The sequence below is a fragment of the Ammospiza nelsoni genome, chromosome 4 (assembly GCF_027579445.1).
Source record: "Ammospiza nelsoni isolate bAmmNel1 chromosome 4, bAmmNel1.pri, whole genome shotgun sequence".
In the NCBI taxonomy this organism is placed as follows: Eukaryota; Metazoa; Chordata; class Aves; order Passeriformes; family Passerellidae; genus Ammospiza; species Ammospiza nelsoni.
In genome coordinates this window covers 58337541-58581333 of record NC_080636.1, presented here as the reverse complement: position 1 = coordinate 58581333, position 243793 = coordinate 58337541, and the positions used below count along the sequence as shown (strand labels likewise).

The 243793-nt window shown below is 43.8% G+C and overlaps 7 protein-coding genes and 1 pseudogene across 15 annotated transcripts; 4 read left to right on the top strand and 4 right to left on the bottom strand.

The window, feature by feature from the left end:
• Window positions 1-206: 206 nt before the first annotated feature.
• Window positions 207-115885, top strand: FAM13A (family with sequence similarity 13 member A). Of its 7 annotated transcripts, none has more exons than XM_059470123.1 (23): window positions 207-497; window positions 3019-3208; window positions 5865-6074; window positions 14770-14950; window positions 23867-24026; window positions 45992-46164; window positions 69815-69856; window positions 79422-79466; window positions 81029-81208; window positions 84011-84197; window positions 87034-87110; window positions 87812-87854; window positions 92800-92950; window positions 100567-100780; window positions 101130-101268; window positions 102353-102434; window positions 102563-102783; window positions 104000-104083; window positions 107811-107906; window positions 109441-109524; window positions 113394-113590; window positions 114255-114356; window positions 115244-115885. In XM_059470123.1, the coding sequence occupies exons 1-23, from the start codon at window positions 207-209 to the stop codon at window positions 115368-115370; spliced, it is 3276 nt and encodes a 1091-aa protein (XP_059326106.1). In that variant the 3' UTR covers window positions 115371-115885. The 7 variants fall into 7 exon arrangements, with proteins under 7 accessions (XP_059326106.1, XP_059326111.1, XP_059326108.1 ...); XM_059470124.1 differs by lacking the exon at window positions 207-497 and adding an exon at window positions 1001-1026; XM_059470128.1 differs by lacking the exon at window positions 81029-81208 and having other exon boundaries at window positions 382-497.
• Window positions 115886-119829: 3944 nt separating this feature from the next.
• LOC132072114 (pre-mRNA-processing factor 6-like) lies at window positions 119830-122663 on the bottom strand (annotated as a pseudogene).
• A 3577-nt stretch (window positions 122664-126240) lies between these two features.
• Window positions 126241-171061, bottom strand: HERC3 (HECT and RLD domain containing E3 ubiquitin protein ligase 3). The gene is made up of 25 exons (XM_059470131.1): window positions 170829-171061; window positions 166014-166271; window positions 151255-151414; window positions 149566-149642; window positions 148756-148977; window positions 146710-146801; window positions 145700-145830; window positions 144896-145056; window positions 144319-144395; window positions 143430-143554; window positions 142829-142888; window positions 141085-141196; window positions 140388-140577; window positions 139162-139325; window positions 138612-138725; window positions 137328-137351; window positions 137127-137216; window positions 136128-136298; window positions 135356-135499; window positions 133937-134103; window positions 132794-132860; window positions 131586-131668; window positions 129328-129511; window positions 128517-128619; window positions 126241-128065 (listed from the first exon to the last, which is right to left on the bottom strand). Exons 2-25 carry the CDS (start codon window positions 166237-166239, stop codon window positions 127857-127859), a joined length of 3153 nt encoding a protein of 1050 aa, XP_059326114.1. The 5' UTR covers window positions 166240-166271; window positions 170829-171061; the 3' UTR covers window positions 126241-127856.
• Window positions 171062-173742: 2681 nt separating this feature from the next.
• Window positions 173743-195263, bottom strand: LOC132072350 (probable E3 ubiquitin-protein ligase HERC4). The gene is made up of 23 exons (XM_059470598.1): window positions 195082-195263; window positions 193180-193312; window positions 192456-192532; window positions 191695-191916; window positions 190860-190951; window positions 190134-190264; window positions 189206-189354; window positions 188802-188881; window positions 188401-188489; window positions 187309-187368; window positions 186662-186764; window positions 186323-186506; window positions 185827-186008; window positions 184645-184740; window positions 183462-183563; window positions 183253-183372; window positions 179227-179367; window positions 178947-179119; window positions 177815-177869; window positions 176887-176966; window positions 175719-175902; window positions 175252-175351; window positions 173743-174595 (listed from the first exon to the last, which is right to left on the bottom strand). Exons 1-23 carry the CDS (start codon window positions 195215-195217, stop codon window positions 174381-174383), a joined length of 2904 nt encoding a protein of 967 aa, XP_059326581.1. The 5' UTR covers window positions 195218-195263; the 3' UTR covers window positions 173743-174380.
• Window positions 180662-182063, top strand: LOC132072351 (phosphatidylinositol N-acetylglucosaminyltransferase subunit Y). Of its 2 annotated transcripts, none has more exons than XM_059470601.1 (2): window positions 180662-180900; window positions 181013-182063. In XM_059470601.1, exon 2 carries the CDS (start codon window positions 181187-181189, stop codon window positions 181415-181417), a length of 231 nt encoding a protein of 76 aa, XP_059326584.1. In that variant the 5' UTR covers window positions 180662-180900; window positions 181013-181186; the 3' UTR covers window positions 181418-182063. The 2 variants fall into 2 exon arrangements, with proteins under 2 accessions (XP_059326584.1, XP_059326583.1); XM_059470600.1 differs by having other exon boundaries at window positions 180668-180900; window positions 181013-181400.
• Window positions 195264-198329: 3066 nt separating the features above from the next.
• On the top strand, window positions 198330-213476 carry IGFBP7 (insulin like growth factor binding protein 7). Its single transcript, XM_059471209.1, has 5 exons — window positions 198330-198801; window positions 209962-210071; window positions 211321-211437; window positions 211805-211931; window positions 213242-213476. Exons 1-5 carry the CDS (start codon window positions 198330-198332, stop codon window positions 213259-213261), a joined length of 846 nt encoding a protein of 281 aa, XP_059327192.1. The 3' UTR covers window positions 213262-213476.
• Window positions 213415-230107, bottom strand: POLR2B (RNA polymerase II subunit B). 2 transcript variants are annotated; one of them, XM_059469992.1, is made up of 25 exons: window positions 229999-230107; window positions 229735-229807; window positions 228768-228918; window positions 227131-227243; window positions 226684-226903; window positions 225576-225734; window positions 224346-224510; window positions 223650-223846; window positions 222829-222948; window positions 222287-222473; window positions 221447-221590; window positions 221080-221219; window positions 220850-220961; window positions 220227-220381; window positions 219786-219984; window positions 219503-219671; window positions 218944-219040; window positions 217814-217908; window positions 217312-217562; window positions 217136-217225; window positions 216757-216864; window positions 216160-216273; window positions 215914-216074; window positions 214542-214737; window positions 213415-213673 (listed from the first exon to the last, which is right to left on the bottom strand). In XM_059469992.1, the coding sequence occupies exons 1-25, from the start codon at window positions 230015-230017 to the stop codon at window positions 213584-213586; spliced, it is 3525 nt and encodes a 1174-aa protein (XP_059325975.1). In that variant the 5' UTR covers window positions 230018-230107; the 3' UTR covers window positions 213415-213583. The 2 variants fall into 2 exon arrangements, with proteins under 2 accessions (XP_059325975.1, XP_059325976.1); XM_059469993.1 differs by lacking the exons at window positions 228768-228918; window positions 229735-229807; window positions 229999-230107 and adding an exon at window positions 228553-228757.
• Window positions 230108-230226: 119 nt separating this feature from the next.
• Window positions 230227-241701, top strand: NOA1 (nitric oxide associated 1). Its single transcript, XM_059470532.1, has 7 exons — window positions 230227-231169; window positions 232202-232366; window positions 233069-233265; window positions 234431-234562; window positions 236419-236535; window positions 237339-237456; window positions 238013-241701. Exons 1-7 carry the CDS (start codon window positions 230227-230229, stop codon window positions 238216-238218), a joined length of 1878 nt encoding a protein of 625 aa, XP_059326515.1. The 3' UTR covers window positions 238219-241701.
• The last annotated feature ends 2092 nt before the right edge of the window (window positions 241702-243793 follow it).

The window sequence follows — 243793 nt, the reverse complement described above, 5'->3', positions numbered from 1 at the left end:
CATCCCGCTCTGTGGGCGCAGAGGGGTTTGTTCGGCCCCGCTGCCCGGCTCCGTTCGCCCTTCGGGCGGGCGCGGTTGCGGTTCCCCCGCACCCCGCTAACGTTACTGGGCTCAGCGGCTCCGCGGTGACACTTCCAGCGGTTCTTCTGCCCGAGCCCAGGCTCTCTCCCCGCCAGGTCCCGGCTGCCCGGCCCGGGGCCTCGGTGATGCCCGGGGGCCGCCCGCTGCGGCCGCGGGGCCCGCGCTCCGAGCGCCGCGACCCGGGGAAGCTCCGGGAGGCAGACTCGCCCCCGTCGAGCCCTTTCGGCCGCTCCGGCGGGAGGCGGGGGCCCGGCCGCTCTCCCCCCGCGGCCCGCGGGGCGGGCCGGGCCGGCGGGCGGCACCTCGGGGCCGGGGCTCCCTCCGCCAGGCGCCCGCCGAGAGCACCGAGAGCACCGAGGGCGGGCGGCCGGGGCGGAGCGGCAGCCGGCATGGGGGCCGGGGCGCTGGCCGTACGCGTGAGTAGGGGCTGGCGGCGGCACGGGCACGACAGCGGCTGCATGGCGGCTGGATCAGCCTCCTCCTCCTCCTCCTCCTCCCGCCCTCGCCGGGTCCCTCGCGGGGCCGAGGCAAGGGAGGCCGGGCCGGGCCCGCCGCCTTCTCCTCGTCCCGAGCGCTATCCATCTGTTCTCTCCTCCTCTCTTCTTCTTTCTCTTTCTTTCTGCTTCTCCCCGCTCGGCAGCTGCCGCTCGTTTGGGAAAGGCAAAGATTCGTAAAAGGCGATTCCAGGCGCTTTTCTTTTAGTTCCCCCTCCTCCCTTCCCTCTTTTTTTTTCTTTAACCCAGAGAACAACTGCGCTGCCGCGTTCCCTGCGTTAAAGTTGTTGGATGAGCTGCTGTAAAAGTGCGTCCCCGTGGCACATAAATAGCTTTTTTCTAAGTGTCTGGGCGGAACTTTTTGGCGGCGTCGTGCAGGGATGATTAAGTTGCTTTCCCAGTCTCGGAAATCAGCAACAGTGGCATTAGTGCTTGGACGCGTTTTCCGTGGGTAAAGTCAGATCTTCCATCTATAAGGCAGCATAACACTGTACTCTTTGTTTCAGAGCTGTTTGGAGGGGATGGCTTTGTTTTGATTTTGGTTAGATGTGTATTTTGGATAACCACATAGTTTTTTTGTTCTTAGTTAGCACAGCCTCCTCAGATCCTGAAGCAAGCTCAAAAATTTCCTCTTGTTACTATGGACATGGCAAATGTCTGTCGGTTCTCATGTGTGTTTAAATAGTGAGTTTCCCCAAGTAAATCCAACTCAGTGACTCAGGTTCTCAAATGTTGAAACAGGCTGGAAACCTGTAACTGAGCAACATTGTGAGGCTAATTGAAGGCCTTAATTGGAAAAGCTCCCTAAGCATCACAGCTGCTCAGAAACTGCTCAAAGGATTTTTGCTGTCCTCTGAATTTAACCTAGTCTATGTGATTTTTACCTTGGCATGTCTCTGCCTGGAATAAATATTGTTTATTATTCATTTAATCCTGAACGGGAACATGTCTTTTTAAAAGAGATGTGGTATTTTAATGTTAGTCAAATTTTAGTTCAAACACTGGTGCATCTGCTGTTCCTTTTAAATATTTATAAAGTGGTTACAATAATACAATATTGTGGTTCTGTTTCACAAATAGTAAAACATACTTGTGATGTTTATATAAGCAACATCTTTCGTAAATATCACACGAGTGTTGTGTAGGACCAGGAACTGCAGAGCACACATATGCCTCAAATAACTGTTTAATGGGAAAAGCACAGCCAAGTGAGTGAACTGCCAGATCATTTTATATCTGAAAGGACAGTCATGCTTAATAGCAACATAGCAGATGTTCATGCTGCTTACAGACTACAGTAAAAATATTTGGTCTCAAGTGAAGAGATTTTAAAGGCCTGTTTAAAATAGAATAAAATATGTATGCTGTGATAAAATCTGTCTTAGCACAGTGAAGTGTCAAGACTTAGGCAAGAGTCTGCGCACTTTTTTATGTTACTATACAGTATTCTGCATGTGTACAGTTTCTACTACCAATTTGTTAATGAAACACAGTAGGAATAAGTTTATTTTTAAGCACCATGCCAGAGACGAGCTTCCTAAAGAGATTGAGCTCTGTGGTATCAATGGCTCTCAGTTCCTGCACTGTGATTGCAATCATGGTGGGTGATGCTGCTGCTCTGCCTTGAACTGTCTTCCCAAATGGGCAATCCCGTAGGCTGATTAAGATTTCTGCCTATCATCAATCCAATAAATTAATCATGTATTGTTTTGTTCCCCTGGGTTTTATTAACTATCCTCCCATGGATTCTTTGTCACTGCAACTGAAAACTTGTGAGAATGTTGTGCCTCCAGAAGAACCTATGGGATTAAGGGTTTATTGTGCAGTGGGTTTTCCACCCCCCTTGTTATGTGTGATTAGATTACATAGTCCCTTTCTAACCTTAAAACCTCAGTAATTAAATTTCAGACTTAGCAAATACTAAACATTACAGAACATCTTTCATAAGGATCCATCTCACCTGAGAGTGGCCAGAACAAATCCCCAGGAAACAATATTTGGAAGAAGAGTGTAGTGGACCTTCTCCAGAGCACTGCCCTGACAGGCATCCTGGAGCCAAGCTGAGCCACTGGTGGTGTATTGGGATTGTTTGTGCTTGTCCAGTTACTTTTGTAACACATGTGGGTTTCATGCCTTAGCAACAGCAATCTCCTGCTTGCTCTCTCCCAGTTCCTTGCTAGTCTAGTAACAAGCTTGTCTGCAGAAGTCTTTCTCCCTTACCTACAGACTGCCTGCATTCTTGTTCCTCTTCTCATGTTTTCTCTGTTCATTTTTACTTTCCTACTTCGCTGAGGTTTTTTCCTGTGGATTAAAACAAAGTGGGGCCAAACCCTTATGCTGGAGCATAAAAGCCAGTTTTGATGGATGTGCTTGTGTTGTGACCACACAACCTTCTGCAGCAAATGTGACTTATGCCCATTTTTTCCCTCTTTGCTCCTTTAAGCAAAGCAAATCGGCCGTGAGATTGAAGGAGGACATGAAAAAGATAGCTGGGTCTCCCCTGAACAAGCAGAGGGACACAACCTGTCCAAAGGTGTTTGGTGTGAGTCTTCTGGAGCTCCAGCAGCAGGGCCTGAGCAAAAATGGAATCCCAATAGTTGTGTGGAATATAGTGGAGTACCTCACCCAGCATGGTAAGATCAGTGGAGTCACATCTCCTTAGCATAGCAGCACTCTTTATGTAGGACTCTTCAAAGGAAAGAATGTGGGTTTTTTTGTGGCATGAACCACAGGCAAAGAATGCTACTGTATGTGGTTTGCTGCTTTTTTTAATTTCTGCCTTGATGCTGAACTTACTTTTTAATGTTTATAAAGGTGAACTACAGTATTAGGTAGCAGCACACTCATAAACAAGCTGTTCAGTTTGTAAATGGAATGTATTCCATTTGTGAAGGCTTGTGTCATCTTCCAGTTGCAAAACATTTGTCTTTAACACTTTAACATTTTTTCTGTATAGAGATAGACACAGGCACGCATACACATACACACACATCCCATCAGAGAATATTATTGAAAAGGAATACAAGTTCTTACAGATGAATTCCAGTTATTATTAATCCCCTCAAGGAAGTAGCTGTTCAGTTCTTAGCTTCTCTTTGCATTCATTTAGTGGGACTTCAGTTCCTGTTGTTGAAATACGTCTCCTTGTAGAAATCTAGAGCACCACTGGTGCACAGATGTCTTGTATAGCATTTGGTCAGCAATGGAAAAGATTTTGTAATGGTAATGGCATCTTCTAAGGAGCTGCATCTCGTTTTACCCTAAGGTTTTCTTTTAGCTATTCAACAATGATAATCCAGCTATAGAGGCTTAGATTCTATGACTGTATCTTAGTAGATCCTCAGAAGCTCATAGATGCAAACATGGCTTGAAAATTAGCTTGGATTAAGGTACAGTGCAAATTTAAAACATGATCCTACCTTTACACAGCAGCATCTTCCTTGATGCACTTCAACCTGCATAAAAGTGGCCTGCTAGGATGCTGGAAGGGAAAGAATGGAAAAAGCTTTCCGTCATTTAGGGTTTAATCAAAACCAAAAGCTGACAGACACTCTTGACTGCAAGCTGTGGGCTGTGCTCTGTGTTCCATAAAAAGATTGGAATCCCACACGACCGTGTCCCAAATATGGACTAAACAAGCCAAGTTTTCTACTCTGAAGCAAGATTAGCTGGGCTTTCTGAATGCCAAGTTGATTATCTGGCCCCAATAAAGATAAAGGCTATTCTTTTTCTCCAATATGCAAGCAAGATCTCAAAGATACCCTCTCATATGGAAAGTTGTTGAAATGGGTGTCCTGTGTCTGTCTTAGGTTTGTTTTGTGAATTAATGGTGAAGTTAACTCTGAAGGCATTTTTAACAAAGGCCCAGACACCCAGGCTGAGCTGACTGTTGGGCAGCTACATCCTTAAACTAAATTGTATTAAGCTGCCTATTTCCAAATTTATAGATGAAGCCAAATTTCCCTGTGCTGTATTTAGTAGTTTCTAATGACTGTTTTTAGGATGTTCTAGCCTATCTTTGTTTCCATAAATGAGTGAGAGAGGGGGAAGGAAGTTTGATCTGTGTGTGGGCTGTGGCCTTTGCTCACCTAGTGCTGCAAAACCGAAAATCTTTATTGAGATGAGGTATTTTCTGCCCTCGAGATGGCAGCACAGCATGTCACATGAGAGTGCATTTTGTTGTGAATGCAGGAATACAAACTCTGACAGCAGTATCTCATATTAGTCAACTAAAATGTTTTGAGTGCTCGTCCATTCTTTCCTCTTACTAGACCAGTTTGTCTTCTAGTCATACAAAACAGATTATTTTTCTTTACAAACTCTGTTGCCTCAGAGTTGATTTCCTGGACTGAAAACATTCTGTCAGATTGTAGTTCCTTGATGTCTAGTCTGAACTGTTGAAAACAATACATATTCAATCCTCTTAGTGTTATGTTTCTGAGGAAGAACAAACAGGTCTATAGACACAGTATTAGAAAGGCAAAATTTTTGCAGTCAAAGTGTTCTAGAGAAAAATAATTTACAAAGGTCAGTTTTAGGGTCTTCTCAAAAGGTTTTGAATCTTAACAAATGCCCAGAAAGTGCTGTTCAATTTAGTATGACTAGTCTGGCTTCCTCTGTTGAAGCCTCCTTTTTTGTACATCTTCTTTTACTGGGTATGGGGTGTCTGGCCTGTAGTGATTGATACCATTTATTTTTCGTTGTGAAATCCTTTGGGCTTTGTGCTGTCCATGATACATTATTTACTTATTGAGATTTCCTACTACCATAAAGTTGCAGAACTCACTATGGAGTTACTGCTGCACTCAGCACATAGTGAGATGTTTTTGCCTCCTGATGGTCACAGGTGAGCACCTGTTACCCTGGAACATGAAGCTGGAAGTAATCCAAATGTGTGAGCATGGCAGAAAATGAAACTTGCAAAAATGAAACAACTGAAGAGTTTTGTAGCGTCCTTAGTAGGGTCCTTTTCTGTTGAAATATACCAATGGAAAATGTCTGTTTCAGTTGATTTCTCATGGTGGGAGACAACTCAATGGCATTGCAGTATTGTGGGTTCTCAAAAGAGTATCCCAGGCCTCAAGATCTTATAATTAGTATTTGTTATTTATCATAATCTAACTACCTGACTAGAGGGGGTGTTTGGGGACAGAGTGGTATTTTTTTTTATATTGTAGTGTAATAATTGCCCTCATTTGTATTACTACATGTGTGTTATTCAAACTGGAATATCTGTTTCATCATGTCACTGGGATGTGGTGGTTCAGCTCAATCTTTATATAATTACAGGTATGACACAGGAGGGTCTCTTCAGAGTGAATGGCAGCATGAAGATGGTGGAGCAGCTGCGTCTGCAGTACGAGCGTGGGGAGGAGGTGGAACTCGTTAAAGATGGTGATGTGTACTCAGCAGCCAGTCTACTGAAACTGTTTCTGAGGGAGTTGCCAGATGGAATTATCACGTCTGCCTTGCATCCCAGGTTCATTCAGCTTTACCAGGGTAAGTGAGAGGTAAAGTCTCCATCCTTCAATGCACTTTCTTTCTGGATACTTGGTTTCTTGGTTTACTTACTTTGTTCCTCATTTCCTTTGGCCTCAGTTCTTACCTGCTCCCAGATGTGCACTTCTGTTACAAGAGGCAGAAAACTGCTTTTCATGTATTTGGTAAAGTGTGGACTATATATGATTTTCTAATCCAGTTGTATCTGTTGAATAAAAAATTAAATGATCAACTGTTTTTTTCAGGTTTGCTTGTAGAAAATAATTGCAGTCTCTTTAGGACATAGATTTACTTCTGTTTGCTAGGGTGGTTTCTGGCAGTTTCATTGTAATGGACACTGAGAAGTGAGAACTTCATCTGCTTGTCAGATTGGGCTAAAAGCATACAGTGCCAAAGTTCCTGCTTCTCACTAAGTAATGTGATTGTGCATCAAAAAAAAACAAACCAGTTTGCAAGTAACAGCAGACCTTATGTTCTATTCCCTGTCATAGCACACAACCTGGAAGATTTATTTTTTTCTTTTATTCACACCTCCTCATCCACTTCAAGTGGTGGATCAACCATAGGAAAGACCACCACTTCTGCTGTGGGAAGTTGAGAAATAATTTTCAAGAGACTTATGCAAGTTTCAATCTAATTCATCTGTATCTGACAATCTCTGGTGGTGGTAGGTGGAATAAGTGGTGGTTGGCCCTGCTCCCTGACCATGTGGGTCGCTGACAGTTCATCTCTCTTGCTACAGGCAGTCAACACTTCTGTATGTTTTCCTAAGAAGCTGCAAGGTGAGTGGGTAAAGTTGCTGGAGAATGCAGAGGAGGAACATGCTCTCTGACATGCATCCCTTGTGGAAGAGGGTGTAAAGTTCTCACACACTTGTCTTGAGGTCTCACTTCCACTTTTCTTGCCTTCCATGAAGAGGAGGTTTCACCATTTCCAAGAGGAGTGAAAATAGTACCATGTGTTTTCTTTCTTCCTTTTGTTTTGTGAGCTATAGAAAGTGTTGATGGTGCACTGGAGAAGAGCTTTGTGCTTTACCTTCAGTGCATACATTTCAGCTGTAGGCTGTATGTGGACTGTAAAATACCTTCCCTATTTAGTAAAGCTATCTGGGGCACAAGGATAGGGCTCAGGAAGTGTTGTGTAGGAAGGTGCTGTTGTTTTAAAAAGTCCCTTTTTTTTCAGGTCATTGCTGTGCTTTCTTTGGGGACTTTTAGATTTCACTAGGTCTGACTCATGAGCTGTATTTATGTTCTTTCAAATAAATCACAGCTTAAGTGTAAATTAATAATAAATAAATAAGTCACGCCTTTGCTGTTCCATATCTCTGCCTCCACAAAAGTCATATTGGTGTATTGTACCAGGAACTGCTGATGTCTTTTGTGGGCTGTTTGTGGTATTTGTGGAAGGGTTAATTTGTTCTGTCTCCTACAGGAAGGGCAAAATCCCCCCAGTACTTTCTAGGGAAATGAGATGGATATCATTATTGAACAGATTTACTCACCAAACTTTCTTGTTTCCAAATAAAGTTACTGGTGTAACCTATGAACCCAGATCTGCAAAAATCCCTCCAACTGTGACGTGTCTTCATAGCTAAGTTTGCCTGTATTTCACAATAAGATCAAGCTAGTGCCATGAAAATTTTGATTAGGGAATAGAAAGTTTTACTTGAAAAATGCCAGTTGGCTGTTGTGGCAAGCGGAAGGCTTTTGTAAAGTTTGGAGAAAACTTGAAGGGTTTTTCACACCCCAGAAAATACAGCATAAATGAGTAGTTATGAAAGGCGCTGATGATTTTCATCGTGTTCAGATAAGCTTAAGTAGTAGGTGGGCATTTGCTTGCAGTTAAAGGATCAACCAGCTGTGCGGGATTGCAGGAGTTATCTGTTCACTTATCAAAGTATGTGCAAGGGTATTGCTTGCAAAATGGTACCAGGACAGTGCATGCCTGGGTGCTTGTTTTGTAAACTGTGAAGAGAGTAGGTCAAACTGTTTCTGAGTCAACGGTTATTAAAAAATAACTTTGAATCTGGAGCCACTTTGCAACATGTCTACAGTGAAGGCAAATACAAGCTCTGTCAAAATCTCTGTATTTCCTGCTGTTGAAGTTTTGTGTGGGAAATGTTTTTTAGGATTATATTATATTTCTTTTGGTGCATTTTTAGGGATTGTTATCAGCATTTTTTAAGCCAGCTGAGATCTTGGCCTAAGAAGAATACATAATTACTTTACTTACTACAAAAATGGTTAGAGAGTGATTCCTCTAGTTAAAAATAGCTGAACTGAAAATTTCAAATTTTACTTGCATCTGTAACCCTTTTCAATTTCAGCTATCAAATTAGTTGCCAAATCAAAGAGAAATAATCTGCCCTATTATGAAAGAGAGAAGCTGTCCTGCTAGTGTTCAGGAAGTCCATGCAGCTGGTTTGGCATTGCTGTCTACAGTCTGTGCAGTATTGTATGAACCAGAGCTCTGCATGCTGCCCTCAAATCCTACAGTACTTTTATTTAAATTAATATTCAGTGTAATCCCAAGACTATGCAGTTCCATAAAACATCATGCAGTGTATTGTGGTGTGTCCTGGCATTCTCTCTGTGTCCTTGGAGAAGGACAGTGGCAGTGGGAGATGGGCAGGGCTGGAGATGTGTGTTGCAAGCACAGGCCAGGGACACACTGATAGTGACCTTGGTGTGGGCTGATCTCCTCACAGTGCCTGACAAATAAAGGCTGTTCGGGGAGTTCTGGGGTGAAAAATGTCCATCACAATCACTTTTGTGGCGGAGGCTTCACTGCACAGCAGAACTGTGTGAAATGGGCTGTACTTTGAGAAACCTCCACCAGAAATTAGCAGCTCCCGTACAGCAATCCCTGCCTGAGCTTGTTTATTCCCTCTGGCTTTTTATTCCTTATCTTCTGTATCGTGATCGCTGACTCTTAAGACATCTGTTCGTAGTAGGAACTGTACGCCCAGCTCTTACCCCTGTCACAGGTCACTTGCTTTCATCAAGGCAAAGTGCTACTGTACTCTACATTCTTTCTTGTTGTTGTTGTTTCATTTCCTCCTCCAGTGGAGGTGCAGTGAAACACAGACTCCGTCTTCCTTTCTTAGTCAGTCTAATTAAGTTTAATGCTATTTCATCACTCTGGCTTCTTGACATTGTTTATCCTATAGAATTTATATTTTTCCGGTGGGCAGGAGCAAGATGTGAGTTCTGTTTCATATAGTTCCCTCTGCTCACGGTCTGTGATGACTGGCATGGTTTTGTCTGGTGCCTGTGAACAGCCTTGCCTGTTTCAGGGAGAGGGATGGAAGGAGCAGTTCCCTTCTGGATCAGCAGGTCAGTTTACAGAACACTTAGTAGCCAGCAGCTGTTTGAGTTACATGGACAAGCAGAACCAAAAATACAGCTTGTGTTGGGGGATTTTAGAGGTCAAATTTCAATCTGAACAATGACATTGAAAATGAATAGATGAGTGCTGACCTTTTAACCATTGTTATAGATGGGTCATGAGATGGTTGGCTCTCACAGTTAAGGAATGAATATTATGTGTATTTTATGCGAAGTTTTATTGATGTTGTTGTGATTTGTTGTTTGGATGTTCTCTGTTCTCCCTGTAATCCCCTTTCCCCTCCTCCTTGTGTTGTTGCCACTGGTAGTTGGGACATGTGGAGGGAGGGCAGGTACCTGTGCCCCTTGGCATGGCAACACCTGACCCAAATCAGGCTGTAAGAAAGCAATCTCCACCAGTGGACAGCGAAGAAGAGTTGATTTGCTGACTTGGGGAGGGGCTAGGGCTACCTTTTGCAACCCCAGGGGTATAAAAGGTGGAGCAGCTGTTTTGTGGCTGACACATGGGAGCTCAGTCCCAGCAGTGGGACTCCCAGTAATTTTTCCTTATTCAGTCCCTTGTTGTATTTTGTTAAGGTTTAATAAACCTTTGAAATTTTTAAAAGTGGGCATCATTTCCCATACCATAGTAACTGCAGCCGTGCATGAAATCTGATTAATTAGATATCTGTGATTCTCAAGGCCCTTGTGACATGATTTTAACCTTTTCCTTTGGCTTTTATGGCCATTTTAGTGCTATCAAAGCTGTTTCAAACCCAGAGAAATAACTTGTGGTTTCCATATGATGGTGACGTTCGTTATGCAGTAAAAACTCTTGGAACTAGATTTTTATGCAAATGACACTCACCAGAGTTGCAAAAGAAGTGTGCTTTTCCTCCAGGATGTTGAAATGAAGGATAAATACAGTGCTGCAAAGTGCCATAATGATAGAAAGTGAGGTGTCTCAAGCTGGATTGTGATGACAGCCTTCTTATGAGCAGGGCTTACAACATTTCTGCTCCTGAAGGCAACAAGACATGATTTTTTTCCCTCTGGGGCAGGATCATGTCTGAAGGATGGTGTCTGAAGCAGATTGTTTCTTGGCAGAGAGAGAGTGGAGTCCCACTTCCCATAGATTGCAGAAGTGGAAAGAAATGCTTTCATTCCTCCCTCAGCCCAGTGGGTGCCATGGTACTGCAATGCACAACCTGCTGCCCCTGTGCCAAAGATCAGCTTTCCAGGGCACATTGAGAACTGCTGACGGATGCAAGCTTTTCTGTCTACCCTCCACTCTGCTAGCATGCAAGGCAGCTGGGAGCTATGCAGTGGTAGCATGACACTGAGCAGTTGCCTTTCTTCCTCACCTCACAGCACAGATAATTGGCTAGGGCACTGTGGTAATGTGCTTCAGTGCTTCCAGACTGGAGTTGTTTGGGGTCAGACCATTTGAGACTTGAGCAAAACAATTATGCACACCTGTTTGCATGAATTCCATATATTTAGTGAGGTTCAGGCAGCATGAAGGAGTAACATGAACTGAGATGAATTGGGGAATTAAGTTGTGTATCTAGTATGTCAGAGACACTCAATATGTTCAGAAATAGCATGAACTATTGGAAAATATCTCCCTCTTGTTGCGAGCTGTGGGTGTATGCTGAAATGAAATGAGACTGAAAACACCCTCACAAATGTGTCTGTACCTCCTACACTGTTGAGACTCCTGTTTCTAGTTAATTAACATTTTTGGAGATACTGCCTGTCCTTTTCACTTGTCTCCTTGACTCATTCCTCAGTAATGAGTCCCTAGCAGCTTTGAGGTGCCAGCTGCCCTTGCTGGCTTCCTTGATCCTCTCTGTGTTTTGTGTCCTCAGGCTGCTGAGCCTAGACATGGCCTGAGGCTGCTGGTTTTGTTCCCTTCCTCAGCCCAATCCACTCTTTCATTCTTGGTTTCAAGCCCTTGCTGACTGCACATCTAGCCAGGCTTCTCTTGTAAGCCTTGGCTGAGACGCTGTCTATTGCACATGGCTTTTGGAAGGCTCCCAAAATAAAAAATTGAATGAGTTTGTCTGCCCTTGAGAGCACCTTCCTCTTAGCCTCCATTCTTATTTTCCTCCTTTTCCCCTAGGCAAAATAACTGGATATGCTGTGCTTGAAAATCACAAGTAGCATAAACCACTCTGGTGCTCTGATGTTTTTCTGATAGTCACTACCAGTTCAGTAAACCTTAGTGACTGACTTTGAAACAAACTGAAAAGGAGGATGAATGCTCCAAAGAATGGGTTGTTGTTTTGACTCAAGACTGTTTTTGCTCTCTAGTAAGTTGAAAAGCTGTAATATTTGAAGAAATACATTAATTGATAGCAGTAGTAGACTTGGTGCATGGAATACTGTGTTTGCATGGCACTGTCTAGATTCACCATGAATTATTTAAGCAATTTTTAAAAAAAAAGCTGAAATCCATGAAATGTCATCAGCAGAAGAATCAACAAATTAATTCTGATTTTTTGATTCTTTTGGAAGAAAAACTTGATTTCTTGCCTTGTCTTTTTACTGGAGAAGGAAGACCAAGAGCAAAGCCCTATTTTCTTTCTTAGATTTCACAAAGAGAAGGAACTTGATGGCTCAGTAAATGGGATTTGCTGCCTCATGTTACTCAGTGTCTCTATGTCCTTCAATTAAGGGAATTTCTCATCATCTTGTGATGTGGTATCTGTGTCTGTTCTTGAAAGTACAGAAATGAACAAAGGTTGGCTGTGCCCAGCAATAATATTTTTGATGTTGATTCATACCCCAAAAACATCATGGTTAATGAACAGGGACATCCTACCCAGAAAATACCACTAAGGCCACGGACCCAATAGCTTTGTTTGTTGTCAGAGTGCAAACCTGTGCTCAGAATGTTTTGTGGTGGTTATTAGCATCTTCCTGGTTTGGAAGGGATGGAAATTCCTCCAGTAAATAAAAAAGTACCCATCAGTCTGAAGTCCCAGTGGGAGACTCAGAGAGGCAATTAGTTATCAAGGGCATTCCCTAATTAGATGACAGGGTGATGGTGATGGAAGAGGTACATTTTTTCTGGGAGATGGCTTTGGCTTTCCTTATCATAACTGCAAGCAACTTGTAGTAGAAAACACTGTGCTAGTTGCTTTGTTATCTAAAGAAAAGTATGTTAGGAGTATGTTTTGGTTACATGGAAATTAGTTGTGTTTTGTTTTCTTTTAAGATTAATAAAAAGATAATTAGTAATCAAGTCAGAGACTGTACAGTCCATTTTGATAAGTGCAAGTACAAATGCACTAAAATTCCTTTTTGTTATTCCATTTAATACAGCCTTCAGAAGCCTCCTGAATTTTCTGCAATAATAGATCAGATTTCTTGCTGTTGCCAAGCTGATTGGTAGCGACAAAGTCATGATGGTTTTTTCCTCTCTGTAAGGGTAAAAAAGGTTGTGATAAGCAAGCAAATAAGATTTTTTTTTCTCATCTGCTTCATGCATATTTGATATTTGACTTTTCTGAAGGAGCTAATTTCTTATCTGTAGAAGAAAAGGCTGTATTTAATCAGTTGGTTAAAATGTTTGGTCCTGTAATTTGACTGGCATTTGGTCTGCTGTGATGAAAGAATTCATACTAAGTCTGTGGTACGAAAGCAGACACATAAAAGTGAATTCGCCATGCATATAAAACATAAAAAGACTTTCTTGCCATGTACAGTATTAGACATGCCAGGAAAGGCAGGAATCCTAAGTTTGGAAGCAGATGAAGTCCCTCGAGTTTCAGCTGTATGAAGTGGCAAATAAGTACATAAAAAGCCTCATTTGTTTGCCATTTATTTAACAGGATAAATCCTGTTTATTAACCACAAAAAATGTCTGATTATAAAACAGAAATAATATTGCAGCTAACCGCTTTTCAAAGCACTCTACTCCTGAAACACTGTTCAGCCCAGCCCTGGAATAAGTCTGGGAAATGAAATGTAAAAACAAAGACAAGACTTCTGAAGTGTTTATACATACATTAAACGGTGTTCAAAGATTTTTGTTTTCCCTCTTTTTTTTCTCTCTAAAAAACGTGAAACAAATGTAAATTGTTCTTTTTTTCTTTTGCAACACCAGCCATGGGATGTTTTCCTGCCAGTCTTCTTTCTCTGCATGCTGGTAGCAGAGCATAGAGCAGAGCAGCACCAGCAGCCCATAAGGCTGATAAATAAGGAAAAAAAGTACTAGAAATGCACAGATGGTCTCATGCTAATGGACACTGCTTGTAATTAGGTGGGTGTGGAGAACCTTCAGGGCATGAGGTCTTCTGTCTGAAAATGATGATGCAGAGTCCTTGGGGTTTTCATGCATATGGGAAAGTTTCAGTTACATTTTGCTTTCATGGACAGTAGAAATTAATATTTGCAAGGACTAACACATCCTGTTTTGGTGTAAAGGGAAAGCAATACTGACTTGTTTTCAAAACTTTGCTTCCACTGACATGTAAATCCAAGATATTGGGGGGTACAAATCACTCTTTGGAAGGTGTTTTTGGGACGGAGGAGAGGAGCAAAATATATTGCACATGAATTCAATTCCAGCAGTAGGACACAGTTAAGCAGAAGCTGTGTGTGAGGCCAAGCTTGTGTTCACCACCCAGGTCTGTAAAAACACAGCATCTGTGAAGTACATGCAATTTTTACTTAAATACTTGGATGTGACTCAGTTCAATATGGAAAGCTTTTATCCATACCTAAATTCTAGAAGACTGTACAGTATAGCAAGGCTACTTTTTAACATGAGGCCACATTTTGACTTGTTTTGGAGTGTGACAGTGCCCAGAACAGTCTGTTTCCTATAAGGAATACTCCTTCCTGATTATGCAGCAGAGTTGTCACCCACAGAAAGTATTGTAGTGCTGTTATAACACTCTGCATTTCAGGAGACCCTTTGTTTTACCATTCCTGCTTTCTTATTTTTGAAGGTTTTTATGGGAAGGGAAGCTAATAGTATGAGAAGGGCTTGGGAAGTAGGGATGACATCCAGAAAGAGCATGAATGTGAAGGTCTGGTAGAGAGGGAGTTAAAGCAGATTTAGCTGTGCCAGGTGGGGATAAACATGCCTTAAAGCTCTTAGCTGACTGTTAGTAACTGCTCAATCTGTTCAGGGAAAAGGTTATGGCATAAAGGTGAGAGTGAAATGGCGCCCTTGGTGGCCAGGATGAGCCTCAGGACAAACATGCACATTCCCTGAGGAAAACTGAGGAGTTGTGTGTCTCTGAGCAGAAGCAGGAGTAAATTTTAGCTTCCGCTGCTTGCTCACCCATGTAATTAAGTTGGCAGCAATGAAGAAAACCATATACATATGTTTTTTCTTCTCTTCTTTTTCCTAGACTCTAGAAACGACATGCAGAAGGAAAGTTACTTGAAAGAACTCCTTAAAGAACTGCCTGATGCTCATTACTCCTTGCTGAAGTACCTGTGCCAGTTCCTGATAAAGGTTGCTGAACATCACACAGAGAACAGGATGAATCTTGGCAATCTTGCCACTGTATTTGGACCAAACTGCTTTCAGTAAGTTGGGCTTTTTACTATACCCTGTTTGCTGGCAGGTGGCCAGAAATGTAGATGTCAGGAATCTACTTTGTCAGGGTGATCAGATGGAGGCAGTGACAGGGGCTCTGTGTTCAACTTGAGTGCTAAAGCTGTTTTAGCGCCAAATGGAAGTGGAGTTGCTCTCCCATTTCCTCTTGCTGTTTGCTGAACCGTTTATCAGTTTTGTATTGCTGCTTTGGTAGCAGAGCAGAAGTGTAACGGTGAAAGGCCTTCGGACTGTGTCAGTGCGAGGAGGTGTGTGCTCATGCAGGTTTCTTCCTTTGCTATCAATAAATATGAGTGCTTCTCTCCAGAAGACTTTGACAAAGGATCCTTGGTGGGAAAGGACTCCAATGCAGCACCCAGGTGCTATATAATTTCTAGAGATGGATACTGCATGCTATCTGCATGTTTGGCCTTATGATCTGGTGTCTGCCCTCAGATGCTGGTGATTCTGGTCTCTCTGTACTTCTAGTGTATTTAGAAACTGCTCTGGAGCTTGTGGGATTCCACTGGTCTCTTAAAACTCCTGACTGGGGTCAGTAGCTTTACTGGGTTCTTTCACTGGGTGCAGTTCCTGGGGGCTTGTGCTGAAGACATGTTTAACGTGCTGGTGGAGCTTGCAGCAGTAGTCAGAAGAGTTATTTCCAGGTGCAAGAACAATCCTGGGTGAGAAGGTTTCTGTTGAGTCACTGCAATGATGCAGTGCAGCATAAGCACCTTCACCTCTGCAATGAGCCCACTGGCTGGCATCCAAGGTCTTTGACATGGGAGACGCCTAAGCTGTTTAGTTCAGTCATCAGTCTTGAAAGGTGTGTGATACCACCAAGAAGAGACAAGTGAGTTCCTTGTATCAGTGTTGCATTTGTATTGATTTTTATAAAATATTGCTCTGGACTAATACTGAGTTGTCTAGTAAAAGTTAGTCTCGTGAAGCAATTAATTTAATCTTTCCCCCTGAGTTTCCTCTTGGAAAGACATAGATTTCTTTAAAGAGAGAAAACAGAAATTAGGTTCCTGTAATATGTTGAGACAGTTCCTTGTACCTAGGCTAGATGTTGCCAACTGTCTTTTTAAGGAGCATATCTTTTTCCATTGATTAGGGGGAGAACATGGAGGAATTAGACACTTAAACTAAAGCTTGTCCTAGTGACTACATGGCTGCCTTATCTTAATATGTTGCTGGTGGATGATGAAGGTGAATTTCAGGATTAAAGCATTTGCTGTGTTACTACAAAAAGATAAAGTATATTTTAAAAATAATTGTTTTGCTCTCTGAAACAAAAAATGCTCAAAAAACAGTAGTATGCATGGGAATGCATGGATATGAGAATTACTGGAAGCACAATACTGTGAATTTCTGACAAGGAAAAGCAAAACAATTTTTTAAACTTGCATTCATATGGGTGGTTTGGGAATTCCTGTCTAAATGTATTAGCAGAGTTCAGAACAAACAAAGTAATTAGAAGAATTTGAGTTCAATGGCTAAATCTCTATGACTCAAGCTCCCAAGTGGATATTAGAATAATTTTTAGTTTACTCATCACTTCTTTCAGGAGAGTTTAAAAATTAGCTGTGCATATTTTTTGGTGTAGAATGCAGAGAATTGCAGTTCAGGTTTGAAATTGGTGTTCCTAATATTAAACCAAATTGCATGTGTTAACAGCTCTGCAGTTGTTGCCACAACTGATCTCTGCTCCTAAGAGAGCATGGAAAAGATAGAAGCATTTTTGTAAGGTACAGAGATGGATACACTTCATTCCATTGCAGAAGACTGAGGAAGGCAGAGATCACTGGAGGTGAAAAACCAAAGACTCATGAGTCTGGATGAGAGTGTAACCAGCTAAGCAGATGTGATACCTTGAAATAAATGCTCATGTGGCAAAAGGGGCATTGAAAGCAAGGCTTCACACTTACCAAATGGCTAATGAGTTTTTTAAAGACCCAAATAGGTTAGAATTAGGCATGTAGATTTTTATTTAAACTAAGTTTCACCATCTTGTGTTTCAGCTCTGTGTTTTATCAGATCTTGATCTTTTCAGGGCAGTTCACTCTTGTGGTCCAGACACAAAGATTGTGAGGAACAGTTCAAATACCCTTTTCTCTTGCGTTAATGGATGCAGTCTTCTGTTGCTGGAACTGTGACTATCTGTACCAACAAGGATTTGATAGGGGGAGGAAAACTTGCAGCACTGTTTTTAGGTATTGGGCTTAACCAGTTGGTTGGCCAAGCATCCAGAAGGAGATCCTCAGAACACATTTCAGAGCTACAGAGTAAGGCTGCCTGAAGCTTGCTTGGCAAGGGCTGTCTCTTTCTCTGCTGGCTGCAGGCAGTCCCTGGAGAAGCTGCAGAAATGAAATATTGGCAGGAGGCTGAGAGATCGCTCCTCTCGCTTTGCGTTGTTTGTTCCCAGCAGTGCATGGCGGCTTTCTCCATGGCAAGGAGAGAAGGCTCAGCTTGTCAGCAATTACACTGCTGAAGCAGGGAGAACTGAGATTTTTCTGTCAGAAATTCACACTCATGTCTAAAATTAATGTCAGTTTGTGTAGTTGAGGCACAGTGTCAGAGAAGATAAAGCCCATCTGCTGATAGTGAAGGACTTCTTTTGGCAAGGTATTTTTAGTGACAATTTAGCTACTTAAGCATAGTATCTCCTACTCCATAACTGAAGTTTTTTAACAGTTGAATAAATCATGCTTCTTGGCCACTTTCCAGATATGTAGACTTCATTTTAATTCTCTTTATCTCATTCTGTTTTACTACATCATATCCTCTGTAATGTATCCCATCTCCTAAACCTTCAACCCTTATTGCTTTTATCTTATCCAGCACTTCCCCTGCTTCCTTACTTGCTGTTTGACAAACTGCATTGGTGTTTTTCTAAGGAAGATTATCTTGTCCTTTCTGTATTTGTAATGAATAGAAAGGAAATAAACGGCTATTTGCATTCCTTGTATTGAAGTGTGATGTAAGATACAAGAACATGTAAAGGGCAAGGTCAAACAGCTCAAAAACAGATTTGAGATTTGGTTCACTGTTTTCTCCCAATTTGGTTTGTTCAGATTTATTGTGATGGAAGGCAAAGGTCAAGTATATTGAGAAATACAGCCCTGGAGGAGCTACAACCATGAAGGAACAAAAATAGCTGTCTTTTCTGTCACTGGGCTAATCTGTGTAGAGTATTAACATTTTCAGTGTGTTTACTTTTGGAGGAAGTTATTGTCCATTGACCTGAATTTCAGCTCCTGGAGAGACATAGCCTTAGTTAAGGCCTGCTATGTGGGCTCTGCTTGGCTCTAACAGCTTGTGCTGAAATGGAGAGGACCAGCTGGGTTTTCTCTCCTCCTCTCTGTTCTCCAGGAGCTGGGTGTCAGAGGAGCTGCTGCCCTTTTCCTGTCCTTTGGTTGGCATGGTAAGACATGAGGTCCAACAGATGTAATCAGAGGATCCATTCGTACCATTATTGCAACTCTCTCTCAAGCAATCATCTCTGCATGGGGCCTCCATCATTCAAGCCCTTGTGATCTTGGTTATGTTTCATTCCAACAGAGATTGTGTTGTGAGGGATTGCTCCATCCTCCCAAAAGTGGTTGGCAAATGCAGGTGTCCAGTTAAAATGCTGGAGTTAGATGCAGTTATTTATGTATGATGACTTTGTAATACGAAGGGTAACAAGAAAAGTATATTATCTTTGGATATGGAGAAAATGGTAGATTGTAGGGTAGATGTAGGTATTTAGATGCTGAACTTGAAATAATTAAAATTTGATCTGAAGTTATGCGTGAATGTCTTACTTTGGTTTCTAGCAGCCTTGGAGCCTGCATGGATTGGGTATACAAAACTGAATTGAAAGCAGAGGGGCTGAATTAATATTTCTCAGTGAGTAATGTTGGCCTTCGGAACATTATATGGATGGGCTTTGTTTTCAGGCAATGCAGCCCCAATCCTGCATCAGTCTTCAAAAAAATTGCAATCCAGGATTGGGGGCAAACTGAGTACAGAATATTGTTGTTTAAACATGAATTATTGCAAATTGGAGCATGCAGCCGTAACCTTTCTTACAGGGTTCACATAGATTTTAAATACTGCATTTTCCAGCACTGCAAAGCAATTTTTCCTAAGTATTCAGTATGCTGAAGCCTTTAATGACAGTTTAAAACATCAAGTATAATATAGCAAGGCTATAAACGTTCTCATCCATAATCATATTAAATACTCATGAATATTTGAGCTCAGCAATACAGCTCAAATGCAATCACAAGGAGAGTTTTTGAAGAGCCTCTGCTTTGAAATATTTGGAGATGAGAGCAATGCACTTTGTAAGGGGATGTTAGGCCATGGACTGCCCTTTGTCCCCCTTTATGTAGGCTGCACTCCCAAAGATGTCTCCTGTCACTGTAATTTCATGATGAAAAATGGAGCTTTTGCTGAAGCAAAAGATTTTGCATATAAATGAAGCCAATCAGTAAAGCCTTTGTGGCAGCGTCACTCTAAATGCTTTGTGTTACCTGTGTTGCCTGCGTTTTGCATTTTATTAATAGTTATTATCATTCATTATGTGCTGTTGTTTTATTATTATTTATTAGTGCTATTATTTTTATTAATTATTTTTATTTTGCAAGCAGTGCTGATAGAGCTGAATTACCAAGTTGACTTAGGCTAATAAATCTGATCCTAGAGAAGATAATCTGGAACAGATTTTAACAGGCAGGCAGGTGCATGCCCCAGATTTGACTCTCCAGGATTCTCCAGTATCACAGGAGCTAAAACACCTCTGCAAAATCTCAGTAGTTGTATCTGTCATTGCATTTCACCCCGATTGGTAAGGCTGCAAATGATGCAGGGCACGTAAAGGAGTCACATAGACTGAGATGAACAACTGTCTCAAGTGAGCGTGGCTGTATCTTTAGCTGCTTATTAGACTGTGATCTTGCAGCAGAGTCTGCAGACATGAATGTGTGCCTGTTTCAGCTGCATCAGTTTGTGGACTGGTGTGTCAGGACAAATCCCTTTCATCACCTGAAGTGGATGAGTTCTGGCCACGAGGTTGGATCTGTTAGAGACACAGTGAAGTCTGCCTAGAGGCACAGAACAGACTGCCTCGAGTTGTAACCTCTATAAATTACTGCAACTCTGCTCTCAAAATCTCCACTTGTGCTTGTTGAGGGACTCGTGGGCATCTGAGGTACTAATGAAAATGTTTTGCTGGGGCTGGAGAAACAAAAAATCCATGCAGTGTTTCCTGTCCTTTGAGTCCCATATTTCTGGCAGGATTCCCTGGGAGAATGATAAGGTGACTTTGTGGTGCTTCTTTACAAAAGTAGTGTACAAGCAGCAAAAGTAGTTTATAGAGCATATAGCCCCCTGTGATTGTAAATTAGGCTTACAGTGCTGTCATTCCATGCAAGCTGCTTCTGTAGAGCCACTTGGGGAAATGGTAATGTGCATCTTTCATCTCAGACAGGGTGGGGTCAAGCACTGTTGGGAATTGGTAATGAGATGACCCTTTCACATGGAAATCTCGGGTTCTCAGTTGTGACAGGGAGCTGTCAGCAGTTGCTGCCTGGGGAAATCAGTTCAGTGACCTCAGTTCAGCTCATTATAGACAGATTACTGCTTCCCAGGTCCTCCTGGCCACCTGAAGCAAGTTTCCCAGGTGTGGTGGATGGTGACAGAGCCCTGTAGTGATGCCTGTCCTGTGCCACGTGCATGTTTGTATGTGTCACTGCACTGCTCTCAGTGGAGTCTGAAGGTTCACTGTCTGGAAAGCCCACTCTGCATTCAGCCTGTTAGAGCTTGTTTGCAGAGACCCGAGGTAAATTCATTTAACTAAATGCCTGAGATGTAAGGAATTCTTTTACAGTGAGTTAATCTGACCTCAGGTCACTTTGCTTCTGAGTAAAAGCTGGGACACAGAGACTTGCTGTGGTTTAACCTTTTGAGACAAGCTTTCCTGAGCATCCCTGTGGAAAGAGACATGGACTCAGTCTGGAAAACCCAATGAAAATGTGGTTGTGGTGTCTGCACGGACAGGAGCAGCGTAGAGCTGCACTGGGTGGGCCAGCCATGCTGGCAGGACACTGTGCAGAAGTGTGAAATGCTGCAGGGTATCAGATTTTGAAATGAAGAGCTGACAGCCTGATCCGATTACCAAGTAATGTTTTAATTTTGAGAACTGCTTTTTCTGCTTTAAAATGACTTCACCAATAATTTCAGTTTTTAATATCCTGCAAAACTTGTGGTACTGATGCACCCTTGCTCTTGACCCTTCTTAACTGTGTCAGATACTCTTAATGCTGGTGCCTCACTTAGACAAGGCACATTTTTTCCAAATATTTAATGTGGACACGCTGTGCTTTGCACACAGATCATTCAGAGCATCTCTCTGGGAAGGGCAGGTGTCTGTGGAATCTAAGGGAGGGCACACTAGGGAATTTGCTCCTGCTCTGCCTGTGCTGTGTATCTGTTGATGACTTTGCAGGACACTGTGATAACTTCAGTGGGAGTTTTCCAGTTCAAATTGCTAAGATAGATCTGAACTTATCAACACTTTTTCTGCTAGAAATAGCCATAGAAATTGCAGGTTTATGGCACCCTTCTGGTGTTTGTGATAGGTTTCTGGTGCTGCTACTGAAGTAATTTGTTCATATGTGGCTGGAAGGGAATGAAGTCCTTCTGTTGAGGATTTGTAACTGGAGTAAATTGTGTGTCTAACTCTCAAAGCATCGCAGTTGTAATGCCTAATTAACATGAAAATAGACATAAGGGAGCCATGGCTAAGAACAGTTTTATACTCTGGTGTTTTAACAAGATCTTCACAAATGATCATGAAAATTTTCCAAGGATTAGGGTGTGCATCAGGAAAGTGGAAGTGTGAGAGAATATTTTCTCACAGATCTGGGTTTTTCTAGTCAGTTGAAGTTACATTTGTAGATGTCATGACTTTTCAGAATGAGAAGAGCTAAAGTAAAATGCTATTTTTTTTACATGCATTTTCAGAAAAGTCTAGTCAAACTGGTAGATCATGCAGTGTGGCAGCAGATGGGGTTTACTTTGTATAAATAGGCAGGGTGGTGTGTGCTCATAATATAAACTTATCTTCAGCTCAGCATATATTTGTTGAAAGGAAAATGTCACCATGGAGAGCTCAAAGAGTGTAATAATCCTTATCATGATCGAGGTCTAATAATAGCAATTAGAGGAGAAATATATTAGAAACTGTTAAATATGCCTGTTAATGTGGCAGAGTGGTGGCAATGAATAAAGTATGTTAAATTTCCATTAAAATAAATCACATCATGGTCCTTTGCTTAGTTACACTCAGAGAGAGGTGTTAAAAGAAACTGAAGCCATGAGCTTTAGCCTTGTGTTTTGCATATGTGCCTCACCCTACTCATACAGAATTGTTCAGAATAGGATTTGGATTTTTCACAGGTTTGATGTAATAAATTTTAACTGATAAGGTAGTGTGGGGAAGGGAGGGCAAGAAAGTAATGTAATTGGGTAGAAATTAAGTACTGGTTTTGTGCTTTGTGGAAACTATAGACTGGACTGTTTCTCAACCAGGTAGAATTTTTTGTATTAGCTGTTGCCAGTAGGCAACTGTTGGCTGTCATTCTCAGCAGATGTGGCTTAGGTGAAAATTCTGCTATCTGGAGTCTTTATTTTGGGTTGTGTTTTCTTCTCACATAACATGTTCTTGTCTTCAGCCAAAAGGTACTTGAAACTTTTTTTTTTGTTTTGGCTTCTCTGCTTCTTCACTCTAAATGTTTCCTGTGTTTCATTACTCCTGATCATCAGTCTCTGCTGCTTTATAAGTTCTTCAGGAAATTCACATCCATGCAGCCACTTTGTGACTTACTGAGAAGCCTGTGTCTGCTGGAAATACTGTACTATAAGTAACACTGAATGATTGCAGAAGAAGATTCTTCAGATATTGTACTTTTGCATTAAAATGGAGTTTAAGTCAATTGAGGCCAATAAAATTGTCAATAAAGTGTGCAGAAAGTTTATATTCCAGCAGATTATCATTAGATGCTTCAATGAATTATGAACCCTGTTGCAAGTGACATGCATTTTTTGCTGCATGGGAGAGTTGTGTGAAATAGATGAGGAAACATGCAGATACATACAGTATCTTCCCTTTTCTGTATGCCTTCAAGGTCTGTGGGAAGCTGCAAAGGGGCCTGTTTCAAGAGAGAAAGAAGCCTCTTCTTCAGCAGCCAAGAAGTTGGTTATTCTCCCAGAAAATGGAGCTTAGGAACCACTTTTTGTATTAATCTTTTAGGCTCTTCTGTGAAAGGCAGCATCCATCTCCATGTTTTAGAAAGCCCTTTGAGTTATGACTGTACTTTCAAAAGAAATAGTAACTCAAAATTTAGATTAAAAAAATCTGGTGTACAGCATTGGGTTATCAAGACCTTGTTTAACATTTCAGTGTTTTGCTTAGCATGTGGGATTTCCTGATTTTTTCACTTATCCTTCCTGTGTGCCTTTGAAGTTATCATGAACCAGGTTTTGGAGGAATCTGTCTCTTGAATTAACAGTTTAGAGCATCTGAATGCCTGAGCTGTCTGCGCTGTGGGTCGTGAAACCCAACTTGCAGCAGAGTTGGTGGCACCTCATTTGGTGGCAGTCTTAATTCTGTCCCTGCCTGGATTTTGTGGACAGGGTAGCTCAGCCAACAGGTCTGGTATTTAATATTGATAAGAAGAACTGCAAACAAATTGTGATAGTTGTTAGCAACATAGGCACAGGCCTCCTTTCCAGTTCAAAGTTTCCTGTGCCTGCTATCCAGCCTGTATCCATAAATGAAATGTTACAGAGACCCTCTGCAGGACCTTTTGTATGTTGAGTCCCTGTGACACTCTGCTTTGTCATTTCTCCAATTCTAGCGTGCGCTCTGGATTTGAAGGGATGAAGGAACTGGAGATCTGCAACAAGATAATGACAAAAATGCTGGAAAATTACAATACCTTGTTTGAATTAGAAGGCTTGAAGAAGGATGAAGAAAAGCCTGTATGTGAAGAGCTAGCAAAAATAATTTTGGTAAAAGTGAGTATCTCTAATATTTCATTTTCTCACAGCAAATCAATAATTCAGGCTTATTTCAGGCTTCAATTCAGAAATCTTTTAGATAAGTGGAAGGCAGACTCTTGTAATAATGATGTGTGTTATTGATTGCAGTTTGCACATTGATTCTGCTGATAGGCTAATTTTCATTACTGGCCTGGAAGTTCATTTTATTAAACATCTTATTCTTTGTTGGCTACACACTTAATATGCAGGAAATATATTCACTAAAATTTAAATATTTTTAAATGAGGAGGCAGAATAATTCTAAAAAGTGTCCAGGGTTTCTGACATGGTTATAATTTATGGTATACTTCAGTGATTATACACTTTGGTACTCTAGGACAGTGGTCCTAGGGCACTAAACCTCTAGGACAGAGGTTTCTAACCTTTGCCTTTGTATGAAGTCTGCCTGTCTCAAACATGCACCTGAGTTTAAAAGTCAGGTGTTCTGACTCAGCCATTTCTGGATGCACTTGAAGAGAAGCATTAAATAAGAGTCTTTGAAAAAAGTACGTTGGAGCTCTTAAAGAAAAGTGTTGTAGTTAGAGTATTACGCCTTTGGTGGGAAGAGGGCTTGTGTGTGACATCAAAGGATTCTAACATTTAAAAGCTGACAAGTAGGGCAACCAACAGTGCATTGTTCTGGCTTGTGCTGTCTCTACCACAGGAAACAACCTCAAGTCTGTGCAGGAAAATGGTCATGAGGATGGTTTGCAGGTGCCTCATTTCTTATTGTCTGTTAACCATGCTGATAATTACTCTCCTAAAGGGTGTGAATTCTTGAGTTTGGGAGGGTTGAACTACCGCCCATCCTTGGTAGGGTTTTACCCACTGATAAAATCACTTTAGCCTTCACTGTCTGTAATAGAAGTTGTCAGAAAATAAGAAAATACAGTGTCTTTGACCTTGACAGAACAGGAGGTTTGGTGTGAGCCCAGGTTCTGCCATTCAGATGAAATCAGCTGATAGCATCTCTGCCTTTGTGATATATCACAGGAGGGTCTGCTGAATTGGTGTAAGTTTGGCTCAGCTGCATTTAGAAAGGTTGCTGGTTTTCTTAAGTGGTGAATCAGTGAGGAGGTGTTTTGCTGTATTTAGTTGTCTTTTAGCTGTTACTAGCACTCAGCTGAAATGCCTCTGTGGAAGGAGATAGAATCACTGATAGCCTTCCAGTATCACAGTAACTTCTGGGTAGTGGAAGTGATCTGCCTGACCAGTGAGTGACGTTTAGCCACTGATGGTCACTTCAGCAACAGAACCAGGGAAAGAACATATTAAAAAAAAAAAAGTGCCCAGAAGAAATGCTTCAGATGTATTTCCTTCTCCTTCAAGCCTCAGCCAGTTCCAGAAGGCAAGATAGTCTTTCAATTCTGAGGATTTAGTAGTAATTGGGATTGCACTAAGGTGAAGATCCGGGAAATTTCCCACAGCTGTTGGGAGATACAAGCTATCAAATTACATGGTGACAACCAGAATTACTCCAGCAAAATACACTGAGATAAAATTACTCAAGCGAGATGGGAAGTGTTGCCCATTGCATTGCCTCGGGAGACAGATGATTGCCTGAGAGAGCTGTGCCTAAATACAAGGGCTCACATTGTGTTTGCATCTTTGGACCTTGTTGATATTTTCCAAATTCTGCTGGCAACCAGCTGCAAAAAATTGACCTTGTTTGTTGTCCATCTAATTTGGGTGGGAAGTTTCTAGTTTAATCAGGGCACATACTCAAATACAAGAAGTACAATCATCTAACTTCATGTAGCAAAGGTACTAAGAAGGTTTTTTGAAATTTGTCAGGCGGCTCTATGAAGGGACAGTTCATATTATTCTCAAAGATTAAATTTTTTGTATCCTAGCAAATATGCCCCATCCTAGTCAATTTGTATAATAAACTAGAGATAGTACACTTGAAGAGAAAACCAAGTGATGATGAGATTCAGTGGAGAAAAATGATTGCCAGATTGCTAATGCATGAACCATTACATACAGTAGAAGCTGTCTGTGTTGTACAGGAGCAAATGCCTCAGAGAATTATTTGTCATGATCTGTGTCACAGTGTCCAGAAAACAGTAAGCTGTTTGTAGGCAAAGTTACTGCTTCTGGAATAGCCACCGATTTATCTACAGGCAGGTGGATAGAAATTTTCCAAATAATCCTGTTGTAAGCAGTGAAGAATGTAAGATGCTCAGGACATTGCTCTCCAAAACTGAAGCCCTGTTGCTTTTAAGGATGTTGCATTGAAGCTTGAACCATGGTGGGATAGGGGAGTGAATGGCAAGGAAAGTGAAGAAACTGTGGACTTGCCCTTTACCAAACTCATCTGCATTTATTTAAGTGGCTTTTTTACCTTCTGTTTTGGGAACAGCAATAGGGTGAGGAGAATTTTAGATGACCTCACTCACTTCCTTGTTGGGTATTCCATCATCCTTTCCCTCACATCCCTCACTGCATTGCCAGCACTTCACCCTGAGTCACTACACTGCTTCCTTTCTGTGATTGCTTTCACTCTCACTCCTTCCTCACTTTTCCATGTTTACATTTTTCTCTGAATTCCCACAGCCCTGTCCCACTATTCTTGCTGTCAAATGAAAACAAGAATATGTGGATCATTAGGTGAAGTCATGGAAACATCAAGCTTCTCTTGGAGCTGTGTACTGGAAAGGAAAAACAGCTCCAGTGGAGCAAGTTGCATCTTGTTTACTGTGTTGGTCATATCTAGGGGAAATCCACAATGCTGCAGGCTTCCAGGAGGAGCAAGAACATTTGAATCAGGCACAGACTGTGGCAGATTAAAGAAAATATGTTTTAAGGAGGCAGAAAATTAATTAGTTTTAGAGATGGGAAAAAGAGACGTGATTTTTTAGGGCTGTTGATAGTTGAACTACAATCCTTGTTGTGTATGTGCACTGAGGAGGCACAGGAACACCTTAATCCCAGTTATATTTCTTCTTTCAAAGTTTGTTCAGTCATTGTGAAAGCCAACTTGTGCCAGGTAAAAGGGATTTCTTAGCTTGCTTTTTCAGTGGATCACAATTCAGAAAATAAAGCAACTGGAAGTCTCTGCAAGTTGCATTCCAGTCCCTGCTTTGTTTCCCAGGGCTGTAAAGCCTCCTCTTGCTCATTGCTTAATATTAAAATTATTTCTAATTATAATATTGTAATATTATAATTAGAAATTATGGAAAGTGTTTCTTTGGAAACACCTACATCTTTTTTAAAAGTACAATTTTAACAAAAAAGAAAATTTGTCCTAGAATAGTTTCTCTTTCATTGGGAAATTGAACTGTCAGCTTCATGACACCTTGCCTGGAAGGATTTTGTTCCACCTATTAGAATGATACCAGATGATTATCCAGTCTGGTGGCCAGCAGGTGGAAGTATAACATGTGCTTTCTTCAGAAATATAACTATATTTGGAAATGCCTTATAATAAAATAATTCTGGGATTTGATTGACTGTTTTTTAAAATTCTGAAATAAACTGGAGTTTGTTGGAGTTTACAGGTCTCATTTGCAGCCAGCTATTACTGCAATCCTTAATCCAAGCTTTACTTCAATTTCCTAAGTCGATAAGAGTCTCAGTCTGTTGATCAGTAGGCTCTGCTAGTTAGAGAGAAATAGGTGAAGTGAGTTGAACATTCTGACTAGGTGCTTGCTCGGAGGTCACATTGTCAGGATCATAAATACCTGGTGTTTATTAGGCAGTGTTGTGTGTAAACAGTTAATTTTCTGATAGTACATCTGCACTGTTGTGCATTTTCACATTATAGATGTCAGGGTTCCTAAGAAAATAATGCTTATATTTTGCTTTGGAACAGAATTCCTAGTGTGAATCCATATGATCCTGATAGGTTTTTGTGTTACTAAACTGAGTGATATCTCATGCAATGAACAGTTAGTCAGTCTTGAGTTGCAGTACTGCCAATTTTGTAATCTTCTGGAAGAAATAGGTTTACAAAACCTATGGTAACAACAGAAACGATAATTTGAACAATAAATAATAATAAATAAAATAAAATATTAAAAAGGTCTTGAATTGCTGTTTGAACTGTAGTTGTATATAGTCCTATGTTGGAGCACTAGCCAGTGGTGTATTGCTGCAACTGAAATGAATTGGGATCTTGGAATAACAGTCATTAGGCTTCTCTAATGATCAGAGATGGGCAGTGAAGGTTTTTATTTAGTTCAGGTGGCAAGGGAAATTTGGGCAGGAGAGCTACCATGAGACTTGCTCTTGGGAGATTTCTAGAATTATTCCTTATGCTGGCTTGAGGTGAAACATGCCACCTTTAATAGCGTGGTTCGTAGCTCAGTGTTGTCTTCAAATAAAACATATGCTTTATTACCTAGTCATACAGGATTACAAGATCTTATTTTTTCTATTGTATTTCACCTTTTCTCTCCAATGCCTTCTTGACAGAGCACTTCTAGTTTCAAGAACCAGTCAGCTCAGAGCACATAAATATTTGCACTGGCACAGAACACTGACATTATGAGGATGTAATGCTGTTCCTGGTTTGATTACATGCTTGGGACGGGAATGCAAAAACCTTTTCCCATTCCTCTCTAGCTGGGTGGTAGAATACATACCCTGTTCACCTGATGCAGAAGAAAAAGCAAATACATTTTGAAAATTAATATAACATTAAAATGATACTAATGTAATATAACATTAAAATCAAATTCAAAGTCGATCCTACAAAGTCAAGTAAATACATATACAGTTTTATCAGTTTGAGTATATTGTAGGTGCATTCAGATGACCTCTGAACAGGCAGGTTTCAGTCCCTGAAGAGCTGCAGAAATTGGTCCTCTGCTGATTTTTGCAAAAAGAAATAGTTTCAAAAGAACTCTTATTTTAGATGCAATTACCTCCCTGCATTTTTATCCTGTTTGTTTTCAGTCTTCTAGCCAGGCCTGCCACTTGAGAAGGGAGGATGAGTTGACAGAGTAGCTTTTTGCACTTTAACTGGCAGCACAAGTGCACGCACAGCGTTGTGCAAGCCTGCTCTGAGATTTGTGACATGCAGCAGTCCCTTGCTGCAGGTGTGGTGCTTGGTGTGTGCAAAGTGTGCGCTTCCCATCCCAGCCAGGCAAAACCCCAAAGTGCATACTTGTTTTGTCAAGAGGAATGCTCTAGCTAACTTAGCTGAAACTGGAATGCTTGCTCCTTCCCATTGAATGTTCTAAGCAAATCATTCATAATGAGGTAAGATTTGAGCCTTTTGTCCCTCAGGAGAGGTAGGAAAGGTAAGATTGTCACAAAGTTCTCTGTCTTGGCTTGGCAGGTCCCTCTGCAGCTGTTTAAAGATCCACCTCCACTGAAAGCCACAATTTTTCAGCTGATTTCGCCTCATGAGCAAAGCGGGATGTTCACTTACAGATGGTTCTTTCCCTTCCTCAGCTGTAGCATGAGGTTTTAGTCCCTTGAAAAGATCTGGGAGAAAGTTCTGAGAAGCCACCAACCCCACAACTAATGGGCTCCCTCTAAATAAGTCCCTTTCCCTGTCACCTCAGGTTACACACTCGGCAGACACAGGAGCAGCCCCTCATTTACGTCAGGAAAAAAGGCATCCCTTTCTAATCCATGTTACACTGCCCTGGCTAAGCCTGCAGGGTCCAGATAGTTTCCTTTATTCTTCTTTCATGTCTGGGACCATTTTAGCATCGTGTTAATTGTCAGCTTTCAGTACTGGATTAATTCTTTCCCATCAGGAGGCAGCAGGAACGGATCATTGGAAATCTTTCCAAAGATCTGAGCAAATGTTTCCATTTTCCCCTTATTTGGGCAGGTCATGCCAGTTTGCTCCTGCGTGGACTAAGGAGCCCCCAAGAGTAGGAGTGGGTTCATGTGGGACTTGTGAAGATGGGTGAAAAGTGCATGAGGAGAAGGAGCAGCTGTGGAAGTCAGTCTCCATTTTCTTGTTTAGTGTTTCTTCAGCTAGAATTCACTTTGCAGTTGTCCACCAGTGAGCAAATGGGCATGTTTATAGTAAGGGTGTATAGTGATTCAGCCAGAATGACATTTTAAGATGTGAGCTGATGGGAAATGAGCAATATGAGATTTGTCAGGGAAAGTTTATGAGCCTCCAAACCCTTCACCTATAGGAAATTCAGTCTGGAGTGAGGAGGATGGTTATGTTTAGGCTGTGATTCAGAAAGGCAAGTAAAAAAGCCCTGAACAATTCCTTGTGTAATTCTGAAATGGCTTTCCAGTGCTTCTAGCTCTGCTGGCTTTGTCAGCCCTGTGTGTGTGCTATTAAATCAGAATGTTTCTGCTCTTGAAATTCACTGAAGCATTTACAGGATTATAAATCTGTCACTTGTGGTGTTACTAAATGCAGTCCTGAATATTTACACAAATATGCTAATGCTAAACTCTGTAATAAATTATTATGCTGATTCTTCTTTCACTAGAATTTCACCAGCCATGTTTTAATTTTACCATATTATGAGAAGAAATTTGCCAAGATTCAGGACATATAAAGGAAAGACAGGCAGATAACAAATGTCTCTTTCCTTCCTGCTGTCCATACTTCTAGTTTACTGTAAATTGTTTTAATATAGCTGACAAATTTTGTAGTTGAGGTGCTTAGGAATTTTGCTTTTGCTCTCTCACAGTTTTTTTTCTTGAAACAAATACTCATTGGTACTATCACTGTCCCGTGATAATTCCACATAGCTAAAATGTAGGGAAAGTAATATCCATATGTATATGTGTGTCCTGGTCTGTACTTGCACTTGTTTTATTTGAGATGTTTTTCATTCATTGTCTGTTATTGATTTGGGTTTGTTTGAGGTTTTTGTTGTTGTTGTTGTTTGTTCATTTGTTTGTTTTGTTGTGGGGATTTTGGTGATTTGTTTATTTGGAGGGATATGATGTGATTTAGCAGTTGGAAGCAGTCCATCTCAGGCAGTACATCATCAGCTTTCAAAAGGGAGGCATCAATCAGCACCAAGAAGCAGGGTACAGTAAAATAAGCATGTGAGCTTCTCCAGTAGCCAGCTGTTGCTGAGCATCATTGCTGTACCCGTGGGGGGAAAAAGGAGATTACAAGAAGGTGAAAAATTTTCAGCTAAGACAAATGTCTCAGTTCCTCCTGTTTAGATTCCTCAGTGTTTATTCTGTTTCTCCTTAATTAGTCACTCAGTTAATCAGGTTACACAAAATGATCAGCATTATCCCCTCTGTATAAACCAGCAGTCACTGTTGTCTTTGTGACAAGGGCACATTGCAGGCAGGCAGAACTGACCCAAAGTAAAAAGTATAAGAGATTTTTCTGTCTGTGGCATTTAATTCTTGCTGACGTCTGACATCAGCTTCATCTGGACAACTCTGAAGGTGAGAGATTCAGAAGGAGTCAGCACTAAATTAATTCCTTTGCCCAAATTAAGAGCAGCGAAAAGCTCATTGACTCCTGTGAGTACTGTGAAGATCCCAGTTTGTCCAGAGGGTGATTGGTGCACCCTGCTCTGCCTGGAGCACTTTTAGTGCTCCAAAGCTTGTTGTCATAAATTGGGCTCATGGCAGTCTGAGACAAAAGGAGCATGTGATGCATGGGAGCAGATGCTCCTAAAGTCTGGATATGTACAGAAAATTGAAAATTTGAAAATCTTGAAAATCTGATGTATCCAGCAGATCCCAGCAGCATTTGACCTTAATTGCCAGCAGTGAACATCTCAGTTTCAGTCTTAAAAAAGGATCTGTTCTTTGTGCACTGAGAACCTTACATGAGTAACTAGAACAATATAGACACTAGGACTCCCTAATTTACTGCAGATCAGGTATTTCTTTTGAAAGTAGCATTCAATGAATTCCATGTGTGAAAAACTTCTTTCCTTGTGAGTATTTTAATTTTTAGATCTGAAAATACAATTTAGCTTTTTTAAGACTGAGTTTAAGCAGCTGTAATGTGAGATACAGAACTGGAGAGCCTAGATTTTTCTCATATCTAGGTCACAGCTCTCTTTTAGATCATCCTTTTTCCATTTATGAATAATATTACAGTAAATAGATGAAGCAGAATCCAGTTTTCAAAACTGAAAAGTGGAATAAACTGACTGAACTGAACTGAGCTGAGCTCTGTTGTTACTAACACTTCTGTGCACATACACACAGAGTTAGGTAAACCCAGCATGAGAGAAGTAATCTTGTGCCAGTTTGTAAATGTTTAATTTGGATTTTTTTAATCTTAAATTCTGCTACAGGCTTCTTATGGAGTGTGGTCATTGGCACCTTAATCCCCTGCCAGTTTATATATGATGGTGTGCTGGTTTAGGCTGGGGTAGAGTTAATTTTCTTCATAGTAGCTTGTGTGGGGCTGTACTTTGGATTTGTGCTGGAGACAGTGTTGGTAACACAGGGATGTTTTTGTTGCAGATTGTGGGGATGGGTATGGAAGATGAATATTTTCCCTTAGTGAAGTCTTTATGACCTTTTACAAAGTCTGGAATTATGTTTGATCCTGGCACTAGCAATCTAACTTCTTGCATCATTCAGTCCTTCTGCATGGCTGGAGACACATTTTACTCTTTCTCCTGGAAAATACGATGATATTCCAGATGGAGTTGGTAACATTGAGGTGCATCATGGGATTGTTACTATGTTTGTCATTTCCTTTCACATATTGCAGTCCTCTCTAAAAATAATGGATTTCCACATCTCTCTCTTGCTTACATCACAACTCTTGACCTTTGTACGTGTTTTATGGCAATGAGTGCAGTAGGTTAAGGTTGTACTGATGTGAAACAGAGTAGCTTTTAGCTGTTTATTAAGAGCTACAGTCTCAGGTAAAAGGTCATATATAAAAATAGTCTTGGGAGAACAAAAGGAAATGAAAGTTGAACTGAAAAGGGTATTAGTTTTATATTGGAAAGCAGTGATATATTTCTTTTGCAAACACTGAGATTCTCTTTTTATCACTTCTATCTGAAACAGTTTTGCTGAACTGTGGTTATTAAAGTATAGTGTAAATGATGGCAAGGAAGAACAGCAGACAGGAAGAAACTGACTCAGTATTTATATGCTAATAGCAGCCAAGGCAAAAACTCATTTGTAAATACTAGATGTTTCAATGTTTGTTACCAGTTTTATTTAGTATGATTTACTGACATTGTTCCCCCTTCTAACAATGATGTTTTCATCACTTCCTGGGTACAAAATGGAAGGCATGCCTAATACATTGTGGGGGGATTTTTTTTTCTGTTACTGTTTATGTTAAATAATTTTCTGTATTTTTCCTGAAGGTATCTGTGCCACAGAATGACAACTCTGTGAAATGATAACTGAATAAAAATCAGTTATTCCATCCAGTTGACATTCATGAAAATACCTGTGACCATGTGCATTAGAAAATGCCTTTAAAATCTCCGTACCAGTGGCCACACAATTTTAGTCTTAGAAATACAGATTATTTGATACCTTGCATGTCTTTTGGAGCCTTAATCAGCCATGAGCTATTTTGCATGGTGACAGAGGGGAAGACATTCCATATTGTCTGCATTTTGTGAGTAAGAAGAGCGGTGCTGTAATTACTTTGGCACCCTTGACAGCACTGCTGCATGTGCCACCTGCCCTGCTGTGCACCAGGGAACTTAGTGCAGGGGGTGGTGTATTTGCCACTCCAACATCAAATAAAGGGAGAGCCAGGAGCTCTTAAATCCACTGTTCCTTTTGCACTGCTCCGTGCTCAACACTGTTGTGGCCTTGGGAGCATTCACAGGTGTGGCCCTGGTGACACCTATCTGAGGCAAAGGCTGCACTGCAGTGTTACGTGGAGGGAAGCAGGATATTCCTCTCTGTGCTGTACAGTGCTGACCCAGTAAAGAGTCAGCTGTTGCAGTCTGTCCTCATGCAATCAGCTAATGCATCATTCCTGCAGTCATTTGCAGCATGGAATTCCCTGAATAATCCTCTTAATGTCTGCTTATCATACATTAGAGTGCCTGTGCTGGCTCACACGGGGGATCCATCTAAGCCAGTGTGCTGCTTCCAACACTGCCCATAAACAGGTGACAGGGGAGGAGAAGGACCGGGCAGCAAGGTGTTTCCTTCATTTTTTTCTACCAGTTCATGACTATTCTCAGAAGTTCTGCTCTTTATAGGGTTTTTGTATTTAGTGATGTCCAGAGTATTGTCTTGTGTCTCTCTTGCACGTGTGTAAGCTTTTTGCTTCCAACATCTCATCTGTGAAAGTGTGCCACAAATTGCTTCCTCTCACATGAAGAACTGACTCCTTTTGTTTGTTATAAATGTGGCTTTCACTAGTGTCATTTGAAGGTCACCTGAAATTTTTTGGGGGTTTTTTTTGACATAGTGAACAGTCTGACAAAACATCTCTACCACCCATGACCTTACAAGCTACCGTGGTGTTTGGGGATTTTCTTCCTGATGGAAAATTACCACTGGTTTTTGCAACCCTAATCACTGTGCTGACAACAATAATTTTTTCTGTCAAAGCCCCTGCACAGAGTCAGTGAGCAATCCCATATAATAGCTTTTCTCTTTTGGGGCACAAGGCCAAACACTTTGATGAAGTAAATTGGATGACATTTTGGTGAAGTCAGAATGGCACATTCTTTATTGCAGAAGGGACTCTGACTCCTTGTTTCTGTAAGAAAAAAACCTAGTCTTTGCTTTAATTAAGAAAAAGTTTCACATTTATAAAAGTTCAAGTTTATTTTAATTAAAGTGGTCTTCTGTGTATTAACAGCTACAAAATAGATCTGGTGCTTTCTAGAAGCATTTAAAACTTGAACTGAGAAACCCACAGGCTAGTTTCCTCTGATTATGCAGTATGTGAGACCAGAAACAGATTAATTTCTGAATCAAGCAGGAAAGAGAGGATGCGCACAGCATTAATAATGAGATTATCCCAAAGATAACTGGGAATATTATGTTATTAACAAAAAAATATATTGTTGTCATTAAAATACAGCATAATATATAACCATTGTTTTTAGTAGCTATTTTTTTCCTAAATCCTTCCTTAAGCAGTCATAATCAGTTGCATTTAAAGTCTTGTGTTAGTGTGGTAGCATGCTACAAATGCAAGAGACTTTAAATTGACTGCACAGGTCAATATCTCCATGACTAGAGTTGACTGAGGCTGAAACATAACAATTTTTATGCCTATTCAAAATTTTATTGAGAAAGATAAAAGCAAGGGTAGTATTCTGTCCTCTTTTGAACTTTGCATCCAAGACATGTAACAGTGTAAGATGCAAGTCTGCTGTGTGAATCCCTCTTACTTAATAATGGCAGTGGATTAGGGAACCAGTACAGTTTATTATTGTTATAGTGTAAAGTTAGGAGGAGCTGCAGGTCTCTATGTTGGCCACATTTGCAGATGTAGGAAATGACTGAATGCTTTATGCTGATAGACTGACTGCACAATTTCCCAAAAAATATTGCCTGTCAGAGTTAGGGAATCAAATTTTCTCTGGCTTTCTCTGTGATCTTGTCAATTCTTGCATGAAAGTCATTACAGAAACTTAGTTCAAAACTTGCATTTGACAGCATCCTGTAGAGATGCTGGTGATTTACTTTGGCCCAAGTACTCTTGATAGAAAATTTCTGTTGTTAACTGTGGAGGGACTTGATGCCAAGGTGAGCAGGTACTCCAGTTGGAGCAGGTTTTGGGGGGTGTGAGATGGAGAGGTGGTTGCTGGCAGCTGTTGACAGTAAGCAAGGCTTGGGTAACTTTCCAGGTGTAAACAGTTAACACTGATTGTTGAGTACACACAGTTGAACAAAACAAAGTTTGTTTTGTATCCAGTCTGCTGCACTGGAGATTTTCTCTTCACATGGGAATGGAAAGTATGCAATTGCTAATAAGCCATACTTCTTAGAGCATTCTCTGGAGATTTGTAATGTTCTGGAAAAGTGATGCTCAGGTAGTACTTCTCCATGCTAGTCATTTTGTGGCTCCAAGTTAATTTATCCCAGTTGTACAGGAGCCATGACATGGGTTTTAAGGGAAATCAGGCTTTAAAGCACAACAGATTTCATCCCACTGTTTTATGAATTTCACAAGAAATGCTGAAAATTAATAAATAGAAATCTCAAAGAATTCTCAGTCTTCAGTAATTCAAAGATGCACTGAAATGCAAAAAGGTATTATGTAATAATGTTATGTTTTTTAAATGTGAGTACAATGGTTGGTGTAATTGCTTACTTCCTTAACAGAAATGCAGACAGACAAATGCTCTTTAAGTCCTTGCAAGTGTGACCTGACTAAATGCTGTTGGTTTTACTATGTGTGGAATGCAAGTGCCTGACTTTAAATACTTGCATTTGAAAATTACAATTTATGTTTATTGAATCCCAGTACTAAGGAGTGTTCTGAGAGCAAGAGTCAGATTTCTGAACATGTACAGTTATTTAATCTATGCTAGTAGAGTTAGGTATCAGTTTAACTGTGGTCAAAAATATCTTAATTGATTTGACTTTTTGATCTCATGAGTTCACAGGATCTTTAGAAAAACAAAATATATTCCAGAATATATTTAGTTACTTAAGTACAACATGTTATTGGAAATGAGCATGTTCTTTCTACTTTCTGGATTTTAAAGGGTAAAATCAAACATACTGCCAGTTCCTCACAAGAGCAAAACACTTGACAGCAGTGGGCTCTCAGCTTAAACTATGTTTGAGATTCTGATTTTGTTTGTTTGTAAGTTCTCCAAGTAGCCTAGGAACTTGGGCAGTCTGAAAATGTGACTGTTAGGCCTGCCTGATATTCCTAGTAAGTTTTGTCTTTCAATTTGCATCTTTCATGTTAATGGTGGTAAGTTCTTCCCCTTATCCTAATTAATATAAAGAAGTCCTGTACAGTTAGAAAAACCAGCCAGTTTGTAGGAGGAGTGGTATAATCTTACAGTAATATTTGCCTTGTAAAAAGCAGCATGAAATGAAGGACAGTAGGGAAGGGGCAGGTGTTGGAATTTGCAAGTGTTGATATAAACTGTAAATAAGATCTTTTCTTAGAGAATCAGAAAAATATATTTGTGTGCATTCTGCCCAGTGCAATTAAGACCTCTTGCCAAAGCCTGCATTTGGCAGACTTTTGGAGGTTAATATTTAATAGGTTATTAGCTAGTGCTGTTTGCTGTGTTCCCAGTATATGGATCTCCTGCTCCCTTGGAAGTATTATTTTGTGCAAATTAAATGCATTTCTGTACTGAAACACATGAATCTACATATATTATTACAGAATCCATTATGGAGCAGGTAATAGTGTGCTATCAGAGGTTTTTCTGCTTTTAGTTCATGCGCTTCTGTTCTCATTTTTCATCTCTGTTCAACATAATAAAAGCAATTACTGTACTGCATGATTCCTGAAGTCTCTATAATTGCATAGTCAATTATAGTATTCAGTCAGTGGTAAGCCTGATCCTACTTTAACTGCAGGAATGTTGATTTCTAACTTTTGCCATCAGGTTACAGAAGACTCTGATCTAACACAGATGATTCACTTGAGTCATTTGTCTGCGATGACTTGTACTTACCTGGAGGTGTAGTTGTAATGAAGATACAATGCCATAGAAATGGGAAATAGAAAACACCTATGAGATCACCCTGAAGGTTCTGTTAGAGTACAGAATGTATTTTTAACTCCTTTTCTAGTTCAGAGGTGAATGATCCAAGAACAGGATCATTCCTGTCCTTTTGTTGCTGGGTTGTTACGTGACCTAGTGGAATTTCTAGTGGAGTCTCAGCTTATCTGTGTTACCCAGTGTTGATTCAGAGAGTCATAAAAATGAGCTTGGGCATGTTTAGTGCCAGTTTATTGGTATGAGAGTGCTGCTCCACCTCTGTTCAAAATTCCTAAGGCCTGAACCTACTTTTATTACAGAGTTTGTAAACAGCATTCCTTATTGCTGGGAAGGAGAAGGGATTGAAGAGTAGAAGCTAGAGTCAGCATTTACAGTTGTCTTTTCAGTTGTTCAGATTCCCTGGTTAATGAGTTGGCCATAGGGCAATGCAACGTGGGAGAAATACAAGGGTAAAACTAATCTGTTTTCCTTGAAGGATCTGCCTGCACTTTATGGGATATAGCACAGTTCAGACCAGTGCCAACAGTGTCTTTTAGACAGCCAATTCTTTCATTACTGTGTAATTCATTGTCATGCTGTGTACAGGAGAAGCACCATACATGGAGAGAGCTTGTTTTAAACTTCCCAACCTACTTACATGGACTTCAGTGGAACAGCTCTGAATTTTGGCACAGCTTCACATTTTTCTAATGAAGAAATCCTTTGGCAAACACACACTTGTTTACACCTCAAGCAGTTGGCCAGCAGGATGAAGGAATGTAATGGGCACTGTACTGCCTTACCTTTGTTCTCTGGCTTTTGATGGACTCATTAACATTTGCCCTTTAACAGCACTGCAGAGAGTTACAGAGCATTTGCTTTAGGATTCCTTCACTGGAGGTGACATTTATTTTAAGAATATACTGAAATACCAAATAATGCCCATTGTAACTACAGTAACTTACTATAATTTTGCTTTCTCTCACTATTGTTCTGTATGAGCAGGTGAATACAGACATGAGCAGAATGTCTGCCCTGTGGGAAGCTGAGAGCAGGAATTGTCACCATAGTCAGCCTTCTGAGTTCATTCCTCCATCTCTCCTGTGATTGGGATCATCTGGCCATGTTTGTGCTTCTTACTCTTGATGCATCATCTATTCAAGCTAAGAGAGCCCAAAGTGGACAAAAGGCAGAAGTTACTCCAACAGGAGCAGTGTCCCAGCAGTGTAGTCAGAACTGTAGGATTTGGATGCAAATAACTTCCAGTATCTTTGTGGGATACATTCAGGATTGTGACTAAGGCTGGATTTTTGTATTTCTCAAGAGGAAGTAAGGTTGTTGCTGCACAGAGATGATAAGGCAGTGGGCTGTCGTATCTCTCCAGTGTGAAGTCATGCATGCTTGTTCTGTTTTTAAGCAGTTTTTTTTCCTATTTAATCCACCAGGGAGTCCTCAACTTGCCTTTTGCTAAGATTCCTAGGACCTCTGATCTGCAAAGTCCACATCAATCCCACTCTTTCCTCTCCCCCTGGATGAAGCTCTTTCAGTTCAGAGCGTTGCCTGCACTAGGTTTCCTTTGGCAAACAGATGCCAGGCAGCAGTTGGCCATCTCTGGGAGCTGGTTGTATCTCCTGGCTTGAGGCCCGTACATCTTACTGCTTTTTGGCCTACGTCCTATGCAGACTGCAAGCTTGCAGCATTCTGACAGAGCTGCCTGGAGAGCTGTACAGGGCTGGAGGGTGAAGGGATTCCCTTAGGCAAATGTTCCTGATCTCCTGCAGAAAAAGGCCTTAAGGTGTTGCTGGTTCACTTCAACAACCTCCTGTTGTGTATGTGCCGTGGAGAGTCACAGGCTAAGATAATCTTACTACTAGGTTGATTTCTTAATTTTGAATGTTTTTAGGACAGGATAGCTTTGGGTTTAGGTTACATCTTTTTGGAGTGTACAGTTTTAATATTTAGCCTTCAGGGAAAATTTGGAGTTTGTTCACTGAATCTGCTTTGTTTAATAAGAGACATGATTTTGACCTTGAGGGTTTACTGAAACAAAATTAATGGATTCACAGTCAGTGACAAGTAAACTACCTCTGGAGCTAGAAATGCCATATCTGCATAGCTGTGCTTGAGTATCATAGGCTTTCTGAGAGTATTTGCTAGCTCCTTACCTCTGGAATCGAGCAGTGTTAGCAAAGTGTGTGTTTACTTTCAAGCATTTGAGCAGTTCTGCTGTTCAGTGTGCCTTTGGTCAAATATGGAGCCTGTGGTGTTGTTTCTTGAACTCTGTCAGGCTTGGTGCTGTGACCACTGCTCTGGAGAGCCTCTTCCAGTGCCCAACCACCCTGGATGTCCCCCAGGACACAGGTGGCCCTCCTGGCTGCCAGGGCACTGCTGACCCATGTTCGAGTTGCCATCAGCCAGGACCCCAGGTCCCATTCCATGGCACTGCCTTCCAGCCTCTCATTCCTCAGTCTGTCCGTAGATCCAGGGTTACCCCATCCCAGGTGCAGAATCCAGCACTTTGCCTTATTGAGGGTCACATGGTTGGTGATTGCCCAGTCCTCTGATTCATCAAGGTCTCTCTGCAGGGCCTCTGCAGAGGAAGTCAATAGCTCCTCCCAATTTAGGGTCCTCTAAAACTTGCTTAGTAACCCCTAAAGTCCTGTGTCAAAGTAATTAATGAAGATATTGAAGAGTACAGATCCTAAGATTGGACTCTGTGGAACTCCACTAGTGACAGGTCACCAGTCTGATGTCACCCCAGTCACTGTAACCCAACCCATGAGCCAGTTGCTCACTCATCCCATGATGTGTTTATCCTGGACATTTTGTCCAGGGGTCTGTGAGAGACAGCACTGAAAGCTTTACTGAAATCCAAAGGATTCCCTTGATCAACTAGATGGGTTACCTCATCATAAAAGGAAATTAAGTTGAACAAGCAGGACTGGGATGTGGTTTAAAGGAAGTTGATACTCATCTCTTTCATTCCAAAGAGTCTTGCTCTCATTAAGACATCTGAATTTGCATAAAACATCAGAATTTCATTGAACTTTAAAGCTTCATGCACTTTAGGGTTGCATCAAATTTATAACTTTGATATCTGAAAGAGCAGAGTGCAGAGGAGGTGTTTTAGTCATCCAATGCCTAAAAATACAAGTAGAGTAAGAGAAAGCCAAATCTGGCAGTGGCAGCTGCACGTATTGTAAAGATGACCACATTTATCGTGACTTTATGGTTTCAGTATGGCAGCTAATCAAGGAAGGATTTCAGGCTTGGTTTTGAGTGTGGAAGAGAGTTGGTAACTGAATTATTTTTCAAGTATGTGTTGACTCTACTAAACCTGGAACAATTACAGAGCTATTGATCTTTGTCTCCCAGTGTCAGTAATTTGAGATTATGAGGCATCTTTAATTTGAGAAAAACTTCACAACTGTAATATTCCTATGTGGTTTTAAAATTGGTATCTTAGGTGTAGGTGAAGTGATGAATCAAGGTGGATTTTAGTGACATTTTTATGTTTCACTACTTTCTGAATAGAATCTATGTTTTGGGGAAGCATTTGGGCACAAGCCCATTGTAAGACAGCAGCCCTACTAAAGACAACTTTACTGAGGCACACCAGTTGTCACCAGTCTTGACTGGGACATTGAGCCCTTGACCACTTTTCTCTGGATGCAGCCAATCCTCACCCACTGAGCAGTGCATCCATCAAATCTATGTCTCTGCAATTTGGAGAGAGGGATGTGGTGGGGGCAGTGTCAAAAGCCTTGCAAGGTCCAGTAGATAATATTTGCAGTTCTTCCCTTGCCTTCAGCTCTACTGTTATGGAAAAGAATGGCAGAATAATTCAGGTTGGTTTGGATTATGTTGTCCCACAGCCTCTCTGACTTCTTTGTCCTCCCTAGTTCACACAGCATTCAAACCATGACTTTGGCACTTCCTCACACACAGAAATTCTGTGCTATGTCCAGTAATGTAATCACACCCTTAGTACGAGCATAGGAGTAGAAAGTGAGAGAATAATGTAAAAGTGTGAGATGAATGTAACTGGAAAATCTCACTGCAGATTTATCCCTGCCTTTGAAAGCCATTTGGGCCTGAAGTATATCTAGTACTCAGAGCTGCAGGAGATTTATCCTGTCCAGATTCATCCCAGAAGTCCTTTACTGCAATAAAATGGTGGTGGAGCTGGTCTTGTGTGAGAACTGGCTGCAGTATGAAATTTTGGAGACCCACAAGTACAGCATAAATACTCAGTCTGTTCATTGAATGACTTGAAGGGATTTGCTGTCTCAGCAGGAATTTCCACCAGATTCTCTGGGGCAATTCAGGATGACCTAAACCCTCTGGCAAAATCTGTCTCCAAACAAGGCCTGGTGTAATTGTCATTGTCATTACCATTAACTTTGGCAGAGAGCTATAAACTGTGTGTATGAATGGAGTGACTGGAATATATTTGTTCAAGAGGTTTCAATGGGCACATACCAAGTGTGGGTGACTTTGGCAGGTGGCTCATTCCCTGGTCATTTGACTGGGCAGAACTGGTTGAGTCAGGTTGATTAGCTGTCAGGAGTGAATTACAGCTGGCTAATGTTCTCCCTTTCTCAGCCTTTCATGAAGCAGAGGTAATGCTGATGAGTGGATAGATTGAGATTAAAGCTTTGTGCTGATAGCTAGCCAAATTGAGACTAGAGTGAAAAAGAAACCAGCATTCCAAATTTCCATGCATTGCTCAGCCATGCCTGTGTTTTTTCAAAGAAATGTACCTTTTTCTATTCCACGGGATAATTGTACTGATATAGACAACTTCTAAGTTGAAAAGGCACTAGGGTGACAAAGTATAAAGCCTTTCAAAAAGTCATATGGACTTTTATGTTTGGTGGACAACTGTAAGAATTTGTGTATTAAGCAAATTTTTGAGGAGTTTCTCTTGTCTGGAAGAGTACTATGTTCTTAAAACTTTAAAGAAAAAATGTGCTGTGTATGTTTTAAATACCTGGTGGGTTTTTTGAGGATTACCTTATCCTAATTATATCTCTATTATCCTTTCAGTGATGACATTTAAGTATAAACTCACAGCTAGTTTCTTCCAAAAGATCTTCATTTAGACTTTATAATTACTTAACTCAAATGGGTATGAATTGTCCAATTATTTGGGCATGTTCATGCATAGCTTGAGATACTGGAAATTTTTTGTTTTCCTGCTTGAGAACATGAGTGAGATACTCAGAAGAGCAGGATGACCTTTGCTAAGGATCTCTCTTCAAACCATGTTGATTCATATGCACAGAGCTCTCCAGACTCATCTGGAGCAGCTCCTGTTCTTCAAGAACAGAGAAAGATTACTCACCCTACCACATCAGATCTGTAGAATATGTCAGGTTTATCTTTGATCTTTGCACCCAGGACCTTCTGACACCTCACAGGGAGATGAAACATCCCTGTGATGCAGCCAGTCAGTTATGAGGAATCTTGTTGTTGGTATTGTCTGGGATGATGTCACTTGGCTGGTCAGCTTGTGCCTCCAGGTGAAAAGTTTTCTTGCACTTTCTTCAACACCCATCAGGATGCATGTTTATACTGGTCATAAAACTGACTGGTTTCTATTACAACTGCAAACACAGTTCCTTGCATCTGAACTTTGACACAACAAAACTGGACAGCCAAATGCAGCATGTGCGGTGTACCATTTCCTTGTAGTTTTCTGTTCTTTGGCTCGGCGCTTTTGTTTTTATTTTGTTTTTATTATTGTCCCTTTGATTGTCAGTAGCATCTGATGCTATTTTGCTTGTATTTGGCTGAGAATGAGGGTGTAATTTAAATTACAGACTAGCAGATTTCAGCAGAGTCCATGCTTTCAGTGGCCACAGACTCTAGCTATGCTGTAACAGCCCACAAGTTACCTGTTTCAGGCTGAGTCTGATCTTTGTCAAATGCAATTTGAGGTTAAGCTTCACCAGAGAAAAAACTTTCAGGAAACAAAAATCAAATGATTTTTTCTTCAGCCAAAGCTTACTCACTAGGCTTGTCCTTGGATTTATTGGTGTCATCTTCCAAAGTGAAGCCTTGTCTGTATTTACAAAGATTTATAGAGGTGTGTTTGTTTAGTGGTTAGATTTTGCCAGGGACAGAATGTTGCTTTCACAGACACCACACCACATCAGGCATCTCAGTATACAGCAGGTCTTATGTTCTTGAGCTGGGCTTGTTTAGCCTGGAGAAACAGAGATTGAGGGGTGACATTGTTCTCTACGTGTACTTGAAAGGAGGTTGTAGCCAGTTGGGTTCTGGTCTCTTCTTCAGTGCCTCCAGACCCCAGGCCCTGCTGCCCCCTGTTGTGATTCTCTCCTGTAGCACTGCCATTGTGTAGCTCCCTGTCTGCCCTCCTCCCCACAGACATGGTTTTCCCATTTGAAATCACTGCACTGCTGCTGTTTTGTGGCAGCTGAGAGGCACTGCCTGTGCCCATGTGCTGTGTGCCCAGTTCCCATGGTGCCAACAGCCAGAGGCTGCTGCAGGTGATGGGCTAACAGAGTGCTGCTGGAACCAGCAGTGGTCCAAAGGTGAGATCCTGACTTCAGGCAAAATGCCCATTGACGTCAGCAAAGTCAGCATCTTACTCAAAGCAAGCAGTCCAGAGGCTGAAACTGGGAAGCCCTCTCAATATTTCTCTCTGATTTCCCTTTGCACTGATACATATTTTATTTTTCATTTTATTATCTACAAAGCTCAGTAAGAAGCAGCCTTTTGTCCCATGAAACTTTTCAGGATGCACACAGCATTTGAAAGCAGCTGTGAGTGGAATGAAGAACTAGAAACAGAAGTAAAATAAATTTTACAAAAAATCTTAGGGTAAGCCAGGTATGAAGAGAAGTTCAGAAGTTCTCATTTACTGTCCAGAAGATTTGGAACAACTACAGCAGGCAGCAGAACTGAGAAACAAATAGATAATTAAAGTCATTAGGAGGCACCAGCATTATTTCTTCAGAGAAAAAATTGTTATGAAAGAGTCTGTGAGTATGTGCATAGGTACAGTCAGTATAGTGCACTTGAATTTTCAGAATATTTTAATGGGGTTGTCAACAGTTCTAAAGAAGCAAAGATTCTTTAGAAATCTGTATTGTGATCAGAAGGAAAAACTTTTTATGGATTAACTGAAAAGCAGTAAAAAGATACGATTGGTTTAGTGGTGGAGAAAGGTTTTCTGAGAAGTACCTTAAGGATCTTTATTGGAATCTGTTATTTAACTGTTTCCATAATAACCTAGAAAATACTCAATGTATTGCTAATAGAAAAGTATTCAAGGCAGGAAAAACTAAAAGCTGAAAGGCTACAAGGACTTTCAGAAGGCTTCTGATTTACTCTTTATTGAGTGAAAAACTGATTAGTTGAGTTTCCATCACTATGTGCTAACTATGTCCACAAAACCCCACAGATTATATAAATGTGTATACTGATGAGCTCCAAATTAAGCAATCATGAAAGCAAATTAGGAATTAGATTTTCATGAGAAGCCAGCACTAAATCTGCCTTCATATATAATGCCACATGCAGTTCTGACTACATTTTAGAAAGGACTTCATAGTAGGTGAAAAGGTGTAGAGAAAAGCAACAAAAATTATCAAACACATGAGTATGACTTCTGTAAAATGAGACTAGACAAACTAATATTTTTCTGTCTGATTAGAGACCTCTACTGGAGTAGTATAAAGTCAGGATTGGTATGGGAAGGTGGTTAAGGAACAGTTACTGGCAGATTCTCGTAATTCAAAACCAAGGGAAAGATTATGTCACCATTCCTAAAATAGAAATATTTTTCAATCAATTTTAATCAATGTGTAACAATGTTGCAAAACTCCCAGCCGTCGGGTCTTGCAAAGGCTACAACCAGAAGTGAACTCAAGAGCAAACTGAACATAATCACAAAGGTTAGGTTCAATGTTTGCTGTTAAAATGAGGGGCAGACCTCCAAACTTGCTCTTCTCCCCTTAGCGTTCTTATAGCATGTGTTGGTATCAATTGTCATTAAAAAGGGTGGGAAGGGAGTTGAGAAGAGCTATAATAATTGTTGTTAACATTAGTTTCTCTAGTAGTGTCAAGAAGCAAATTCAATGCAAACTTTTTTAGTCTGTTTGCTGTGATACAGAAAATAAGTATTTATTTTGCTTAACTTTCTTTTCTTTTTTTTTCTTGCCCCTGATCTTTCAATAGACACACCTTTATTTTTCTTTAAATAGTCTTTATCAAGCTGAGTGTTTGATTCATTTGTATTTTGTAATACTGTTTTTCACCTTGTCACCTTTGCTGTTTGTACACTGGTACAGAATGTCTTTCAGCTACAGATTATGTGAAAGGGCTGTTCTGGCCTTTCTTCTTTTCACATTTCATTTTTCTCTCTCCTTGCTTCTGTAGATGACCAAACCCCCAACGGAACGATCCAGCCAAATGTGCCTATTGCCACAACCAGGCCAGTCAGAAGGAATGCTTCAAGTCAGCCTCCCATTACCAAACAGTGGTTCATGTGGGAAGGAGATGGACTTAGCAGATGAAGTGTCCTTTGTTAACAATGATGTGTTTTTCTCCAGGTTAGTGGGGGTTTTTTTGTTGTTGTTGTTTTGGTTTTTTTGTTTGTCTTTTTTTTTTTTTTGTCTTTGTGTTTTTCTCTTTGCTTGTTTTGTCCCTGCATCTCTGGCTCTGGGTATTTTGAACACTTAAACAGGCTACCAGGGTGTAAGATAAATTAACATGTCTTTTCTGGTTGAATCCACACACTCCAAAGCCAGTTGTGTGCTTTAGTTTTCCTCTCCAAGATAAAATTTCAAGCATATGAAGGTAGCCTGCTTGATGAAGGTAGTGCAAGTGGACAGGTCTGATCTACAGTCAGGCAATAGAAATTACCCCAAGCACAAGATGAAACCAAAATGTGTCTCTTGAATGATCAAGGATATTTGATCTGCCCAGTTTAAGTCTTAACAGATGGCTGACTTTATTCTCACTCTTAAATCCAAAAAAGAAGAGGCTTTTGTAGAGTTTTCTGTTTCTGGCAAAAATTGTGCTACTGATAGTACTACTCCATTCAGACAAGAGTAGAAGAGTATGTGTAGAGTATCTATACAAGTATCTTTGTGAATTTATCTATGAGAGTATATTGCTGTAAAGCATCTATAAAAGTATCTATCTAAAAGAGTATTTTGAGTTTTGATTGCTGGCAGATTGTCTGTTAGGTGAACAGGTAATGGGCATTTTTCTTTCTTGTAAAGTCCTTCCCTGCACATCAGGCTGAACTGGGATCTTTTCATTATTCTCAGGATATTGAATTGAGTCTGCCATTCTCTCTCCTCTTGTGTCTAGTGCAGCACATGAGGGATTCAGGTGACTGTGGGAAATTGCAGTGTGCTACTGAAATATGGAATTGGCCTGATGTGGGAAATAGTGCTATTCACATGTCATGGAACAGAATGCTGCAGTGTCCCAGCACACCGAGCAGGAACACAAAGCAGAGGCAGTGCTGCCAGACACGTAGCTGAGTGACTTCACTGTGTAAGCAGGAGATGTGTGCTATTCTCAGCACCAGAGCAGACAGTTTACGAGACAAGTTAGCAAATTATGCACTAGCACTGGATTTTGGTTCATAGTAATGGTGGTAAAGCATAGATGTTGAATTTGGTTTCTAGCCCTTGGCAAGGACACGTGCTCTTTAACTGTGTGTTTCACTCTCCTCAAGCTTCCCCAAAAATTCCTGCAGCAAGAACACATCAAGTTTGTTTACATGGCTTCATCAATCCAGCTGCTTTTCACTGAGATGATTTAGAAATCAATGATCAGAGCAGGTCACCTGGCAAACTGGAGAAGGCAATACAGTTGTAGCAGCTACACTGGACCAGGCAGATGGGGCTGTGGCGGAAGTTCCAGCCTCTGGTGTTGATATGCTGGAACCTGGCAGGGAGTGTGCCTGTACTCTGCTATGTGTTCCCAGGTGTAAAGGGAAATGAAGTGCACAAGGGTTGAAATAAAGAACTGCCAGGTCTTGTGTCTGGGAAGGTGTGTGTGACTGATGTACTTCATGAGGTACCCCAACAAACTGCCTTTCTTTCAGCAGAACAGTTCCCAGACAATGTAATTATTTGCTGTAGGGAATCCTGCTTTCCTGTCAATGTGCAATTGCTTAGAAGAGTACTGGTGAAGGGTGGGACAGTTGGGCCAGTGCTGGCACAGGAAATTAAGCACCAAATGAAAGGTGTTTGTAACTAGGCAGAAGGCTGATCTTCATGCTTGAGCCTTGGGTTGAAAGATGTCTGCATCTCTGATTTTATCTGGGAAATTAATTAATTGTAGAAATTAATTCTCTTGTAATCCCATTTTGTTCAAGAATGTCCTAGTTTCCTGTCCTGTCACACTTCTGTACATATTTTCCTAATTGCATTGAATATCTGTGCTGCCATTTGCTTCTGGTACCTTTTTGTCAGTGATCTACTGCTGCTGCTGAAGGAGGAGTAGGTAGTGTTTGCTGTTTTCTTTGCAGCTTCAGGCTGGCAGGTTGTTGGGCAGGATAGGATGGAGAGAAGGCTGTGGACCAGGGGAAGAGCAGAGAGAGGTATTCAGCAGACCCGACATGCTTGGGGGACACCTGTCTGTGCAATGGGCACAAACCTTGATTCCCTGGCATTGATGTAGAGCTCTGATGTATCAGGAGTGGTTTTAAACCTGTTTTTGGCAGCACTGTGCCACTGCCATGTAATTTAAGCCCACAATGAAGTATTACCTGGTGTTACTTCAGTGCAAGGCTATTATTAGGAGTTTTCACCTTTTTCAGCAGGAGGACTCTGGCATCTGACCTAGATTACAAAGTGCTTTGCAAACACACTGCTGTTCTTGTTGGGGGGTTTTGTGTCACAAGGTACCAACAGTTCTAAAATAAATCTTATCATTAATTACGTGTAATTACCAGATAAGTTTTAGTGAAATTACTGTATCTGCTCAACTATGATATGATCTTTGCTAGAAAAGAATAAAGGTTGTTTTTGGCAGTGATAATCATTTGCTGTTTCATGAAAACGCCTGTGGTTTGTTCCCTTTCCTTGCTCAGATACCATGATATGGGTGGATTAGAAGAGGATAAAGGGCTACATAAAAGAGTAGATACAGAATTCCACTTTTAGCAGCTTTACAGGTGTAACAGTGAAGAAATAACCACACACACTAAGGCTCCCTCCAGCAAGGATTGCAATCTTCAGTAAATTTTCCATCAGTTTCATTTGACACTAGAGCCTTCAATGAGAAAATAAGAGACTTCTGGTTGATTAGTGATTTTTAATACTATTTAATATGCCTCTTAATATATGTCTTCATACAGTTGTCCTTAAAATGAAGATCCACATATTCAGTAGCAACTACATTTGTGACTATGTCTTCTATAATGACTTATCATTTTTTAAAAATACTGAAAGTCATGTTATGCCTCCTTACAGGTATGATATTCCTCATTGCAGGAATTTTTTGAAGGTGCTGCTGTCATCTGAAATATGCAATACATCAGTTGCAGTCATAACATTGCAGAGCATAAAATCTCCATCACCTTCTGTTCACAACAGTTATTTTAAGAAAATGTTATACGTTATGTTCTTTTTTTCGGAAAAAAAAGGCTGGATTAACTCTATATACCTGTAGTCCCCACTAGCACATAATGCATGTGTTGTTTTGAAAATTGCCTCATTATTATAGGTGTATGCCAAGGGCAAACTGCTAATTATGCAGCAGCGGAAAAGCATATGTATGCAGCTCTTGAGTAAATCCAAAAACAGTGGAGAAGGAAAGAGACAAAGGAAGGAAATAGAGAAGGGGTAGAAGAGACTGGTCCTCAGAAAAAAATTTTTTAAGTCTTTAGGCAGTATGCAGCCTGTTATTTACTTCTGTGAGTCTCATCTCATTTGTGCAAGAGTTCCTATGCAGAACTTCAGGGCCAAACCTCTGGAGCCTGGGAACCACAACACGTCCTTTGTCTTTACCTGGATGAGAGCCACACGACACACACTGCAGACTCAGGAGCTGGGGAAGGCAACAACCTTTGGAATGGAGAGTGGGCTGGAGGGAATGGGCCACCCTGGGGCCTTACCCAAGACCTTCAGTGAGAGGGGTCTGGAGTGGTCCTGCAGCTCTGTGAAGCTGAGTCGCTATTTGGGTCCCTCTCTCTGTCTAGAAGGAAGAAGTCAAAGCTCTGGTTCATAGATGACTGCAGTAGGAATTGGCATGATTTTGAATATGTTTAGAGGTACTACAACTTCAAATAACTGCTTCAAATAATAGACTCAAATGGCTTTTACTTGAGGGTTAGATATATTAAGACTTACATGGATACAAGGTAGGAGGGCCTCTTGCAAGCAATTTTCTCGCCTTTTGGGCTAAACTTTGTATGTAAGCAAAGAGAAGAGAGAGCCTTCAGGAAGGAGGGAAAATGCTTCCTGCAGTCAAAATGTGAGCATAAATGTCTTTCCTGATACTGGCTCAGAGGTGCAAGCTGTCTGCAGACTTTGGTTGACACTATGCTGGATCTTTTGTCCAAGAAAGGGCACTGAAATATGCTTTGCTGTTGTACATGTCTATCCTAGCACTTGCTGGAGCTGCGTCTTTTTGCACTCCTGGGACTGTTTTGAAGAGGGATCCCTCAGTAGGAGAGCATCCTACTGTTTGTGTTGCTGTTAGGCTCTGTGCATGGAAAGAGTGCAGCTGAGTACCCATCCTTGCCTGGTAATGGTTGGGTGCTGGGGAATGGGTGCCATGTATGGCAGAGACACTTTATGAAAAACACTGTGCAGCTCCTCAGAGCCACGGCTTAGAGCAGCCACAGCAGTTGTTCAGCGAGCCAGCCTTCTGTATTTTGTAGCCAGGTCTTTGTGTGCCAGAGATCACAAATTCCTGTTTGTGACTGCCATCACAGCTGCACTGAGATTTGCCAGCACAGATAATACTGTGCTGGCTTTCTAACACGTGCATGTTCTCAAAGAGAAGGTTTGTTTACACATCAACCTTTTGTTCACAAAAATCCTTATATCTGGCCTGTGTCCTGAAAATAAAGGAACATGCCTAGTAGCGTAGTAGCATCCCTAAAATAAAGGGTTGGTTAATGTACCCTGCTGTGCCTCCTTCTTAATGACACTGTATATTTTCACTGCTAGTTATTGAGGTATGAAAACATACGTCTATTTGTACACTGAGAAGTTTGTGCTTACTGTAAACATTTTCCCTATTTATTGGCTTTCCTCTTAGCAGCTGAGGTTTAAAGCCAAGGCAAGCCAAAACTTATCATTATTCTCTGGCACGTGATAAGAATTGGTCTGTTCTTGCCAGAACAAATCAAACAGGGGGGCTAGTGTTGTTTGCTTAGCTGACTGGTTTTGTTTAGGTTTGGGGTTTTTTGTTTTTGAAGTCTGTCATGCCAGCACATTCAGTCCCCATCAAAAGTAATAATTTGCCTTACCACTGAGGAGCCGTGCTGCCTGGTTTACATAAGGGACTGCAGCCAGGCAGCAGGCAGGGCTGCCCTGATTCTTCGAGAAAACGATTCAAGAAAGGGGTAAAGGTCTGGAATGTTGGTAGGGAGGTGGTAATCACAGTTGCCTTCTGCAACATTCAGCATGCAGCAGCCTCTGGCAGGCCCTGTTCTGAGCCCTCAGAGAGAACGTTTTATGTAAAGTGTTGTTGCTTTTTGCCACTTTCTCTCTTTAGGTTGTGTTGAGTTAGTTTTTCCAAGCTGACTCATTTAACTTTGCAAGTACATTTGTCTCCACCCTCCTATGCAATCAATTCCCTTCTTTCTTGCATTGTGGGATGCTGGCAGCAGGAGCTGCCTTACATAATGAGCTGTTAAGAAAAGCATTTCGTTTTCTAAAAACACAGTCACAAAGACATGTGATTTCTGTGTCTCTCCAAGGCAGGTGACTGTGAATGGAAAATCAGGGTGTGGCCTGAGCTCTTCCTGGGTTCTTCTCCCCTGTCTATAGCCCAGATATAATAACAGTTACATGTAATTATGTAGATTTTTTCCATGCAAGTCACCTGGGTGGATTTCAGTGTACTTTTCCAAGCGTTTGACCTTTCTCTTCCACCCCACACAGGTTACTCCTTTAAATTAGGCTTTGTCCATTACACTATTCTAACTTTCCTTTATAATTCTAGCCATTTCATCTTTGTCTCTCTTTGCAAGATTTACATGGTGACAAATTATGGCTTGTGTGATGGGGAATATTTTGAATCTGATGCCCTGACCTGTGCCACGGAAGTGGAGGTTCATCTTGTAAGCCAGAAGATTCATATATAAAACAAGGATCTGGTGACTATTCGAGGTGGAAGGCACATATGCACTTTTATTGTCATAATGTGCATATGGAAACAAAACTTCTTTTGGTCCATGAGCCAAGCCAAATTAGCTTTTCCTGTTTCCTGGGACAGCATCCAGCAGCCTTAGAAATCAGAAACTACAGTAAATTCACAGTAATTGACTAACAAAGCTGGAAAAAAATGACTCCATTTCTGTACCTCAGGCATGGCTCTCTCAGCTAGAAGGATTTTTTATTTTGTTATCTGCTTTTGCTGTGAGGAGGAAATCCCAACATCTCATGAAGCTGATGGCTTTCTGATACCAACTGGACCACATAATAGATGTGCTGAGGAAATAAAGGACAAACATCTGTATGATTTTTAAGTAATTTTTAAACAAAATAATATGTGACCTTTTATTGGAGAACACACAGTGAATCATAAGGAGTGTAGGCTAACTTTGGAAATCTTTGTGCTTTTAATATTCATGTGTTTATAAACCAAGACACCCATCACTAACTCATGTTTCAAGCAAGTAGGGAAGAAACAAAGCCTCTGCACTGTGACTTGACTTATTTTTACTTCAATAAGTAAGTAGTTCCCTCTCCTGTAACTTCCTTAGGCTGTCTGCTGAAGTGCCTGGTCCATTGTTCCGAAGGGGAGGCTCAGCACAGAGTGCTCTTTTTCCGTTAGCTGTGCAGAGCCAGCAGTTTTTGATCACCTGAGGCTGTGAGGTATTCCTTCCCAGAGGGGACCTGGGCCTATGTCCTGCAGGCAGTCCCCACAGGAAGATCAGCAGGCAGAGGTCATTGGGTTCTCAGTCAGGTTTGTTTGCTGCTGCAATTTCCCGGTTCAGCTGGGAGAGCTGCGCGTTTGGACGTTGTGTTCAGCACGTTGCAGCGTAGGCTGCTGCCTTCAGCTGTGACTTCCTGTGACACACATGTATATTTTTACTCAAAGTGGTCAGCTGGCTCTCTAATAAGAAGAGGCTGAGCGTGGCATGGCAGAGTTGTCACTCGCTGCTGTCACTTTGCTTGCATCGGTTTGGCTCCGAGCTGTTTCAGCGTTGTAAAATCCTTCTCTTTCATGGTCAGTGGCCACGAGAGATTTCCTCTCCTTTTATCTGTTGTGAGGAGGATGATCCCAAGCTGACTGCTTATCTACAAATTGCGCTTCTCACATTGGCTCAACCCTCTCCTGGCCAGAGAGGGTTGCAGTTAGGAAGTGTGAAGATAGTTCTGTTCCTGTACCAAAGCTTTCTTTTCATTATGCACCTGCTGAAATAGTGTGTTTGTGCTAGGGATGCCTGCAAAGAGAGGCCACTAGGTAGTTGCAAAGAAAAACCAAAAACTGCTTGGTTGTTAATTACTTGTAGTTGTTAAGGCTTTGACAGGACTCCTGGAAACAAAAGATTCCACCACCAGTTCCTCAGGTCCTTTCACAGTCTCAGGCTCTGTACGTTCAGAAAGCTTGAGTCACATAGGGAGGGATTAATATCTAATAAAATAACTGTTTTATTGTTCTGCTTTATGGTTAGGAACTTTCTAGCCACTGAAAAATGATTGGGAGCACTACAATCACTACAACATATTTTATAAAATGTATAGATGTTTTCTTCAAAAAATCCCATCCTGAAACTTCAGAAAGTGTCAAATTGAAAAAAAAAAAAAAATTCAAGTGATCACTGTTCTAACAGCTATTGAGCATCACAAAAAAAAAGTTTCCTCTAAAATCTTGTTAGCTTTTGCTGGATTTATGCTCCTTGAGTAGAAAAATATGTTCTTTTCCCAAGACTCTGAGAGGTGGTTGGGAAGTTGAAAACTTACAGACCTTACCCACGTTGTTCTGAATGTTCCTGATGATGAACTTGTATGCTGAACTTGTTTTCTTGCAGCATCCACTTGTGCCAGTCCTGACAGGAGTGTCCTGCAGTGGGACAGAAGGGTGTTTGCACAGCCTGGACACGTACAGAGCAGCTAGGCTCAAAGCTGATGTTGCAAATGAGGGGCACAGCAGTGAGCTGTGCTGATTAAGCCCTCTATATCTCTGTATCTGGCTGTGCATAAACAACCATTTGTTGTTTCTTTTGTACACACAGCTGGGCACAGGAAGAAGCCCCAAGGCTGACCTGAGAGGGCTGTGTTCTGCTCAAATGCAGCCAGGTTTTAATGGATCTGGAGTTGCCTTTTAGCAGGATCTCCCTTGCTTCTGTGGCCCATGTATCTTGCAGCTCTAGGCAGAGAGTGGAGTTATTCTCACCCAGCTCACTCTTGTTTTAGTACTTCTCAGCCAGAGTCCATCTCTCCTGCCAGAGTCCACCTCTCCTGCCGAGTCATCTTTTTCCCACCAGCTCTCCCGGAGCCAGGCCGGCCACTGGGGCATTGGTACAAAGGGGGACTCCTTTCAGTTACTTTGTCAGCTGGAGAAGAGGAGCTATTCCTGGAGGGTTTTTTCTGGAGGGTGACTCTGCCAGACTGCGTCCTCTGCCAACACAGCAGTTTATCTTTCGGTGGAGTAAAAAGCCACGTGCAGCAAACGTGAATGGTGTGGCCTGTTCCTCTGCTTTCCTCAGCCCCTTCCCATATCCTTGTTTTTTGTGTGGATTACAAGCACGTCACTTGAAGGTGCTTTAGGAAGCAGGAAACATGATGGGTGCAGAGGTATGGACTTCAAAGGATAGTAATTTTGTAGAGGAGTGGAAGGATGTTTTTGGAAGATGGGAAAGTGTAAAAGCAGTGATATTTTTGGTAGGTAATATAAATCATGGAGGAAGCACCAGAGACTCACTTAAATATTTTAAAACATTTTTGCTAACAAATGAATGCTTATTCTTCATAATTTTCAAGACATTTTCATTGGTCTGAAACAGCTGGATTTTTAAAAAGCTTTTGCGCAAACATTTTTGTAGAAAAAACAATTTAGTGTTTTAAAGAAATGACAGTTTAGAAGAGTGGGAGAAATTTAATTGTGCACTAAAATTTAGGAATTTCATTAGATTAGCAGAGCTTTGGAGAAAGTCTGCTTTGAAAATAACTTGTGCCAGAGTGGACTGCTGCTTGTCTGCTTGCTCTCCCATGCTCTGGCACTTGCACTAACTGGTGCAGATGAAGAACCTAGTGACCTTGTCACTCAGCATGCTTTACCCTGTTCCCACAGCAGATTAGCTGGCACAACCATTCATCACTTGTTGCTTTCCCAGGAAACCCTTCAGGAACCTACTCCCAATCCTCCCCCTTCTCCAGGATGGAGGCCAAGAAATAATTTCTGGGCTATCCCGTGGGGTGAGAGTCCTCTGGAACAAGTTTAAGCAGCGGGCAAGCGGGTGTGGCAGTGCTTGCAAAGGACACTGCTGTTTATTGAAGGGAAGCCACAGCAGCAAATCTAGGTCTCCAGGGAGCATGAGGTGTCCCTTGCAATGGGAAACTTTTGTGCTTATCTGTTGGATGAGATCAGGAATGCTGAGAACCTGAAGCTCTGAGAAGCTTTCAGTTTGGTGCATACTTTTCTCTTGTCCCTGCAAGTTTAAAGAACAGTTCTGGAATATGGTTCCTCCTTAACAGATTTAAAGTAGCTTAAAATGTTTAAAAGGTGATTTGGCCTCTGAGTTGCAGGAGGGAACAGAAGAGCTATTGTGCAAAAACTAGTATATTCTCCACAGATATGCCAACAAGGCTTGTATTTCTATGGCAGTGCAAAAACTAAAAGGGGTAAAATGAAGTCAGCTGAGAGCATCCTGCTCCTCTTTTGGACAAGAGGAATATCAGTTACAAAAATAAGAAAGAAAATTCTGCAAATTCCATCTAGACTGTTTGTATATGGCTTGGTGTTCCTAAATGGAGGCAACTGAAATTTTTAAGAACATTAAAAATTCACTATAATTATTGATGAATTACATCAGTAGTTAATTATTCTCACCACTTTAAAATGTCTTAATTTCTAGACATGACTTGCAAATCTTTGACTTCCAACCATTGAGTCTTCATCAGTTTGTGAGTACTAGGTCAAGTATTAATGTTTTCTGCATGCATCAATGATTTTCTTTGAAAAACACTAAATGTGTGGGTTTAGTTTTTGTGTGCCCTTCATGGGCTGTCTCTTAGCACTCTTCAGTTTTTCACAACTTGCTTGAAATGGGAATTCTTGAACTGATCAAAGTCTTTTGCAACAACCAAAACCTAGCAGGAAATACAGACATAACACACCTTTTTTATGTAATACCCATGTTGATGTCTCTGAGGATGATGATAATTTCTTCAGCCACACAGTCACTCTGGGCTTGTAAGTACGATGTTGTACCCCCATCTTGCAAATAGTTCCCAGATTTTGAAAGTTTTAATGCTGGCTTGCACACAACATACATAAAAACCACCAGCATACATAAAAATATAGCAGTATACATACATAAAAATAACCACCACTATAATTTGACTTTTACTTACAGATCATTGAAACATCCTTAAGTGAAACAGTGCTGAGCACCAGCTTTGCAAAGTCACCATTACTACTTTTAAACCTTTCTGAGGAGTCCCCTTTCACTAAATTATGCTTTTAATGTATTAGTTGGTCTTTCTTCCTGTTTGTGCCCTTTTGGGGAGGGGGCCTTTTGAATTGTCTATCTGCTTTGTTTGGACTTGAAGGCCACAGCTTCTATTTATGTGTGACTTGCTTATTTCATATCTGCACACAAGTTTTCTGGCTTGCAGGAGATTTTCCAGGGTATTTATCCTTTATAATGGCAGATGTTCATATGCATAGCTACCTTAAAGAGGAAAATGTGTCTGTTAATAAAAGTATGTGTACATAGATAATGGAATTTTTAATTTTGTATTGGTAGTATTTTGAAAAGTACATTCTATAATTTTCAGTCTGACAATATATTTCCTTTCCATTTCATGTTTCTGCCAGAAGGAAAATGTTGCGTAACTTAGAAAGCATTGTGGGAATAAATTGATGGTATTGAGTAGCATCCTAAAAGCCCTCAGATTTTGTCAGACCAGGAAAGATTGCCTTTCTTTTCTTTTTTTTTTTTTAATTTTTGAATAGTGTCTGATTTATGTATGACTGTGCAGTGAAGCAAGGGATAACTGTTTTACAGGAGGCAGACACAATCATATCCTCATAAAATCCATTATTTAGATCACATATCTTGTATCCTCTGGTACTGCTCACAGATCCTCTTCTCTTGTTGCTTTATATGCTGAGAAAATTACTTGGTGTGCAGCAAAGTATGAAAGGGAAAGAAAGAGGAGAAAGCACTTCTGTAATGATGATTGACAGGAGACTTCCTTCCCAAACATGCAGTTGTTCTTTCAACTTTGATGGAGAAAAGTGATTGTTCATATTTAGTTCCAGCCAGTGTTTTTCTCCCTCTGTTGAAACTCAGTAAGAAATTTACAAATCAAATAGTTCGAACACAGGTGTTGCCTTGATGTAGGTGCTGAAGTGTGGTGGTATGTGTTGGTATTTCAAGGGACTTTATCATTTTTATTGTTATTTTCTGTCTATTTTCCTGAAATGTTCTCAATGCACTAGGGAGCATACAGTCAGTGGAGAGGATGCTGTGCCTGTCCTGAGAGAGGTTTTTCTCTCATCCTCTGTTTCTGTAGTTGGTGGTACCATAAAGGGCTTCTGTGGAGCATTGTTGGTGCCAACAGATGAGTTTGGCCTTTCTGAGTAATATAAATGCAAGAACTATATGAACTTGCAGAAGAGATTTTGCCTTCTTTGTTTAATATGGGAGAACAACTGCAACTAGTACAAGCAAATCCAAACCAAAATGTTGTATAATCCCAGGTTTTATGTGTGCTAGCCCAGCCTGAGTTTATGCGAGTTAAAAAAAGGCATAAGAGGGCAAGGGGAGGGTAGGAATTCCTGCCTCTGACAAATAGCAAGTTGGTTTTACCATCAACATCTGTGTGAAGGAAGTGGAATTGTTTGGAGATAAGACTGCAGCTTTCTGGCAGCTTTTGTCTGCCTGCTTTGTGCCACAAATAAATCACTTGTGGTCCCTACACATGAACAGGGGAGGTGAAGAATTAAGATTTGTGTTCTTGTGTAGCAGCTGAGAGATTCAAAGGGCCCTTTGAGACAGTGTGAACTGACCTAAGGTGACATGCATCCTGTACTACCACTTTTACCAATGGTTGGCCACAGTCCTCAAAAGGAGTTTTAAAAATTCCATTCTGACATTTCTCCATGTTAAAATCTTTTGTTGCAGTGTCTGCAGCTGTTCTCAAAGTAAATAAACCTTTGGGAAACCAGCAGTGCTAGCAACCAGCTAGCATTTTTTCAGCTTTGGTCACCTTTCAACAGTGTCTGAAGTTGTGTGCCAATAGGTGTAGGGAAACATGAGCTCCTGTACCCCTTCTTAGCTGTGATGGCTTTGGCAATGTTGAAAGAGACATAAGAGGATGCAAGGAGAAAGCTGATACCCATTGAGGGGACTGCAAAAGAAGAGAACAGAAACAAAAGGTGGATCTGAGTGTTGAGGGCACAAGGAGCCCTGCAATTTTACTGTTGGCATCTGGTTAATTTTAGCATGATGCCACAAGCTAACCTTCCTCACTGATGCTAATCTGTAAATTAATCTTTCTGGTTATTACAAGATCTCTTTTTGTTAGTGAATTCTTTGTCAAGGAGCTTAGTACTTTTAAGCTTATTTATACAAGCAAGTCCCAGGGAAGTTATGACAGAATAGCTAGTGTATAAATTAATAGTACAGCAGCTATTTAAGTTATTCCACTTCTGTTTATTCAGCAAGCTGCTCTGAAGATCCCTGACTCCTTGCCCATGTAGATGGATCCTTAGTTAAATGTGGAAAATTAAGTTTTTTTAATGGCATCCCAATGGTAACACTCAGTTTATAGAAGTGTAATAAAGTATGAATAATTGTGTGTGTATAAAAAAAAGACTGGCCAGGAAAAGTCAATTTGATTTATTGTCGAACTGTTGAAATAGTACAAGATGCTTTTGTTTTATACTGAAGTCATTTTATTTATCAGGATAAAATCTTTCACTCATAGTTTTAGTTGCTTATGAGCACATATGGTGCATTTAATTTACCAGGAAGTCCTCAAGATACTCATTTAATTGCAATGGGTAAGAGCAGCCCAGATCCATGATGGCAGAGTGCTTTATCAGCATTGCTGACTTTCCTAAAAAGGGGCCCTGTGCTGTGCGTGGCGTGACTGTCACAGCAGAACAGGCTTGTGCTGAGGCAGTGGGCAGAAGCATTACTAAAGCACTTCTTCCAGTCAGCCAGCTGACAGAAGCAGATATTAAACAGCTCAGGGTACTGAAGCAAAGCCACGTCTACGTCTCAATTGACCCCTGTGTCTCTACTCCATGCCACTGCTTTCTGAGGCTGCATGCCCACTGCTCTTGATTTTGACAGAAAATGCCCCCGCTGGCAAGGGCCAGGATGTGTTGGGCATCCCTGTGAAATGTCTGATACCCTCTGCTAACCTGGGAGTGTTGGCTGCTTCTCTGGAAAGCTGATGTGGCTCATGTTTAGTTGGCATGACCTACATCTCTATAGAAGTGTTAAACATACAGGTACTAAGCTCCTGCCTCAGCTTTCTCCCAAGCCAGCACTAATCCCCTCTAGGGTTGAACAGGATGGTACTTCCAATATTGACTTGAGTTTTTGAAGATTGATATGTGCCATTAGGTTTGTACCACCTAAAGTGTTGAAAGGACACTCTTAGTCCCCTTTATCAGATTAGGATCATCCCTTTCCCCATCACGCAAAGTATGCAGTGTGATAACATTGTTCACAGACAGGGCAGCAGCAGAAGCGTTTCTGTCCAATGCTGGGGGAAATGGAGAGCAATTCCTCAGGCCTTCTGGGCAGAGGAGCTGCAAAAGTGAAAAGTAAAACTCTGGGTATGCTCATTCAGTAACCATTAAATGTTTCAGTGCAAGACCTCAGTGATTTTGTGCTATTCATTTTTGGAGGCTGCTGTGTCCCGGCAAGTAACACACCCTTTGTGCTTGGTGCCTTTGCTACTGCTCTTCCCAGCCCCAAAATTCTGCCCAATGGAATGCTGTGATTTGTTGTTTCAGAGCAGTATTTGGTCAGCAGCCACAGATGTAGAAGCAGGAGTGCTTGAGAATAGTCCACTGTGAACATGAGTTGTTTCTTGAGTTCAGATATTAAGGGAAGAAGAGTTCTCTTTGCGCCGGGTCGGAAATGGGTGGCCAGCTACAGCACAAGCCTTTCAAACCGCGGTAGTATGTACCGCAGCACGAAGGGGTCAGGTTCAGAGGTTTTACCAGCCCTGTTAGACACCGCTCCATAGTAAAGGTGTGTGAGGCCAGAGCCAGAGCAGCCCCGCTAGAGTGTCTGGAGCTTTGCGGGGCTCTGTGTGCCCGGGGCACCGCGCCTGCCCTTCCCGGAGCGGAGCTCGGGAGAGACTGCATTGCACTCTGGGCGAGTTTAGGGACAAGGGCGGTGGGTCACTGAAGGGGATACAGAAGACTTTGTGCAGTCTTTCTGTTGAAAGGAGCCATTAGCCCTGAGCTTGCGGCACCTTTTGCAGGCCCAGAACCAAGCGGACATCAGAAGCCGCTTTTGGTTAACCTGTGCCTGCCGAGCCCGGTGGGGCGGGCAGGGACCGGGGGCGCGGCGGGTGTCGCAGCCGGGGGCCGGGCCGGGGCTCCGGGCGCTGGGGCGGGCCCTCGCCAGCCGCCAACCCGGGCCCGGCCGCCCCTTCGCCCCTCCCCGGGGCCGGGCGCTCCCCGCGGCCAAGCGCTGGCGGCGCTGCGGGCGCGGCGAGAGGCGCGGCGGGCGGCCGGGCGGGCAGCGGCTCCATGGCCAGCATGGCGTGCGAGGTGATGCCCCTGCAGAGGTACGTGTGCAGCCGGGGCACGCCCGGGGCTCCTGCCGGGCTGTCCGCCACGGGGGAGCCGGGACTCGGACCGCCTGGGAGCGGGGGTGCCCGCTCGGGAGTGGGATACCCGGCCGTGCAACAAGTGGGGTTATAGCGGATCTCCGGGGTGGGAGATCTCCGGCGTCCTCGGGCGGAGATGGGGGTTCGATGTAGCGCCCCGAAATCCACAGAGCTGTGGATTTCTCTGTCCGGGGTAGGAGCGGCTCCCAGGTGTAGAGGGACCCCGGCCATCCGGGCGATGCCGATCCCTCATCCCTCCGGGGGCTGCGGTGCGGGAGCGCGGCCCCTGCGCACATCCACCTCCGGCTGGCAGCTCGCACTCCCCGCCTGCCGCAGCACGGGCGGCAGGTTTAGTTTTCGGAGAAAAAGGGGCTGGGTGTTTCCAGGGTGCCGGCACACACCTCCCTGCAGCACCAGCTGTCAGCAAGTACCTGTGCTGGCATGTGCTCCCGCCACGCTATGGCAGGGACAGCTGCAGTCAGGCTTCTGAAATGGCAGGGCACAGACCCGCTGCGGGGAGGTGTGTACACAGCCCTTTCACTGGGTCATCAAATTCTTATTTTTAGTTTTACTATTCGTTCAGTTCTCAAAATTAAGCAGTCCATATCTCCCCTAGTAGTATTTGAATGGCCTGAATATCAATCTTTCTGTAATCTACGAAACAGTAAATAAAAAATTGACCGTGCCATTTCAGCACTGTGGTGGTGCTGTTTCAGCAGAAGCTGCGGAGTTGCTGCTTACTCGAACACAATAAAATAGTAACTGAAATTGCTGCCCAGACTGTTGTTGCCTTGATAAAGTGCAGGCTCTTCTGCAGGTAGGTGTGGAAAAAGTCTCTTTGGCACTATTGCAGTCATGGGGTTCCATGTTGATGACTGCAGAGAAACAGAAATATGGTTTGAATGTCTTAAAGAAGTGGTCATGGTGCATCATTTCTATTTGAAGGACCAGTCTCACATAATATCTTTAACCTTTCAAGGATCTGTCTGTCCTATCAGTGGTCAGAACAAGTGGTTGTTATTGTGCTCTTGACTCTTCACCCCAGGGGAAGATAGGTATCACAGGCTGGCTCTAATTAATCTCTTTGTTGTTGCAAGGACTAAGTCTCCATCAGTTAGAGATGCAGTCAGCACTTCAAAAATGAGGCATTTTCTTCAAACTCCTTTAAGCCGTAAGCATGGTACAGGATTGTTTTTGACTTTTTCAGCTAAAATTGTTTAATTCACGCAATTCTGGCTCCTTTTCCATCTCCTTGATCTATTTTTAGGCTGTGTATACTGTACGTTTTAGCACCTTGGTTTTTTTGACATAGATTGCCAGATCCCTTTACAATGGCATTCTCCAGGTTGCACCTTTATTTTCCTGTTCTTCCTTCCCTCAGGGCAGAGTTTTGCTGGCTTTGAGCATTTTTTGTCAGCTTCAGGAAAGCTGATACCTCCAGTATTGGTTAGTACCAGGATGGATAGCACTCTGCTTGTGCTTGCTGTGGGGTGCACAGGCTGATGTTGCTGGTCAAGCTGAGGACAAATTGCAGTGCATGGTTACTGTTACTGGGTTTAATCAGAGTAGTGGCACCCTTCAGGTTCTGTGATTTAGGGCACATGCCAAGCTGAAAGAATCTGTCTTTCTCTCTCAAGGAAGGGAATGAGCTGCCTGCAGTAATCACACTTGGGTCCCTTCCTGGGTTAAGTGAACTTGCTCTTGCCCATCTCCTGCAGGTGCTCTGCTCCATGTTCTCCTTGGGGCCACAAGGCTGGCCATGCTGTGCCTACCATGGAAACCTTCCTGTGCTGAAGCAGTACAAACGTGTAGCTGGTGTGTGAAACTTGGGAGAGGGAAAAGGGTTCTGTGTCTACCCAGATTTGTGTGAGCTGTGAGTCTGTCTTCCAGAAAATCATACAAAGTGCTTTCATAGAGCCCTATGGACTATAATGGTGCCATCCTATATATAGATGTCTGTGGAAGGGCATGTGATGGGTATGGTGTCCTGCTGTGAAGGAGTGACAGTGGGGATGTCAGGGTTATGTTTCATTGCATGGGAAGAGGTGGAAGGCCAAATGTATTGGATCCTCACTGCGGTAGGTACTATATTGCCCAAGTGCTGTAGAAGGCACTGGTGAATGTCACATGGATTGCATCACTGATTTTCCAACAACTTACCCACCAGTGATTGTCTCTTCTATTGCTATTAGGCTACCATCTTTCCAGAATAGCATTAGCTCACTTTGGTATCCCAGCTTCGTAGTTAGAGTGTTACTAATGCTGTTAATGCATATTTTGATTCGTGCATTCTAGCTCAGTGTATTGCAGATTTAACAACAGCTGTGCAAAGCTGAGGCCTGTGGCTGCCTTTTACAGTAATATCTGCCAGTTTCAGTAGGAGATAAGGAAGGCAGGTACACACTTGGCCTTTGTTTGTGATCGGTGGCCCCTGTTGCTTAACAAGTCAAGGTAGTGGAAGAGTGAGGCCATCACAAATATTTTTAGCAAGTGCATCTGAAAGCAATAGGGAATGTGACTGATCAGTTTCTAACCTGTACAGCAGCAGTTGTCTGGATTGTTACCAGGCTTGTTTGATTTACCTGATTGGTTACCAGGATTGTTTGATTTATCTTACTGGTTGGTTCATTTGGGATCTTTCACAAGTTCCCAGCAGTTCAGCCCGAGAACACTGCTGTATTCCACCTTTTTTTGTTTGTTTGTTTTGGGAGGGGTGGCTGCTGTGTTCTCTTTATCAGATTTGTGAACATTTTTGTGTTTAAGTTGTACATAAGTAAATAAGTCTGATCTTTTGGACTTTGCTATCACTTTCTATCCAAGGTACTGGGAGTGCTTGACAAGCCCTAATGAAGTATATTCTGGAATATGGATGTGAAGTATGCTCTCTGAGGGCGGAGAGAACTTGAATCTAGTTTTTTCTTTGTTTGCTTTGGGTTTGGGTGGGTTTTTTTCTTCTGGTGGAAGAATGAAGAAAAATTTAAACCTGTGGTTCTCATCTTCCTCGAGTCATAGCTTGTTAGAAAATGCTATGTGAGTTTTTTGTCTTCCAAGCTCAGATTTGACCCCTTGTCACAGCTGTGACATGGTGAGTGTAGGAGCTTGTGGAAGCTCTTGCTCAGTACCACTGGAGTGGAAGGCTCTGACTAAAAGAGGAGATTGGTGTGGAAATTTTCTTTGGTGTTTGTCTCTGGGGTGTCCACCTGATTAAGCAAGAAAATATTAATATTTGCCTAAAAACTGGCCCCTTAGATACATTTATTTGAAGTGTGCAAGCTTTTAACAAACAATCCTGAAACTGAAATCACTGGTTACCTAGTAACAGTTCTTTGCCATTATAATGCAACAGGTATGTGTGTGTTATGCAACTTCACTGTTAAATTCTGAGAAGAGGTGAGACTTTGGCTGGTACATTCATTCTGCCTCTTTCTGAGCCATTTTCTGATTTTACCCTAGTGAGGACCATTGCCAAACCACAAGTAAAAGAAAAGACACTGCCCCATCTTTCATAATAAGACCCAACTAGCTTAAGAAGTAAAACAGCAAAAGTGAGCTGTTTAACATTGACGTCATTTTATAAAAGATAAACACATTTGCAATCTAGAAGGATAGTAAGCACAAAATAATTACACAAAATTATGCTGTCAAGGGCTCCGGGATATTCAGGTATGTTAATATAAATGGAAAATCTGCCTCTTGCTCACAGTGGCACTTAATCAGCAAGAAGTTCTGCTCACTTCAGCTTGCCATGGGATAGCCTATACTTCTGTGATCTCTAATGTTGCTTTGAAGTAGAAGGAGGTGTGCAGAAAGCCTTCAGTATACTTTTTTTCCTTTTCAGGTAATATGCTTCAGTCTCAGAGCCTCCTCATATACAGCCTGCACAGTTATGCCTCTGGATAGATGCCAGTGCATTGTAATTTATTTGAGAGATCTTTAGGAAAAACATGCTGAAGAAACAGCTTTGAGGAAGATGAGGAGATCCTTTGGAGTTTAATATTTAAACCAGTTCACCCGCACCCAAGTAATTGGAGATATTTTGCATAGTATGATATTTTTGCAGAATACGTAAGTTCAGAATAAAAAAGTTGAGTTGTCAGCCTTGGATTCTGATGTGTGGCTCATTTGCTGAGTAGCTTACTTAATTTTCAGTGGTATGCATGGTTAGATGTAAGCACAGCTATTGTAAAGACTGGAGATAAATATCTGAAACAACACGTTATGGTTTTGACTTATTAAAGTTAATCTTCAGGGAAAATGGAAATGTTGGCATGGAAATAACTCTCACAGGAAAATAGCTGTTGAGCATTTGTTTTTTAAACAGTGCATATATGGCATTCCCTCCTCCCCCTCCATTTAAGGATGTAGAGCAAGGGTGGCATTGCTCAAGGATTGAGGGTAGGTCCTGACTTTAGTGATGACCATTGTGTCACTGCAGTGTTATGATGTTAGATTAAATTTATGGTTAATCTTGCATCAAGGATGGTATTATTCTTTCTTCTTTTGCATAATGTGCCTCAATATTTATTTGAAGGAAGTTTATTTTGAAGGATTTATTTGAAGGCAAAAGCTTGTGTTGCCTGCTATTTCTCATTTGCAAAATCATTGCCTTTTACCCACTGCTGTGAAGCACAAGCTATGGGTAAATAGCTCTATTGAGAAAATAAGCATGCAATAAATTTTCATGAGCTGTTTCAATCTTGCATTTTTTTGCAACATTGAAATAACTTTTATGGGGAAATGACTTGGGTAGGTGAAAAAGTGCTGAAAAATTTGTGAATAAGATGAGACCTTCAGCAAAAAGCGCTATTGTGGCCTCAAAATCAATGTTTCCTTGAAGCTGTTTTTAGTGTTGTTGGTGTTGAATGTCATAATAAGTAAACAAACAATATTGTTTAAATTTTCAGTAGTTGCAATCTTTTAATCCAAAGAGGCATAGGCGTTCTTAATGATGATAAAAAAACAAGAGGGAGATAAGTTTGAAGCCTTCAGAAGTCACCCAAACATAGCTTTCCTTCTCCTCCCTCCAAAGCCTGCTTTAACTTTTGATATTATTAGTAATTTGATGTCACTGAATTTTTCATTGGCTTTTTGTTTGATTGCATTAAAAATAAAAGCAGCTATTGCTTTGCATTGAAAAAGTAATTCTCACTAAAAACCAGCTGCATTTCTTTCAAAGTGGAGAATTTCTGTGGTAGAATCGAAAGGGAGCCATTCCCTTATCTAACATTTAAGGTCAGAACAAACAGAGCCTCTGGCAGGGCATTAGGAAAACATGACCTTGGCTGAGCAGCAAGACCCTGCCAGTGTCTAGGCCCTTCATCTCTGGTGCAAAATGTTGACCCATGAGTCAAAGTACATTTTCATAATTGTAAAAGAAAAAAAAAATCTAACAAAAAAACTCCCACAAAGCCGAAATCTGGAGTATTTTTTAAAAATTTGATCGACTAAATGTCCCATTTAAGTTTGAAAAGAGATGTGGAGTAGGAAAGCAGCAGTAGCTTTGTAAGGGAGGTTCCAGTGCCAGGAACAGAAGAGCTGCTGCTGGTTAAGTGCAAATGAAAGAAGGAGGAAGGACCCTGAGCCACTCTGACCTGTGATGGGAGCTCAGGCCAGCGAGGACAGGGCTGAGACAGGGGTGGGGTATTCCTTATGCACCTAAATAAATCGGGAACTTTCCATCTAATTGGGTGTTCTGCAACAGGCTCAGCACCTCCCTTATTCTGCCTGCAGGGCAAGATGATTTAAAGGTTGGACTTGTTCTGAGAGGTCTTTTTCACTCTCAGCGATTCCGTGGTTCTATGAGACATCAGAAAAAAACAAAAACCAAAACATGATTACCTGTTTAAGAATGTGAGAAGTGAATGTAACACTGCCTGTAACATTCCTGCTGCAAAAGAGGGAGGCACAAAAGGATAACTCTCCTTCTGTAATGGAGATTGATCATTTTACATTTAGACTTCACCTAGGCTTTCCTATATTTCCTTCTTCAGAAATGAAAAGGATGTGCCTGACAATCCCAAAATGTGCTAAACTAACTGGTGGGCTAAACTGGTGTTCCATCCAGTCTGACAAACTTTTTATTATTTCAGTGGTGGTCGCAAACATACATAATATTACTTCTTTACCCATGAAATAGAACAAGTGTGGTTTGTTGTGGGTTTTTATGTTTGTTTTGTTTTTTTTCTTAGTTTGGCTGGTATTTGTTTTGGTTTTTAGCAGGAAGGAAGTTGTCATGTAATCTCCCAAGTGTTTCATGGAAGCGATTAATTTCTGTTTAATCCCTGGATTTAGGTGAGCTATTTATATGCTTGAGAAAAGAGGCTGCTGTATTTTGCACTCACCTGCTTGGCCAGGTAATCAGTGATAGTTGAATAAATAACTGGAGTTTTTTTAAGTTATTTCATGCCTTCTGAACATAAAGCATATGTAAATCTGGACAAAACTTTGAGGATAAAATAATTCCAACCAGACAAAAATCTCCCAAAATTTAATTCACTGCTAAGCCTGTTTGTCTAATGGATAAGTTCTTTGCTGGGCAAGGTAGAAATTTAGAATATTTTTGTGGTTTTGTCAAAAGTCTGGATTTCATACTAGTTGGGTTGGAGGTCTTCACCCCAGATTCAGCTACTGCTCATTTGCTGCACTTGTAAAACTATTGAACCACTATTGAGTAAGAGAGGTTTTTCACAGCTACAATTATTACCAACCATGTGAAATCTTGACACTTGATCTAAATGAAAGTGATATTTGGTTTCTGACTTCTGTAAGAGCTTTCTTCTCTGCCATTCCCAGCTAATGGGCTTAAAATATTTGTTTGCCCTCAATTTCATTGTATGGGTTGATAAATTTTATGCAGTTAGAAAACTTGCTTGAACTTAAGAGGCATCCAGTTACATTTGCTGTGGAAGAAAGGGAAGGAAATGCAAGAGGATTCAGAGTCCCTGCTGAATACTACTTTCCCATCTGCACTGTCAAAACAAACGTTGGGAGCATAAATGCAAAAGATTATTTGGACTTTGTATGATTGTGCTGCTTTGATTTGGAAGTTAATTACAAACCTTGAAAGAAGGAGGGGTGTTTATGATGGAAAACATGTTTGGTGTGGCTTCAACAACTGCCACTTGCACATAAAGCAGCATTTGGTGGTGTCATTTGAAGTTGCATTAATGCACAGAAATCTTCATGGCACTGTGAACTTTCATTTATGTGAGAAAAAATTTTTCATGTTTTCTGTCCACTACTTGGATTTGTTTGCATTGAGATTACAAGTACAGCTATTAAGCAGTGAACTGAACATAGCAAAAAGCTTTGTGAGTTTAAAGTGCTTTCTTTACACTTAAAAAATATTCTGTGAGTGCCAAATAAAGTGGTAGCATGCATACAGGCTGGGAGACTTCATACCATCAGGGGAGGGAGCCTTACCTAGCAGAGGTTCCTACCTATGTCTTTGTTGCAGGTTGCCTTCAGGGAAGGCAGTAATGTGTATTTCCACGTTTCCATCAACCTTTTCTAGGCAGTCTCAAAGCTGTAGCAGTTTCTCATGAAGGCTCTTGAGGTGCTGTTAGCCTCAGCTGACAGGCAGGCACTCTCCCCCTGCTGTGCACTGCTCTGTGTCCTGCGTGGCTCTGGGAGCAGCAGCAGCAGCCCTGGGCACTGCAGCTTGTCCAGGCCACTGAAAACAGGCTGGTGAAGTGGCAGCAAGGTTCCCACTGGCAGCTGTGCTCCCAGTCTTCTTGGGGAGCTGCTGAAAGCTGTCCAGGCTTTCAGAGAGCATAAAGTTTTGGCAGGCCACACTGATTTAGAGGCAGATTCACTTCCTTCCACTCTGTGGTGTTTGGTATTACCCTCAAATTAGGTTTCCTGCATCTTGTCCTTTAGGGTCTTTTCTGTAGATGTATGTTTGTGAGTCTTTCCATATTCTAGTTGAGGTGATTATTTCTCTGGAGCACTGGCTTGTTTATTTGTCAGCCTGCCTTTTTGAGTCCCTTGTGTCTTGCCTTCTCCCTTATGCTCTGCTCTCCTCCGTGAATTTGGAGTTCATGTTTGTGGATCTGTTCTAACATTGGCTGGGTTGGAAATGAGCCATGGTTCAATCTGCCTCTGGCTCTGTGCAGCGTGAGGGCAGGGTACTTACCTGGCTGCAGACCAGTTTCAGCTCACCTTGCTGAGGGAGCTGCATGCTGGCTCCAATGGAAGCTGCAGAAAGTCCCTGAGTACTTGATTTCCTAGTTGCAAATCCTACAGAGATGTTCCTTTCCCCTTTATCAAGTGTTTAGAGCAGCTTTTATAGGCCAATAAAATCCAAGAGATCATGTGTGTTGCTGTGTCCCAGCTCATTGTTACCCTTGTGCCAGGACAGGCACAATGAGCTGTGTCAGGGCTGGTAAGTCACTTGCCAGGTGCTTATGTTGGGGCCAGGCCATCTGACGACTAAAACACAACTAAACATTTTGTCAGGAGACCTCCACACCAGCCAGTGGCAATCCCTGATCTCAAACCTTCAGAAAAATCATTCAAATAAACTTTCCACAGGAGTGGTAAAACTGGGGAGTAGGTAGCCTCATGTGTACACCTATGGCCATAGTTGTTTCTTTGGTTACTCAAGATTTCCTTTGTTTTTTTTTTTTTGTTTTTTTTTTTTCCCAAATTTGGCTTTAATAGGCAGATTGTTTAATTCTGGAGCAGCAGACAGCAAAGGACTCTCTTGGTTTTCCTGGCAAAATGCTTGATTGTTGCTATGGGAATAGCCCTAGCACTGTTGCAGAGTCAGAATGACTCCTGGCTGTCTAGCAGGGGATCTGTTACGCCACATTTGTGGACATTGGGAAATGAGTTGGATTTCCAGGATTTAAGGAAAGTAACTTAAAGCTTTCTTCCATGTGTCAACCAGAGGACAAAACAGACTGAAGTGTTACCTCTGTAATGGGTGCAGTTTCACTTTTGTTGTCTCTGCTTTTTAAGAGTGAGTATCTTCAGCTGCAAATACAAGTCAGAGCTGCATACTAACTTACAAAATATATTTTGTTTTTAGCTCCCAAGAAGATGAGCGGCCTATGTCACCCTTCTACGTGAGGTATTTACTCTGTTGTTTTCATTGATTTTTCTGTGTGGGATTGACTCCTTATTGAATTAAATGTGGGGAGGGGTTCAGAAGTGCTGAACAGACTGTAATCAAAGTGGGCATTAATTTTACATTTGTAATTACTGCTCCGTTAGTGGCATGAGTCTTTGTAGATACAATCTCTGTTGCAATTCTTTTGTATTTAGAGAAGAGGCCCAGGGTTTAAGGTTTTTATTACAAGATGGACATGGTTTTCCTCTTTTCTTTGGTTTGTTATGTGTCTTAGATGCCCGAGTAGCTTATCTGTAGGCACAGGAGAGATTGCTGCTACAGGATTTGAGGAACTGGCAGCATGTGCTGCTCAGAAAGAAACCAGGAACCAGATGGTGAGTCAGCAGCCCATCTAGTTCCCTGCTGCAGCCTAGAAAAGCAGGAGAGTGCCCGGGTACCCAGCAAGCCTCACTGGAGGGAATGGTGCTCATGCTGCATTTGAACAAATTGTTTCTTGTTTTGCCAACTGGAGGGCAAAGTCACTGCTTGTAAAAGGGGTCTAATTCTGTTGAGATCTGTGGAAGTTTGCTCTGCTTGCTTCAGTAGCAGGCTCAGTTTCAGTGCTTTCATTTATGCTTAGTGGAAGAACAGGAGCCAGAGCAATTAACAATGAAGGGCTGCAGAGGAGGAAGGGCCAGATATTATAATTGGGTTCTTTGATCTCTACTGAATTTAAACAAATAAAAAGAAATCCCAGTGGTGCTTTTTGTGAGAACAGTGATAATTGGAATTCTTACAGTGATGTCTGAAATTTGTTAATCTCTGGCATATATTTCTGTTTAACTTTGTAGCTTGGTTTTTTTCTTAAAGAATTTTTCTAACATGAAGCATAGAAGAAGTGCAGTCAATGCTTGCTGTGCAGAAATGTCTGTCAGGGAATTGTTCATGGACTAGCCTGGCAGCATGATCCTGTCTGCCTTTGGGTTGATGCACTGTCATTCCCTGCAATCCATTTGTGCAGCTGTTACTCAGTCTGTGCCTCAAAAGCTCCAAACTGTCAAAGGAGATTCTGCCTTTTCCTTCAGGAGATTATTTTGTAGCTGCATACATACATTCCCCTGTCTCAAATTTTTCCTCATTTAAATCTTCATATTTTTTCATTGAAAATTGTCTGCCTCTTTGTTTTTCTTTCTGGCTAAATGTGACCTTCAAATGTTTTTAGGATTTCGTTACATTTCCATCTGTCTTACTGCTCAGAACTGTCCTTCCAAGCCCTTTCCTGGATTATAGAAAGATGATCCATGAAGGAGATTCTCTTTGGCTGACCTTGTCAAGATCACCAAGGAGAGATGGGGAACAAGGAGTGGATCTGAGAAAACTGCTACCAAAGCAGGACATTTCTGACTGGAAGGGAGCAAATTTGAACATGTTAAATAGAGATGTAGGCTTATGGGGGGGGGGCAACAAAGACTGAGTGTGTCCACTGAAACGAAGGGATGGGTTTCCATGGGAATCTGTCTTGTAAATAGGAAGAGAACAGTCAGGAATAAACACATAGCTGGGAAGTGAAGAAATGGCTGGTAGGAGCAGAGAGGGAGCTGCACACCTTGATACACAGGCTTCTTGCCAAGCCCGTGTCTTTTGTAACATTGCTGGGATACAGTTACTTGTAAATAAAGGGAACAGCTTGTAAGTCTTGCTTCTGTTTGTAACACATCAGAAATCCTGAGGTCAGTTGCCAAGTGCAGCTAATTTGGCAGAAGAGCTGGGGCTGGCTTGGCGATTCCTGGTGCTTCAACAACTGAGAACTTGAGTGGGTGGCCAGTTTTTCTGTGTAACTTTGAAAGTTCACCTTGTTGCCCCAGAGGCTGTGTGTAACATATGTAGGAATTGCATTTCACACCGTGGGCAAGGAAGGGAAGACTGTCTGCTTTAGCTGTTTGATGGTCAAATCTATTTCTATTACTACAGGTGTTCACTACACTTACATAGCTTGAAATACTGCTCAAGTAATCCTTCAAATGAATCATGAATATTTGGGCACAGGGTGGTCACTGCAGTGTGAATGCAGTAATTCCATATAGATAATTATACAACAAGTTAAGTAAGTGGGAACAAGAGCTCTTTAGCTTCCAAACACTGCATAATGCTTGGCTCTTGCCAGATGGAAGGAACATTGTGTCCCTCTGTCATGGTTTAACCCCAGTAACCCCAGCCAGCAAACAGCTGCTTTGCTCACTTCCCCAGCAGCAGGATTTGGTAGAAAACTGGAATGGTAAGAGCTGGAAAACTTGTGGGTTGAGATAAAGATAGGTAAATAGGAAAGGGCCATGCACACAAGCAAAGCAGAACAAGGAATTCATTCAGTGCTTCCCATGGGCAGGCAGGTGTTCAGCCATCTCCAGAGAGCAGGGCCCTGTCACATGCAATGGTTACTTGGGAAGGCAGATGCCATCTCTCCAAACATCCCCTCCCCTTCCTCCTTTTCCCCCCCACCCTATACACTGAGTATGATGGCACACGGTCTAGAATATCCCTTTGGTCAGTTTGGGTCACCTGGCCTGGCTCTGTCTCCTCCCAGCCTCCCACACACCCCTAAATTCCCTGCCAGTACAAAAACCAGAAAAGGCCTTGGCTGTGTGTAAGTCCTGCTGAGCAATAACACAAACATGTCTGTATTATCAACCCCATGTTCAGCACAGATCCTAAACACAGCCACATACCAGCCACTGGGAAGAAAATGAACTCTACCCCAGCCAAAACCGGCACACCCTCAATTGGTCAGTTTTAGCAGGATCAAATCAGGCTTGATTTTATTCAGTGCTGTACCATGTCAGCTAATAATCGAGATGGTTCCCTCGTTGATGTTTTTAACTATAAGACAAATACCAAAGGTCTTAACTTTAAAGTCAGAACTGTCAGAACACCACCAATAACACTGATTGGTTGGTTTTTTTTTTCCTTTCAATACTGGGTAAGTCAAAACTTTATCACCACTGCTACTTTGTAAGGGAATAAACAGTCTGTAGCAGTATGAGAGTAAGCAGTAAATGAGACAAAATGTGACATGGGTTTGTAAAGAGTGGTAACACCAGTACAACCATGTTATTTTTTAAAAGACTTCTAGAGAGTGGAAGAAAAGGACCTCATCTGTCTGATGTCAGCAAAATGTTTTATATCATGCCATCTATATGGAAAAAGTGGGCATGAGTACTAGAACTTAAACATGGGTAGGGAGGAGGTGAGAACTATGGATATTCCTGGTAGGAAGGGAAGGGGATTGCTGCTGGAGATCCTTTAGTGCCATGAACTTCTTTTCCTTGATAGCTACTAGCATAATAAGGTCAAATCATGTTCATTAATTGAGCTTAAAACAGAAATTCAGGAGGGTGAATGGGTTGGCAGCGTCCTCTAGGAGAAAACATGTGACAGTGAGATATTATATAGAGTGAGATATATTTATAAAATATCTTCCTGTCATATGTATATGTATAAAAGATGTTTTATATATGTTTGTAAAGATAAGCATAAAATGTAAGATATATACTAAAAGAAATAATAAGATAAATAATAAAGTCATATACCTGAGGTCTAATAATGAAAATCTTTGCCCTGAAAGGGGACTTGCTCACATTTGGAAGTGCCAGGGGGAAAAAAAAAGATGTGAACATACTTGTTCATGGAGGGATGAAAGGGAAGTAAAGGATAAAAATACCTAAGTTGAAGTATTCGTATGACAGTGGATATATAAAGGAAGTATTTTCAGTACACTTAGAAGTATGGATACCCCTGTACAATAGACAGGTGAGCTTTAAACACTTTCAAGTCACTTATGTTCCAGTAGCTATAGGTTTGTGAAGATGATTAAATAAATGGGAAGACTGTTACAAGATGGAGAAAAGAGCACGGAGATCCTGGCTACTGTAAGAAATTAACCAGAGCACACATATTCCCCCTGAGTTTTAGACAGAGAAGAGAGAATGTTTATCTTAATAATTATACTGATGCAAGAGAGGATATGTACAAATAGTTTATTAATCTATTTGGGCAGAAAATTATTAATTTCGTAGCTGGAGCCCTCTCTCATTGGGCATAATAAGGATGGTGCCAGCTTGACCAGTTTGAGAGACCTGGGTTCGAATCCATTCACCTTGTGCTGACCAGAGTTGTCTTCTCCACCTCTGTAGTCCTTGATTAGATAATTTGTTGGCTCAGCTGTGCTCAGTACCAGGCAAGGAGATTTCTGCATTGTTAAAAGAAGAGGAAAACCTTGCTAGGTGATTGATTGTTCCAGGGAGTCATGCCTGAAGGGCATTTACTTTCCAAAACCTTCTGTAATAACAAAATCTTGTGGTGAAGGGAGTTGACATTGTTAAAAAGTGCTCCTTGTATAATTCTTTAGTGAAACTGTGAATACCAGCTGCAGGATGTTTGAGTAATGAGTACTGGGAAGCACTCAGCAGTTTCAGGTAATGAAGCAGCAAGTCCCTGTAAGCACAATTCCACTCTCTGTGTGCAGTGAGTTCTCAGAAGACAGGGGGTCTTCAGGCATGCTTTGTGCTGGCCTGTGTGCCTTAGATGTGATGTTAGTCATGTAGGTGCTTTCAGAGGAGCTCCCTGTCCTGAGATAAGCCAGAGTGATGTCACAGGGGAGAGAAGCAAAAGCTTTGTAGTGTGGAGCTTCCTTGTTAGCATTCAGAGCATTAAATTGCAATGAGACCTGACATCACAAGCAGTGCCAAAGATTGCATTAAATACCCATGAGTGCCAGGCAAGGCATTGGACAGTTTTGCCTGGTTCTTTTCCTAGAAGTACTCCTGCAGGCATTATTTAGTACAACTGGCTGTTTCTCCTTTTAACAGTTTTTATTTGAGACAACTCTTTAAATACTACAGGTCAGGTATTCTTACCCTGGAGTTTATTGGGCAAGGTGTTTTATGCTGTTTGTTCTCAGGTCACTTTGCTCAAGAAACTGGAAAATTTTGCTGTGGATTTCACAGCTGCTCAGAAATTTGCTTGGCCACCTTCACCCTGAACACTTCTCCCTCCATGGGATGTGCCATAAGAGATCCCAAGTGCACGGTGTGATGTGTGTTCATGTCCATCACACCTGCACTGGCTGAAAGTAACCACCAGGCCACTGGGTGTCCCTGCTCTGGTACCTGGCTGCCATGCAGGGCTGAGGCTCCCTGGGGGTTATTCCCCTGCTCTGCAGGGCAGCCTGCATGGACACAGCCATGCAAATTCACCGAGCTGAATCATGGGGCCTCTATGAATCCCTCGCAGGATTGTCTCTGCTCCAAGCAGTAGGTGTCAGTGTGCATCTATCATAAAGGAGGTGCAAGTGAAAAACATTAGGAATCCTGAATAAAGTTGCTTTTAGTCGGGTTAGTTTTCTGTGTAGTTACTAAGTGTAAAAAATAATTTACCACGTTTAAAGGAGGGATAATTTGAGCTTGTGAAAGTATGAAGGTGCTGAGAAAATAATGATGACATGTCCTTTGTGTGATGGAACATCCCAGTAACTAAGCACACCCCTTTTGTTTTTTTTTTTAAACTCAGTATTTTCACATTTTGTGTGCCATCACAGCACTTCTCTTTGGTGAAAGTGTGTCAAATAAAGCAGTTGTCTTAAAATGGATCCCACGTGAGTTTGCAGTATTGTGTGTCACAGTGTGGAGAGTGGATAGCATTTAGACCATTTAAATCCCTATGAATAGGAACTTCCTAGATCAGGGATTGAAATACAGTGTTCAGGACTTCAGAAATTTCCCATCTGTTATGTCAAAGCCATTTAAACATCCTCAACCTTGCTGGAACAGCAAAATGGTAAAGTTTTTGCATATATTGAGACTTTCTTACTGTTGTGCTTGACTTATAAAAAAACAAAAACAAAAGCTACCTTTGCTTCTTGAATAAAGCAGATGGACTGTAAATACATCTCAGCAACAGGTGACTTTAGTCTGCAGGTGCAGCTTATGAATTAGGCCATTAGGTATTGTCAAGAATTAATTAAATTACTTCATAAATGAAAACCCAGTCTCCAAAAGCACTATGCCAGTATGTCAGTTTCCTAGTTTGCTCTGTTGGATCTTTTTTTGTTGCTGTTTTTTTCTAGATGCTAAGATACTTTGCTCAGTAGTGGCATGAATGAAATAGATCAGGAGTAAGGACATTGATATCCAACATCTGCTATCACAAGATGCCCAACACAGACCAGACAAGCTGCAGGCATTACATGAGATAATTCTCACTCTGGTGTACATCTTTTAAACTTAGAACTAGTTAGGGGGTGCAGTGAGATTTAATGGTGATGGAAGATAGCACCTTCTTGTCCTGGGGGCTGAAGAGAAGAAGAAAGGAGGCCATGCAGTAAGAGCTTGCCTTACATGTGAAGTAAGACATTATCTAGAGCTGATAGAGCACCTCTGAAAGTGAGCAAAACTTGGGTAAACAAGTTAGACAAAAGTGGGAAGTGCTAGAGGTCAGGCTTCCCAGAATGGAAAAGCATGAGGGTCATAAGAAATAAGTTCAAAAGTTCATAGCACTTCAAACAGCTGTGTGCCTTTATGCAGGTTTTCTGAAAGTAAAAGTCCCCCAGCACTGGGAAGCTGTCCTGCTACCTTTGGTCACCTGAGGAGAACCTTTAATTTCTATGAGATTTCTATTTCTCAGCATGCTCTGCAACAGCAGCTGCATAATCTAATAAAGATAATCTAGCTGTGGAGATAATTGACTGTATATATCAGTGATATGGAGCAGATGTGAGAAGAAAATAATGACAATAATGAACTGGAGCAGAGCAGGAGTTCCATTGTCCGGGTGATTACTGAGCAGGGCAGCTGCCTGCGCAGGCAGGCACAAGAGCCAAGAGGGCTCTTCAGGCATGGCTCGCCCTGCCTGCTCCCCAGAAATCCAACAGCAGAGCGGCTTCTGCCACCCAAGAAGTTTGGAAAACCCCGCAGGGTACACCCTGCCTGCTTGTCTGGGCTCTGCAATCCTTCCAGGGTGGTGTCTTTGCCTGCGTTTGCCAAGGTGCTCTTGCAGTGCCTGTTCTGTCCTGCAGAAGGCTCGGATCCCAAAACCGCTGTGTAACTCTCTCCCCTCCGCTGTTTGTTTTGGATGGGACGTTCTTTGTTGTAAGAAAGGTTGGTGGGGAGTAAGTAAAGCAATTTAGTAACACATTTAAATTAAGATGTAAAATGAAATAGGCAGAAAAGTTGCCAACTGTGGAATTAAAAGAAAGTTAGTGTATCTAGAAAAACTCTGCTTTAAAATCTCTGTCTTATTGAGTGGGGGCTAATAAAAGAGCATTAACTTAGCACCAGAGCTAAGGATAAACTTGGATTCAGTACAATAAAATCAGAATATCAGAGCTTCCTTTTGTAGTCATCCACTCAGCTGGCATGTATAGGATATATACTTCCTTGTTATTTGTCAGTAGTTTGAAAATCACCATGTTACTGTCTTTCTTATAGAACCCGTATTGTCTGAATAGGGTTTTTCTAGATGCAGGAAATTAATTGTTATGCATCATTAAAAATTAAGTTAATATACTTAAAACTGAATTGGTGTTAGTAAAGTATATGGTTAACTAACTAAGTAGTTAACTAACTAACTAAAGCACACAGTGAATTAGAATGTGCTGGGTGTTAGAAAAAATTGTATTGGTAGAAATAAATAAACCTATATCCTAGGGATGTTTTAAAAAGCTAAAATCCAAACAATCCTTTCTTCCTCTCCAGTGTCACTTTCCTGGCATGAAAACAGAGAAGAAAAGTATGATATGAAAGACAGCCTCACTCAGTTTGGCTTGCATGTAATACTATAAAAAGGTGATACAGCATTAACTTACTCCCATGGGTGCAGGAGCTGTAGCAAGCACATGAATTGTGTCTTACAGTGTGGGTTAGCCCACATTAGCGCAATAGCACCTTACTTGTTAATATGTCTCCATGGGAGATATATTAACATCCAGGTCTTAAGAAATAGTTTTGGGCTGGGAAGAGGCCACATAGTTCCTGTAAGCAAACCAGAAAGCAAGTAGGGAGCTTGAAATGTGCACTTCAAATTCCAATGCCATCCTGTAGTTGATAGTCAAGATGTTAGATGTGGGAAGAGTGTGATCTTGCAAATTTTGTTTCCTGTATGCAGGTATTTTATCTGTAATAATAGGTACAGTAATGGTTGTTTGCATGTCTTCATGAAATGATCTGCGTGGCACAACTGCTCAGGTCCTGCTCAGGTAATGTGGAACATACTGGCACGTCCATGGCTGCTTTCCTGGTGTGCTCCAGTGAGCTGTGCTGGGGCTGGAGAGTAGCACTGGGTGAGGGTGGGACTGGCAAGGATGTGTGTGTGGTTAGAGCCAGGTGAGCACACTAGCTCAGCCTGAAGCATGCTGTAAGTGTGATTTGCAGCTGGGTGTTTGTGGGGAGGAGTCACACTGCTTTGTCGCTTTTGTTAAATTAGCTGTAGTGGCCCCTCATTTATCTTCTCTTCCTCTGTTGCCTGCCTTCTGCCCAAGGGGCATTCAAACCCAGTAAGGCCACAGAGTGGTTATCTGAGAGAGCTGCAGCTTCTTAGCTGGCTCCAGCCCCACACAGTGAAGTGCAAAGTATTCAGGGGAAGCAGAGAGGAAACCTTTGGGTAGCAAAGGCAAATCAGCTGTTGATGGCTCTGCAATGAAATTATTTGAGAGAAACTGGTGAAGACTGAAAACCATGAGTGGCTTTTTTGGCAGGAAGACCATATTGCATCCAGCTTGGCTTTTGTACCCTGACCACATTTTACTGGGATTTATCAGCCAGCTGTACTCTGCTGATACGGGGATAATTTGAAATGAAACCCGTAGGCCTGTAGCTTATTTAACTAAAGGGATGTCGCAGGAAGGATGAAAAGGCAGTGTCACCTTATCTGCAAGGCTGAGTCAGCTGAGCCAGTGGATGGAGAAGGGGCAGGATGGGACTCAGCTTGACAGAGGGAAGAAAGCAGTGACACCTGTGCCAGGTCAGCTTGTTCAGAAGGGCTCTGAACAGCAAGTGATAACATCTACATTTGTGTCAGCTCTTCCTGAGCCTGATAACAGACTGAGGTAAAAACCAGAGAAGCATGCATAGATTTTATTTTTTAAAATGTGAAGCAAGGAATATGAATATATTCTTTGAGCATGTTCAAAGAGAGAATAGTTAAACAGAGAGAGCAGTTAAATATTAAGTGAATATATTTTCAAGTCAGCTTCAAAAGACAAGGACGGTTGTCATGAAAATAAAACATCAGCAGCAGAAAGCCCACAAAAAAAAAAATCTGTAACGTGTTGAGGTTGAAATACTTGCTGTTAGACCTTTGCCTATTTCATGGGAATGACGGGGAAATTAATTGTTGAGGATATTGACTTGTCAAAATATGCCGCGTCACAGTGGGAGTGAAAATTCCTTAAGGGGAAAACCTGTGACCTGTGTACACAGTTGTTGTTGAGACAGCTCAGACCTTTGAATCTTCGCACTGCAAAGAGCAAGAAGTTTTAAGACCTTATTTTGATATTAAGATCTACCTTTCTTTTCTTTTTTTTTTTTCTTTTGTACAGCACCCACGTATCACAAGTCAGTAGCAATGTTCCTGCTACAGAAGAGTAAGTGTCTTTTACAATTTTGTAGCTATCTTTCTTGGAGCTTTTTAAAGTATTGCTGGTTATTCTTTGATTTCTCTTTAAGAGTTGTTCTTACATAAACAAATAAAGAGACACTGTTTCCCAAAGCAATTGATCTACAATGATAATAAATCACTTCCTCCTGAAAACTTCTCAGGCCCTTGGTTCTTTGCTCACTGTGTCTGTGATGTTTTGCTTAGGCAGAACTTGCGTATTTTGAGAAGTTTTTTGCACCCTGTCATCTTCTTGCTCTTGTTTGCTCCCTATTGCATCCCAGCAGAGGACGTGACCTGACCCTACTGCTGTAACTGGGAGGAGCAGAGCTAAAATGAGTTGGCTCCTTTGCTGGAGCTGGGAATTCCCAATGGCTGATGGGTTTGCAGAACTGATCTTTGTCAATAGTGACATACTTGTCTATTTAAACCATCTGGGTTTTTGCAGTTGCTAAGGTCTTCTGACTTTTCCAGGACTGCAGTCTCAGCAGGCTTTCAAGTATAGCAACTTAGCACAGTTTTTGTAAAGGAGAAATGAGCCCAAGCACTGATTCCCATACTGTAGCTACTCAGTTGAAAATTAACCAGCAAATCTTGAAATAATATTTTAATTATGGAAAAAACAGTAGAAGCCATACATGGACTTTGGACATGCAAGTTTGAAAAACCCATTTTTCAATGACTGCTTAAAGCACTGTGAGAAACAGAGATGGGATGGGGATGTACACAAAAATGTGTTTCTGTATGATCTCTTTGGAAAAAAAAATCTTTTTCCCATAAAAGCTTCCTCTGATGAAGGAAGGAAGGAAGGAAATATTACAAGAGAATGGCAGTACCAAAACAAAAATTCATTGGTGTTGAAAGTTCAAGTAGTCCCACACCTTTAACTGATGCAACTGCAGGGACTCTCTTGTGGTGGCTTTTGTGGAAGCTGTCTTAGTGCCATTGAGTGTGAGGGTGGTCTCACAGCAGTGTCAGGGTGGCTGTGGATGCACAAGAATGTGGCCCAAGAATGTGTAAAATGGCATGAACTCAGAACAAAACCCATGCTTGGTCACAATGTATGGGAGGAGTTCACAGTGAGCTACTGCATATTGTCATCCCTCTGTGAGACAGCAGTGAATCACCTTCTTGCAGGTGATCCATTGCCTTACTGAGCTTGTTTTGCACAACAGACGTGACCCTTGTCAGCGTGGCCGGGTATCAAATGCAATTTTGTCACAGCTGGGGTTTTTAAGTGGAGGATGAAAGTGAGGCACCAATGTCTGTTGTTGCAGTAAGTAAAATTAGATGTTTTACTGAAATTTCAGACATTCCCAGAAATAAAAAGAGCAATATTAATTGGGAAGGCTCAGCTATTCTGAGGGACTTGAACCAGCGGGTATCTGAAGATTTTGGCATTGCTCTTTGCATATGTCGTAGCGCTGGAACATTTTGTGCTGCCACCCTAAGAAAACATAACCCACAGATACCCTTGTTTTATTTATTGTTGCAGAGAGGGAGCTCCACAAAATCTTTGAGCTCAATTGACCTTATTTTTCGGCTTGACAGGTATTTAGAGAAGACAATCCGCTCAGCCGTGGAGCAGCATCTCTTTGATGTTCATGGCTCAGGCGGCCAGAGTTCAGAGGACTCTGAATCCGGGACATCTTCAGCCTCTTCTAATGTGTCTGCCAGGCAGAGGAGGCGGCACCACAAAGAGCAGGAGGAAGCCCGGAGAAACAGAGACATGTATGAGCCTGATTTCTTTGTTTTGGAAAGTATATTTAAGTCTACCCCAGTCATTTCTTCTTATCAAGGCACTGACCTTTGCCCAGACTGCAGTGCCCATGCAGAGCTCCATTGCATCAGTCAGAGCTGGGAAATGTAGAGTTTACTGGATCATGGAGTGGGGCAAAGCATGATAAGAATCTAGGAGGGTTATGCAGTCAAGGTTTTAATTAATTTAAGTATTTGGAATTGGTGACTTACGGTATTTGTTGCATTAGTGGAATTTCCCAAAAAGTTGGCTCTGCTGCCCTTAACTTTTTTTAGATAAAAACATTGGGCTCAGCTGCTTTTCTGAATTCAGAATGTCTTCAAAAATGAGATTAAGTTCCACTTTTGTGTGTGGAGGCACAGCTTGTGTTTGGGTTTAGTGAGGAGACTTGGGAGTTTGTCTGAAATTAGAAAAATCTTCCTTTTGATTAATCAGAATCTAAGATTTTTTTTTATCTGCCCTATTACACAAAGTTTAAGTGTGACTTAATAGTGAATTTCCTTAAATGTCTGTCAAAGAGCGAAGATAATACCTGTTTTTCTATTCTTACTCCTCTACTTGTGACATCTATTGTGTGGTACAAATGTGTTACCACCACAGCTTTAACCAACTTGTTACACAAGGCAGAGCTGTATTTGAGAAACTGTAGCCCAAACAAGACCAGGTTCAACTCATGTGTTTATCTGTAACACAGCACTAGTTCTTGTAAGGAATGTGTATGCCTCACTGCAGTATTGGATTGCTAGGATTTGAAGTTGATTCCAAAATAAACATCTAGTCTCCTGTTGTTGTTTCCTGGGTGCTGAATTCCCCAAATTCTATTGGATCTGTGCCTTCTTATATGAAGCTACTTTTATACAGGTGCATAGCCATCGATACCTCATGTTAATATTGCATCCATGGTAGTTCCCAAAATATGTCAGTGCTACTCTTGTACAAAAAATCTGTAGTTACAAAAAAAAAAAAAAAAAAAAAGAAAAAATAAAAGGCACTATTTTCACAGTGAATCAAAATACACTGTAAAGGTGGCCTGGGAAATTGGCTCTTGCAAGTCACCAAAGTATATGGCAGCAGCTCCAAAGTAGTTTTTCTTGTTAAGTAGCCCCACTGACAGGCTTCTCAGGTAAGTAGGTCAGAGCCTGGCTAGTGTACGTGTTCGGAAGCATATAGTACTGCAGGGCTTTTCTTCAGCACTGAGTTACAGAGCTGCCTCTAGATATGACTGACACAGTCATTCAGGCTGAGTCCAGAAAGCTGGAGCCAAGGATTTAAAGCACATTGGAAGTTTTGAGTGCTGGCCGTGGTCCAAATTGTTTTCCCTGGTTCCCTTAGATTAGATTGCTGGGATTTCTCTGGGTAAATTATCAAAATTGAGAATTCCTTTCAAAACGTCTTTCTGTTGTTTTTTTGATTGTTAGTGACTTCATCTCCTTGCCTTGTGATGGATGGATCACAAGAGGATTTGTAATGTCACAAAATGGGACTACAGGCAGGAAGAGTGTTTATCACAAAATCACATAGGTGAACTCCCAGGCTTTGAAGATTAAATGATCTACAGACTCTGAATGTGTAATTGGTCTGCTGAAGGGTTTGTAAAAACTTCCACAAAGGCAAATGTGTTATCTTAGAAGTTTAGTCAGAGATTTATCATACCTCTTTGTGTCTCTTTTCCACCAACAGAACCTAAAGATCTATCGTCTAGAAAGTCACTGGAACCTTCTAGTTTTGTTTTTGGTCTGAATACTTGCCATGCTGGCACTGTCCAGATACTGCAGAGTGACTGGTTTCTTATCACACCAGTCGAGTCTAGATGAGTTCTCCTGCTGTTCATGAAAGCAGGCTTTGGAGTTGCACAGCACTGTGTAAGACAGCCACACAGAGTTAGCAAATGTTCCAGGTTCAGTGTCAAGTGTAAGCAAGCAGGGTAATGAGACACCTGGTGTTTCTCGTGTTCCCATGGTGTAGTGATGTGTATGTGCATCTTCACTGCTGGGCAAAGTGGAGGGAGGAGTACTTAACAAGTGGTTAAGTAGTCCTCCAAATGGAAAGCTGTCTGCTGAAGGATGCAGCAGGGCTAGATAGCCATATGCCAGGCTTCTGGTAAGCATGCACAAACCCTGCAAGTCCAGAGAGTCCCAGGGAGTCCATCACGTGGTGACTTAGGGCTGGCTGTCCCATCCTCTTCCCAACACAACAAAACTCTGTCCTGGCAGTTGTGTTACCATTGCAAAGGTACATTCCCTTTTATGTTTTGTGTAATTCCCAAATAGAAATCAAGCACTTGGCTAAAGCACCACCCAGTCCTGCTCTTGCATTTGAGAGTTATGAGTAAGAGGGCCAATTATGCGGTGTCATGCACCAAAGGAGATCCCTGGACCGCAGCTGTGAATCATTTTTCTAAATGAAAAGCTCGTGTCTCAAAGGAAAATATGCTTCATACTCTCTATAAAAATTGCACAGGCAGCCAGGGGCTAGTCCAGCTTCCATGTGAAGGCTTCTGTGTGTTTGGTTTAGTGGCAAGTGAATTAAATCCCAAACATGGATCCTCACAGCTTTTTCAACTGAGGTGTATGCAATTGGCTTGTGCTCCTCAGTGGGATTTAGCATTGCACATTGTGTGTTTTTGGCTGCATTGGGAAGAACCATTTCACAGGGAATAGATGGTGTTGCTGGAACTCCACCAGCCCATATAATGTAGTTCTCTATTGCTACCATAAATGTAGTGAGAGAGTGTTTTAATCAACCTTTTGCTGTAATGTCCCTTTTCTTTTTAGGGAAGTTGTCAACAAGGAGAACATTCCCTCTGGATTCAGCAGTCTTGAAGATTGTATTCTAGCTACTCAAGATGTAGAAAAATTACAAGACACCAGCTCTGGATACCTTAGTGAAAGGAATAAATCAAAACGGCAGAAATCCAGCACCAAGCTCTCAGAGCTTAATGACAACCAGGACAGTCCTGTGGTAAGCCAGCACACTGCACTATTTGATGTCTGTTACTAGGATGGGAAAAGCTCTTTTTTTATTTCAGTGCACACCTGCTTCCTTAAGTAGTCATTTTTGCCTGCAGTACAGGCCTCAGTGTCTATTTTGGACTATGGGAAACACTGGATCAGACACTTGTAACCCTTGTGATGAGGCAACTGAGATGCCGTATTTCTGCTGTGATACTCCATGTGTAGTCATTTTCTCTTTCTGCCCCTTTTTGGTTTTGAATTTGGTGAAGCATTTTGGAAAGCATAAAAGGATAGAGGTCTTTTTCCCAGTCTTTCAGAAGCCTTGCAAGGAGTTTGAACCTTAGATGTAGGTTCTCATGTTCACGTCAAGTTAATTTTCATATTCCTGCTAAGCTCTGAAACTAGATTTCAAGTGACTACTTGATAATGAGATGGCAAAGGCATTTTATGCCATTTCCCTAAAGCCTGTGTTTTGCTGTGGTGCTTGCAATTTGGAAAGCACTTTGAAGTGTTGGTCCAAAAGGTGATCCCTCTATCCACTTTTTACTGAAGACATCAATGACTTTGTTATAACATTGTAAAAATCTGGAGTACTGTAGAACTTTTCCTGCATAATTTTGTGTGACCTTCACAGGACAGTTTCCCTCCTTCTACAAGCTGTAAAATAAAACTGGTTCACCTTCCTTCCCTCTCAGCCAGAGCAAACACTGACGGGGGTGTCAGCAGCTGAGAAACCTCATTGTGCATCAGCGCAGGGTTTGCATGCAGTGACAGAAGTGCTGTGCCTGCAGCAAGCATGCATTGCATGGTTAACAGGAACAGCAAGAGCTGTGTGAAAATGCTGTCCTGACCTATAGGGCATATCCTTCAGTGATGCTTGATTAAGTTGTAGAGCCTGCTGAAAGCAAGTTCTTAATGTAACCTGTGTTTGGACTCATTTTGTTTAGATCACAAAATTGCAATGATATGATATTCTTATCCTGTGCAGAGATTCTAGAAAGAGGTGGATTTGCATTTCATTATGATCAAAAGATGGCAAGATGCCAAAAATTGTACACTATGCTCAATTTAGTAACTTAAATTTAGTGCTCAGTATCCACAATCTTCCCATGTGATACTTCATGAAAGCAGAGTGAGACAGACACATTCACACTTCTGTCTTTGCTTGTAGCAATGCACTTTGAGATAGGCAAAGGTCTAGTACTTATGATCTTTTCATTACTTTTTCTCTGTGCCTGTGGAGTCTAAAGCAGTTTCAATGTAAATGAGAGTTTTTATCAGGATTTAAGAAGTAAGTACTGATGGAAGTGTCCACTTTCGCTGCAGGCCTGAAAAGCATTCATGAAGTCTTCAACTGTGCCCAGAAGAAATATCCTCAAACTTAGCTGTGTCCACTGGGCTTTACCCTGCCCCTCATTTTTTGATCTCTTGAAGGGCAAAGGCTGAAAGGAGTGTGAAATGAATTAATCTTGTATTAAAAGCATGTTGCCCAAGATGACCAGCAGTTCTTGCTTGCTCTGCGTTAGGAGATGTCAGAGTGGGATGATCAACTGCAAGTATCATTATGAAACATCTTGCAGAGAGCATGGTGCTATTGTTTTGGCAGAGCAGAAGCTGCTTTTTAAGTTTTAATGAGTATGTTTATTACATACTTGCATTTCAGAGACTGCCAGAATGATGTGTGATGGTTTAGCTTTCTTTTGGCTACACCTTTATACATCAAATAACAACCCCAATTAGGCTACCTACTTGGATTATAACATAACATGCACCTTAGCATTTACTAATAGGCCTTTGTCATGTAAAGAGGTTCGTGATGTTGTCTCTCCTTAAACACCCTTTTCTGAGTATTCCTTTTTTTCAAAGCCTGAAAGAGTATGTAGGACACTGTGGGGAAGCTTTCCTCTGAGCTGTCTGATTGCATATGGCTCAAAAGCACAAGTCAGCAGTGGAGAAACTGTCAGCTCCACTTAGACTCCCAAGCAAACCAACCACAAAGCATTAAAAGCTTGTAACTGCATTTTAGGGACATGCTAGCCAGGTATCCGTAGGACTCCAAGAATCAAATTAGGCAAGGCTGGAATGACTGACCTGTGTCACCACATGGGGCTGGAGGTGTAGCAGACGAGAGAAGGCTGCCCCAAGAAGTCTGTGCACGTAGTTTCCAGGGCAGAAACCCACTTCCTTCTATTTTAGAGGGACTTGCCCAAAACCCAGGGTAGAAGCCTCCTTGACATGTGCTCAAAGTGGCCACATGGCTTGTCCTCATAGCACTCAGCAGTGTTAATGTTCTTAATGGTGGCCAAGACAAATCTCAGAGCATGAGGTCATAACCAGTTGGATTGTTTGCCCTGCATTCATATTAGCCCAGCATTACATCTGTGCAGTCTCTTTTCATTCTTATGCCTCTTAAGAAGAAACTAAGGAAGGGTTTGGCTGAGAAGTGGAGGATTTTCTAACATGAACATAAAGGAGTTCTGCTGAGAGGTTACTGTGGATTTTGCTGCCTGCTCTTACAGGAGGTGCACAGACCAAAGAATTGCTCCCAAGCCTAGGCTGTCTGTCAGTCTGTAAAATGGGAGCTGCCAAGGTACCATGCAGCTTTATTGTGTTCTGACATTTGAGGTTGTCTGATGAAAGAGACAAAGCAGTGAGCAGTTGGGTTTTCTTGCAGTTTATGGACAATAAAGTGTGGGGTTTGTTTAGTGCAGTGGGCAGTAGTGTGTGTTACTTTTTTCCTAGAAATCCTGGTGGATCTTTCTGTATTTGATCTGTTTAATGGCCTGCAGCTTGAATCTGTTTCTCATATATATCTTACTGCTTTAATATTTACTGTATTGCAGAGTGTGGAAAACTTTAGCTCATCCAAGCCTATAGACAGAACAGGATCTGATGACATGGAAATTTTATCTGAAGAAAGGTGATTTTAATTTTATTTTCTGTATTTATATGTTTTCCTTTCCCTGTGGTTGTAGTAAAGCTTGAGAAATCTCCCACCCAGGCCGTAGGGGTGACATGTATGCCAAAGAACAGATACCCACCTTGTTAACTTCCAAGCAGAGCTTCCTGGAGGCACTGTGTGTGTTGTGTGGGCTTTGCCCTGCAGCAAATGCCACCAAGGCTCTTTTCCCAGCCTGATAGGAATGTCACTGAAGGTGCTGATGGTGCAGACTTGTAAAGAAATGAGCTGTGGAGCACCTGAACCAGCGCTGCTGCACACAGGAATGCAGGGCCTGTCTCACATGGCCTCTGAGTTGGGAATCCAGCCCTTTCCCTTGAGCTTCACTCTTCTGTGAGAGCTGTACAGCTTCACTCTGCTCACCTGAGATGACAATTTCTCTCAACAATTACATTTGTTGGGATAGGTTTGAATTAAGGGCATTGGAATTAAATTACATAATTGTTCTCAAGTAGCTCCTGAGAGGAAGCAAAAAAATGCAAAGTTTAGCAGCTGGAAGTGCTGTAGCCCAGAGAGTCCCTTCATTTACTGTGTGAATTAGTGAGTGTGCAGGAGTAGCAAGAATGTAAAAACCTTTGTGTGCAGAAGTCCTGCTTGTTTTTGTTACAAGACAAGTCTGGTTTTGTGTTTGTAATATGTTGGTTTGTTTTTGTTTTTTATAGCAAAGAGAGTGAAAACGATGAGGTTTTTTTCAGGCATTCTCAGGTTAGTATTTTTTTTGTTGCTGTTTGTGTGTTTCAGTTTTGTGGTCTCTAAATTAGCATTTTATTGAGCAGAAACAAGTAGTTATACATATAGTTTTGTTTTTCACAAGAGAAATGGAGTTAGCATGTACTTTTTCTGTCCCTTACCCCTGCTTTTTATTTACATAGTTTAGGGAGCCTCTCAACCACTGGGGAGTCTGACAGCTTCTGTTTCAGTCCCTTTGATCCCTCCTTGACAAACAGGGAAGGATCACTGAAGTCAGCCCTGTGGTTTAAGAGACATGAAGTTCCCTTATTAATTATGGCAAACAGGACATCTGACTTCTTATCTGCCAGGGTAGTAAGATTAGCTTGTCTCTCTTGATTTTGCTAAAATCATTTCACCTTTAATTTATCATTTCCTACTGCAGCCTGTTGCTCTTGAACATAGGTGTCTGTAATCCATTTGTCCTAGAAAACTGGATCACCTCCTGCTTCTTTCTAAGTTGATGGCTGGGATGGATGTCAGGAGGGGAGGTGTGATGTTGGTGGCAAGAGTTTTTCCCCCAGCTTTTCATTTCTCTTACACACTCACAAACAAACACTTCTTCCACTAGCTTTATGGTGTTTTCAAAGATTGAGGTTGAGTTAGGTTGAACCCCTTTGCAGTCACTGGTTCATTTGGGTTTGCTTAAAAAAGCTCCTGACAGCCAAGCATTTAAAATACTGGGGAGAGTTATCTGAGGCACCTCTCCCTCAGTTGTGCATCCATTTCAAATGGGCACAGTAAAGCAGCTGTAGCCATTGTCTGATTCCTCTGGCTGTCAGGAGTTGACTGAAGGCTGGGAATACTTTTAAATTAGACTCTTCTTGTGTTTCTTTTAAAACTAAAAGCCACTATGCATTTATTGTTTTGAAAGACTTAATTTCTGATAGGAATTATTTCCACCTAGCAGGAAAGGTAAAAGGTTGCTAACAGCAGAGCTCTGATCAGCTGTGTGGTAGCTGGTGAAATTTTTTGGACCCTGAAATATGTAGCCCCTGCAAAGGGTGTTCAGAGCTGCCTTTGATCACTGCTCTGGCTGGGCTAACATGGATCTCCTACTTTGCTCCCAGAGGGTCAGTAATCCCTTGCACTTGCTCGCGAGCTGTTGTATTTTCCAGAGCTGGGATTTTGCAACAGCTTGTTCCTCACGTACCCACTTGCATGTGGAAAAGCTGCTGTTGCTGCCATACCACGCAATACTCCTAAAAAGCTTTTCAGTTAGCCTGGTGGAGATACATTGAAATATGAAATCATAACCTTAAAATAAACTACACCTTAGGAAAAGTTTTAAAGTGTAAAATTTTAACTGCAAGAGAGGATCTTAACTAGAGATTGTGTATTGTATAGGAATTACAAGGTCAAGAAAATGTTACATTCCGGCAGAGTTGTTTTACATTCCTTGCCCCTTATAAGCCTTTTGCTTAGGGCAGCTTAAAGACATACATTTCATAACAAACAACTCATTCAGGTTGAGGAAGGGACAGGGTTCTTCTTATTCTTTTCTCTTTCTCACCCTGCCTTCAGTCTAAAGCCAATAGGAAAAGGATTTGGAATTTGCTAGAGCTACCAGTTTTGCTGATTTGGTTCTCCATGAGACTGTAAAAATACCTTGAAACACAAGCCTCAAATGAATTTTCAGTGGTTTTGTAACTTTCGTAATCTGCTCTTGGAAGTAGCTAAGTTCCAGGAAGAAAGCCACAGGTTTCTAGTACCCAGGTTTTGATAAGGAAGGAGTATTTAAGATTCATACCAACATGGCAACAAGTGTAAAAGAGTGTTGGCATGACTCAGGTAGGAGGAAGGCAGCAGAATGGCTGTGTTCTTGCATCAGGTTGTACCCTTAAAATGTGCTTAAGGATGCTTCCTGCTCGTGGCTGTAATGGAAGATCTCATGTGGGGGAAGCGAGCCTTTTATGTAGAGTTGATTGGAATCTACATGTAATCGAAGAGAATACAACCTCCTGATCAGAATTTTAAAGTCTTTCTGTTGCCATTTATTTCTTGCTGTTTGAGCTGCTCTTTGTGCTCAATCTCCATTGGAGCAGGGAGAAGGAGTGCAGCTGACTTATCCCCAGGCTGCTTAGATCTGTAGTTACTGGTGCCTGCAAAGCATGGCTGCAGAAGCAGCTTCTAAAAAGCAGAATTCTAGTACCTGCTTTGAATATTTTTTGTGGTCATTTATGTAATATCTGCAGTGAACTGTGGCTGCCAGCTGTTACCAATTTCATCAACTTGCTGCCCCTTTGATTTGTAAGAAATTGTGGTGCATCCATACCGAAAGAAAAGTAGTTCTCCCTTACTTGATTCTTTTCCTAGAGAGTGGCAGCTGGTGGTGTCAGGAAATCAAAAATGAAAATAAGTGATGGGAATACTGAATTATCCACCACTCTATTGGTTTGGAGCATTAATGCAAAGGAAGTTAAACATCTGCTTTCTTGAGTCTCCTGGGTTTGTACCACCATTGTTCTTCAGAACACCTAATGATTTATTCATTGTATTAGAGCCTACATCAGTGAGCAAGGAAAGGAGAGTAACTGGCTGCAGGAAGGGCACAGGCCTGGTTTTACACACCTTTTAAATATTTCCAATTACTGAAATGACTTCAGGAGGAAGAAGGCATCGGTATGATCTTTCTAATGTATGTGTAATGGAAATGTTTGCCTATCTTGGAAGTGCCCTTATATCTGCTTCAGATATCTTTTAAGAGTCTTAATAAGTCAGGAGATTGTACATCCTTTATAGAAAGCCATTTATCTCTAATTAGTATCAGTAGTGGTGATGAGATGGCATTCTCAGGTTGCTCCCTTTGAAATTGTTAAAATCTAGGTATGTTCCTCTCCTTCACACTTCTTTGTTATTAAAATTAGCACCAGTTTTGAAACTCAGTGCTTTATTTCTTTCCTTGCCTTAAAATATAACCTTTAAATACTGTGCTGGCAATTTACAAGCAGTTTATCAACTGGTACATTTGGCCACTGACCAGTCTTTGTTTGTGAGTACACAGACTATTTAAATCCTGGCAGGAAATTTGTCAATGGACCTTAGAGAAATATTTAAGTCCTCCCAACCTGGAAGCAGCTTAAAAGATACTGAATGGTGAATTAGCATTTTTCCACGCACAGCTCTCACAATAAACACGTTTGTAATCAGATTTAGCATCAAGCTGCATGAGTTATTAGTGCTTGGCAAAGTATCGTCTAGTGTTTCATTTTGTTATAATGTTTCAAAAAGGCCATTTATTGAAATGAACAGGAAATACACACCTTACACAAATACAATGCAGAACACTCTTTACAAATACCAGGGTATTCATCAGATTTTTAGAACAGTAGAACAGCCCAGGTTGAAAGAGACCTCAAAAGATCACCTGATACAACCTTTTGTGGGAAAGGAAGCCTAGATGAAATTATTTAGCACCCTGTTCAATTGCAGGGATTGATGAAACCGAATCCAGATGAAAACATTTATTCATATGATTTGTCTACTACGCAACTTTTTTCCCTCTTCCTGAAAGTTACTTGTTTTTCTCTGCTTAAAAGGGAAGAGATGCACCAAACACATTATTAGCTTTCTGCAGATGAAAAAAAAGTAAATGTGCTTTAGTGGCATGTACTAAGGATATTGAAGCATTTGGCTGTGCTTCTGGATTCATAAGGAAAATAGGTTCAGAAATGCTGGGTTTTTTTTTTTTTGGCCTGTTTTCTTCCCAGACCAGAATCTACAGAGGGAAAATTTGCATGCTGACTGCCCACCAGACTATATTTGAGAGAATTATGCCTAAGCTGTTCTTAACAAATCCAAATAGTTTATGTAGTAACATAATCCCGTCTATTCATCTAGCTCCGTGTTTGTTGGTGGGTTTATACATATCACACTACATGTTTATGTACATGCACTACACTTCCTTTTCCCTACTGCCCTCTGCGAGGCATTAGAGCTAATTTATTTTGGAGTGCCAGAAGCGCTCTCATCGGGCGCTGTCACAGGCACGCGCACTGTGTCCCTGGATTGTGGGAATGGCAGGGATTTCTGCATAAACACACACGACGTGTGTGAGAAACAGCAACTGCTTCTAGGTACTACTAGCTGATGAATCATGTACTTGACAGAATTCTGCTTTTTTTGGTTTTTTTATCCCTGTTACTGGATGCTTCTGTGAATTTTTTTGGCGTTTTCCCAGAGTCCACACTGCTTCCAGCTGAGATGCCAAACCCTGCTGCTGTTTGGATTTGCGCAACACCGCTTTAATACCCAGAGCTCCTCCATAAATAGTTCTGCTCTCCCCACGCCCAGCTAGAAAACAACCACAGGAAATCGGGGAATGTGCAGCCAGCAGAGCTTAGCTGGCACTAATTGGTCTGAGCCAGCACAGCCTGCATGAGAGCATTCGTGTACGTAGCCCGCGCTGCTGGCTGGCTGCAGCTGCTGCCTCGGGAGCTCTGGTGCCTGCTTTTTAGAAGGCACCATATTGCCACAGCCTCGCAGCAGCAGCAGCGTTTTGTTGCTGCTCGAAGGAGCTGCGCTCCTGTAGGAAGTGTACGCAGCCACCCCCCCCTTTCTCCCTGCTTCCCTCCCTCCCACTTCATCCCACTCCAATACTGGAGGCTCTCTCAGCTGCATGCAGTTGTCAGGGCAGACAGTCTCAGGAACTTGCAGTAGCTTTCTAAAGAAGGAAAAATTCAAGGAAGGCAGATGGACGGATGTTTTTACTGGTGTGAGTGAGCAATTAGTACACAGGGGTCACCAAGCAAGGGATTTGGATTTGGAGCTGGAAGCAGCAGGGTCTGTTTGGATCTTTTTAGCTAAAGGCATGAGCTTACTGCTGCTGTGACTTGCAGGGGTTTTTTCTCCCCACTGCATCCTGAGACCCCTTTTTTTTTTTTCCTTTCTCTCTCATTTCCTTGGGTGTATGGGAACATAGCTGACTTCAAGTATGAAGATTCAAGAACATCCAAGCATGCCTGAAAACAAGTTGCAAAGAAATCAAGATGCTGATGATCAGGAAAACAGCTTTGTATCTGAAGTGCCTCGGCTGGATTTAACATCACTGTGCGATGACAACAACTGGGAAGGTAGGATTGTGTGATGGCTGGGATTGTGTGAGTGAAATGGGAGAGAGGGAAACCTCAGTGGGCTGGGTGTATCTTTATGTGACCATGTTCCCTTGCTAAAAACTATAGAAAAACAACTTTGTCCTGAACATAGAAGTGAAAGTTTGGAGAAACTGGAAGCAAATACTGAATGGTACTAACTCTGATTGTCACTTAGATGTGGAAAATGAAATGTTTTATTCTTGAAGTTACTTTCATGTTCTGTTTAGTACTGTTAGATCTCTGAGGATTTCAAGATATCTTATTTCTTAGTGGCTGGTCAGTGATAATTAAACTAGACTGCCCTACACTTCAAAGCAACTGGGTATTTCAGAGTCTAAAAAGAACTTTTCTTCGATCTCTGTTTGGAAATAATGATTCACACCTGAAAAGCACAGCTGGTAAAAAATGCTGTCTGTCTGTTACTTTGTCTTACAAACAACTTTTTTTTTGTGTATGCTGTGAAGGAATTCTGATGACCAGCTTAAATGGCAGTGTTAAATTGATTGTATGTCATATAAATTGCTGTAATACTATTTCTTAGCTCTCCTCTGCGGAGTACATGCTTAGTTGGCTGTACACTTACTCATTTAAGAGTGGGAATCTGGGCAAACTCTGTGGGTGCCATGACCTTAATTTCATTTGAAATTGAGATGAAATTCAGGTGTCCAGCAGTTTTGGGATCAGACTCTTTTCTAGTTACACAGTATGTGTCTGTGTACAAGCCAGAGTTGTTCTATTAGTTATGCTTTAGGAGTGAAAGGTTTTGACAGGGAAGAAGCAGGAAAACACAAGTGTGATGTTTTAATAAAGCAAGAGAGGGAAAATGTGCAACTAATTCATTGCTCTAAAATAACAATCTCTGAGGAACATTGAGAAGGGAAGTTCTCTGCTCCTGCCTCCCCAGTGTACGTGACCTAGTATGTTTTGCCTTTCCCTCTAGGAGGTGAGTAGTTATGACACTTCAGGTGCAAGTAAAGAAAACCCACAGCCATAGCTGCCTTTGATTGAGCCAGGCAAGCAGACACCGTGCACAGGAGGGAATTTTTCCATTTGCTTGCTAGGTGGGGATTCCCTGGGTGGAATCACCACACATGCAGCAGGCTGATCAAAGTGTCACAGAAGGGCTCCCAGGCAGCCCTGGCTGCTGGATGTTTACTGAGGGGCCAATTAGCAGAGCCCTGCAGGGTCTCAAGCCAGGGGGAGCACGTCTGTGTTCTCAGAGGTGATGTGTGGCTTCGGCCCTCCTGTGAATATTCCTTGGGGAATAATGACTTTTTTTTCTTCCTGCATTACTAATAGGAGTCATATGAACACATGAAGGGGAGTACACAGCTCCTCTCTGCCTGCCAAGGCTTTCCCATTGTATGAAATAACTTGCTTCTTTGGTGCAACTCCTTCTTAGTAGGCATTCTCTAACGTTTGGATTCTAGCTCTCTTTTGCCCTGCAAATATGACGCAGGATTATGGGCACATGTGACTGTGCTTCTCTATGATTGCTCCTTCCTCCTTCTGTTCACGTGTATTTCGCAGGAGGAGGAGGTGGGCAGTTGCAAAAGAATCAGCTGTCTGGGGTGAGAGAGACATCATCCCCTGAAATGCGTGCTTTCCAGAATCACCATTTTGTTGGTGTGGTGAACAGCAGCAAAATGGTGCCTTCTGTGTCTCAGCAGGGACACACTGAGTCTTCCCTAGCTGTGGATATGGAGTCAGGCTTGCAGCAGCCAGAAAGAGGAATATCTTAACATCAACTCTCAGACTGCTTCTGTAACTAACAGCAGAGTCTGCTGTTGAGACTGGCTTTGCAGGGCAGGTTTGTACCACCCATCCACACATCTAGCAGCAAGGACATCCATCCTCCCTTTCCTTACCTGCCAGCCCAAGTCACTCAAACCTCCACACATCTCTGCAGGATCCATGCCACAGCTCTGGTTGCATCCTCAGTGAGAAACAGAAAGGACTGTGCCTTCAAATGTCCTCTAACACTGAGCTGTTTATTGCTTTGCTCTAGCAAATGTGGTAGGTCCATCTCTTAGGAAATTACCCATTCTTTCAGGACATAGTTGAGCTGATGTTAGGGGTGATGGACATACAGACCATCCAGTGACCAGAGCAACTGCTGGGACTTGCACAAGGGATGTGTGAGAACAATTACAGGTTGAGGACTTGCCTTCAGCTGTAGCTGTCGCTGCCTCCAGTCAAATGTTAGGAAAGAGCCTTCAACAATGGGCACAAAATTATACAAGACAGCCTTGTCCATTGACTGGATTTTATTTGTCACTCAGGCAGGCTCTCCATCATTTGAAGAGCAGAGCTGCCTTAAAAGCTCTCATTCAGGGGCACAGAACTATGAGAACTGCTGCCAGGTGAGCTGGCAGGCCCTGTGCCCTTCATGTTACACTAGAAGTAATTTCTACTAATTTTTTTTTTCCCATAACTTTAATCTTATAGTCAAGTCTGTACACAAGAGAGATTGGCTGTACTTTTCCAGGCTGTGTTCCCTTTACCTAAAGCTGAGCACAGAGAGGACAGAGACATTTTCTCCCTGCTCCCTGCAGTGCAGCCTCACACTTTGCCATGTGCCCACCTTCTGCATCCCACTCACCTGCTAAGTATAGAGGCTCGTGTAGGAATCATCAGGCTGTTGATGCAGCACTCAGGGCATGAGCAGTGCCCCAGCCAAATCCAAGCTCTGAACTCCTTGCCTCAGTGCATTTCCCATGGTCCAGGACTGTTTTCCTGGTGTGCACTTGGCAGGTGTGGATCAGGGAGTTTTATTGCCCTGGTTGTGGACCGTGCTGTCCCTCCCTGTGAGCTGGAATGTCCCACCTGACTGCTGGGTTTGCCTGCTGAGCTGAGATGGCTTTGGGAGCAGGCACGTCCAGGGCTGCTTCCACAGCTAAAGGTTTCTGATTGTTGTGGATTACGTTTGAATCGGGTGCAGTGACTGAGGGGAACAGAGTGTTCTCTCACAGGCCAGCACTGTTGTGCAGATTTCTCACCAAATGTTTCTAATTCAAGCCCAGAACTTGCTATCCTGTCCTCAAGGAAAATCTGGAAGTATGTTGCTCTCCATAGCAGTGGCTGGCCCTGTCAGCAGGCAGCTCAGGAAATCAGTATGATGTGTGATTGCTGCTGATGTCACCCGATTACTGACACTTGAAAAAAGTTCTGTAGCTGAGATTTCGAGCAGAGTTTGCAGTAACAAGATCTTATGAAACAATCAGTTGGCATTTTTCTTCAAGTTTAAAAATAAAAATAAAAGCAGAAGTTAAAAACACAATTTGAGTTCAAGTATTGCAGCACTTGATGCCCTGAGGGTGAAGCTGATTTACAAATAGTTTTGACACTGACTTAATTGATACTTTCCCATGGAAAAAACCCAAAGTAATGCAGAAAAAAATCCATATAGTGTAGCAGCAGGGAAGCTGAACTTAGCTTTCTCTTTTTCAACACTGTGGACTTAGATTGATCAGTTTATTTGTGTGTAACACTCTTTAGCATGAGAAATTAAAAGGGGCTGAGGCACATTCTATTTTTATTGCTAAGTATAAAAACATTACATTGTTTACTGAATAGCATCAAAATATTAAAATTGGTTTTTTGATTGTTATGCTATTCTATAAACCAAATACAAAGTTTGCTTGCTAGCTGAGAGATGTGTCATCTCACTGAGTGAAGAGGTGTGGTAGGGCTGTATTTGGGCTATTCTTTTGATCTATGTAGGAACAATGCCTGCTGATGTATTCAAACAAGGATATTTTCATAGTTATTTATAAGATGAAAATAGGTTGTTACTGAGCTAGTGAATGCTTTGGATGGAGGTTTAAATTACTTTATTCATTTCATTATGAGAGGTCTTTCTGGAGTCTTTCAAGTGGCATTTGATACTAGCACCTCAGGTGTTATAATGTGTTTAGACTTTTCAATCCCTCTGGACTTACTTCAATTTACAGTAGCTAAGGTTTGGCCTCATTTGTTTGACAGATGGGTGTGTGTAAAAGCAGTGTTAGCAGCATGTATGAGCTGTGTGGCTGCAGAGAGGGAACAGGAGATGCCTGTGGTGTTTTGCTGGCTGTACCTCAAGTGGTATTTGTGTGCAGACACCCCCTGTTGGCCCTGCAGCTCCCAGTAACCCTGTGGCAAATACACAATGTAGTGATAAAAAAAGACAGGTTTTGTCAGCAAGATGGCTTGGAGGTCACCAGCAATACACCAGTTTGATACAATAAATCTTTCTTCTTGTGTGAAGCACTTCATGGTTCAGGCTTATTAAACTCCCCAGCCCTCTATGCAGCAGGTTGGCAGAGAGGTTGTACTGCCATAGGCAATGCTCTGTGTGCCTGTGGAGCTCTGCAGAGCCACACCTGGCAGATGGCTGACAGCTTTGTGCAGAGATGAGCTGGCTGTGGGATTTTGAGAGGGAGGGCAGCACTTCTGAAGGACTGCAGCCTCACTGCCAACACAGTTCACTGCTTCTGTGCCAGCTTAGAAAAGGCATGCCTAGAAGAAATGCCTAGAGAGTCTGACCAAGGCATTAAAATTTTTTTCACTCTTTCTCTGCAGTGGTTACAGCCATGATGGCCAAATATTCCCCTCTCTTTTTTTTCTTTTTTTTTCTTTTTTTTTCCCCATGAAAAGCTGTCATTCTGGAACAAGGTGGGGCAGATGTGTAGAAAACTGAGATTTTTTTCCCTGAGTAGGAGAGATCTGTTCAGGACAGAAGAGGAGTAAGTGTACCTGCTCTGTCAAGTCAGTGGCAAAGAAAAGGTGAAATGTTTACAATCTCTATTGAGATTTTGTTCTTCAATTAGCAGGAAGGGGAAAGGCTGACAGCATTAATTATGATAGTGGATGCTTTAAAACTGAACTTCATAGCAGATACTTCAAAACCATTCAGTCCAGGAGTTCAGCAGCCTTCAGAAAAAGCTCAGTGCTTTGATAGCTATCTTGGCTAAATGAATTTAAAAAAGATATTATGCATCTTGTTAAAGAGGAATTAATTAATTGTGCACTGTCAGAAAAAAGCAGTAGTTTACCCTTAGTGGGTTCCTGTGTGTTTGTGTGATCCAGCAATTCCAGTGGTTCCAGCTGAAGGGCCTGGCTCCTGGCCAACAGGAGAGAGAAGGCAACTGGACTGCAGCTCTGGTCCATTTATTGATCTGATGTAGATAAAATTTGTAATTTGTACATATCTAAATATGTTCCTTGATGGATTGCTGTGTTGCTCTCAGGGGTCTGGCCATTTTGTGTCTAGTTGAGGTTTTGTCTTTTAAATGTATATGGTCAGCAGGAGAAACAAAATTACCCATGGAGTCAGGCCTTCCAGGAGCAAGGGTTAAAGAAAACTGATTTTCTGTAGCAGCCATTTCTTCTGTCAAGTCTCAAATTTGATTTTCCTTCTAGGACTTTTTTTTTTCTTCTCCTTTTTAACACTTTCTTTTTTGGAATGGGAGTTTTCTGTTTTGGGGGAGTATTTTGAAATCAACAAAATACAAAGTAGACACACCCCAGTCTCAATTAGGTTACATAAAGGGCTTTGCTGTCTTTTGGGGTTTGATCAGAGGCTCTTTGAGCCATTGCAATTCCCTGAATGTCGCATGCTATCTGGTTTTAAATCCACCTTGGACAAAGTCACATACATCATGCATGATTAATAATGGCTTTGTTAGCTGGTGTGGTAGGAGCTTAATTTAGTTACTGCTAAATATGCCTGAATTTTCTAAGTTTATTCCATTTATGTAAATCCCATGGAGGTGTTACTTAACAATTTCCAAGAGGAAATTCAGTTTGCAGGTGAGAGGTATTCAAACAATTAGAAGTGAGAGATGTCTAGAAGAATTTCATGCATCATTTAACTCTCGTTCCTGCTGGTCAAATATATAATTTTTTTATTACCTTTTGTATTACCCTTTATTTTGCTACAAAAGATCTTGTGAGACCCTTCCTAAAGTCGTGAGAGATCCAGGGAAGTGGATGCAAAATATTTCAGGTATTAGAAAATGCTAAGGCTGAACAGAGCTTAGAAAACCTCTTTTTTCAGAAATTACCCAAAGGAAGTTCAGGCTGCCTAAGCGTTCTAAACCATGGCAAAACAGCCTACCTACACTTGGGGCTTGCACACCCCATGGAAGCAGCCCCTGTGAGCCAGGCTTGCATGTGCTTCTCTTACCACAACACCTTGGAGGGGCTCTTATGCAGGAATCTTGTGCAAAAACCTCCTGTCACCCCCTTCAGGGCAGCAATCAGTGTGCATACAGCACCAGCCTCCAAGCAGAGGCATGCCATTTGTATCCATGTGCTAAGGAAGAAGGCAAAAGGAGGAGAGCATCATTGGAAGATGTGCACAAGCTAAACAGCACTGAGCCTGTCACTGCTGCCTTGGTGATGCTCTCACACTGCCTGAATTGTACAGAGGGGGAATGTTAAACAGCACACAGGTTCTGCAGGGGAATCCTCATGCAATCCACTCTGAGCTGTGAAAATGTTAACCTTCTTCAGCAAAAGGAAATACTGCTTTTTATTCATAAACTGATAAGTTCAAAAGCCCCCTCTCTGTGTGAATGAAGAATAGACACACGAGGCACAGGAAACAATTAGTCCGTAGCTCTGGGACTGGTCTGGAAGCTTTCTATAAGGTTTTTGTTTTGTTACTTGACTCTGGAACTATTTGTTAGATTTAGAAGTTCAAAGCCTGGCTCTTAGCACCACAGGATTAGACAGTTTAAGTAGGAGCATGCAAATCAGCTTAGTAAACTATCTGAACACAAAATGTTAGACTCCTTATGGCATCTGGAGGGAGTGATCACAAGATTGAGGCGATGGCTTTCTGTGGGCTCTATTATGCTAATCAGCAGTGCTAAATTGGGTTTCCCTTTCTCTCCTACTCTACCACCTCCTGTACAACATTGCTTTTGCTTCTGACTGGTTATGTTGTCCAGGGGACTGAAGATTTCCTCTCTTTTCTACCATACTGCAAGCAGGATTGTGTGTGAAAGGGAAAAGGGGAAACTCAGACCATGTTACTATAATTGTTAATATGTGGGCTGGGCACCCTGTGGAACAGGTGGTAATGTGGGACACCTTTTCCTTGCAGATTAGAAGAACCTATGCTTACTCCTAGGCTTTGAATTTCCACTAACAGGCAACAGGGGGGCCTATAGGAGAGCCATTAATACACTATTCATTTACAGCGTTTGTACATCCTGAAAATGAAAAAAATTTCTTCTGGAATCCAGTTGCTTCTGCTATATATATGCCATGTGCCAGTAATGCTTTTTGTCCAGCATGACTTTTTCCTCAAAGGTGCTAGCTGGTGATTGTCTTGCTTGGTGTCAGTCCATGGTAATTCCTGGTCAGCCTTTGGGTAGTTTTCTGTTGCACCAAAGAGATGACTTATATTTGTGTAGGTTCCCTGCTGTGGCCAGGCTTTGTAATGGTTTGCGCACAGGGCAGATGGGAGTAGTGATCAGAGAATGCCTGGTGACAAGAGTCACAGTCCAGGACGAGCAGGTCGAGGTTCATTAGAAAGTTACCTGGAGTCTGTCTTGTGTACAAAACAAACCTGATAAAACCAGCCTTTGTCTTACTGTTCCCAGAGCCCATCCCTGCTCTCTCCTCATGGCAGCGAGACGGCTTAGACTCAGATGAGGCTCGCCTTTCCCCGCAGGCCGGGCGCTTGATTCGCCAGCTTCTGGACGAGGACAGCGATCCCATGCTGTCCCCTCGCTTCTATGCCTATGGACAGAGCCAGCAGTACCTGGATGATACAGAAGTGCCTCCTTCTCCTCCCAATTCTCATTCCTTCATGAGGTGGGTTGTGATTTGCCAGTGCTGACTTTCTCATGCAGCTGCTAAGGGTTTGCACGGTTGCATCGAGCAGCATCTCTTTGGATCGGCTATGCTGCGTTGGGTTTCTGTCCCCGCTCACAGGGAAATGATATTTTATAAAAAGTTCTTTGTAGTTGGTTTCTGGGTTTGTGCATTAATAACTAGGGCTGTTAGAGCATCTTTTGCTATCTGTCATTGCAGAGTAGCAACATAGCATTCTCCCTTTTGTGGGCCTTGCCTTTGTTCCCACAAAGCTGAAGTGGCCTTCTCTGCATCAAGATGTACTGTGGCTGTTTGGATAAGCTCTTCCTGCAATCTCTGCTCTTGGCAGGAGACGGAGTTCGTCTTTAGGATCCTATGAAGATGACAGAGAAGACCTTACCCCTGCACAACTCACCCGGAGGATTCAGGGGCTGAAGAAAAAGATCAGGAAATTTGAGGACAAATTCGAAGAGGAGAGGAAATACAGAGTGAGTCTCTAGGAGTTCAGCATTTATGTGGAGATGGATGCATTAGCAGCAAAGGGAAGGGACACCAGGGAAGTGGGTCAAGCATACAGAGGGACACCAGGGAAATATGCCAAACATACAGAGGGCTTGAAAGCTTTTATAATGATGAAAGGGAAAAAAAAAAGGCAGAAGACCTGCTGCCCCCTCAGAAATCTGTGTGCTCACCAAGCAAATTACCTTTCCAGGTATTATGTAATATCCATGCAGCACAAGAAAGGAAAGCTAATGAATTCATAAGATTTTGACCACTGCTTAAGACAGTGTGGAGCAATAGCTGTGTTCAATTTCTCTTTGTTTGTTTATTTATTTAACTTCAGCATATGGGAAGCACAGTGGCTGATCTCATTTGCATGATGGTAATCCCAGGACACCTGTGCATTGCAGCTGCCTTCACTCCTGAGCAAGGAACCACAGTCAAGTGCTGCTGAGCAGCAGCAGTGTACTGGACTCTTAATTGTTCTGACATGTCCTTCTGAGGCACAGAAAGCTTTGTAAGGAACTGTAAAGCTTTGCATTTGTGTATCTTTGGCTATCTAAATGGCAAAGTATTGTACTGGCATGATCTGGTCTGCAGTAGGAAAGGCTGAAAAAATGCTGCTGTAGCCTAGAATTTGGGTTATTTGATGTCTTTGGGTGTAAGGCAGCCTTTGGTGTGGATACATGAGTCATAACACTTTTCCAACTGTTCATGCTAGGTTTCCTCTATTTTCGAGGTACCCTCTTGTTAGGAAACAATAGACACGAGGATTCCAATGTGCATCCGGCCCTCTGAGTCACTCCTACAGCTTAATCATTGGCATCAAATGTTTTGTGTTTTCTAAAAAGAAAATCCATTTCACGATGCCCCTAAGACAGAGTGTTGTGACAAGCAGGAGCAATTGAAGCAAGGTCTGAAGTTTGCTGCCCAGAGGTGTGCAGCTGCCAGTCAGAAGCTGATTTGTGCTGGGTTCAAATTCCATTGTACCCTTTTGTGCCACACACTGGTTTCAGTGAATGGCTCCTGGTGGTTTAACACAGATTCAGCATGGCTTTTCTTTCCTCCCAGCCTTCCCACAGTGACAAGGCAGCCAACCCTGAAGTGCTCAAATGGACAAATGATTTGGCCAAATTCCGAAAGCAACTTAAAGGTGAGAACCGTCACTGGTGCACTTTTGGGGGACAGCTTGACTCTGCCTCATTTAGATTTGATGTGAGGCAGTGATCCTGACACAGTCACATTTTAAAGATGAAAAATTGCTCATCTTTCCCTGCTCAGAATCCAAACTGAAGATCTCAGAGGAAGACCTTGGCCCTGTTGTGCGTCAGCGCAGCAACACGCTCCCCAAGAGCTTCGGCTCCCAGCTGGACAAGGAGGATGACAAGAAGCAAGACCTGTCAGACAAATCTGCCAAGCCTACTGTGGAAGTGACCCTTGAATCCATCCAGAAGAAGCTTCAAGAGAAACGAGCAGAGACCAATCGACCTGAAGACATTAAGGTACAATGTAGACAGGTCACATTTAGACCTTTATGTGCAAGTAGGTTACTTGTAGCTGCACAGTCACTGTGGAAGCATTGTGGTCTTCTACATTTTGTTAAAAAGTCTGCAGCCTTTAGTCTGGGCTCACTTGCTTTAGTTCCTTTCCCTCTGCCTTTAGTATCTTGATTTTTTCCCCCAGAGCTCAGTTTCTATTGTATGTTATCTTGTGTTCGTTCTCTGACCCTTGCATATTCTTAGTAATGTTTCTGAATTATTGCAATTTTTTCCTGCCCTATTTTTGGCTGTTTCTGTTGTTCCATCCAAAAGTTTTTGTCAATTCGGAATCTTCCAGTGCTTCTGGAGATTGTGTCATCTGCTTGCTTCTTGTCCACCCCAAAACTGAATGTTATTCTCTTAGGGTATGTTACTGCTAACCTTCAGAGTTTCACATTGAGCTCCATTAGCTGCTGTGGTCTCTGAGGGTTATCAGCAGGGAGGTCTTCATGTCTGATGTGAGCTCCTGAGGTTTGGGCAGCCTTGTAAATGAAGTCCTTGAGTCTGCTGACATGTAAATTGTGCACTGCTGTGTAAGAGTGAGGCAGACAGCATTATCTTTGTTTGCCAGATCTGCAAAAGAAAAACATACAGCATGTGTTTTGACTATTTTCTGACTGTAGCAAGAACCCACAGCCTGGCCATTTACAGAGGGACTGTGATAGTATTTGGTGCTGTGATAGGGAGAAAAGGCTTGGTGCCAGGCAAATTTAGTGGGGAAATTTTAGCCAACTTAGTTAGAGAAGTCTTCTCTAGCTTTACAAGAGGTTCTGGAGTTTGTCTCAGATTTGGAGAAAAAGAAAGCAAATGTATTCTATTGTAGAATTAACATTTCAGATCTTAACTGGAAAAGATCCACCAGCATTACAAGTTGCATGGTGTTGTTTTTTCAAAGCACATTATAATCTGTAAATCCACTTTAGGTACATAAAATACCTTCATATGCAAAGTTTGTGTGTTTAATCTGCCTGCATTGAGCATAGTCTTCTACTCACATTAACAGTCTCTTTAGCAATGTAGCTGGGAAAAGACAACTGGAAGGTAGAGATGAATCTTTAAACCATAATGATGGTATGACAAGACTTTGGTTATGGCACAGATCAGTATTTTTTAAGTCCAGGAATCTGACTTTTTTTTCTTTTCTTCCTCCCTTTCCCTCTCTCTGTGCCACTTTTCATAGGACATGACACGAGATCAGATAGCAGCTGAAAAAGTGGCTCTTCAGAGGGCTTTGCTGAATTATGAAGGCATTCATGGCAGACCGGTATGTACTGCAGATTTTGGTTTGTTTGTTTTTTTGGGAATTTTTTTTGCGTTTTTTGTCTCAAAGTACATCTTTCTATGTCATTGTCTGTGGTTAATGATGCCCCTAAAGCCCTTTTGATGTCAGGTCACTAGAACTTCTTGCTCTCCAAGCCACACGTGCACCCTCTAATCCACCTCCCTGATCCTTTACTTCCGCAGCTGCTGAGGAATCTGTTCCAGGCAGGGTGATGTCCTCACACAGCACTGAGCTGGACAGACACCTGCAGGACAGAACCTACAGGCTGAGTGGTCATTATTTTGGGACTGTGCTCATCAGGTTCCACAGACATCCAGTTTGAGGCCCAGTGGACAGTATGCATGAGAATATTTGTGCGTGGTCCCTCATCCAGCCAAGAAGTTTGCAGTTTTCTGATATCAATGGTATAAGGCCAACTTATTTGTGAATACAGAGAATTAAGTTTTGTCTCCTGTTGGTCCTTGCTGTGGCAGAAACACAGTGGCTTCCAGGCCATGAAGCTGGCTTTTTATGAGTCACCCCTTCTCTTTCACTGATGTCATTGTAATCTTTGTGACCAGCTATATAGGTAAAGTAACTTAATTTCAGAGTGCTGCTAATCCCCTGAGCAGTGGCTTGGGAGCAGCAAATTACTGCTTATAAGGAGTACTTGATTGGTGCAGCTCACAAATCTGTCATTCTGCTGCTGCATGAGATTCCTGATCTTTTCCTTCCAAATTATATCTTCCTTTATCCATTGTTTTTAAAAAGTCTCACTGATTTATTTAAATGCCTTCTTGGAGTGCTAATATTGTACAGTCACAACTGTTGTTTATTAGCAACTGAAAATGGCATAGTTACATGAGAGGACAGGCAGATTTATTCTTGTGTAGAAAAAAGGCAGCACAAGGGAATCCACTTAACCTTCCCTGTGTTCTCTGTGAGACCAAGTCTTTTTTTGCTGCTTTTACAATTATATAAATCAACAGTTGGCATCTTACTGAAGTGAACTCACTTCAGTCTGTTAAAAAAAATAACAAGCCAAGAGCCTATCTTGTCAGCATACTTTTATTTCCACCTACCTTTTTCAATGCCTCATTTGTACAACTGCTTTTTAATTTGTTTTGTTTTGAAATAAGCTGTCTATACCTAGTAACACTGAACTGCATGGAAAGGAAGACTGATCAGCTTTTGCTGTTCCCAGCTCCTGGCAGAGCAGCAGTGGAAAAGTACTGAGAGCTTGAGGAGAATGTGGATAGTTCAGCCAAGGGTTTTTTTCCTTAAAGATATTTAACTAAACAAGAAAAACAATGGAGCTCAGATTTATTGTGCAGCTGGGTCTTTCTGCACCAGTGATAGATGAACCTGCAAAGGTGGAACTGAACTGTTTTAGTTAAGCCAAAAGTCTGTCTGCAGAAATTCTTGAGCTGCTCTAACAATGCAAGCAATGGTCTGTTCTCAGCTGCTGCTCTTTTGCCACGTGGAGTGTGCCCCAGAGTTGTGTCAAAGGCTCCATTATTCTGACAGTCTCTTTGCATTTTGATGTTCTCCCAAAATATACTCAGGTTTTACTGGTCTTACTTATGTTTACCTAATGAGACAGTGTGCCCATGTACTAAACATTTACTTTCAGAATATGCTTTCTGTAAAGTTTGCTGGTGTAAATGAGCTGCAGGACAGGCTCAGACTCCATACACTTAACTTGCAATGCCTGTATTCATTATCTGTGTTGCTCTTCCACGCTGACACTCAGACACTGAAGGATGTTGTTGAACTTTTCCATTCTTCAACATACCTAAGGACTTTGTACCCATTCCAAGGCTTGTGTTTATTTTTCTGTACAGAACAGTGCTGTTAATCAGCTTTGAAATGTTGTTAATTGAAGGTTTGATTCTCAGCCTCAACATAAGCCTCATCATAGTCTTGGGGTTTTTTAAGTAACAGACTGTCTGAGCCAACAGTAGTGCTGTACCTCCTGTTCCACAAACTGCTAATCTTGTAAAGCTAGGAATAATATTATATATATATTTAGGTTATTCAGTTTCTCTAGTTGTATTCTGGATGGGCTACAGAGAAATGTCGAAAGTTGGAGGCAACTTGCTAGCCAGTGCAATTGAGTGCAGGCACATCAGCACAAAGCTCAACACAAAGAGGACTGAGTGAATTGTTTCATGCTGCTCACATCCCTCTAATCCATGTGAGCTGCTTACTCAGTGAACAGGCAGCTTGAAGCTGTCAGGAATTGGAGCCCTGCTGTGCCTTGGGGGTGTGGGACATTCAGCCCCAGAGCTCAAGACTGCCCATCTATATCCCCCTTATCAGGCCTGGGGATATTTGCATTGAGCCAGGAAAGGAATAAAGATCTTCCTCCTTTCCCTCCCTGTTCCTTTGCCCCCAACAGAGGGAACATAGGCTTTGTTATCAGGAGGAAGATGGATGCTACCTCCAGATTCTTGGAGTTCATCCCTGCCATCCCACTCCTGGCAATACTTACAGCCTTCCTGCCCCTCCCAAGCCAAAACTGTCTCTTTCTCTGGAGGGAGGATGTAAAAGCTTTAGAAAGATGATGCCAGTGAAAGTTAACTGCAGACAAAATAAAAAGCAGTTTAAAATTGCCTCACTGTCTGAAGCTGTATTCCCTTTTCTCCTGTTTCTGTTGTAGAAAGAGACTGCACAAAGCTCCCTAGGGGTTGATGCTGATTTTTATATGGCTGTTGTTCAGGTGCTCTGGTGATTAGCAGCAAGTAGAAAGGCATGACATCAGTTAAAGCTTCCTCATAAGAGCTTTATAATCTAAAGTTAGACAAAAGATCTAATGGAAGGACACTTATAGGATATGGGTCAGACAGTGCTGAATGATGATCAGGTATTGCTGAGGATTTTGTTTGTTTTCTAATGTGTTGTAAGAAAACACTGAAGAAATAAAACCCACCTTGAATCTGAAAGGAAACCAGAAATAACACACTCAGTTTGTAATGCTCTCAAAACTGGGGAGGGAGCACAAGAAGGAATAAGGAGGAGTGGAATTAAGGACAGAGCAATATAAGGAACACCTGAGGTGGACATGACAGCACTATTCTATCTTCTCTATGCCACACAGCCATGGCACCTTCATCCCTTCCAAGCATTGCAGTGAATCCTTCCCAGCAAAATGGCTGTGAGGAGGGATGGAGGGCAAGTTTAGGGGGCTAAAAAGAAGAAAAACTGCTGGCTTGTACAGGAAATTAGGAGAAATAGCACAGCCAGAAAGTCAGCTGTTGTGAAATCTGTAGTTTACCATACTCAAGGGAAGTCTGCTCACATTGCAACATGCAGTCAGTGCAGCTGCTTTCTCTTTTCATGGGTCACAAGCACGGCTATTGAGGGCCGGCCACAGGAACAAGGATGGGAAAGCTCAAAGCTCAGCTGGTGCTTAGGGCAGCAGATGTGACTGCAAGCACTGAGTGCTGCCTCCTCAGGTCATTTTGTGCTGGGGACATCTGATCCCTATTGGTCATTTGAAGCACCTGTCCCTTACAGCCCCTGTACAAGACAGCCCACACAGCTTCAGGTGGCACCAGGCACAGGCGATGCCATGGTGGACAGCAGTTTCAGGGCTAGTGCTGCTCTCCTGTCATCCCCATACAAGTCTCTTTGAGCCACTCAGACTGAGGGTGATCACAGGCACATGAATTCTGGAGTGGAGTTTTTGTTGCAGGCTTCATGGGTGTCCCCTCTTTTTCCTTTTCAGGTAACCAAAAACGAGCGGCAGGTGATGAAGCCGTTGTATGACAGGTATCGCTTGGTCAAACAGATCCTCTCCAGAGCCAACACCATCCCCATTATTGTGAGTAGAGCACTCTTCTGTGGGGTATTTCTTTGGTTTCAAGCTGAGGAAGCAGGAATCACCACACTTTTGCTTACAACACAATCACTGAGGCTAAGTCCCAACCTCCCTTATTACTCAAAGATCAAGCAAATGAGTGATCAATGACACTTTACACTGAAGTTGGGCAAAGCTGGTCAAGGAACTTTAGTGCCCACCTGTGAGCCACGGGGAACATCACGCCTTGTATTGTTTCTTCTCTTTCCATTGGGCTGCTGCAGTTATTTCATCCATCCTCTGTTTGGTACAGCCTCACTTCTTTTTCCATACCAACCCATGCTGAGCTGTAGGTCTTCCATGCTGCTTGGTTCCACAGGGTTGTAGGTACAGGGTTCCTGTACACAGCACACAGACTTGAGTAGATCCCACAGGAGATGCCAGGTGTGTCCTTGGATGAAAGAAAAAGCCCTCAGTTTTCTAGCACTTAATTTGTATTAAGAGATCCTCTAAGTGGTGGATATTCCCTCTTTCAAGGTGGTGCTTTACCACCAGCAGGGAACTCAATACACCCCTCTAGGGAGAAAATTCACCTTTTTTAATTTTAGACAATTTGTGTAGTCCAGTTTTTAAAAATTAATTAATCTAAAAAACCCACACAGAATACTTCAAGCCTAACTATGGAAAAGAGTTCTTTTATCAAAGTTCCTGTTTACTCTATCTGTCGTGTATGAACTTTTTTTTGCTTTTCCTGAGCAGTGCTCATGTCCTGCCCACTTTCTGTAGACGGCCAGTGAAGTGAATTGGCTGGCACAGCATTACCCACTGCAGTGTCACTGAGGGGTGGGGCTTTTTTCTGCAAATGCTGGGAGGTGTTCCTGGTCCTACATTTAAAACAAATAAAAAGCTGTTCCTCCTGTAATATGCAAAATAGTCCCCAAAATGTGTGCTGTGAAGACAGTGCTGGCAGTCGAGGAGGAAGCTGTGTAGGTGTGCATGGGCAGCATAATGCAAAGCTGTCAAAGAGAGCCCAGGTCCTGTTAATGCACAAAACTGAAAATCCATAGAGGCTAGCAGAGGAGAGATGAGACTGTTTTCTTCCCCAGTCTTCTGAGTGAGAATAGTGAGAGGCTTATAGAGAGACAGAATGCATTTGAAAATCCATCTCTACATCAGTAGGTACTTCAGTGGGGAATCAGGCTCCTGGAAAGCAAATCTGGAGAGCCTGTCTGAGCTTACCCTGTAGCTCTGGAGAGCCAGCCATTGGGCTGGGGATTATTTTCTTAGAGCCTTTGCATCATAGTCACTACCCAGCTAATAATCATCCAAGTTTCTTTTTTAAAACAGATTGGCAGTGGTGTCCTTTGCTAAGCAGCATCCTGAGAGAAAACAGCCCAAGGTTCAGGGGTTTGCCAGGCCTGTTTTTCTTCCTTGAGAAAGCTATTTCTCCTGGTGGTCCAGCAATGAGCTGGGAGTGTGTGGGTGAGAATGAGCTGAGAGCAGGTGGTGGAGGAGAAAGGGGTTCACAATGTAACATACTTGTTAACACCTGTCACAGGGTTCCCCCTCCAGCAAGCGGAGAAGCCCTTTGCTGCAGCCAATTATCGAGGGCGAAACAGCTTCCTTCTTCAAGGAGATAAAGGTGAAGACCTCCAGCTGCTAACTAATTGCTCAGTTTGCATCAACTTTCCCCTTATACCAATGAAACAGAATGGTTGATTGATTTTTTTTTTCATCAGTGTTGATTTTTTTGCAGTGTCCTCCTGAAAAATCAGTAGCTGCTTTAAGCCTCGCCAATTCTGATCAAATTCTTCCCTTGTTGTAGATAAGACTACAGTGTTTCCTTGGCTTTGCATTCTTTCCTATCCTTGTCCCTTCCCCTCCATCTGTACATAATATATTTTATTTTGCTTTAAAAAAAATTACAAAATCGCAGTTACCCGTGTACCTTGCTTTTTTTCTTGCTTTCCTCCTTTCTTTTAAAAGACACTAACTTGTTTTGCAGTAGTTTCTCTCACTCCCAGGCTCTGTGGCTTGCTCACAGCACCGTGGCAGGAATGAGCTCTCACAAAACTAACCCTCGCACGTGGAGCCAGCCAGGGCACTCACGGGATCCTTACCTGCTCCCCTCCACTTGTTTTATCCAGGCTCTTTTTCACCACCTTGTGCAGGGCCTTTTTAACTTAATGAGGATGGAAGTAAGAACAGCTTGGTTCTGCTAGTTGATGCTTGGTCAGGTTTGGATGGCAGGATTGTTGTGTTTCTTCTTGTGCTGCTGTGGAGTAATAATTTGGGGTGGGGAGGATTGCTGTGATACTGGGCCTTCCCCTGAGGAATAAAGTCCAGCAGCAGACCAGGACACACAGCGTGGAGCTGAGCCCTCCCTTGCAATGTAACAAGGGAGAGAGGTGCTTCAGCACATTTGGGTCATATTTCTGTTATCCAGCCAGAGCTTGGTTAGATGTAAGTACTGCAGACTTAGAGATCCGAGGTGATTGAGTGCAGTGGATTGTATATTAATGGACTATTCAAGGCACATATTCTTTAATACCAGATTGCAGATTGAAGATGTTAAGCTGCTGTTTGGAAGCTGGTTAATGATCACTGAGCTTCTTAGTATTTTCTAGATAACTGCTGGATCAAACCTGCAATACTGGTCTGGTGGGGAGTGTTTTTGTTTGCTTCTGGTTTTTTTTGTTTTAGTGTGTCATTTTTCCCCACCTCTGCTTGCACCCAGTGTGAGAACTTAGAGCTGTCAATTATGGTGATCTCTGATGGCCAGCACGGGCTGGAAACCAGTCCTGCAGGGAATACAAACCTGGAGGGGTTTCTGGAGAAGATTTAGATGACAGCCTTAAGCCTGCTAACATGATGTGCCTATTAACACTTAAATGGGGCTTTGTGAAGCTGCACATGGCAGCATTATACTGAACTACACTCAGAAGTAAAGAGAGGAAATGAGCAAAAGGCCCCAAAACTTAGCTCCTGCATAGGTCCACTATGGGCAGGGAAATATTTGACAGGCTGCTGACGGTGTCAGTATTTGTGTGTTTCTGGGTGAGGTTTTCTTGAAGCATTTGGGATAGTTGACTAAAAACTTGAAAGGTGTTTTGAGGTGACCTTACCAAACATTTTGGTACAATATCTTGGATGTTGTGTTGGAAAAATCATTAGGATTCTTGCTTTGTGGGAGTGCCGATGATGGGATACTCTGGGGATGTGACATTTGTAACTCTGGAATGCCTCATGATTGCCTGACAATCCAAGCAGGTGCATGATACATGAATCTTGTGTATGAAGATCATTCTGGTTCAAGGTATAAATGTTGCTGCAGGTTTAATTGAGGTTCCTATGTGAGACTTTAGAGGGAAGGCCTTAGAGGGCCTTTTCTGTTGGAGTTCTGGCTAAGAATCCTTTTAATTCACCCCTTCCTATTTAAGAGCAAAATTATTTTAGAGGTCTTGTGAGAACCAGATGCAGTGTGTTGGCTCTGAGGTATAAATGAAAATTCTGCTCTTTCTTTTCCTCCTGTGGCCTCCCATGGCAGGAGGCTGGCTCCTGAGCTGCTTGCTGGCTCGGGCAGTGTGCGGTGTCTGCAGTGAGGCAAGGCAGGCTCATGGGTATCTGTGAGGAACTTGTGTCAGTCCTCAGGAGCAGCTTGGTCACACTGTTTATGGAAATTGTCCCTTTGCTTTCAATCCAGGAGCTCTCCCACAAAAGGGCATGGGAGCTCCTCCTTTGTTGCCAGAGAGATTCCTCTGAAGCAAAGTGTGCTGCTTTCACTGCTTAGACTGACTTAGCAAATCCTGCTCAATGGCACAGCAGTACCTTTGCTCTGCTGCAGCCCTTCCCAGCCTGGGCTGGGTGGCACTCCTGGGGACAGGGAATGGCAGTGAAAGGTGGTCTCCCCTCCCCATTTCAGCCTGGAGTTGTTGGTAGGGCTTAAGAAGGGTACGTGGCTGCTGGTTTGTGCTTTCTGTTTAAACTGTACAGCTGATGTCTGGAGAAATGGGTCTCGTCTAATCATGTGCTAAATATTGCTTCAACTTCCACACATTCCCTGCAGATTTTCCTGAGATGCATTCAGACTTCTCTATATCTTTTGTTATTATTGCTACTAAAAACTTCTTCCCAGATAATGTTTTTTTCACTCTGCAGTCTCAATCTTGGTTGTAATTTTCAGCCTGTGACTTTGCAATGTATCATCATGGCCTAGAGCTTTAAATTAAAAAGAAAACTCTGGGCAAACCATAATTTAATTTAAATGTATGCATTTATAAATCACTGAGGCTTTAATGGGACTAAGCCAGGTCTTGCTGTTGCCTTCTCCCTTTTTGCTTGAAATATGGGACCAGTCTCTTAGGAATAGTTGAACTATTCACAAGGAATCACATGAAAAAACAAATCAAGAAAATGTCTGCTTTTGATCTCGGTGCTACAATATATTTTTGTCTAGAAGACTTAAGTGATGTTAGCCCCCAAAAGCTTTTAAAGATATTCATGTTCTTAGATCCTTCCTGGCTAGAGTTACATGGCTGTAAAATAAATACATTTACAGACACATACATACATATTTGAGAGATTTACTGTCCGTGCTGGCATTTGCTGCTTTCTCTAAGTAGCCTCTTTCCTTACATTAAGGTTGAAAACTGCCTTCTAGAAATGTCTCTGTACATAAGAGACTGGGCCTCATTCCCTGATAATTAAAATTATTTCTGGACAGTGTCTCAGGACAAGCCCTACTTTTGAGAACACAGTGAACTGGTGAATACCAAGTGCAGCAGGGACTTTCAAATCTCATGCCTGTAAATTTTTTTTTTTTAATTGGAACACAACCAATTCAGTGTGCATTGAGGAAATGGGAAATTGCACTGTGCAGAGTTTCCAGTCCAGTTTTTAGTGTATTCCAGCAAAATGGTCAGAGCTAATGTTTGAACATGTTAGCAGGAGCAGTCCTTTTACAGTCAATCATTTCCCACATTTGGGTAATTGTAAGACTCATCTGAGCTCACTGGTATCACTGAATGAGCATTTGAGGTCTTGAATTCAGCCATTAGAGAGAGCTGTTGAGCTGCATCTTTAGAGAAAAAATTCCATATTTTAACAAGACAGTCTCTATGCTGGGAAATGTTTGCAGGGAAATGCAGAGGATGGCTGGTGTGCTTTGGACAATATGTGTAACGTCTGTAAATGGGTTCCTTTTTGTCAGAATACACAAACTAAACAAAGCAACATGTTGCTCTGAACCCCAGATATTTTTTTTTTCTCTCAGTTGTGTCGCTCTGGGTCTCCTTAACCAATCTGAGTTTGTGGTGGCAATTTCTCTGTCATGCTTTGGTTCTAGGGTGTCTTACTGATGGTCTTCTGGTGTCCTGTGTATTGCTTGGCAATTGAAGTGTTTGCTCGCCTTTCCACTTCTTGTTCCTGAGTGCATGTGGTGAGAGGAGCCTGTTCCTGAGAAGGGAAGCAATAACCTGTCTTGTTGTGGGGCTGCTCTGTCCCTGTGTGTAGGAAGAAGAGGAGGGCTCTGAGGAGGACAGCAATGTGAAGCCAGATCTCACGATTACCATAAAAACGGATTTCAGTGTGCGCAATTTCTTGGATCAGCTAGAAGATGATGCTGACGGCTTTGTTTCCCCGGTGGATGATAAGATACCATCTAGGAGCAGTCAGGATATGGGGCTTTCAAATCTCCATGAAGCATCCATGTATGTTGAATTCACAGGCAACTACAAAAAAGTTATTTCTTGCTAAAATAATATTTTATTTGTCAGAAAAGGGTTTTTTTTCTATTTATGATCTGAGCCAGATGTTTTCATGTTTCATTTTTAAATGCAATAGACCCTCATAGAAAGGGTTTGGAAAGAAACTACCTTGTTCTGATACTTAGCTTATGCATCTTTGTATTCCATCTCTAAATAGTAACTCCACCAGTGGCAAGCCTTTATCACGAAAACCCTGCACTCCAGAAGGTTTTTTGTGTTTTGGAGAGGTCAAGTGGAAGTAGCTTTGCTAGTTTCAAGTGCAAACACGTGGGGGTGGTAGCCCTAAGTTGTGACCATTGAATTTGATCCTATAAAAGTCACCAAACCCAGACCCATCTGCAGGAGAAGAGGAACTTTCATAGAAGTTAGTGTTAAATTGTGAAGTGCACACTTGACCTCCTTAGAAGCTGCAGCTTAAGACTATGATGATTTTGCTGAATTAAATTCAGAGAGCTTTTTGTTTTAAGTTATGTGGGGCTGCCAAAGCTGCTTCCAGGAGCAACTCCATTGCTTGGCATATGTACAGCTAAATGTCTGTAGGTTTACTGTGTGTTTCCTGTTTTTATTGTGTACTATGGATAATCTCATTTATTTTTAAACCAAACAGCCCTGAACTGGTAGAGCAGCTCCAAGAAGTCAGGGAAGAGAAAAAGCGAATCCGAAAAAAATTGAGAGACTTTGAAGATAACTTTTTCCGACAAAATGGAAGGTAACAATTTCTCAGCTGCTTCTCTGTTCTTCAGCTACTTTTAATCTGTTTTGCATCTTTTTTCCGATCTCAAAATACAGAAAGTTACCTGAATTTAATATTATGTATTTCTTCTTCACAATCATTATCATTGCTTTACCCACATTTAGAATGGTGGAAGAGTTATTCAATGTTAAAATAACTAGTTTTTTTCTGTAGTGATTTCTGTCCCATTCTTGCTTGTCTGTGAGGTATTCAGATGCTAGTTTTAGCAAGTATTTCTGCTTTAGTGTAACTTGTTTTATTATTTTAAAATATGTCCCTCATTAACCAGCTGATAGAATGTTTTCATATACTTATACTCTTAAATTATCTTGTCTGTTTCTTGCTACCAGCCATCATCCTTAGGGGCTTTTGTAAAATCACTGAAAATTTAGAACTTTCCTGTAAGCCAAGAGCAGTCTGATCAAATACCGTCTTCCTTTTGCATGAGTGTGTCTGTTCATGTTAAGTGCTGTGGTGCCAAGACAGGGGAGGCTGTATTTTATTTTGCCAGCCTCACAGGCTGACACTCAGATGGCTCCTGAAGTGTTTTCCAGCTGTTTTGCAGAGCTGGTGATTTTAGGGAAGCAGGGCAGGTTTCAAATAGGATTTTGCATTTGGAACTGTGGAGTTGTGCTCAGCCTCAGCACACAAGCATCCCACACTTTGTTGGAGGAGATGGTTTGCCCCTTTTTTTATTTGTTTGTTTTTTTCTCTCAAAGGATAAATGTTTTGGTCTTGTTCCCTGATCAGCAGCAGGGGAGAGGAAATGCTTTGTAGGGCTTGTTGATGGATAGAGGGTGGGAGGCTGCTGAGGGAGGCTTCATGTTACAGAAATCCTCATGATCTGCTTTCACTCCCACTAGGAATGTGCAGAAAGAAGACCGCACTCCCATGGCTGAAGAGTACAATGAATACAAGCAGGTTAAGGCCAAGCTGAGGCTGCTGGAAGTCCTGATCAGTAAGAGAGATATTAGCTCCAAGATCATGTAAAGGAGGAGATTGTTTTTGCCAATAAACAAAGAGGAGAGAGCACCAAACGGACAAATGCATGAAGTGGATGCAGCGGGAGCCTGACTGGGAGAGCTGAGGAGCTCCCTGGGAACTGAAGGGTCATTCCCAGAGGTGGGAGAGGGAGGAAAGGTGGATTTCTGTAACTCTCTACATTTGCTGTTGCCCACTGTTTCTCCAGGCCTGATGCCCAGAATGGAGTTTGCCAGTGTAGGAGACACAACACTGCGCTCAGTGACTGCACTGAAGGGATCCTTCTGTATTGATTTGCTTACAGATCCTGTAATATTTAGAATATCAAAGCCAGCCATGCTGTTCTTTTTTCCCAGGATATTATAGCAAGAGGCAAAATAGGATTAATAGTAATGAAATCATCAAATAGCTTCTATTTGAGTTGAACAGACAAGTGCCCTGACCAATCTTATGTTAAGGCACCGATCAGGCAGCACCAAGACTGTTCTCTTGTAGCTACAGTAAAGATTTGCTCAGACTTTTGACCTGTTTGGAGTCCAGCATCTTCTGTTGCTCTAGAGAAATGCTGTAATAATCTCCTGGTCATCAGCCAGAGCTGGTGTGAGTTGCAGTTTTGCCCAGGCTTGAGTTGGGTTTTCTGCCCATGTTTTTGATGGCCGATTCAACCGGAGTAGAAGGAAGTACCTGCATGTTCGGGATGGTAAAGAAAATGAGCCATGGAGCCAATGTTCTTACCAGCTTGTTCTGCTTGGAGGGTGATACTGAGACCTGACCACATTTGGGCAACAGGGAAGAGAAGAGGTTTTAAAAGCTGTAAGTCAGAATCCCTTGGGATTTTGATGATTGGTTAAATATTGGTGTCAAATATGTGGTAGATATCTGGAGGACCCACCCCATTAGTATGTGTGCTTCATCATGATACAGACACCTGAGACCAAGCTGAACAGTCTACACAGGTGTCCCACAAACTCACTCACCTAAATTTTCTTCTTTTGTGCACATCACCCCTGTGTGGGCGGCAGCAGCAACACTGATGGTGGCAGCAGAGGATGGGCTTTTCTTCCCAGAGGATACTGCAGGCAACTGAGAGCATGGAGCTGTGCTCTGCCTGTGGAAAGGGCACCTGAATGGAGTGCAAGCTTTGACAATTTACTATTTCCAAATTTAGGACTTTCAAAAAAGAAAGTCCTGGGACACCTGATTCAGGTGTGTCAGTTTGAAAGACAGGTATCTGCCAAGAAAGGCAGGACCCTCCCTTGGAATGTAAAATGTAAACCCCCTCCCTCCGAATTATTACAATTTTTGAAATTAAGGGGTTCTCAGGCAGAGATGTGAAGATAAGAATAACAGTTCTTTACTAGTGTGTAAAATAAAGCAAACAACAACACAGCATTAACACCAAACAGAACCCAGAACCCAGTCCCAGCCCTCTCTCAGCCGCAGGCGCTTTCTCGCTGGGTGCAGTTCCTGGCACGGCCGGCAGGGGCGCTGCTGGCTCCCGGCGGGCAGGGCAGGTGCGGTGACTCCCCCGGGCCTGCAGGGGGCGCTGTGCTGTGAGCTCAGGGAGCGCGCGGTGATGGCGGCTCGGCCCACGCGGGAAGGGAGGGAAGAGAGAAGAGAGGCTTTGCTCCACAAACCCTGGGGCAGCCAATCCCAGTGCCCCAGCAGGACTCTGAGAAAATGATGAGTGAAACAATCCCGGGGTGGTAGAGGAGATGTATCAGAAGCTATTCTGGAGCTGTGGCTGGAACCATGGGCAGGCAGGTGGTGAGGGGCTGCAGTGCAGTGAAAGCTCAGAGCAGTGCCAGAGAAGCAGCCAGGGTGGGACAGAGGAGCCCAGTTCCCAGCAGGGCAGAAAGGGGAGAGCTCAGGATCCTAGGCACCTGATCAGATGGGAATAGGTCCTTCTTTTAGTGAGGTAAGTGTTAATAAGGTCCCACTTCAGTGACTGCCCTCACAAGCAGAAACTCACCCCAGGAATGAAGCAGCAGCTCTGGGCTGGGCTCTGGTGGTGACAGTGAATCCTCCCCGCAGTAAGCAACGGCTTGACCATCCTTCTTTGATGCTGAGAGGGAGAGAGACCAGCCACTGCCCCCACCCTTTATTTGCTCGGTTCTCAGGGTTTCTCTGCCCCTTGGAGAGAAATCCGCCCTAGATGAGAGAAGTGCTACCAGATATCCGAGCTTGGCCACTTTGTTTTTCTTAAATAACATAAGTACCCAGTAGTTAATGTTTCTTAGCAACTTATGGGAAAAATTCTATAGGTAAGAAGGAACAAAAGAAAATGAACCTAACCCCCAACAAGGTGTTCACATCAAACAGGTGCTGCCTGAAGGAGAGAAAGGCCCCAAGTTCAGGGACACTGAGTCACTGAGGGCTTACAGTTCCACCATCCTGGGACACCTGGGCTCACTCTCCCGCTCCAGAGGCTTATGTGCACCCCTTGGTGTGCCCTGAGCCAGGCTCCACCCTGATACCCAAGGGAGGGCACTTCTGAAATGCTTTCTTCAGTTCCCCAGGGGATCATTGCCAATGTACAGAAGCCAATTAACCAAGATGAAATCCAGTGTTGATTGTAGCCAGGCCTCATGCATGTCACACCAGAGGAGCCAAAAGGACTCCCAGAACAACTTCTCCCCCTTCCTTCTTTATTAAGGGCAAGTGGGTTCACAAATATTTGTATTTAGTTTGTGGTACTTATGTAAGGGTACTTTATCCCCTTTCACTTGCTATATGTGGTGTGTGTGTTGTTGCCAAAATTGCTTCTATTTTGGTCACTTCGGGATCCCTTGAACTCTTCCAAAGGTGGTCATGGGCTGCATGTGCCCTTTGCTAGTCAGAGTGGGTGTCCTGGTTTAGGGCAAATTGCCCCAACTGGTTCAGGAAAAGATTTCCTTGGAGAAAAGTGGAAAAAACCTGTTTATTTAATAAGCAAAGCATCAACAAACGTAAAAAATGAACAATACCAAACAATAAAACCTCTTCTTGTTCTGAAGTGATGGCAAATTCAGAAAGTCATTTTTGTGGAGTGTAGTTCAGCTCGCTGTGTGTCTCTCAGTCCTTCTGGCGCTGGAGTGCAGCATCCCAGCCCCAGTGGGCCACAGGCATGAACTCCCAGTGTTCTTCTGAGATTTTGGTCCAAAGCAGTTTTGAACAGTTCCAAGAAAAGGAAAAGCCACAGTCCATGGAACTTCTTTGCTTCAGCTAGCTAAAACTAACTAAAAGCAAAAGAGAGCTCTGTCCCCCATCTGTTCTGCAGCCAGCACAGTCCAGGAGCAGGATGTGGGGCAGCCAGTGCAGCTTCTGATAACTGCGCTTCTCCTGCCACCCCCTTCACTCTCAGAACCCACCTTAAAGGTGTAGAACTTCATACCCAGGTTCATAAATAGAATACAAGCATCATAAAGTCACCTCAGGACATGGGGTAATGCAGAGATGTGCTAGTGAAAGCACTTGGGATGGGGACTCATGGCTTGGTTTGGTTTTTTATTAATTGCAGAATTGCCTGTTCCATTTAAAACCAGCAAAGACTGAATTTTGTATTTCCAAACAGTCCAGAGGACTTGTGTGGTGACCTAGGGCTTAGATTTTCAGAAGTGCTGAGTTCCCATCTCCTGCGATGGGATCTCCTCTGATCCTTGGGGTGTCTTAACTGGGCTGACAGATTGGATCAAAAAATGCTATTAAGAGAAGCCTTCAGAAACCCCCGGGGCAGCAGATCCTAGTGCCCCAGTAGGACTTTCAAAAGCAGCAGGCTGGGCCATCAGGAATGAGCAAAAATCCCAGGGTGGTAAAGGAGATACGTCATAAGATATTCTGGAGCTGTGGCTGGAACCGCGGGATGTCTGGGCAGGCAGGGGCTGCGGGGCTGCAGTGCAGTGAAAGCTCAGAGCAGTGCCAAAGAAGCAGTGAGAGTGGGACAGAGGAGCCCGGCTCCCAGCAGGGCAGAGAGGGGCAAGCTCAGGATCCTGGGAACCTGATCAGATGGGGATAGGTCCTTCTTTTAGTGAGGTAAGTGTTAATAAGGTCCCACTTCAGTGACTGCCCTCACAAGCAGAGACTCACCCCATGGCAGAAGCAGCTCTGGGCTGGGCTCCAGCAGCAGCAATGAATTCCCTTCCCTAAGCAGCAGCTCCAACTGTTCTCCTCTGAAGCCAAAAAAAAAAAATAGCCCCAGCCCTGCCCTTCACCTGCCCAATTCTCATAGTATCTCTTTCCTAGGAGAGAAACTCCCAGATAAGAGAAAGGCAACCAGATGCCCTCCTCCCGTGAGCTTGGCCACTTACTTTGTTTTTCTTAAGTACACAGTTGGTAATGTTTCCTAACAACTTATGCGAAAAGATTCTGTAAATAAAAAGGAACAAAAGGAAAGAAACCTATCCCCCAACACTGTCCTTCAAAATCTGTGTCACTGAAAGGGCAGGTTAAGTCCTACAGAGACCTCTGAGGCAGTTGAGGCCAGCACACTCTAGAATGTATTTTTCAGCTTGGCTGCCACAAGCACAAGAATCTCTCCAGTCTTTTTCTGCCAGTTCTCTATGTCCTTGGAGACACCACACCAGAGCTCTCTGTGGTGAGGTTCAGCATTCTCACAGCATTCTCACACTTCCTCACCTCTTTTTGTTGTTCCTTTGTGCTGTGCTGGAGCTCAAATTTGTCAAAAAAAGGCCCAGGCATCCCCCAGGTCAGAGTCTACCTTCACTGTGCGGTAGAACCACACCCCGGTCTTGGTTATTTTATGCTCACTCCAGAAAAGCTTGGCCACAGCCAGCAGGACATATGGGTCATGTTCACACCTCCTGAGAGCATCCACACTCCTGGTCCTTCGTTGCGGTCGCACTTTGAAGAAAATTGCTTCTGATCACAGGATTCCTGAATTGGGGCACTCTTGCAGGGCCTTGGCCATCAGACCATTGGCAATGTTCTTCAGCCCAGCTCGGTACTCCAAGCGCACAGACTCCAACCACAGGTCTGGATTCTTTGGATTCTTCAGGCGAGACTTTTCCAAAATAGCTCTTGCTCTAGTTAGCTGCCAAACTTTCTCCTCCAGCCTGGACAGCAAAAGCCACAGGGGTATGGAATGGGGGCACTTCTTCAACCCTTGATTATAAACCTCCCGTGCTTTCTCTACCAGCTCTTTTTGTTCTTCAATTTGTCCTTTCATCATTCACAGTTTGGGGAAGCTGTCATGGTGCTTCAGAGCTTCCTCACAGAGCTCCTGGCCTGCAGCAATGTTCCCAAGCACCCATTCCAACTTCACAGACTTCATGAAGACCCTTGCTGTGGGGGCACTGCTGAGAGCCTTAGCCAGCAGCCTCCTCGTTTTCATACTCACAGTTCTCTGACTCGAGCTTCACAGCAGCCAGCCAGATCTCTTTGCTGCTGGGGTTGGCATGGAAGGCCAGGGCCAAGATGTGCCAGCTTCTGGCTGCTGGCACATCTGCCAGCCACTTGGATTTGGCCCCCATGAGCCACAGCACCTCTGCTTTGGGACAGTGAGCAACAGCTCTCTGCAAAATAGCCTCCAAGGATTCCCTGGTTCCATGGTTCTTTTCAAAGTAGGCTGCTCGCAGTCACACACTCTTCTTGCTTGGGAAGACTTGCAAGGCATAGGCATAAATGGCTCGGGCACAGTCCAGGGCATTAAGAGTAACACAACTGTCTGCACCTTCCATCCAGGTGTGTTTCTGATCTTCTTCCTCGACCCCAATCCCAATCACAGCTCTCATGATTGCCTGGCATGTGGCCACACTTCCAGCTTTATCACATTCCTTGGCGTCCTGCACCTACTGCTCCCTGTTGATTTCCACACTATTAGCCCTGAGAGATATAATGGCTCTGTCAATGATTTTCTCCATCATCTGGGTATTTCCATTGGCTTCCTCCAGTTTGGCAGCAGTAATCCAGATGTGACGATCCATTGGGATATTCTCCCGGGCTTTGTTAAGGACTTCACAAGCGTTCTCATACATCTCTAGCCTTGCCAGTACCAGCCACAGTTCAACACTGGTTGGACAGCACTCCACAGCCCAGCTCAGCATGATCCTGGCATCCTTGGGTTCCTCCAGCTCCACAGCTGATTTCCACAAACGCACTGAGTTTGGAACATACTTGAGGGCTTTCCTAAGGACACACTTCTTGGCATGGATGTCTGTCTCCAGCTCTGCTGCTCTGATATAGATCTGCAGACTGTGGCAGGTGCCATGCAGCCTGGGCCTCAACAGCCTTGGCTGTATCTCCTGGCTAAAGCTGTGCAGCTTCCAACCAAACATCTTCACTCTTAGGGCACATCTCTGCTCCTTTCATGATAAGGTTTCGAGCCACCTGGAGTTTGCCAGTGACCTCTTCCAGTGGGGCTGATGCTATCCAAGCTGGTGGATGATGAGGATTGGTCTCTTGGACAGATTTCAGGAGCAAACGGGCCTTTTTGATATCATTGATATCTCCTCTGTGTGTAGGAATCATGGAATTCAAGTCCATCAAATATCCTTTTGGGTCCACTACAGTCTGGCCATTCACAGAGTCTGTCACCTAGCCTCATACCCATCAAGGTGTTCCTGGCTTGGCCAATCTTCCTCATACCCAATTCACCTGTCCCAGGTGTCATCAAGCCTGGCATCATTCCTCCTGGCTATGGAGTATTCAAACCCCCTGGATATGGAGTACTCAGTCCACCAAATTGGGTCTATGGCATGGGTCCATGGAAGTGTGACTCTCCCCTGACTGCAAATGCTTTGCAAAGAAGCTGTCAGGGACAGGAGTCAGCTTCTCATAACGAGGATTCCTCTGCCGCTTGTTCCTGGCATTCCCAACCTTGGGAATACACAGCCACTCCTCCTCAGTAACTTCCACTAATTTCCATTTTAAGTCTGAGAACTGCTGTTGTATTTTGGGTCATTCCATAGAGTACTTTTCTAGTTCCTCTTTTTCTTGTTGTTCCCTCCTTTCTTTCCTGCGTTCATCCATCCCCTTATCCAAAGCTGCATAAACAGCATCTGCTTCTTCATCATCTTTCTCATAGGGGCCGCTTGAGAACAGGCTCCCAGCGTAGCCATTGAACTCATCGTAGTTGGTGTCATTCAAATCCCCATGATCATCATCTGCTGTCTTCTGGTTCTTCTCCATCTGCTCTCCCAGAATTCTCTTGCTCAGTGGGGCGTGCCAGTCACCCACGGGGTCGCTGGCATCACGGGCAGGGCCAATATCAGAGCGGGTGGTGAAACCCATGGCTCCACGACCCAGACCTGACAGGTACCCCAGGGGCACGGGCACACCCAGGAATGGCTTCCTCTTGTTGTCCATGATGGTGGTGCTGAGATGAGACCGAAGGCAGACCAGAGCAAAGCCAGGAGAGGCAGCCAGGAAAGTGGCAGCAGAAGCAGCAGCAGGAGCTAACTCCCTTCTCCAAACAGCATCTCTGACCACCCTCTAAAGCCCCGAGCCAGCAGCTGCCCCAGCCTCACCCTTTACCTGCCCAATCTCTGCCCCTCAAAGAGAAACTCACAGATAACAGATGTGCAACCAGATGCCCTCCTCCCCTAAGCCTGGCCAAGTCTTTTGTTCTCCTTAAGTACCCTGTTCTTCTGAAGAACCCAGTCATTAATGTTTCCTAGGAACTTATGTGGAAAAAATTCTGTAAGTAAAAAGGAACAAAAGGAAAGAAACCAAATCCCCTGTGATCGTTTGAAAGCAAACCAGTGGGAGACCCCAAGTCAGAGCCACAATTTACTAGGAAAATTAAAATAGAATGCAGGAGTACAAAAGCAGTGACAGAGTCAGAATACAACCTGACATCCTGTGGGTCAGGGTGTTAGTAGCAGTCCAATTGGAATGGTGGCTGCAGTCCTCCTGGAGTGACAGATGTGGTTCTGTTCAAACAGTGATCCTGTGTTTTCCTCTGAAGGTCCAGTGGTGGTGTAGCCTGGTTTTCCTCTGGGAATTCCAGTGGAAAAAGGCTGCTTGTAGTGCTCCAAATATCAGATTATATCCAGGCAAGAATGCTTGGCTCCTCCCCTGGGTGGAGCATCTCACAGTGGGAGGATGTGATTTTATCAGTCACGCCCTAAGGCTCAATGGGCCATTAACAGAACATACCCCTGGAGGGAGAATGGTTTGTGGAAGAGATAAAGAACACTGCCCCACCTGGTTTTAACAGTTGGTTATAGCATAGATACTTTTGGTTGCATCTTGCATTGCAACCTGAGACACCCCCAACAGCTGGGTTTTTCCCCTGACAAATCTTGATAAATGATATGTAGGGAACAGTCCCTTTTACTTTTAAACTGATGAGATTGTAGCATTTTCTGATGCTTAGTTACTGCTGTTTACATGGTATATTGCTAGAATTTCAGATAGTTTCTATGAAATGTAAGTACAGTTATGCACTTTAGAGAGTTTATATTTTTGAACTTTGAAAACTAAAAGTAACAAAACCTATTAGAAGAGATTGTACATTAAAAGAAAAAAACCCCGCAGCTAGCCATCTCTCTTTATGAACTGTTCAAGTCCTTTCCTGTGGTAAAAACAAAGCAAAACTTCAGCTGCCTCCTTGTGAAGGGAACTGCTAGAAAAGGTTATCAGAAATAAGTGAATTTTGGAATTCCAATCCTGGAAATACACGCGCCAGTGCAGAACTTTGTCCTGGCTTTGCAGATGCTGTGACTCCGCTCCCAAACCTGCACAGGAGGACTCCTGAGCACTAAAACATTGTCTTTATCTCACACAGATGATTTAACTTCCCACTGACCACAAATAGCCAGAAATTATGTTTGCCCCGGCACACCAGGTCAGTCTAAGCAAGAGCTGTGCGTTTTGTTTGATGATTTGCCTGTGCCAACATCAGTGATTATTGACTGGAGAACATTAAACACAAGACTCTGCTTTTTAAAAGGTGTGAAATACTGTACAAAATTGTACTTTATGAGATATAAATAAGCTGTTTAATGTAAGACAACCTCTTTCCATGTCACTAGAACAAAGCTGTCTGCTGGAGGATGGCAGTAGGGTCTGTTGGGCTTCCCATCCACGGGGCAGCTTTGGACATGTGTCTGTGTTACCACATCGTGGTATAATAAATCATTAAAATGCAAATGCTGGCCATGAATGAGTCATGCACCAAATAAGACTGCAGGAGTGAAAGACAGAGGGAAAACCTGTCATTCTAACAAGCTGCATTTGGTTCTGTTTACTCCTGAATAAACAGTTGAATAATGGACGTTTCTGTTACAGGCAGTGACATTAAAGCATTTTTCTTTTAATCATTCTGCTGATACACTGGTTGTTACTTTTGGTGTGTGGCAGTTTCAGAGGGTAAGTGCTGCCAGCCATCCTCCTGCCTGAGAAGCTGTCTTTGGAGCTGTTTGCAAGTCAGTGATTGACTGCTGCTGCCCAGGTGAGAGCTGGGCAACCAGACCAAAACTGTTACAGGTTGAGTAAAAAAAAAAAAATGTCTGCAGGGAGAAGTACAAAATGAAATGTCTGGAGAAGCACAAAGTGACCCACAGGTGGTAGAAGGGGAGTAAATGGGACAGAGTGAGCCTGGTGTAGCACAATTAAGCAGGATTTCCTGGGCTCCTCCTGTTTCTCCCTCAGGTGTTCACCAGGGTTTTGGTGCCTTTGACTGCCACAGCATGTGGTGTCAGAGGCCCTTTGCTTGGGGTGGAAGACACAGGAATTGCCTCTGTGAGTCCAAATTGGACACCTCACCTCACACCCCCACTGCATGTCTTGGTACTCTACATTTGGAAGATTCATGGAAAAAGCTCTTGACCTTGGAGATTGGAGTGGATTGACATCTCCAGCTCTTGGAGAGGGCAGTCAAGTTTTACCAACCTGCATGGTCACTCACAGCATGGAGAGTGGAACACTTGCTGGACCTTATATGGTCAGCAAGTGTATGATCCTTGTGCTTCCCTTTGGACACCTGCATGCAGGGAGCCAGCTCCTGGAGTAACAGATATCAAACAACACATAATTTTGCAAATAACTTGGTATATAGCAAATACTGGGGTTGGCTGAGTGCAGAAGCCAGTAGCTGTGGGGGCCTGACTGAAAAAAAAAATTGTTAATAATGCCTTTTCTTCAGACTGCATTTGGTGTACAAAAGCAACTTGGGAATGCATTCCCCAGCTAATGACATCTCAGTGACTCTAGGCTCGGGTCTGTTTACATGATTTATGTAAAAGTAACTTCAAACTGAATCAATCGTGTCCTTTTAAACATAAATAGATTGAAAAACATTATGTGTATGCTTTGTGTTTTGTATAAAACAAGAAAATACAACTATTTTGACTGCAGGTGTTTGGTGACAGCTTCTGTTCTGTGTGGGATGCTGCCAAAGATGGCTCAGCCCAATAAAGTGGCTCAAAGTCCTCAGCAGCCCTGGCCCCTCCTGCCTCCTCCTCCTCAGCTGAACAGGGCTGACACTTGCTACTGGAAATAGAGATATCTGATGTATAAATATACACACATTTTGCATTTATATAATATATAAAACATATGCACACTTACCTCTGTGTTATCTACAATAATGCAACCCACTACATACAAAACATAGACTATACACACTAGATACAACAGTAGCTAGACCTTAAACAATAACACAGGTCACACAGTAATGAGCACACATTGCACTGTATGTAAGAGGATTTGTGCAGACTCCTGTGTCTACACATGATCCATCCACCTAAACAAATAAATATGTGCAATATATGTGCCTAACCACATATGCATTGATGGAATGACTGAAGGCTGGTCCCAAGTCCAAGCTCTTCCTTGGAGGACTTCCCTTTGTCTGAGACAGGACATGGGGAGAGGCTGCTGTGCTGTTGGCTGGAGCAGCCTCTCCTTTGCTCCCTGACAGAGAAAGGCAGCCACTCCATCAGAATTAAACATCAAATTTATTGCATAATACTGTACTATGTACACACACATCGAAAATAAACATTTGATATAATTGTATATTTGTCTTCAATGCTGCATTAGAAAGAGGCTGGGGGCTCTCAATGTAGCCCACAGCTCGTCTTTAAAAAAAAGAACAATCCAGAAGCCTAAAACCTTTTGTTACGAGGTGCAAAGTTCAATACTGTAAATTGAACATGGTGCATAAATACTATGTCCTAATAACAAGTCAATGTCAAAACCACCCTAGGCTTAAAATGAGATTTACATCAAGATCTGAAAAATGGCATGGGAGAAAGGAGAAAAATCATTCAAACTTCACTTAATGGGGCAGTGAGACTGAGGAAAAGAGGACAAAAGCTCTCCAATCATACAGGATAAATTTAGGTAGAGATTTTTCTACACTTTCAGTCTAATTCACAGAGATTGTCCCTCAGGCCCCCTGGCAAAACAGCTGCCAAGTGACAGGGCTGTTCTCAAACAGCAAAGTAATAAACCTAACTGCAAAGACCAAATCAATCTCCAGACAAGGCTACCACTCAAATGGGGATCTCCTACTCCTTTCTTTGACCTGACCTGATGAGACTGCAGAGACTGCACACACCTCCCACGCTCACACACCCCTGCACTCACACATCCACACACACAGCTCCTCTGGACAAAGGTGGCAGCAGTAAAAGCTGCCATCTCACCTGGCATTGGAGTAGCAGGGCTGTTGGGATGGAAAAAGAGGGCAGCCCACCCACCCAGGCTGCAGACTTGCCAGGATAGAAACACAACAGGAGGGAGGCATTTAGAGAAACCTGCTGTGATAGGCAGGGTTTGTCCTTCCACAAGCCTGAACACAAACCCCGCTCCAGAGGGATTCTGAGGCTTCTTTGAGGAGCCTGAAAACAAATTTCACGACAAGTGAGAAAAAACAAGCCAACCTCTGTAAACTACCATATTTCCCATGAGACATCTTGGTGCAAACAGATGGAACATCACTAATGCACCGCTCTGGAGTCACAAATGACATCCCAGCCCAGTACCATCCACCAAGGACTGAAGGGCAGAGGAGATATTTCCATTCAAAGCAAGCAAGAACCAGCTTGCATTTAAAAAGGGAGGGAAAAAGGGTGGGGGGGAAATCACAGCTTTTCAAAGAGGAGATCGCTATTTCATCCTGTTTCAACCATACCCTAAATGCAAAGGACATCAAAATATTTAAACTGAACTAAAAGAAGAGGTAAGAGTGTTTGTGTATGAGGGCAACAAAAGCAAACTACAAGGAATTGCCAGGAGAGCAGTGATGTCAAGTTGGAGGGGAAACAACAGAAATGCCCACTGAACTGGTTTGGTTCAGTAGAAGAAAAAATTCAAAAGCAAGAGCCTCTCCCTGCTGGCAGCATCAGGCTGAGACTGCATCATCTCTATTATTATTATTATTACTTATATTTACCCACCCCTCCAAAAAAAAAAAAAAAAAAAAAAAAAAAGAAAAAGAAAAGAAAAGAGAAGAGAAGTAGCTCAGATCTATTCCCTTACAAAAATAAATCCCAAGCCCATCGTTCTGCTGCTCAGCACCCAGGAGTCCGTGCCAGCCCCGCAGGGGGGTCAGGCCAAGCTGAAGCCCTCGTAGTGGTCGATGGCCTGCACCAGGCGGGCACTGAGGATCTCCTTGCTGCTGTACTTGGGCAGGTCCAGCAGGTTGTAGCAGGTGTGGGCCACGGGCAGGTACTGCTCCCCGCTGGGCGTTGACTGGATGATGATGCGCAGGCTGGACATGCCGTAGATGGGGATGCGGTCGCTGCCCGTCAGGAACACTGCAGAGGCACAAGGGACAGCTGAAGGACCTCCCATGGGGGCTGCATCCACAGAAAGTTCAGCCCCACCTGCCTGGAGGGGCTGAAACCCTGATTGGAGTCCATGCAGCACCTGGCAGGCACCCAGGGGAGCTGCAGCACAGTGCCAGGCAGGAACACTGGCCTTTACCCTTCCAGATATCCTTTATCCTTCCACAGAATCTGAGTGGCTGAGGTTGAAGGGACCTCTGGAGGTCCTTGGGCCCAACCCCATGCTTAAGCAGGACCACCTAGAGCCAGCTAGGTGGCCAGGAGAGAAGGGAGAAAGTCACAATAGAGGGAAGCCCCAGTTCTGACTAGTTGATATTGTCACTGATGCTGGATGACCCAAATCAATGCAATGAAGCTCTGCAGCCACTCCCACCCAAGTCTTCCAATTCCAGGAGATGCTGCACCACTGCAGGATACTTACAGAGAAATTTCTTCTTCTTTTCCAAGGGAAATTCATGGAAGGTCTCCCAGAACATTCTCACAGTTGGGTGTGTGGCAGTGTAGTCTCCCTTATAGACAGCGCTCTATTAAAAACCAAAATACCACATTTTCAGCTGGCAGCAGAGAGCAAAGACTAAGCAGAACCCAGACCTGATCTCTTCTAGTATCTGACATCAGATCTGTGCCTGATAGCTTTGAAAGGGAACACAGGATGGGTGATGGCAATGGCATGCATGGCTCAAAGACCTGGCAAGGGCTCTGTGGCAATGTGAGGAAGGCAGACATTAGCCTTCTGCTTTTCAGCTAATTACAAGTGTGGAGAGCAATTCTGGAATGCCTTTTCACAGGCTGAACTCATGAACAGGATCACACACACTGCACTGTGAGTGACTTACTCATCTACAGATTTTGAGAGGATACAACCCTTTCTGGGTGTCCAGATTCCCCTTTGACCCCTTGTGTAGTTTTTGCCCTTGTGCAGTAGTTTTACTACAGGTGTAGACCCTTTGTGTCCTCCCTTTGGTCACAGATTTCATCCCTAAAAAAAGCAGATTGAAGTCCTTTCTCCCTTGTCCTTCCTCATCCTGAATTTCATCCCTGAGTTTTATCTGTAGCATGCCAGCACAGTGAGAAACTTTTCATGTGAGTGACAGCAAAGTGCACAGGGAACATGAGAAAAAAAAAGCATCATGGCTTATCCCATCTCCTGACACAGACCAATGCCCACCTCATGCAACTGCTCAATCCTGGTCCTGTGCAAAATAAAAAACAGTACAAGAGGGAAGCTTTACCTCCTCCAGTTCCTCCCAGTTGTAGTTGCTGTTTCCAACTATCATGGCCCTGAGCTCTGTGGGCTGGAAGAGTTCCAGGACCTTCCCTCCACACACTTTCAGGAAGCCAGTAGAAAAGGCTGTGTACCACTCGTGGATGGAGACGTTGAAGATGTAATTTACATAGGCTTCGACAAATTCTTCCCTAATGCATGGAGAGAAAGCAGGCACAGGAAAGCACTTTTAATCACATGTCTAAGCAGCAGCACTGCCAAGTTTTCCTGCCTGTGCTTGTGAAGTGTTTTACAGAGTCTCCAGCAGGCTCAACCCACTGCCCTCCTCTCACCAAGTCACTGAACATGGACAGAGTACTCAGCAGCAAGTGCTACCGTGTGTCTGCTCACTCCCTGGCAGTGGTGGCATGGGAGGTCCCCCAGGCTCTCTGCCACCAGTAAAGCTGAGGGGCTTACAACTGGAAGAAACATTTTGGCCATTGGTGGAGTTCTCACCACATGTGCTATGCAAAAGCAGTGAGGGACAGGTGAGAAAGTAAAAAGGAAATAAGGAAGCAGACTAACAAAACCAAAAACCTGGACTAAGAAATCATATACCAAAGGGGGAGTTATTTTCCAGTGCATTTATTTTATTTTCATTTTCCCCATAGTCACCTGAGCATTAGGGAAATTCAAGCTGATTAAGCACTTAACTGTTGCTTAATTCCTCTCTGGCTGTTACAGTCATGAACTCTGCATCAAGAGCATTTTATGAACTCCAAAGGAGAAAGGGAAAATGCAGGCATTTCCTACTCTGCACTTGTCAGTTACAGCAATCCTGTGCATTCCCAGTTCCCAATGAACTTTCCTCACATGGGAAGGGCAGTGCCCAAAGACATGCACACAACAAACTACTCAGGCCACAGGGTGGCAAATTGGTCCTTGACCTCTAAATGTAGAGGTGGAGGAAGTCATTAAGCACTGTAAGGTAAATTGAGAGTCATGTCTAGACTTGGATTTATAGGTTAGCTAGAGTTCAGAACTCCAGTCAGGATAAAGCAACTGAATTTTGGAATGTTAAGCTGGTGGAACTACACACTAACCTTTCTCCTTAAGGATTTTCTTCCATTGTTTCTTATCCTGACTTAATAAACAGTTCCAGTAGTTAACCCTGGTGCTGTTCCCAAGTGTTCTCAGCTAACATCTTTGTTCCTTTGTACTGGATGGCATACAGTAAAAAAAAAGGCAGGTTTTCTTTTGAATGCATATGCCCAACCCCAAAAACCTAAAGGGTTCTAACACTGGCATTTTTTATCTTTCCTTCACTGTTGCAGGGGTCGATTAAACACTCCTCTGTTTTACCTGAAGTCCATCTCCTCTTTGCAGGGAGACAGAAACCCCTGTGGGTTTGGCATGGAGGCAGCTCTTTAGCTATGTAATTGCACCATTTTGGGCAGTAGCAAATTAGCTAAGAAGTAACACAGATAAAGCTTTTGCTATAGCAATGGCTTCAGACACATTCAAAACCCTTTTAAATAATCAGATTAATAGGAAATTACTTCATCTCCAGCCTTGCCAGCAAGGTCTTCAGCAATCCTAGTACAAGTCCCCAACCATGCTGCTGAGTAGTCACTGGATCACAATGTTTTGCTAGCAGAGAAAGAATGTGAACACTGCTTCAAGTAATAAAGGCACTTGTAGAAATCCAATTACAAGATTATGGGAAGAAAATAGTTCAGCAGCTGGACAAAAAAAAGGTGGGGGGGAATAGTAGCTGTGCTAGTAATAACTCTGGGTGTTCAGTCAAATGGAAAGGGATCCAAGTACAGCAGGTCTTTCTGGCTGTGATCAGGGATGGGAGTCAGGCCGTGCCCAAGGAAAGTTTCCGGCTCCAGAATCAGGAGTACAAACAAGTCTGCCAGGCTCAGTTTTGGTGGTTACATACAGTTCCCTTCCTCTGAGCCATCAGGGGTCAAAACCTGGGCCAAAATCATGTCTCCCATGTCTACTTAAAATGAGAAAAACTACCAAGGGTCTATACAGAGGCCTTTTATAGGGAAGATGTCAATCCAAGTGCACAGTACATTTTCCAAACACTGGTGGAAAGATGATGAAAACTTGATTTTTGTTCAAGTGCCACTAGTGCCCAGCAACTTTTGAGCAACTGGTCTTAAAATTTGCTCACAGTGACTGCCAATTAGCCCCCACGTTTCCCTTCAGCCAGAGTTTCTGTGGCACATGACTTCACCACGAGCACGAGTCCATCCCCACAGGTGCCCCACTTGCCTGTTGTCCTTCTGCACCAGGATTTTATCTCCATCTTCAATCAGGTTCTTCTGCTCTGTCACACCATAGCTTTCCCTGCAGATCTGTACAAAACCAGGAAATTAATCTTACCACAATTATTTTCCAGGCCATGTGCCTATAAGAAAGACAGAGTCCTCTCAGACAGCTGAGGACTGGCATGTAAAGGGTGGGCCAGAGAAAATGGTATGTGCAGAAACTTCTGTTCTCTGCTCCCAGTACACTGTGTGCTTTACCACCCACCATCACCTACATCTGCTGTTGGACTGCTATTAAGCTGAAATGTGAACTTAGAAAGGAATAAAAATTATTTTATGTAAATTTCCTGGGGAAAAAAACCCAGGAGATTGGTAACTAAAAAATAACTGGTTTTAACTAAGCTCATGAGTTCTGGCAATAAAAAGGACTCCCTTTTTTAACAGAAACTCACTGGGTTAATTCATCCTCTCTCACTGGAAGAATAAATGACACAGACATTTTCCTGCTTTTGCCAGCCAAGGATGGCAGCAGTACAAACCTACACTGTGTACACTAATTGGTTACCTAAAAAGAATGCAAAACGGTCATGGACAAAAGAGGCCCTTATGTGTGATAAAGAATTTGGAGAAGAGTTTCTTTTGTTACTTTAAAGGTATTCTTTTTTTATACAGCCTGCATTACCATCACAATGGCCTCATTGTCTCATCCCAAGTTACAGCTCCTGCTGCAGGAGACACAGTCAGATGCAGGTCTGACTCACTCCAGAGGTAAATTTGATCTAAGAGAGTTTGTGTTCTCTCATTCATGCAAAAAGGAAATGGGCACCACTCTCCTTACTCAGCAAGGTTCTTCACAGTGTGGAGCAGTTTTATGGTACCTTGTTTTTACCCCAGGGCAGGCCTTGGGCAGAGAGTCAAAAAATTATCCAGATCAAGATGAACCCATCACTCACAACCTGTTAGAGCACCAGGTCTTTGAACAGTGACAACAAGGCTATTTTGAAAACAACTCAGCTTGGTCTACTTACTAGCTCAGTTTTTAGGACCACATGCATACAAAAGAAGAAGGGAGTTGACAGCAAGAAACATTTTAAGATTTGCATGGGCTCTGTGCTATAGGCATTTGGAATCAGCCAGAATATACATGAAAATATAGATAGGCTTCAACTGTACCACAGAAATCAGAGAGCTGATATGTCAAATGTGTCTTACTGTAAAATTCAAGCAGAATGTCTCCTCCACATCTTCCCCAGGGTAATCTAAAAGTTGCTGGAGACTCCTAAACAACAAGTAGGGAAAGAAATGAAGAATAATCAGAGATTTTAAAAGCCACACCTCTAACACGGAAAACAAATTCAGCAGAAGTAAACAGCATCATACATCTGGGTGGTAAGATTGCAAGAGAGAGAATCTGAGTCAATTGAAGCAGTAAGAAAGAAATACTCCCCAGCTAAAGAAATGTTTTGTTAGAAGCAGGAGAGATGCCAGTCCACAAATGCTATCAATACAGTCTATGACTGCCTAGTTCATGGATCATCTTTAATGATCCTGGCTTTGGAACAGAATTACATTCCTAGTTCTAAAGTTGTAATTCTATGTCACCACCACACAAAAGTCTGAGGGAATAGAGGAAGAGACAGAGATGGACTGTATCTGTATGCTCATCATATAGAAAATACTTTGCTACCCCCAGAATCCTGCTGCTGCCTTTCTGGCAATTTACCTCATTATTGATAAGTACAGCTGTCACTTGGTGTAGATGAATCAAATGGCAACTCAGAAACAGAAATAAGACAGTGGGATCTTAACTTCTGAGTGTCAAGGGGAACCAGTATCCCTATGCAATTAGGTAGAAAAGATTCAATATATCACTTAGAAAAATAATTTTTTCACTCCACTCAACTTCTTCCTGTCATGGGAGCAGGTCAGAGCTGCTCTGGCTCATGGATGGGACAATTCACAGCCCTACACACAGTTCCCTGCTTGCTAGTCTGAGCCTGGCTTAAGGGAAAGGCTGAGGCTGGGATCCGGGATCACACACACAACACACAGGGCAGGGACAGGCTTCCACTCTGGCTCTCAAAAGGGGGGTGGGAGGTGTCCTTTGGCTGTGTTGGCACCCAGTTTCTGGGGGTCAGGAGGGTGGGAGCCTAAGCAGATTGATCCAATAGCCTGTGGGAGAGAAGTACACAAAGTCTATCACCAGCTCATATGTTTTCACAGTCCCCCAAATTAATCAGTTACTCAAAAAGATCAGGAAGTATTTTATTCATCAGCTTTTTTCTAGTTTGGCACTTCCTGTTCTTAGCTGGATGGGCCACCTTCCAGAAAAGCTGCAAGTTTTTATTTCCATACCTTCCTTCTGTAGGGGACAGCTCCTTCAAATCCTCTAAGCAAGGCTTCACGTTCAAGAGTTTTTTGTACAGAGCCAAGGGAAAGTGAAGGTCTACCACTGTGAAATTGTAGATTGCAAGACCACATATGATGCCAATCAAGTGAAACCAGTTGTGTTCTACAAAACACTGCAAAACCACACAGAGAAATCCTGATGAGACACACTGTCACTGGTGCAACTTTCCTACATGCACTAAGAAGCCAGACCCTGCTTTTCCAACTGGGACAGAGTCAGAGAGCTCCCATCAGGTGCAACTTTGGTTGTAAATTTCTTGGTGGCACAGAAACAAAGCTTAAAAAACCAAGCTCAATTACTTTTGTTAGCCACAATGACTGTGGAAACAGCAGCTTTCCACCCTACCTGCCTTTTAGTTCCTTTTTAAACACCTCTGTGTTTAGACACTAACACGAACTGCAAGAAAATGTGTTAACAATCCTCTCCCCGTTACCCACCCTATTTTCTATTAAAAGCTTTTGCATCAGCACAGTTGTAGCCAGGCAGACACAGCAGCAGAGGTGCCAGCACAGACCTCCTTCTCCTCACACACTGACTCTCACTGCTGTGTCAGTCACAGACTGGCTGCCCACGTTCGTTAAATGTTCCAAAAACACGACTCATTTTCAGTGCTTACAATGTCATCCCTCCTGGTGCCAAAAGATTGTTTTATAGCACTGACATTAGGAGTGAATGCTCTGTAATACTGTTTACAAGCTACTGAAGGTACCAGGTCATTTCCTTCCCTGTAACCCCCCTAGCAGGACAGCCACACCTCAAGGGAAGACTGGCCATGTCATTTCCCACCTTGCTACCTATGGAGGTGAGGAACAGGACATAAACCACCATCTCCAGCCATCTGACAGGTACAGATCTTGCACTCCACACTCTTCCAAAACCAACAACCTTCCACTACAAGACAAGTTCCTTGCTGCTCAAGAGCTTCCTCATATAAAGCATAAACAACTTTAGATCCCGAAGGCGATAGGGATGCATGGCTAAGTGGATTGGCTGCAATTATGTGAACAGCAAGGAGGCACAGAACTCTAATGCCATTACCACCTAAACCTCTCATTCTGTAAAACAGCACATGACCACCACACTCATGATAATAAGAGCTCTATTACCTGTCACCTGACCCTTAATAAAAGTTTCACTATGGGATAAGAATAAAGAGAAAGAGCCAACTCTTTAACAGGCACAACCATCACCATTCTATTAAGGTTAATGGACCTACATACACTAACTGAAAATAGAGTTCACATTGTATCATGAGTAGAAAATGAGAGGAAGAACATTTCTTTCCCACAGTTTGGCACTAACTTCCTTGTCATTTAAATGCAGCATATTATTCCAACCTGCACGTACAGAGGGAAAGGGCTTACCGTGTCTGAAAACCACAGCAGGTTTGACTCTGGGTAGTAAGTGAACATGCCATAGATGGGGTTGAGCAGTTCTTTCAACAACAGGAGGAAAAATTCCTTTGTCACTCCTCCAGCATCAACAGCTTCCTCACCATCAAAGATGACCTGCAGAAAAAGCAGATCATGACAGGGATGCAGAACTGAGACTGAGTGAATCAGATCTCTCTCTAACTGAGAGCCAGGCAAAGCAATCTGACCAACATGCTCAAACCCACGGCAACCCACAAGCTCATTTCAGTGCTCTGCCTGCAGGGACAGGAAGGGAACAGGGGTGGCAAATCAGGTATTTTGAGAATGTTTAAATCCTCATGCAAACCACAAATAACCACCTGTCGTCCCAACAATCAACGCAGCAGCATGACAGCAGCTACTGAAGATTGCCACAATTTCTCAGAGATTAAACACATCCTATTGTAAACAGCCTGCTCCTACAGAAGGGCAAAACAGAGATTGCACAACATCACAAACTGCTTCCTCCCCTGGCCCTTGTACACTCAACACACCAGGAGAAGAAAGCAAACCCTGTGCCTGCCTTCTTGTAAACTACCCACTGCCAAAGAACTCCAGGGGTCAGAAAAAACACTCAACCCTTGCACTGACTAGACCAAATGTTCCTGTGTGCAACACCTATGGAGAAGTTACTGCACACTGGTGAAGAGGTAATGGGAATGGCTGAAAGGCTGCAGAAATGTTTGCTAAATGAGAGGGTGCTAAAGATTCAGGAGAAACTTACTTTGAGAGGTTTTTTCAAGTCAATGTCTGAATGGATGCTCAACTCCCTTAAAGCATCACCAACCAAGTTACTCCTGCGAACATGAAGTACCAGGAAAGGGCTTCTGGCCAGCAGAGGCTCCAGGGTGAGAAGCATGAAGACATTCTGCAAATTTGCACCATTTATTGCAACCTGCAAATAAAAGAGAGGTGAAAAACAGCCTATGCCTAAGCCTTTTTTTCTTCCCTATGAAAGGAAAACAGTTAACCACTACATGCCTGGTGTTCCTTTCTGCCTGTTTGGTTCCTCCAGGGTTGAAGAATCCCACGCTCCCTCTGTACTGTGTGTGTCCCTGCATGCCCAGCTCACACAGGTGCCAGTCTCAGGAGGCACCTGTGTGAGCAGTGCCTGCTGCTGGGACATTGCACTGGCACAGAGGCCAGCTGCCCTTGTCACAGCCTGGCTGTGAGCTGGCTTGGCTGCCACCTACAGGTGCTGGAGCTGGATACCTGCTGTCAGCACCCTCCTGGAGGGCCCTGGGGATGTGCCCCTCACTGCCCCTGGGTGGGTGGGCTGCAAACAGCATCAGCAGCTGGTCTACAACACTCACCTCATGGTTAGAGGGAACAACCACTCCTGCAGCAGGCAGAAATTTCAAAACAAGTGTCCTCTTACCTGGACTTCTGTCTGCTTATCCAGTCTTACAGCTCCTCACCTTACTCCTTATCCTTGGATTATCACAAATACATAACTACCCCTTCCCTGTACAGTTTAAATTTCCACCACATGCACATCAGGCAGCCCTGATGTTGCCAGACAAACATTTTGAAGGGAAAGACACCAAGCACTGCCTCTGCATTATCCAGGGCAAAGAGGTTCTCCAGCTACACTGCTCTCCTGTATCATGGAAACAGAGTGTTGCACACACCAGCTCCCACTTAAAACCCCTTTCCATGCAGGCACCATTGCAAAAAGCAGAGAAAAAGAAATGCGTCAGGAAAATTGGGAGAGAATGATTACCTGCATCTGTAATTCTGCATCTGTCTGTAACATCTTGGTCTTAGCTTGAGCATCAAAGATGAAAGGGTAAGAGCAGAGAGTCACAGCATCCTGCAAGAAAGACAGGCAAGACTTGTTCCTATCCACAACTTCCAGACCACTTCTTTAAATAAGAACAATTTAATCATTTAAATAAGAACAATCTTTAAACAATTTTCTTACCTGCATGATGGACGGCCTTACTTTCTGTGAAAGTAAAAGAGAAGTATGAAAATCTTTTACTCTTTCAATTTTGTGTCTCGTGGGTTTTTCAGATGGACTAGTCCAAAGGTGACCCAAAGTAAATTTTCCTCCTTTGGAACCAACAACCTATTTTTCCTCCTCTTAAAGAAAAGCATGGGAACTTCCTTCTCAAGAAAATGCACAAGTCTAATTCAAAACATGAACATCAAACATTACTAAGAGGACTGACTGGCATAGAATCCTGTGTTGGTCTGCCATGGGTGAAACTTGCTCTTATGAAGAATAACAAATGCAGAAACCAAATTAAACAACAGGAGAGATCATGAGGCCACTACATGGTGATAAAAGAACACCCCTGCAATGCAAATCACTCATCATTAGCCATATTGACACATTTTTAACTATCCCTTACATAAATTTAAGTCAGTACTTCATCGTTCTGCTCACTAAAGGTAAGCACACAGCAGCACTATTTAAATGATGGAAGGTAAAGGATGGGGGCACAGCACACACAACACTTACAAAGCCCATGAAAACACACACAAAAGTTATCACTACAGTCAGGTTTTACTCTTGCAGCATCCCTCAGCACATGTTTTTTGGTGGCTTTTTTCACTTGAGATTCCTTTCCTTGCTATGATTAAATAATCTCACTGGGTTCCCACACAGCATATTCCAGCCCTCATTTTAGTTATCTCCTTTCTTACAGATGGGAAAGTGAGACATAAAAGAGGTGAAGGGTCTTACCCAAGATCACCCAGCAGGTTACTGGAAGAGCCAGGAACAGAACCCACATCTCTTGAGGCTTGGTTCAGTCCCCTAGCCAGAACGCCACACTGCCTCCTCTTACAGAGCAACATTTTAACATCACTGGCTACATTATTCACAATACCTGCCTAAACAGCAGAAGTAAAGGGCAAAAATTATAATTTTAGAATACAGGACTTGGCTCCTGAGGTCTTGATTACATTAAAAGGATCCAGTGACTGAATTAATCACCTTGTGCAAAGACTGAATGGAATTCACATGAACAATCACAGAGACTGTTGCAAGCTTTGGTTAAACACTGCTAGCCCCAACTCTTTTGACAGCCTTTTTATTTTTAGGTCAATTTTGTAAAGCACCCAGATCTGAGATATTTAACATATAGAAGCTCCTATACTGAATATATTATGCTCTGATTAAGGATATTGGAAATACAGATCTACAGCCAGAGACACAAATATGGGCAGCTATTTCATGTGTACACATAAAACCTCTTACCATTCCAGCCTGGTGCAAAAACCACATAAGATAATCCTCCTGAATGTCCACCAAGCTGGAAATCTCAGGGATATAAAACTTATCATATTCCACGTGTTTAACCTTCTGATTCACCTAGTGAAGAGAACAGATGGAAATATTTGGCATATTTTAACATATTTTTCAGGTTTGCTTTCATAAATTCAGTTATGCAACAAAAGGACCCAGAATGTTCCACAAACAATACACAATTTCTTAAATTTTTGGCATAAACCAAGAAGAATCAAATAGAACCTCTTTATAACTTATTTTAGTTCCCCCTCCTCCTCACCTCAACCACTCTGCAACAACACAGTGACAGCAGAGACCGTCAACAGACAGGTGCTTGTGATGCCATTCTTTAGGGTAACTTCATTTCTAGTCTTTGAGACAGGACTAAACAATCATCAAGAACCTTGGACTCAGGAAAGCCACTGACATCTCTCCCACGTTGACACAGAGCTCACAACTGCCCAAGGGCAGACAGGACTGAATCATCTTGAGCCAGCACATGCCCAGGCTTTCCTCTCACCTTGTGGAGTTTCTCCAGGAGCCTGAGAGCAGCTGTAATGTAGCTGCTGAACAGCACTGGGATAAGCAGCGTCTTCCTTCCACTGAGGAGGTAAACCACTGCACCTTTGTAGAGGTCCACAAGCCTGAGGAAGTATCGTGGGCACACCTGAGACCACCAGTTATCTGGAAAACAGAGGGCATCAATACAAACCTCAATCAAAAGCCAGAGTATCCCCTAAATAAGGGCTTACACATGAAAAAAAGGGGAATACACCTGAAGACTCTTTCAAAACACTTCCCTACTCCTGCCCTAGCTGTAGCAACAGGAAAGTGAGGCAGAATTATCGAAATACCAGAAACTGAACAGCTTCTCCCTTTCCACTCCCATCCAGCCACACCAGTCATTACCCAGCATTGTAATGGCATTCAGGATGCTGTGATCTTGTGGGCAAACATCTGTCTCGCAGGAGTGACAAGCAAAGAGCTGCCTGGGCAATTCCCTGTAGCACCACAGATTTTTCTAGCAGGGTCAGAGCATGTCTCCTGGCACATCTGCACTAAAGGATTAACTCCCCCTCTTTAGAGAGGCTGATTTCCTTCTTGCCAAGGACAGGTAACCCTTAATTTCCCCTGAAGGGACCCTGACTATTAGCTTCTTTACTAGAGCCAGTCACCTGCGAAGTAAAAGCTGGAGCCCAGGATTCTTTTGGAGGTCTGAATGCACTGCATGGCATTTTACATGATAACATCAGGTTCAGTACAAGATAGCCTCAAGAAACAGAGTAGGATAACCACAACAGCAGTAGCTTAATGAATGTGAGCAACATCCCTAAGCAGCATATGTTCTGTCCAGTTTAAAATAAGTTCAGAGGAAAACACATTAGAAATTAAGACTCAGAAGTGGGAGAAGAGTTTAAATGTTCAGCTTAGTAACAGATATCAAGGTTTGTCTGCATCTTGTAGAGGACAAAATAATTTAATATTATACTTAGTATTCTTTTTTTACCTTATACAGAAAAGATACTCTAAAGTGATCAACAGCGGATCAAATTTAAGAGAATAGGATAATTTAATCTTCATGTTATACAAAAATCTATGTTTCTTTATAAAAATGCAAATTTATCTGGAACTGAGTCTCTGAATGTGGGTAAAGCAGATAAGGTAAATTAGATTAACCTCCCTAGTAAGTGTTCTTTGTAATTCTATTTTACTTCTAAATTAAAACAACTTTTAAATGACACGTACCAAGCACTTTGCTGGGGTTGGTGTCCAGGCGCAAAATAGCCATTGCTAGAGGAAGGGTCAGAGAGATGTAATACTTGGAGTCTTGGAATGGTGGGAATTCTGGGAGAATCAGATAGATCCTCATTGCCTCAACATCTGGTGGAGAGCTAGACAGCTGAGGAATCAAAAAGCTTTCAAAGCTCTTCAGTATCTAGAGAGAAAACAAAACAAGACAGCTTATCCTGGGGGATAGAGCACCTACAATGTAGACGGTTTAAGGGCTGATGAAATGGTAAAAGTCTGTTTTAAAAGTCAAAAAACCTAAAGCTATAAATATTATAGCTAAAAGGGGCAAGGGGAACATGTATGCTTTTACCCCACAGCTCTGCACTTGTGAAAGAAATTCTCTGAGTAAGTTATACAACCATAAAGTACTCAACTCCTTACAGACACATAATAATTACAAATAAAACATACACAGAGTTTATTTCAGCAGACATTCAAGTATAAATGCCACGAGATAAAACTTGTTTTTAAATAAAAGACATTTCTGAGGAGGTCAAAATCAGCTCAGGTAAAAGGGGAAGTACCATTAAGTGTCTGGATTTCAGATTTGCAATACAACCTTAGCCCAACAATGCTGCTGGTACTTGCATGTTAGAGAGGGACAAAGTCCTTATTTTCCCCTCTGAACATCCAAATCTCAGAAGTGCAATACCTGCTCTAGGAGAATGGAGTGCTGGGAGTTCATCAGCTTCTCAAACAGCACTCTTGTGGAGTTCAGGTCAATCCCTGGGATCTTTGGACTGGTTTTAAAATGTTCATCAATTCTTTAAAAAAAGAAATCACAGACAGGCATAAGGTTAAGGAAGAGACCCCATTACCTGTGTATTGACACGGCCTGAGAGCAAGCAGTAGAGGAATCACCACTAGAGAATTCATAAGACGAGAAACAAAGACTCTCCCTTCCAAATTCCCCCGGGCCTCAGTTAGGGCTGGGATTCTTGCAGAGAAACACTTCATCAAAGTCTCTGGTGTCCCCAGGACTCCTCCACTGACTTAAGAGCACTCTATCAGACACCCTGAATGGGGAAGGGAGCTCTTACAGACAGGATGCATTTGTCAGTTTGATGGTGTAACCACAAGAGGAGCTGAATACAGCCTGCTGCTGTAGAATGGTTATTCCTATAACAGCACAGGCTCCAGGCTGGAATCAGCTCCCCAGAGACACACTGTGGTACACAGCACACCTGGGGCTGTGCTCTGCAAAGGCAGTGCTGGCTGTGCTCAGGCACACAGCCATGGGAAAGCTGCTCCCCCATACAATCCTGTAATGCAAACAGGCCTACATTAGGACTCAGGAGGGATGCACTGGGGTACTTCTGTCAAGTGCACCTTGACATGAGACTTCATGTATAAAGGTACATAGTTAAATACAGCCTCATTTAGGCCTTCAGAATTTAACATTCATTTGGTTGAAGATTCTCTGTAGAAGTTAAGTCCTGCACTAGCCAAGACACCACTGAAGTGGAAGAACAACTGTATTTGGCTGATGAAGCCATAAATTCCACTCATTTGCACATTCAAGGGAGACGTGAGACCATTTAAAGTGACTCAGCAACTTGCATACCTCAACAAGGGTTTTAAACCAACATGACACAACTCTCCTGATGCAATAACATGTCACAACACTAGAGAAGAAACCACTGGACAAGCAGAAAAACACCAGAATAATTAGCAAACTATCTTCAAGTTGCTCTTGGAATGTATTACGCAAAGATTACTCAAAGTAAGTAAGTTTTTCTTCACCTAGTTACAGGTCATTTACTCATCACATCACCAGAAAAATTTCTCCTCCTCCTCATCTTATGCTGTTACCTCCTCAACATTTACAGACACAGCCAACACAAGCCTTCCCAACCCACAGCCTCTGACTCAGCTATGTGTCTTACAACCTTGTCCCCACCTATTGTGGGTTACACCCGTTTGAAATTCCTCCTTTTGCAAGCACGGCCACAAAACTTTCCACGTGTGATGTCACCTAAAAGGAAAGCACTTCCTTGTTGCCCCAATGTGTTTTCAAGAGCAGCCTGTGTGGAAGTGTACTTTCACATGCACCAGCTAGCTCAGCTGGGTGAGAGACTATTCAGATACCTGGCATCCCTAATTTCCCCTAATGTCCTATTCCTATCCCTCTCTTTAAAGACATTGGTGTCTGTTTCATAAGGAAGAATAACAGTTGTGGCAACTCCAAGAGATCTGTGCCACTTACAGTTCACTCACTCTCTTAGGCCATTTGCCTTCCTTACCCAGCTCTGACCACCCCATCCCTTTAGGGAACATCCTCTGCCCTCATCTCCTGCCTGATCAAAAAAATCAAATCCCACTGCAGAAGAGAGTGAAGCAAAGGGATTCCAGTCTGCATCAAGGGAAAGGCATACATCTGGAAATGCGGCACTTACTTCTTCTCCAAGAAGCTTCCATTCCAGCAGGCAGCTGAGGACAGTATCTGAACAACATTACTGATTGCAGCAGGAATGGAAAAGAAAACAGAGATACAGGTTATGAATGGATGCCTCAGTAAACCTCTTCATCTCTCTTCCCTTCCTTTTATGGGAAACAAGGTCAGGATAACCCCTTTAGAGGCACAGAGGGCAAGACTTCATTCAGGATCATGTAAGGTCCCTCTTGAAAAGGAGGAATTAGTGCCTCCTTTCCACCTATTCTGCCCCTCTCGTGGCAGGCACACTGGGGAAAGAACTTAATCAGTCTGCACACAAGTTCTTGTTGCTTCTCATGAATTTTAAGCACACAATGCAGGACAACTTTAAAATCAAGTTCCCACCCACCATCTGCAATGCTGAGGCAGCCTCAAATTCCTCTGGTTTTGCTCAGAAGCTCTCACCTGGCAGCCTTGTGACTGGCAACTCCTCCCCTTGGAAACAACCAAGAACCACACTTGAAAAGGTAGCTAAATTTCAAGTGAAAGCATGGCACGGAAGCCAACAAAACTATTTCAATAGAACTTTCAACAAAAGGCTTGTCCAGTGCCACAATACCTACTTGACAGAATTAGAACTGTTCTTTTCTAAAAGCTTTTGCCTCCAGACATCTATAGTTTCATCATTTATTAAACAGGTGTAACGTGTTTCATTTATGGTCCGGAAATCATCAGCAGGCAAGGAATTCTGTGAGAAGATACAGATTTCAGCAAAGACAAGGCCAGTAAAACAATTCCTTCCTATCCATAATCTCTGTTTTAATAAATAACTGATAGCTTCCTTAGTGTGGTCTCTGAAATGGCTTGGTTAGAAGTTTTTGACATTACTAAGAAGTCCAAAAGGGAAGATATGAAAAGTTTGAGGAAAAAAAGGATCCTCAAATATATTTTAAAAAAAAGGAAAATAAAAAAATCAAAATAACATTTCCTAGATGTACCAAAGCCTTTGTAAATACTGTCATATATAACTACAGGCTTAGTACAGTTATTTTAGACCTATTTTCATGCCTCAAAAGTTTATCCCAAACACTTCGTGACAGAAAAAAGAAGTGGGAAAATCAATTCAGCATTCAGCCCTCCATCCAGCACTGACTGACAAAATCCCACTGTATGTGGCTGAAGGTCCTACACACCAACCATGCAGAAGCCAGTGCCACAGGAGGTGGAAAGCAGCCCCCTGCTTCCAATCTGCAAAGGCTGGATTCCCCTCCCTGCTGATTAAACTGGAATCAGTGTCTTCCCAATGGCTTTGATGTGCCTCTAAAGAAAGGCAACTTTCAGCCACTGAAGGTGGAAATCCCTGTAACAACTGTCAGAGCTGGTAAGGTTTGTAAGGCAGAATGGAGTCCAAAGAAATACTCTCATTCCAGAAGATTTTAGCAAAAACAAAAGCTGTGTTGTGAATGCTGGGACAGGGGAGAAGACTTGAAAAGATACTTCTATTTGGTTTACCTCGTATTTGGAGCAAAGCACAAAAGTTTGGTCTCCTCCAGAGAAGATATGTTTAACAATGTGGTATTTACAGGCATCTGTTTGAGAAAGACACAGCTGTGTTAGAGGCTGATGGATGCAAGACCCTATTTATACTTTCTCCCCTCCCATTTGCACTGCCAGTACAACTACAGGAGCACCTGGGTCCTTTGAAGGCCCTGCTGAAATCAGCTGGAACTCAAGCACTGTAGCACTTTCATAAGAGGGACACAGGAGGGGAAAGCTGTCATTTTTAAACTGCCAAAGGGGCTTTAAAGAGAGAACAAAGTGTTTGGAACAGTATTAATAAAGTAACAGTACAATTTCATGAAGTCTCAAGATTGGCAGATGCTGAGCTCTGCCATAAAAAGAGAAAGGGAGAGAGCACACATTAACAGAAAGAGCAAAAGGTCACCCAGAAATGACCACAGTGCATTGGGGACAATAGGATGGGTTTCTTTTGGCAGTTCCAGAAATTTCACAGAACAATGTTAAGATGTCTTTAGACAACCATGTTATTTATGTCCATCTGCCATTTCAAATCGAGCACAGTACATACCAGGTTTCCCTGAGAGTTGCCCATTGTGAGCTGCCCAGTGACCCTTGACAGGAGAGGGACACTTCACATTGCAAGTGTGCCCTGTTCCCAGCTGGCCTCTTGTTCCACAGCCAAATGCATAGATCATTCCTGAAGAAGGCACAAAGGCTAAAGTGTGATGTCTGCAAGAGATGGGCACAGAGTTTGGGCCTTGTTTAACAATAAATTCAAAATAAAACAAAGACCAAAACCAAGGTGGGGGAAAAACCCAACAACCAAACCAAATGCCACCTACAACTTATTCTCATTTCTCCTAGGCCAGAAGCTGGTGCCAAGCAGCACATTTACACGGGCACCAATGCCCAGTTTTTGCCACCTGATGGCACCAGTTTGTGGGATGGAGCCCTTTAGGTAGAAGGGACAAAGAGCAGCTTGTGCAGACACACAGCTGGTATCAGGCTCACAGGATCAGCTTAGTCACTTGCTAAGCCTGAATATTCTGAAAGGCAACACACAGCACCAGGGCTGCTAACTCACTTTTCATTCAAGAGGCTGGAAACTTGTGACCAAAGGGGCTTCTGCTCTAAAGTCTTGCTGAATTATTAAGTTGGGAACGTATCTTTTACAGGTTAGAGTGCAGGGTACAACTCCAATTAAAAAACCATCTCATTTAGAGGGTCTTAAAATTCTCATGGAAAGCAAGATTTAAATTTCTTTAGCTTTGAACATAGAACGCAGAAGCAGGACTATTTTCTCCTATTTGCATGATTCAGTACAGCATTAACCTCCACCAAGGAAAAGTTTCTCACTGCACACAGGACTCACCTGCCACAAGCAATCTGGGACACTTCACTGCCCATGAGCTCCAGAACTCTTCGGGGGTTCACCTCATCATTCATGGAGTCGTGGCCCAGCTGCCCGCAGGAACCTGCACCGAAGGTGAACACCCCTCCACTCTGTTAGCAAACCAAACAGCAGAGCCTCCATTTAGGGACCCAGAGCCCAGCAGCATCTCTCCGACTACAGATTCAGTATGAGCCCAAAGCTTAGGCAGACACTGATGGGGATTTTCAAAAGATCCAGAAAAGAAAGTTGGGTTCAGCTAACGCAGCTTGTAAATAAGCTACCCTGCCATCCATCAGAAAATAACAGAATTACCTTCAGGTTATCTCTGCACTAGGCAAGCTCCTACAGAACTAGTTTTCTACGATGGTGTTTTTCCCCACAGGAATCCCAAAGTCAGTTGTTTAATTAATTTTACAGTGGAAAACACCAAGGCTCCAAAACAGGAAGCAACAACCACAAAGTGGCAGAGGCAAGGCAAGAACTGAGCTGCTCTCTTTCAAACCCTAGCCCTGTCCTCTGGCCACTAAATTATACACCACTAGGAAGCAGCAGGTTTGGAACTGAAAACCTCTTGTAAATGTTGTGACTGCTAATGTTAAATTTAAACACTCATTAATTTTAGCTTCCATCTTATTCTGATGCATAATATTACTCTATTTTCCAACAAAATGCTATTTTCATCCCTTTGAATGTGTGTTTGTTAATTTTTTTTCCTCCCAAAGCTATTCTTTTCAAGTTATTCACCTGAGTTTTGCTATTTGCTACTGTGGATTATTAACATCTTCAAAACCAGCAAAAGATCGTGTTGGGAATGATAGTCAGAATAAATAATGAGGCTACACTTTCCACTTAGTTTTTTTTACTGGGGTCAGAAGGAATACAGTAAGCCGATCTGTGTTTTTCTTCCATTATATACAGAAAGCTACTGTGAAACCAGCAGGCAGGTGAGGCAGTGGCCACCTAAAGGGCTCCCAGGCCAGCACCTTTACCTTTGTCAGGACTGCAGTGTGCTCCTCCCCACAGCTGATGTAAACAACCTTCTGAGAGCGCAGCAGCTTCACGTGACACGGGGACTCTCGGTCTGCAACGAAGCCAAAGGAAATAAAGCAGCTGCTCCACAAACACAAACCTGCATGCCCAAGAACAGCACTGCCAGTCTGGTTTTCAGATGTGGCCCATGAGCACAAGGGAAATTTAACAACTGTGGAGAAAAAGGCCCCACATGGCTTTGAGTACTTCACTGTTTTTCCCCTCGAATTCTTAAAACGCTTGACTGACTCAAACAAAGTTGTCCAGACCAAGAGGGCACATGTTGATTACCTTGTACCAATTCAACATGCACTTGCTGTTTGGAAGACATGGTGCTTCAGCTTCAGCTTCATGCTCCACTTTACACTCCTCAGGGATGACTGCAAATATTTGTTTCTAAAACCTTATTTAGACCTTTTGCATATAGAACAACCCTGACATGTGGGAGACACTTGTGCAAGACACATGGCAAGCTGAACCTCAATGTGTATTTAAATACTCAGCTTTCCTTCTCTTGTCATCCTTTAAGCAGAAGATCCTCCTACTTGCAAAGGTTAATCACTACAAACCATTAAGTGATGCTTTTCTCCTCCACTCTGCCACCCCTAATCATTTAAAGTCTGTCTCCTAGGGATGAATACAGTAAAAATAAAAGCTAAGCACTTCAAGGAGCAGTAGGCACCCCAAAACAATTAGATATTAAGGGGAGCAGCTGCTTATTCCATACCAACAAAAAGTCAGGTTCCTACCTATAGAAGTTACCCATTTCTTAAGATTCTCACCTTAGGATTTGCAAGGTGCTTTGTTACTGGGTAGTGAGAGAAAAACAGCCACACTTCTGTGAGTTTAGAATTGAGAGCTGATTTTTGATTTATCTTTTCTGTATTTTAGCACTCTGATCTTTCTTTTCACAGGAATGACACTTCTCTCTACAGCAAAATTGTTAATAATAACAGTGCTGCAGAATACCCATGTTTGCAGACCTTGCTGTTCTTGTTTGACAAGTCTAATTCACACTGTCTTATCGTAATTCACTTACCATAAATACCACATATTTACTACAATGCCAGGCACTGAGGGGGAAGCAGAATATGATCCCTGGCCAGCACCATCCCACAAGCTGATGCCTATTCTGTTCATTTAAGATTAGCCCCATGTCAGAGTAAGCCTCTCATATGTAAACTGCAGATTTGTTTTAATTAGAAGCATTTATCTGACAGTCTACATGGAAAGGACACTGCTGCTCCTCTATTAGATCAGCCCTACTTTACAGACAATACAAGGTATCTAGGTGCATGCTAGGTATCACATCTACACTCAGAAACTTGCCTAGATACTCAAATCTGCTCAGGAATTATGCAGAAACCAATAAGGAGGCTGACCTGAAGCTCCAAAGAAAACCTTCCATTCACCTGTTTTATTCTAAAAAGTTAAGAGTGTGTGAACAAGCAGCAGAAGAGATCCGGGCTTTTTAGACTAGCACCTGAGAAAACTACCATTGGCCCTATGTGTCTGGTAAACTGTGCAACAAATAAACTAGACAACATTTTACAGTACTGAGATATTCACTACTGCCAGAGTTTTGAAGCATATAGCTGCTCACCAGTGAAAACCATGTTGGGAAATGAGGAGATGAGTTCAGCCTGCTGTTCTGCAGGGAAAGCCTTTGCTCCAATGAGCTTCAAACAAACACAATATAGGTAAAATATTTTTGAGAGGAGGGAGGAAGAATATGAGCACTTTCTTTGATATTTGCATGTTGACACTCAGACTTGAAAGACCTCTCTTTTTAACCCTCCTCACTTAAATTAACACCCACAAGGGGAAAAAACATGTTTCTGTTTCTACTACATATGAAAAGCCTGTAGAGACAGAGACTTCCTCTGCCATCTCACCCCAAGAGGAGCTGCTGAGTGTTACAGACCCACTTATATACACTGCCAATGCAAGGAGACACCAGGCAAAGGAGTCTGTCCTTCCCTCCCCTAGGAGCAGAATTTTCGTACCTCGTTCATCACTTAGTCCCAGCTGTCCTGAGCTGTTCTTCCCCCAGCCAAACACAGCTCCTGAGAGAGAAAGGGCAAAACTGTGGGCTCCCCCTGCAGCAACCTGAGCCAAAGGGATCCCATCTAGAGACTTGACTCTCTGTGGACTGGCTTGGGAGGGACATTCTTTGCCCAAGCCCAGCTGACCGTAGCTGTTCTGTCCCCATGTGAAGAACTGACCATCTGAAACAAGGAAAGAAAGAGAAAGTTAGCCAACAGAAAAGCAAGTTTGCCAAAATTAAAAATAAACACTCCTGGAGGCTTCGCTCCCACCCAAGCCTCATGATGAAAAGAAAAAAAGCAAAATCAAGAGAGACATTCTTTGTTTAAAAAAAAAAAGAGCATGGCCTGAAGCCACCAGGCAAATGAACGCACAAGCAACTAAGTGCAAAACACAAAATACAACTGCTGCAACAAACAGTGCAACAAAAACAGTCCTCATTTCACATAAAAGAGTAACAGCCAAGGAAAATTTCAACACAAAGGAATTAATTACACACATTTTTCTAAATCAAGATGGAAAGCTTTCAAGCACTCCTGCCATCATTCACCACAGTGGGTGGTCTGTGTGTAATGTTTTCTTTCTTCACAGTATTGGCAAAGCGCTTCCTCAATATTCATGGTACCTGATCCATTTTACAGCATCCCATTTGGCCCAAAAGCAGTCAGAACATGGGATGCCCTTGATTTATTGTGCAGAAATATGCAGTCTTGGACACTGTGCAAAATAACAGCACAAATTCTGGTAATTAATAACAGATGTTACAGTACCTGCTGCCAGAGCCAGGCAATGCCAATTTCCACAGGAAACCTGCAGGATCGTCTGTTGGTTCAATTTCTTTATCAACCTAAAGGAGACAACATGGTTTTAGAGTAAGTGTCCACAAATACAGTATCACCTTAGACAAAAATTACCATTTCCACTCAGATACTTGTTGTATACACACAAAATCCATGAGTTTGAGATTGAGGAACAGTATCTTGAAGGCAGTACAGATCCGTATGTAATAGATGCAAATCTGTGGAGACCTCTAGACACTTAACTAGTAACTCAACTACATTTCCTGCTATAACACTGAATCCAGCCATCTGGAAATGGTGAAAATAGCTGGTTCTTGGTGTCTCACTATTCTTTTTCAGGCACTGACATTTTTCATGCTGTTATGGGCCTAGCAGATCCAGTGAGTTATAGCACCAAACCCTCTTCAGTGCTTTGTACAGAAAATAGCAAGTCAAAGGTTCAAGTTATTCCACAAAAATGTTATTTTTAAAATGGCACTATCGCATTGCTATGCAAGGCTCTGTCTGTTTTATCAGAACCACATGCAAGTGAAGGACTGTCTTCCCACAGAGCCCTTCAGCTCAAACATTAATCTTCTGTCATTGAAACTCTTCCTTTAAATTCTGTTTTGACAATGACAGCCATCCCAGAGAGACATCCCAAACTTCTGCTCTGCACTGGATCTGCAGTAACAGACCAAATGAGAGACTGCATCTGCTGATAAAACACCTTGAAGTACAAACAGCATTTCTGTTTTTAAATACTCTTTCATGCACATCCTTTTTCTGTACAAAACACTGTGGCATTTTTCAGGGAGGAAGCTAAGCATGCTGCAATTTTCTTTTCCATCTCTCAGCCATCCATGGGCAGAAGGTCCGTTCAGCCCAAACCTCCTGCAGGGCTCAGGGGGCAGCAGTGACAAGGAGAAGGAATCACCTTCATCCCAACATGAGAAGGGCCCTATTCCTGCCACACTGAGAGAAAGTGAGCAACCCTGACAAGGTCTCTGGTGTTGAGATGACCCCAAGCTGTTAGAAAGTCTCTTTTTCCCAGCCATGAGACTGAAGAAGATGGGATTCCTTGGCTGTCATTCTCAAGGTTGTTTATTTTTTCTTATCTATAACATTCTTTCTCCGACCCGCCAAGGTCAGTCTGGCAGGTCAGACTGAGGCACACTGGGCAGTGTTGTCTTTTTATCCTAAAAACTACGTGTACTTTATTCACAATAATTTTCCAATACCTATCACCTATGTTAGACAGCTCATCTCTACTCTAAACCAATCCAAAAGTGCCACCATCACAGCAGAAGATGGAGGCTAAGAAGAAACAGGAGGAAGGACAGGACACACCCAAATCCCTCCATCTTGCCTCCTGAACACCCATTCTAAAACCCCAAAATTCTACTTTTTCATGCAGAATTAACTATCATTCTACTTAAACTGTGACAAATTAACTATCATTCTACTTAAACTCTACTTAAACTCTTCGCACAAAGTTGGTAATTGTTTCCATGGGTTAAAATTGAAGGCACAGGTGTTTCTGACTCCGTGCCAAGGTCTCCGAGCCCTCTGCCAGGGTCTCGAGTCCTCCAGAGGAATTTCCTGGGTTCCGACACAACCCTTGGTGAGCAACCCTCCAAGGAGCTTCCCTGAGGAAAGCTGACCCTGCTGCAGGCTTACCTTGGCACAGTCACTGCATCCTCTATGGTGGTGAGCCCCAGCTGCCCGTCGCTGCCGGCGCCCCAGGAGAAGAGCTGGCCCTGGTCGCTGAGGGCCACGCTGTGCGACTCCCCACAGGCCACGTGCACGATGTGCTGCCCGGCCAGCGCCCCGATCGGCTCTGTGGGAACACAGGGACAGCGTGATGCTCACAGCACCCATCCCACAGCCACACACGGACACCAGGGCTGCGTAAATCCGCGCGCAAAGTTGTTCAGATTGGTGCCCTGATCCCCAATTTAGCTTTAAAACATGTCCTACAGGAGAAAAAGCACCAGGTTTACTGAAAATGTGTCACTGTTGAGCAGGGACAATGTTTCTGCTCACAGCACTCATCCCACAGCCACACATGGACACCAGGGCCGTGAAAATCCATGCAGGGACGGAATTTTGGTTCATGCAGTTATTAGGGTAGATAGCTTTAGGACTTTGATTGTGTTTAGGGCCAGGAAAACGGTTACAGTTATTATAGTGTATAGGTAAAAGTTGAGGAGGGTGAGTTTACGGTTGTAGATGATAATGATTGCTATTCAGCCTAGGTAGGAGATGGAAGAAAAGGCTAGGATTTTTTGGATTTGTGTTTGGTTGAGTCCTACTCATCCCCCCAGGGCTGCTGAGAGGACAGCCAGGATACTTAGGAGTGTAGGGTTTAATGAGGGTGAGGTTATGTAGAGTAGTGTGATTGGACGGAGTTTTATGACAGTGGATAGGAGGAGGCTGGTGGTGAGAGGAGAGCCTTGGACTACTTCTGGGAATCAGAAGTGGAATGGCACTAGTCCTGGTTTGATTGCAATTGCTGAAGTCAGAATCAAAGCAAAGCCATTCAGGTGGGTGCCCCGATCCCCAATTTAGTTTTAAAACATGTCCTACAGGAGAAAAAGCACCAGGTTTACTGAGAATCTGTCACTGCTGAGCAGGGACAACGTCTCTGCTCACAGCACTCATCCCACAGCCACACACGGACACCAGGGCTGCGCAAATCCACATGCAAAGCTGTTCAGATTGGTGCCCTGATGCCCAATTTAGCTTTAAAACATATCCTACAGGAGAAAAAGCACCAGGTTTACTGAAAATGTGTCACTGTTGAGCAGGGACAATGTCTCTGCTCACAGCACTCATCCCACAGCCACACACGGACACCAGGGCTGCGCAAATCCCCGCACAAAGCCATTCAGGTGGGTGCCCTGATCCCCAATTCAGTTTTAAAACAGGAGAAAAAGCACCAGGTTCACTGAAAATGTGTCACCGCTGAGCTCTTCTGAAAGCCTGGTTTGAAGGGCACGGAAGGCAGGCAGGTATACAGGCCTCAAGCACAATGGCAGCCAGCCTCAGAGACACAGGAAAACCTATCAGGTTATTCAGGAACAGATATCCCAGATTTGATACCACTCAGTTTTGACTCAGGGATCACCCAACACTGAGACGACAGCAGACCCTGTAAAACATATTTGACCTTCCACAGCTCTCATGTCCAATGAAGATGAGTCATCCACAAAGCTGGATGTCATCCACAACCCATCCACCTCACCTTGATTTATTGCTTGATGGGTATGTGTTACAACACCCTCCATGCTGACCTTGGAACAAGTCTGAACCTATCAGCCTATTACTATCACTGTCAAACACTTGTTTTAAAAAAAGTACCATATAAAGGAAGTAAAATGAGATGAAGGAATAAAAAATTTTAAATAAATCATCACTCAAGTCCTCTGGAAGACAACCCACAATTGACTTTTCATCATTACATCACGTTAGGCAACTGAAGCAGGTTTAAGAACTACTCTAAAAACATCTTTAACCAAATCTTACTCATTACACAATTTTTACAAAGGGGCATGAAAAAACATCTTGTTTTTCAATAAAACCACACAACTGATGGCAAAGTTCCCTGCATGCCAGAAAGAAGCAAAGTTGCTTTCCTTTTTTTACCCTGAACAAATTCAAGTGTTCCAGGTGGATGAAGAAAGATTTCACCCTGTAAGCTACAAGGCAGTGATCAGAATTACTGAAATCACACTTGCCTGGGACATGAAAGGAAAGGGTCACTACATTGCATTCCATAAAAATGATACCCCACATTACAGGCATCCAGAAATCATTAACACACTTAGCACCAAAACCTGCTTACCAATTAATCTACATGTTTTAAATTAGTGTAGAAAAAGGTACCCCTAGGAGGGCTTGCCTTCTGTGTCTGGGAATAAGAAAATGAGGAGAAAAATCCCTAATCGATGTTTGTGAAGAAAAAGGTGACAACTATTTAAATATGTATTCTAGCTGAGGAAAATGCCACCTGAACGTTGCTTCATTTCACTCAAAATACTTCATGGCAACAGAGGTGCAGTTTACAAGTAACAAGCACACAAACATCTTAGGAGGGCTTGAAACCTGCCCCCCAGTAACACCCTTGGTCCAGCAGCTCTTTGCAGCAGCACTCATTTCACCCAGTCCCAGTGCCAGTACAGACACACAGCCAGGTTTGAGGGTGGTAACTCAGTTTAAACACACAGCTTCCCACTTGGGCCCATAAGCACCCAACTATAGCACTGCTTTGGCAGTCTGGTTCATGCTCGTTTACATATATATATATATATATATATATATATATATATAAATGAGGGAGCCTATTTTTATCTGAGGGCTCTAAACAACCAGCAGCTGTAAGGGCTGATCAAGGTCAATGACAGCCAGCAGACAAGGTGTCCCAGCAGCACATGTGACTCTGGTCTCTTCCTCTCAGACACTCAGCCAAGACAAACATTACCTGCTGCACTGTGTCCAATTCACACAGGTGTGTTTCTGCAACCTCAAGGTCCAGAATTAAAGCTGCTGATCACAGCAACAAAAGGAGAGCAGGACAAAGCCATCCACTTCTCCAAGGAAAACCCTTTGATTTACGAACCCATCACTTCACCCCTGCTGGAAGGGTGCACTGAGACTTGGCTGTTACCCAGAGCACCTGAGCTCCCAAAAGTGGTCCCAAAGTCACCAGCCAGCCCTGCTGCCAAAGCTGCTCCCTGCACACCGCCAAACACTCCAGGAGACATCATGAGTCTGAAAAACAGCAAACATGGGCAATATGGGATGCTGGGGCACCCACAGCAGACACTGCTTTGCTGCCTGCAGCCATGTAAAACACTTCCCTGGGAAAGCAGTGTTTGCCACAGTAAGTCTTATTTCCTGCAGGAGCTGACCCTGAACCACTGAAGCACCTTGGGGAGGTGACAGAAGACTCCAGGGACCAAAGATTAGCATCAGGAGCTGGAGGAGGCAGGATTCTGACCACAGCAGTACAGCAAATAAGGAAAGAGTACCTTGAGGTATGTGGCTGTGGCAAGGACTTCACACACTGGGACACTGAGGGGACACCCAATAGGTCACGAAATCTGAGGTTGTTTCAGTCCCCTCTGGCTCCATCTGAAGATTAATTTGGCAACACAAATGTGACCTTGCTCTATGTGCCATCCCAAGAGACAAATAAATACCAGCTCATTTTGAAAGGCTGCCCTGTGTCACTGAAAGCCTTCAGTGACTGCACTGCTCACCACTGGAACAGAGTGCAGCCTCACCTGGACTCAGTGCATAACCACAGACAGAAAAAAATCCATGCCTGCCTTGGAAATGAAGCTCTTTGCCTTTAGAAAGGTGATGTATGGCCCATCTTACCAAAATACATTCCTGAGACCCTGTCAATAGCAGTTTGCCTGAAAAGTCATGAAGAAATGTAAATGCCAAATAGTTTCAAGTTTTATACACTCAGACACGTTTCTTTCCAGAGATGGAAAAAAGCCAGCCTTCTCCTGGGATCACAGGCTGCCCAGGCAGTCCAACAGGGGTCCCAGCTCACTGTCAGCTGCCAAGTCACTGAATGTACCACCTCAGCTTACATGGGATATCAAAAACATCAATCTGAAACTACTTCTATGCTGACCTCCCATCAAAATATTAGATGTTTTAGTGGTTGGTACACATTTAAACTTCCAAAGCAACACAACACCATTATTCACTCCTTAGAGAAGATGTGTCACTGCACTGAGATGAAGAGTACAAAAGGTGAAGTTTATTCTTAGTATTGTGTCTTGTGTAATTGGTGAATAAAACCAGTCAAGGGGGCTTAACAGGCAAAATTATCCCAAAGCTAAGCAGAACAAAACCCTGAAAGCAACAGGGAAGGGCTGAAGCAGTTATGCAATACAGTGTTTCAACACCTCATAAAACCTTCAAAAAACAAACAAAAACTCCTAAGTTCTAAGAAGTAGACACTGAAATAATCTTTTCTTCCTGAAGCTGTCAGCTGTCTCAAAACAGAACCAATGCTTTGAAGTCATTTATCAGTTCTTCATATCTGCTGGAGTTTCAGCTTTGGTTTCTCAGAACAGAAACCAGAAACAGGTATACCAAGGTTTGACTTTTTCTGGTTTTAACCCTGTTAGATCTTTCCATAAAATACACTGCAGTAAAGAGTGAGGCAAAATGTCTCCAGAACAGCTCATCTGTGAATGCTGACAGCTCTGCTTCCCAGGACTGCACTTGTGTTTTCTTGCTTTGCAAGGACACTCCAGCAAAAGCTGGGGATAAGTGGAGTATGTTTCTACAACTCAACTTTGTGACAATCAGTGCATTTAGCCTGAAGGTTTGGGAATGGCAGTAAGGCTGGGACAAGAATGAAAACCCCTGACAAGCCCACCATCAGTCCATAGCTTCCCCATTTATAAAACAGGGCCCATGCTTTGCCCCTACATCTTTGGGTCCTAAACAGGATCTTCAGTGCCTGCAACTGCTAGAAGCACAAAGCACTCACTTAGACTGCTCTAATTAGAATGCACAGGCAATGAATGATTAATTAGCTTTTGTACTCCTAGTAATTTTATCAGAGAGTTGGTACACCCTGTCTATGTATAGCTTCCAGCTGCTCACAAGACAGGCTTTTGCTGGAGGATGGGGCAAAACCTTCAGCCATATGCGTACCAGGATGTACAGGAACAGCACCAGATGGCTTCTGCTACCTGGAAACTACACAGAAACCATCAGCCCTGAGGTTACACCTTCAGTGGCAAAATCTGCATTTTGGTCAGAAGAAGCTGTGTCTTGGAAGCATTTCAAGTGATTCCAGTCTGCTTGGACATCTGCTCAAAACTCTTTATGGTCTCCCCAGCTTGACAATAAGCAACTCAGAGCATTTGCTCTTCTTTGTTGTTAATGTCTGCAAGGAAAGTGCTCACAGATTCTCAAAAATACGTCTTACTAGCTTGCCCAGATAAGAGATGGTAGTAGAAACACAGGGAACAGAGAAACAGGTAAGCTGAGGTAAGAAATTCCTCTGGGTTAAATGCTAGCAGCTTGCAAGTCTGAGGACAGATGAACCAATTTCTTTGCACTGCCATGCTTGTTAATATAGTCCACATCCAAATTGAGGATGCATGAGCATTGTGCAACCCAGATCTAAAATTCAGAAATGTGAGATACAATGTTTCAATGCACAAGGCAGCTGAATATTCAATCACACCAAGAGTGACCTAAATGTCACCTGTATAATAATTCTATTCTCTGAGAACTGAAAAGCCTTAATTCTTGTAGGAAAGGAGCAGAGTTCTCTCCTTATGGAGATGAATTTCACCAACACATTAAACCCTCTAACAAGGTGACACTAACAGCATTAGCACTTAGGGAAGCATGATTCAACAGCCAAAAACTCCATAAAAATCTGCTACTGCCTCCAACAAGCACCACAAAAAAATCAGAAAAACATCATGGCCCAAACTCATCAGTCACCACCATTTTACTAAGCCACTGTACAAAAAGCAAGGAAGCAACACTGGATCTACCAAATGCCCTGACAAGATCTTTATACACTAATTAGTAAATTTCAGCTGACTCCCCATCTCCAATGGCATATATATCCCAAAGATGTTTCTGCATATGGATATCATGGCGCTACTTCTAGGCTGTGATGAGCTTCATGATTTCAGTCCTATAGAAGCAGCTGAACATTAAAACATGTCTAAGTGCTTTAAAGAAACTGGAAAAAGAGAAAACTAATGTGCAACAATCAAAATGCCTGCAACTGAAAGAGCAGTAAGAGAGAAGGTATCTTCCTCCCCTTATGAAAGTTTCTCCTTTTTTTGCCAGCATAACTTCCATGTCCTAGTTTTTATCATTAAATAGCAGTAAAATACCAGCTATTTAACCAGTAGCAGCACAAGTACACTCACCAGCTTTTCCAGAAAACATCATCCCCAGCGGAAGTTGATTCTGCCACTTGGAAACTGGTAACTGGGGAGGGGGAAATCATGATGTTTTGCCAAGGCCTTTTTGCCCCTTCCCCTCTCCCTTAAAGCTCCCAAGCAGGACCCTCTGATTTCCCTCTGCCCATTTTCACCTCTGACCACCTAGGCACCCCACACTCCAGCTGTCACAGGAAACATCTGGAGCCCGGGAGCAGGAGGAAGAAATCAGACTCTATAAACCACTTAAACTAAACACAGACCTTGCAAAGCTGTCAGGTGCTTTTTGAAAACATAATCTAACCCAGCCAGCTTAAACTGCTCCTGTGGCTTCACCACCTCTGCAGGCTGTGGTTTGTCAGCAGTACAGTCAGAGGGAGGTGCACAGGGAGGAGACCAGAGCTCTTGGACACTTTCAAGAACACACCTTGGTGACTCTACATGGCACAGCCAGGGGGATGAGACACACACCACGTAGGCAGCTGGAACCATCCTGCCTGACACCAGCCCTGCAATTTCCACTCCCTGCTCTTTGCAGAGCGTCTCTGAGAAGCCATTACATGCTTGTTGCATCTTGTGCTCGGATTATGTGACACTATTGCACACAAGGGTGTGAGAAACGCTGTGCTCTGCACCTGCACAGCACCAGACTACAGGAGCAAAGCCCATGGGGAGCCCACATCCCCACCACAGGACAGCTATCCTCGCTACCTGCCTGCTGCTCTCACCTAAGCACAGCTGCACACCTCATGCTCAAACCTCCCTCAGCATGGGGCAAAAACTCTGAAGCATGGAGCAAGCAATGCTTACATCAAAATGTAACATCCTCTGACTTTCAACACCTTAAGTTTACTACATCCATCGAGAAGGCTGGGCTTTACAAGTCCAGTTGAAAAACTTGAGGTTTTCCTTTCCTGAACTTGGTGAATGGTGCTATGCTGGCAGCAGAAAGCAAAACAGTAGGAAAAAAAGCCTGATAAGAGACAGACAAGCAGCAGCACTGAAGCTGATAAGACTGATAATTTGGCTACAAGGGAGGAAATGTAAACAAAGAGCAGACTCAGTGAACAAAAAGTAAGTGTGGGGGGAAGACAGCAAAGGACCGAGGACAGACCAAAGCAGGTGACACTCCTCCAGAACATGGCTGATCACAGCAGTGGCAACACGGTCCACAGGTCAAGGCTGAGCAGTTCCAAGCAACAAAAGATTCTGCAGTCTCCTTTCATCCAGAGACACTAGTGATTCTTGATGGTTTACCTGCATGACACATGTGGTACTGCTCACTCATTTATTTAGCATAGCTACTTACAGTCTTAGGATCTGAGAGAGGCTGGCTCAGTTACTAACACTGCCTTCACTTTCTAAGGCTGTTTCTGGCCATGTTAAGGCAGGAATGCACAAGCAAGAAGTGAGAGGCCACAGTGACATCCCAGGGTGTCACATCACTTATGATCTGCCAGCTACTGCCCCTCAGAGCTGTGAGCAGACACCTACCCAGAGAAAGAAAAGCCCTTCCTCAGGCACAGACAGATATCCCTCCCCACTCTGCTGCCTTTTGTCTAGAGGACACAGCCTCTCTGAGGAGCTGTAGATGCAGAATGGCATGGGCACAGACAGCTCCTGGAAAGGGCTGCCCAGGCACAGAGGGCTCCAGTCTGGCAGAGGGAAGAATCTACCTTCAGACCTTGAAGGTGAACTAGTAAGGATGGTTCTTCCAAAGAAATAAACCACCATGAGTCCCTAGAGAAACACAGGGAAAACTTATGTTTAGAACACCCAGAGAGAGCCCATTTTCCTTCTCAGGTTATGGCAGAGAGCTGTAAAGGTCATTCAGCCAGGCTTGCTGGCCACTGGCAGGCAGCACAGAAGCTGTGGCTGGTCCACGACTACTGAGACACCCCAAGGTCCAAGATGTGCACCCCAGCAAACCCCACAGCTCCAAGGCAGCAAGTGCAAGGTGGGCAGGATGCACTAAACCTTGGCATAACATGAGGATGGATAGCAGAAATGCAAGGGGTAATTAGGGAATGGGTGCCTAGATGCCAGATTTGATGGGCTGGTACTACACACTGCAAAGCTGTGACATTTGACAGTCTCACTTGTGGTAGGCCCAAGCTTTGATTAGTAATATGATTTTCAAAAGCACTTGGTGTACTCTTCACTCTGTTCCCATTTATTTCAATCCTGCAGTGGTCTGCGTGGCAGCAAGACAAAGCCATATTTCTGAAAAGTCACACCTGCACAGTGCACACTCAGTAGAGCACCCCTGCCCTTGCTTTCAAGGGCATTCCCATCAGCTTCACAAATATGGCTTGAAAATATGTTACTGCAAACAAGCATACTGACTTGGAAAAGGGGATGCAAAGGATGAAGTCCTATTAAACATTAAAAAATAATATTACTTTTATCAACTGGGCATTCTGAGAAAAGATATGAGCATCTGTAGATTCCTTTTGGTGCGTTTTTACAGGCAGGCAGCTGTTTAAAAAGCAGGCTGAAGAGAGTGAGCATGTCTTACCAGCTCTTTCAGCTACCAAAAATACCTGATTTCTGATAAGAAGTTTCACACAGATCTTTGACAAAAAGTCCTATTTCCAATATAGCTTAAGGAAGAATATTGGGCTATCTGAAGATAACTGAGTCAAAATCAACAGCCCCCAAAACCAACAGCCCCAAAATTACTCAAATCTGTCCTAGAAGCTGTGACTCTCAGCCATACTTACTCACCTTAACAAAGTCATCACTTTTGTCCAGCACAAAGAACTGCTCTGACTACAAAAGGGTTGAGGCATTCAGAAAACTTGCATCTATCACCTCCAGCTTCTTCCCTGCCCTCTCCTTTAACTCAGCACACACAGCCACCCAACCCATTTTATCCTGAGCACATCTTGCAGCTTTTCAGCATGCTGGCAGCAAAGGGGCCAGTCATTAGTGCCACACACTGTGCCAAGGTTTCCTGCTCCTTCCAAGCCAGGCAGGCAGGCAGCCTTTATTTCACTGGCAGGCTTTTATTGCAGCTGCACCTTCAGAAAGCCTCTGAATAGTGTGCATGGTACAGGAGTGACAAGTAACAAATACCACAGAGGTAAGTACAAGCTTAGGTTGCCAAATTGCCCTACAAACCCCCAGTCAGAAGGCAAAAAGTTAGTAATTTTTACTGCAGCTCTGCCTTTTGAGATAAAAGAGCACAAAAAGTGTCTCTCATGTCCTCTGTAACAACAGATCATACTGATTGTAAAAAAAAATTAGTATCTTGCTTCCCTGGGCTCATCCTTGTTTTTACTTCTCAGCAAAATGAAATCAAAAAAGAAATCTGGTGGTTCTAATAATACATCTGTGTTTAGTGATGAGACTTCAGAGTTACATTTGAGAGCACCTTACAGCCATTTTAGGTGCTGAGTAGGTTTCTCTACTGTCAAGAACTCAGATTTTTACTTGTTTAGGCCCTCCTAAAGAGCCTTCTCTCTCCTCAGGATAGGTTCTTCTAGTCCTATAGTCTCAGAAAATACTGGCACAAGTCAGTTCACATGATCAAGACCACACAAATTTTAAAACAACCCCCACTATAAATATCTGGCATATTCAAATCCCTCAGCCAGCCAATTCAAGACAGCATAGGCATATTTAAGGTCTCTCAGAGAGAGCACTTCCTTTACTTCTCATTCAACCAAATACCAATTGTTTCTAAATTAAGTTAATTCTAAATGCTGACATCTAATTTTAAAATCATTCTGAAGCCCAAATGGCATCAATTCAGCTGAAATTCAATCTCCATGAGGCAAATCCACTGCAGCCACCAGTGAAGGCACAGCAACCTGAAACAGCTCAGTCAGATCCTGTGATAATCAAAGGAACAAGAGGGATGAGTACAAATGAACATACCCGACCTCTACAAGGGGTGACCAGTTTAATCACCTTTGTTTTTTTACAAACAACATTTATAATGAGTGCCCTTACACAGCTCTTTGTCTGCAAGCTGCTCAGCACAAACACAAGCCCTGCCACCTCTGCTGCAGGGCTGCCAGGACCTCATGGCTGACTCCTCACGCACCAGGAGGAGGCTAAAACAGGAAGATCCACACACGCTGTCCTTCCAAGCAGGTGGCACATCTGAATTCTCAGCTGTCCCAGGGCTCATGATTAACAAGCATGCTGCCCTGACCTGAGCACTGAGCTCTCTGCTGCTGTAATCCTGTGCTGAGGCTCAGGATGAGTGGACTAACATCTGAAAAGAAAAGCACTCAGTTCAGAGAATTCCAGAATATCTGGACCACCTAGGCTGGTTTGTTTGTTTTGGTGGTGGTTTTTTTCCTGCTTTTTGAAAGAGAATGAACATTATGATGATATCTCTATCAGCAGTTATGAGCAGATAGATTCCACAGTGCACAGAAAAGCAGTGCTCCCCTGCACATTTGCATCCAAACAGGGAATTTTGTAAAAAAATCATAGGTTTCTCTGCTGTATCTTACCAGACAAAAGGTTTGAGACAAATTTGGCTTGAGACACTGTTCTGTAACTCTCTTGAGACACTAGTTACCAAAGCCCAGGTTTTCTCACTAGCAGAAGTCAAATGAAGTCCAAAGGACTTGAACAGAAGAAATCTCTAGAGATGAAAACAAGTTTGATATCTCAGACTTGAGCAGGTTTTCAAAGCTTTACAAACTACTAACAACTGGCTAGTTGTTTCACACTCTTTATAACTCCATCCAGATCCCAAAAGTGCCTTTACCTTAGGTACCTCAGCCTGTCTTTTGCTCTCCAGGATGCACACTCAGATAAAACACTTATCTAAGAATCATCACAGGGTGCCAAGACATCATGGCAGACCTGAAGAAAATCAATCCAAGTGAAATTACAGGACTGAAAAAGGCGAAATTTAGATACACTTATAAAGAATATTTTTTTTTCTCTAAAACTACTGCAGTACAAAATTAGTGCTACCCATTAGAGACATACTGTATGTTATCATCTGATAAATTTCAGGAGATCAATGCAAACTCAGACTAATTTTGCAAAACAACAGGTTCAATGCTTCACTACCAAATTGCCAAGCTACTTCTGCTAAGACATGGTCAGAGACTCTGGAGACTTCAAGGGCACAAGAACACAAGTGAGAATCAGGGCAGGTCAGACAGAAGCTTTATTGGTCATGGTGAGAGAACGCTGGAACAGCATTCCTCTCCCTCTGCATCCCTGCCAAGTGACTGCAGGGACACAAACTACAGAATGATTCTGGGAGGAAAAGGGAAAAAAAAAAGAGGTGAGGAAAAACGATCATGTAAGTATTAACAAAGCCAGATATCCACCCCTAAGAGGGGTGGGTGCTTCAGGTACCTCGCTAATCACCATGAAGCAAAAATGAATTGGTAAGCAGCATGGCAATGTGGGAAAATGGCTTGTGGTAGAGCCGTGGGAGTGCCACACCTGGTATCACCCTGGTATTATCAAAAGGAGAGAGTCTGAAACACTTAGAAGCAGTCAGCATTTAGTCAAAAGGCATGTTATTTTAGTTAGGCTAAACTTCTTAGACATGCTAAATATTAATTTTAGCACTCCAATGTAAAATACAGAGGAAAGGGCAATGCCAGAAAATAATCTTCTACTGACTTATGCTCTTTCAGTGGCATGCACTCCCCCAGTAATTTCTGTTCCCTGTAGAGAGGCATAAGAGTCACTTTGCCAGCTGCTATCCCCCTCTCCACATTACATCCACAAGGTCAGCAGATGTGACCATCAACACAGCTTTTAATTAACACATTTTCTTGCATTTCAAAAGGTGCCCTCTAAAGGGCTCCTCCAAGAGGAATTGCTGAAACAATTCTGCACCACCGTTTGACATTTTCATGAGCAGCATGAATGAGAAGCAAAACTGAATAGTGAGAAATAAAAGGGAGTTTCCTCTCAGGGAAGACCTAAGCAGCAGGAAGGGGATCACTCCACCCCTGGGAAATCAACGCAGCCTTCACAAGGCTCACAACCCCCTGCACACTTTTGTGTCTCCCTGTTACTCTCAAACACAACCAAGGTACTCTGGAAAGCCCTGGAAAGCATTTCTGAAGCCCAGAGGAGGCTCCCCAGGGGCTGCCTGAAAGGGACAGTCAGGATTGTGTCACAGCCTCCTACATCAGGAGATGGAGTTCACTTCAGGAGATGGAGCTCACTTCAAGCTGGGCAGAGCTCCCACTTCCAGCTGCCCTTACAGCCTTGACAGGACCAAACCACAGGGCAGGAAAACCAGGAGACCTCAGCCCACACTGCCCTGTCCAGCAGGAGAGAGAGCTCCAGGACTCCCAGCTCCTGGCATGTCTCCCATTCTCTACCACAGACTCCTCCTGACAGTCTTCTCTACCATTTCCAACAGCTCAGGACCCTGTGTCCCACACATGCAGCTTCATCACCTATCAGGCATGGCTTCATTCACAAGCCCACAAAAATGGAAAACAGAAAAGAGCATCTTCAACAGGCCTTTCTACATAGAAGGTATAAGGCTGTCTTTATCCCATGCAGAGGAAGTGGGGTGGAAGAGGAAGGCTTGATTCTTCTTGTTCCCATTTGCAAATGAAAACTAAGAAATTCAGCTCCCAGTGCTGCAAGACAAAGCACAGAGGAGAGTGTGATGGGGCTCTCCCCCAGTTTACTGTTACCATAAAGGCTGCTGTGCCTGTTCACTGTAAGCTAAAAAGAGCAGCTGTTCCCTGCTTTACAGCACGTCCCTCCCACCTGCCCCAGCCAGCAGAAATCCCACTGGAGGCACAGCCAGTAATGCCATGTTGAAACACCATTTCTCTGGGATGGCCACAGGCTCCTCAGAGAGCAGCACTGCAGAACCTTTTTCAGAAAAAAAAATAAACCTGTGGGATGTGGTTTCACATCTTGGTGACAGACCCTAACTTAAGGGGTAGAAGAAGGGCACTTGGGATCAAACACAAAGAACCTTTCATTTCTATTTCAGAAGCTCGGACTGGCCCTCTTCTACTGGCCTAGTTGAAAGCACGATTACCTAGCTGAGAGAGGTCTACACTTCAGCATTCAGGATTCATGAAGTTCATTTCCAGCTCTGATCTACCTGCTGTGAATCCTCCCTTTTCACCAGCAGCTTACACTTGCTTAATTTTATGGGTAAAACCAGCAGCACAGCCCAATGTTGCTCAGAGTATCTTTGGTGCACTCAAAACAGTGCTGAATTTCTGGGGCCTCTGCACTAGTCTTGAGCTAGCTGGGTGATTTGCAGGATGAAGCATCCTCAGCAGTTTGAGTTGAATATTCACTAGGCTTGGCTTCCTTTCACCAAGCACCTCATTTATTCCAGGCCCTAAATCTACAGAAGATGCGCACAGAGAGGATTTAAGCATTCCTGCTATTCCAAATCCCTTTCAGTAATTGTCTAGAAACTCTTGTAGGAAAAGCAAGAGAGGGCAGATTCAAGGTGAACTCCTCTAACCCAGCATCCAACACCTGCCAACTCATTCTGAGAGAGACAGACAAAAGACACTGACAGAGGAAAGGAGCAGTAGGGCCAGTCAGGTCAGATTTGCACACACTGCATGGGGAATTGAGGCTATTTTGCATACACCTTGTCTCTCTATCATGCAATAATAGGTGACGCCAGAGAAGACCCAAGCTCTACAGAGAGCAGCCTGCAGTTTGGGGAATTTTTGCTCTGATTACCCACAGCACAGGACTTCTATATTATGGAAACAGAAATACCTGTATCTGTACCACATGCCAAAACCAAGAGGTTAATGGAAGGTAAACTGGAAAGCCAACATTCAAAAGAGTCCAGAAAAAGGGTTCAGGGTTTCTTCCAAGAACAACTTACAATTAAAGCACACTTTCACCCTGGAAAGGAGAGGCAGTAGCTGCCTCAGTTCAGCACTCATGAGTTCTGTCCATCAGAAGCCAATGAAGAAGATGCAGTGTGAGTCTGGGGAACACAACACTAAAGTGATCTTCCTGCAGACTAGGAAAAAGGAGTGAAGGCACAAGTTGACAAGGGATTCTGAAAGGGGGAAACAAAATTTACAAACCCTGTTGGCCAAACACAAATTTGTTCTCCTCAATTCTGCTCAACACAGATCCACTTGTGTTCTTTGGTGTAAGTGAGAAAATTCCCAGCAACAGCTGAATAAGAGTGGGCATAACAATGCAGTGCAATTGGAAAGACAAAGCAGAAGACACTCGTGACTCATGGGCCTCTCCTCCTCTTTATAAAAGGAGAACATAATGCCAGATAAAATCTGCCCTGAGACCATCTGTGCTGCCTCTGTTTTGATGCATTTCCCAGGCAAAGTGAGCAGACCTGTCTCCTCACCTGTGCTGCTCCTGCTCAGCTTTGGCTTTCCAGAGCCAGCCAGTGCTATTCAGCATTACCACTGTGTTATGTGACACGATTATCAGCTCTGCTGGCTGCTCCAGCTCCACAGCAATCAGCTTTCATAACGTTCTCAGCCCACCAGCCTCGAGACAGCCTGAAGTGTGTATAAAAAGCAGACTTACCTGGCTTGCTTCCTTCACAGTCATGCCCCAGTTGACCTTTGGTGTTCAGGCCACAGGTATACACCTCCCCATCTTCCAACAGGAACACAGAGTGGTTTCCTCCACATGCCACCTCCTTGACATTTCTGTCGTGGATGAAGCCATACACCTGTGGTTCAGGAATGATCACCTGGAGGTTGCTACCTATCCCAGGCTGTCCATAAGACGAGTAGCCCCAGCATAGCATTTTCTCTCTTTTCAGCAAGTCATGTATCCTTCCTGGGCAAGAGAGACAGAGAAATGAGCATGAGTGAAGCAAGTGCACCACAAATGATCCTACAGAGATCCAGCTGTTCACAGCAGGAGGTGGAAACAACCAGAAAAGGCATTTCCTGCATGACTGTCAGGTTTGTGAACTGTCAGTAAACCATTACACAGACAAAGAGTAATCAAGACAGCTCAGCTGTGTTACTGAATCAGCACCTTCATGCCTTGGCCATCTCCATCTGCGAGGCAGCAGAAATGTTCTGAAACCCAGGAGACTGAGCTCTTACACTGCAAAATTACTCTGCTTCAAAAACCAAGTATCAAACAATGCCCCAAACCAACTGTAACGCTATTCAGACCAACAGGCCCAAATCTGAACTTTTAGAGCGTCATATTTGAGACCACTTCTGCATAAATCTTTACAAATCACCTCCAAGGTGGTCAGACTAGCCTTGAACAGAATGACACAGGTATTTGTGATGTACTGGCCAACACAGAAATGTGTTATTTCTGATAAAAACAGATAAAAGAGTACTTTGCTCAATTGAACATAGTCTTGCAACCCAAATTTGTGCATGCACACACACACACTGAACTTGAGCCACACACTGAACACACACAGAGCCCTGAACTGCAGCAAGAATTACACAAGAAGCAGCAGCTCACGTGGAGCAGCACATTGACAGCTTGGCCCTGACAGCAGTGGACAGGTCACGTTGCTGCAACTTGCCAGCAGTAAGGAGTTATCTTCTGTGCAGTGCCCAGTGAAAGTCAGGGATTTCAGAGTGGGGTAGCACAGGAAGGGAAAAAATATAGCAATATAAAAGAATTACTTGGCTTGAACTTGATAAAGACAACAGGATGATAATGCCTAAAAGCTGGGGGAAGAAAACAGTATTCTTTAAGAAGCACATGAAAGATTTTAGTACTATTCTGTCACTTCTAATCTCAATAGGTTTAGGTTATTTGCTAAGCATGCTAATACACTAATAAAACATTGAGAACTCCTCTGATTGAACTAGAAACTAGCTAAAGGTTGTTTGTTTCTTTGTTATTTTGGTTTTTGTTTTGTTTTGGTTTTTTTTGCAAAGGGAAGGAGAAAGATAAGGAAATGAAAGATCTGAGAGATCAAGTCTTAGGATGCATCGTGCCAAGTTTTAGCTAAGGCAATTTGCAGCAGCAGCATTTACTAACACAGCACAGGATCGAAAAGCAAAGGGTAACCCCTGTGACAAAGATTCCCTCTCCCACTCTGAGCAGACAGGAAACACATGCATTTGGTTTGTTTCCAAAACCTGGTGCTAATTCAAGCTCTAGGTATTAGCAACAAAGCCTTTCCTATTCTGAGCCCTAAGACACGGGTGTTCATCTCTTACCCTTTGCCTGTCAGCTGTGCTCACTTCCACTGAGGCACGGACTGAGCTGAAAGGGGAAGGGAGAGGATTGGATTTTCCAGTTAGTACTTCATCAGTGTGCAATTTCCTACCACAAACTGTTTCCTAGGATCTCTTATCAGGTGCTTTAAAGCAATGCAGGACCCCGTTTATCTCTAGCAGCATAATTCAACTCATTCACACCCACATGTGCTTATCACTGGCCAGCTCCAAAGCACACAGGGGAAAAAGCAGGATTCTTTAACAATTCTCTAACCAGCCTTGTTAAAGAGCTGGTTAAAAAAGCAGGAGCATGCAAGGTTCTGATGAAATCAGTCATGGTGTACACTCTGTGTTTGGTTGCCCTAAGCACAAGAGCCTGATGGAAGACACCCTCCATGCTGGCTACGCTAAGAATAGGAATGCCGTGGGACACGAGAAAATTGAAGTGTGTGCATGTGCTTTAAATGTGCTTCAAACAGCTACATTTAGAGCGAACTTCATGTTCTATCACACCACCAAAAAAAACCCCAAACTAAAAATGCATGAGCACCCTGAAGGTGGCAGGGAATAATTTCAAAACTAACACTGGAAAGGCAGAAATCTGGGACTGCCATTTCTCTCAGCATGGGGAACTGTGTGTTACAAAGACACAAGCAGCACTCCTGAAGATCCAAGGATCACCAACCTGCTAGGATAAATAGATACTGCCTCTAAGGTGAAAAGATTTCCCCAGTATACCACATGAACTACAATGACATTGTACCACATGAGCTAAATATTAATTTGGGATACCTTCTAAAAGAGTACCTCAACAGTCTGCTCCCTACAGACTACAGTCATCTTCCCTAGTGCTAATTTCTTTAAAAAATGCTAAAAATACATTAATTACTTTCCTTGTGCTCATATTCCACACAAGAATTTGCTGCTAACGGGCAAGGGAATATGATGTGATTGGTAAGAGATGGGTTTTTCTTCCAGTTAAGACACTACTACTGAAACAGGAGGAGTTCAAACTTCCAGTAATCCACATAAACACTAGGGTGATATTTCAGAGTTCAACCCTCCATTCATGCTAGAGGTCAGATTTTCCAAAATTCCTCATATTTAACTATCCCCATACCAGACATAGAAAATGTGGTTTTCACCAGTTTTTTTTTTAAATCATCTCCATGGACTATGCCATCTCTATCCACCCCCATCTTCCAACATTTTGCCAATAAATCTCTGTGCAGCTCAGTTTCACTGAAACAGACCAACACCTTCCAGTGGAGAGCAGAGCAAAAAACACAGCCACTAACAATCTGAGTTCACAGGCACAGCTAAACATTTCAAATGGCCTGGTGAATTTACTTATACTGAAAACATTTTTAAAACCACGACTTTAAGACTTTTTTTTCTCCCCTTAAAAAAAAACCGCTGGCGGTCCTAATACATTGTATGTTCCAGTAGGAACTGTGTCCTGAAACACAAGGACACTTTAAATAACATTTTCACACCCTGTTTCCAGTCCAGTTAAGGCAGTTACTCTGCTCTGACAGTAGTAGAGGAAGTAAAAGTGCATGTGCCACTGCAAGCTACCTTTACAAACTGCATACCTTCCTCATACTAAAACTATGACATAAGAAGTTTCTAGTGTAGGCAAGCAGCAACAGACACGTGCCTGCACATACACATGTATACATTAAATATATTATTTATATTCACTTATCTGAAATTTTATATAAGTGATTAATATTCCTAGTGCCCAGCTCAATAGACCTTAAAAAAAGCTGAATTTTTATCTTCACAGGGCAAACCCTTAGGGGAGAGGGTGGGTTTTTCTTAAATGCATCAGTTAGGGATTAAAGTTCAGAGTTTCTTTTAAAAATTGGATTGCAAAAAGCACAAGAACTACAGTACCCAACCACATAACCCATTCCTGCTCTTCAGAAATCCCAACACAGCCAGTCAGGTATTCGTGTTTCAGAGATATGAACAGATGCAATGCAGTAAAGCCAGTCATTTGCAGAGATTCCCCACACATAAAAAGGAGAGGGGAAGATGTAACACCACATCCTTGGACCCTGACATTCCAGGAATAATTCATCATCAAAACAGCGAAGGATGTACATAGCACAGCTAGAGCTAGGAAAACCTCACACTGTGAGAAATATTTTGAGGAAATCTATTGTGGGTGGAAGACTCACCCTCTGCTATAATAAGGTTCTGCTGACATACTAAGTATATATCCTTTGGTGAAAAAACAGCCCCCGTGGTTTAGTAAAACAATGATGCTGCATATATGATCATGACAGGATGTATTCTGTCTTTTTTCTTTTTCTCTTCCTCTCTCTTTTTAAAAGCTCTCATGTCATGCAGAGTCTCTCCTCAAAACCACACAAACATATTCTAAAACCATTCCCACTCTTGCGCCCTTTCTGGGGAAGTCACCTAAGTAAATATCAGAATTACAACAAACAACACTCAAGGCTCAATGCTCTCTAAACAAAGAGATCTACCAACTGGCAGGGCATGAATAAACAAGTTTTTCCTTCTCTCTTGTTTGTGAGATTTCAGATAACGAATGTGCTTCTGTTACCAGCATTGCTCAACAATGACGGAAATTACTGCCTCTTTCTGCCACCAAGCCTCCAAGCCCACTTTGTTCTTCTTTTTGCCTCCGTTTCAGTGCAACTCACCGTCCGATGTGAAGCAGGTTACAGAGCAAGAGAATACAAGGTGTACCAGGAAATGAGTTAAAGCAGGAGCAGAGTATTCCCACTGCACAGCCACATACCCTCAGATGGAGATGCCCCCACAGAAAACAGATAAAAAGAGACACCTAAAACCAAACACGACAACCCCCCCACCATCACCTCCATTTTGCAATCCCAGTACAAACACCGCTCGCTCCCAACCTTCACCCCGGGATTCTTGCGGCCGCTTCCCACGCCCAGAACGGCGCTTCCCGGCGGGCACACACGGACCCCGGGGCGGCACCAGCCCCGAGCCCACCCCGCAGCAGCCGGGTGATGCTGCAGCAGCGGCAGCGGCGGTGCCGAGCGGCTCCTGCCGCAGCCCCGCGGCCGCTCCGGGCTGGGGACGCGCGTCCTGCGCCGGGGGCTCCGCCACGCCCGAGCCCCGGCTCCCCCACGGACGGGCTCGGTACCGGGAGCGGCCCCGCGGGGCCGAGCTGTCCTTCCCCGGCACTCACCGCCGCCAGCCCCGCCGCTGCCGCCGCGGCGACGAGGAAGTCCCGGCCCCGCTGCTGCCGCCGCTGCCGCCGCCGGGAGTGACGCGCGGCGCGGCCAATGCGCAGGGCGGGCCCGGCCCCGGCGGGCGCGGGGAGGATCGGGAATCTGCTTTCCCCGGGGCCGGGGCACGGTGTGGGCTCCGCGCTCCTGTCCGGGGCTCAGCGCTCCTGGCGGCGGCTTCGGGCTCCTGGCGAGGCCTCAACGCTCCTGGCGGCAGCTTCGGGCTTCTAGCGAGGCCTCGGCGCTCCTGCCCTTCCCAGCGGTGCTGGAATGGCGCGGGCGGAGCGCTGGGCACAGGCGGCTCCGCCCGCCGGGCTGCGCGGCTTTAGCCTTGCGGATCGCTCGCCGCTCTAAACGCAGCTGAAGCGACGGGCCAAGTTAAGCGCATTCCGGAATTTAAGCTGTTCTAAATGAAGGTCTCAAGGGAAAGGCAGCTTTCCAGTGTTTGAGAATGCGTTAAGCACGAAATGTCACTTACTAATAACAATAGTTAGTTTCTTTCCCTTAGTCTGTTTCTTCTTCCTTTTATGTGGCCTCTGGTCACCTGGCAGGCTCATTTGTTTAGGAGCTCAAATTTATTGAAAATTTCAACCTCGAATGGTTTGTTGTCAAAATCTCCGTTGAGAGAGAGAAGAAAAAATAAAGAGGCCAATGAGCAAGCAATTATGTAACTCCCAAGTACTGATTTTCTGGTTTTAGTGCCATTCTATTAGAAAAAGGCTCCACAAGGGCAATGCACAAGCTCGATCCCATTCAGACCACCAAAATGACAGTCAATGTTTGGAGCAAACCTCAGATGTTTGCAAGGGCTCAGTATGGGGGGAAGAAGTCCCTGGGGTATGTCCAGTGCCCATAAGTATTTGTGGTCCTTACACTGCATCTCTGGCAGTTTGCAGTGTTTGTGCATTTAGCAGAAAATGTGTGACAGATCAGGTGAAAAATCACCAGTATTTGCATGGATCACTCGTGTTTAGAATAAATAGCTACTTCAATATAAAATTACACCTGTCATGTAACATTTTTGGCTTAACCAGCGTTACAAGCAGCTTCTAGAATAACTGAAAGCATACATAGAGGAAAACCTACTTTTCTGTGTTTGTGTTTGTTTCTGTTTTGTTTATTTCATCGTCTGGAGACCTTTGCAAAATAGATAATTTCCCTTTACACTCAGTTTCCTCTGTTTCTGATTGCGTAGTCAAGGAGGGGAAGGTACAGACACAAACAAAAAAAAAAAAAGAAGAAAATGATGGAGCAAAGCCTAGAATTTGTGTGAGGGAGCCAGGAGTCTCTTGTTGAAACCCATTTTTAACTGGTTACATTTCAGCTTCCAGGAGGACTTTCAAGGCTGTTCTTGCCCTTGTCTACAGGTGATGCTCAGCTCAGATGAGTGGCCTAAAAAAATCCTGCTATGGGTTCAATATACTTTTGCTGCCTGTGTGAAGCCTTTTGAACTCACAGCTGAATGTGATGCTCACTCATCTTATATTCTCCTGTGTATTTTATAACAGGCACTGCTTGAGAAAATGTAGACACAATCCAGTGTCCAAATTAATTTCAGAAAATCAGAGAGGAGTGCACTACTCTGAAAGTCTTTATGTAATGTGTGTATATATATACACACACACACACATATATATATATATAAAAGCAGAGATTATTTGAGGACAACTTAAAAATAGCCTTGAAAGTGACTCTGGGCTTTAATCTCCCACGTGATGTTGCATCATACATGATGAGAAGGAAATACCTCCAGGCTCTAAATAAACCTATTATCATTTAATCTCTAATGGGTTATTTTGAATTCTAAAGAGAATACATCTTTTGTGGACTTGCACAGCACAGAAGATGACTCTGAAGCTTAGAAAACCATAAAAAGGGAAACAACAGCCAGGAGTAGGCTGATGAAGAACAGCAGGCTAAGCTGCCAAAACAGAAATCTGTGGTGGTGTGACAGCATCAGCTGGACGTGAGATGTGGGCAACACCTTGGGTTTCTGCCAGTTCCCTCTTTCCACAAAAATACACCAGAGTGCTGCCTTCCTCAGATGATGTAAGCATCCCTGTGATGTCCTGTTTGTTCCAGGAGGGTGAGGGGGACAGGGGTTAGGTCTGAGCAGGCCGTGTCCCCTCGCTCCCCTCTGCTGGGAGCTGCCATCCTCTGAAGTCCTATTTCCCCTCTTCCCATCAACACTCCCATGCCATCTGCTTTCCTGTACTGCCCTGGTGCTTGTGGTGAGGGCTTGAATTGTTTTTTTTTTTTTTTTTTACTGATTACTATACTGTAACTTAAAAGGAAACTTGCCTTTTTTTTTTTTTTAAAGTAGGTAACAATGTCATTCTGCATCACACAGGAAAGACTGACTTGTTCAGCATGTAAAATGCATCTCTTTGAAACAAGCTTACATCAGCCTGTGACTCCACTTGTGAAAGGCCCCCCCATTCCAAGGAGGACAGAGAACACAGACACACTGCCTGCTGTGCTTATCCACGTAGACAGATGCACAAGGAAGGAAGAACACAGCTACAGGGGTGAAAATTTAATCCATCATCATTTAATTTAAGACAGTGGAAGTCTTTACATATGGATGTCCCCTGACACATTTAATGCACCAAAGAGAACACTGCTGAAAAATAATGGCTGTTGTTTCTCTCCCTCTCTCCACGTAGCAAAATACACAGTAAACACCCATCCTGCCTGACATGGTTAATATCCTGCCAGTGCTCTGCACTGTTTTGACAATGAGATTCCTGAAGCCCTGCCAGCGTCATGTCCACAGGGCTCTGTAGGCAGTGCTGTTCTGCAAGCCTAAGACTTTATGATTTAATTGTGAAACATCTCCTTAGAAGTTATAATGAAACATGACAAATATCACAATTATCACACTAAATAACAAAAAAATTGTATTATTATAATTCATTAATACAGCTTTTGAAAAAGTCTAGGAATGATCAAATCCTCCTACTAATTTCTCTCAGATAAATCATAGACCATATCCAGGTGAGCACAGACTGCTCCTTCAATTCACAATCTCATTAAATGTGTTAGTTGCTCCCATGAGAACCCTTAAGTAACACAGATGAAAACTGAACCCCAGCTTTGCTCTGCAAGGGTGACTGCTTAGCACATCCTGGTTGTATGCTTCCTAATGCATAAATGTACAAATCACAGCGTCCCTGCTGCTCATGGGAGCTCACTGTCCCAACACAACCAGAACAGTGCAGACCCTGCCTGCACATATGTGTAAATATGCTGGGTTATCAGCTTGCTTCTCCGAAGTGTGCCAAACAGGATTCTTCTTTCCTAACTTTATAATCTAACTATGAAATGTCTGGTCGAAGCTCAATTTTACAAGCAATGTAAAATCTCAGCAAATACACACACTCAGGTGTTTATAAAGTGCAGTAAAAATAAGACAGGCTAGAAAGCAGTAAATTTGAGTTATTAAGAGAAAATATGGCAAGTGAACAAAGACTCATATTCTTATTTTTGCTTTTAAGTCTTCTATCCCAGAGTTACTCACGGCCAAAACCTTCATTATGCTCTATGGCATAAAGCAACTTATTTTTGAGTATATTTTTTCTGCTATATCTGGGGAGGAACAAAGTCAGAGTGCAAGTAATGACAGAGGGAGAGCTCTCGTCTGGATTTTCCTTTTGAGGATCTGCAATGCAAAATCTGAAAGGTTCCAGTCCATAGCCAGAGATTCGATCAGATCCTGACAAAAAAGCTGAAGAAATGAAAAAAAGAAAAACAAGAAAACGTTAGCAAATTGAAAAAAAAAAAAAGAAAGCTGAAAGTCATTAAAATAATTAATGTTAATGAAAATCATGAAGAGAAATTAGTGTAAACATACAGATATTTTCCTAAACTAAGTATTATGCTTTGTTGAATTTGCACTTGAATACAGATTGAAGTCTCTTACTGATTCACAGTAGTTACAAGCCCTCTTCTATTTTCTATTATCGACTGTGTGGACGTGAAAGGCCAGGCTAGGTCTGACCTTCTACCTTTAAAAAGGATGACCCAGCTTCTGCAACCCTTTGAAAAAGGTATACTGCTTACATCAACACAGTGTACCCTCACAAACTGCAGCCTCTGACCAACAACACAACCACAAAAGTAAGGGATAAAGTAACTGCAAGCTTCAGGGTGCACTCAGGCAAACCTCAGGGGATGGGAGGAGGGTCAGAGCTGTCCCTGTGCAGCTCCTTCTGTTATTTTTTTGTGGTTTTCACTAGAAAATGTGGCTGCAGCAGGGGTGAACACATTGAAAAGCTACAGTTTGGAACTATAGTATAGTATAGTGTAGTATGTAGTATGTAGTATGTGTGCTGTGGGGGAAAGAAAAGGGCTATGCAAAGTTTTAAATGCCTGATATATTACCAAGAAACATTTTCTTTTTTTCTTCTGGTAGCTCGTGAAACACAGTCCAAAAATTCCTGATGGTTTGATCTGACTCCGTATACCGTGTGTATATCACATTCTGTCAAAGAGACAAAAATAAAACAGGCCAGTTAATCCTCAATATTTCCATTTATATTTAAAGCAACATTCTATCTGATAAATTTTATAATCCTGTTCATAGATACTCAAATCCCCTTAACCTCTGGAATCTGCTTGTTCATTTGTTTTTCAAAGATTCAAATGACAATCCCTGAGTTATGGCTTGATACCTATTCCCCTTTATTCTTGTGGCTGACGTAGATGAGAGACAGAACATCAACACAAATCAAAAAAGAGAAACTTCTGGGAGCTTCTGTCCATCTGTTATGCACTCAGTGAAAGAACAAGTCAGAAGTAGTTTATGCTTAGCAGACAGAGCAGAAGGACACTGTGCTTGAATACAATACCTTTTCCAGCAGATGCCAGTCAAACGTTGGCTGTCCCTGGAGAAGAACCTGCAGCTCTTCAGGGAAAAACATCTTCCAATTTCTAGCTGGGCAGCCTCTTAAGAACCCTTGCATAAAGTCCTCAAATGGCTTCTGTACTGATTTATTGAACTTATAGTTCACATACAAATCAACGTACTCTTTCCTGCAACAGATACCAAATGAGCATTGGTGGTGCTTTTCTAAAAGAAGAATTATAGAGAACTTTATTCCTTTATTCCATATGACCTACTGTGGTGTACAGACTCATTGAGACCAGTTGTCACTGGCAATTAGTTATTCTCTGAATAAGCTGGGAGCATCTTCACAAATAAAAGAGAATGCTGGCCAGAATGGATTCATTTGGTAACACTCTTTGTACTTCATGTGAATGCTCCAATGAAATCCTCTCAGACACCTGATTATTTTAAAAGATGGAACCTAGCAGACCTAACTCCCATTGAATGCCTAAGAATTTCCCTGAAATCGAAATAAATATTTGCACAGCTGTTAATCAATAGTTTCACTCTTCTCTCTACTTCAGATGGGGATTTGTGTAGTGACATTGTACTGTACAATCAACTCAATGTAAATGCTCTACTTCAAGCTTCTTAAGCAGCCCTTTCATGGATCCCTATGGGTCCTCAGGACATCTGTATAATTCAGGACACAGAATTTCTCTCTGTCCTCTGTGCAGAGATTAATATTGACACAAAGCCTTATTGGTGGATTGCTCCTTTTCCTTTATGTACAAGAGACATTCCATATAGGTAACTAAGCAGGAAACATTTTGCTCTTAAAAAACTCCTAAAGAGGTGTATCTATAGCTGGATTTTGCAGAAAAACCATCTGGTTTTGCCTGAAAATACTGTTCCGGGTTATTTTTTTACATTTGCCAGGTATCTGTATATGCAGATACCAGGATATCCAAAGATCCCCATGTTATCCACTGCTTGCACAAACTGCTAGTGTTTAGCATGTGTGCAGCAAGCACAGCAGGAACTGAAAGTGTACAACCTATTGGACCAAGACCAATGGCACAATACAGAAGTCAATATTTTCTAAAAGTATATGGGGATAGGTACAGACATGTTACTTCATACATTTGTAACAATACACCAGGATTAAGAAATATAAAAATAAAACTGACCTGTTATCCTTAGTGACAGGAATGTTGGCACCATTTTCTTTAAGTTCAACAACATCCGTGGAATCTCCCCCTTCCATTATCTATAAATTCAAACATTGGCTGCTATATTTATATGTGACAGATATATATGTGCTACATCTCTCATTCCTCCTGAAGGGCCTGACAGGGCACTCTCACTAGCTGGAGTTTACAGACAAGTTGTGTCACTTGCACTGGGACAGTGTCTTGCCCAAGTACCTGTTCCAGATTGCAAGGCAAGATGTGTTCTATTACCATCTGTATGGCAGTTGTCTTTTGTCAAGTGGGCAGTTTTCTTTATCTCTTCCACAATCACTCCTCCCTTGGGAGGGGACATCTGCTGATAACAGGCTATTGAATGTCACTGCATGACTGATAAGAACTGTAGCATCCCATTGTGAGATGCTCCACCCAGAGGGAGGAGCCAAGCATTGCTACCTGGATATAATCTGGAGATTCTGGAATACCAACACAGCTTCTCCACTGGATTTCCCAGAGGAACAGCAGCTGCCTCTTCTTCCACTGGATCTTCAGAGGAAGACTACACCCTTTTTTTACAGGATCCTTGCTCCAGCAGAACCACACCTGACACTCCAGGAGGACTGCAGCCACAATTCCAATTGGACTGGTACCAGCACCCTGACCAACAGGGTGTCAGGTTGTGTTCTGACTCTGTCAGTATTGTTTTAGTGTACTGCATTGTTTATTTTATCCTTTTATTTTCTTCTCTATTAAAGAACTGTTATTTCCTGCTCCAATATTTTTTGCCTGAGAGCCCTTTAATTTAAAATTTATAGTAATTTGAAGGGGCAGGGTGGGCTGACATTCTCCATTTCAGGGGAAGCTCCCGCCTTCCTTAGCAGGCACCTGTTTTTCTAAACCAAGACAGTACCTTAGTGGGATGTCTTACCGTGAAGTTCAAGTCCAAGTCATCACTTTCTCCATTCAAAATTCTCCGAAGACTCCTGTCCAAACACAAAAGGGATTAAAGAGAGAAGAAATGTGACCTTTCAGTGTACTTGCAAATTCTGCTAGAAAACATCCTTTGACAAGCAGTATTTAAATGCATACATGTACACCACATCTACACTCACACAGAAACATGATATATGGCACTGGAATTTCATTATGCTGCTGACATAAGCTGAGCACAAATGCCTCCAGTAAAAAAAGTTTCCAGGCAAGTCCATCCCCATGCTCTGTATGGACAACTTTACAAGTTTACAAGTTTACAACACACAACAAGTTCAGTGACAACTGTATTTGGGACCACAGTCTTGCTTCCTCTCTAGACATTATCTAGTGAGGAATTAAGTGTGGAACAGAGGGATGATCTGGGAGAATTGTTTTGGGGTGCAGCACCTTTCCAATTATTGCAGGCAACCTTGTGTTCCAATTCACTGAGGAACCTCAGTGAATTTAGCACCTCAACACAGTCACTGGGATGGGATTCTCATCTTCTTGGTTGTTTGTATCACTTGCCTGGAAGACTGGGCTTCAGGGGCCTGGAAGCATTATGCTGGTGGCAGCAGCACCTCTCCCTCTCATGTCTCCCTGATATCTCCTCTCCCAGTGCATAGAAACTCTGCACAAGGGTTCTCAGAATTGGCAGCATTTTGTAATACTGCCAATTACAAGGTTGTAAGGCAATATTGTGCAAGGCAATATTGTGGAAATTGATAATTAATAAATCAGGGAAAAAAACCCCAACATTAATAATTGAGTCATTAGTTTTTTCAAGTCCAAACTACAGCCCAAAGTGTTTTGAACACTTATATATTCACAGTGTGGACTTAAACTTTGGTGGAGCAGAGATCTGACACCTTCTAAGTCATGAGGCTTGGCATTTTGTTTTGGCAATGCCAGCCTCCGAGAGCAACATCCATGCCCTGGACAAGGACCTCTTAGAAATCTGTGACTTCTAGCAGCTTCACAAAGGCAAATGTAGATGCCATGGGTACCCCAAATTCAGGCTCTGAGATCTCCCAGTGCACGATCAAGGCAAGGAACCCAGCCAAAGCTTGGCCATGCCTGGCACATACCGGCCCACGGTTGGCAGCAGTTCCTCAAGGTCCTCTAGGGTGGGGGCCAGGCCCAGTAGCTTTTTGTAGAGAGCCCTGGGGAAGGGCAAGGGCACTGTGCACTGGTTAAACAGGGCCATTCCACATAGTGTCCCGATCAAGAAGAAGATGTCCTCATCCTCACAGCTCGGGGCCTGGTTAGGAACAAGCACACCTGGTTAGGAACGAGCCATGACGAACGAGCCATGACTGCCTTTTCCCATGGGTGGGGCCCCCACCCACCCCCACAGGGCTGCCTTGCCTGTCTGGGGAACCACACGAGGCCAGAGGTGAAATGGCAGAAGGTGATGGTGCTGGGCTGGCAGAGGGTCCTGGCTGCAACACTGAAGAGCTCCTGGGACACTGCACCTTGGTCCATCCCCGCCTCACCCACAAAGGACACCTGCAAGGGCAGAGATAGCCATAAATAGAGACACTCATATTGCTCACAAAATCAGATTCCTTACCTAGTGTGCAACAAGCCAATAATTACACACCCAAGAGAGAGACACTGATTTTTTTATCTCACAGTTGTGCCAACCTGGGTACTCAGTGGTAATCCACAAATCAAGCAACCCCCACTGGACTTTTTGAGCCATTATTTGTAGACAGAAATTTGGAGTTTGTAACAAGTCTGTTATGCTTGGTTAGTAATTTCCAAACAAGTTACATAACCCCAGCTGACTTCCACACACCCTCAGGGGAAGGGTCTTCACCTGGGCAGGGGTCTCTTTGCCCTGTGGGTGTGATTTTGACTATTATAATGAACACAGTTCAGCTACAGGCTACATGGACCTTGAGTGTGAAAAATGCATGTGTTTTATTATTGGCTTTTTGCAAATATTAAAATGAATATTATATGTGTTGTGTTAAAAAGTAATGCTGTATTAATTCTCTTAAGTACTGTGTTAAATATAGTTTTAGGTTACAAAAATGTTAAAATAGAAACTATATTATGTCGGATACTTTTTTTTAAGAGAGGACTTGCAGCGAGATAGCAGCCACAGGAGACCTAAATCTGTCAGAGAAAAAGAATTTATTGCCTTCTTATCAGAAGAAACGAAGTTCTTCCTGCCTCGAAGGTGCTGTTAGGATTCAGAGGAAGAAGTTGACGATGACCAGACAGAATCCTGTGTTTGAATGGGATTTATGCATCATGTATGAGATGTATGAATATGCAACAGGCTATTGCTTTTAAGGGTTAATCCTCTGGTAACGGGTGTCCTTTTTCGGGCTCGTGCTGCCCAGAAAAAGGTACCTGGACGTCCGTAACTCTTTGTCTGTATTGTCTCATATTGTCCTAATTCAATTTGTCCAAATTATTATTACTCTAACTGTATTACTATTGTTATAATCATTTTATCACTATTAAACTTCGAAAATTTTCAAAACAAGTGATCGGCGTTTTTCACATTGAGTATTTTACCAAGTTAGCAATGTATATACAGACGTACATCAACATCTTGATTTACTGCATCCTTAAGGCTTTTCATTCCCGGATGTCCTTGGCTAGGGAATGCTGCCTGCTGCCTGTTCCACTGACTAGTTCTCCTTCCTGATTAAGCTTGAAAGTGTACAAAGATCTTACACCGCAAACCATCCCGACTTAACCGGGATCTATTCCACGTTCCGAAACAAGCCGGGGGCTCGGCTGAGGGGGGCGGGCGGCGGGGCGGTGCCGCTCGGGGCGGGCGGGCCGTGCGGCGGAAGCGGCGGCCATGCTGCGCGGCCCGGCCCTGCTGCTATCGCTGCGGCTGCGAGGGGCGGCCCCGGCCGGCCCCGGGCACCGCCGGCACTGCCACCGGCAGCAGGAGCACGAACAGAGCTCGGGCTCCGGCTCCGGTTCAGACTCGGGCTCCGGCTCAGCGCGGCCGCAGCCCCTGGAGCCATCATTGCTGCGCTTCCTGGTGTGCCCGCTCTCCAAGCGGCCGCTGAGGTGAGCATGGGCCGGGGGAGCTGCGCCCGAGCCCCGGGCAAAGCCAGGTTAGTCCCTGCTCCTCACGTTTTCGCTTGGATGTTTCTCCCCCCTCCCCGACTTGGCTGAGCAGGTACGAAGAATCTACGAACGAGCTCATTAACGAGGAGCTGGGCATCGCGTACCCCATCATCGACGGCATCCCGAACATGGTTCCGGAGGCTGCCAGGAGGACGCACACCAAGGCGCCGGCCGAGGGCTCGGAGCAGCCGTGAGGAGCCGCCGGGCCCGGCCGTACCGGGGCCTGATGGCCGGGGCTGGGCTGCTGCCCTCGCTGCCCACGCTGACTGTGCTCGTTCCCCTGCTGTCCCTGGCAGGCCTGTTCTACTCGGCCAGCGTGGACGAAAACTTCCCCCAGGGCTGCACCAGCACAGCCAGCCTGTGTTTCTACAGCCTCCTCCTTCCCGTTACAGTACCGGTTTATGTGTTCTTTCACCTGTGGACCTGGATGGGGATTAAGCTTTTTAGGCACAACTAGTGCGGTGCCTTTGCTAACCCCTGGGCTTCTCTAAATCAACGTAGTTTTGTTTAATCTCATCGAGTATTGCAGTTCATTTGAGAGAGTTTCCTTCTGGCACTAGTGACCGGCATCATTTTCCTGGTAGGATCTGGAAGTGCATGAAGCAGCAGCCCATTGTTAACTACTGTTAATGCAGATAAAGAGTAGGAGTAAAAATAAGCACTAATTCCCTCTGTTTTATCCTTTCAAGAGTGCTGTGCATTTGTAGTGGCACTAATTAGAACCTTAGTTTTCATGAGGAAGTACCCTGACTGAATAAATTAAAATTAAAACATGCAGTGATACGAATCTCTCTTTGAGAGCCTTGGGGGTTTTTATCCAGATATGTGTACTGAAATATGTTTGTCTCACTGTCAGAAGAGCAAAAATTAAAATAAATCAGGCTGGCGTTTAATAACAAAACTTGAGATGAATCAAATGAAGACATTTCTTGCTTGGATGATACCCATGTCTGTATGTGCAGTACCTGCAGATCTTTTCTTTCTAGGGCCACTATGAGAATGCCACATATCAAGTTCTCAATATTGTCTCAAAAACTTTCTAGCAGGACACAGCTATGAAGGGGGCAGGTCGGTGCTACAGTAAAGGTTTCTTTTTAATGTTTTGCATTTGGGTGGTTTGTATTTGCGACACAAAACACATTCATGTCCTTTATCTGCTGAAAAATGCAGAAATGAAGCACCAAGTTGTAAAAGCTGCACCAGGCTGTAAGTGCTGTAGGATACTAACAGTGCAGTTGTATTTTTCAGGCTGCTGCTGGGTAAATAATATTGTGATGCAGTGTGAAAGGCAGTGCTCACGAGGTGTGCCCAAAGGCTGACTTCAGCTAAGGGCAGCTGTTTGTCAGAGCTTGTACAATAGGTGGAGACTTGAAGTCTAGAGGACAGTTCAGAGCACACCCTCACTGCCTCTGTGAATAAATGTACCTCTCTCAGCTGGTGTAGTGAGGAACCAGGAAGGAAAGGTAGCTCTGGGAGCCATTGTGAATTTCTCCTAAGTAAATGGGAAAGAAAAGCTTTGACAGCTCTGGCTGGCAAGAGAGCTCACTTGGAAAGCACCAGGGCACCAAGGTCCGTGGTTCCTGTGGCACAGGCATGGTGCCAGAGTCTGTGTTAGTGACAGGCGGGGCACGGGGTGCCTGAGCTGAGCTCTGCTCTGGGCAGTGTCCTGTCCCAGTCAGGTGTCCCTGTCCCAGCCAATGGCTTCTGCAGGGCAGGGCCAGCATCGCCATTCCTGCGGGAAACGCAGCTGCCACAACCCTCGGGTCTGTGTGGGAGCCACACGCTAAAGGCACATGGAGACAGCAGCACTGTAATCATGCCCATCTCTCTGGCCAGCACTATCCTTCCTTTCCCTTCAGACAGCATCTCCAGGAGAGAAACGCAGTCGTGTGGCTGTGTTGCCTGCTGACCCCTCAGGCTGGTACCGTAGACCCTGGGGTTTTAATGTACTAGTAGAAAGTCTCAGAAGTCAGTCTAGCAGCAGCAGTACTGGACTTTGACAACTGAGCCATTCTATTCCATTACCCCAATGCAACCTCACAGTAAATAGCACTGCCGCTTGCATTTAACTTATGCCAACAAAGCTGCCTGGAATAAGGATGTAAAATACTGCCTCCAGATTTACTCTACACCATCCATGGAACGTGTTTTATAATAATTTGAGGAGCAGTTCTTTGGCTCTATGCACAGAAGATACTGAAACTCTTGTACCAATATCCAGTAACACTGAAAATCAAGGAACATTGCTGCAGGATACTTAGAGCTAACAAGTAATACAATTTAGTATCTTACCTTTAACATCTTCCTGAAATCTTGGTGTGAGGCGGACTTTAAATTTTCCCATATGTCTTGGAGAAGGCATTCTCTTCTGACGCAGAAATCCCATGGCTCAGGGATCCCTATAAAGGGTATCTAGATAAGGGGCATCCAATGATTGAAGTAATAGTCTGTTAGCAGTGTGTTTATCTCTTCCGATAGGTAACAAAATTGGTTGCACTTACAATAAAGAATCCGGCCAGATCCCTGCATTCTGTAATATGAAGGCATATCTTGTCTTCCCTGTCAAAGATGCATGGGTAGTTGGTCAGCATCTGTGGGACAATCTGAAAGGACAAGGAAGAAAGGAAAAGACATGCTGATTTTCCCTTGTGAAACCAGAGTTCAGGGACATGTCTGCAGGCTAAACTGCCAGTCTGTACCCTGGCAAACTTCTGCATCTCTGAAATGAGCCCTTGTGTGCATGAGCACTGCACTAACAGAGGTTCACATCCTAGAAACAGCTCCTACACACTCCTGTGAGTGAGAAACAGAGAGAGGTATCTAACCTCTCTGTGCAGACAGACACTTGTCTATAGTAGTGCCTCAAGAATAAAACAGAGGGAGCGATTTTAACAGCATCTTCCATAATTCAGCTAAACCAAAATGCCCTGGATATTCAGGTTATGGTATATTGTTTGTAAAACCTGCTGAGTTTATTATATGTAATACCAAAAATAGATAGTGGTCTAAAGGTAATCTAATTTAAAGTGTTACACTACACCTCCAGTATAATAAGGCACCAACTTCAGGTAACGTCCTAATTGGCTTTTGATTCTATGCTCAAACCTCCTCCTCCACTCTGGTTAATTGGTACAAAATTGGTACATTAGCAAACACAAGCTTATGCAGGAATTAGGCAGTTGCCCTACAAATTCCAGCCAAGTTGCATGAAAGCTTACTTGTTTTTTGCCAGAGGAAACCCCTACTATGCACATTTCCATTTCATACTGCTTTCTCTGACACACTGCATTTGGTAGCTAATTTTCACTCTGTGTCAAGAAATGCCACAGATTATTTTTTATTATCATGGCTTCATTTTAAGGTGTGAGTACATTGAAATGCTCAATAAGATTTCTAAATAAAAGTTTAAAGATACCTCAAAATATTTATCTTAATTAAACATAATAAAATCCAGAGTAACACAAAGTATAGCAACCATCCCTCATGCTTCTATTTCACAGTCATTACTTGTTCAAAGCAAACAAAGCTCCAGCTCTCAGAACCAGGGATCATCTCAGGAAAACCTCCATTATAGTTGCTGGAATACTGGGATGGTAAAGGGCTTGCATAATTTAGAGCTTTGGAGGAATATATATATATATATGTGTATATATGTTTTGCACTGCTGGTAAGATTTATACTTACTATTATTTTGAAGAATGAACATATGCCGATAATCTCTTTCACTCCATGTACTTGGAAGATGCTTTCATGTACTCCAAAACCAGTTCTGGAGTTCACCTGCATTGAAACACACAATCTATCAGCAGCAGAACTAGTGAGCTGTGTCTGTCTGGCAGGACAAGACTGACAGGGGTTTCTTCAGAAAGGGTTCTGAGACCCTGCACAGAAGTTACAGGATAAAAGTGCTCAAGAAGCACAGTGCTCCACAGTGAGAAGTCTTAGAAAGCCGTGTATAAACTAGCAGGAAAGCAATTTTCATCTACTATTAAGATCCCTTAGCAGGACTCCATCAGAAAAAGTGTATTTCCCTTGGAGTGTCTTTCATATTTCTGCAGTTCCCTACTCATGTTCCTGCTTGTTGCCAGGAAAAGATGCTTGCAGAGGAACAGTGAACATTTAAAGCTCCAAATCATGTAATCACTTACACAGGAGTGGACCTGTTGCATTTTTTAGTTTATTTATCAGCATAAATACAAATTTGAGAGTCTAAACTTTGAGGCCCAATTCTGCATTCTCAGCCAAACGGATATTCAAGTCTGAAAAAAATTTAACAAATCTCTCTTAACTTTCATAAACTTTGAACATCTCCACAGGAATGTGGAGAGAAAGTATGGTTTCCAGACCAACACAGTTATTGCTTCCGTTGTTTCCTTTGTTCATGTACAGCTAAAGGTGTTCTAATGCTGTTGTCCCAGAGAATTTGTCAGTTTAACAGGCTCTTAAAGCATCACATAAAGCATCACAGAGCATTTCTGTGGCAGCTGCAATGTGCCAAGCAGATAGGTTGTCTTTAAAATGCTCTGAGCAGTTATTGGGATGAGGGATCTCACCAGCAGAAAGGGGAATAGGCATGTTACCTAAAGGACACCATTTCCATTACTGTGTAGGCATCAATGGATGCACTCCTGACACCACTGAGAGCATTCTTCCCCTGCCAGGGCTATAACATGCTTTAGATCTTCATTTCTACAGAGGGCCAGTTTGGCACAGCTCCAGCAGGACTTCTTCAGAACTGTGCTGGTGTAGAGCCAAAGAGATTCCTGAAGCAGTGTCAAATGCACAGAATTCAAAAGTGAGAAGTACTAAAATACTCTAGGCTACATTGAGACACCCTGTCTAGTTGGGATCCAAGCACCTTCTCACCTGGTAAAGCATCTGCAGTATTTGCAGAGGCCCAGTTTCAACTGGGTCCAGGTTGTGGAGGCGGCTTGGCCCCATGGCCTTGAACTCCTGGACAAATGAGAACAGAATTTCCTGGGAAGCCCTCTGATACAGAATGACCAGCTCCTTGAAAAAGGATGTTTCTAGATTTGACCATAGGCATTCTGTAAAGAAAACAGCTAGTGAGGTCACAGGTAACATACAGATCACTGCAATTTGTGGATGAAGCTGCTTTTTCTCTTTTTATCAAATGAATTGAACAAAAAAATGTTTAAGCTTGCACTACAAAAACTATTACACTTCAGACAGAATTTCTAAAATTCTTGTGCCTTGCTGCATAGTTCCCATGTTTCTATGTCTATCAAAAGCAATTATTTCAAGCTCTGGAACACATTACATCAGTGATAATAACACTTGTTCTGCAGCAGAAAATGACCAAGAATTTAAATCATTCAGTTGTACCATTACAAAACCCTACCAAGAGTTTGCAGGTCCTCTGGTTGGAGCTTCATGATGGTTTTAGCCAGAACAATCAGAGAAAGGACAGAGCCTTCATCCTTCCCCCTCAGAAGGAAAGGCAAGATCAAGTATACTCTGAAATTTTCTGGTGAGATGGGAGATGAAGACAATGATTCCAGTAAGTTCCTAATCTCCATTTGCACCTTCAGAGGGGAAAAAAAATTAAAAAGAGACAAGGGTTAAAATGCAATTGTGTTTTGCCAAAGTAATTAGGTTGGCATGAAATTCTTAAGTTTCATGCACAAATCCAAAGCTCCTCAGTATCTGTGTAGTGAGCATCCTTATATCAAATCCTTACCTCCTGGTAGACTGTTTGGTTTTTACTGATCTTCTCATAAAAACGTTTCACTTCTGACATGTCTACGCCTGAGACTTCTTTGGAAGTTTTGAAATGTTTGTCCCTATCACAAGATAAATAAAAGAACACTAAATAAGTTTTCTACAGAATAATGAAGCATTGTGATATCAGAAAACACTTGGAAAGTTCAGCCCCAGCTCCTGTGGGTATAATTTCATGTGTTCTAAGAAGATAGACAACACAAGCCACTGTTTTGTGACTTGATTAACATCCTGTCCTTTCTGTCTTGTGTGTCTGTGGACTATTAATGGTAGATTCCTGTATTTCACCCTAAAATGACTTCTTCTTCTGTGTCAGAAGGAGCTATTAAGGATCCTTTGAGAGCTGTAATATTATCTGGGAGGATTATCATCATATGCCAAATATCACTAAAGGATAATCTTCTAAAATGTGAGTTTCTCTAGCACTTTTCAGTAGGACCAGGGCTATAAAAATCTTAATATTAGTTTGAGCTTTGAAGAAGAAAAACTTGCTTCTTGCAAATTCAGATAAAACAAATCTTTTCTACATATGTGACCTAAAATAACACTTTCTAGTCAGTTTACAAGCATCAATATATTCTTTATGTCTAAGTCAGTGCATGCTACCTTTTGTCCAGGAAGCTTCCATTGATGCAAGCCTCAGATGAAAAGATCAGTCTGATATTCCTGATAGTAAAAAAACCAAAAAGTTAGTCCTTTCAACTTCAGGTTTTTAACTCTGAAAGAACAAAAACCATGTACAATGGTGTCTGCACCTGACCACACAAAACTTTTCTTAGCACCACTCCCCTGTCAGTGTTGCAGAAGACGTTGTACTCAAGGAGTTAGAGATCTTTGCAAGCCACCTCTGCTCTTCTGGGCCTTGTAAGGGAACCCTGCTCAAGGTTCTGCCCCAGTGCTCCATTCTGGTGAGTGTTATCATGGACCTCACAGGTCAGAACATTAGCTGCTTTTGTTTGTTATGCAAAATAAAAGGCATGAGAGGGAGGAGAATCCCCTCCATGGACAGGATCATTATGGCATGTGGAGGGAAAATCCATCAGGCTATCAATTTACTGATGCACAAAATCTGGGTTCCCAGAACCTGAATGAACATCAGACTTATTAACTCCCAGTATTCCTGGTTCTGTTCTTATTGGAGCAGCTATTTTATCAAGCAATTTGCTGTCAGGCCATTCCTACTGAGATCTGGAAAGAACCCTCTCTTTCACCCTCTCAGCCACCACTTTTCACATGGTCCAAACTGTTCCAAACGTAGTTAGGGAAACGTTTAGTTCCAAGTTAGCCAAGCTTTCAAAATGCTCAAAATCAGCAGCTGGAGCCAGACTTTCACAAAGAAAATAACCTCCCAAACAACCTGTGAAAGACTGTAAGTGTAAGGCAGCTCACAGTGGTATATACATATTGCTTTTGAAAATGGGTAATTAAAGAAGTGACCACTAATTTTTAAATGCTGGAGCAACATTCCAGTTTGGGTACTCAGATTAGGCTTTTTGCACAAGGCCTTGGTCTGCAGGCAGGGTCTTTCACTGATTTAACTTGTCAGCCCCTCATGAACTTTGTGCCAAGGTACAAGACTGTGCTAAATTCTTGAACAACAGTTCCTACAATAGCCTCCTAAGAATAATAATTTTTAGAGAAGGTCACGCAACACAGTAAAAACCACAAACAAACCCAAACAGCAAATTTCTGATTTACCTTTTTATACTGTCACAACATTTAGAATTAGAAATCCATGCATCCACTTCTTTATCCTCCAGAGTGGCAATTCCATTCAAGTACGAATTCTGTGTGAAATACATGAAAACATTGACAAAATTTAAATTGTAGCAGATGGAATTCTTTTTTTTTTCAATACAATCATAACAAGATTTCAGCCTAAGTATGAACAAATTAATGGTCATCCAGCATGATCCAGATGCATTAACCACAGAACATATATAATTGCAATACAAGTTAGTCTGTAGGTAAAACACAGAAAACTCTGCAATAGACACACATAAAACTGAAGTGTTACAAGCATGTTGGAAAATCCAAATGTTTCCATCAGTAATGTGGACAATGGTAAAATCAGAAGGTATGATCAAATGTGCTCATACCTTGTTCCCCTCCTTGCAACGGGCAAAACTTTTGTGTACTCCTGCATTAATTTTAATCCCCTTTTTTGACGCACTCTTTTCTGTGGAAGAACAAAAAGATTGTTGTAGGAATATTTGAAGAGACAATCACTGTCTTCAGAGAGTTAAGTGCACCAAAGTGGAACAATTAAAAAAACCCCTTCAGATAGTAGTTATCTGAGTTATCTGTTGAAAGTTTGATTCTATTAGGCCATTACCCATGATAACCAAGCAGCAAATTGAATAACTCCTGTTAGAATTTGTTGGGATGGCTAAGCAAGGATGAGACATGATGTTTGCCTTTCAGTGTAAACATGAAATCAAGAAAGCAAACATCTCCATGGAAGAAACAAATACAGATTGTACACATATGCAGTGGTCATTACTCTGGCAGGATTTTCCAGTATCCACTGGTGAATCGATGGGAAGTGGTATCAACTGTTTGGGCTTCCTCTCATCTTCCAGTTGTCCTTCATCATCAGAGCCAAAGAAATAGAATTTATCCAAGGAATGGACATAGACCAGGGTGTATTGTCTGTTCAGGGGAAAGAAAAAGCCATAGTAAGTGAAAACCACAGGGCAAAGCAGAATAAAATTTATAAATTTCTCAGAATGTATACCTGAAGCTTGTCTTCAAAAGTCCTGACAGTGCAGATAAAGAGTCCCTTTAACCACAGTGTTATAACTCTTCATTGCATAAACATTCAGCAATAAAGACACAAATGGACTCAGATTTCCTATACTACCCTCTAATGTTTGTGATTTAGTTGGGTTGCACATGCAAAAATAGTTACACCATGCTTGCTTCACGCCCTTCTGTTTTCAAACGTGCAGTTTCTGTGCTGCTGAGCCTGATACCAAGCCCAGGTGAGTTGTCAGCAGACTTTTTCTGGCCCAGTTCCAGAAGGGCAAAGTGAAACTGGGGAATTCTCACTGCTCTTTAATTCTTATTAAGAACCAACCAGTTTATCAGTCTGGTTGGGAATCCAGTGACTCTCCTGATGCAGGCTTTTGACAGTCCTTTGCCCTTTGGAACCCAGTACAAACCCAGTATATTGTTTATCAAAAGAGAAAAAGACCAAAGGCTTCTCTGGTGGCTTTTGTAGCTCTCCCACTGCTCACCAGGACCGTAGGTGCTGCTCTCACTGGGGCTCTGGCAGCAGGGTGACTTATACTTGAACAGTGGATGGATACCCTGACAGTGCTGAGCTATTGTGATACAGGGATTTGAACATCTTGGTGACCCCCTTCCCTACTGTTCTTCAGTGATTCCCCAAAGGCATTGACCTCAGAAAAGTCATTGGCACATCCCACCTGCCACAGTCGATGTGTGAAACCCTGACTCCCCACAGCTCAGCCACCACGCGAGGCAGGAGTTCATTCTGGGTGGAGTTGTGACCCAGCTGGCCACACCCTCCTGCTCCAAAGGTGCACACCAGCCCCTCCTTGAAACGAAGAAACAAACAGGATCACTGCATTATTAACAACAATCAAATGGTCTCAGCCAAGAATGAGGGCTAGCAAAACACAACATCTTATGTGGAACTTGATTCAAAACATCTCTGATTCAAACCTGAGGAGGGTTCACTTTGCATCAAGTCAGATCACACACTGGAAAATCCAAATAATTTAGCTCATGAGAAAATCAATTTAACTTTTGAGAATAACTCCTGTTGCTTAAGAATTTTACTTGTATGAGTAAACCCTAGTGAATTAGATGTCATTCACATCTTCTGAAGTCCCCAATGTAATATAAAAGAAATCATAAAGTGCTGGGAGTTGAACTGCACCCCTTTGCCTCAGGATTCCCATTCACCATATCCCTGCCAAAGGTTGCATGCAGGTGACAGGAATATGAGAAAAGACCAGTTTCCCAATAGCTTAGATAACATTCCTTGGGGATCACCTTCAGGCTTAGGTGGAAGGAGGCATTACCATCCCAATTTCTCCATGCTTTCTTTTTCCTTCATCTCTCTTTTAGCAGTGTATCTTTGCTCACAAGGTGAGGTCTCAGATGCTGACTTTCCATTTCAGACTCACCTTGGAGAGAACTGCAGTGTGATCTGTCCCACATGAGATAAACACAGTCTTCCAGTGCTCTAAAGCTCCAACATAGGTTGGGCAGTCCCTGTCTGGAAAAAAGATAATACTGCTAAATTGAAAGAGTACTGGAGGGTCTCATATACAGAAAAAATTAGAAGACAGGAGGATTAAGTGTTTTTCAGCCCTCTCTTACAGCAATTAATGTAATTATAGCTTGGGTTTGGGTCGTCTTCCCTCCAGTATAACATATTCTTTCTCATAATGTTCTGTGTTTTGCATATTACTTTATTTTCATTTACTTTGGTCTGAAACAAAATGCAGTACTTCCATATCTGCTTGCCAAATGGTACTTGGCTTCAAAGTATGATTCTCAAGGGTGTGGACACATTCAGATTAGATGTTCTGTCTGTCTAGGGCAACTCTTCTCTAGCATTCTAAGTTTGAAGACAAGAGATGATTTAAATTCTTCTCTCACTTTGTGTTTACAGAGAATTAAAGAGGATTAAAAAATATAAAATGAATGCATTTCATGCAAGACTTCCTGGAGAGAAGACAGGAGTGGAAATAGATGTGTAAGACCTCAGGGTTTTAAGAGCCCACACTATCCTATTAGCCACACAAAATGATTGCAAGTTATCTATAGAAAAACAACCACTAAATACATCATTCCTGCATGCCTTTCTTGGTCAGGAAACAAAGAACATCTCCAGATATACTTTCTTCAAAAGACTTTACTGCCCACCACTGTTCCACAGGAGCTTGACAATAGTGAGGAGCAATTTGGTGAGCTCACTGTCGAGGAAAACACCCTCCTGGTGCTCTCCTTCCTTACCTTTGGTGTCTCCGAGTCCCAGCTGTCCAAAACTGTTCTTTCCCCAGGAGAACACAGCTCCAGAGAGTGACACACACATGCTGTGAGCTCCTCCAGCAGCAATTTGAGCAAGTGGGATGCCCTTCAGTCTTTCCACCAGCTGTGGTTTGGGAGTAAGCGTGGTTTGGCTCCCCACTCCAAGCTGTCCGTGGGTGTTCTGGCCCCAGGTGAAGAGCTCACCCCCTTCACACACAGAACAAAAGAAAACAGCTCAGCCTCACTGCTTCCCTTGAGTATTTGCATTTTGGGAGTTAGAGCAATACTCAGTGTTGTTTTCAGGGACCTAGCTCCAAGGCAAGAGCATCATGTGTGCCCAAATTTGTTTTCTTATGATCTCTTTGGGACAGTCCCATATTGCCAGGTGACTCAGCACAGCAAGAATTAAGGTCCCTAAAGTCATACCTGCTAGAAGCTCCCTACCAGAAAGGTGTTGCACTTAAGAATGAACAGGTCTGGTGACTGCAGAGTGAGGCAGCCACATCTGCTGTCCACAACACACCTTTGTGGAGGGGCAGTGCTGAGGAACTGGAGAGAGACAGAGAGAGGTGCAGGTCCCTGGGCGCTGGGAGGAAGGAGCAGCACTGACAGCCAGTGCACTTTGTGTCCCCAACTGCTCATTACTCTACAGTGGTGTCACCTACTACTGCAAGTAGCACAAACATTGCCTTCTCAGAGCAAGTGTGACTCCTGTTTGGAGGAAAAGTGTTCTTGAAAGAGGCTACCTCTGGATAATGCCATGGCATGCCGGTCTCCACATGCTATTTGAACAATAATTCGGTTTTCCAGTTCTTTCACCAGCCTGCAAAAGTAAGGAAACAAAAATCAAAATAAATAGATGCTGTGCTGTGAGACAAAGTAAAGGACAAAGAGTGTCTGCTCACCAAGCCCTAGCAGGAAATATGTGGAAAAAAAATACAGGTCACCTGTAAGCTGATTCACCCTTCTCTTATGCTGACCTGACTTCACTGTGGTTTGCTCCACGAGAAGCTGGAAAAGAACCATGCTCAGCCTGATTCTGTTATCTTGCCCTGGGCAAGAAATATCACACAGCAAACTGCAGGGACATTTGTAGATGATGGTTACCCTGACAGCTTCATCAGAATGTGGTAAGGTTCAGACATGCTTGTGTCTTTCACCTGCAGTTTTGCCAAGCCATGGGTGATTGGCAAGGCGTCTGTATTGCTCTGGTATGTTCCACTGACCCTTACTAAGTTTGAGAGAAACCTGTCTCATGTGCATCCCAAGCAGCTCAGATCTTGGTATCATCCTCAAAATCTGTGCACTTCTGGCTGGGTTAAAAAGGAGATAGTACTAGGAAGGTACGTGTTCCAGTTCTCTCTCTACATCAGGAACATGTCTCAAACTCTTGGATGTTACCTGGGGGAAAAGCAGACTGCATTTTCTGACCATTGCCATCCATACCTCCACCCTGTGAAAGCTTCTTACCTTGTATTGGGGCAGTTTCCTGAAGCTTTAGCCCAGTGTTCAGAAAGCTTCCCGTTGGGGGAGAGAATGAGTTTATGTGTTCCATCATGGTTTGAGCAGCGCACCTCCTCGTTCCTCTGTGACTGTGCGCTCTCTGCAGGACACACACAGACAGACAGACAGACGGTCATGCTATGGCAGCAGGCACCTTAACCACCTCGGCCCCCTTCCCAAGATCTCAGTGTGCTACTGCTTTCAGCAAGAGTTTCTGCTTCTCAGGAGGAAGTGAGACAAGCCTGTGCGTCTTATTTTCTCAGGCCCTTAGGGTTTCAGTGTCCTGCCCACCCTCTGGCTCGTTTCATGCTGGATGACTCCTCACCAAAGGACCTTTCTCTATTTCCTAGGCTGCTGTGCCACCAGCTCCCAAGCCAACCAGTGAAACATCAGCAGAAGCACAGTCTGTTGCTCTTGTACACCTGTGCAGAGTGTCTGATGGAGACAAAGCACTTCCTGAGGCACCTGGCCACCCCAGACTTGTCACAGCCTTGGGGACTGCATGCCTTCAAGTCAAGCACTTTACAAGGTGCTGGAGAAACAATGATAGAAAATTCATTCATTGCCTCTTTACAGCAGAAGGGTGAAAAATGTGTATTTTATGATTGGCTTTTCGCAAATATTAAAATGAATATTATATGTGTTGTGTTAGAAAGTAATGCTGTATTAATTCTCTTAAATAGCGTGTCAAATACAGTTTTAGGTTATAAAAAATGTTAAAATAGAAACTATGCTATGTCGGATACTTTTTTTAAAGAAAGGACTTGCAGCGAGATAGCAGCCACAGGAGACCTAAATCTTTCAGAGAAAAAGAATTTACTGCCTTCTTATCAGAAGAAACGAAGTTCTTCCTGCCTCGAAGGTGCTGTTAGGATTCAGAGGAAGAAGTTGACGATGACCAGACAGAATCCTGTGTTTGAATGGGATTTATGCATCATGTATGAGATGTATGAATATGCAACAGGCTATTGCTTTTAAGGGTTAATCCTCGGGTAACGGGTGTCCTTTTTCGGGCTCGTGCTGCCCAGAAAAAGGTATCCGGACCTCCATAACTCTTTGTCTGTATTGTCTCATATTGTCCTAATTCAATTTGTCCAAATTATTATTACTCTAATTGTATTACTATTTCTATAGCCATTTAATTACTATTAAACTTTTAAAATTTTCAAAACAAGCGATTGGCGTTTTTCACAAGAAGGAAGTACTTCTTGTCTACAGCTGAGGGGCTGCAGATGCTGCTCTCCGGACCGAGAGGCACCAGGCACTGATTTACTCGCATGTAGCACCGATCCAGCACAAGTGTCTGAGCCCCAGGATGTCCAAGAGTGAAAGGTGGTCATCAGCAAAGCCTGCCCTGATTTACCTAACACCTCTGGAGACTCACTGCCCACCCCTCTCACACACCAGACATGGAACTAGAGAGGAAAACCCCCTATCCACTCCCCGGCACGCTCTCCCTCCTTCCCGTCCCGCGCCCTGGGACACCTCTAAGCCCCTCACTCCCCGTTCCCGAGGGGCCGCCCAGCAGATTGCGGCACTTCCAGCGCTTCCACCCGCACGGAGCCATCCCGGGGGTCTCCCAGCGCCCTCCCCACCGCGCCGCTGCCGCCGGTCCGTACCTGCCGTGCCGCGCCCCCGGCCCCGCGGCCTCCGCCGCCTCCCCGCCATCCCTCGGCGCCGACAGCTCGGGAGTGCCCGGGCAGCGCCGAGCCGGGGAAATGGAAACCGAAACTCATCGGGGCTGCGGCAGCGGGAGGAGCGGCGGGAGGGATGCCCGATACCTGGGAGCCCCGAGCTGGGAAACTCCGACTCCTGCGGAGTGAAAAGGCGTGGGCTACTGGGCTCCGGTGGGTTCCCGGCTCTCCTCACCTGCTGCTGCTGCTGCTGCCCCGGTGGGAGCAGAGGGCAAAGCATCAGGCGGTGGAGGGATGCCGGGGTCTTCCATGTGCAGAATGCGCTTTCTGACTTTATTATTCACTTCGGTGAGTGACCCGCCCGTGTCCATCCTGCGGAGAGTCGAGAGACCTACTCTGCTGCTCAGCTGTATCCCAGCGAAGAACCCAGCAAACCCAGAGGGGCGGCTTGGCTGGGGGAAGTGAAACCGTAAGTGAAACGCTCGGTTTGGAAATACATCAACATCTAAAGTCATCTGCTTTCATTCTCTCATAGTCTGTGCTGAATCTCCCCCACCTTCAAAGACCCTGTGAGCTTCCCCCATCCCAGAAAGACCACCCTGCCTGCCTCACCCCCCGCACTGTCTCACTGGAGTGATGCATGCAGGACAATATTGGTGATGAAATAAGGGATACCATGTCAATGATGAAACAGATCAAAACACATAAGATCACTTTTGTTGTATTCCTAATAGCTGCCACCGATGAATTAAATTCAATTGCAGAATTGAATTGTTTATGAGAATTTTATGCTGCCGAATACTAAGAAGAGATTTTGGTAGGGCAGTCAACAAAAGTCCCAAGAAACACAACATGAATCTACAGATTTACACTGGTGTTCACTGAAATTCAGAGGAAAATTCATTACTGAGACAGGAGGAGCATCTAATGTAATGTATTTAAATAGAGCAGCCTGTGGTGCACAAAGAGGCACCTGGAGGTCCCTGAGGTGAAGAAAAAAGGATGTGGAGGAGCCATGGAAGGTGAGGCTGGGCCATACAGTAAGTGACTTCTGCCCAGGGAGGAGCAACCCAGCCTTATCTCTCCCAGCCACTTCCCTGCCTGCACTTTGCGGATCTTATCTCCTTCCACAGCATGCAGGAAAGTCTGGAGATCAAGAAATACCGAGCTAGAGCAGTAATGCCAAAGCATCAGCTGGGAAGGGACGCTAGAGGTCCTTCTGCACCAAAGCATGAACTAAGGACTCCTCCTCCCTGAGAAGAAAAACTGCTCCAAGCACTGCCCCCCGAATGGAAAGAAAGAGATCCGAGGGGAAGAAAGGCAAGGAAACGTGCTGATATCATCCTTTCAGAGCTACATTCTTCCTCCCTCCAAGTGGGCTGCTCACAGTGATTTCATGTCAGAAGGGCTCACTCTGGTAAGCAGATTCATTAAACTCCCTGTGGTTTTCTGCCCAAGAGTATCTGGGCTCGTGATACTCTGATGACAGCAATATAGGGGCCTGTGAAGGAGATGTTTGGCAACTGGCAGGAGACAGCAAGAAGAGGTGAACTGTGCAAAATGGTTTTTGTAGCTGGAACTGACAGATGTGTCCATCTGTACATTTCACCCCTTTCCATCAGTCCTCTAGTGAATTGCCCACAGGAAGAACCAGAACGTGTAAAACTCCTCGAGTGTGGGGTACTGCTTGCTTATGAGGGCAGCCCTTCTCCCAGGAGAACAGCACGCAGCACTTCCCGAGTGAGAGGAACGGAGAAATCCAAGGACATGTATGCAGATGGTCCCAGGAGAAATGGAGGAATGTCTCCTGCTGAGCCCCAGGGAGCTAAGGAAGCATGTGGTGGGAGCCTGTTCCCACAGTGTCAGCAGCTGACAGGCATGAGTGGGTCAATGCCTCCAGAGCAGATTTGGGAGCATGGGGAGCTTGCAGCCCCTCTCAGCTGGGCTGAGTCACAGCTCCAGCTGCTTTCTCCATGGGAAGGGACACTGTGACCTGGGGCTACCCAGCAGGGCTCAGCCACTGGCAACCCAAACCAGACAGTGCCAAATCCCTCAGTACCACAGTGTGGAACACCAACCACCTATGTCCTTCTCCTCCCCAGAGTGCCAAAGCAGCTCCCACTGTGCAGGCCCTGGCCGAACCAAGGCTGAACCATCTTGGCCTGGACTGCCCTGCAGGAGATGGCAGCTCCCGCAGGCACAGGCAGGCATGAGGGCAGGGAATGTGCTGCCCTGCTGCCCCTCTGCCTGAGGGGTTTGTCAGCACTGCAGTGCTCTAGGTTTGGCACTTTCAGGACACTCTTTTGACAGCAACTTTGCCCAGTGCTGCCTGAGGAATATTTCCAGTTTCCAGTAGTGGCAACAGGCCCCCACTCTAGGAGACTGTTCAGGAGCCTTTCCAGGGCAGGAGCCACAAGTGAAGGTAAATAAAGCATCAGGAAGAAATGTTGTCTTGTCCCAAGAATGAACAGGAGAAACCAAAAAGCTCTCCTTTTCTTCCTTGCCTCCACTCCTGAAGGAACCTGACAGGCTCACCAGCACCTCTGCAGCTCCCACAGCCAGTGGCTGTGAGCTGAGCATGGGTGGGTGGCAAGAATCATAGAATCATCAGGGGTGGAAGAGACCCTTAAGATCACCAAGTTCAACCATTCACCCAACACTACCACTGCAACCCCTGAACCACTAAATCATCACCCAGCACCAGATCCAGATGCCTTTTAAACACCTCCAGGGATGGTGACACCACCATCTCCACGGGCAACCATTTCCAGTGCCTCAGTGGAAACTTTTCACCCAAACAGTGAAAAATGTTTTGCTATCTAGTCTGAATTTCCATGCCTTAGCTTAAAGCCTTTTCCTCTTATTCTCTCACTGCAGGCACGGCAGAAGAGACAGATTTCTCACCTCCCCACAGTTTCCTTTCAGGGAGTTGTAGAGGGCAATGAATGCCCTCTGAACTTTCTAAACAAACCCCTCAGCCCCTCCTCATAAGACATGCTCTCGATAGACCTTTCACGAGCCTTGTTGCCCTTCTCTAGACATGCTCCAGCACCTCAAATGTTCTTGTAGTCAGGGCCCCAAAACTGAGCACAGCACTCCAGGTGCCGAGTACATGGGACAATCTCTGCCCTGCTCCTGCGGGCCATCCTTACTGACCGAGGCCAGGATGCCATCGGCCTCCTTGTCCGCCCGGGCACAGCTGGCTCGGGCTCAGCCGGCTGCCAGCCCGCTCCCAGGGCTCTGCTGCTGCTGGAAGTGGAGATGGGAGCAGACGGGATGCCGGGTGCGGGACAGCCGGGAGGCACAGCGCACCAAGGTGCCACGCAGGGTGTCCGGCGGCCGCGGGATGGCGGCGGTGCCCCGCTGCTGTGGCCGTGGCCGTGACCGGGGCCGGGGCCGGGGCGGCGCCGCCGGGGAGGGGTTTCCCCGCCGCGGCTTAAGCGGCTGCGGCGGGCGGGCCGTGCCGTGCCGTGCCGTGCCGCCATGCCGCCCTGCGCGATGCTGTTGCTGCCGCTGCTGCTGGCGGCGCTGGCGCTGCCGGCCCCGGGCACGGCGGCGGCGGGCGGCTGCGGGCCCTGCGATGCGGCGCGGTGCCCGGCGCTGCCGGCACGGGGCTGCCCGCTCGGCCGGGTGCGGGACGCCTGCGGCTGCTGCTGGCAGTGCGGGCGCGGCGAGGGCGAGGCGTGCGGCGGCGGCGGGGCGGCGGGGGGACGCTGCGCCCCCGGCCTCGAGTGCGTGAAGAGCCGGCAGCGCCGCAAGGCCAAGGGCGGCCCGGTGCCCGCCGCCGCCGCCGCGGGGCCGCCCGGCGTGTGCCTCTGCAAGAGCCGCTACCCGGTGTGCGGCAGCGACGGGCTGACGTACGGCAGCGGCTGCCAGCTCCGCGCCGCCAGCCTGCGCGCACAGAGCCGCGGCGAGCCCGCCATCAGCCAGCGCAGCAAGGGAGCCTGCGAGCAAGGTGCGGAGCGGGCGGGGCGGGACGGGCATGGCCGCGCTGCTGCCCGCTCTCACCGGGCAAACGCCGCGCCTCACGCCGAGCTATCCCGTCGGGGCGCTTCTCGGTAAAATGGACGTGGTTTCAGACCCGCCTTAAATGGACTGGAGAGTCCCAGTCGAAAGGCGCTGCCTAAACTTGGAGTAACGCTGCGGACCAGGCGCAGAAATGCAGAGGAACTTTGCGCTCACTGCTGGCTTCCAGCGGTGCTGGAACTACACGCCCGCACTTTTCATACTTTGCCTGTGGCTTGCGATTTGGGCTGCGGTGAGATGGAACAAAAGGGGTGAGCTGTCCAGAGGAGTGTTCTGCCCGGGATGGTTGCGAGCAGAGAGGAAAGGAAATTATTAAATGGATGTGAAAGCCACAGAAATTAAGAGCCAGCATTCACTGGCTCGCTTCGGTTCTAAATGAAAACAGTGACTTTCCTGTGAGTTGCATGTAGCGGTTTGCACTTGCAGCATGTTCGACCAGGAGCTTGATTCATCCCAAGTTTTTTTTTAGGGATGGTGGTCAAGGAAGAAATTGTTCTGCTGTGGAGCCTCTACTAGAAATTCTGGCCTCTGAGAGTAGTTTGTAATTTTTGCCGGGCGGGAGGGAGGAGCAAGACATAGCATGCAAAGCATATACTAAACATCTTAAGGACAAGATTGCAGCGCCAGTGCTGTTTTGGTGGAGGAGTGTTCTCATAAACACAGTATCTGCAGGTCACAACCTCCACCTCCTCCTTCTCTTGCTTCTCATAACTGAGGCCAAGTATTTTGAAGAAAAAAATGTTTCTGCAACTCCCAGGCATGAAAGACTGGGTGAGGATTGAGTTATGCGCTTTGACGTTGCCCATTAAATGCCCTGTGTGGCTTCTCACAAACCTTGTCCAAGGCATTAGGCTTACATATTAGCCAGAAACAGTGTGGTACAGAATTAACTCTTGGAGGGAAGCAATTTCAGCCTTCGGGGCAATGTGGAATGAGATGAGAATGGCCTCAGTCTGTTCCTGTGTCTAGTATTTGGAAAGAGCCTTTCCTGCCCATTTTAGGCCTCAGGAGTCTAAAATGTGTGCTGCTTCTTGGCTCTGCCAGCCCAGAGAAGTGAGCAGATGGGTTTGAAAGATGTCATGCTTCAGGTGTGCACTTGAGAAGAAGGCTGTGTTCTCACTTGTCTTGCCCACAAGAGTGTTGGGAGTTCATTGCAAAGCAGGTATTGATACTTGAGATACTGTCCCAACCCCTTGCTGCACTTCTGTTGTCTGTCCCAGTCTGGATGCTGGTTTGACCTGGTGAGGCTTTGGTCCAGACTACGGAGACAGAGTTTGATGAGGTCAGTGCAGACATTGGGTCTCAGAGTGGGACAGCCATTCCATGCACAAACTGCATCCCTTCCTTGGAGAAGGTCTCTCCAGGCATGCAGATCTGCAGCCAGACACCTTTGTGGGCTGTCACCTGCTCAAGAATTTCACTGGAGCATGTGCTGCTGAGCAACTGGCAAAATGTTCTGTCCTCCATCCTTCAGGGGACCCAATCTTCTTTTGGCTTCTGCTGCTGGGAGAGCTCTGACCCAGCGTGTCAGGGAAGGGAGCAGGATGGACCTGGGCTGCTCAGCAGTGGTGTCACTGATCCTTCAGAGATTTCCCTCAGCGGCAGGAGCCTTCCTTGTGCCATGGGCCTTCTGGGGATATGCACTGCTCTGTGGCTTGCAGCAGAGGCAGGGACTCATACAGCAGCCATGCTAGAGACAGCTGGAAGTATTTCTCTATCCCTCAGAGCCTCCAGGCAGTCAGGAGCATTGGGTGGGAAGGGCAGGGAGTTGTAATCTTCACATGCATTTTGAAACACTGACAGGAGAGAACATCCATCCCATTAGCCTGACATGATAGAGCCTTTTCCAGTGTCTTTCCAGAGAAGAAATGACACTTTCGTAGGTTTCTAGAAGGACCTGAATATTGTGGTAGTCAAAGAGTGGAGGTTCTGGTTTTTGCCATTTCCCACCACAAACAGATGCAGTCTCCTTAAGGCACTATCTGGGGTGGGATCCAGCACAGGGAGACCACAAACAGGCAGGATCAGTAATTTTTGTGACAGTTTTTGCATAGAAAGAAGTCCTTGGGTGACAGAGCACTTGGGCTTCCTACTTGTGGTAGATGGGCTCTGAGGTGTCTGTGTGCCCTCGCACATCCTTTCAGTCCAAGAGAGAGCAGCCTTTCAAGATAACATCTAAAAAGAGGTCCAGAAACATGTTTTCAGCAGTGAGTCCTAACTGTGTTTGATTGCTCTTGGGATTTTAAAAATTTTTTTGTTCAAATGGAGCTGGAGGGGGAAGACTTGTTTGGCACATCCTGTTGAATGTTTCTTTGATATTAAATAGCAAAATGAATGAGCACGTTCTCAGCCCTACAGAATTCACCTTGACCTTGTCCTTGATTGTTTCCCAGACCTCTCAGGTGTGATGTCTATGTACAGAAATCATGAAGCCATGCAGAAGAAGGTAATTCTGCAGCAGCCAAAACTTCCTGCTGGAGGGCAAAGGAAAGCACAGTTGAGAAGGGTTTGAAAGGATGGAAATAACCCTTGCTCTACCTGCACTTGGCAGATGGAGGGGTCCAGCTGGTCCTTTCTGGAGTGGGTGTTATGTGGGCAGGACTGTTGGGGATATCTGGAAAAGGGCATCCTACTTGATTGCCAACTCCTTGAAGCTGCCTGGCTGCTCTTGGTGCTGTGCCCGCAGAAAAAGCTGCCTGCCTTTTTGCTCTGGGGGAGCAGGCAGTGATGCCATAGTGCTCCCCACTGGCTGGGCTCCTGCTCTGCCTCACACCTGCACTCAGAGCGGGCCCTGGGTTTGCTCTGCTCCCTGTCAGGGCACCACTGCCTGCATCCCACCTCTGCCTGTGTGTCCCAGCAGCCTCTTTTAGCTGATCACACTGCTGAGGATGCAGGAGGTGGATGCTGGGAGGTTTTCCATCTGCTTTCCAGCATTGCCTTTAAGCAGATTGCCTGTTTGCTCTCTGCCCATGAAAATGCAGCTCAGGTGTGCCTCCAGGTCTTGCAGGCAGGGCAGGTCCAGGCACAAAGCAGAAGCCTGCTGGTGGGGCAGTACAGGCAGTCTGGGGTGCCTCCCCTGGCAGGAGGGGAGGCTGCTCTGGCAGCTGGGGAGCTGCCCTCTGTCACTGCTGTCACACAGCTGTGCACAGATGTTCACAAGTGCCTCTTAGGGAGGTGCTGGCTTCAGGAATGTCGGCTGGAATTCAATTTGCAGTGCACACACTGAGGCTGTCTGCAGCCAGCCAGGACCTGGGACAGGAGCACTGTGGTACCCACTGCCATGCAAAGCCAGCTGGCATAAAGAATTAGGATTGCATGGCTCAGCTCAAGCCAGGCAGAAAAATAACCTCAAAGCACCAACCCCTATTAAATAAAAAAGTTACCAGGATTCCTGATGATGATCTCTGAGCTGAAAAATACTAGGCACTGACTTGTTGCCTAACCAATGCAAGAAAGGACAAATCTTTCTGAGTCTTTCTTACCATTAGCTGCCAGCAGATACCTGCTTTGAGATTTGACTGCTGGATATACTGCCAAAGTTGCCTCTTTATGTGGTTTGAAGTCCCTAATGCTTGTTCCAACAGGCTTGGGGTGTCCAGGTTGTTTTTCTGTTGTCAGTCAAGACTTTCTCTTTGTGTTGTGCTCCCTTCTCTCTTGGTGGAAGCCAGACTCTTGTGCTTGCTGAAATGCAGTGTGCCACAGAGCAGATCTCAGCAGACTTCAGTGTTTCACTCTCGGGGGAACTGATGCTGCTTTGTGCCTACCTACAAAGGCCTCCTGGGGGTAGAAGCTCAGGGTCTCTCTGTGTGAAGGGTAAATTTGCTGGCTTGCCAAGCTGTCTGCTTTATTTCTATTCATCTAAATGTGGCTTAAAACTCTGTGGCTCCATGAAAGTGTTTTTCCAGCACTGGGAACATGCAGGGCTTTTCCTTGTGATTATGAGGGCTCACAGTATCCGTCCCACAGATAAACAGCAGAACCAGAAGATATTCCTTTACAAGTGACTGTAACCAGCATTAAACTTGTGTAAATCTCACCAGCAAGGAGACCCCAGTCACTGGAGCTGTGCTGTCCCCTCAGAGAGATATCTTTTTGGCTTCCTAGAAGCCCAGACCGCCCTCATGGAAGGGATTTTTTGCTAAGGTGCCACACACCAGCCCTGGGGCACAAAGAAGGTGGGTGTGAGGTTTCTTGGCTGTGCCCTTGGTTTAAAAAAAAACAAGCTGATGGGTGTAGGATTGTGGAGACTGGCAGCCCCAGGGGCAGATATCTCCCCTCCAAATTCCTGCCAATTTACCCCATCAGTGGTTTTGCTTTGCTGATGCTTCACTCTTCCATCAAGGTTCATCTGTGCTGCAAACAAAGAAGTGCCAGGTTCCCACAGGTCAGCTTCAAAACAAGAAACATGAATCACATCTGTTGGCTCATTCCATCCAAATTCAGCTGTTGAGGCTTTGCCAGAAATATCATAGTTTTGAGGGTGGTTTGTTTTATTTTTTTAATCCACCACCAGAGTAGAGCAAAAACAGGAATTTGGGAAAAAAAGCTTGTGGGAAATGGCAGACTGCTGTTATCACTGAGATTAGCTCATCTTCTGATACAGCTGCCTTGATTACAAAGGCCCCCAACTCTAGACACCACAAAGCATAGTTCATAGCCAGGCACATTTTGCAAGAAATCCTTCTAGATTTGTTAACAAGAGGCTCAGATTGCTTTAGTTTTTTCCTTCCATTCTTCCTTTTCTGGATTTTAAGGGACTTAGAAGAATATACACATTTCATGAGTGGTTTTGTCTTTGCTGGGGAAAGATTTAGAAGACTTTTTGCTAAGTTATCTTGGTTGGAAATGAGCAGAGTTCCCTGATTCTCCTGGGAATCTGGTTTGAGTTTCTTCATCAGGTGGGAGTGGGGGTCTTGCAGTGGTGGCCTGCTGCCTGCTGGCTTCCACTGCAAAGGAAAACGTTGTTTTTGTGGCTGGATCTTTCCAGCATTGTTGTGCTGCATCCTGGGAGTCTGTGGCAGAGCACTCTGGGGTGGATCCATCAGGGCCCACAGACTTATGAGTGTCCAGCTGGCACAGCATGTCACTGATCATTTCCTCATGGATTCTGGGGGCTTTGCTCATCTCCCCATCACCAGCTTCCAGCTCTGGGAGATGGGTATCCTGAGGACAAGTGGCCCTGATATTTAAGACAAAGAAGGCATTAAGTGCCTCTCCTTTTTCTCATCCCCTGTCACTGCACTACCCTCTGCATTCAGCCAGTGATGGAGACACTCCTTGGCCCTCCTTTTGCTGTCAGTGTATTTATAGAAACTTTTTTTGTTGTCTTTAACTGTAGCAGCCAAAAAAAATCTAGTTGGGCTTTGGCTCTTTTAATTTTTTCCTTGCATGACCTCACAACATCCTTATAGTCCTCCCATGTTACCTGACCCTTCTTCCAGAGGTGATAGAGTCTCCTTTATTTTTTTTCCCCCTATATTCCAGTCCAAGTTCTCTGTTTAATGAGACTGGTCTTTTTCCCTGGTTGTTCCACACTTGGGGACAGTCTGCTCTTGAATATTTAACAATTCCTTTTTTAAAACACATCCAGCCTTCCTGGACTCTTGTGTTTCATGACTGACTCCTCAACACTGCTGTTCATTGCTCTCAGTGTTCAAAAATACTGGTGATTTAAAATTCATGTATAACTTTGGGGACTTCCACTGTTGTAGCACAGGTCATAAATTCCTCCTTAAAAGGCATTCCACTATTTGAAAAGGTTTTGGTTCACTGGAGCTTGAGTTTTTATGGTTACTATGCTAAAGGCTACTATGGAAGTTGTTTAATATATTACTTGTCAGAGTCCTAGAGAGCAGCAGTATGCCAGGGGCTATGCAAAAGCTTCACTGCTCAGGAGGATCCTGTATTTCACCTGTGTCTTCATTCTCAGTAATCACAGCATACCCAAATTCACTAGGAAGGAATGACTACTGATCAGCAAATTCCACCCTATGTTTGTTTTCTCTGTTGCTGGAAAGGCATGCTGTGTTTTAAAAAATGTGTTTAATCCTTTGTTGGGCTGAGGTTGGCTGAGGTTAGAGCTAAATAGGAGATTACCACGTAACAAGTCTAATCAGGTTGGATTTTTGAAAGCCCTGCTTGCTTTTCCATGCAGAAATGCTGCCATGCCTTTTTGCTGTCTCCGTTTCCACATTCTTTCCAGGCTTTAGCTCATGGAAGCAGATGATCTTTAAGGTCCCTTTCAACCCACACCATTCTGTGGTTCTATGATGCAAAGGTCCTGCCCAGGGTCTCTGGAGAGAGGGTGGTTTTTACCAAAACCGGGGTAAAACAGCAGGGCTGGGGTTTCAGCAGCAGCGGTGGGCACCACACTGGGCCCGGTGCTGTGGAAAGCAGGAATTGCTCCATGGCACAGTGATGGTGGCCCAGGGCCCTTCCTCAGTGAGCTGGGCTTGGGCCAAAACTGAGTTTGTGTTTGCAGCTTTTCCAGAGTTGCTGGACTCTGGGGGGAGCATTCAAACACACACAGCATCCAACACTCCCTTCCTCCTGTGGCTCCTCAGTCTCCTCCAAGACAGGCTGCAGGAGGATGAGAGGTGCCTTCAGAAGGTAACAGAGGTTTGTGCATCTGCCAGAAGGCTGCAGGCTGCTTGCTTTGGGAGTGGGGAAGGCTGGGAGCTGCCCACACTTTCCGTCTGCTGCCGCCTCTCCCAGGGCACTGACGTGGGAGGGAGCAGCTGAGGCCATGCCAGCTAACAGCACTGGATGTCCATTGCTTATGGAAGGTTTCCCTTTTTCCATATAAAGTCATTTTGAAGGGTAAGTACTTTACCAGCAACTTAGGAGACTGGAGTTGGTTTATTTTCAGACTTGCAATAGCTTGTGAGAGTGAGCAATGTTCAGCTTTTGCTAGGGTTTGTCCTCCTGGGGGGTGTTCCCAGCCAGTGTGTGACCTGGGGCTGTGGCAGGGCAGCGCAGTGCTGCCTGGGAGCCAGGCTGGCACCTGTGTGAGCTTCAGCCTGTGCTACATGGCTCCATGGTCTGGGCATCCAGGCACTCCCAAGCACCAGGACATAGCCCAGGGTGCTTAATGTCCAGCTGATTTTTGCCTTTAGTCACATACCTGTAGGCCCCTTGATTTTAGCAAAAAAAGTTACTGCTCTGCTTGCTGTATGTTTTTCATTGGATTGTGTGTGTGAACAGCAAAGGGAGGTTGGTGAGGAGCTGCCAGCCCTCAGCTGTGAGAGACCATCCAGGAATCAGAGAGGGACAAGTGGGTGGGCTGGGAGGTGCCAGGTCTCTGCCAGCTGAGGCTGGGCACAGAAGGGGTGCCTGGTGCAGGAGGGGTGTCGGGAAGAGATGCCAAATAATATCCTCATAATAATATCGTCATATCCAATAATAATATCCTCATTGAGGACGCCAGAGGCTCTGCTGTGCACATTGTTGTGGCAGAAAAGCAGCTACATATAACAATGGGAACTCCTTTCCAGCTGCTATTTTTGACATAACACAGACTGTCAGTTCCCTGCAAGCTGTAGAAAAAGTGTTTTCAGGCTCTGTCCCAGGGTGAATGAGCTCTGGAGCACTGTAAGAAGAGCCTTCCTGGGCCAGGGAGAGCTGTTTGTTTTACAAACAATGGGCAGAGCACAGAGGAAATGCTTGAAGTGCCTGTGGAGAGCAGCTAATCTCCATCAGCAGCCTGGGCTGTCATCTTGGTTAAGGAGCTCATGAGCAGTGTGGGAGCATCTGTACATCCACAGTGTCCCCAGCAGGACAACAGGGACCACTCAGCCATCTTGGTGGTGGGGACCATTTCTTTGGGCAGGTGCAGCCTCAGGTCCTCAGCCTGAAGGAAGCTGATGGAGAAGCCATCCCCTCTGTGGCCAGTGCTGCCAGGAGAGCAGCAAGGCTCCGAGGTGCAGGCTGTGGGATGATGGCAGGGGACTCCTTGCTGGCAGAGTCAAGACATCTACTCTGTACAAGGTGGGCTGGTTTCCAGTCCCAGCTTTGCTCCCTTCACAAGAACTGAAGCAAGAGGGGCACTTGGAGGAGGGAATGTCCTCACATCTCCTGAAGTGCATGCAATGCTCCACCATCCCCTGCCTCTCCTGCTGTGTCAGGTTTCTATCATCTGTCCCTCTCTGTCCACTTTGAGGGCTGAGCATGAGTGGGACCAGCGTAGGGTGACTGCCGTGCACCTTGGTGTCAGCTCACTGTGGTGAGAGTTTAGCTCCTGCTGTGGCCAGTTGTGATTTGACTTTAATTCTGGTGACTTCTTGGCCTTTCTCATTTATTTTTAGTGGCGGAAGAGCCCAGCTCTAGAGTTTGGGCTGTATGGATTTAAATCAAGTGTCCAGAGAGAGCACAGTGACTTTTCCCATGACACTGGCTGCATCTCTCAGGATGTGTATTCCCTCCTGGCCTCAGAGCTGTGTCAGATACAGGCAGAGGCCTGTGGATGCTTCCAGCTCATTTTACAGCCAAATGTAGAACGTCATGTTCTGCCTGGTTGGATCAGGATGTACAGCTCAGGACAAGCTCATAACAGCCAAGCTCTCACTGTGCTGGGGCTGCTGTGCCAAGCCAGACAGGGCTTTGCTGTGAAGCTGTGCAGGCAATTCCCCTATCCAAGAAGATAAACAATTTCTCCTTACCCAGGAGGTGGGTAGAAATTCCTTGTCTCTTTTTCCCTGATGGCAATTGCTGCTGAAAAATCGTGGTGTGACCTGTTCATCCTGGCAGGGTGAATGAACACCTCTGGGCAAGTGGGTGCCTGAACCCTTGGCACAGGGGGAGCTCAGCAGTAACCAAGACTGAGACACCTCAGGCAGAGGATTTAGTGGTGTGCTGAATGCTGCCAGGGGAGAATTGAGTCAGATCCTATTGTGTTAAGGCACAATAATGCCTTAACATCCACCTGGCTCTTAATGTTAGTCAGGATCTCTCCTTTTCTGTGGTGCGAGATGGTGATCACTGGGGAGCACTTGTCGTCCTGGTTAACTTGTTTTTCCTGCCTCATGGAAGAACCCCAGTGATAGGATGGTGTCCTACAGGGACAGACATAGCCCTGGCAGCTGGGGACAAGTCCCAGACTCTGCTTTTGGAAAGCCATTTTGCATGTGGAGGGCTGGACAGCAGAACAACAGCAGCAGGCTTTGCTGGGTGCATATCAGCTGGAGGCCCCTCACTGAGCATGGGTCCAGCCTGGGGACATTGTGTCCCATCCCAGCTTCCAAGTACCTTATTGTCCCCATTGTTTCAGGGACACCAGAAAAAAGAGCAGCTGGGCTGTGCAGGAAGGGCTGCACTGGGTAAGGGGAGCAGAGTGCATGACCTAAGGTGGCCCCATCCTGCAGATGGCAATGAGCTGGCTACTGTAGGGTACTCAGGGGAGAAAACCTTCAGCAGGGTGTTGAAATGCTGCTGAAATCCTCTTCTCAGCTGAGAGGCTCATCTCTGTGCTGATGAGGAGCACCTGGGTTCTGGTGGCTGCCAGGAAACCAGCCTGTGCTGACTACTAGGTGTGGTTTCAACCATCGCCCAGGGCTACACATGGAACTTTTCTGCTTCTCCACAGCTGCCTCCTGTTAAATATCAGAACTGGGATGCTTCTGTAACAGAAAATGTTGAGTGCAGCCACCCCTAGTCTCTAAGCAGCTTCCCTGCAGCAGGCTGTGTACAGTCATTCCTGGAGAGAGAAGTCTCGAAAGAGAAGAGCAAACACTTTTCTGGGTTTGCACCAGCTGCTCGGGAGCAGGGAACCACCTCAGCATCTCTTGGGCTAAAATAGAAGCATGGCTGATACCCTTTGGCTGTGATACTAGTGTGGGTCTGCCCCTGATCATGAGGAGGAAGAAGCCACCAGCTTTCTGCTGGGAGGTGTTGGTGCAGTGGGATGCACTTGAGACCTGCACCCACTGTCTGCAACAGGGCTGCAGGGCAGAGTGCATGTGCAGGGCTGAAATCAGTGCAGATTCACAACCCCATAAGAAGCATTAGGACCCATATCTGCCCCTCTTTTACAGGACTGGGAATGAGCTGTGTGTGGTCTGTGAGCCAGTATACCCAGGGGCTTCTGTCAGGCTGGCTCTGGAGTACCTGTCTGCATAGGAAATGCCTTCTCCTGATGGAGTGTAATGGGAGCTTTAGTTTCCTGTTACTGCATCTTCAGAACAGCAGGGGAAAAGCTGTTTCTTAGAACTATCAATAACTGGAAATAAACACTCTATGCTCCTTTGGTCTGCACTTCCTATTGCAGGGAATTAATAGCTGCATTTTACAAAAGAGTCTGGCTAAAGAGGGATTGAACAGAAATGGCCTTTCTTCCCTTCCTGGGATGTGGGTAATGTCTCCAGCATTTCCCAGCCTGAGGGATAAACATCTCCAGCCAGATCTGCAAAACAACCCTGCTCTGATCTGCTTTAAAGGCAGCTCTCTATTTAACCAGGAATTGGAGCTCTCTGGAGAAAAACAGAGCTCTGCATTCCCCTTCTCCCTTCCCAGATCTCGCCCATGGAGAGCTCTGTCACCACCCAGCCAGCCCTCTTTGGCTGAGCATTGCACACAGGTAAAACAGGAACAGCACAACATGGGATTCTGCTAGCCCACATTGAAATCATGCTGGGAGAAATGATGCTGCAAAGTTGGGCAAGCTCTTCAGAGTGACAGTGTGGGATGCACCCTGTCTCCTAGGGCTCCTTTCCTCCATGCCAGCTGACCTGGTGACTGCATGGTGAGCAGAGCCAGCAGTTGGTACAGTTCTGCTCAGCCCCTGAGTTAACAGAATACAATCAGTATTTCAGTTCTAACCTCAACCTTGTGAGGAGGAGGACTCATCACCTGAACTGCTAACACTTGATTTTTCATCTGGGGCAAGCACCCATTGGACTAGATAGCTCAAGGCTGGATGTGTGTCACTTTGGAGAGAGAAGTGTTGTGATGTGGGATCAGTCCAGTGAACCTTGCTCCTAGAAGGGATCACCTTCACCTCATCCTCAAAACTGTGACTGGCTCCCACTTAAAAGGCTTATCATGGAGGCAGGCTCGCAGTCACCTGGGACTTAAAAGCTTTCCTCTCTTTTTGCAGGACCCTCCATTGTGACTCCTCCTAAGGACATCTGGAATGTGACAGGAGCACAAATCTACCTGAGCTGTGAAGTCATTGGCATCCCAACCCCTGTCCTCATCTGGAACAAGGTAAGGGCTCTGCTGGGAGCTCTTACAGCACAGCAAACCTGAGGTGGCTGAAAGTGCCTGGTAAGGACAAAGGCCATAGCAGATCTCTGTAGAAACACACCTCTTTGATGAGTTCACTCATCTCTGCAGTTCTGTCCACCCCCACACAGCTGGTTTTGCTTATTTTTTAGACATTATTTAGCAAATAAACTCTTGTTGATCCCGAGCCAGGACAGGACTCGTGTTTCTCTTGGTGGTGCCTGGATTTGGAGTGTGTAGGGAATGTCCCGTGACCTGCCTTCACCTTCACCCTGCTGGCAGCAGTGACTCTGAGGTGGCTAGACATCACCCACGTTGGGAACAGGAACCTCATGGGGCAGTCATTTAGCTCCAGTAGCCAGCAGCATGTTGATTTTGGCAGCACTGGTAACATCTGGCTTAGGACAGGGGCCAGTGTTGGATGGAGAGGATCCTGGCCGTAGGGCTGGGAGGCACTGCATGGCTCCTGCAGCCTCCCCAAGTGCCACAGGTTTGTACACTCTTGTGAAGGGTCTTAAAATTAAGCTGAAACATTACTACTTAAGGATACTATGGAGAAAAAAGCTAGGTTGACCCCAAGTTTGCTGTAAGACAGCAAGCTTTATTGGTAGGGGTTCAAGAGCAGAGTGTCAGGTGAGTATGCAGTGTGGGCTTGTTGACTCAGGCAGTGTGTTCTGCTTGTTTATGAATAGATGCTGAGTTTACACTCACTGAAAGTGCTGCTCTGCTTTTCATGCCTCCCCTCATGGCTGAGAGACTGCTTGACCTGGTGGTAACAAGGGCTGAGCACCACTTATCTGTGCTGGGTTCTGGGCTCAGGCACTGGGGAAAGATTGCAGTGCTCCTTTCCCATTGATGCTGTGCCTGCCAGGAGGGACTGCCTGCTTTGCTGCAGCAGAAACAGGCATGAACACACCCTTGGGAGCACACACACAAGTTCTGAGGCCAGATCAGCACAGGGCATGTTGGCACACCCCACTGCACAGCACCATCCATCCCAGAAAACTGGGCCACTCTGTTGCTGCTGAGGTGAGGGGAACCCACACCACTGGGGTGGTGTGGCTGCACTACACAGAGGACTAAGTGAAACTGTGACACTAGAAATACACTGCTGCTGCACAAAACACATCCATGTGTGTCTAATGTTGATCTGTGTGCAGGTATGGCTCAGCATGCAGTTACAGCAGAGGTTAGCCCCAGAGCTCTTACCCATTCCTGCCCCTCTGTTTAGATAATTCGAGGACAGTATGGTGTCCAGAGGATGGAGCTCCTGCCTGGGGACCGGGAGAACTTGGCCATCCAGACCCGAGGGGGCCCTGAGAAACACGAAGTGACTGGCTGGGTGCTGGTGAGTACTGTGTGTGAGCACACAGCTGCACAGGCAGCAGAGGGCAAACTGCTCATGGACAGAGAACAGGACAGCACACAAATGGCAACAGACAGGGAATTTGCAGGAAAACAGCCTGTGTGAGTTAGAGATGAAGGATAAGGGTGGCTGCTGGTTCCAGTTTTACCATGCAGTCTTACCATGCATGCACCCTTCCTCTGTTTAGCCTGCAACATTTTACAGTGTGCCAAACTACAAAATCAGAGGGGGAGTAGAGGGGAGGACAGGGTTTGACACAAAGAAGTTCTGTAAGATACCTGAAACCAGAATCACCTCTGCCAGTGCAAGAGATGCTCACTGGGGGAGTGGGGTGTGTTTCTTCCCTCAGATATCTCCTCTGAGCAAGGAGGATGCTGGGGAATATGAGTGCCATGCATCAAATGCCAAAGGAGAGGCAACGGCTTCTGCCAAAATCCACGTTGTGGAAACTCTGCATGAAATAGCCCTGACCAAAGGTTGGTAAGTGTGGCTGAACTCTCAGCACAGTTTATTGTTATTTGATACAAAAGTTTAATGCTTAAAAAAATGCTTAAAAAAAAATCAACAAACCCTCCCCCTCACTAGAAATACCAGTTTAACATGCAGTTTTTTGCATCTGCCAGAACATTCCAGGAAATCTTAGCTACTGGAGTTCTCAAGGGATTGTTAAATAACCCCCCCACATGCTGTAAAATACTGGAAATACCAAAATAACATTAAGAAACACCTTCTGGGGTTTTAATAGAGCAATTGACAAGTTGGTTTCTAGCCCTACATTTGTATCATCCTTTCAGTGTTGTTTGGATGCTTTCAAACCTGCTCCTCTCTCTCCTGAGAGCAGTATTGGCACAGCAGAAATTCCTGTTCCTGCCATGTTCTCTGCATGCTGGGATGTGAAAGCTCAGGAGATTTGCCACAGCATGTCCTGTTTGCTAGGCTGTGTGCAAAGCTTGTGGCAAACCAGCCACCCTCACCCCAGCTGCAGAGGATGGATGGCTCAGTACCACAGCCACAAGATATGCCTAGGAATAAATCTGGAGGGCCACAACAGTAACAGTAACCCTGCTAGAGGCACAGGGACAGGGAATAAAGCACCTGGCTACAGAATACTGCGCTGCCCAAATCCCCTACTGGATGTAATCCTTGGTTTTAATCCCTGCTAGCTTTATCCAAACTACACAGTCTTGACTTTTTGTGTTCTTATGTCTGTGAAGAGCTGAAATATTTCCCTTAGAAGAGCATTAGCAGCACCTGGCACTGAAATGAGAGCTTACAATGAATCCAAATATCATGCACAGGAACTTGGCTAATGGTTTTAAGGTAGTCTCTAATCCCTTTTCAAACATTTATGGATGTGAATGAAATTGAGTTTTACTGAGTTATGCCATGAACAGCAAGCTTATACCCCAGAACAGTTTGTTTCTTGCACACACCCAGCACATGCTACAGCTGGTTCTTTTCAGATGCAGGAAAGCTCTGAGGCATCTGGAGCTAAGTGATAAGTAAATGCAGACTGCCACTTTAAAGGAAAGGGATAAAGTTAATGGAACAAACTGCCAGACATCATAGCTACACTGTGAGAGTCTGTGTGCCATGTCCAGGGGATCTCAGCACAGAAAAACGTGTCTATTATCACCCCCCTGCAGCAGGGAGGGAAGGAAAGAAGGCAGGAAGGAAGGAGGGGTCAGGGCTCATCCTCAGCCAAGAGATCCCAAAGCTGTTGCCAAAGTTGCAATATTCCCCCGTGGAACAGGACAGAGTGTAACATGTTTTTGTTTTTCCACAGATGATGGTGCAGAGCTGTGATGTGAGGACTTTCACTTATGCACAGTTTTAAATTAGTATTTTGGAAAGCTGCAAGCTCTGGCTTTTTCTAGCTGACTAATCAGTCCCTCTTAACTCCCTTTTTCTTTGAGTCCCAATTTGCTTGCACACTTCTTTCACAGATACACAAATAGATTCACAAGCTCGATTAAAATTTTAATTCTATTTACAGGAAATAAACATACTTTTGAACAGCACACGGCAGATGAGTAAAACTGTAATTCTGAATGCAACGTGTATAAAATGAAACAAAACCTGAGCACTTCACTTGAGTCTCATAATTAAAAAAAAAGCCCTTTTAAGGCTAAACACTCATCATACGAGGTGCAATACTCATGGACATCAGTTCCTGGAAGAGGAGTTTGCAGGCGTAGGGCATTCGAACCAAAGATATCTGCAAAGAGATTGCAAAAGTCTTGTGATAAACACTCATAAACTTCCACATCCTCTACACAAATAACTTCCTTGAGTTTTTGGCTTAAAAGCAAATCTGAAGTTATGCATGAAAGCATTTAAGGAGAATTGCTCACAGACAGTACCAAAGCCAGAAGGAAGCTGAGCCTGTCTGTAGGGGCTACACAGCAGCTCTCCAGAACACATTTCTAACATAAAAACGCAGCCAAGGGATCTGATCCTAAACAAGAACCATTTACCAGACCATGTGCACAGCAGTGTGCCTGAGGTGCATCAATGCAGGTAAGGTTTCCAGCACACATCACTCTGTAGCCCCTGTACCATTGTTCAGAGTTGCAGCAGTCAGTCCTTGGCACAAAAACAAGCCCGCTCAAGGCTACTGTTTTTATCCCTGATACTGCTGTCCCTTGACACACTTCTGTAACCAAGCATGCATTGCACAGCTTTTAGTAAATTAAAAGACCCCACCAAAGTGCAGCACAAAAGATCTCCCGTGGGGACCCAGCTCTGCAAGCATAAATATCTTCATGGGACAGTCACAAGGGCGATGCCTCTAAATTCCTGTGCTTTTGAGTTTTAGTTCTAAAAACAAGCTCTCAAGCATTTAAAGTCTCTGAAAACTGCACTGAGCAGCATTTCCTGCCAAGTGACAAGCCAACACTGTAAAATTAATAAGGAAGCATCCAAATTGACTACAATGCTATAAACACTTAAAACAGTTATGAAACTAAAATAGCAATTGTTCTGGTGCTTCTTTAAATATTTACTTCCCTATGCTCCTGCTTCACTCAAGTGGCATTTCCTGCTGCCCACACGGAGGAACAATGGCTGATGAGAAGCACACGCACCTGAGTTTTATTGCGGCACCCGCGGCACTCGTAGGTGTGAGTCCTGGTGTTTGCAATGGCCATGATTCCACAGAGGTTGCACACGTGGACCTGGTAGGGGTCTGAAGCCTCAAACAATCTTTCCCTCAAGAACTGGGCTGCTCCATGAGCAATCTGGCAATCTCGTTCCATTTCTCCAAAGCGAAGGCCACCATCACTAAAAGGAACAGAAAAAACCCTCAACTTTTGAGTTCACTGGCAAAACAATCAGTTCTTGTTGTTGGAACAAGTATCTGCATTGCAAGGCAGCAGGAAAGCTGTGCATTAATTTTCCTCTAACACCTCAGAATAAAACTGTGAGAACAGTCATTAATAACTGCTGATGAGCATTTCTACAGCTGGTGCCTGACAGCCACAGCACAACCATACAGCAAAATGAAGTGTACTATTAAATCGTCCTCTGTTTATCTGTGCTGGGTTTAACCTTGGCTGTCTGCCAGATGTCCACCAAACAGCTCTCTGGTCCCACCACGTCACCAGGACATGGGGAGAAAGTAAGATGGAAAAGCTCATGAGTGGAGATAAAACCAGGGAGATTGCTTATCAATTACCACCATGGACAAAACAGACTCAGCATGGGGAAAATGAGATTGTCACCCATTAAAATGGAGTAGGATGATGAGAAACAAAACTAAAAAGTTCACCTCCCCAACCTTCTTCCCAGGTTTACTTCACTCCTTCATTCTCAACTCCTTCCTTCCCCTCCCTGTGATGACTGGGAGAATGGGGACTGCAGTCAGTGCATCACAGCTGCTCTTGGCTGCTCCCTTCTCACAGTTTTTTCCTGCTCCAGCATGTGGCCCCTTCCATGGGACAGTCCTTTGCAAACTGTTCTAGCATGGGCCCTTCCCACAGGGTAGAATCCTTCAGGAACAGACTGCAGCAGCAGGAGTCCCCCACCTCCTCCCAGGAGCCTGCTCCAGGCATGGGCTTTCCACAGGCTGCAGGGCAGTTCCTGCTGCATTTCCTCACTCCTCTCTCACAGTTGCTGCACAGCACTTTTACCCTTTCTTAAATATATTCTCACAGAGGTGCTACCAACACCACTGTTGGGCTCAGCTCTGGCCAGGGGCTGCCAGGGCCAGAGCTCTAAGTGGCTGTGTCCAGCCAGGTGCAATCCCTGGTCCTTTCTCAGAGAGGCCACCCCAGCAGTACCACCAGCTACCAAAACCTTAGTACCTGCACCCAATACAAGATCTAAAGCCAAACACATGCAAAAATGGGTGGCTATTTGGGGTGAGCTAATTAAGCTGCAAAGCTGAACCTATTTGTTCAGGGCTAGAAGCTGGACAGTGAAACAAAACCCCACAAAGAATCTAGCAGGGATCCTTACCGAGATCTGCCTTCCATGGGCTGTCTGTTAAGGATCTGGATTGGCCCTCGTGCACGAGAATGGATTTTGTCATCCACCATGTGCTTCAAGCGCTGGTAATAGGTAGGACCAATGAAGATCTGGGATGTGATTTTTCGACCAGTGAAGCCATTGTAGAGGACCTGAAGAAGTCAATGCAACCATAAGCCTTACTACCCATCAAAGGTGTATTAAAAAAATGACAGTGGATGGATAATTTGATTATACCTCATTCCCTCTTAGATGGTAGCCATAATCTGATAAAAGGTTGGAAATCTTTTGCACGTTGACAGCATCGTTAAAAGGTGTAGCATCACCAATTTCTCCCTTGTTTGCAGACACCTACAGAGAAGAGATTTGGAAAACTTTGTCAGGTTTCTAAAGGACTGATTAGACCATATTTAGCTGTTTCAAACAGTTGTAACTCTTAATACTGGAATTTGAGATTCCATGCCAATGGTAGTACCCTATCTCACTGTGTTTTATCTGCCACATATTTTAAAAAATACACACTATAAACAATTTTGCCTCTCCTCTCCTTATTTTAGATCAGGGGAAAATACCTGGAACAAAAGCAACAGATGAGAGAGCACACTGTAGGTAGGACCTGACCTTTTGATAAAATTTACAGGACTGTACATCTTCCCTAAGAAACCTCCTTTTGCTATCATATAACTGGAGAACAATCATTTTAAAGTGAATTAACACCTGCTACATAGTGTTTATCTTTACCAAAAAAAAAAAAAAAAGCTCAGAGCATACAACAGTCCCCACCAAATTTTAATTCCTATTGCTGAGACATGCAGTGTAGAAGACTGTTCTTACCTTGCCCTGAAGACACTCAATCAAGTGACCAATGGTCATTCGGGAAGGGATGGCGTGGGGGTTGATAATGATGTCAGGTGTGATGCCTTCACACGTGAAGGGCATATCCTAGAGCAGGGAAACACACAGTCAGTTCCTCCCAGAACATCATGTTTAGGAAAAGTATGTGCCTGGATCCAAATTAAGTCTTTTAAATAATTTAAAAGACATTGAAATATGTAAAAAGCAGCTGTGTCTCCTTCTAAAACATATTTTAGCTACATTTAAGTCAATATTGCACCTGAGTAGATAGTCCACAGACAATTCACTTAAAACAATTAGAATGCTAAGATCATCACAGGTAAAATCTCCAGAAGAAGAAGAAAAAGTAAATTTCTACCTCTTGCCTGTACTGGATCCCACAGGTTCCTTTCTGACCGTGTCTGCTAGCGAATTTATCTCCAATTTGTGGAATTCTTACAGAACGTACCTGTAAGCCACAGGAAAACATGCAGTTGGTAACTTACATATAGACCAAAGATGATTACAGCAGAAAGCACAGATGTCAGTGCTCACCCTGATCTTGCAGAACTTGTACCCTTCCTGGTTCAGGGTCACCATGACCTGATCTACAATGCCGGTCTCGCTGGTCCGCAGGAAGGTGCTGCAGTCTCGCTTGGTGAAGCGCCTGTTGGTGCTTTCCAGCTCATCCTCGTTTTCTGGCAGTGTGACTGTTTTGCCAATGATGACATCATCCCCAGACACACGTACCCCAGGGGCTATCAAACCATCATCATCAAGTTTGTCATAGATTGCGTGTCTCATACCTTGGGGGGAAGAAGGAACCATTAAAGTAGGCTCACAGATTTTTCAACATACTGACTCTTGATGTTCTGCAGTAATTCAACAAGTCTGCTTGCAGCTTCAGACAACTGCTAAAACATCTAATGTAAGTATCTCAACTGATACAGTAATTTCTATAAAATTCAGAAATGTCTGTATTAATATATCCCAAAATGAAGGCTGAATCATTTCAACACTACCTTGCCCTTAATTTAAAACCTCTCCTTTACCTTACCTTGGCAAGTTTCACGTGTGGGCTTCTCAAAAACTTCCTCTTGGTCATACCCTTTCTTAGACTCCTGCTCTTTGTATGAGCGATAGAACACAGACCTGAAATGAAATTATAAAGTCTTCTCCAGTGAAGCCAGCACCATTTCCCACCATATCTCATTTTCACCTGTTATAGCTACTGTTCTAATGACAACCAAATCCAAATAATGAGCACATGCTGCACAACCTTTCCTCTGATTTCCCGTTAATCTGACCTTCACTGAGGGCAAAACAAAAACAAACCCACTACCCAGAGAAGTTTCAGAGAGCATTATGATGCCCACTTTGAAGATACTGCCTAAGTACCTAAGATAACAGGTTAATTTTTTGTGAACTGCAAATATTTTTGTATCTGCTTGACACCACAGAAGTAGTTATTACTCCTAATGATTATTCACATCTTCAGCATATCATTCTCATATTACTTTCCTCCTTATGCATGCAATTTTGCAAACCTTTTCACACTTCTACTGCTACCTTGCAGTGCTACACTCAGTACAACTGAGCTGCAGTGAAAAACTTGCAATTTAATATAAGGTTCTTTCTGGTGCTTTAAGGCTTTTTGTTTGCTGCCTCGGTTGCCAGCACACCAAAGTGCTTTCAGATACTATAATGCATGAAGTCACATCAGCCACCAGCTGTGCCAACAGCAGTTCCTTCTAAGGAGAGGAACATTCCAATCCTAACTGGTAGCAACTGTCTCACTAATAAAGACAAGACTATGCTAAAATGCTGGAACATTGTTCTGGTAACTGGCAAGACTTAATATGAAAATACACCAGGGAAGAGTCCAAATGTTTTTTCATTAAACTGTGATACAAAGGACCCTAAATAGAATAAAGATCAAAATGGAAGATCAAGAAGACAAAGTGGGCAGTGAGTTTTCATGGTGTTTTGCTAAGATACACATTCATTATTTTCACTGTGTTGCTCCCTCTATCCCCATAAAAAAAAAAAAAAATTAAAATGCTTCTCAAGTGGAAAGATTCAGAGAATGGCATCTTCCAGCATAAAATGAACTTTTCTTGAGCCTCTGGACAAGTCAGTATAGCTTCTTCTTTAAACTCCAAGCAGTTAAAAAATTTATAGTCTTACCTGAAAAAGCCTCTGTCAACAGCAGAACGGTTCATAATGACAGAGTCTTCCTGGTTATAGCCTGTGTATGATGCAATGGCTACAATCGAGTTGATACCTACAATATGCAGAGAAAATATTTTGAAAGAATGCACACATGTCCAGACAGACACTATTTTAACTCAAAGCAGGCTGTACTCTCTACAGTCAAGCTGTTCTGCCCTTTCTCAGATAAAATCTCTACATCCCACACACAGAAACATGCAGTATCAGCAAATTCAACTCTGGGTACAAAAGGGAGTCAAGAGTGACCCCTTGTGAAAAACCTATCAAACATCAATATAGAAAATGCATTTTTTGAGTTAGATTTTAGCAGGGTTTTTTGGGTACTAGTAGTTTCAGCTGCAACACTACCAACAAATTTTCTGCAGTCTAGTTGTCCAGCTACAAGCTAACGCTTAAACTATAAATGCACGAATTTGCTAAATGTTCAGGTACTCTACACACACTATTTGTGACATGTTTGAAACAAAGCAGAAGAGCAGTATTTCTGTCCCATGAACATGAACTGACAACACACCTGCTGGCAGCTCTCTGAACCTCAAGTACTCCATGGAGCGTGTTGTTACCAGGGGCTTCTGGGGATAATAGAGCACATGTGCCAGCGTATCCATACGGACATGGAAGTTGGTGATGTAGACTCCCATAGCCTGCTTACCCATAGCAGACTGGTATGTGTTCCTGGGAGACTGAACAGACACAGGGAAGACCATTAATTATGGACATAAAGTTCCTTACACACACACACACCTGTGGGTTTTCTAGCAGCTTTAAAAGCAGGATGTCAACAGAGGGGCACTGACCTGGTTGTGATCAGGGAAAGGGATGATAGATGCACACACTCCCAGGATCATGGATGGGTGAATCTCACAGTGTGTGTATGTTGAACAATATGCCACACCTTTCTCTTGCAAGTCATCTGGAGTCATTGCCAGCATCACAGTCTCTTCTTCCAGGGTGTCAATGTACTCTACTACACCACTGGCCACAAGATCCTGCCAACTGAACAACCAATAACTCCATTAACACCTAAAATGGGTCTCTTCAGCAGTGACAGGAACAAGGACTTCTCTTATTATTACTACCACTGCCTCAGTGTGATTAAAAAAACTGATTAAACTACCAGGCAGAGAAAGCATCTTTGTGCTGCACAAAGTTTTAAACATTCCTGTCTCCAACCTGAATGTGGCACCTTCCAAGATGGAAAATGACACCTTCAGTTGAATTTCAAGAATGTCCCTCACCTGTAATTGTTATACTCTCGTTCCTTCAGTTGGTCAATGTGCCTTTTCTTCAGCAGCAACTTCTGTTTCTCCACAATCAAAAGGGGCCGACAAATTCTGCCTGCATCAGTGTAGATGCGGATTTCTCGCTCACGAATATCTCTGATCATCGACACCTGGGCAAGACAGCAGCACCCCATGAGTGCAAAGTGTCAGCTTGGAATCAGAACTACAGAACACAAAACAGGATAACCAAATTCCCTAAAGCAAAGACTTTCCAGGCACTATCAGAAGCACAGAAAAAAGAGTAACACTCCTACAAACATGAGTGTTTCAGAAGATTATTTTCAGCTGTTCTGTCTTTCAACTGGATCCTCTTTAGAAACAAACAACCCCCCCTATAAAAACCAGCCCCACAACCAAGCAACAAACCATACATAATCAAGGATATAGTAATAATAATAAAAACATCAAATACACCAAATACAAAAACCTCCCCAAAACACCCACAAAACAAACCCAACAGGAAGTATATTCAGGAAGAGACTTGCAAATAATGCTACTTGAAACTTGCAAAGTAGTATCAAGGCATTATCCTCTCTTGCCCAAAAGGACACCCAAACTCTAGGTGGAAAGATTTTTACCTCTGACACAATGATGTCCATCTGACGACGAAGCTTCCTTAGGGTATTCATCAGCTGCTCCGGATCTTTGTGTATTCCTACCCAGCAGCCATTAACAAATATCTTGGTAGCACTAAAAGGGGAAACACAAATAATAATTAAAAATATTCCGACCCACCAAATAACCCTCAAACCCTTGAAGTGTTGTGCAGGATAAAGCTTAAGTCTGTTTAAAGGGTTTTACTACGTACTCAGCTATTGCTGCTGGAGATATTTCTTCTAGGTTTTCCATACTCCACTCTTCCAAGAACTCCAGAATTGGGGATGGCTGAGAGCCCACAGAAATGTAAGCCATCAGGGCTAAGTTCTTCACAAGTCCTACTGCATGACCCTAGTAGAAACACAAAGTTGCATTTTCAAATCAAGAAGATTCAAGAATTTCAACTTAACTTCTCAAGGAACCAGACACAAAACAAGGTTCCAACCACCAAGTTAGCAATAAAGTTAAATATTTGTGTCAGCATTATTAAAAAAAGTGCAAGGGATCATCACAAGTGCCATGGCTACAAAATGGCCGTGAGGGAGAGGCAGTTAGTACACAAACCCTGTTTTCATTACCTCAGGGGTCTCAGCAGGGCAAACCATTCCCCACAGGGTGTTGTGCAGCTGCCGGGGCTTGGCCAGTTTTCCATCTCTCCCAATCGGAGAATTCAGGCGTCTCAGGTGGGAAAGGGTGGATGCGAAAGTCAGGCGGTTCAACACCTGCACACAGGAGGGAGTTCAGTCAGTCACACCTTGTTAAGTTGACACCCTAGCACAAAGGATCAATGCCCTCTAGAAATGATGTGCTTAAAAAGAACTAAGACAGCTCTGATTTTTGTTAGCTACACTTTTTAGCTCACCACTAATCTCACACTACCCCTAGAATGTCAAGCTCCCAACTAGTGTAGTAGTGGCAGAAGTTCCCAGAGCATGCTTTAACCACAGCAAGACCCTGGGCTAATCAAGTCGGTGCTCCTCATCATTTGCCATGGAATAGAGAACTTTTATATTATAAGGTGTCACTCAAGTTTTTTTAACTGCCTGTGAAGCACTGGAAGTAACTAAAGGAAAGAAATCCATCCTCCTGAATGATTCCCTGGGACTAAGAATTTACACAAAAGTGTATGATCAAACAAAAAAATCTTTACAAGAGTTATACACCAACTCCTTAGCAGTGAGTGCAACAGCCAAAGCAAGCAAACCATGACCAAAAAAATCAAAGACCTGTGAAGATCCAACTGTTTGGATCTTTATCTGTGTCACCTAAGGAAATTTCCTTTAAAAATATTTCTGTTTAACATACAACATGCATGGCTGCTAAGCAATGTTAAACTCTTGCATGAGAACAAGTTCTTTTGTCAGGTTTACAGTTCTTTTACCATAAGAACTGTAAACCTGACAAAGCTCTTACTGTACCTGAGATACTCCTGCTCTGGCCTGATGAGCTTTCTTCTGGTCACCCCAGTTTCCAGTTGCCAATGAATATTTCAAACCGTCCGAAATAATTCTTGTTTTAATTGCCAACTCCAAGTTGAAATCTTTCCCTCTGTCAATGAACTTCTGTGCATATATTCTCACTTCCTTCAGCAAATTCTTGAACATTCTGTAGAAGAAAGACACCGAGCAATCTGATTAAACAGAGCATGTGCAGTTCAGCCTGCTCAGGGCTATTTGAAAAAAATGTCACTGGCCTCCTGAAAAGAAGCAATTTGTAACCAGAGCGAGATGGCAAAGGGGAATAAAGCAAATGCAACTGTTTGTAAATATGCACAAAATATGCTTCAAAAAAAGTTAATGCTAGCCACCTACTGTTATAGCAAACTCAACCACTCCATGAAAAAGTCATAATTAGACAGAAGCTGTGTTGCTCAAGACTGGCTCTCTGACAATAGAATGAGTCTGACTTAGAAGCACAGAGTTGGCAATGCCTCTACCATGAAAGGAAATGTTTTAGTTACCCTCTGAACAGGAAAGCCAAGAGTGGCCCAGCAAGATCCAGTCTTTTGTTGCCATAATGATCTCTGTCATCCAGCTCTCTTCTTCCCAGTGCTGCCAGCAACAGTCTATGAACCATATACCTAAACAAATCAGAAAGTTCATGTTTTAAACTGACAGCAGACATTCACAACAAAGATTACATGTTCTCATAGACAAGTCAGTGAACTCTTTCCTAAAAGCAGTCCATTCTAGATCTTTAGCATACCACTGCCCTAAAATAAACCTCTTCAGCACATCCTTAGAGGTGGATGATCCACAGAAAGTTCAGGCTAAAGACAGGGAGAAGAAAATATTTGCATCATGATGGTCATGCCTCTTCTGCTAAATATCTGCCCTGAACTGTAATATGGGCTCTGTTTAAGCACATGCAATAGGGTATAAAATCACAAACCTCCTGATGCTACAGTTCATCTGTATATCAGTAAGCAGTGATCAAGACAATGTGCTACTGGTTTTAAAGAGTGCTTTACATTACAATCACTTATCAATACTTATCTAAATCTTACTTATCCATGTTATCCATGCAACTGGATATCAAAAAGTCATTTAGCACTATCATCATATTTAACTTAAGATCCAAAATGTGTTTGAGGCTCATCTTTATCCTAGTTTATCAAAATTTGCATTTTCTCAGCCTGAAAAATATACCAGTGCCCCAAGGTTTATCACAGAGTACCCAGAAGACTCAGGTTAAAACAAATTTCCATTCAAGGCATTCTTCCAATCATATACATGAGTAAAAAGTATCCATTTGCAGCTGTGAGACAGAGTTGTGACATACCCTAGAAAATAGGCCTTTTTGGTTTCACAGAAGTCACTGACACCAACATGTGGGAGCATTTCTTTCTGCAAGACTTCTTTGGCATACTTGATTCTCTTTTCTTTGGTGACACCTGGCTTGGCACCTCTTGAGCCAATGAAGTTTAGGGCAACATTTTGCTCCTGAATGACAAATGCTTCATCCAGAGATGGTTTGACCTAAGGCAGAAAAATACAACAAAATCCTGTAGCAACCAGTGCCTGTTGGGGCTGAAGGAAACTACACAGTAGTTTGTTAATGATTCTTTTCAGGATCTGCTAATTATTGATCCAGGTCTTTCTGGCACTAGAAAACAGCAATGAAAAATGTAGGAAGAACACAAAAACTAGTTTAAACTTCAGAAAATAGTTCTCATTTGAGTTCATTCTAGGTCTAATGCTATTTCAGGTATAATCAAGATTTTACAGTTAAAGTCAACAACAGCAGAAGACCCTAACTCTCCAAGTACATATTAACTCTAAAAAAATTCCACTGTGCTCTGTCCCCTTAATGTATACTCATTACAATAGATTCAGGCACAGAACTTTCAACATTTCTAATAGAGAAGGCACAAAAATAATAAATAAATTACAACAGGAAAACGAACACTTCAAGCGATGACTGCCTGCACTGACACCCTCCAAACATGAGAACAGGAAATAATTTCATATATATTACCATTTCCATCATTTCTGGGTCTTCAAAATCATAGATGATGTGCTCCAGAATGTCCCTGTCGGACACAAAGCCGAGTGCACGGAAGACAATGATGATGGGCACCTCTTGTTTGATGTACGGCAGAGTTGCTACAATGCGCTGACCGATGGCGCTCTTCTTTGCACCCTGCAAAGATGGGGAGAGCAGGGCTGAGCCTTAAATCATCTTGCCTTTCAGTGAAAGTCTCTAAAATCATCCTGCCTTTCAGTGAAAGTCTCTAAAATCATCCTGCCTTTAAGTAAAAGTCTCTCTCTGGATTTGGATGATACAACACAAGCATATTTATTCAAGCCCCACAGGAAAGCATGGCTTTTCAGCAGGCCAGCTAAGGAGCTACTCTGCAACCTTACTCCAGCAATGAGTTTTTATTTTAAAAACATTTCAAGCTTTAAAGCTTGTGAAAACTTGTAAGGTTTTTGCTGATACAAAGGAATATAAATACTACTCATTCATCCATATGCATAATTCCTCTCCCTCAGTGCAAAGAGCAATCCTATCTACCTTCAGTGTTCCTTCTGTCAGGCTTAAACTCAGCTTTTCTAACCCACTGTGCAAGTGATTATTCAAGTAGCTGCTCCCCTTCTCCAGAAGGAAATGCTGTGGGATGCATAGGAAATTAGGAGTGCCCCAGTCATCAGGAGTGAGAATACTGTAAAGCTTCTATTTAAATTGCTCTTGGAAAACTTCAAAATATCAATTCTAAATGAGGGCAATACTAAATGAGTATTGTCATTTAACTTTTGAAGTTACAAGTAGCACTTATATCCCCTCACAGATGGCACAATTAAATATTAAATATGAATTAATATGTGGTCTGCAAAATACATCTCAACACTGGCTTGGCCATCAGCAAAGAGAGGGTCCCTGCTCTTCTACTTATTCTTCATGAAAAAACAGGACACAGCTTGTCTGAATCTTCTAAAAACTCATGTCTAGTAATTTAAAAATTGTTTTTAGCCTTGCCCTAAAACCTGCCACGAATTGAGTCTTCATTTCAATCCTCAAATTATTTATCATAGAGACAAGCATAACCTACGACAAACAAATTTTCATTTGCTTTTATCTTATTTACAACTCTGTCAATTTCAGAAGAAATTTCTTCTCAAAATCCCAAAAGCAAATGACACAAAGAGACAGGGCAGTAACAAAGCTCCTAAATCAGTCTCTGGTGTTGTTACCACCTAGCCATACCTGTCCACCTCTGGCCAGCATGCTGACCCATATAGTACTTGTTGGTCGAGAGGAATTTTCCAGACAAGACCTACACTCTCCTGTGTAGGCATATTTTGAATCTTTCTTTGCAAACACATACACTGTGTTTGTAGCCATCTTCTCCTGAGCAATCAGAACCTGTGTGAGAAACAAGAGCACCAGTAAGTAACTGACAAAAGAGAATACTGAAAGCAATATACAGAAACACTCACTGTTTCTACTATTCCTTTAGGTGCCACAACTTTAACAGCACTGCACAGCATGAAGTCAATTGTATTTTAAAAATACAGATTTAAACATAATATAAGCTAGTTAAGAAGAAATAGTCCAAACAAGAGACTCAGGGAACTCTGTTGTCTTTTGTTACTTACCACACATGCTGGCTGTGCTGTGCTTTCTTTATCATTGTGCATTTTGCACAATGATAAAGAAAGCAATTCACTTTTTCCAAGGCCAATGCACTACACAGGCAAATTCAAATGCCAGCTCAACAATCAAAGCCAGAATTCTTTTCTCCCAAAAAGAAATATAAAATTCTAGTTACTTTGCTGTGTTTACCCAGATTATCAGTTAGAAAATACTGTCAGTTTCACAGGTGAGGAACTAACAGGGTGTGGATATGATTTTCTGAAGCTGCTTCCACAGTACTGGAGGCAAGAACTTAGTCTTAAAACAAAATGCATCAAAAATACAGCAAAATCATCAGCAAAAGTACAGCTATGAACAAGCTGGAAGACACACTGAGTGAGGAATTGCCTCATTTCAGAATGCATGCTGCTCTGCAATACTGGAAAAGCAAATAAAAATACCTAGAGCACTTAGTGGCAAACAGTTCACAAAAGGCAAAGCAGTTCACAAAACCAAAGAAGGAAGAATTGAAGATGGGAAGTGTGCCTCAAAGAAGAAAAGGTGGCTTGAGAAAACCCTAACAGATGACTAAAAGCTCATCTTTCTGCAAGATCAGGAGCTCCCACAGTATCTCTGGTACGCTGGAATAAGAGTGTTTATGCTCCTGGCAAAACACATGGGAACAAGGGACAGAACTTCCAGTGTCTGTACAGATGGCTGTGCAAGGTGCATCCCTTACCTTTTCTGAGCCATTGATGATGAAGTAGCCCCCAGGATCCAGTGGGCACTCGTTCAGCTCACAGAGATCACGGTCAGTTAAGCCATTCAGCAAACAGTACGTGGAACGCAGCATGATAGGAATCTTTCCTATAAAGGTTTTCTGATGCTGGGTCTGCAACTGGTCCTCCCCTTCTTTAATAACTGTTTTAGTTATATCCACATACAAGGGGGCAGAATACCTACAGAATAAAAACAGCCCTGTGTCACCTGTCAGTTACTACCTTTCTGCACAACCCTGAGTAATGCACTCACTGGTGTATTAAGCATTATTACCAAATCACTATCTGCATTTAACAACTAGACATGGAAGTTTAAACAAAGCAGCAATTCTTATGCAAAAGGCCATGAAACAATAAGGCAGAGGCAGTTCTTCCTTGTGTTTATCCACCACAGAGTTGGCTCTTACGTGAGGTTTCTCAGCCTGGCTTCATTTGGCATCATAGGTGAGGGTGCTCCATCTCTTTCCCAATGGGTAGGCTTGGAGAGATAGATTTGTTCAAACTTCAACAGATACCGGGGCTGGAAAACAAAAATACATTTACTTGTAATGAAAGAAACACCTCTTCTATCAGCAACCAGAACTGCTACTGCAGAAGAACAGCCACTACCAATAAATGAAAATACAGCAAGTTGGGTAACACCATTCCTAGGAAGATTCTATAGGACAAGTAAGCAAAGGAAGACTTGAGCTCTTGGAAAACAATCTGATTTCTAAAATGCTCAAAAGCTTCCTACAACAGGAGGTGGAAGACCCTTGTTGACAAATGTTTTGTAAGTAAAAAAAAAAATCTCAGTCCTTATGTGAAGAAACACCTTTTCTTGGATTTGCAGCAACAGCCACATTTAGTTCTGTTTTCCAAGTTCTCATGAAAGCTATCTTAAGGAGAATACATTTACCACCATTCTTATCTCGGAGAATGGTTGCTAAACCCTCTCGTGTGCTCTAAACTGCCTTCAAAATTTGAGACTGAGAAGCAGAGGGAGACAGAAACAAAAAAACCCAAGATTTTCCCAATACACACATTTTCCTTAAATTAGTCCCGCATCCTGAAATGTGGTGAGAGATTGCCTGGCAAGTGACTCTGAAGGAAAAAGCAAGTTTTCTTTTTTCTCATCTCTATACTTATTCCTAAAAACCTGCATTTAATAAGTGAGAATAAGACACTAAGCTTTGTGATTTGAGAAAGTAAAATAATAGCTTTTGGGCAAAAAGAAGCCCAGCACAAATAATGCTTGTGATCTGAACAACGACCAGGCACAGCACAAACATCAGCTGCAAAACTGCACAAGTAGAGAATTCTGCCACAATATACACAGAATAACAAGAAATACTAAGAATTAGTGAGCTAAATGTTTATGAACTGTTTGCCTACCAAAGAAACCAAAAGACATCTCATTTATTCTCTACAGGATAGTTTTTTTGCCTGCAAAAAATGCAAAGGAACAGGAAAACCATAAAACAAATACAATGCTCTGGTGTCCTAAAGTTCCTTTAAATCCCTAGAGGAAAATATCAAGGTAGGACTGACAGCAAGGCAATGGCTCATCACCATTTGCACTTATGGAACAGGGATCAAACTACAAAAGGGACACAGGTGAAAGCACCAGAGCCACTGCAGAAGGTGCACACTCATTGCAGAGGAGCCTTCATGGGGTGCAGAATTGAGACAATCTGCCCTCTTTGGAACATGGCGCCAGGGGAAAAAAATTAACAACAGCAGACTTTGAAAACTTGGACCTAACTTGAGCCTAACTCGAGTCAAAGCTGAGAGAGGTTTTCAGCCATAAGCCTTGCCATGGTAAAGCTGCTGAAAAACCAAAATCTCACCAAAACACAGCTTGCTCTTGGCTGCTTGGCCTGCTCTACTGAATCTCTGTCCATGCAGTTTTGCAGAGGAACTGACAAGATGAGCTGCAGCAGCCACTTGTTCTTGGTCACTTCTCAACTCAAACAGGACAGGAGTTGAATAAAACAAATGAAACAAATGAAAAATGACTTAGAATTGTAAAAACACATGATCTCTGTCAAGGTTCTCCACTTACTGGCTCTTCCACTTCTCCTGAGGCATGCTGGGCTTCAGCTTGCAAATCAATTGGTGGAGCATCTTCAACAATTCTCTGCACAGACATCTGAATAAACTCATCAAAGGAATCCAATTGCTGCCTGACTAAACCCTTTTCATCAAAATAGGAGCTAAAAAAAAAAGAGCAGGTTAACAAGAAATCTTAATTAATGTACTAATCTTAACTTAATTAATGTACTTTGCACATCAACAAACTTAAGGTACATTATTACCAAAATTACAAAAGCCATGAAATATAGTGCAGAATCAAACACATTCACTTAACCCAAGGCATGGGTTTCAAACACAGATGCTCCTCACAAACGTTTAACAATTCCCTCCCTGCCTGAGGACACAGACACTTGGGAGTGACAGACTTGCTGCCACCTCTTGGCTGAGCCACGACTGCATGCACGGCGAGGGCCTCAAATTTCCCTTAAACTGGAAGACAAACGTGATGACAAACTTGCTGAAAGCGGCTCCAGCTCAAGTTTCCAACAACACCTGTAAATTACTTTGCCTTAACTAATTTTCCAAGGGGCAGTAAACTAAAAGCATGCCCCCAAACCCAAGTAATAGTACTGAGAACTTTTAGCTTGGATCCCCTCTGTGCCAGCCACACAGATCCTGGATGCTCAGGAGAAAACACCAGCACCCAATACTGATTTCCTAACGCCAGCATCAGCAGTGAGATTAGAGAGCAAAACTAAGTGGTTGATATGGAACCAAAACCATCCCTTTCTTCACTGAAAAAAGTGTGTGCTGGGGGTCAGCAGAGCTTCTTAATCCGTGCCCATAACCCTTTGTTTCTCCTAAAAGCCCTGAGCGTGCCGCAGCACAGGGTTTAGGGTGGCCAAGCCTGCAGCTCCCAGCACAAGCTGGGTGTCACCTGCCAGGCCGAGAGCACCCGCGCTGAAGGGACAAGGCCAGCCAGCCCAGCAGCTCACCTGATAACAATCCAGCAGGCCTCCTGCCACAGGTCGGGCGTGATTTCATCGTCGTCTTCATCATATTGCATATCTGCGGGGAAGCACAATATGAGTTAGGCCCCGATCACCGCCGTGGTGGGACCGGCTCAGGGTCCCTCCGGTACATCGGGAGAGGCCGCCGCATCCCTCCCGGCTCCCGCGGGCCCCGGCGCGCACAGCGCCATCCTTGATCGGGACGGGCGGCAGGAAAAGGTGAGGAGAAAGAAAAGGAAAACCCCTCACCTTCGTCCGCGTCGTACATGGTGGCGGCTGGCGGGGCCGCGGCGGCGGCAGCGGAGCGAGGGGCGAGACGGAGCGCGGGGCAGCGCGGGCCAGCGGCGGCGGCGGTGGCGGCAGGGGCACGGCGGCTGCGCGGCCCGTGACGTCACGCCGCGTCTCACGCCAGGAGCCCGCGCGCTTCCGTGACGTCAGGCGCGCGCGCCCCGCGGCGTCGGTGTGTCCGGCCCCGCCATGCTCCGCCTGGGCCCCGCGCTCCTGGCCCGCCTGGCCCGCGCCCCGCTCCGCGCCCCGCTGCGGCCGTGCGGAGCGGCGGCGGCGGGCCATGGCGAGGAGCAGGAGCGCTTCGTCTTCCTCGAGTACGAGCCGGACGCGGCTGAGAGAGCGGCGGCGGCAGCGCTGCGCCGGGAGCGGGAGCTGAAGGTGAAGCAGAAGCCGCGGCGGGAGCGGGGCGCGGCGGCGGCAGTGCCGAGCCTGTCCGACCCGTCGGTGCCGCCGAGCGGCGTGAGCTGCTCGGGCTGCGGGGCCGAGCTGCAGTGCGGGGACGGCGGCGCGCCGGGCTTCGTGCCGGCCGAGCGGTACCGCAGCCTGGTGTCCGAGGGCCCCGCGGGGCTGCGCGGCGCCGTGTGCCAGCGGTGCTGGGCGCTGGCGCACCACGGCAGCGCGCTGCGGCTGCGGCTGCCGCCCGAGCAGCACCGGCGCGTGGTGAGCGCGGCCCTGCGCCGCCCGCCCCGCCACGGCCGCGGGCCGCTGCTGCTCTACGTGCTCGACGTGATGGAGCTGCCCGACCCCGTGCTGCCGCAGCTGCCCGCGCTGCTGGGCCCCGACGTGCCCGCCGCCGGCGTGCTGGTGGTGGGCAACAAGGTGGACCTGCTGCCCGCGGACTGCCGCGGGCACCTGGGGCGGCTGCGGCAGCGGGTGGCGGCCGCCTGCGCCCGGGCCGGGCTGCGGGGAGCCGCGCTGGTGGACATCCGCCTGGTGAGCGCCAAGACCGGCTACGGCGTGGAGGGGCTGGTCAGCCGGCTGCAGCGCTCCTGGAAGTGCGCCGGAGATGTCTACCTGCTGGGCGCCACCAACTCCGGCAAGTCCACGCTCTTCAACACCCTGCTGCGCTCCGACTACTGCAAGTCCCGCGCCCCCGACATCGTCGACAGGGCCACCGTGTCCCCCTGGCCAGGTGAGTGCACTGCTCGGCCCTTTGTAGCACGGGTAATGGGGAATGTGGGGTGTGCACATAACAGTGAGCTGTGCGCCTCTGGGCTGCTTTCGGCCACCCCTGCAGCAGGAGAACCTGTTACCAAAGCAGTACATACCATCCTGAGCTCCTCCGTGGTGGGCAGCAAGCTCCAGAGGCGTGCCATGCTTCAGTTTTTCACCTGTGAGGAGTGGCTGAAGTGTTTAACCTAGAGAAAAGGGGATTTGGAAGATGTTATCACTCTCTGCATCTACCCAAAAGATGTTGTAGCCAGGTGGGAGTCAGTCTCTTCTCCAGGGCAGCCAGTGACAGGAGAAGGGGACATAGCCTCAAGATGCACCAGGGCACCTTCAGGTTGGACATTAGTTGCAATTTCCTCACCAGAAGGGTAATTACAAATTGGAATGGATTGCCTAGGGAGATGATGGAGTTGCTGTGCCTGAATGTGCCACTCAGTACCTAGTGGTGATGACCTCAGAGGTCTTTTCCAGCTTAATTAATCCTGTGATTCATCACAGGGGGCAGCAGGAGTGGGATGCATGTGCTGAGGGTATTGCACATCCTGTAGCACTAGGAGGCTCATTATACCAGCATGGGTCTGTGTGCACTCCTGCTGGTTAGGATGGCTCCTGATGTGCTTGCCTTGCCCGTCCCTGTCCATTAGAGGTGTCCTCCAGTCTGGAGAGGCCGGGAGGTGCAGTGGTGAGCAGCAAGCTGTCTGGAGTTGAGGCTTGAAAGGGGTGCACTAAGTCAGCCTTGGCACCACTCGGCTTTGAGACCCTTTTATTCAAACTATGTGTGAGAACTGGTATTAAGCAAGTGGATGGCTTGTTTTTGCCTCCCCAACTTGGGGGGCTGGTACTTTATGGGAGCAGCTGTAGTTCCACCTCTGACTTTGTGTTACTGGGTTTCACCAAAAAGTTAGAGAAGCAGTTTTTTTGTAATCTTGTTCCTCAGATCTGAAATATGTCAAGTAGTCAGAAATCCAAAAGTGCCTTCTCTTTGTTTTTCCAGGAACAACACTGAACCTGTTGAAATTTCCAATTATTAACCCTACGTGTGACAGGATATTCCGAAGGCAGGAGAGGCTAAAAGAAGAGGCAACAAAAACAGAAGATCAGCTAAGTAATGAAGAAAAAAAGTACCTTAATCAACTTAAAAAGCAGGGTTACCTAGTGGGTGAGTAAAGGTGTTACCTTTCTGTCCCTAGTGAAAACACTGCACTACACAAAGGTTAAATTATTTTGACCAGTGTTTGCTCCCAGATAATGGGGACAAGACCTCTATCTCCTCTATAAGCAGCATCATTAGTACTTTTGAGTACCTGTCAGCTGCTGTAGGAGCAGAGGGTTCCTCTGTGCAATGCATCTTCTGTCTGAACAAGGCAGACAAATTCTGATAGCTCAGTAGTTTGCAGGGATATCACAGTATGGGCCATCTCTTGTTCCCAAATAAAGAAAATAAGTTTAATTTCAAGTAATCACATTTGGGCTGTAGGCTACAGGGGTTGTATATCATTTTAGTATATATTCAAAAGAGATAGCCAGAAGATAGCTCTGGTTTTCAGATAATTCTGTGTTTGGCAGTCTGAGGCACTGAAAATAGAAGGCATCCGGCTTTACCATAAATTGGAAATAAATGAATGTCTGTGATCTGGTTCCTGCTGGGATTTTGGGGCATGAGGAGTGCTAAGCAAGAATTATAGAAGGGATTTCTTACCATTTTGGCTTTTGAACACACAAATTTCAAGCCACATAGTGTCTTTATCACCTTTATACTACTCACGTGCATCTCTTTTAAGCCATGAAAGGGAAAGATGTTTGATTGAAGGAAAGCAAGTTAAAAAGTAAATTACCAAGAGAACCTTTCATTTTAATCCAGGAAGAGTTGGAAGAACATTTCAACAGCAGAAGCCTAGTGCTGAGATTGACTTCGACCCTGACACACTCTCTTACAGCATGGATGAAGATCCTAGAGATGCCCCTAAGAAGCCTGAGGAAAGGGAGGAGTTCACTCACAACGAAGTGAAGGATGCTCGGTGGTGTTTTGACACTCCAGGAATTGTAAAGGAAGACTGTGTGGGTATTTTGTGGTGCTGTGTTTTGGGGTGACAGGGTTTGGGAGGGCTGTTCTGCCTTACTTGTGCTGTAGTCCTTGCGTTAGGATTCTCTTAGTTTGGGAATTGTGTTAAGATAAGGTTTAACTCGAGAGGGGTTCATGTGGTAATGCTGTTGCATTTTGAGTAGTGCAATTCTGCCAGCTTTGCCAAGGAGCTTCAGGGCTGTGTCACCAAGCTGCCACAACCTCTGAACCAAGGGAAGTAAGAGTGCTCTTAGCAAGTTCACACCAGCGTCACCCAATGGAGCTGACACTTCTTCAGCTGTCCCAGCCTATGGAAAAAGGTGAAGCTTAGAAGGATAACCAGAGTTGTATGATTGAACCACATCTTAGAGAAAGCCTTCTCCTGAAGTTAGGAGGATCTGCAGTGTTGCTGCTATGGCTGTAGTATTTCAGGCCTTTTTCAGTAGAGCAATGCCCTACTGAAGCCAGTGCTCACAAAGTGCACATGTCTAAAACAGGCATGTTTTGATTTTTGGTGTTTCTAATACCTGTGCAGAGCTGCAGGTCATCTTCTGGGGAAGATTTAATAGTAGAGGCAGACAGGAAGGTTCTGAGGAGAATGAAGTGCAAGGATTGTGCTGAGACTTTGCAGCTCAAGTGCAGGGGCTGCTTTCATGGACACTAGGAAGACTCCTGGTTTTCTAGTGGTATATTTGTCAGACCATAACCTGTTTTACTAGGCTGCACTTTGGTCTCTGATAGCCAGTGTAAAGACTGGCATCAGCTTAGAGACCTGGTTTGGTAAATTGAGATTGTGTGTGTTCTTCCCTTCTTCTGGAGTTTAATACTTGTGGAAAATACTTCCTGCATCCAGAAATACTTTCTGATTCTGATTCTCCCCATTCTCTCCTTTGGAGAGCTCCATGCCAAGTTTCAGATCAAATTTTGTTCCTGCAGTCAATGTTCAGTCTGAGTGGAGGACAAGCAGATTGTTTGTGGCAGATTTTGGCAGGGGACATTGTTCCTGTTTCTCACTTACTGTGTGGACCAGAATTGAACTGTTGTGTCAGATGTTCTTGACATTGCTTTGATTGATCTTTTCTTCTATCACTATAATGCCAATACTAAATTCGTTGTTCCCATTGAAACATGTGGGATGAGTTATGACAATTTATTTTGCAGGTTTTGAATCTCCTAACAGAGAAGGAAGTAAAGCTGGTTTTGCCATCACATGCCATTGTTCCACGGACCTTCATTCTCAAGCCAGGAATGGTGTTGTTTTTAGCAGCCTTGGGACGTATAGACTACTTAGAGGTAAGGGAAGAAAGGATTTTGGGAGCAGCTGCTTCATCTCTTACTGCAGTCCCAGCCATAAAAGGCTTTCTGGGTAGCTTTCCCAGACCCCTTCATTGCTGCTTTGGAGATGATGAACCAGTTACTGAATCACTGCATGAAGTCAGAATCCTTGGGATGGGTAGTTGGAAGGTTTTTTACTTGGTACCAGCATGCAATATTACATAGTGTATAAATGGGAATGGCTTTAGAATGCTGACAGACATCTTCAGTTTAATGTGCTTCCCATGGCATACAGAGAGGCATGAGGGAGGGAGGAGAATGTCAGAATTAACTGGGAAAATAGGTGGCTTTCCTCATTTCTGTGTTTTGTGAAAGCTCCCTGCTAAGAGAGAAGAGCACAGACATTTTTCTTTCCTGGCAGACCTCTGAAGAACTTGCCTGAGGAAGCAAATCATTGCATGTGTATTTTAGTTTCTGTAAAAAGTATTTTTCAAATGTGTTGTGTGTCCCCCCTGCCAATAATTTCTTCCATTTATTCAAAATCCCGTGCCATACACCTTTATCGAACTGTGTGGAGTTGACCTCCCATGATGCTTCCTCTGAAGGGGCAGTTTCTTTCATAAAAACATTAGACATCATAAGTCTTAGATGATTTTCTCAGTAGCTTGCCCTGTGTTAGGGGTGTGTATGGCTATTCCTTTGTTTCAGTCTGCTTTCCAAGATCACCACTGAAATGTTGAATTGGTACTTTGCTAAGGACACTCCTGACCTGCTGGAAGAAAACCAGAAAGGTGGAGGGGGCTGTTGCCTTTTGATGTAAGGCGAGGCGACTTGGTTTTGAGGAAACGGCACGGCGACTCAGACTCTCTAGGGTCACTCGGGCCAAGAACACACGCAGGCACTAGTATGGTGGACGGCTCAAGACTTTTATTGTCTCGTCTGGTTTTATACTGGGAAAGTTTTTTCCCTACGTCAGGGGGTCTTACTTTACTGTAATTGGTTAGTAAGGAGTAGAAAGTTACTAATGTTAGGGGGACTACATTCTTGGGTGATCCCTTATCACTAGGAGTTAGGGGGAGAGGAGTCCTGCTGCTTTCTGTGACATCGCGAGATTTTCCGAGCGCCTGACCCTATCTACTACAGGGGGCAGGGTTCTGTTATGTAAAAAATGTACTGGTATGGCTGGAGCACATATCAGTGTACCAGTCTTGTGCATCTCTTATCCTCCTGATATCTTGGAGAGCAGTTGTGCTCAGATCATGACAGAAGCTCCTGCCTCAGCTTAGACCTTTGAACTTGAAGGAATTCCTGCCCGTATTTCTGGCTGCTAGCAGTGTGTGAAGAGATCTCTCCCCTCTCTGACCTTGTTTTCTATTCCTGCAAATGTGATGAGAGTGCCTGCTGAAATTGCTCCACCAGCTTAGCATAGCTTGAGAGCAGCTGGAACCAAGTTCTGTTGAATGAGCACTGTGTGTTAGAAGTGTAGAGTGATAGGAGAAGAAGCACCAGACCAAATGTCCATCACCTCTTGCACTGAATAACCACTCTGAGTTTGTTCCTGTGAATTAAGTGAGAGCAAAGATGTCTCTTGGATGATTTACCTGAGCTGAACAGCTGTGCTGGCTGTAAATGGGGCATTGGGAGTGCTTTGAGGCTGGATGGTGAAGCTATGGGTCTTCTCTTCTGGAAACTCAAATCCCAGTTTTATATATACCCTGGCTTCTGTCAGTGGCAGAGGCAAAGACCTCTCAGATAGGAAGGGGGTTTCAAGCAGGTAAGGTTTTCAACATGCAGGAAAGAAATGGGGCAGGAGAGAGCAATTCAGGGCTGCTTTTCTCTTAGCATAATTATCATCCTTTTGGTATTTATTTCAGGGAGAAAAGCCTGCCTGGTTTTCTGTCTTGGCTTCTAACCTGTTGCCAGTCCATGTTACTACACTGAGTAATGCAGACACCCTCTATGAGAAGCATGCAGGCCAAGAGTTCCTCAAGGTAAGGGGAGGTGCTGGGGGAGCTGGTGGCTGCAGGTGGGCAGGACCCCTCTCTGGGGCACAACTGACAGGGAACATCCACAGGTATCAGGAGTTTGGCACTTGTTCAGTGGGAGATGCTCAGTGTGGAGCAGTCTTGCACAGACTGTGTGGCTGAAGTGTGTTAGGAAGGAGCACTCTAGATTATACATTTTCAGCAGTTTCTGCTTCTAGCATTCAGGCTGATGAGATCTGCAGTGCTCTGCATAGTCATATTTGGCTCTTCTTGAACAGCCTTAGAGTTCACACAGCAACAGGGATATTTTCCATGGCAGACCTGCAGACAGGGGTTTCAGAACAGATTACAGGTGAAAAATTTACTTTTCTTATTCTTTCCCTGCTGGATCTTCTGCACGTATCTTCATCTCTTGGTGGTCTGACTTTTTCCTTGGTATGGCAATGTTCTGTGTAGCACTTGCAGATTGATGGGAGATGGTGTGAGCTGTCCTTGCCCTGGCATTTCCATTCCTGTGCTCATGGAGAACATTTGCTGTCACTCACATCAAGACAGCTGGCCTGATCCACCAGCTGCATCCTGCAGTGAGCACTCCATCTTTGCTCCCCTCCCACAGGGTTGCTCTGGGTGTCATCCTCACTCTGTCCTGACAAACCTGAAATAACTCCTAGAGGTTATTCAGTCCAGCTCTTAACTGGCTAACAAATGTTTAATGTCTTTATTCTTTCTTGTGCCTTCTTGCCAGTTTGAGGTAGGAATGCTGAAGAATCTCTTGACTGTTAAATAATTTCTCTGTGTTTTAATCTTAGGTTCCCATGGGTGGGGAAGAGAGAATGAAAGAGTTCCCCCCGCTTGTCCCTCAAGACATTACACTGAAAGGAATTGGTACCACTGAAGCAGTTGCAGATATCAAACTTTCCTCTGCAGGTAATTTAATATTTCTTCATTAGTTTGCTTTGCAGGGTTTGCATCCTAGAAACATTGATGGGAAGAGCCCTCTGAAGGGGTGAAGCTGTATTTCCTGCTCAGAGCAGGATGTGAACACAAAATCATAGCAGCCATGACTTTGTCCGGCTGAAGCCTCCAAGAATGGAGTTTGGCAGTCATGCTTGTACAGGATGGCAACATTGGAATACTTTTTGTTCTGGCTGCCATATAGGTTCTACATCATCAGGAATGGCTGTGACACTGTCAGCTGTCCAGGTGAGAGGGAAAGGGTCATTGATTCATTGATTGATTGGAAAGCTTCCTTGTGTTGTTGTAGTTCCCACCATCCCTTTTGAGTTTACCAGGAAAGAGCTGTGTCTGAGAAGAGTAACCTGGCTTTAGGCTGGAGATGACCTTTGAGCTTGGTTTCTCCAGCAACCACATGAGGGTAGCTCAGATTTTTAGCCACTCTGGGAGGCAGCAGTTTGTGTCAGAACCTTGTTTTGATCCTAGGGACTTGTCTTCCTCACTGTCTGTATTCTCTCTGGCTGTGCAGGCTGGGTGGCAGTGACAGCTCACGAGGAAGAGGAATTGCTGCTCCGAGCCTACACTCCCAAGGGCACTGCATTGGTGGTGAGGGAGCCTCCCCTTCTGCCTTACATCAGTGCCATCAGAGGGGCCAGGATCCCAGGCACTCCTGCCTACAGGACCAAAAGGCCTCCTTCCTTTGTCGAAAATCTAAGAACCACTGGAAGCAGATAGCGTTTCTCATCATCTGAGCAAGGCAGAAGCCAGAACAGCCCCTGGAGAACCTTGTGACTTACTGTTATTCAGAAAATGTTGGGACTCATTTTGAAAGGCCAGCAGGCACGTTTTGGAAAGCAGGGGGAGCTCCACAAGTCCACATGTGATCCAGCTGCTGAACTGCAGCCATTTTGAATTAACGGAGGGACTGGGACCTTGCTTTGGGAGGAGAAACTGCTTCTCCCTGGGATCTGCATCAATGGGCAGATCCCTTTACCTGTTCCCTCTTGAAATACAGGGTGGAACTCACCTGCCTGACCTGGTCTGAATTTGCTGCTCACAGAGTAGGTGGTTTCTTGCAGGCATGCTCCCTGATGTCAGAAATGGTTACCTTGTTTTTAAGGTGTTTACATAGCTAAATGGGGTGGAGGGAGTAGGAACGAGCAGGGAATGCTCCAGTGTGGGTATGACCCTCCTAGTGGCTGATACTGATACAACAACATTGACCAGAAGTGTCCTTTCTCTCCTTCAGCATCTGGAGCAGATTAGGTGCTTTTGGACACAGGAAAAGTGATTTAATGAAAAGCAGGTCTGCTCATGTGCTTGAAGAGGAAAGTTTTGCAATTCACTGCTTTGATTTGGTTTCTGTGGCTTGGGTACAGGTTTTTGAAACCAAGGGCATAGAATAAAACTTCTCAAAGACCATCTTTTGTTGACCTAGTTGACAAAGCACTCTTTGTGTGGATATGAGCATCTTGCTAAACACATGAAAGCTCCAGTGCAATAATAAACATGCTCAATCTGCCAAAGACAGGCAGACTGTGAGAGACACATGGCCAGTCAGTCTGCTGAAAAAGAGGCAAAAAAAAGTATCTTCTAATCTCCCTACCATTTCACTGATGTTTTCCTCAGTCAGAGGTGGCTCTGCTGTCTTTGGGTCTTTGGCTGTTGTCCTGAAGAAGCCTGGGTGAGCAGCAGAAATCATTGGCTTATTCATCATCCTCTTCTCACCATTGTTGCCTGTGGGACAGTGTATTGGCATTCCTATAGGGAAACCAGGGGGAAACCTGTCCCTTTGTCCTGCTCTTTGTTTCCACCCATTTTAAGCCCAGAATCCACCATGTGGGTCTGTCTGCAGCCCCTGCTCAGGGCTGCTCTCATCCCCTATGTGAAGCTGCTGGGACTTTTGTGGAGCCACTTTGTGTGCTCTGCCACTTCCTTCAGCTCTTCCTTGCCCTGCACTGCCACCTCCTTCCCTGCTCCCCACGCTGGGGGCTGGGGAGATGGGGTGGGCCAGGTGGGGCCATGGTGGCTTTGAGAAACTCTTGGTTCAGCACTGTCCTGGGGGAGTTCCCTGTCCTTGCTGGCAGCTGCCCAGTCCTCCCTGTGTAGAAAATCAGTTGTTCTTTGTGAAGGTCAGTCTGCTGCCAGTGAACCCAGGGAATGTGGTTCACACGTGTTCAGTCTGTGTCTAAACTAGAGTTCTTCCTGTACATTAGACAAAATATGTGCACTCCCTCCTTGACTTCTCAGAAAGCCTTTTCTAGTTCTTTCTGGAAGAAAAAAACCTATGGCAGCATGTTCCTCACTGCTCAGGCTGTGACTCACACAGCTCTCCTGTTTTCCTCTGTTTGTCTGTTGTGAAAGCCAGCGCATGTGTGGCCACTCCTGGGCTGTGCTTGGCAAGCCTCAGAGCACAAGCAGCAAGATCCAGAATGTGTTTTTTCCAGCATGGGTATATAGGACTGTAGCTGTCTTCCTGGCTGGATTTCTTTGTGCTCTTGGCAGGCCTCACATTTGGCTGCCAAAATTACTGAAGGAGTTGCCAGCAGGACTGGTGTGAGGATTATCTGTTTTAGCTGTGTTAATCTTCACAGTGCTGTGATTTTCAATTTCCCCTTCACAAAGGGAAAAAGCACATCTTTTTAATGTTTAAGAACAAGATTCTAGAAGCTTTTTTTTTTGAGAGAGATTCTTTTTAAAATTACTTTTGCAGTGATGGAAGAGGAAGTGCTGCATTTATCTCAACTGTTGTAATACACACAGCAACCCAACCCTGGTACAAATTCTGCCCATTCTTTTTGAGCAGGCCATGGATGCAGGCCATGGATTTATCAAGCACTTTCCTTGACTTGCTCGTAGCTAAATGGGAGAATCATGTTGCTTTGTGTATTTCTTCAAGACTGGGTATCTTGGAACATTTTTAAGCTGACAAGAGGCTAAACAATTTCTTTGTGTGTAGAAACAGCATGAACAACTCATGTTGTGCAGTTTATGTCTTAGGCAAGAATACTGAGAAGAATGTAAAAGAATACTGACACAGGGACTTCTGAACCTTGAACAAATGCACCAATCCAAACTTCTTCCTGCATGATTTACATGCATCAGATGATGGTGAGAGGGAGAAAGAGTATCAAGATCTGCCAGAACTTCCACCTTAATATCACAGCCCAAAAGCAGGGGAAGGTATTGAAAGATACCAAAGTGGCACCTATTGCTTTTCATGCTTGGCTGTATGGCAGGGGTGGGGATGATGTACATCATGAGAAGGGACTGGTAGCCAACACTTCCCCTCTGGACATCAGGGGTGTGAAAGGCACTGTAGCTTTTGGAGGCAAAAGCCACTATAATGTTCTTGTGGGGATGATGTAATTCTGCAGTTGCCTGAATTCAGAGCTGTGCTCACAGGCCACAAGAGAATCCATCACTCCTGCCTGTCCAGCTTCCAGCTCAAAAGTAGCTTTGGTACTGATTTCCATAAAAACATCTATTTCTTAGCATAATAGTCATGGGCTGCAGAGGTGAATTTGCCTGGCTCTGCCTTTTTGCTCTGTAAAGTTCTCACACATATAGTGGCTTTACTTCTTCCTGGAGCACTGCCTGGGGTGGTGTCACTCTGTTCCCAATGTGAAATAGACTCTAATTTGCACAGGCTGTTCCTCAAACTTTTATAGAAGAATAAAAGTTTGGATTTGTTTCCATCACTGAAGTGTCTGGAAAAAGAAAGGTAAAATTATTAAGAACTTCAAATGCTTGAAAACTGAAGAAGAGGGGAAAAGCTGGAGCAAATAGAAGGAAAAAAGTAAGTAGCAGACACTGCCTAAAAGAGGACTGCATTTAGAGACGATAAGGTTTATATTTTGTGGTCTTATGTGCAAATCTCACCACAGGAACATTTCAAAACCAGGGCCTGGAGTTTGGGCCCCACAGACCTCAAAACAGTTCTAGAATGGGGTACAATTGACAAGTGTTATGGAAACAGAGGGAAACATAAATAGCTACAGTTTGTCTTCACAAAACTGTCAGAAATCTGTCCACAGAGATCAAATGTCATTTCTCTGTGATCTGATGTATGCTCCACAACCAAAACTGCAAAAGACAATGTACTATATTTGTTTTAAGGGTACATGTGAACTCAGCAAGCAGTTCTTGGGGTGAGAAACAATAGCTTTAAACCTTTATACGTTTGCTAATTGAAAATAAAAATTAACTACAAAGTTAGTCCTGGCCTTTCCCTGTGCATGGTAGATTGTACTGCAGTTAGTCTGAAATTAATAAACAGGTATATAGTCACACAAATTTTGGAATTTTGAATTAAGCTATCTACAGTTATAAAAGAGAGATTTTATTCTACACTTCTAGAACATTTGGTGTGGCTTTGGTTTATTTTTTTATAAGATGAGAAAACCACTTCTACAGTACATTCTATATTTGCAAAACAAGCACATTTAATTTTAGAAAACACAGTGAAGTGAGGGAAGCCTGACATTTTTTCTAAAAGTCAAGGCAAGCAAAGTTAGAGGTTAGAAGCAGGTCCTTGAGCTTCTAAATGTCAGATTTGTCACGACCTTAATAAAATCCTGCAAATACAAAATATGTTGTTAACATTAACAATGGGACAAGAAAATAACAATATACCAAATACATGTGCAAAGGTTCTGAGAGTTTGCTGAACCTCTTGCAGTTATGACAAGCAGAGGAAATAAGGGAAAAGAGAGAAAAGAAGAAAAAAGTGTGAAAACATGGTGTCCAACAAAGGGAGGTTAACTTGCTGATGTGCTGTTCATACTTTATTACTCTACAAGGTGAGGGGACCCGCAGGCAGAGAGCTTTGAGCATATTACTCCTTTTTGTTCAAAGAATAAGGGAAATTCAGAGAAGTAAAGGAAATTCCTCCCAATAAGTATTAGGAAATGTGTCAGACAGTATGCATGCAGCTGAGTCTTTCAAATTAGTGCCTTAGAGGACATCTTTTTCCTGATGTGAACTAACTGGGAAATGCAGTAAATTTCTTTGACTAGAACCTACCAGGCAATGAACTGACACAGGGATTCACTGGGCAAAATTTAAGGTTTATCTATCCTGACAATCCTGCAGATTTTAATGTTAGAAATTTTTGGCTAAAACTGTAGTACACAGGCAAATGCTTTTAGATTTGAGTGTCCAATCTTAAGAATCCAGCGAGCATTTTGGAAACAATCATTTGACATCCATGTTACAACCTACCCACTTGTTGCTGGGCTTTGGGCACTCTGGGCTCCCTCCATGGAACTCTAAGACTTGTTACATCTATGTAGAAGCTTCCAAGAATTCTTTTGTGATAATACATAATTTAGCCTTTTTAAAAAAGCCTGTGACCCTTTGAAATGCTGTGGTAGTCAGTACTGCTGAGTATGGAAGTCATGAAAAGGAATGAGTGTGTTTCAGGGTTCCTGGCATCCATATGGACAAGCACCTTTGGATGAGTGAGGGAAGTGGCAGACTGCCCTTGGTTTGTTGCTGGCAGTCCTGTTTGAGAAGCAGGAACTGGCCAATTGAGTCAGTTCCCACTAAATTTCTTTAGGCTGCTCAATTTGTTTAAATGTGATACTGGTGGGATACATCCTGAGGATGAGCAGTGTTGATGTCAGAGCTTCACAGTAAGGAAAGCTTCTGTGGCAAAGCAGGGAATGAACTGTATGCTGTTTATGAAAGATTATGCAAGTGACCCATTTAATATCTTACAGTAAATCAATAGGGGCTCTTGTGGGACAAAACCCTCAGCAAATTACCATGTGTAGTGACCTTGACAAATGAAAACCCTGAGACCTGGGCTAAGCATACAGAGTCAGTGATAAAGCAGTGGGGATGCAAACAAATGGCATTTATTAGCCTAACTCCACAAGGACTGGCAAATTCTCCCCATTCCTAAGCCTACAAAAAAAGGAAAACTAAAAAAAAAGGGGGTCAGGAGGAGGCTGAGGGCTGTCAGTGTCCTCTGAAAGAGGGACACGTAGAGGGGCCTGCTTAAGAAAGATGCCAAAACTACAGTAAGCCTAGAAATAAAACAACCAGAAATAAAATTGCTGCTGATATTTCCCAGCAATGCAGGCCAAAACATGGTTCCTGTTTGAACCATTCAGAGACTGAGGCTGAGGTTATGACACTTGATTCTGAAAAGGCAGCCTTTCAGTCAAGTTTTGATTGAGGGGGCTCTATGGAAGCACTGCAAAGTGCACTGCACTTGTCTGGCTAATGGAGCATGAGAGAGGTGAAGCTGATGGTGGTCAAGGGAGCAACACACTACAAATTAAAGGAACTGGCTCAAGTGGAA

What these genes read in the sequence shown, in the direction of transcription:
- FAM13A (XM_059470123.1), top strand. Translation starts at nt 207, where the DNA reads ATGCCCGGGGGCCGCCCGCTGCGGCCGCGGGGCCCGCGCTCCGAGCGC. An exon ending in CCGGGGCGCTGGCCGTACGC is followed by an intron (nt 498 to 3,018) that starts GTGAGTAGGGGC and finishes TGCTCCTTTAAG; the next exon opens with CAAAGCAAATCGGCCGTGAG. An exon ending in AAGGCATTCATGGCAGACCG is followed by an intron (nt 104,084 to 107,810) that starts GTATGTACTGCA and finishes TTTCCTTTTCAG; the next exon opens with GTAACCAAAAACGAGCGGCA.
- HERC3 (XM_059470131.1), bottom strand. Translation starts at nt 166,239, where the DNA reads ATGCTATGCTGGGGCTACTCGTCTTATGGACAGCCTGGGATAGGTAGC. An exon ending in TTGCCTGGCTCTGGCAGCAG is followed by an intron (nt 148,978 to 149,565) that starts GTACTGTAACAT and finishes TCCTTGTTTCAG; the next exon opens with ATGGTCAGTTCTTCACATGG. An exon ending in CAACCCCAGCAAAGTGCTTG is followed by an intron (nt 139,326 to 140,387) that starts GTACGTGTCATT and finishes TCTGTTTTCCAG; the next exon opens with ATAACTGGTGGTCTCAGGTG.
- LOC132072351 (XM_059470600.1), top strand. Translation starts at nt 180,683, where the DNA reads ATGCTGCGCGGCCCGGCCCTGCTGCTATCGCTGCGGCTGCGAGGGGCG. An exon ending in CTCTCCAAGCGGCCGCTGAG is followed by an intron (nt 180,901 to 181,012) that starts GTGAGCATGGGC and finishes TTGGCTGAGCAG; the next exon opens with GTACGAAGAATCTACGAACG.
- LOC132072350 (XM_059470598.1), bottom strand. Translation starts at nt 195,217, where the DNA reads ATGGACACGGGCGGGTCACTCACCGAAGTGAATAATAAAGTCAGAAAG. An exon ending in GGGACTCGGAGACACCAAAG is followed by an intron (nt 190,952 to 191,694) that starts GTAAGGAAGGAG and finishes TCTTTTTTCCAG; the next exon opens with ACAGGGACTGCCCAACCTAT. An exon ending in ACTGGCATCTGCTGGAAAAG is followed by an intron (nt 175,352 to 175,718) that starts GTATTGTATTCA and finishes TCTCTTTGACAG; the next exon opens with AATGTGATATACACACGGTA.
- IGFBP7 (XM_059471209.1), top strand. Translation starts at nt 198,330, where the DNA reads ATGCCGCCCTGCGCGATGCTGTTGCTGCCGCTGCTGCTGGCGGCGCTG. An exon ending in CAAGGGAGCCTGCGAGCAAG is followed by an intron (nt 198,802 to 209,961) that starts GTGCGGAGCGGG and finishes CTCTTTTTGCAG; the next exon opens with GACCCTCCATTGTGACTCCT. An exon ending in CTGTCCTCATCTGGAACAAG is followed by an intron (nt 210,072 to 211,320) that starts GTAAGGGCTCTG and finishes CCCTCTGTTTAG; the next exon opens with ATAATTCGAGGACAGTATGG.
- POLR2B (XM_059469992.1), bottom strand. An exon ending in CCAGAGCAGGAGTATCTCAG is followed by an intron (nt 221,591 to 222,286) that starts GTACAGTAAGAG and finishes TCCTGTGTGCAG; the next exon opens with GTGTTGAACCGCCTGACTTT. An exon ending in TCTCCAGCAGCAATAGCTGA is followed by an intron (nt 220,962 to 221,079) that starts GTACGTAGTAAA and finishes TTCCCCTTTTAG; the next exon opens with TGCTACCAAGATATTTGTTA.
- NOA1 (XM_059470532.1), top strand. Translation starts at nt 230,227, where the DNA reads ATGCTCCGCCTGGGCCCCGCGCTCCTGGCCCGCCTGGCCCGCGCCCCG. An exon ending in CACCGTGTCCCCCTGGCCAG is followed by an intron (nt 231,170 to 232,201) that starts GTGAGTGCACTG and finishes TTGTTTTTCCAG; the next exon opens with GAACAACACTGAACCTGTTG. An exon ending in AAAGCAGGGTTACCTAGTGG is followed by an intron (nt 232,367 to 233,068) that starts GTGAGTAAAGGT and finishes ATTTTAATCCAG; the next exon opens with GAAGAGTTGGAAGAACATTT.